This window comes from Podarcis filfolensis, assembly GCF_964270895.1.
Source record: "Podarcis filfolensis genome assembly, chromosome: 13".
In the NCBI taxonomy this organism is placed as follows: domain Eukaryota; kingdom Metazoa; phylum Chordata; class Lepidosauria; order Squamata; family Lacertidae; genus Podarcis; species Podarcis filfolensis.
Genome location: NC_139615.1, coordinates 43,315,873 through 43,599,391, shown reverse-complemented (window position 1 = coordinate 43,599,391; position 283,519 = coordinate 43,315,873). Strand labels below are relative to the sequence as shown.

At 46.6% G+C, this 283,519-nt stretch overlaps 9 protein-coding genes across 16 annotated transcripts in view; 5 read left to right on the top strand and 4 right to left on the bottom strand.

Annotated features, from left to right (window-relative positions):
* Positions 1-128,915, bottom strand: part of LOC310747938 (tigger transposable element-derived protein 1-like) — a 943,100-nt gene extending 814,185 nt beyond the window's left edge. Inside the window, exons 1-3 of one of the 3 annotated variants that reach the window (XM_083583382.1) lie at positions 128,861-128,915; positions 24,399-24,649; positions 21,971-24,046 (exon numbers count right to left, since the gene is read on the bottom strand). In XM_083583382.1, coding sequence (XP_083439508.1) covers positions 22,668-23,816 — 1,149 coding nt within the window. In that variant the 5' untranslated portion in view covers positions 23,817-24,046; positions 24,399-24,649; positions 128,861-128,915 and the 3' untranslated portion in view covers positions 21,971-22,667. Of the gene's footprint in view, positions 1-21,970; positions 24,327-24,398; positions 24,708-128,860 lie in introns of those variants that run through there. The other 2 variants (XR_014541036.1, XR_014541037.1) reach the window with 2 other exon arrangements.
* PLEKHH3 (pleckstrin homology, MyTH4 and FERM domain containing H3) lies at positions 6,212-54,943 on the top strand. Of its 3 annotated transcripts, none has more exons than XM_083583073.1 (12): positions 6,212-7,553; positions 31,636-31,694; positions 37,408-37,496; positions 39,243-39,437; positions 41,717-41,874; positions 45,031-45,139; positions 46,534-46,831; positions 49,239-49,446; positions 50,579-50,715; positions 51,659-51,779; positions 52,064-52,299; positions 54,374-54,943. In XM_083583073.1, exons 1-11 carry the CDS (start codon positions 7,473-7,475, stop codon positions 52,277-52,279), a joined length of 1,671 nt encoding a protein of 556 aa, XP_083439199.1. In that variant the 5' UTR covers positions 6,212-7,472; the 3' UTR covers positions 52,280-52,299; positions 54,374-54,943. The 3 variants fall into 3 exon arrangements, with proteins under 3 accessions (XP_083439199.1, XP_083439198.1, XP_083439200.1); XM_083583072.1 differs by lacking the exon at positions 6,212-7,553 and adding an exon at positions 8,000-8,366; XM_083583074.1 differs by lacking the exon at positions 6,212-7,553 and adding an exon at positions 15,847-16,040.
* TUBG1 (tubulin gamma 1) lies at positions 57,215-81,724 on the bottom strand. The gene is made up of 11 exons (XM_083583260.1): positions 81,636-81,724; positions 79,709-79,821; positions 76,860-77,027; positions 75,969-76,037; positions 70,695-70,774; positions 68,680-68,806; positions 67,588-67,674; positions 64,660-64,809; positions 61,409-61,561; positions 59,733-59,894; positions 57,215-57,829 (listed from the first exon to the last, which is right to left on the bottom strand). The coding sequence occupies exons 1-11, from the start codon at positions 81,682-81,684 to the stop codon at positions 57,632-57,634; spliced, it is 1,356 nt and encodes a 451-aa protein (XP_083439386.1). The 5' UTR covers positions 81,685-81,724; the 3' UTR covers positions 57,215-57,631.
* RETREG3 (reticulophagy regulator family member 3) lies at positions 81,907-96,849 on the top strand (the record flags this gene model as incomplete). Of its 2 annotated transcripts, none has more annotated exons than XM_083583230.1 (9): positions 81,907-82,319; positions 87,197-87,303; positions 88,926-88,956; positions 90,083-90,209; positions 91,128-91,212; positions 91,786-91,923; positions 92,375-92,457; positions 93,296-93,428; positions 94,115-96,849. In XM_083583230.1, the coding sequence occupies 9 exons, from the start codon at positions 82,081-82,083 to the stop codon at positions 94,561-94,563; spliced, it is 1,392 nt and encodes a 463-aa protein (XP_083439356.1). In that variant the 3' UTR covers positions 94,564-96,849. The 2 variants fall into 2 exon arrangements, with proteins under 2 accessions (XP_083439356.1, XP_083439357.1); XM_083583231.1 differs by having other exon boundaries at positions 82,081-82,319; positions 88,929-88,956.
* PSMC3IP (PSMC3 interacting protein) lies at positions 98,838-107,294 on the top strand. The gene is made up of 8 exons (XM_083583748.1): positions 98,838-98,964; positions 101,366-101,481; positions 102,397-102,486; positions 102,715-102,826; positions 103,017-103,162; positions 103,780-103,833; positions 106,615-106,674; positions 106,855-107,294. Exons 1-8 carry the CDS (start codon positions 98,928-98,930, stop codon positions 106,909-106,911), a joined length of 672 nt encoding a protein of 223 aa, XP_083439874.1. The 5' UTR covers positions 98,838-98,927; the 3' UTR covers positions 106,912-107,294.
* On the bottom strand, positions 108,127-115,665 carry MLX (MAX dimerization protein MLX). Its single transcript, XM_083583547.1, has 8 exons — positions 115,568-115,665; positions 113,974-114,010; positions 112,820-112,909; positions 112,111-112,217; positions 111,800-111,899; positions 111,341-111,440; positions 110,902-111,103; positions 108,127-109,194 (listed from the first exon to the last, which is right to left on the bottom strand). Exons 1-8 carry the CDS (start codon positions 115,613-115,615, stop codon positions 109,138-109,140), a joined length of 741 nt encoding a protein of 246 aa, XP_083439673.1. The 5' UTR covers positions 115,616-115,665; the 3' UTR covers positions 108,127-109,137.
* Positions 117,729-148,645, top strand: DHX8 (DEAH-box helicase 8). Of its 2 annotated transcripts, none has more exons than XM_083582478.1 (23): positions 117,729-117,999; positions 121,962-122,047; positions 122,183-122,255; positions 123,225-123,307; positions 124,110-124,219; positions 125,500-125,802; positions 126,138-126,282; positions 127,993-128,193; positions 129,080-129,167; positions 130,107-130,204; positions 130,398-130,545; positions 131,251-131,432; positions 132,677-132,871; positions 133,895-134,080; positions 135,448-135,658; positions 137,946-138,127; positions 138,288-138,428; positions 138,949-139,104; positions 140,086-140,223; positions 141,678-141,806; positions 143,388-143,584; positions 145,085-145,264; positions 147,800-148,645. In XM_083582478.1, exons 1-23 carry the CDS (start codon positions 117,894-117,896, stop codon positions 148,017-148,019), a joined length of 3,558 nt encoding a protein of 1,185 aa, XP_083438604.1. In that variant the 5' UTR covers positions 117,729-117,893; the 3' UTR covers positions 148,020-148,645. The 2 variants fall into 2 exon arrangements, with proteins under 2 accessions (XP_083438604.1, XP_083438603.1); XM_083582477.1 differs by having other exon boundaries at positions 117,821-117,999; positions 125,497-125,802.
* Positions 148,646-161,300: 12,655 nt separating this feature from the next.
* Positions 161,301-247,431, top strand: MRC2 (mannose receptor C-type 2). The gene is made up of 30 exons (XM_083582419.1): positions 161,301-162,068; positions 176,765-177,172; positions 181,459-181,632; positions 182,304-182,468; positions 184,568-184,681; positions 188,298-188,441; positions 189,667-189,852; positions 190,997-191,151; positions 194,752-194,859; positions 211,995-212,110; positions 213,390-213,538; positions 214,310-214,527; positions 216,378-216,520; positions 218,036-218,138; positions 220,786-220,924; positions 222,133-222,168; positions 225,718-225,878; positions 228,439-228,506; positions 228,621-228,721; positions 230,001-230,140; positions 231,165-231,270; positions 232,275-232,438; positions 234,032-234,140; positions 235,493-235,731; positions 237,079-237,247; positions 237,361-237,510; positions 239,034-239,153; positions 240,178-240,357; positions 241,681-241,707; positions 244,394-247,431. Exons 1-30 carry the CDS (start codon positions 161,966-161,968, stop codon positions 244,612-244,614), a joined length of 4,416 nt encoding a protein of 1,471 aa, XP_083438545.1. The 5' UTR covers positions 161,301-161,965; the 3' UTR covers positions 244,615-247,431.
* Positions 247,432-248,893: 1,462 nt separating this feature from the next.
* Positions 248,894-278,648, bottom strand: MARCHF10 (membrane associated ring-CH-type finger 10). Of its 2 annotated transcripts, XM_083582757.1 has the most exons (12): positions 278,595-278,648; positions 276,312-276,396; positions 269,726-269,831; positions 269,200-269,355; positions 266,336-266,513; positions 263,636-263,785; positions 260,818-262,210; positions 258,506-258,672; positions 254,847-254,956; positions 254,206-254,319; positions 252,403-252,436; positions 248,894-249,623 (listed from the first exon to the last, which is right to left on the bottom strand). In XM_083582757.1, exons 3-12 carry the CDS (start codon positions 269,810-269,812, stop codon positions 249,595-249,597), a joined length of 2,418 nt encoding a protein of 805 aa, XP_083438883.1. In that variant the 5' UTR covers positions 269,813-269,831; positions 276,312-276,396; positions 278,595-278,648; the 3' UTR covers positions 248,894-249,594. The 2 variants fall into 2 exon arrangements, with proteins under 2 accessions (XP_083438883.1, XP_083438884.1); XM_083582758.1 differs by lacking the exon at positions 278,595-278,648 and having other exon boundaries at positions 276,298-276,524.
* Positions 278,649-283,519: the final 4,871 nt, after the last annotated feature.

The following is a 283,519-nucleotide window of genomic DNA, read 5'->3' as shown; positions in this document are numbered from 1 at the left end:
CGCGGGGATTCGAACCGCCAACCTTCTGATCGGCAAGCCCTAGGCTCTGTGGTTTAACCCACAGCGCCACCCGCATTCATTGCTATACATGTATTGCAGGTTGGAGGGCTTCACTGAGAATAGTCTACAACAGCCCTGCCCATATAGTGTACTGTTAATTTTGCAGGTGAGGCTGAGGTTAGTTTGGTTCCCCACTCAAAAAATTCCCCACACCTCTCAGGTTGCGGCAAAGGTCAGTCTACTTACGGTAAATTGCCTCTTTGCACTTCCAGGCGGAACCAGTCACTCAGTCACATGCTGAACTCCTGTTCCAGTGACTTGCATGCAGACTGGTTGCATTTTTAAACGTTCAAAACCTTAAAACACACATAACATACAGACATGAAGTAAGACCCAAGTTAGAACAAAGACTCCTTCCTTTGATACTAACTCTCCCCCTTGCCCAACCAATTCAGCCACAGGATCAGGTTCACACATGCAAACCAGGGCAAACTGCAACATTTTGTTGCGGACTCTTGTTCACTGCTCCCTGACACTTTTGAAAAATACCATATTTTTCATTAATGGCACTTCTGGCTGGAAACCAGCTGTTTTTACTTAGTAAAACTGAAACACACACACTTTTAGACAGTGATTTTTTTCTTAAAAAATGTTTAGGGGTACTCTCGTTTTGATTCAAGAAAACCACGATTTTATAGTTCAAATCGGGGGAAATAAATACAGTAAATGGACAAAAGTACAAAGATTCACAAAATGTTTAGGGGTATACGTACCCCTGTGTTCCCCCAGAAAAAAGCACTGCTTTTAGATATATACACAAACAAAGCTTTCAAATTTCTTATTTTTTTACTACTTGATTTTGAACGATTCTAAGCCTTCAGACTTGTTGATAAAAATGTGAGCAGTAATAAGCATGAGCTTGTCGGGCTCAGCGCCTAGTTTTCCCTCAGTCTTCCTGATTCCCAACATCTCCCACTGTTGAGGTTTAGCAGGGGTTAAACCTGCTTGCCCCCGCCTTGGCGTAAATGCTGGGTCAAGCAGCATCTCAGAACAACTGGGTGGGTTCGGGCTGAACTCTGGACAGAGGAAATGAAGGCCTGCCAAATTCACTCCCACACTTGTCTGGCTGGGCTGGAGACTCTCCTCCCAGTGGAATTTTAACCGTCGCATGCTCTCTTTTTCCGCCTTTGCATGTAAACCCTGTTACTTTTGCAGCCGTGAAAAGTCGCATAGCGCCACACACGCAGACTGCACGATCGAGAAACGCCCTTTCAAATAGCACCTGCAAGCATTCAAACGCGCTTGAAGTTTGGTGCGCACATCGTGTCTTGCAGGTGATGCGCCCTTCCGAACAGGTGCATCTGTGGTTAGCTTACTGCCATCCGAGCGTACTGACTTATTTCAAAGGTGTGCACCCCACTTAAGAAAAAAGATACTAGAGGGGGCTTCCAATATCCCTGATCAAACAAAAATAAAAACCAACTCGTCACACATTTTACAGTACTTCTGAAGCGGGGTGGGGAGTGGGGTATTCTGACATCTCTGTCAATCTAATTCTTTTTTCTCCTTCATAATATTCTTTATTGATTTTCATTAACATACTCCACATACACATATTGTATTACATTTTACATTTATATTTGCTCCTAAGAGCCGACTCCCTTCCTTCCTTCTTCTGTCTTTTTATATCACATCTAAATTTTTTGCATTGCCTTCATCCATTTTGTATATTATTGTTCTTTCGTATTTGTCCATAGAGTGTCTATAGCCAAATAAATCCTCCCTCTGTCTATCTAATTCAGGAGTTGGCAACCTAAGGCCCATGGGCCGCAAGAGGCCCACGAAGGTCATTTAACTGGCTCACGAGCTACCCCCAAACTGAGCTGCCCGCTCGCTGAGTCCCTGGACACTGCGCTAAACTGGCGCGGCGCAGGGACTCGCTTCCACGGTGCCGGAAATCGCATCTGCGCAGACGCCGAAATCATGTCTGCACAGACGCAGGTGCCACGGAGGGATCTCCACTGGAGTGAACCGGCCCCGGCGAGGTAAACCTTGCCAACCCCTGATCAAATTGCTTCCTGTTGAGGTTTAGGGCTCTTCCATATGGCCTGTTCACTGGGCGTTCATCCTGATCTGCTTGCACAAAAGTTAACACAGGTACTTAGATCATATCTGGCTTTATTGAGCATTCCTTCTGACTAGTTTATGGGGTGGTTGGCAATGAGCTTTTGCCCCGCGCTCGTCCTGATTTGCTTGCTGCACAAGTTTCCTACACGTGGTTCGCATGTCCGGAGGCGCTCTTAAGTCTCTCTGCATCTAGTCCCCTCTGCTGAGATGGATCTGCTGGTTAAGGCGGTGTGTGTCCATCCCAGGAGGCTCATGGAATCCCCAGGAGTCCAGACAGCCTTGGGGAATTTCCAGTTGCCGCAGCTGGCACAAGTCACTCTGCAGAATATGAAGATGAGTCAGGTCTTTGACACCCTTCCTCCTCAGCACCCTTTTCCGCTTAGCTTATCCCAACTAGCTCCTTGGTGATTTAGGGAGCAAAGGGCAACCAAGCAGGAAGGAAGATAGCTGCAGCACAAGAAGTCTGACTGAAGACTCTAGCGGGAGCCTAAGCAGTTATTTTCCAGTGCCACTGCATCCTTGCAGTGCCACCCCCAGCAGAGCTGTTCGGTTCCTTCAGGGCTTTTTGCAATCTGGTCTGCCTGGGGACGTTGCAGAACCTTAGAGGGCTCTCTGTGACATGTTCTCAAAGCTCACAGAGGATTAGAAAACAACAACCCATGTCTGCCCTGACTCAGACGCAACCGTTGAATCCGTATTTGGAGGTCTCCATAGTTTCACCCGCTCTAGTTTCCGTTCGGTGGATTTCAGTTGCCAAGGCCTGAGGATGTAACCAAGATGACTGGACAAATGGGGACACACCTAATGTATGCTCAACCCTTGCCTTCTTGGCTTATTTATACTGAGCGGAGAGGGACTGACCAACCTGAGGTGGTTAAGTTCGATGGCCACAGTGTTCCAGCCCAGAGGAAACATTACTGTACTCGGATATTTAGGACTTCCCATCTCCCAAGCCCTGGGACGCATTGGGTGCTGTGGTCTAAACCACAGAGCCTAGAGCTTGCCATTCAGAAGGTCGGTGGTTCGAATCCCCGTGATGGGGTGAGCTCCCTTTGTGGTGTAGTGGTTAGGAGTGGTAGACTCGTAATCTGGTGAACCGGGTTCGCGTCTCCCCTCCTCCACATGCAGCTGCTGGGTGACCTTGGGCTAGTCACACTTCTCTGAAGTCTCCCAGCCCCACTCACCTCACAGAGTGTTTGTTGTGGGGGAGGAAGAGAAAGGAGAATGTTAGCCGCTTTGAGACTCCTTCAGGTAGTGATAAAGTGGGATATCAAATCCAAACTCTTCTTCTTCTTCTTTGTTTGGTCCCAGCTCCTGCCAACCTAGCAGTTCCAAAGCACGTCAAAGTGCAAGTAGATAAATAGGTACCACTCTGGCGGGAAAGTAAACAGTGTTTCCATGCGCTGCTCTGGTTTGCCAGAAGCGGCTTAGTCATGCTGGCCACATGACCTGGAACTGTACGCCAGCTCCCTCGGCTAATAAAGCGAGATGAGCACGACTGGACCTAATGGTCAGGGGTACCTTTTCCTTTACCTAGTCTTCCAAGGGGGCTTACGATCTGACTTCGCAAAGCAGGCCCAGCCCCTGATGTCCCCTCTGGGAAAAGAGAAGTCTATCTGCTGGTGCTACACCATGCTAGTTCTTGTCACTTGCAGCCGTTTGGGGAAGTGGCAAGCCTGGGAACTTGAGTCTAGTCTTCCACAGGAAATGAATCAAAAGAGAAGTCCCCCCTTAGGAAGGCCGCTTCCCCACAACGGTGGGATGTTCCTCAGGCGGGGATTTCGTGGAAAGAGGAAGCTGCGCGTGAAAGCCATCGCTCAGGCCCAGCACCTGTTTTCAGCACCAGCCACAAGGACGTTTTCCTGTGAGAGGTGAAGGAGGAGGACACCTCATCCAGACACCCCATTTCTCGTTCGGAAGCCAACAGGATGGGTGGCTGGGTCTTTGTGCTGTGCTCGGGAAAGGACACCCTCACACCTTGGGCATTGGTTTTCCAAACCCCACCAGCACTTGCCCACCACTCTGCCAGGTGCCTGCAAGGATACATTGCATGTGTAATGATACACTGGGCAAAGGATTTGGGGTATAACATTCAGACTGCAGATTGGGAAAGGCAATGGAAAACAGATCTGAAATTTACAGCATGTTGTATACTGAAAGAAAATTAGATGAAAATGTTGTTCCAGTGGTATTTGACACTTAGTAAGTTAGAAAAAATGTATAGAACAAGTACAAATACCTGTAAAGAAAAGGGAGGTACCTTTTATCATATGTGGTGGCTGTGTAAGGTAATAAAGACTTTCTGGAAAATGATATATAATGAACTAAAAAAAAATGTGTAAAATAAGCATTTCAAAGGAATGGCCAGACTACCCGGAAAGGCAATCAGATAAGGCATTATCAGATAACGTGGCAGACAGGAAAAACAGCATTCAAATTTATGTTGCAGACCACCTTTTCTGTGATGTAGGTATTATGTTTGTGGGGGGGGTGGTCTTGGGTTACACCCCTTCTGTGATGTATGTATGAGGTATGGAGGGGTGGTCTTGAGCTCCAGGGCAGGGAATTTAAAATGTCAGCGCGGGTGGCGCTGTGGTTTAAACCACAGAGCCTAGGACTTGCTGATCAGTAGGTCGGCGGTTCGAATCTCCGTGACGGGGTGAGCTCCTGTTGCTCGGTCCCTGCTCCTGCCAACCTAGCAGTTCGAAAGCACATCAAAGTGCAAGTAGATAAATAGGTACCGCTCTGGCGGGAAGGTAAACGGTGTTTGCGTACACTGCTCTGGTTCACCAGAAGCGGCTTAGTCATGCTGGCCACATGACCCAGAAGCTGTACGCAGGCTCCCTCGGCCAGTAAAGCAAGATGAGCGCCGCAAGCCCAGAGTCGGCCACGACTGGACCTAATGGTCAGGGGTCCCTTTACCTTTTTATACCGCAGAATTGCTGTGTACAGTTCAACCCGCAATATGGGGATAAAAAGAAGAGTTTTCTCCCCTCCCCCTGCCCCAAAACAGGCAGCATCCTGTGTCCACTGAGTCCTCACCCCAAAGATACTGCAGACTTGGCGTTCCCTGCCAACACCTCCCTCTCATGCTCTTTTGACATCCTTCCCTGAAGATTGGATCTGTAAAGATTTTGAGAGATGCCAAAAGCTCTGATCCCTGCAAAGCAGAGGATCCAAACCAGGGATGGTGGTGGAATCTCGGGACATAACCTTTCAGAATCAGCTGCCTTGGATAAACTGACCAGGCAAGAGATGCCATTATAGGAATCTACTTGGCAGCAGCCTGGGCAGCAGCAATGCCATCAGGGGAGCACTGCGGGAGGCCAAAGTCCAATCCGAATTAGCAACAAGGCCCACAAATGCAGCAGGGTTATCTTACTACATTTTGAAGCCCTTACTTGCTGTCTAAATAGTGTGTGTGTTTGGGGGGGAGTGTTCTTAGGACCGTACAACTAAAACAACCAATTGCACCTTAGCTGCTGGGGGCAACTTAACACAGTTTAGCTACCTATTAATATCATTTCACCCTCCCCTCACGCATAGTTGCAAAAATTCTGAAATATGATTCAGGAGATCCATGACAGGGTTTCTTTATATATTTCTTTTATTGTTTCCCTATTAAAAGCAGCTATGGAGGCTTCACATTTTGACTGCAGCAGCGGCACTGGGGCAGGGTAGGTTTCACTCCCCCCCCCTTTAAAAAAAAGCCCACCTGAGCCCCCTAAATTGGGTAGGGGCATGGAAGGGCGCCAGATGCCCGTCTCATGCCAGTCTTTTATCTGAAAAATGGCACGGGGGGAGATATAAAAACAAGGGTCCCTGCAGCTGTTTGAAAGCAAAACCACAATTTGAAATCTTCCTAGATGTTTTAGATCAGTCTGCAACAAGCTGCTTAGAAAAATGTACAATCAGTGTCAAAATTCCATGCTGTTCTGCTTTCTTTTCCACATGAGTAACATGTAGTATAAACAGAGCAAGAGGTACACTCAGAAACACATTTTAACATCAAATGTGAAAATGGTTGTTTTGAATATGGCAGAATAACAAAGACTTTGCACAGTGCTGTGTTGAAATTTGTCCTCATTACTTGAGTTTTCATCCTCTGCAAAAAAACTAAAAATTGCTACTTTATTTTTTGCATCATTCTCAGGGTTCTTTAGAAATTCAGTGGCTGCAAGGTTTTGAACTTTCCTTACTGCTGAGAGGTGGAGAAGGGTGGTGTATGTTTTTCTTTCTGGTAAACATTTCTCAAGCACATGTACAGCCTCCTTGGTTCCTCACACTTCCTTACCCCTCTCACAAGAAAGATTGCCTCATAAAGGTTTCCCCTGAGCTCCAGCTGAAACTTGGGCACCTGGGGAGGCTGCAAAGTGAAGACTGCTGGTGAGATGATTTGTCAGCTGAAGGAGCTGTCATACACGAATATCCTTGGCCACCTCAGAGGTAAGGTAAGTGCAACAAAAACAACGAAATTCACTAAAAAAAACCTCAGATGCAACTTGTTTTCTCATTAGTTGATGGGAAAAGCTGAGGGGTGAAGGAAGAGGCAGTTGCAGACCTGCTGCCACCGCCTTTGAAATGCAAACCCTAATAAGAGCCCTGTGGGATCAGGCCAAGGAAACCATCTAATCCACATCCTGTTTCCCACAGTGGCTAACTAAACACCTCCAGGGAAACTCAAGAGCAGGACGTGAAGTCAACAGCCACCCTTCCCTACTGCTGACTAGCCTAGTATTTAATCACATAGCACCTCCCAAAACGGAGGCTAATTAATAGTTGGGTGACTGATAGCTGTTGATAGACTTGTCTTCCCCAGTCGAATGTTTCGCAGCTTCTCTGGAGCTACCGCAAAGAACCTGACGTGCCTAAGAGTTCTTAATTTCTGTCATGCGGAAGGATTTTTAAAAATGAAAATTGCCAGGCCTTTGGCTGGCCTACATATAACACATTCCCTGCCCTGGGAATAGAGAAAAAGTGAGTCTGCCCATTCTCAGAACAACTCTCCTTTTTTATTATGTTCCACATTTTTCAGGGCTGGTCCAGACCCTCCAAGTGTCCCTATTTTCCAGGGACAGTTCCAGATTCATAGATGCCATCCCAGTTTCTGATTTGATCCTGGAATGTCCAGCTTTTCCTTAGGACGTCCCTATTCTCATGGGAGAAATGTAGGAGGGTATGGAGTTAGGCGACCCCCGAGCTAAGGAGAAAAGTAATTATACAACCTTTAGGTGGTACTGTATCTCATGGCAGCCCTACATAAGGAAGTTTTTCTGTTTAACGTTTCATTATGTTTCTATATATGTTGGAAGCTGCCCAGTTGACGTCCCTCTCTCCATCGGGGAATGTTGGAGGCTATTCGGCGTGCGAAGCCTGCCTTCCGAGTTCGCCAGGAAATCACACATTTCCCTCCATTACAACTCCAGGTGTGTACTTAAAGAGGGCGGCCGGGGAGCCGGTTAACGCCACTGCAGCCGAGGAACGAAAACCTCTGCATATGCTCAGGAGAACTGCGCCTCTTGCTTCTCGAGCAGAAACCTCCCTGCCGCCATACCAGAGGCTCCAGTTCCCTCGGATCGAGACCCCTCCCCAACTCGCCCCTGCGCTTTCCCTTCTCCGGCCGAAGTCGGGAAAAGGCGCAGCCCCGTCCTGGCGGCGCTTTCTGAGCCGCCCCGATCGCTCCACCCGGCCCCGATCCTTGAGTTTTGGCACCGGACCGGAGCCCGCCCGCCTTGCCTCCGGCTGCGGGGCAGCGGGAAGCCGAGCGCGCCCCAGGCCTGTCTCCCTCTCCCAGCCGGCCCGCGTGACGCATCCGGCTGCCGGCCCCCCGGAAAGGGCGGCTCCTCCCGGGGCAACCGGCGGGGCTGGGCCGGGACGCGCTGCTCCTCCTCCTCTTCCCCAGCTCGGGCGCGGGGGCGGGGAGAGCCGGGGCGGGGCGAGAGCGGGCTGAGCGAGCGCGCCAGACGGCCGGGGAGCTGCGCGCCGGGAGGGTCCCTCTTTGGCGTCTCCAAACGCGCCCTGGGCGCACCGTCCTTTCCTTGGCTCGCCTTGCGCGCGCGGATCGAGGCTCCCGCGGCGAGCTCAGGCGCCGGATGCCGTTCCCCGGCGGCTTGTGGTGGTTGCTGTGCTGCAGGCAAGGCTTCACCTTGCTCCGACGCGACTATGGCGAGGCAGGCAAAGGGGGGGCGGACGACGACGAAGCCGAGGAGTCCTTCGAATTGCGCAGCAAAGGCGACGAGGTGAGTTGGGCAGCTCCCGGAGTTACTTGCTGCGCCCTGTTCCCGCCCGGGGGGCTGCAGCTTCTGCAGAGCATGCCGGCAGATCTCACTTTTATTTTTTTAATACCTTGCGCTTTTGCGACCCTAGAGGAGCCCGCGTGCCTTAACCCGGGGGGGGGGGGAACCAGTAGGACAAAGTGTTCTGAACGCGCCTGGGACGTAAATTCGCGCAGGTTAACTGCGGCTTCGCCTTTGGAAGCTCTGTCCTGTGCGTCGGGGGCGGGGGGAGAGAATTGCTGGCTTTACTCAGTGTAAAGGAATTCGCTTGAAACGTGTTCGGAGGCTTTACTGAGCCTTGACTCATGCAGCCCTGGACCTGCGTTCTTGATTTGCAAAGGAGCACATGAAGGTGGAACAAGGAGGGCTGGCGCGGTAGATATCCGTGCATAAACTTCTTCAGGCGCTTTTGCACCTAGGATATATGCTCTTTGGGGCCGCCGATCTAACCTGCAGGATAGCACCCCCGGCCCCATCAGCTTGTCTCCATCCTGTAAGCAGTTTGGGAGCCATCCCTAGGGCAGCACTGCCCGTCTCCTCATCCTCCTAATTTCGGGGGGTGGATGAGCTTCCTCCAGACAGGTAGCATGAACTAAGTGGCAGGAATGATTTGCTGGCAACGTGAGTTGGGGAGCGGATGTCTCCTCATATTCATAATCCTTATGTAATTCTCCGGCCATGAATTATGCAGAATGAGCTGTTGTCTTGGCTGCTTGGCCACCTCTTCCTCCCAGCCCATTTCCTTTTCACCGTGGGCAAAAGGAAGTCATGGAGAGCTGAAACCTGGCCAGCTTCAAGAGTGACAGAGAGCAGGGCTGCCTTTTGGCTGGCTGGGACACAGGGCCCTTCACAGCGCGACCGGAGTTCAGAAAGAAGCCATTCATCTTCCCCACCCTGCATTTCCCTCTGCTTTCTCCCTGGGGAGCAAAAGGGGCACTGCCAATTCCTCCCTCTATTGCCCTATTGCCCACCCAACTGCCTCTTCCAGAATAGGACCCAGACCAGCTCCAAAGGATGAATTTCTTGACATCAGCTGAAGCCGTAGATTTGTGCCAGTTGGTTTTTTTACAGGAATAATGATGCTTGCTCTAGGGTAGAACGAGCCTGTTCGCTCTAATAAAAGATTTCCTTTCTCTGACCTAGTACTTTGGATACTAGGCATACCTTTGCACTTGTGGGCTTCCTCTGCAAGAGACCTGGAGAGCAGCAACACGAGAGCAGGGACTTTTCTGTGGTGGCTTCCCACTTGTGGAATGCTCTCCCCAAGGAGGCTTGCCTGGCGCCTTTGTTACCTATCATTAGGCACTGGGCAAAAACATTCCTCTTCTCCCAGGCCTTTGGCTAATTAAGCAATCTATGGCCTTTTAAACAGTGTGTGGGGGTTATTGTTCGTTACGATGGTATGTGTTTATGTAGTTTTACATTGTAAACCGCCCTTTGATCCTTGGACAAAGTGTGGTACAGTGGTACCTCAGGTTACAGTCTCCGCTAACCCAGAAATAGTACCTCAGGTTAAGAACTTTGCTTCAGGATGAGAACAGAAATCGTGCTCCAGTGGCAGGGCGGCAGCAGCAGGCCCCATTAGCTAAAGTTGTACCTCAGGTTAAGAACAGTTTCAGGTTAAGAACGGACCTCCGAAACGAATTAAGTTCTTAACCAGAGGTACCACTGTACAGGCAAAACATTGTAGAGAAACGGATTGCAGTCTGGCTGGCCAAGGGACTTGAAAAGGTTTAGCTTAACCCGAAGCTGGATCTGCTGGGAAAATTGGGAGTCTCTTTCTCTCTCACACACACACCTTTCTGCTCTGAAACTTCTCCAGTCAGAAAGGCAGGTCCTGTCAAGAGGAACGGGATGTGACATGTTGGAGGCGATGCATCACCGCAGCCTGGAAGGAACAGGTTTGGGGTTCTCCAGATCTCTGCAGAGGTGTTATTAGACGTCCACAGAAGAGGAAGCGCAAGCCCTGGGATGGGAGGAGGGGGAAGGGATCTCCAAGCTGGACTGCCCAGCGAGTTGTAGCCTTCGTTTGCCAACACATTGCTGCCTCTGGCTGCATTTGTAGGCCCTGTTGCCCTTCCAAGAGGAAACAAAATTTGGGGCTGTAGATGATTTGGCTGAAGGCATGAAAAGGCTGCATCACAAATCCTGGAGACCAAATTAAAGGTAAAGGGACCCCTGACCATTAGGTCCAGTCGTGACCGACTCTGGGGTTGCAGCGCTCATCTCGCTTTCTTGGCCGAGGGAGCCGGCGTACAGCTTCCGGGTCATGTGGCCAGCATGACTAAGCCGCTTCTGGCGAACCAGAGCAGCGCACGGAAACGCCGTTTACTTTCCCGCCTATTTATCTCCTTGCACTTTGATGTGCTTTCGAACTGCTAGGTGGGCAGGAGCTGGGACCTCACCCCGTCGCGGGGATTTGAACTGCCAACCTTCCGATCGGCAAGCCCTAGGCTCTGTGGTTTAACCCACAGAGCCACCAAGAGACCAAGTTATTGGAGACCAAGTTATTGGGGGCTAAATATACACATGCTGCTTTGAGCCGCCCAGAGTGGGCGGGGTATAAATAAATTATTATTATTATTATTATTATTATTATTATTATTAATTTATTTATTCCTTCCTTCCCCTTCCTTTGCTCTGCCATGGCTGGGGGAACACCTGTTTCCAATTTCCAATTAAACTTTTTACTGCACTAGCCATAGGCCATGGCATCATTCAGAAGGAGAACAACAAACAACAACAATAACCATAACAATCATCGGGCACCACACATACAATAAAACCACAGTCTACTAAAATTATTTGATGCATTAAATATAATAGAGTAGCAGAAGATTCTCAGGTAAGATGTGCCAAATTAAATATCCGAATCCCCTTTGCAGTTGACCGCTATTTTGTCTAGTTCCTTCCTACTGATCTTCTTAGCTGCCGGCCCATAGAGTGCTACTTTATAAGTAACAAAGTCGTCGGTGTCGCTCAGCAGCCATTTCACCCTTTCCACCCTATTCAGATCTATTCCATTCGTAAACGGGTTTTATAAATCCGTCTCTTGGGTCTATATATAATGGGCACTGCAATAAATACAGTGGTACCTCTGGTTATGTACATAATTCGTTCTGGAGGTCCATTCTTAACCTGAAACTGTTCTTAACCTGAAGCACCACTTTAGCTAATGGGGCCTCCCGCTGCTGCAGTGCCGCCGTCGCACGATTTCTGTTCTCATCCTGAAGCAAAGTTCTTAACCTGAGGTAATATTTCTGGGTTAGCGGAGTCTGTAACCTGAAACGTATGTAACCTGAAGCGTATGTAACCTGAGGTACCACTGTAATGGCACAGCTCCTCGACGCAGGGTTGTCCACACAGACAGAGTCTCTCTTTGTAATGTACTTTGAGCACCTCCTATTTAATCCTGGTTAGTAGTAAATTGGAAGTGGGTGGCGCTGTGGGTTAAACCACTGAGCCTAGGGCTTGCCGATCAGAAGGTCAGTGGTTCGAATCCCCGCGATGGGGTGAGCGCCCGTTGCTCGGTCCCTGCTCCTGCCCACCTAGCAGTTCGAAAGCATGTCAAAGTGCAAGTAGATAAATAGGTACCACTCTGGCGGGAAGGTAAACGGTGTTTCCGTGCGCTGCTCTGGTTCGCCAGAAGCGGCTTAGTCATGCTGGCCACATGACCCGGAAGCTGTACACTGGCTCCCTCGGCCAAGAAAGCGAGATGAGCGCCACAACCCCAGAGTCGGCCACGACTGGACCTAATGGTCAGGGGTCCCTTTACCTTAATGTCCAGCTAAAGTAGGACTGGAGAAACTGTGGCCCTCTATATGCTGTTGGACTACAGTTCCCATCTTCCATCACCAGTGGCCATGTTGCCTGGAGCTGATGGGAGATGGAGTCCATCAATAGCTTCCCCGCCCCCCGGCTGAATTAGTTGGTTCTGGGAAGCCCACAGCAGGGTTTGAACCCAACAGCCCTCTCCATGGCTGTTGGATTAATTACCATAGCTAATACCTATCGATAGGCCCATTTATAGAGGATAGGTCCAGTCCCATTTTAGAGCCATGTAAGCCCATGGCCATTGCCTCTTGTGGCCGTAAGTTCAATACAGTGGTACCTCAGGTTACATACGCTTCAGGTTACAGACTCCACTAACCCAGAAATAGTGCTTCAGGTTAAGAACTTTCCTTCAGGATGAGAACAGAAATTGTGCTCAGGCGGCGAAGCGGCAGCAGGAGGCCTCATTAGCTAAAGTGGTGCTTCAGGTTAAGAACAGTTTCAGGTTAAGAACGGACCTCTGGAACGAATTAAGTACTTAACCTGAGGTACAACTGTACACTGAAATTCAGCCAGGGGGATTTGAGGAAGTCACTTAACAATGTTACTAAGATTAGATTAAGTACAGTTAATATTTGTTTGTTTGTTTGTTTGTTTGTCTGTTTAAAATTTTTGGAAAATCAATAGGGAAAAGGGTGAACTGCTAAAGAAAGATGTGGCCCGCTTCCGAATCTTACATAGGCTTTCAAAAGTTATTTAGTGCCTAAGAACGTAAGAGCATGTCCTCCAACATTAAAATAGGGACGTCTTAAGGGAAAGCGGGACAGACCTCCGGAACAAATTAAGTACTTAACCTGAGGTACCACTGTACATTGTGTCAGGGTGGGGAACCTGTGGTCTTTCAGCTGTTCCTGGACTCCACCTCCCATCAGCCCTAGCCAATGTGGCCAATGTTTAGTGATGATGGGAATTGTGGCCTAGCAATGCATTGTGTGACTTTCTTTTGTCTGTCCCCAGTCTGCTGGCCAACCAATTTAACAGGGTGACCCTCAGGTTTAGCATTGAAAGGGTTGGGGACATTCCTCCTCCCCAATACCATGCCTGATTTTGCGCACCTCTGTCTTAACCATCCTTGTCTGTATAGCTCAGTTGATTAGAGCGTGGTGCTGATAATGGCAAGGTTGCAGGTTTGATCCTCGTATAGGTTAGCTGCATATTCTTGCATTGCATGGACTTGGACTAAATAATAATAATAATAATAATAATAATAATAATAATAATAAATTTTAAAAAATTATTATTTGTACCCCGTCCATTCTGGGTGGCTTCCAACAGAGATTAAAAATACATTAAAATACATTTAGTAAAGGTAAAGGGACCCCTGACCATTAGGTCCAGTCCTGGCCGACTCTGGGGTTGCGACACTCATCTCGCTTTATTGGCAGAGGGAGCAGGCGTACAGCTTCCGGGTCATGTGGCCAGCATGACTAAGCCGCTTCTGGCAAACCAGAGCAGCGCACGGAAACGCCGTTTACCTTCCCACCGGAGTGGTACCTATTTATCTACTTGCACTTTGACGTGCTTTCGAACTGCTAGGTTGGGAGGAGCAGGGACCGAGCAACGGGAGCTCACCCCGCCGCGGGGATTCGAAACGCTGACCTTCTGATCGGCAAGTCCTAGGCTCTGTGGTTTAACCCACAGCACCACCCGCGTCCCAAAATACGTTTAATACAAAGATTTAAATACATTAAACCATGGCAAAGCTGACCTGGTTCCATTTGTTTATCCTCAGGGTCCCTTCCAACTCTACAATTCTGTGATTATCTGATTCATTTATTCCCCCCCAAAAAAAGTAATTTCCAAGTGCTCTTTTTTTTTTTTTTTTTTTTTGGACAGGGGAAATGCTCCAGCTACTTCATCATGTCTTTTAACTATAGCCTTTGTGCGATGCTGCCAGAACCTGTTTTCCCCCGTGGGGTGCTACGCCAAAGCAGCGCTGGGGTGGGTGTGAGCTCACTTACCACTGCAAAAGCAGCTTGCCTAGCTGGAGAGACCAGATCCTGAACCTGGTCATCTGATAGGTGTTAACTGGGCGTGCCGTAGTGTCACACACGTTTGGCACTCCTTACCTTGACCCCTCAGGAAATTTAAGGATTTGGAACAGTCACCCCCAAACTCGGCCCTCCAGATATTTTGGGACTACAATTCCCATCATCCCTGACCACCGGTCCTGTTAGCTACGGATGATGGGAGTTGTCGTCCCAAAACATCTGGAGGGCCGGGTTTGGGGGTGCCTGATTTGGAGGATGCTATCCAGCTTGGGACGCGGGTGGCGCTGTGGGTTAAACCACAGAGCCTAGGACTTGCCGATCAGAAGGTCGGTGGTTCAAATCCCCATAGAGTGAGCTCCCGTTGCTCAGTCCCTGCTCCTGCCAACCTGGCAGTTCGAAAGCACGTCAAAGTGCAAGTAGATAAATGGATACCGCCCCGGCGGGAAGGTAAACGGCGTTTCCGTGCGCTGCTCTCGTTCGCCAGAAGCGGCTTAGTCATGCTGGTCACATGACCCGGAAGCTGTACGCCGGCTCCCTTGGTCAATAAAGCGAGATGAGCGCCGCAACCCCAGAGTCGGCCACGACTGGACCTAATATTCAGGGGTCCCTTTACCTTTACCTATTCAGCTTAGGTTGGCTGGGGTTAGGATGGTCTCCGGGAACATCGCCAATGGTCAGGGAAGAAGGGAGTTGAAGTTTGCCAATATCTGGAAGGCCACAGCTTCCTCACCCCACCCCACCCAGCATTTTAAATTAGCCAGCTGCCGTGCACGTTTTGTGACTGGCATGGGTTCAATTGCAACCACTTGGAGATCTTCGAATGCCAGGTTGGCACCTGTCATCTCCACCTGGCTGGCCCCTCCGGCTTTCTTAAGCAGCTAAGCAGTTAATCATTACAATGATCCTGTGAGGTAGGCTGTGACTGGCCCAAGGTCACCCATTCAGCTTCAGGACCGAGTGCATATGTGAACTGTGATCTCCCAGGTCCTAGTCCGACACTCTAACCAATGGGTGGGCAAACTAAGGCCCGGGGGCCGCATCCGGCCCAGTCGCCTTCTAAATCCGGCCCGCGGACGGTCCAGGAATCAGCATGTTTTTACATGAGTAGAATGTGTCCTTTTATTTAAAATGCATCTCTGGGTTATTTGTGGGGCATAGGAATTCGTTCGTTATTTTTCCTTCAAAATATAGTCCAGCCCCCCACAAAGTCTGAGGGACAGTGGACCGGCCCTTTGCTGAAAACGTTTGCTGACCCCTGCTCTAACCACTACATCACCTTGGCTTCCTAGAGTACTTCTGCTGTGTTATGAGCTAAATTAAGTAGGCAAATAAATATGGGGGGAAGCAAAATGTCACTTGGAGAAGGATCTGAAATATTTTCCTTGCAGTGTGAATTTGTTTTATTCTGGATTTCTTTATCTGATGTTTTAATGGGTTGTAAAGCGCTTTGAGATTTCTTCTTCATCTTCGAGATATAAAGCTGTCTAGAAAGGAACTGAAGAAAAGGAAAAAGAAATCTCATTGGGGGGCGGAATGGCGCCTAGACATTCTGTTGTGGCGACCGTAACCTAGGTTTTAAGCTGCCATTTGGCAGTGACCTTCTATGTCTTGAGTTTCCTAACATGGCTCACCCCTGGTTTATGGAACAGCAAGGCTCAGAAAAGGACAGCAATTGAAGAATTTCTAGCCCCACATTCCCCCTTTTAGTGGCTTTTCTCCAAGTCCAGTGCCTTTGCCCTGCCAAGGCTTTCTGAAAGAGGAATGCAGAATTTATTTTTCAGTCATGCAAGTTCCTTTATTTCGGGCCCTCAGAACGGTAAGGAAAAGTGTTCTGTTCCCTTCTCCATCAGGTTGTGGTGAGAAGTGATCAGACACAACCGTGTTTTCTTTTTTTTTTTATAATATATTTATTGAAGTTTTCAAATAAAGCATATATTAGATAAGCACCACTTATCATTGTCCATTTAACATCTCTCAATTGTTACATGGGACTCCCCCACACCTCCCGCATACACTTACATCATTATTAAATTAATTTCAAACAAATTATCATTTAACTCATCTTAATTAATAATCTTAATTTGGTTTGACATATAATTCAGCCTTAAATCTAATTTAATGGTAGACAATTGTCTGCACTGGCATCCAATTCAGCACTCAGCCAAATTACAATATTTTTGTAAATAAATCTTAAATTTCCTCCAGTCTTCTTCCATCCTTTCTTCTCCCTGGTCTCGGATTCTGCCGGTCATCTCGGCTAATTGCATATAGTCCATCAGTTGCATCTGCCATTCTTCCACAGTGGGTAGCTCCTGAGTTTTCCAATTCTTGGCAATTAATATTCTTGCTGCTGTTGTTGCGTACAAAAAGAATGTTCTGTCCTTTTTTAACACACTCTGGCCGACAATACCCAGGAGAAAGGCCTCTGATTTCTTAGTAAAGGTGTATTTAAACACCTTTTTTAATTCATTATATATCTTCTCCCAAAAGGCCTTCACTCTAGGGCAGGTCCACCAGAGGTGAAAAAATGTTCCTTCATTTTCCTTACATTTCCAACATTTGCTATCAGACGAATGGTATATTTTAGCCAGTTTAACAGGGGTCATGTACCATCTATACATCATTTTCATCACATTTTCCTTCAACGCATTACATGCAGTGAAGTTCAGCCCAGAGGTCCACAACCTTTCCCAATCTTCAAACATAATATTATACCCAATATCCTGCGCCCATTTTATCATTGTTGATTTTACCATTTCGTCATGTGTGTTCCATTTCAGCAGCAAGTTATACATTCTTGAAAGTACCTTAGTCTTAGGTTCTAACAGTTCAGTTTCTAACTTTGACTTTTCCACTTGGAATCCTAGCTTTTTGTCATTTTTAAACACTTCTTTAATCTGAGCATAGTGTAACCAGTCTCGCACTTTGTCTCTCATCTTTTCTAAACTCTGCAATTTCCAGTTGTCACCATCCTTTTCTATTATCTCCCAATATTTTGGCCAGTTGGCCTCCATATTGGCTCTTTTCCGAGCCTTAGCCTCCAGGGGTGACAGCCACCTCGGAGTTTTATTCTCCAGTAAGTCTTTATATTTTGTCCAGACATTAAAAACTGATTTTCTGACAATATGGTTCTTGAAGGCCTTATTTATCTTAGCTTTATCATACCATAAATATGCATGCCATCCAAACGCATTATTAAAACCTTCCAAATCCAAGACATCCGTATCTTCAAGAAGTAACCAATCTTTTAACCAGCAGAAAGCTGCAGCTTCATAATACAACTTTAAATCTGGCAGGGCAAAGCCCCCTCTTTCTTTCGCATCTGTTAATATTTTAAATTTGATTCTGGGCTTTTTGCCCTGCCAGACAAATTTAGAAATATCTTTCTGCCACTTCCGGAAGCACTCTGTCTTGTCTACAATCTGCAGTGTCTGAAACAAAAATAACATTTTTGGCAATACATTCATCTTGATGGCAGCTATTCGGCCTAACAAAGAAAGTTTTAGTCTTGACCAACTATCCAAGTCTCTCTTAATCTCTGACCAACATTTTTCATAATTATCTTTAAATAAACTCAGATTTTTTGCTGTTATGTTTACCCCTAGGTATTTAACTTTTTTAACCACATTTAGTTCTGTCTCTTTCTGAAGCTGTTCCAACTCAATATCTGTCACGTTTTTCCCCAAAACTTTAGTTTTTTGCTTATTTAACTTAAATCCTGCCACTCGACCAAAGTTTTGAATCAGTTGTAGTACTCTTTTCAAACTAGACTCCGGCTCCTGTAATGTCAGAACTAGGTCATCTGCAAAAGCTTTAAGTTTATATTGTTTCGCTCCGACCTGAATCCCTTCCACCAACCGGTCCCCCCTAATCATATTCAGGAGCACTTCCAGAACCGAAATAAACAGTAATGGGGAAATCGGGCAGCCTTGTCGTGTACCTTTTTCAATTTTAAACTCTTCTGTAACCACATTGTTAACTATCAGTTTAGCCTTTTGTTCTGAATATATTGCCTCAATCCCGTTCTCAAACCCCCGTCCCACTCCCATTTCTTTTAAATTCCCCTTCATAAATTTCCAAGATATGTTGTCAAAGGCTTTCTCCGCGTCTATAAAAATTAAAACTGCTTTAGTGTTTATGTTTGTTTGTAAAAGTTCCAATATGTCTATGATGTTCCTTGTGTTAGTAAACATATGTCTGCCCGGGAGAAAGCCTGCCTGGTCTTTATGGATTATCTCACTTAAAACTTTCTTAAATCTTCGTGCCAAAACATCTGCAAATATTTTGTAATCCACATTTAAAAGGGAGATGGGACGGTAATTCTTGAGTTGTGTCTTTTCAGTTTCTGACTTTGGAATCAATGTGATAAATGCTTCTTTCCACGATTCAGGCGCCTTCTTCCCCTCCATTATTTCATTACTGACCTCCAACAAAGGTTGTATCAAATAATCCTTCAATGTCTTATAGTAGTTAGAGGTCAGTCCATCTGGCCCTGGTGATTTGCCCTGTTTCAGACTCAGGATGGCCTGTTCAATCTCTTGTCGTGTTATTTTGCCATTTAAAATTGTTCTATTTTCTTCTGACAGCTTTGCTAATCCATTTCTCTCCAAAAATTGTGTAATCTCTATTTCATCTTGTGGCCCTTGAGTATATAACTTTTTAAAATACCTCTGGAAGCACTTTCTAATCTCTCCCGGGTTCTGAATGTTCCTTCCTTCAACCTCTAAGTTTGTTACTGTATTTAATCTTTGTCTCCTTTTCAACTGCCAAGCTAGCAGTTTCCCACATTTATTTGCCGATTCAAAAGTTTTTTGTTTCATTATTTTAATCTTCCATTCTATTTCCTGATTTATCAGCTTGGAATATTGCGCCTGATAAAGTTTAATTTCTCTCAGAATCGGTTGGGACTTCGGGTTAGATCTTAACTTCTTCTCCAACTCTTTGATACTTTCCAGAATTTTATCTTTCTTTTCATTTTGCAGTCTTTTCTTTAAGGAATTCTGTTGAATCAAGAACCCTCTCATCACAGCTTTACTTGCATCCCAGATAGTTCTTTTTTCCACCGTAGTGTTCAAATTAATCTCAAAATAGTCCTTTAAGGTTTTTTGGGCCTTCTTTACAATTCTTTGGTCTCTAAACAGGCCATCATTCATCTTCCATCTAAAGGAGCCGATTGGGATCAATGTCATATCCATTCTCAAGGCGTTATGGTCGGAGCATGTTTTGGGGCAGATTTCCACCTTCCTCACCTTAGGTGCCAGACTTCTAGTTATCCATATTTGGTCGATTCGTGTCCAAGTCAGTTGAGCTTCAGAAAAGAATGTTCCTTCTCTTCCCAGGGGGTTTCTAACTCTCCAGATGTCAACCCAGTCCATATTGTCAGTCATTTCAAAAAAGGTCTTAGGTAGTCTTCCCTCTTTAGTAATGTTCTGGTTCTGTGACTTATCCATATTTGTTGATACGACCCCGTTCATGTCCCCCATCATAATGACGTTGTTGTAATCCAGATAATCCAGCATGGTCTCGTGCAACTTCTTATAAAAATCCGATTTTCCTTCATTTGGAGCATAAATTCCTAATATCAAAATTTTTTCTCCTTGATACTGTACTTCTATTGCGAGGATTCTTCCACTTTCATCTTTAAAGAGAAATTTTGGTGAAAGGCTCTCTTTTGCATAGATCACTACACCTCTCTTTTTAACTGTATCCGATGATATAAATTCTTGACCAAGCCTTTTATTTATTAACACCTTTTTATGGAGCCTAATCACATGTGTTTCTTGTAAGCATATAATGTCCAATTGTTCCTTTTTTAAAATATGAAAAATTTTAGACCTTTTTTCGGGACTGTTACAGCCATTTATGTTCCAGCTCAAAAGCTGCAGAGACATCCTGGATAGATCTGGTTATTCTTTCTGGGGTGGTACCTTGTTCTCCGGTCCTTGAGGATCCGAGGGGGCGGGCTCCCCTGGAAGTTCTGGCGCTGGCAATCCAAGTCCTTTGTGGAGGTCTTCTCCGTGTGCTCCCAAAAACTTGTCTCTATCTTCCACTGTTTTGATTTTGATCTTTCTCCCTCTGTAGGTAAAGGATAATCCTTGTGGAAACTCCCACCTGAAGATAATTGCGTTGCTTCTCAACAGTCTTGCCAATTCCGTGTAGTTAGATCTAAGGTCCAGCAACTGCTTAGGAATGTCCTTGTAGATTTCAATTCTCTTGCCCAAAATGTCTAGTGACTTTTCGTAGTGCAGGCCCAAAATCTTGTCCCTTTCCTCCTTTGATCTCAGTGTTATCAAACAATCTCTGGGCTTCTCTGTCCTTCTGACTCTGCCAAGCCTGAAAGCAGATACAATTTTAAAGTCTTTTTCCTCTAACTTCCAAAACTTGGCAAATTCCTTAGTTAGAAATTCAATAAAATTATCTTCTTCCACCTCTGGTATTGACCGTATCCTCAAGTTGGTCTCCCTGTTTCGCAGTTCTGTCATCAAAAAGTAAATCTGATGTTCTCCAACTTGTTTGCTGAGTGGTCTTACTTCTTTCTCAAGTTCTTCCAATCTTTGACTAGTATCTTCAGCCAGTTTACGATTTTCACCTACAGCCTCCTTTAATTCTCCAATAGACTGGGCATTCTGTGCAACTTGTCCAGTCAGCTTATTCAAGCTTTCTGTGTTCTGTTCAATTTTAGCTGTATGCAAATCAGCCTTCTTGTCCAGAGCCTCCAGTTTCTCCAAAATTTTCTCCAAGACAGAGCTACTTGTCCCTGAAGCCATATCTCCCAGGTGCAGCTCCTCTGTCTCACCCTCCCCTGCCTGTATTAGGGAGGCCGCCTCTATGTCTGGAGGCAAAGTGGAAGGCAAGGCCGGCACAGAAGATCTACGCTGTGAGGCTGCAGATAAAGTTAGGGTTGTTTGTTTAGTCCTTCCTCTTCTCCTTGCGCCACTCATTCCAAAGTTATCTGTAATCCAAGGTCAATCCAAGTTGTTCCCATGAGAAAGCAGAGTCCCAGATACAATAGTCAAACAGAGGCCGGGAAAGGGAAAGTAAAACAAAGTCACTGCTGTAAGTCCAAAATCCTCTAGAGGGAGCTTAATACGTCTTCAGGGAAAAGATCAAATCCAAGTTAAACTTATAAATTTAAATCCATCAGACACAACCGTGTTTTCACCCGCAGACCCCACTTTGCCCAAGTGAGAAAATCCATGATTTGTCATTTATTGTCGTCCAAAGAGTTCCATAAGCCGAAACAGTTTTATTTTTAAGGGAGTAGAGTTCTCTCTTTCGAAGGAGGAGTGAAAGCTGCTGTAGTCAATGGGTAAACTCTTACAAAGAGTTTACTGTTTCAGAACACTTTACAGTGGTACCTCTGGATACAACCGGGATCCATTCCGGAGCCCCGTTCGCATCCAGAAGCGAACACAATCCACGTCTGCGCGGGTCACGATTCGCCGCTTCTGCGCATGTGCGTGACGTCATTTTGACCGTCTGCGCATGCGCGAGTGGCGGAACCCGGAAGTAACGCATTCCATTACTTCCGGGTCACCGCAGAGCGCAACCCGAAAGCGCTCAACCTGAAGCAACTTCAACTGTATTTCTAAAGTACAGTGGTGCCTCGCAAGACGAAATTAATTCGTTCCGTGAGTCTTTTCGTCTAGCGAATTTTTCGTCTTGCGAAGCACGAAATCCCATAGGAATGCATTGAAATTCAATTAAGGCGTTCCTATGGTCAAAAAAAGTCCAAACAAAGCCAAATTTGGGTACAACAAGTGTTTATTAACTGCTCTTTAAAGTCACACATACTGTAAAGAGCATTTCAAAAATTGAAGGAACAATAAATTAAGTTTCTAAACATGACAGAAAAACATTTAAAAATCAACAAAGTGTACAGTACATTTTCTAAGACTCTGGGGGACCACTCGAAGAAGGTTCCTCTTCCACTCTTTGCTTCTTGCTGAAGAACCTGTCCATGGTCTGCTGCTTCATCCGCCTTTTCAGCACCTCCCTGAAAGGCGACATGACCGTCGTATCAAAAGTGTTCGCAAGGTCATGTACCACGTGCTTGTTAGGGTGGTGCCGCTGTGCAAAAGCCCGCACATCCTTCCACTTCATGCAAATGTCCCTCAGTTCTTTGGAGGACAGCCGTTCCTCAGTTGCTTCCTCCTCTTCCAGCGAGGCCTGCTCCTGCGCAGCCTCTGCCTGCAGTTCGAGCAGCTCCTGGGTGGTCAGCTCGTGGTCGTGCTCCTCCACCAGCTCGCTGACGTCCTCCTCTGTGACCTCCAGGCCCATGGTCCTCCCCAAGGCAACAATGTCCTGCACCACTGTTGACTCTGGTGCATCAGAGTCACTTGGTGCCACACAGTCCGGCCACAGGCTGCGCCAAGCGCAATTCAAATTTCTCTGGCTAATCCCGTTCCAGGCCGTGGTGATCATCTTCAAGCAGGTGACGATGTCAAAGTGGTCCTTCCAGAATTCCCACAGGGTGATTGGTGGTGCAATCAGTCACCTCGAAGCATCGCCTGAAAAGCTCCTTGGTGTAGAGTTTTTTGAAATTGGCGATGACCTGCTGATCCATCGGCTGGAGCAGTGGCGTGGTGTTAGGCGGCAGGAACATGATGCTGATGAAGCTGAACTCCTCCAACAAGTCCTCCTCAAGGCCTTTAGGATGAGCAGGAGCATTGTCCATCAGAAGCAAAGCCTTCAGCGGCAGGTCGTTGTCCAGCAGGTACTGTTTGACTGCAGGGCCCAAAGCAAGATTGACCCAGTCCACAAACAGCACACGTGTGACCCAAGCCTTACTGTTGGATCGCCACATGACACTCAGCTGCTCCTTGTCGACCTTGTGTTTCTTGAAGGCCCGTGGGTTCTCCGAGTGGTACACCAGCAGGGGCTTGATCTTCAGGTCGCCGCTTGCGTTGGCACAGAAGAGCAGGGTTAGACGGTCCTTCATGGGCTTGTGGCCAGGCAACTTGGCCTCCTCCTGTGTGATGAAAGTCCTTTTGGGCATCCTCTTCCAAAACAGCCCGGTCTCGTCGCAGTTGAAGACCTGCTGTGGAACGTAGCCCTCCGTCTTCACAACCTCCAGGAACTCCGCTGCAAAGTCTTCAGCCGCAGGAACATCAGAACTGGCAGCCTCTCCATGCCTGACCACGCTGTGGATTCCAGATCTTGCCTTGAACCGGTCAAACCAACCTCTGCTTGCCTTGAAGACTTCTGGCTCGCCTGAGGTTCCTGGCTGTTCCCGGACGAGGTCTGCGTGCAAGGCCTTGGCCTTCTCACAAATGACGGCCTCAGTCACTGTGTCCCCTGCACGCTGCTTCTCTTCTAACCAGATGAGCAGCAACTTCTCGACCTCCTCCAGAACAGCTGGGCGGTTCTTCACGATCCTGGTGACCCCCTTGGCTGCATCAGTCGCAAGGATCTTCTCCCTCATCTTCAGGATGGTGCCGATGGTCGATGGGTTCCTGCCGTACTCCCTGGCGAGGTCTGTCACACGCATTCCACCATCGTGCTTCCGGATGATCTCCTTCTTCATTTCCAGCGTCACCTTCTCCTTCTTCCTCTCGCCGGCCTCTGCAGCAGCAGTCTTCTTGGGTCCCATGGCAGCACAGCTCCTACCTTCGTAAACTCAGAAAAAAGAAAAAAAATCAGTGCTTCACATCCAAAAAATTCAAAAGCACCCAGCCACCCACCACACAGAAATTCAAACCCAGAACCAAGTCCTTGAATTCCAAACACCCAACCCAAAATCCAAACCCCCCCAAAAAAGTTTTAAAAGTTTAACTTACGAAATGGCTGCAAATCACCAAAGTCTTCAAAATCCTCAAATGGCTGCAAAAGAAGTTTTGGAAAAGCTTTAAAAATCACCAAAGTCTTCAAAAACCTCAACTGTTCCCCCAGCCACCCACCCACCACACAGAAATTGCAAACCCCTCCCCAACTGTTGCAAACCCCTCCCCAACTGTTCCCCCAGCCACCCACCGCACAGAAATTCAAATCCAGAATTATTTTTTTTAAAAAAAACAACATGGCCCAATGGTCACAGAAAATCATAAAAATGCAGAAAAAACCACACAAGCTCCCAGATTCTTGCAAACCTCTCCCCAACCCCAAGTCCTTGAATTCCAAACACCCCAACCCAAAATCCAAAAACCCCCAAAAAAGTTTTAAAAGTTTAACTTACCAAATGGCTGCAAAAGTATTTTTGGAAAAGCTTCAAAAATCAGCAAAGTCCTCAAAAACCTCAAAAAAGGCTACCACACCGCGTGCTATGTGTTGCTCCTCGAAGTCAAGTCGCAACTGCACCTCTTCAAGCAATGCACCCTGGGTATTAACGGTTTTACAAAAAAGGAAACAAACTTGCAAGATGTTTTCGTCTTGCGAAGCAAGCCCACGGGGAAATTCGTCTTGCGAAGCAACTCAAAAAACGGAAAACTCTTTCGTCTAGCGAGTTTTTCGTCTTACGAGGCATTCGGCTTGCGGGGCACCACTGTATTACAGTGGTACCTCGGGTTACAGACGCTTCAGGTTACAGACTCTGCAAAACCGGAAATAGTACCTCGGGTTAAGAACTTTGCTTCAGGATGAGAACAGAAATCGCACGGCAGCAGCGGGAGGCCCCATTAGCTAAAGTGGTACCTCAGGTTAAGAACGGACCTCCAGAACGAATTTAAGTTCTTAACCCGAGGTCCCACTGTACACCTGAACTAAAACCCTACCAAAGAAAGCAAAGAGAAGTACCTGGCTTCTTTTTGCTCCCTCCCCCACCAGTCCCTCACAGTTCAGACTGCTAATCTGAAATATTTCAAGTAAAGGTGCTTTCTCGGTGAGTACAAGGGCTTGCAGACTCAAAGAGGGCCCTTCCCTTACCATGCAAATTTGAGATAATTGCTACAAACAACCATTAAACTTTTAAAAGCCTTCCTGAGCCTAGTCATTATAGTATGGCGTCATTCCCTTCTCCTGGAGAAGGAGGAAGGGACGCCTGTCAGAACAGGGGAGGGATGTTTAATTTTCATTTTTCATTTTTCATTTCACATTTAATTTGTATACCGCCTTTCTATTTCACTATACCCAAGGCTGTTTACAAGCTGAAGAAGCAAAGAATGTACACCATGTAACAATCCAATCCCAAAATGTGATAATAAAACATAACTTTGAAATAAGCAACTTTTATCAAATAAAGTCAGATTCAACAATCCCATAGAATAGTATAGAATATTAAATATCAGCATATAAAAATGAAACAGAAATCCACTCTTAACCATTACAATAAATAATTTCTAAACTATAATCAGTAAAAACAACGGCAAGTCACACTGCATAAAATAATACAATACAAATTGAGAAGCAGAGATTGGAGGGTGGGGCAAGGCACGCGGAAAGGTCTTGCCTGATGGACGGCTGGAAGTCTCTCCCCTTGAGGAGTCCTTCCTAGGGTTCTCCTTGCCGGAAGCAAATTAGGGCCTTCTCCCACAAAGACTCTGAACCTGCAGTTTCCAGCTCTGGTAGCTTAATCCTGCTAGGAAGTCATCTGAGAAGGGTTCCAGGAGAGTAGTCTTAACTCCTGGTGGGCTCATCATGCAACGGATGAGTGTTGGACAAAGATCTGGGAGACCAGGGTCCATGTTTCCACTCAGCCATGAAGCTCACCACCACTGACCCCAACCCAGCTCACAGGCTTGTTGTGAGGATAATACGGAAAGGAGAAGAGCCACGGACATCATCTTCAATGTTCAAAATTGTGTTGTAGTTGTTTAGTCGTGTCCGACTCTTCGTGACCCCATGGACCGGAGCACGCCAGGCACTCCTGTCTTCCACTTGCTCCCGCAGTTTGGTCAAACTCATGTTTGTAGCTTCGAGAACGCTGTCCAACCGTCTGGTCCTCTGTCGTCCCCTTCTCCTTGTGCCCTCCATCTTTCCCAACATCAGGGTCTTTTCCAGGGAGTCTTCTCTTCTCATGAGGTAGCCAAAGTATTGGAGCCTCAGCTTCAGGATCTGTCCTTCCAGTCAGCACTCAGAGCTGATTTCCTTCAGAATGGATAGGTATGATCTTCTTGCAGTCCATGGGACTCTCAAGAGTCTCCTCCAGCACCATAATTCAAAAGCATCAATTCTTCGGCGATCAGCCTTCTTTATGGCCCAGCTCTCATTTCCATACTTCCATACATGATGTATGGAAGTTCGAAATTAGCCGGGCACATTTTGTACCTGGCTGTCGACCGCTTGGGGCCAAGTCAAGATGCCTGGGCTCCAGGATGGCACCTGACATGTCCATCATCTGGGGATCATTGGATCTGGACTGTTTTCACTCACTAGTACCACGTCCTATAGAATTTTCTCCGTTATATTTTATCTGCACAATCAGAATGCATTTCTGGAACCAAATTGTTGTTGTTTTCTGTGCAGCATTGAGTAGGAGCAGTCACCATTAAGAAAAAGAGGTGCAAATAGGTGTAGATTGTCCCTGGATAAGTTCTCAAAGTTCTTAAGCTACCCCAAGGTTGTCTTCTGAACTAGCCAGAAGTTTAACAGAATCACAGTCAGTCCATCATTTCGAAAATAAGATTTTAGTGCTTGCTTCGGCAGCACATATACTAAAACTGGAGCATGGAAAATAAGACTTTAGAGCCTTCTTGCCCCAAAATGGCAACCAGACATTCTGTTTTGGTGACTGTAACCTTGGTTTAAGGAGCCATTTGGCCCCTAGCTTATATATCTGAGTTTCTAACGCTGGTTTGAGCTCTTTGGAGGAAAGTTGGGACAAGAAAGCTACCGTATTTTTCGCTCTATAAGATGCACCAGACCACAAGACGCACCTAGTTTTGGGAGAAGGAAAACAAGAAGAAAAATATTCTGAATCTCAGAAGCCAGAACAGCAAGAGGGATCACTGCGCAGTGAAAGCAGCAATCCCTCTTGCTGTTCTGGCTTCTGGGATAGCTGCGCAGCCTGCATTCGCTCCATAAGACGCACACACATTTCCCCTTACTATTTAGGAGGGGGAAAGTGAGTCTTATAGAGCAAAAAATACGGTAATTAATATACTTGGGTACTTGGGTTAAGAACTTAATTCATTCCGGAGGTCCGTTCTTAACCTGACACTGTTCTTAACCTGAGGTACCACTTTAGCTAATGGGGCCTCCCGCTGCCGCCGCCCCACCGGCACACAATTTCTGTTCTCATCCTGATGTAAACTACTTAACCTGAGGTACTGTAACCTGAAGCGTCTGTAACCCGAGGTACCACTAATAATATAATATACAGTGGTACCTCGGGTTACATATGCTTCAGGTTACATATGCTTCAGATTACAGACTCTGCTAACCCAGAAATAGTGCTTCAGGTTAAGAATTTTGCTTCAGGATGAGAACAGAAATTGTGCTCCAGCGGCGCGGCAGCAGCAGGAGGCCCCATTAGCTAAGGTGGTGCTTCAGGTTCAGAACAGCTTCAGGTTAAGTACGGACCTCCGGAACCCAAGGTACCACTGTAATGTAATGTAATGTAATGTAATGTAATGTAATGTAATGTAATGTAATGTAAAGCATTGTTCCAGAAGCATTCTGTGTGTGTGCCATTACTGGTGATCAGCTATGATGAAACTGTCGGCTCTGAGTTACCCTCAACTCCGCAAAGGAGTTCAGTCTCTGGAACGGGACTGTGGCATTTATTCACCAGCCTTTGCATATGTACCCACTGGAAAGATGCAAATACAAGGGCAGGGCCTCTTGCACTTTGAATTATTGTGCAGAAGGAGGCATTTCAAGAGTTGTCGCTTGCATGACAACCTTGCATGAGACGAAGATGGCCCCATCGGTGCTGCAAACCTTGCCGTTTGGTACTTTGGGGAAATCATGGCTTACGGAAGCTGGCATTCCCCACCCCCACCTCCCGTAACATGAGGAAAGGTAAAGGTAAAGGGACCCCTGACTATTAGGTCCAGTCGTGACCAACTCTGGGGTTGCGGTGCTCATCTCGCTTTATTGGTCGAGGGAGCCGGTATACAGCTTCCGGGTCATGTGGCCAGCATGACTAAGCCGCTTCTGGCGAACCAGAGCAGCGCACGGAAACGCCATACCTTCCCGCCAGAGCGGTACCTATTTATCTACTTGCATTTTGACGTGCTTTTGAACTGCTAGGTTGGCAGGAGCTGGGACCGAGCAACGGGAGCTCACCCCATCGCAGGGATTTGAACCTCCAACCTTCTGATCGGCAAGTCCTAGGCCCTGTGGTTTAACCCACAGCGCCACCCGCATCCTTTTAACATGAGGATAGTTGAGAGCTAGGGGAATCACAGCGGTCTTACAGTGTTGGGGGATGTAATGGGATGGCTGCCAGACAGCGCTTGCTTCTACTGGTCCTCTGTTGCGAGCCCCCTTCTTCCTCTCTCTGTGTGCCCAGTGCTTGCCCTCTGGGCAGATAAATATAGTGCTGTTAAATATGTGCTGAGCAACAGTGCCAGAGTGCAGGCATACTGTGATTTTTTAAAGATACAGTGCAGCGTGACATATTACAATGGCACTCACGAAATCAAGACAGCTTTTGCTTATGTCTTGGCCTCCACATACTCGCTGTTTTAATATGCTTGTAAATGCTATAATCTGAATTATGACAGCCACCCTCTTGGTGCTTTCAAGCTGAAGAGAGCAAGATGGTGCATGTTGCCGAACCAAAAGGAAACCCAGCAAAGTTTTGCATTTCCAAGCATCATCAGAACATCCCACTTCTTCCTCTCTGCTGATAATTTTCTGAACGATGAATTCATTTTAAACACAGCCTACGTGCTGGAAAGGCTGATTTTATGCATGCTGAGTGAGTCATAAATCAGGATTCACTTCTTCTTTTCCATTGCTAGTTCCACCTTGTGATGATAAAGGCATTTGTCTTGTATCCTTCTCCATAGCCTTGGTCAACATTTTGATCTCCCAGTTCTCCTATATGACCCACCATTATTAGCTTCTGCCACTTCCTCTAATTCAGATGAAATCACCAGCAATGGCAGCGCATGATGCTGTGATGTATGCTTGTAGTCATTGCATAGCATGGATGTAAAGCAAGGCACATCTAGCACCAATACAGTGGTACCTCAGGTTACATACGCTTCAGGTTACATTCGTTTCAGGTTTCAGACTCCACTAACCCAGAAATAGTGTTTCAGGTTAAGAACTTTGCTTCAGGATGAGAACAGAAATCATGCTCCGGCGGAGCGGCGGCAGCAGGAGGCCCCATTAGATAAAGTGGTGCTTCAGGTTAAGAACAATTCAGGTTAAGTACGGACCTCCGGAACGAATTAAGTACTTAACCTGAGGTACCACTGTAGCAGCCCTTTGTAGGCATTATTTGGGCTCCACAACTTTCGGGGTGTCCTGGTTTTTACTTTCTGAAATATGGCAAACCCTAGGCTTTTGGCGCACACCTGAATTTGTACATTCACAGAGCCTAGGGCTTGCCAATCAGAAGGTCGGCGGTTCAAATCCCCGTGACGGGGTGAGCTCCCGTTGCTCGGTCCCTGCTCCTGCCAACCTAGCAGTTCAAAAGCACATCAGAGTGCAAGTAGATAAATAGGTACCGCTCCGGTGGGAAGGTAAACGGCGTTTCCGTACGCTGCTCTGGTTCGCCAGAAGCGGCTTAGAGATGCTGGCCACATGACCCAGAAGCTGTACGCCGGCTCCCTTGGCCAATAAAGCGAGATGAGCGCCGCAACCCCAGAGTCGGTCACGACTGGACCTAATGGTCAGGGGTCCCTTTCCCTTTACCTTTTTTTTGGCTTTTGGCGCATACCTGAATTTGTACATTCCTCAACTCGCTACTTTCAATCAGTGGTTTTGATCCTAAAATTCGGCAGCATTTATGATACGCGTGGTGATAATTAACTGAGCTAGGAGGGAAAGGGCTTTACTTTCTTTCTTTCTTTTTTTTGGTAAGCATTTGAAGGTGTACGAGGGTCTCCCCGCCAGTTCCAGCTCTGCTTCTTCTGCAGAATAATCCTTCCACACTCTCTTGGCGCCTGCTGCCAGCCCGCCTGCCCCTGCAAGGATTATGGCAGCCCTTGCAAACTTGATCTGATTTAAAACAGGTGTTCTAATGCCAGAGGACAGTTGGTGCCCTGTCTATAACAGGCTACCTGTTGCAGCAGCTCCCTGGCTTTATATTTCGTCTCTCCCATTTTTTCCACCTGGCCTTTGCTCTGGCAGGCAGAGGGGGCCAGGAGGAGCGCATTGGCCTATGTCGAAACCGGACCTGGCTGTGTGTCCTGCACTGCCCCCGTCCCCTTTAACTGTGCCAAAAATCTCCTTGCAGATTTTGGCGCCTGCCAACACCACCGAGCCCCTTTGAATAAGGTGCACGAAGCCAGGTTTCCCTCTTGCCCTCTGCTGGGGACTTTTCTGCTCTCCCGGCCTGCCCATCCCCCTTTGCAGAGGAAGGAAGCCTTGGCCACAATAGGACTTTGTTTGCCTGTATCTTACTCAGCAATGTGCTTGTGCAATTCTGCACAGCCCCGGAGCCCAGTGCCAAGGTCGGCTGAGGATACAGGAACCCGTTCAGCTGCTGCAGCTTGCGGTGTGTGCAGTGGGGGGGTGAGGGTGGCTAGCCAGACAGACTGTGGCCTGGGAGGGGCAGCAGCCCAGACGAGGCAGCCTGGGAAAATTGCAGATTAATAATTCGCTCCCATGTGTGGTTGGGGAAATGGGAAGGGCAAGGTTACTGTGCATTTTCCCCCAATCTCTCTTCGGACCGGCCTCTTACTTTTGTGTGAGAACACACACACACACACAATATAATAATGTGTGGCAGAGAGTGTTGTTCCGACTCTTGAACCTCCCCCGCCCCCCGTCTTAAAAGCCTTCCAACATGTCTTCTAACGCAGATGGCGCTGTGGGTTAAACCACAGAGCCTAGGACTTGCCAATCAGAAGGCCGGCGGTTCGAATCTCCACGACAGGGTGAGCTCCCATTGCTCGGTCCCTGCTCCTGCCAACCTAGTGTGGCAAGGCCACCTGGAAGAGTTTTACCTTTACATTTTCTGTATAACCATGTATCCTAATAACGCTTAAATTGTTAAGGCTGGAAGGGCCTAAAATCTTAGGAATCCAAAGTCTTTCTCTGCCCTGTTTGAAAGTACTTCAAAGTGCAAGTAGATAAATAGGTACCGCTCCGGCGGGAAGGTAAACAGCGTTTCTGTGCGCTGCTCTGGTTCGCCGGAAGCGGCTTAGTCATGCTGGCCACATGACCCGAAGCTGTATGCCGGCTCCCTCGGCCAATAAAGCAAGATGAGCGTCGCAACCCCAGAGTCGGCCACGACTGGACCTAAGCGTCAGGGGTCCCTTTACCTTTAACACGTCTCCTTATCCAAATCACCTGCAAAGCGTAGTTTTGTTTTCTTGTGTCCTGATCAGTTTCTCCCTCCCCCCCTTGCTTTTCAGGGAGCTCCCTTGCAGGTGAACGTCACTCAGCCCAGTCGGACCAGCAGCGGTTCCGAAAGGTGAGCAGCGAGGGGTCGCGGGGCAGCTCGGTCGGTAGAGCACAAGGCTCTGAATCTCAGGTTTGCGGGTTCGATTTCCACGTTGGTCAAAAGATTACTGCATTGCATGGGGTTGGGCCTGTGATAAACAAAAATCTGCCCTTGTTCCCCATAAGGGAATAAGGGCAGATTTTTATGACTCTCGTGGTCCCTACAAACTCTACAATTCTGATTCAGTTTGGGGCGTGGCACTCAAATAGGCAAATGTGTTATTGTGGGTGAGGTAGCTGTTCATGTCAGAATTCTGGCCCCTGTCAGCAGAAACCTGTAGGATCCTGCAACTAATGTGATTGGCTTAGGCCCTGACACTTATTCTTTTTAATAATAATAATAATAATAATAATAATAATAATAATAATAATAATAATAATAAAAAAGACCTATTTGGTCAACTAGATCTTTTCCCCCACTCCCGTGCCTGCAATCTAAGTAAGAACCCTTGCCTATCAAAGGCCAGTAACTGCCTGGCCCTTCTGTTTGTTGCCAACTTATTCCCTTCTTCTTCGATGCTGTCATCAGGCTCCACCTTTGGCCAAAAGCAAAATACTGGATAGGTATTAGTGAATACAGTTTTTTAAAAAATCCCTACGGCTGAATCCTGCCTCCGTGACAAGCCACCTTGCTTCGAAGTCCTACCTTCTGATTTGGGATGCGCAGTGGTTTGCAGCAGTAGCTACGTGCTAAGGGAGGATCACGCACTGCATGTGATTTTCTTGTTGCATGTTAAAAAAATACCAGTCCTGGGACTTCCATCTCAAATTAGCATATGACTGGGGGTTCCTACTGACTTAGATTGCAGGCCTAGGAGTGGGGGAAAGATCATTCTAGTTGCCCAAACAGGTATTTAATTTTTAAAAAAGAATAAGTGGCAGGGCCTAAGCTTACCTAGGAAACCAGCCCTCTCCCCTGAAAGTATTCCCTCTGATTTCAGATATCTGGGGGGCGGCTGTGTGGGGACAACACTTTGTACATGTTCAGATGCAGTCTGCTAGCATTTTACATGAGAACTGGCTAGCTCGGGGGGGGGGGCGCCATTGGACTACCTGATCCTCTGCAATCCGCTGCAGTTCTGTGATTCTCTGTTTTAGAGCAGAGAGGAGCCATAGTTCAGTGGCAGAAGCACCTTCTTTGCAAATAAAATATCCCAGGTTTAGTTGGACTAGGGAGAGAAATCCCATCTGAAACTCTGGAGAACCACTGCAAGTCATTGTAGATTATTATTATTATTATTATTATTATTATTATTATTATTATTCATTTATTTCATTTTTATGGTGCTTTATATTTTTAAGAAAAATCTCAAAGCGGTTTACTTCATATTAAACATCAATAAAACAATCCAGAATCAAACATTTCTGAAGAAAGTACACAGTCAAAGCAACACAATTAACAGGAAACCAAAATACCATCTCAAAGATTTCAAAATAAAACATCACAAAGGAGGTCAACTACAGAATACATATTTAACACAAAGTTAACGAAAACAAAACAAAAATCTTAAACATTTCAAAAGAAAACATTGCGGAGTGAAGTCAAATATAAAATGCACATTTAAAACAGCATAATTAACAAGAGAATAAAATATTATCATAAGCGTGACACGGCTGCTTGGCAGGCACAAAAAGATGGGGCAAAAGGACCCAATAATTAGAATTTGTTGTCAGGCATCATGATAGATGATGCTGAGCTACACAGACCAGTTTCCCGACACAGAAAACCTAAGAGTTCAGCCCCAATTTGGGGGGCATTTCTCCTGGACCTCAGACTAATGCGTCCCAAGAGCGCCTTGTTTTGTTCCTTTTTGGAAGGTTTCTCAATTCTTTCTCAACTAGAGAGCAACTGGGAGAGAGAGAGGAGAAGCGATTGTGGGAAGAATTCTGTCTGGTGACCCACACTCCTCCCGCCCCGCTTGCAAGCTAATGGTTCCCAGCTGGGGTCAGGCCTAGCGAGGGCGCCTGGAGGAAAGGGACTCCAGCATCTTCCTCTGTTGCAAGACAGGGCCTGGGAAAAGGCCGAGGGGAACAGAGGCCCGTGTGCGAAGCTGAGAGCTCTGGGGTTCGTCCTCCGCAGAGCGAGCGTCTGAACATAGCTGTGGCTGAGCGCCTGGGGAAAGCAGAAAGGAAAAAGGGCGAGTGATGCCTTTTGGGAGGGGAGTTGAAAACATCTAGGTGTCAGTGGACTCATATATATATATATATATATATATATATATATATATATATATATATGTATGTATGTATATATGTATTCCAGAATGCGGCAGCTAGACTGTTGACTGGGAGTGGCCGTCGAGATCACATAACACCGGTCTTGAAAGACCTACATTGGCTCCCTGTACATTTCTGAACACAATTCAAAGTGTTGGTGCTGACCTTTAAAGCCCTAAATGGCCTCGGTCCAGTATATCTGAAGAAGCATCTCCACCCCCATCTTTCTGCCCGGACACTGAGGTCCAGCTCTGAGGGCCTTCTGGAGGTTCCCTCACTGCGAGAAGCGAAGCTACAGGGAACCAGGCAGAGGGCCTTCTCGGTAGTGGCGCCCGCCCTGTAGAACGCCCTCCCACCGGATGTCAAAGAGAACAACAACTACCAGACTTTTAGAAGACATCTGAAGGCAGCCCTCTTTAGGGAAGCTTTTAATGTTTGATGTATTACAGTATTTTAATATTTTTTGGGAGCCGCCCAGAGTGGCTGGGGAAGCCCAGGCAGATGGCCGGGGTATAAACAATAAATTATTATTATTATTATTATTATTATTATTATTATTATTATTAATTTGTAGAGTTGGGACCACACGGGTCATTTAATCCACCCCCTTGCAGTGCAAGAATCTTTTTGCCCGACGTGGGGCTCAAACCCACTACCCTGAAATTCCGAGTCTCGAGCTAGGCGTTTGGACAAAGGACAGCAGGAGGTGCCTGAGATGGGTGCCGCTCAATCTGCACTCCAGCCCCAGGACCTATTCTCATTACCAGGGCGAACAAAGTGGTCAGCGATGGAGAGTGAGCAAGTGCAGGCATTGATTTTTCTTATCATGGTATCACATACTTCCAGGACAAAGGCTGTGGGCTTGGCTGGCAGTGCCTCTTGTCTTGGTAGGGAAGCTTTTCTTTCTACCTGAGCTCACCTGGCAGGCTATCAGGGTGCCAGTATGTTTCCGAGCACAATTAAAAGTGTTGGTGCTGACCTTTAAAGCCCTAAACGGCCTCAGCCCAGTATATCTGAAGGATCATCTCCACCTCCATTGTTCTGCCCAGACACTGAGGTCCAGCTCCGAGGGCCTTCTGGCGGTTCCCTCATTGCGAGAAGTAAGATTACAGGGAACCAGGCAGAGGGCCTTCTTGGTGGTGGCCCTCCCAACAGATGTCAAGGCAACAAACAACTATTTTACTTTTAAAAGACAACTGAAGGCAGCCCTGTTTAGGGAAGTTTTTAATGTCTGATGCTGTATTGTTTTTAATATTCGGTTGGAAGCCGCCCAGAGTGGCTGGGGAAACCCAGCCAGATGGGCGGGGTATAAATAATAAATTATTATCTTGGGTGGGGCCGAAGCCAGCAGTAGATGTGGCCAGGACCAAAACGTAGATGCGGCCTCTCTTTTTCCCTCTTATTCCCCACTCTACAGTCTTCTATGGGAGGGACGGGTCACTCTTGCCAGAAGCCTTAAACTGGCCTTCGAAGTTAGCCCAACTCCTGCTATTTGCCTGCCCTTGTCTTGGAGTAACTGGGAGCCTTGGTTTCCCTGTTTTCCATCTCCAATGTGGGGGTGTGGGGACCCCCAATCTACCTCCCTCTGGTCGTGGAGGGCCCTCCCCTTAAGCCCCAAATGGATTATAAGTGCTCGTTCCGTAGTAACTAATGATAGTACCCCTGAGCACCTGAAATGTAGTTTAGAGTCACCCACCAAGAAGGAGAATATTGTATATCCCAGACTCATGGAAGTGTACAAATGGGAAATGGCACTTGCAAGTGGACCCTATGCATGGGATGGAGTCAAAATTCAGAGATGGCAGTGGGCGGATAAGGCTGGAAATCGCTTAACTATTTCGCACATTTTGGAGCAGTCCTAACGACACTGGGGGTGGGGGCAATGCAAATATGCAAGTCAGAAGCCAAAACAAATAAATAAAATAAATGTGGGGCTGGACTCCCTTCATAGAGAGGGTTGCAGAATTTAGGGGTGGGGTGGGGGGCAAGCCCTTCCCTTCCTCTTTTGTCGTTGCCCCCCCTTTCCCCAAATGCACACACTGTTCCCTCGGACAATCCAGCCGGCATCCTCTCCTCTCCTGAGCTCCTTCGTTTCCCAAATTCTTGGCAGCCTTTCTATATAAACAGCTTATTTTTAGCCGGAGGTTAACAGTGCAAGAGCTGGCGGCCCACTTTCCCACAGCCGTGGAGGGAAGTGGGTGTGGGGCCGCGTCCGAGGAAGAGGAGGAAAAGCAGTGGGGACAAGTACTGGAATGTGCGTTGGCCGCAGTTTGGGGTTCTGTGGGGAGGGAGGCGAGGAAACATGGGAGCACGCAGTTTCCAAACCCTGAGCACCACCTTTAGCTGAACATTAGCAATTTGGGGCCTGTGTCTTAATTTTTGACCCGTATAGGTTGCGAACTCACTTTAGTTCCAGCTGAAATGCAGTTTTTCTGACTCCCGACCCACCAGTTGGAGACCAGGCCTTCGGGGATGGGTCACACTCAGGGTGGATATGATTTAAATCAAATTGATTTAAATCACAGTTTTAATCACTAGGCAGTAAGACTTGATTTAAATTATATATTTTTAATAGAAAGACTCATTCTTGCTGGTATAATCTTAATATTTACAACCAGATGGAGGTTTCATTTTTGGAAGAATTAATTTTCAGAGTAGTTTCTACAGTTACATCAAAAATTGCTGATTTGGTTATACTATTAGAAATACATAGACAGATAATTATGAAATTATTGTGAGGTTTAATAAGTTAACTGTTTGGACAACTTTTCTGCTGTACTTTATTGGAAGGAGGAAAGCAATCCTCAATAACAATTTAAACAATTTATTTAACTAAAACAATAACATTACAGCGTATGTATCCATGTTTGTTAACTGATGTGGTTAAACAATTAAAAAAAAAAACAGACTGAGTTTTATCACACATGAAAAACTTAAAACAAATCCTTATTTCCTGATGAATAGCCTTTGGACTATAATGTAGCTTAAATAGAAAACTAGAAAGATTTTTTTCTCCGAAAGCATTTTATTTAAAAAAATCCAATTGAAATAAAAAAAAATTCCAATTTAAAAATCCGATTTATTTTTTTTAAAGTTGATTTTTATCCACCCTGGTCACACTGGGGCTTCAGGTTGATGCTTCCATCTCTTTACCTCAGAGGTGCATAAAGCTCTGAGGTAAAGCAAATGTGGCCCTTCAAGGCTCTCTGTTTGGCCCTCTGCACCTCCCCCTTGCAGCCACACCCTGTCTCTCCCGACTGCAGCCCTCACCAGCCCCAGAATATTGCCTGACTAGAATATTTCGTTGCACTCAGAGGGGCATAAAAACTAGCCTACGTGGAAAGGTTTGAGCGTGTGCATTTGTTACTCCACCCGCTTTTGCCTGTGGCCCCCAGAATCTTGCTGAGAGGGGAATGCGGCCCTTGAGCTTAGCGAGGCCCTGCTTGACCCGCTCTGTCGTCCTGCAGGTCTCTGCCAGTTTCCGAAGAAACGCACAGCCTTATCACGGAGAAGAAGAGCGGGAGACTGCAAGGAGAACCCGATGCTATCGTGAAAGGTGGGGTCTTAACGCAGCGCGACTCCCTGAGCAGAATCGGGGCTCCTTGGTTTCGTTTGGGTTTTCATTATTCCTGCCGCCCGACACTGCCTAGCCTTTTTCAGCAGCGTAGTTCCCAGTCATTTGGAGGAGTGGCAACGTGCGTGTTGAAGGGATGAAAAGCGTGGTACTTGCATTGCAAGTTGCGCTAAATTAAAGAGCAGCCACAAAGCATTTAGGGGATGTGGGTGGCGCTGTGGGTTAAACCACAGAGCCTAGGACTTGCCGATCAGAAGGTCGGCGGTTCGAATCCCCGCGACGGGGTGAGCTCCCGTTGCTCGGTCCCTGCTCCTGCCAGCCTAGCAGTTCGAAAGCACGTCAAAGTGCAAGTAGATAAATAGGTACCGCTCCGGCGGGAAGGTAAACGGCGTTTCCGTGCACTGCTCTGGTTTGCCAGAAGCGGCTTAGTCATGCTGGCCACATGACCCGGAAGCTGTACGCCGGCTCCCTCGGCCAGTAAAGCGAGGTGAGCACCGCAACCCCAGAGTCGACCACGACTGGACCTAATGGTCAGGGGTCCCTTTACCTTTACTCTACCAACAGAGCTATACCTTACAAAGCGTTTATCTTCAATGGTTGTGCAAGATACTGATTGAGCTGGCCAGCTCTTTTTGCCTTCTCCATTCTGGCGCTCTTCAGATCCCATCATTCCTGACCGTTGGGCCATGCTGGCTTGGGCTGGTAGAAGTTGCCCTCGACACCAACTTGGGGAATGCTGCTTTGACCTTGGAGCCAGACCACAGCCTCTCTGCACACTCTGAAACGGTTGTTTGCGATGCATAATCATGTACTTTTCACCGTTTCCTTAACGTTCACATTTCCAGTCTCTTGTTGTTGGCGTCCACCTGTCTTGAGAGACAATGGAGTGCACCTCCAGGGGTGAAGTCAAAACTGCTGCGTTGGCCACCCCGGGGTGCAAACCTGGGCAGTGTGTATGGAGGTCCTGGGCTGCCCGGACAACAAGACACACACACCCCTTTTGGCCTCTCTGATGTGGTCCAAAGGAAAGCAGAGCATTACGCTGGGCGCCAGCTTGTCTGCCAGAGTTGTCCGAAGGAGGTGTACAAGGCGCCATTCAACCATCTTAGGGACTCCACTCCAAATCTGTGTAGGGTTTACTCCGGAGCCTTCTCTTCTTCTGGAGATATCCCTCAAGGCAGCAGAGGTTTTGGATCAGAGTATTCCTTCTCCTATGGGACGTGGGTGGCGCTGTGGGTTAAACCACAGAGCCTAGGACTTGCCAATCAGAAGGTCAGCGGTTCGAATCCCCGCGACGGGGTGAGCTCCCGTTGCTCGGTCCCTGCTCCTGCCAACCTAGCAGTTCGAAAGCATGTCAAAGTGCAAGTAGATAAATAGGTACCGCTCCGGTGGGAAGGTAAACGGCGTTTCCGTGCGCTGCTCTGGTTCTCCAGAAGCGGCTTAGTCATGCTGGCCACATGACCCGGAAGCTGTACGCCGGCTCCCTTGGCCAATAAAGCGAGATGAGCACTGCAGCCCCAGAGTCGGTCACAACTGGACCGAATGGTCTGGGGTCCCTTTACCTTTTTACTATTCCTTCTCCTACATAGATGGGCTACCTTCCCAGGTTGACCAGCCCTATCTGGCCCATCTGTAGAAGCAGAAAGAGAGCCAAAGTGTCCTTGGGGTGGGGTAGGGGTCAACCTGAGCACAGGCTCCACCTCACCATCTTTCTGTTGTCTCTTCCAGGCTGGCTACAACGGGAGGTCCGGGGAGGTATAAAGACCCCTTGGCTGCGTCCTCGCAAGTACTGGTTTGTGCTGACGGAGGATTCCCTCGACTACTATAGTGGGTGTGAGGTGACGGCCCGGTGCCTTGGTTCGCTCGTCCTCACCAGTCTCTGTTCTGTGCTGTGGCCTGACAAGCAAACCTACAAGGAGACAGGTAAACAATGTGCCTGGCTGTGGAGTGGGAGCTCGGGAGCCAGAGCGCCCTTGCTTGGGTATTGAGCCTTTTAGCACAGCGTTGGAGAACCTCAGATCCAAATGTGGCCCTCTGAAACCTTTTCCTCTGGCCCTTGGGATTCTTCTCAGACCACGGCCTCTTCAACTTGGGGGGTGGGGTAGGAACCAACAACGTTTCTGTCCGGATTTTCATTTTTTGAAATATGACAACCCGACTGGAATGTGACCTTGATCTGTAGCGATGCCTCCAACTTATTTGGGTGGATGGGTGCGTGTTACGTGTAGAAACCGGGTTTTTGTGTGCATTTTGTGCGGCTGGAGTGCAGCCTTCTGTACAAAGGGAAGAATCGTGCCTATTGCTCTGCCTGTGTTCGTGTCTGCCCTGCCCATTGCTGGCACCCCTGGCCCGTGAGGAAATGTGGCCTTTGGGCCGAAGCAGGTTCCCAACTCCTGTTTCAGCTTTCTTTGATTGATTGATTGATTGATTGATTGATTGATTATATGCCGCCCATCAGACCGGGTTGCCGCAGCCACTCTGGGCAGCTTCCGGCAAATGAAAACATCAAACACAGTAAAACATCAAACATTAAAAACTTCCCTAAGCAGGGCTGCCTTCGCATGCTTCCTAAAAGTCAGATAGTTGTTTATTTCCTTGACATTTGAGGGCAGCACGTTCCACAGGGTGGGCACAACGACCGAGAAGGCCCTTCTGCTTTTCGCTACCTTGGTCTCAAAGCTGCTTTTCTGCAATAGAAATACATTGCATGCAAAATGTAAAAGCATAAATTAAACCACAAAACCTTGGGAATTTTTAAAAGATGGAAAGACTTAAAGGGAAAGCATCAGGAAATTATAAACTTCTGAGAAGTGTTCGTGAGACAAAGGGCTCCTAAGTTTGAAAGGATAGATATAGATATAAAAGCATAGCCTCTCTATGACCTGTGTGCGGCTGTCGTGGGGAATCAAAAGCCTTTTCTCTTCCTACTTCCCTCATTTCTGTGTTCCTTTCAGGGCTATATCTGCTACTAATGCTAATAGATATAGATCTATAGCTATATATCTATATGGTGTGTAAATTAAGGCCTGTACACTTTCTGCTTCATCCTAGGGTGTGTGTATATTTTTAGGTTGCCATATGTCCGGAATTTTTCAGACGTTGCTGGGATTCAGCCGTGTCCGGGTGGAAATTGCTTAAATGTCCGGGAAAGTCCGGGCTTATGGCAACCCGTGAAAATCGCAATTTCCAGTGTCTGGGCATGAGCAGAAGCGATTTCCAGAGCCGTGGAAGAGAGTCCCCATGCTGCGCCGCGCCGGTTTAGCACAGCACGTGGGGACTCACCAACTGGGCAGCTCAGTTCGTGGGCGGCTCATGAGCCAGTTAAGCGACCCTCATGGGCCGCTTCCGGCCCATGGGCCTTAGGTTGCCGACCTCTGGTGTAGATTCTGGCCAATTTCCTTAAAAATAGCTCAGAAGCATCTTTTTCTGTTTTTTTTAGATCTTACAAAAAAGATTAAATAGGAGCTGAGAAACTTTAGTGTCCAGATTTTCACTTTTTGAAATATGGCAACCCTAGTATATTTATAGGGACGTGGGTGGCGCTGTGGTCTAAACCACAGAGCCTAGGGCTTGCTGATCGGAAGGTCGGCGGTTCGAATCCCCATGCCGGGGTGAGCTCCCATTTCTCAGTCCTGCTCCTGCCAACCTAGCAGTTCGAAAGCTCGTCAAGTGCAAGTAGATAAATAGGTACCGCTCCGGTGGGAAGGTAAACGGCGTTTCCGTGCACTGCTCTGGTTCGCCAGAAGCGGCTTAGTCATGCTGGCCACATGACCCAGAAGCTGTCTGTGGACAAACGCCGGCTCCCTCGGCATATAGAGCGAGATGAGCACACAACCCCAGAGTCGTCCGCGACTGGACCTAACGGTCAGGGGTCCCTTTACCTTTACTAGTACCATATTTTTTGCTCTATAAGATTCACTTTTTCCCTCCTAAGAAGTAAGGGGAAATGTGTGTGCGTCTTATGCAGCAAATGCAGGCTGCCCAGCTATCCCAGAAGCCAGAACAGCAAGAGGGAATGCTGCTTTCACTTCTGAGATTCAGAACATTTTTTTTCTTGTTTTCCTCCTCCAAAAACTAGCTGCGTCTTGTGGTCTGGTGCGTCTTACAGAGTGAAAAATACGGTATATTATACCTGTGTATACGCGTGTGTGTGTTTCTATTAATCACATGCTGGTACTCCCTTCTGTCTCCCTCCTCCGCAGGATACTGGGCAGTGACTGTTTTTGGCAGAAAGCACTGCTACCGTCTCTACACAGAGCACTTAAACGAAGCTGTGCATTGGGTTTGCGCCCTACAGAAGGTCATCATCAGCAAGCCCCCCGTGCAGACCCCAACGCAGCTCCTCATGTGTGACATTGAGGTGAGTGGGGCATGGGCCAGGAAGGGAATGGGTGTGATGCCAGGGCCAGGACACACCTGCCGAGGCTGCGAATGGGCCAAGCCACACTCCCGTCAGGCAGCAAAGGAGCTGGGAAGCCCTTGGAGCTGAGAGGGCGGTTGCAGAAATACATAATGAGCGCACCCGGCGGTTTTCTCCCTTAAATGAAGGGAGCGGCAACTGCACACACAGCATTTCCTACTCCTTTAAGGTCATGCTGCTGGTTTGGTCATTTTTGCACGCTTTAATTCTTATTCATAACTGCTTTAAGAGCGTCTGCAATGTTATGGGTTTGACGTGTTGTTTAAACATCTTTTTTGTAATTATTATTTTTCCTGCCGGCTCACCTCTGTTGTAAAATAATTTTTATTTGATTTTAGAAAATATATGAAAGTCAATTAAAAATCCATATACAGTGGTACCTCGGGTTACATACGCTTCAGGTTACATACGCTTCAGGTTACAGACTCTGCTAACCCAGAAATAGTGCTTCAGGTTAAGAACTTTGCTTCAGGATGAGAACAGAAATCGTGTTCCGGCGGCACGGCGGCCCCATTAGCTAAAGTGGTGCTTCAGGTTAAGAACAGTTTCAGGTTAAGTACGGACCTCCGGAACTAATTAAGTACTTAACCTGAGGTACCACTGTAAAGAGATTGCTCTAAATCTCACGACTCTCCCTCCAACAATCCCCTCCATGGGTCCTAATGCCAATATTTACAACTGCATATCAATCCATTATCCACGTTTTTTATCCATCTAAATCAGGCATCTCCAACCTTCGGCCCTCCAGATGTTTTGGACTACAATTCCCATCATCCCTGACCACTGGTCCTGTTAGTCAGGGATCATGGGAGTTGTAGGCCAAAACATCTGGAGGGCCGCAGGTTGGGGATGCCTGATCTAAATTGTCCATAGTTTCTGTTGCCTTTCAAGTGTGATTAAAATCCTGCTAATGTTTTCATCTGCGTTCCATAGTCTCCTAAATAATTTATAAATTTCCCCCATTCTTTTTTAAAGTTTTTGTCCTCTTGGTTCCTGAGCTTTCCATTTAATTTTGCTATTTCAGCTTAGTCCCATCAACTGTTTGCCCTGGTCAGGATTGTATCTTCTTTCCATCTGTGGGCTAATAACATAAACATAGTATTATTATTATTATTATTATTATTATTATTATTATTATTATTACTACTACTACTATTACTATTGAAATATTATTATAACAACAATAATAATATAATCATAATTTATACCCCACCCATCTGGCTGGGTTTCTCCAGCCACTCTGGGCTGCTTCCAACCGAATATTAAAAACAATACAGCGTCAGACATTAAAAACTTCCCTGAACAGGCCCTAAATTTAATGATCTAAGCCTTGGGGCAGGGGGCTGGTTTCATAGGCGAGGCCTATGCTAATTAAACAAACAACCAATTAATATTGTTGCGGGTAGGGGTGGAGAGCTAGGCCCGTTCCTTGTTGCTGACGTGCCCAAAAGTGTTAAGTTGCACCATCTGCCCTGAGGATTTGCAATGTGAAATGCAAACGGGTTTCGTGCCCGGAGCCCACGCGCACCTGGTGAGCCACCTTTGGCGAGGGCAGCCCCTTCATGGTGACAGCAGGTAATGGCGTGCAGGTTTCCTAAAGCAGCTCTTCTGGGAAGGTGCTCTTGTCGACACCGCAGCAGTTCCCAGACTTGAATCCGTAGCTCTAGAAATTCTGCAGGCAGCGAAATGGCTCAACTGACAAATAGGTTAAGGGGAAATACAAAACAACCATTTACTCAAAAAAGGGATGTGTTCAAGAAATACCTACAAAAATATAATAACAATATAACATCTATGGCAGCGATACGTTATAAGAAAGTATTAGAAAATATATTAAGAGTAAGCTAATAAGTATAAGTACATTCAATATTGTAAATGTAAAGTACATCAGGAAATGATGGGAAGTCTGTCTTAACATTGGGACGCAGGTGGCGCTGTGGGTTAAACCACAGAGCCTAGGACTTGCCGATCAGAAGGTCGGCGGTTCGAATCCCCGCGACGGGGTGAGCTCCCATTGCTCGGTCCCTGCTCCTGCCAACCTAGGAGTTCGAAATCACATCAAAGTGCAAGTAGATAAATAGGTACCACTCCAGCGGGAAGGTAAACAGCATTTCCGTGCGCTGCTCTGGTTTGCCAGAAGCGGCTTAGTCATGCTGGCCACATGACCCGGAAGCTGTACGCCGCCTCCGTCGGCCAATAAAGCGAGATGAGCGCCGCAACCCCAGAGTCGGTCACGACTGGACCTAATGGTCAGGGGTCCCTTTAACTTTACCTGTCTTAACATAGTTTTGTTTATTTGATTCTACTTTGGTTTATTTTTGTTTAGTTAGAAAATATAAGAAAAGAGCATGTATAAGTATAAATATTTAATGGTAAAATCATTTAAGGTTATTATTATTATTATTATTATCATCATCACTTATACCTTTGTATGTGAATATAAGATCATGTATGATATCCATGGATTTCAGTAAAGAAGATAATAATAATAATAAAAAGAAATTCTTCAGGCAGGGTGGACCTGTAAGTCAGCAAAAGCCTTCTGGGAAATTATTTATAGTGAGCTAAAAAATTGTTTAAAATAACTTTTGTTAAAAAACCAGAGGCTTTTCCATTAGGTATAATATTAGAAGAGATAGCGAAAGAGGAAAAAGGTCCTATTTATGTACGCGACAACAGCGGCAAGAATGTTGTATGCCCAGGGATGGAAGGAAGAAAGAAAGAACCCCATCAAAGGAAGAATGGATATTGAAACTGATGGATTATGCCGAAATGGCGAAATATACACCAAGAGGACAAAAAAATTAGAAATTAATGGATTAACTTTATAAGAATATATGAAGGAGCATTACAAACATTTAAAAACGTTAGCAGGATTGGATTAGCACTTGTAATATAATTTGATAAAGGGTATTGAAAAAGGAGACTTAATAGATTGGATAAAAGTATTTAGTCACAGAAAAGAGAAGAGATAATTACTGGAAACCGGGGAGAGGAGTGGGGGGAAGTCCGGGGGTCAGAAGAACCCCTATAAAAATATTGAATTTGTTATGGATTAGTGCAATTTGTTTTTTTTCTTTCTCCTCCCCATCCCAGGAGAACCGTAACAGCCCCGAAATCCTGGATCAGATTTATCAAAATAACCCCATCCTGTGCTACACGGCTGGCCCAATCTACGCGCCTCTGCTACCCTTCCCGTATGCAGGTGGGTGACCCGCTTCCTTGCACATGGGTCAGCATCGTCCTAAAATTGTTGGCTTCAGTCCTTGGGCAGCATGTGCCGTTGGCTGTACAGTACCAAACAGTTCAGCAACTTGGTGGTACGTACCTCAAGGACCGCCTCTTCCCATATGAACCTACCCGATCCCTGAGTTCATCTTCTGAGGCCCTCCTTCGTGTGTCTCCTCCTCGAGAGTTCCAGAGCGTGGCAACACGAGAACGGGGCCTTCTCTGCAGTGGCTCCCCGTCTGTGGAATGCTCTCCCCAGGAAGTTTGTCTGGCACCTTCATTATACACCTTTAGGTGCCAGGCAAAAATGTTCCTTTTTAACCAGGCCTTTGGTTGATCTTGGGACGCGGGTGGCGCTGTGGTTAAACCACAGAGCCTAGGACTTGCCGATCAGAAGGTCGGCAGTTCGAATCCCCGCAACGGGGTGAGCTCCCGTTGCTCAGTCCGTGCTCCTGCTAACCTAGCAGTTCAAAAGCACGTCAAAGTGCAAGTAGAAAAATAGGTACCGCTCCAGTGGGAAGGTAAACGGTGTTTACGTACGCTGCTCTGGTTTGCCAGAAGTGGCTTAGTCATGCTGGCCACATGACCTGGAAGCTGTACGCCGGTCAGTAAAGCGAGATGAGCGCTGCAACCCCAGAGTCGGCCATGACTGGACCTAACGGTCAGGGGTCCCTTTACCTTTACTTTTTTTGGCTGATCTTATTGACATCCAATACCCTTTTAGAATGTGGCTCTTTTGGGGGGGGTTTTATTGGGCTATTGTTTTTAATTTGATTTTATATACAGTGGTACCTTGGTTCTCAAACTTAATCCATTCCGGAAGTCTGTTCCAAAACCAAAGTGCACTTTCCCATAGAAAGTAAGGCAAAATGGATTAATCCGTTCTAGACTTTTAAAAACAACGCCTGAAACAGCAATTTAACATTAATTTTATTCTCTAACGAGACCCTTGATCCATGAAATGAAAGCAGTAAACAATGTACTGCAGTCACACAATCAATCAGTAGCTAAACTGGGTTCCACACAGTCACAAAAAAACAAAACAAAAAGAGCTGCAAAAACAGAAACGCAAAATAAATAGCAAAAACAGACAGACCTCAGCGTAACACTCAAAACGGAAGTGTGGCCCTCGAATCGGAAGTGTAACACTCAAAACGGAGCACGTTCGGCTTCCGAAAAAGGTTCACAAACCGGAACACTTACTTCTGGGTTTGCAGTGTTTGAGTACCAAGGCGTTTGAGAACCAAGGTACCACTGTATTATGATTTTCTTTGTGAACTGCCCTGAGACCTCTGGGTATAGGGCAGTGTCTAAATCCAATAAACGATAATGGATCCTGAGCGCACAGCTTATTTCTCCGTGTCTCTGCAGCTCCCGGTGGCCAGGGCTACGCGGGGATCCGTGACGAAGCTGTCAAGCTGTTCCACTCGCTGCAGCAGCTGGAGGGGCTGCGGGAGCCAGCCCTTCTCATGCAGGGGGTGCTGCAGACGTGCCATGACCTCCCCGCCCTGGTGGACGAAATCTACTGCCAGCTGGTGAAGCAGACCACAGAGCCCCCAGCGCCGGGTGCAGCCGCGGACCTGCGCTACTGGCAGCTGCTTGCTTGCATGAGCTGTACGTTCAGGCCGTCGCTTCCTGTCCTCTGCTACTTGCAGCTACATCTTCAGCGGTGAGCCCTGGGGGAAAGGGAAATCGGGGTGCGTGTATGTATGGGGTGCATGTCTTGCCTGTCAGCAGGCAGAGAGGCCAGAGATGATGGAATTGTGGAGTTGGAAAGGACCCCAAGGTTCACCTAACTCAACCCCCTGCGAGGCAGGAAACTTTTTCCCCCAATTTTTTTTATTGATTTTCCAAAAAATTTAAACAAACAAACAAACAAACATACATTTTAATTGTACTTAATCCAGTCTTAGTAACATTGTTAAGTGACTTCCTCCAATCCCCCTGGCTGAATTTCAGTGTATATCATTGTAACAGTTTTCCAAAACCAATTTTCTCATTGTTGTTGTTTAGTCGTGTCCGACTCTTCGTGACCCCCTGGACCAGAGCACGCCAGGCACTCCTGTCTTCCACTGCCTCCTGCAGTTTGGTCAAACTCATGCTGGTAGCTTCGAGAACATTGTCCAGCCACCTCGTCCTCTGTCGTCCCCTTCTCCTTGTGCCCTCCATCTTTCCCAACATCAGGGTCTTTTCCAGGGAGTCTTCTCTTCTCATGAGGTGGCCAAAGTATTGGAGCCTCAGCTTCAGGATCTGTCCTTCCCGTGAGCACTCAGGGCTGATTTCCTTCAGAATGGAGAGATTTGATCTTCTTGCAGTCCATGGGACTCTCAAGAGTCTCCTCCAGCACCATAATTCAGAAGCATCAATTCTTCGGCGATCAGCCTTCTTTATGGTCCAGCTCTCACTTAACATCTTTCTTTCTTTTCATTTTAACTTTAAACATGTTATTCTCTAGCATTACATATTTAAATCCTAAGCCTATCTGGTATTTTTTTCCAATTAAGTTATCTTAACGTATTTAATTAAATAGTCTTTGAATTTCATCCATTCCTCCTGGTACTCCTCCTCCTTCTGGTCGCGGACTCTTCCAGTCAGGTCGGCTAGCTCCGAAAAGTCCATCATCTTCATCCGCAACGCAGGAAACTTTTGCCAAACGTGGGGCGCGAACCCACAGCCCTGAGATGAAGAGTCTCATGCTCTGTTAGCTGAGCTATCACTTGGCAGAAGCTTCTCTGCTACTCTTAAGCGAAGGCAGTTCTGTTCTCCCTCTGCAATGACTCTTGTTGATAGGACGGTCAGGAAAGAGGCCCCTGTTCTCTCTATCTCCTTGCTTTGAGGTGGAATGCAAAAAAATGGAAAGAAAAGATTGTTCTAGCTAAGGATCAGTGGTTGGATAAATTAATAGAGTTTGCAGAGTTAGCAAGTCTGACGGCCAAAAGAAGGAATACCAATGGGGCGGGGTGAGTGAATGGCAATGCCTTGAAGAGTATTTAAAGAAAGATTGCATTAAGGTAAAGTGGCAGGTAGAATGAGCCTATGATCAGCAGCGGAGAATACAGTGGTACCTCGGGTTTACATACGCTTCAGGTTACATACGCTTCAGGTTACAGACTCCGCTACAGAGAGCCAGTGTGGTGTAGTGGTTAAGAGCGGTAGTCTCGTAATCTGGGGAACCGGGTTCGCGTCTCCGCTCCTCCACATGCAGCTGCTGGGTGACCTTGGGCTAGTCACACTTCTTTGAAGTCTCTCAGCCCCACTCACCTCACAGAGTGTTTGTTGTGGGGGAGGAAGGGAAAGGAGAATGTTAGCCGCTTTGGGACTCCTTAAAGGTAGTGAAAGGCGGGATATCAAATCCAAACTCTTCTTCTAATCCAGAAATACTACCTTGGGTTAAGAACTTAGCTTTAGGATGAGAACAGAAATCGTGCTCCGGCAGCGTGGCAGCAGCAGGAGGCCCCATTAGCTAAAGTGGTGCTTCAGGTTAAGAACAGTTTCAGGTTAAGAACGAACCTCTGGAACGAATTAAGTACTTAACCCGAGGTACCATTGTAATACAATACAAATTGAGAAGCAGAGATTGGATGGTGGGGCAAGGCAGGCGGAATGGTCTTGCCTGATGGACGGCTGGAAGTCTCTCCCCTTGAGGAGTCCTTCCTAGGGGTTGAGAACGGACCTCAGGAACGAATTAAGTACTTAACCCAAGGTACCACTATATAAGTGATGGAGAATGCTAAAATAAAGGTGTAGCAAAATAACGTGAATCGGATGTCGGGATAGGTTGGGAAGTCCATGTAAGAGGATGACAAAATGACGAATGTGTGTAAAATATAATCTGGAAAAAATTTAAAAATAAAGCTCCGTGCTTGGAGGTGGGATTAAAACTGCCAAGAGGAAGTAGACATTCTTCATGCCCTCCTGTCTCTGCCACTGCCAGAGCGGGAAGATCGTGTATTTAATGCACGACAGCAATTTGCAGGTCCTTTCCTCGGAATCTTGTTTGTGGATAGGGGTGTGGAGTGCTGAGCAACGTTCTCAGGCGTGGGTTCCCTAATGCCGGTGTTTCCTGGTCCCAGCAGGACAGAGAACCAGTTCCCAGGCTCAGAGGCAACTTGGTACGGACGCTTCATCGCAGAGGCCCTGCACAAGACCAAGGGGCGAGAATGCGTGCCTTCGCTGGAGGAGATTGCGGGGCTGATGGGGCGCCAGGAGACCGAGTGCGGTGTGCATTGCCCTAGCATCGCCACCTGCCATGTGGCCGTCACCTCCCAGACCACAGTCCAGGAGGTGAGCAGGGGCTGAATGGCGAGGGTGGGTGGTGGGCAGGGGCGAAGCCAGCTGGGGCAAAATTCCTTCCTGTGGGGCTTGCAGGTTACCAACAAGAAGGTGTGGTTGAACTTGCGGATGACATTGGTGGCGTTTACTTGGGAGAGGGCGTTTGCGGGTGGCGCTGTGGGTTAAACCACTGAGCCTAGGGCTTGCCAATCAGGAGGTTGGCGGTTCGAATCCCCGCGATGGGGTGAGCTCCGGTTGCTCGGTCCCTGCTCCTGCCAACCTAGCAGTTCGAAAGCACGTCAAAGTGCAAGTAGATAAATAGGTACCACTCCAGCGGGAAGGTAAATGGTGTTTCCTTGTGCTGCTCTGGTTTGCCAGAAGCGGCTTAGTCATGCTGGCCAATAATAATAATAATAATAATAATAATAATAATAATAATAATAATAATAATAATATTTATTATTTATACCCCGCCCATCTGACTGGGCTTCCCCAGCCACTCTGGGCGGCTTCCAGAAAAATATTAAAATAATGCAATACATCAAACATTAAAAGCTTCCCTAAACAGGGCTGCCTTCAGATGTCTTCTAAAAGTCTGGTAGTTGTTGTTCTCTTTGACATCTGATGGGAGGGCGTTCCACAGGGAGGGCGCCACTACCAAGAAGGCCCTCTGCCTGGTTCCCTGTAATATTACCCAGAAGCTGTACGCCGGCCCCCTCGGCCTATAGAGCAAGATGAGCGCCGCAACCCCAGAGTCGTCAACGACTGGACCTAATGGTCAGGGGTCCCTTTACCCTTTACCTTACTTGGGAGAGAGGAGGGAGGAAGGGAAAGAAGACTTGCCTCTTTCTTTGCCAAAAGGCCGAAGCAGCCAGGAATTTGTCTTGCATCGCGGCGCTGGCTGCTTCCATTCCGCAGTGCGGTTGGCGAGATGAGGCAAGCTTCTTTTCCCTCCTCCTCCCACCACAGTGCACCAGTTGGGTCTCTGTGCCCCTACCCTTCCGCCCCTACCCTTCCCCCCTCTCCGCCCCTCCGCATGCTTGACACTGTCTGTCTGTCTGTGTGTGTCCCCTTTGCAGCACTGAGTGCCCTCCTGCTGGACATGCCCAGGCCTCCTGTCACCCCCTTTGTCTCCTCGTCCCAGGTGGCCCTGGAGCTGATGTTGCGCCTGGGCCTGGCGCACAGCCCCAACTCATTTGCCCTCTACGAGGAGAGCTGGCAGCACGTGCGCCCCCTGCCGGAGGATGCCCTGGTGGCAGATGTTCTCACGAGGTTCGAAAGGTAAATGACCTCCCCTCAACCCAGTACAGTTTAACTTGTGTCACAGCTGGACACATAGGAGCCAGGAGGAGTTAAAGAGAGTTGGCAGCTTGTTGAAAATCCCATCTCAAAGCAACATCCTAGCCTTTGCGGCTCCAGAGAGGATCTTGCAAATATACGGGGGAAGTGACTTGGGAAATGCTGGGCTGCCAGAGTAGGGATGTGCACGTGATTGCAGGCGTGGGGTCTGTTTCAGCTAGCGGGAGCAGAACTCTGCAAAAATAAAAATTTAAAAAACCTCTAGTTATGCAGGGCACACTTCTGAGATGAGTACAGGATGTATCTGACTTTGTGGGGAAGAGGGATACCGTAAAACCTCGGTTGTCGAATGTACAGTGGTACCTCGGGTTAAGAACTTAATTCGTTCTGGAGGTCCGTTCTTAACCTGAAACTGTTCTTAACCTGAGGTACCACATTAGGTAATGAGGCCTCCCGCTGCCGCCACCCGATTTCTGTTCTCATCCTGAAGCAAAGTTCTTAACCCAAGGTACTATTTCTGGGTTAGCGGAGTCTGTAACCTGAAGCGTCTGTAACCCAAGGTACCACTGTAACCCGTTCCGGAAGCCCATTCGGCTTCCCAAACATTCAATGACCGAGGCACGGCTTCCAATTGGTTGCAAGAGGTTCCCACACTCAAGCGGTAGCTGCATTGGACGTTTGGCTTCCGAAAAACATTCGAAAACCGGAGCTTTTACTTCCAGGTTTTTGGCGTTCAGGAGCCGAAACGCTCCAAAACGGAGGTGTTCGGGAACCGAGGTTTGACTGTTATCAAGCTAGCAGGGAAGTTTCAGTCTTTTTCATCTGCCCCAGTATCCGTGCCATATGCAGTCAGAACATTGGATCAGGTTAGGGCGTTTTTGCTTGTCCCAGAACTGACGGGATGTCTTTTCTTGCCTTGTTCTAGCTCAGCTGGGGAAGAGCCACCCATGAAGCCCCCTGGCAAACTCTGGTTCAGGCATTATGGGTGTCTGAACCTGGACTGCGTCCCCTGCAACAGCCAGGAGTTTGCCGTGCTATTTGAACAGGTAAGAGGTCACGCTGACCAAGGGAACAAGCTTGCAGGTGTAGGGAGGGCTGTTGTTCCAAGCGACACACCCTCCCCCTACAAGGCCCACTAGCTGTTCATCTACGGCCGTATTGCCCATTTGAGACCTTTCCGGCCTTGGGCTGCGTCACACTTGCAGAACCTGAATGGAGGCTTCTCCACCAACACCTACCTCCCTTGCTTAGACCAGCTTTTCCTTATTGACCTGCTGTCTACCCGCCTTAGTTGCCTGCTCTCTAATTCCAAGATCTTCCTTACCACCAGGGCATCTCTCGCTGGAGCATTGTCTGCTGGGCTGTGGGTTCTCCCGCCCGCGGTCAAGCTGCGAGCGGAGTGGAAGCAGCTCCCGTGCAGCCATTTCCTGGAGACAGCCTCTCTGACGGGAGTTGCCGTGTGCGAACGGAAACAGATACAGGGGACGAGGCAGCCAGAGATCAGCCTGGCGGGCACGTGGTCGGCCTTTGGGTCTGTCCTCTGTGATGCAGAGGTTTATTTATCAGGTAGGTCGTCCCCCCTGCACTTCCGTATTTCCGGGCATGACTTGAGAAGGTACATGATGGAGAGAACTATGAGAGACCAGTGGCACACACTCGAGTAGTGGGCAGGCACTGCTATTAGGCAAAGCAGGATCCCACCATTATTGCGGAGGGAGGATTTTCCAAGACGTGTAGCACACTCCAGTATCAAAACAGATTTGGGTGTATTTGCAGGTGGCACTGTGGGTTAAACCACAGAGCCTAGGACTTGCCGATCAGAAGGTCGGTGGTTCGAATCTGCGCAACGGGGTGAGCTCCCCTGCTCCTGCCCACCTAGCAGTTCGAAAGCACGTCAGGCCAAAGGACAATCGAAGCCACTGTCTGTACTCAACAACGGGTGGTGCTGTGGTCTAAACCACAGAGCCTCTTGGGTTTGCCGTTCGGAAGGTCGGCGGTTCGAATCCCCACAACGGGGTGAGCTCCTGTTGCTCGGTCCCTGCTCCTGCCAACCTAGCAGTTTGAAAGCACGTCAAAGTGCAAGTAGATAAATAGGTACCGCTCCAGTGGGAAGGTAAACAGCGTTTCCGTGCGCTGCTCTGGTTTGCCAGAAGCGGCTTAGTCATGCTGGCCACATGACCCGGAAGCTGTACGCCGGCTCCCTCGGCCAATAAAGCGAGATGAGTGCCGCAACCCCAGAGTCGGTCATGACTGGACCTAATGGTCAGAGGTCCCTTTACCTTTACCTTTCTCTTTCTCTAACGCTGCTTTCATGCAGTAGCTTGCTATCTATTATCTTTTGGAAAGGGTGTATTTTCAACACTTAGGGATTTGCATTGTGCCAGGACAACTCTTAAAACCTGTGCTATTTTCCTAGAAAAAGAGGTGCCAGAACTCACCACAAACTCCTCCCTTGTTCTCTTATAATGGCAATGGCTCCCACCTAAGAGGTGCCGGAACTGAGTTCCAGTGAGTTCAGACTGGAAAAAAGTCCTGCATCTTAACAGATATTGTGGGACCTAGTCATGACCATAGCTCTTCAACTTTCCCCTTTTCTTGCGAGGAATCCTATTTAGAGTAAGGGAATTTCCCTTTAAAAAAGGGAAACTTTGACAGCTATGGTCATGACAGGGCAGTGACACAAGGTGGTGAACACGTTTTGCTGAAACAACACAGTGTGGGCAGCAACTGTTGGCTTTAGAAAAGGGACTCCCTACACTGTGGCTTGTCCTCAGTCCCAAGGTGGCTGCAGTTGGGGATTAAGCACATTATGGAAAGCTGATTCATCTCAATAAATGTACTTTGAAATGTGCATTTTTCACCCACCCCTCTTCCTGAATTTTCAATTCCCCAATTTTTGTACAATCTGAAAATTTTGGAAGTCAAACTAGTGAGAGATGGCACCTCTGATTATATTGTCTCTCCCCTTACTAATGGTTTCAGGTTTTTCGAAAAGAAAAGTGTAGCCTATATAAACACAAATCAAGCCCTTCTGCGTAACCTAGCCATAGGGAGGGTCAGCGTTGAAATCCCAGCTAGCGAGCAGACTATCCTCTCTAGGCCACTTGTATTTACTGTTTCACCAAATAGATATCCATCTCACTGGTTGTCTTTAGCACCCCAAAATAGTTTCTCCCTCCCTTCATCAAAAGCTTTTCTTTTCTTGAAAGCGGAGCGCCTTGCTTGCGGAATATATAGTGGTACCTCGGGTTAAGTACTTAATTCATTCCGGAGGTCCGTTCTTAACCTGAAGCACTACTTTAGCTAATGGGGCCTCCTGCTGCTGCTGCGCCGCCGGAGCACGATTTCTGTTCTCATCCTGAAGCAAAGTTCTTAACCAGAGGTACTATTTCTGGGTTAGTGGAGTCTGTAACCTGAAGCGTATGTAACCTGAAGCGTATGTAACCCGAGGTACCACTGTACAACTCTCTGGCCAGTCTGGCTGAAGGATATAGACTACCCCTTTCTTCCCCCTCCCCTGTTGTCCTTCAAGGGAAAGGAGGTAGGCTCTGGGGGTGGAGACTTAATCTGCAAGCAGAGGGGCAGGAAACGGCCTAGGAGGTGTGGGCCGAGCTCTGACCTTCCCCTATTTTCTTCTCAGGCAAAGGAGGCAGTGCAGCAGGCCCAGCGTATTCCGCACGGAGCTGCAGGAGGAGACTCTCGCGGTGACCGCCACCAACAAAGGACTGCACTTAACAAAACGGCCAGCGATGGGACCCTGCCTGCGCCGACTTTTCGCCCTGGCAGCAGCCTTGAAGGCCAGGGAGATCTCGTGCCTTCCCCCGCCAGACACTTGGAAGTGACGATACCAGTGGTACTTTATGCTCCTAAGGAGCTGGAAACGTATGTCCTCTCCTGTGTAGAGGGATTCCCTTCCCCAACGCGTGTAAAGTTTTATTTATATCGATAGATCTCCTTTCCTCCATTCGGTCTCTCGGAACAAGTAGTTGGCACGCTTCTCTCTTCTGCCCGTAAAGCTGCAGGCGGCTTGACACTGTGCCTATCGTCTGGTCTGTGCAGACAGTGCCGTGTTTTCACTCGCACATGAAGAGATGGTGAAAAACAGCAGAGGACTTGGGAGTGCTGGGTAGCATCTCCTCCTATGGCTCTCTCTTGTAAAGCTGTTTTTTTTAAAAAAAACAACAACAACAAATAAATGTAGTAAACACAAGCCAGTGGCTGCTTAGCTTTGAGCTGGATGAAGCGTGTCTTGTGAGAGGGATTACCAGTTTCCCCCCGGAGTTTCTTGTCTCTTTTCCCACCACAAAGGCCTCTGGCCAAGCTGTTCTGAGCCCAGCTGATAGCATTGTGATTTATCGGTGAGAATTGTTTTTTTAAAAAAGGCAGGGTGTAAATCTATAAATACTGCACGGTAACAGGGTGCCTCTAAAACAGCTGGTGCTCATGTTGCATCGCATGGCCTCTTGCCTTTTTGTGCCGAATCTCTAATACCATAGCTCGTTTTTCCGATCTCTCTCACGGCATGGCGAATGGCTTGCAGTCTGCACCATCCCTAAGAGCAATCATGTGAACAGAGCCTTGCTCAGCCGCAGATTGGTGCACATGGAGTTTCCACTCCTTCTACACAAGGCCCAAAGAAAAGGATTTCACAAGAGTTTTGAGTAAATGAAGTCCAGGGGCCTGCTGGACCAGGGTGAGAGAGCCCACATCACGCTACAAGCATTTTGGCAAATAGTTTTGTTTTCTTTGAAGTCCACAAATTGTGTCAAGACCCGATAGGCAGCAGGGAACTACGGAAAGCTGCTTTGAAGCACACACAGAATGACTTTCACTTATCCATTGAGCAAGTGTATTGAGCCTGAACCCACAAGAATCTGAAGTAGCCTTCAGCCCATGCTGAAATCAGAACTCAAAGAAGGTTACTCTCGTCTCCCCAGCTGCAACTTCCAGGATGATCTTAACACACACCAGTTTAGGCCTGGAAAATATTTTTCAAGCCTAACCAATATGGGGGGAAGAGGCAGTAAACGTGAGGTAGGTTCGCACGGGCCACAAAAGGTTGGCAACCCCTAACTCCCATCTCCAGGGATGTGGGTGCTGTGGGTTAAACCACAGAGCCTAGGACTTGCTGATCAGAAGGTTGGCGGTTCGAATCCCCGTGATGGGGTGAGCTCCCGTTGCTCGGTCCCTGCTCCTGCCAACCTAGCAGTTCAAAAGCACGTCAAAGTGCAAGTAGATAAATAGGTACTGCTCCGACGGGAAGGTAAACGGCGTTTCCGTGCGCTGCTCTGGTTCGCCAGAAGCGGCTTAGTCATGCTGGCCACATGACCCGGAAGCTGTACGCCGGCTCCCTCAGCCAGTAAAGCGAGATGAGCACCACAACCCCAGTCGGCCACAACTGGACCTAATGGTCAGGGGTCCCTTTACCTTTACCTCCCATCTCCACTGCTCGTGCCCTACGTACCAAGAAAACAGAGTCCCACCAAAAGCTTCTGAATCCATCCAGCAGCACTTAATAGTTTAATTCCACCTCTTGCCACCAAAAGTCCACTGTAATCAATTTGTGGATTTCTTTGCACCAATCTTCCCCCTTTTTAAAGAGAGCTGCCCATTCTACATAAACAAAATCAAGTCTTTGTTGTTTAATCAAACACTCCCATTTGTGGGATCGGCGAAACACCACCCATTTCTGGGATACTTTCGGGGGGCGGGTGGGTCACCTACGAGCCACTTGCTATGAAAACGGCAGAGGCTGGAGTGTAGCAAGATGGCGGGAAAGAATAAAGAGCTTGATGTATCGCTCCCTCGCAAGTCAGGAAGTGACAGCAGCTGAAAAGGTTAATCTGGCAGTTCATTGTTTTTAAAGAGGGCAAAGTACGGGGCACTCCTCGGTTCTGATCACCCAGCACCAATTCTTGCCCATCATGACAAACCCATTTGTGGGCTCTTGTTTCTCCTGCGGTGGTTAGACTGTGCAGAGCAGAGGGAGACAACCTGTAGCCTCACTTGGCAGCAGGGCCAACCTCACCCCAGTTCCCATGCAGCCCCTGCCAAGCCACCCCTTACACCAGTACATCCCTCAACAGGTTGAGCCACGCTAATGCAGTTTCCTCAAGGTGCAAGAGCTTTTAGAAGAATTCACGGTAGGAAATAGGAGGAGAATCCTATTGTGTTGTTTGGAGCAAAAGAAAACAAATACCATTGCTACCCAAAAGAAAAGGGGATAAAGGGTTCTTTTGTTCAGCAGCTTTAAGAGCAAAGAATATGTCTTTTTCATCCCTGCTACTGGTCTCCATGGTCCTGTCCCTTTATCAGCATGAACCTCCCTGTTAAAAAAAGGTAGCCGGATGCTATGATAGAGGTTCTGCCTGTTAGTCTGGTATCTCCTCACCCGTGTCCTGTCTTACGTGTAGCTACGGCACAGTTTCTTTCACCTGCTGTGGGACGGTAACACAAAATACACAGAAACACAGATGCCTAGTTAACTTCAAAACGTTGCATCTCTTTGGTGCTTATTTCCGCCTGCAATCGAATAAGTTTCAATAAAACACATGTGCGACAGGAAAACCGCTTAGCAGAGGAAAAAGCTTCTTAGGGACACGGAAAGGAACAAACAAGAAAAGGAGCTATCCTAATGCTGCTAACCAGACTCGCTCCTTGGGAAAATGCCAAAGAGACAGCCTGGTTCTTTTAAGGCAACGGGGGTGCAGTCAGGCCCAGGAATGGGAACATTAGGCTGCAGCTTGACAAGTGATGGATATTCTAACAGGAGAGCCAAAAACAACACAAAGAATCCCTTCCCCTGTTTAGGGACCTGCAAGTACCCTCACAGCCCCAGCCCTGGGTCACAGGAGGTGAAGGACGGCATCTTTGTCACTTCCGGAGGGATGCCCATGCCTCACTGCTCTTGTGTGCCCCAGGAGATGTAGTCGGGCCGGGTGGCGGCGTGGTATTCGTCTATCAGCTCCTGGACAACCTTCCGGGAGTCGTCGAGCTCGTCAAAGTTCTCCTTGAAGATGTCCTCCTTGCGGAACTGCTCCAGGAAGGCTTCGCGTTTGCGCAGCTTGTCATACTGCTGGCAGGTGCGTTCAAAGAGCTGGGTAAAAGAAGAAGAGTTTGGATTTGATATCCCGCTTTATCACCCAAGGAGGGACGCGGGTGGCGCTGTGGGTTAAACCCCAGAGCCTAGGGCATGCCGATCAGAAGGTCGGTGGTTCGAATCCCCGCGACGGGGTGAGCTCCCATTGCTCGGTCCATGCTCCTGCCAACCTAGCAGTTCGAAAGCACATCAAAGTGCAAGTAGATAAATAGGTACCTCTCTGGCGGGAAGGTAAACGGCGTTTCCGTGCGCTGCTCTGGTTCACCAGAAGTGGCTTAGTCATGCTGGCCACATGACCCGGAAGCTGTACGCCGGCTCCCTCGGCCAGTAAAGCGAGATGAACGCCGCAACCCCAGAGTCGGCCACGACTGGACCTAATGGTCAGGGGTCCCTTTACCTTTAAGGAGTCTCAAAGCGGCTAACAATCTCCTTTCCCTTTCTCCCCCACAACAAACGCTCTGTGAGCTGAGTGAGGCTGAGAGACTTCAGAGAAGTGTGACTGGCCCAAGGTCACCCAGCAGCTGCATGTGGAGGAGCGGGGAAGCAAACCCGGTTCGCCAGATTACGAGTCCACTGCTCCTAACCACTACACCACACAGCTCAGAAAGCCAAGGGTGGGCAGGGCACTGTAGATTTTGCATCAAGGTGGAGCCAAGCTGAAATAAATCGGCAACTTAAAAAAACCAACAACTACGGTATGTTTTGTGCAGTAGGGTTACTAATAGCTCCAATGGCTCCCGCTGTTCAGAATGCAACTAGGCCTCTCAGCACTTGAAAGAGCTCCACTGCCCAATGTATTACAGATTAAGTTGCAGCGGGGAAGGATTTTTTTCACTGCTGCCATCTCTGGCTGCATCTAAAGCCTCCAGACCAGCTGTCAACAGGGGCTGGGGATCTCTTGGGATGGTCTACCCATGGAGGCTTTTAAATCCTAATGGTTTCATCATCATCATCATACACCACCCAATTGGCTGAGTTGTCCCAGCCACTCTTGGCGTCTTCCAACTCACATACAAAAACATAATAAAACATCAAGCATTAAAAACTTCCCTAAACAGGGCTGCCTTCAGATGTCTTCTAAAAGTCAGATAGTTGTTTATTTCCTTGACATCTGATGGGAGGGCGTTCCACAGGGAGGGTGCCACCACTGAGAAGGCCCTCTGCCTGGTTCCCTGTAACCTCACTTCTTGCAGTGAGGGAACCGCAGAAGGCCCTCGAAGCTGGACCTTGGTGTCCGGGTTGAACGATGGGGCTGGAGATGCTCCTTCAGGTCTAGTGGGCCGAGGCCGTTTAGGGCTTTAAAGGTCAGCACCAACACACTGAATCGTGCTCGGAAACGTACTGGGAGCCAATGCAGATCTCTCAGGACCGGTGTTATGTGGTCCTGACGGCCACTCCCAGTCACCAGTCTAGCTGCCGCATTCTGGATTAGTTGTAGTTTCCAGGTCACCTTCAAAGGTAGCCCCACGTAGAGCGCATTGCAGTAGTCCGAGAGGGAGATAACCAGAGCATGCACCATAGTTCTCCCGCCCGCCCACTGCTCCATACAGAAATAGTCACGGCAACACCCTCTCCAAACAACCCAGAACCACCCACCCTTTACTAGAAGCCTCTCCAGGAACATCTTTCAGGACTTTCTTTTATCTCCTTTCAGAGAGCTATCATCTTTCGGCCCTTGCTTTTCTTAGATATATCTCAACAAACTTGAAACTTGAGCACGAAAAGCCTTAAGGGAAACTGAATCCAGTCTACAAGCGGTTCCTGGACTGTGATCAGCGTTAGCTACTAGTCAGGAGAGTAGATGGAAGTAACAGGCATGCTGCCAGGGCAATATTTCTTAGGTCTGAAAACGCCAATCCCCTTAGGAAACGGCCGCATCTGTGCTTGCACCCAGACTCACCGATGAAATGTTGGTATGGTTGGCCATCATCAGGCCGCTGACCCGGTGCGCTGATGGCAAGTATGGAGACTTCCTAGAAAGTGCTACTTGGATGCTGGCTGGGCCCCAGGGAATGAAATTGGCCAGCTTCCTTTCTCGGATCCGCTGCAGGCTCTTGTGGACCTGTAAGGAAGGCAGATTATTTTCAAGGGGGCAAACCGAGGGACCTGTACAGAATTCTAGAGTTGGAAGGGACCACAAGGGTCATCTAGTCTGACCCCCTGCAATGCAGCAATTTTTCACCCAGTGCGGAACTCGAACCCACAACCTTGAGATGAAGGGTGCCGCGCTCTACCAACCGAGCTATCCTGACTGCTTCCTCTTTGGATCATAGAAAGGTAGGAGTTGGAAGGGACCCTGACGATTGTCTAATCCAGGGTTTCCCAAACTTAGGTCTCCAGCTGTTTTTGGACTACAATTCCCATCATCCCTACCCCCGCTAACAAGGGATGATGGGAGTTGTCGTCCAGAAACAGCTGGAGACCCACGTTCGGGAAACCCCTGATCTAGTCCAACCCCCTGTATAATGGAAATAAGCAGCTGCCCCATACTGGGATCGAACCTGCAACCTTGGCATTCTCAGCACCATGCTTGAACCAACTGAGCTATCCAGGCTAGGAAGACTGTGGATGCTTTATATTTTGAGTAGTGGAGGACCTCTGCAGCATTCCACAGGCACCGCAGAGGTGTCTGGAGGATGGATGACGTCTAACAGATTGAGGTTGAATCCTGACAAGACAGAAGTACCGTTTTTGGGGGGACGGGGCGGGCAGGTGTGGGGGCTTCTTTGGTCCTGAATGGGGTAACTGTGCCCCTGAAGGACCAGGTGTGCAGCCTGGGAGTCATTTTAGACTCACAGCTGCCCATGGAGGAGCAGAACAATTCTGTGTCCAGGGTACCTGTCTACCAGCTCCATCTGGCCCGCAGATTGGTGCATGCTCTAGTTATCTCCCGCTTGGACTACTGCAATGCGCTCTACGTGGGGCTACCTTTGAAGGTGATCCAGAAACTGCAGCTAATCCAGAATGAGGCAGCTAGACTGGTGACTGGGAACAGCCACCGAGGCCACATAACACCGGTCCTGAAAGAGCTACATTGGCTCCCAGTACGTTTCCAAGCACAATTCAAAGTGTTGGTGCTGACCTTTAAAGCCCTAAACAGCCTCGGCCCAGTATACCTGAAAGAGTGTCTCCATCCCCATCGTTCAGCCCGGACACTGAGGTCCAGCTCCGAGGGCCTTCTGGCAGTTCCCTCCCTGCGAGAAGTGAGGTTACAGGGAACCAGGCAGAGGGCCTGATCGGTGGTGGCACCCGCCCTGTGGAACGCCCTCCCACCAGATGTCTAGGAAATAAACAACTATCTGACTTTTAGAAGACATCTGAAGGCAGCCCTGTTTAGTGAAGTTTATAATGTTTTATCGTGTTTTTAATATTTTGTTAGGAGCCGCCCAGAGTGGCTGGGGAAACCCAGCCAGATGGGCAGGGTTATTTATTTATGTATTTATTGATGAATGAAATGTGGGTATGCGGTTCTCAGCTTGCTTTCCTTGACACTGCCCACCATGAGCAGTGACCCCCCTGGTGCAGGTTCTTCCATACAGTCCCTCTCCTATGGCTGATCTCTCTCTAGCCACTGACCTGGGTGGGATCCACTTCCCCCTGAATGATGTTAAGGATGGCGATGTAGCAATGGTTCGTCTGCCGGTCACGCCCCATGGACACCATGACGTTCTTGGGCTGCAGCAGCCGCCGCATCACATCAAGGACGGTGGTTTTGCGGACGCTGGCCACCTGCGGGGGGGGGGGGGGGGAGAGGTCAGTATAGGCCAGTATTGGTAACGAGGTCAGTATTGGTAGAAGAAATGAAATGTTCATGCCGCACGCAGAGAGAGTGGATCAGCACAGCTGCGAAGAATTCTCCATTTCAGGAAGTGTCTCCCCCAAGAGGCTATCCTGAGACACTACAGAAGAATCACCCCTAGGTTCCAAGACCATTCGGAAGGAAAATGTTTCAGCCTCCCAGCTTTAGTTAACACGCCTCATACAACATCTCTTTTAATAATAATAATAATAATAATAATAATAATAATAATAATAATAATAATAAATTTTATTTATATCCTGCCCTCCCCAGCCGAAGCCGGGCTCAGAGCGGCTAACAACAATAAAATAATACAACATTCTAAAATCATTTCATTAAAATTAATTCAACTCAAATTGATGGCAACCATTAGACTAAAGTTCTGTGAAGATTGCCAAAGGAGAGAGTCAGGCTGTGCCCTGACCAAAGGCCTGGTGGAACAGCTCTGTCTTGCAGGCCCTGTGGAAAAATGTCAAGTCCCGCAGGGCCCTAGTCTCTTGTGACGGAGCGTTCCACCAGATTGGAGCCACAGCCGAAAAAGCCCTGGCTCTAGTTGAGGCCAGCCTAATCTCTCTGTGGCCTGGGACCTTCAGGATGTTTTTGTTTGAAGACTGTAAGTTCCTCTGTGGGACATACCAGGAGAGGCGGTCCCGTAGGTACGAGGGTCCTAGGCCGTATAGGGCTTTAAAGCTTAAAACCAGCACCTTAAACCTGATCCTCTACTCCACCGGGAGCCAGTGCAGCTGGTATAGCACCGGGTGAATGTGATCTCGCGGCGAGGACCCCGTAAAGAGTCTCGCCGCGGCATTCTGCACCCGCTGGAGTTTCTGGGTCAGTCTCAAGGGCAGCCCCACGTAGAGCGAGTTTTTCTGATATTTGGGGGAGCAGATTCACCTTCTTGGGCCACCCTGGCTTCCCTTAAGTGACAGAGATAGAAACAGAAATACCAGCTGCCAGGTCAAACCCTGTATCCACAGATCAAGGTCAAGAAAATAGGGAGACAGAGAGCTCTCACACACTAAAGTCACCACACCCACACCATGCATTTGATACCCTCTTCTGAACTGCCAGCCTCTGCGATCTGCCCTTCTGCATCTTCTCCTGCTGCTTGCGAGGGAAGGGGTGAAAAGGGGAGAAAACATCTGTATTTAGCAGGGTGGGAACGCTGCCAAAGGGGTGAGCCTCAGCTATTACCCTTCCTTTTTTGTTTCTGCACACCTGCAGGCAGCGATTTTCTCTGGGGAGGACACAGGGGGACACATACCCCTAAACATTTTGTGATCTAACGGGAGAAGAAACTAAAATTTTCCCCAAAAATATTAGTTTTTTCTCTAGCAGTTCTGTTGCTACCCCCCGATGGCGGCCTCATTCCCTGACACAGTGTTTCCTGAGTCTCAGACGGAAGCGAGCGTTTAATGTGTGAAGTAGGAGTTAGAATCTAGAACAGCGATGGGTCAGTTTCGGGAAGATATTTGTGCACAAAACCTCATGCCAATGTGGAGGTTACTGGGAGCTGACAGCTGTGTAATAGGAGGCAATGCATGTTCTTTGTGCTTTTGTCCATTTACTGTATTTATAGTATTTTTCGCTCCATAAGACGCACCTAGTTTTTAGAGGGGGAATGCAAGAAAAAAAAATTCTTTAAAGGAAGCGCTGAGCAGAGCCTGTATGCATCCCAGGCTCTGCTCAGCTCTCCCTTTCATGAGCCACGAGGTGATGGGCTGCCCTTCTCCCTCCTTGTTCTGGCTTTTGGATAGCCCCGCGAAGCCTCCACAGGGCACGGGGATGAAGGCTCCCTCTAGCTGTTCTGACTTCTGGGATGTCAGGGAATCAGGAGCAGGAGCACTGGGGAGAGAGGATTGGGAGAGCGAAGGGGAAGAATCCGAGGGCAGCGTAGGGGAGTATGACAGTGGCCCGAGAGATTCCATGAGCTTCTCCAGCGAATCAGAAGATTCCCAGAAGGGGGCGCCGATGGTCAGGGCAAGGGGGGTCCCAGGGGGGACGCACCAGAAACAAGGAGCCAGAGGGCAACCCCAAAGCAGCAGTGGAGGATCGGGACCAGTTTCCCCACCAGAGCGTAGTGGGGGGGAAGAGTCACATGTGTCAGGGGCAGTGTCTCCTCCAGAGAGGGAGTCAGGGCTGACCACGCCTCCAACGGAGGGGAGGTCAGTTGCAGCTAGCCCCCCCGAAGGGGGAAGCAGTGACAGCAGCAGTGAAACGGTCAGGAGGAAAGCTGCTGGCTGCGCACGCGCGCCAAGTTCAAATGTGCAGGCGCGCGGAACAGCAGGAGACCCGGATGGGGAACCAGCTCCTAAAGCCCGCCAGAGGGAGGGAGAAGGCTCAGGGGAATCAGCGGGAAAAGAGGCTAGAAAGGGCGGAACCCCAGCAGGCAGGTGGACCCAGAGGAGGAAGGAGCAGCGGAGAAGGTGGAGCAAGGCTAGAATCTTAAATTGGTGTCAAGGGGGAGGAGACTCAGACGGAGCATCAGCGGTCTGACACTTGAGACGTGGGGCTGCGCGCTGCGGCTCTGGAAGTGAAACTGAACTTCAATAAAGACTTTTATACTTAACAACGAAGCAGCGTTGGTCCTTTGTGAGCTGGGACCTAGGGTAGCTCTGACAGCCGCGCAGCCTGCATTCGCTCCATAAGATACACACATATTTTCCCTTACTTTTTAGGAGGGGAAAAGTACGTCTTATAGAGCGAAAAATACGGTATTTTCCCCGATTTGAACTAGAAAATGGTGATTTTCTTGAGTCAAAATGAGAGTACCCCTAAGAATTGTTTTAGAAAAAAAGCACTGCCTGCAGGCCCCCAACACCATTATAATCATTGCAACCATAGACTGGACACATTCTGACTGCACAGTTCCTAGGATGTGCGATGGCTGGCCATTAAAACAGGAGGGCAGAAGACTGAAGACGGACTCTTCTCAGACCCCTTGAGAGTGCAGGCCAAAAGCCAGTAATGGAGCAAGCATGAGAACTCCCAGAGCTTGGCTTAGAATCAGAGGCAGGAAAGCACTTACAGCCTGGTCTGTGGTGAGAGGAGTGTAGCCCGTGATCAGGAAGTGCAATCTGGGAGTGGGAATCAAGGAGGCGATCAGCCCGATCAAGTCGTTGTTCATGTAGCCCGGGTAGCGCAACGTGGTGGTGCTGGCAGACATGATGGTGGAGACCTAGCCAAGGAAGCAAAACCAAAAGTCAGGGCCAGACTTTTTGCCAACACCAAAAGAAGAACACATTCCCGCCTTGGATCCCAAACGCCTTGTTATTCGGATGTTTTGGCTCCCGAACGCCGCAAACCTGGAAGTGAGTGTTCCAGTTTGCGGACATTCTTTGGAACCCAAACGTCCAACAGGGCATCCGTGGCTTCTTTTAAATAATTTTTTTTTAGAAACTTAAACAAAACATATTATCCAAAAATATCACGTCCTTAATTTTCCCCATTTTCCTCCCTCCCCCCACCCTCCCATAAAGGATTCCAACCCCCGACTCCCCTCAGTTCCAATCTTTGGTTTCTCTGTGGATACTGTTCTCTGCATGTTACAAATTTGTATAAATCCTTAAATTATCTAACTGATTGTTGTCAATAAAGAGTTTGTGTTTATTCAAAACCTGCCAAAGAGTCCAATTCACTTTGTTGCGTCACCAAGTACTTTGCAAAGGGTTCCCACTCATCTTTGAAATCACACTTGTCCTTGTCCCATAGCTTATGTGACAATTTTGCCAGTTCTGCATAATCCATCAATTTCTCTTGCCATGATATCCGCGGCTTCTGATTGGCTGCAGGAGCTTCCTGCAGCCAATCAGAAGCCGCACCTTGGTTTCCGAATGTTTTGGAAATTGAACAGAGTTCCGGAATGCATTCCGTTCAACTTCCAAGGTACCACTGTACTGTTTTCAAGGGGCTCCAGGAAAAGGAACACGTGTCTATTTTCCAGGACCACTTCTCTCAACCTCCTCTCAGAATCCTAAATATAACAGAATCATAGAGTTAGAAGGGACCACAAGGGTCATCTGGTCCAACCCCTTGCAAAGCAGCAATCTTTTGCCCAGTGTGGGGAGCAAACTCACAACCCTGAGATGAGGAGTCTCCTGCTCTGCTGACTGGACTATCCCAGGTCCAATATGGGCCACAAAGCCGAGTCAGAGGGAGATGTGCCAGCGCGAAGAGTTTATTCCAAATACCGTATTTTTCACTCCATAAGACGCACTTTTTTCCTCCTAAAAGGTAAGGGGAAATGTGGGTGCGTCTTATGGAGCGAATGGCACTGCGCAGAGAGGTAGAGCTGTGCAGCGCCCCTTCAGAGAAGCGGGAGGAGGAACGGAGCCCCTTCTGTTCCTCCTCCCACTTCGCTGAAGGGGCGCTGCGCAGCTCTCCCTCTCTGCGCAGCGCCTGTCCTGGAAGCTGGAGGAGGAACAGAAGGGTGTCCTTCTGTTCCTTCTCCAGCTTCACTGAAGGGGCACTGCGCAGTTCTCTCTCTGCACAGCGCCTCTCCTTCACCGGAGAGGCGCTGAGCAGAGAGAGAACTGCGCAGCGCCCCTTCAGCGACGCGCCTGTCCTGGAAGCTGGAGGAGGAACAGAAGGGTGTCCTTCTGTTCCTTCTCCAGCTTCGCTGAAGGGGCGCTGCGCAGTTCTCTCTCTCTGCACAGCGCCTCTCCTTCACAGGAGAGGCGCTGCGCAGAGAGGTAGAGCTGTGCAGCGCCCCTACAGAGAAGCGGGAGGAGGAACGGAGCCCCTTCTGTTCCTCCTCCCACTTCGCTGAAGGGGCGCTGCGCAGCTCTCCCTCTCTGCGCAGCGCCTGTCCTGGAAGCTGGAGGAAGAACAGAAGGGTCTCCTTCTGTTCCTTCTCCAGCTTCACTGAAGGGGCACTGCGCAGTTCTCTCTCTGCACAGCGCCTCTCCTTCACCGGAGAGGCGCTGAGCAGAGAGAGAACTGCGCAGTACCCCTTCAGCGACGTGCCTGTCCTGGAAGCTGGAGGAGGAACAGAAGGGTCTTCTTCTGTTCCTTCTCCAGCTTCGCTGAAGGGGCGCTGCACAGTTCTCTCTCTCTGCACAGCACCTCTCCTTCACAGGAGAGGCGCTGAGCAGAGAGGGAGAACTGCGCAGCGCCCCTTCAGCGACGCACCTGTCCTGGCTTCTGCCTTACCCGTGCGCAGCCTCTGGCAGGGGGAGCCTTCATCCCGCTGCCCTGAAGAGGCTTGGCGCAGTTATCCCAGAAGCCAGAACAGCCACATGGTATCCCAGAAACCAGATCCCTCTTGCTGTTCTGGCTTCTGGGATTCAGAATAATTTTTTCTTGTTTTCCTCCTCCCAAAACTAGGTGCGCCTTATGGTCTGGTGCGTCTTATGGAGCGAAAAATACGGCACTTCCAAGTTTAGAAAATAAATGGAACCAAAACGTCGCTAGCCTTTCCTGGGATGCAAATGTTGGGCTTGGAAGTATGAGAACCAGGTTAAGTCTTCTACAGGGCTCTCATCTCTGGAATAAGGCAATTAATCTTGCAAGATGTAATAGCACTCTTAAATTAACTACACACAACCTAACACAAGCCACTAAAAACACCCAAATACTCAAACTTGCCGAGAACATGAGAAAAAACCAATAGCTAGCAAACCAGAAATGCCCAACACTGAAATCTGAAAAGAGGAGTTTGCTTATTTCTTGCGAGTGCATAGGGTGGGGCGAAAATGTCATTTAGGTCAAGTTCATTAGAAGCCCACACTTTTATTTGCCTGAAAACATTACATGCCACTTTTCATAAGCACATTTTTCTTTAAAGTGGCATACAGTTGCCATTTTTAAAAGGGCCTATAGAACCAAAGTTATGGTAAACATCAGATTTAAATTCCCTGCCCTGTATTTTGACATCACTTTAACCCCCAGCCTTGCTTCTTCAGGGGCTTGGGGGTGGAGACAGCATCTTCTTCTCCCACCATCCCTGCTCACTCACCAGCTGGTTAATTTGGGAAAAGGTGGGATTCTGGATATGCAGTCTGTCAGTCGCAATGCGGTTCAGGGCTGTGTTGTCTAGAACCACCTATCAAAGGGGAGACAGGGGTTAAGAAGCAAAGGATGAGTACATGTGGGGAGGGAGGGCATCCCCCTGCCCGCTTAATAATAATAATAATAATAATTTATTTTTTATACCCCGCCCATCTGGTTGGGCTTCCCCAGCCACTCTGGGCGGCTTCCAACCAAATATTAAAATACAGTAATACATCAAACATTAAAAGCTTCCCTAAACAGGGCTGCCTTCAGGTGTCTTCTAAAAGTCTGATAGTTGTTTATCTCTTTGACATCTGGTGGGAGGGCGTTCCACAGGGCAGGTGGCACCACCGAGAAGGCCCGCTGCTTGGTTCCCTGTAGCTTGGCTTCTCGCAGTGCGGGAACCACCAGAAGGCCCTCAGCGCTGGACCTCAGTGTCCAGGGAGAACGATGGGAGTGGAGACGCTCCTTCAGATATAATGGACACACAATGTTCCAATTCCACCCCACATCCCCATTTGTTTCTTGACTGCTCTCAGCTGAATTCTCAGCCACATTACAGGGCTAACTGACGTGGAGGTACTAGGGAATGACGTATCAAACAGCAATGGAACCTAGAAGCTCCCTGACTCTGACTGTGTTGCCATACGACCAGCGAAACCTTAAAAAAATAAAAATACCAACCAACTCTACGGAAATTGTTCCCGTGGTCCATCTCTCCATACACAGTGGTACCTTGGTTGTCGAACAGCTTGGCTCCCTAACAAATCAGCTCCTGAACGCCGCAAAACCCGGAAGTGAGTGTTCCGGTTTGCGAACGCTTTTCGGAAGCTGAATGTCTGACGCAGCTTCCGATTGACTGGTTTTCGAAACGTTTCGGGAGTCGAATGGATTCCTGGAACGGATTAAATTCGACAACCAAGGTACCACTGTATTTAAGAATAGGGTGTTAGGCTTCTCAGCTCTACTACTGAGACCTGGGGGGAGGCAAGGGAAGGAAGGAAGGGAGTTTTGCCTTCCCCACCCCCCATGGCACCCCCAATTTTGTACCCCTTACCACACAGTCGGCATTCTGTGTCAGCCGCTTGAGGGTCAGGAGAGAGTTATATGGCTGTACAACCACATCGCTCATCTCATCCTGGTTAGGAAAGACCGAGTATGTCTGCACCAGCTTCTTGGGGTACCTGCGAGGAGAGAGACAGCCGCTTCAGTAAAGACAAACATCCTGTATCTCTTTGTGCTTTTGCGGGACTCGTTTCTGTGGCCACAGCGCCAGGGTGTGCATGACGACCCGGCAACCATTTTAGGAGATTAGATGTGCTACTGGGCTGAGGCCTAATCAGATGCTGGGGTGATGAGCGTCGCGGGGTATCTTACTGACTCCTGCCAGAGTCCGTTAACAATTTATACTTTATTCTTGGCTTCTTCCCCTGCCAGATAAATTTAGATATATATTTCTGCCATTCCTTGAAGTGTCCTGCGCCATTGATTATGGGTATCGATTGGAACAAAGAGAACATTCTTGGCAATACATTCATTTTTTATGACTATCCTCCCCCACAGAGATAAATTCATCCTTCCCCATACCTCCAAATTTTTCTTTATTTCTTTCCAGGTATTTGTATAGTTATCCTTAAAGATATTTAGATTCTTAGCTGTCAGCCACACTCCTAAGTATTTGACATTCTCCTCTGTTATCAATTCTGTAATTTGTTGTAGGTCTTTTTTATATTGTTCTGCCACATTTTGCACCGACATTTTCATTTTAATTTTTTTTAACTTGAAACCCGCTACCTGGCCAAACTCACAAATCTTATCCAAGACCCGTGGTATACCAACCATCAGGTCTTCCACAGTAATCACAAGGTCATCTGCATGCTTTACTTCCCACTGAGAGGTAGAGGAAGATATAATGGAGTGGGACAAACATGTCGTTTTTTCAAGTACAGTGGTACCTTGGGTTAAGAACTTAATTCGTTCTTGAGGTCTGTTCTTAACCTAAAACTGTTCTTAACCTGAGGTACCACTTTAGCTAATGGGGCCTCCTGCCGCTGCCGCTGCGCGATTTCTGTTCTCATCCTGAGGTAAAGTTCTTAACCCAAGGTACTATTTCTGGGTTAGTGGAGTCTGTAAGCTGAAGTGTATGTAACCTGAAGCGTATGTAACCCAAGGTACCACTGTAATACTATGGGGCACAAGTACATGAGTTCTTATTAGACTTCTTATTAGACTGTATTTATTTCCCACGATTTGAACTAGAAAATGATGATTTTCTTGAGTCAAAATGAGATTACAGTGGTACCTCGGGTTAAGTACTTAATTTGTTCCAAAGGTCTGTACGTAACCTGAAACTGTTCTTAACCTGAAGCACCACTTTAGCTAATGGGGTCTCCCGCTGCTGCCGGAGCACAATTTCTGTTCTCATCCTGAAGCAAAGTTCTTAACCCGAGGTACTATTTCTGGGTTAGCGGAGTCTGTAACCTGAAGCGTATGTAACCTGAAGTGTATGTAACCCGAGGTACCACTGTACTACAATTGTATGGGGAAATCACAGACCACCTATTTTGGCAAAAACCGAGAAGGTGCCGCTTTCAAACATAATGAAAAATAACCACAACCAAGGAGTGTTTACTTGGGGCACTATTTCCGAGGCCATAGGGCAAGAGTAAAGTAAAGGCTGCGATGTATCTGCACCGTCACAAACGGCTCCGTTCCCTTCCTCTCAATTTCTGAAAACCTTGCAAGGATAATGGCTCGCAAATCGCTACGTGTCGACGCCAAAGAGATGCGGTTTGCTTTAGCAAAAGCTCAAGAACATTCCTTGCCTGTGGTGACAGGCTGATCTCAGCCTCTTCGCCCCGTTTCAAGTCACAACTTCACCAGCTCCAAGGCTTGCCCAAGCTGGTGTCTGGGTGGGGGAGGCCTGACTCTATGAGTCAGCCGGGCCTCTTACTCATCCGCTGGGCTGCTGGCTCTCCAAAGTAGCCTGCCTGGCTGCATCGCCTACCGCTCCCCGAGTGGTGTGTGCATATGGGTCCATGCATGTGTGGGTTTTTTTGTGCCATTGCTCACCTGTCATTTAATCTCTCCAGGAGGTAAGAGCCCAGACCAGAGCCTGTCCCACCGGCGATGGAATGGCACAGGACAAAACCCTGGAGGAAAGAACGACATGCGACAGAAAATATGTCAGTGCACATTACAACCATCAGGCCAAAGGACAAACGAAGCCACTGTCTGTACTCAACAAGGGACGCAGGTGGCGCTGTGGTCTAAACCACCGAGCCTCTTGGGCTTGCTGATCGGAAGGTCGGCGGTTCGAGTGCCCGCGACGGGGTGAGCTCCCGTTGCTCGGTCCCAGCTCCTGCCAACCTAGCAGTTCAAAAGCACGTCAAAGTGCAAGTAGATAAATAGGTACTGCTCTGGCGGGAAGGTAAATGGTGTTTCCGTGCGCTCTGGTTTCCGTCACAGTGTCCCGTTGCACCAGAAGCAGTTTAGTCCTGCTGGCCACATGATCCGGAAAGCTGTCTGTGGACAAACACCGGCTCCCTCGGCCTGAAAGTGAGATGAGCGCCGCAACCCCAAAGTCGCCTTTGACTGGACTTAACCGTTCCAGGGTCCTTTACCTTTACTCAACAGGTGAAGGATGGTTGAACTAGCCCATTTTTTTAAACTGTGTTCATTGAGTTTCCATGGAAAATTGAGACAATTGCTTTCTGCATTATCGTCTTGTAACCTTTTCAGTCCTGATTAGTGCCATTTTTAAAAATAAAATAAAAAGCAAATCTGAAACGGTGGACCGTACGGAAGGATTCCTTTGTTTTTTAGCTGCAACCTTATTCCTTGCCCTCACTGCTTTTATTTTATTGTTAAACCTTCTCCTGAGTTTGTTTGTATGGGATTTCCTGCTTTTATTCGTTATTAATTCCAACTGATCTGTCCACTGCGTCGATGTTGACCTTAGGATTATTTTTAGCGGAGATCAATTGTTTCAATATTGTATGGATAAACGGCTACTTTGGGGTTTGTTAGTTTTTTTGTTAACCTTTTGCATACTTTGTATTTCTACAAGCCGGCTTGAGTTTTCTCGAGACAGGCGACAGATAAATTTAAGAACAACACAACATCTGCAGCTCAAACGCCCCAGGAGATTTGCCGCACCCCTGTCCCCTAACCCAAATTGTAACCATGTTCCTCAGTGTTGACTGAAAAAACAGAGTGGATTACATAAATCTGTTGGGGAGTCAAGAGAAGAAAAGGACCTCGAAACCTGTTTTCAATTCAGAATGCAGACTTATAACTTACAGGTTAGTAGAAAAACAAAGAATTTATTTATGTACGTGTCAAGGCTGCCCAAGGTCCCAGCTCACAAAGGACCAACGCTGCTTTGTTGTTAAATACAAAAGGCTTTATTGAAGTTCAGTTTCACTTCCAGAGCCGCAGCGCGCAGCCCCACGTCTCAACTGTCAGACCGCTGATGACCCTTCTGAATCTCCTCCCCCTGTACACCAATTTAAGACCCTCGCCTTGCTCCACCTTTTCCGCTGCTCCTTCCTCCTCTGGGTCCGCCTGCCCGCCGGGGTCTCGCCCTTCCTAGCTTCTTCTGACGCTGATTCCCCTGAGCCTTCTCCCTCCCTCCGGCGGGCTTTAGGAGCTGGTTCCCCATCCGGGTCTCCTGCTGTCCCGCGCGCCTGTACATTTTTCCTCCTAACCGTTTCACTGCTGCTGTCACTGCTTCCCCCTTCGGGTGGGCTAGCTGCAACTGACCTCCCCTCCATTCCCCCACTCTCCGATGGAGGCGTGGTCAGCCCTGACTCACTCTCTCTCCCCGCTGGAGGAGACGCTGGCCCTGACACATGTGACTCTTCCCCCCCACTACGCTCTGGTGGGGAAACTGGTCCCGATCCCCCACTGCTGCTTTGGGGTTCCCCTCTGGCTCCTTGTTTCTGGTGCGTCCCCCCTGGGACCCCCCTTGCCCTGACCATTGGAGCCCCCTTCTGGGAATCTTCTGATTCGCTGGAGAAGCTCATGGAATCTCTCGGGCCACTGTCATAGTCCCCTACGCTTCCCTCGGATTCTTCCCCTTCGCTCTCCAATTCCTCTCTCCCCAGTGCTCCTGCTCCTGATTCCCTGACAGTACGCTACAACAGCGGCAAGAGTCTTGTTAGCACAAGGATGGAAGAATGAGGAAATCCCGACGAAAGAACAGTGGCAAGAAAAAATGATGAGTTATGCAGAATTGGCTAAATTGACATACAAGCTGCGAGAGAAGGACAACGGTGACTTTAAGGAAGAATGGGAACTTTTTACAAATTATCTAAAAAGACACCAAAATGAACTGGACTCCTTGGCAGGTTTTGACTTCCGGAATGGATTAAGTTTGAGAACCAAGGTACCACTGAATATGGAGAGAAAGAGAGAGGGAGGGAGAGATGGAAAGAGAGAGACAGTATCAACTTCCCCATATTAGAGAGAGAGAGAGAATTAACTTTTCCTTAATTCCAGAAATTTACTGAGCCTAATTGAGCTGCTTTAAAACAAGAACTTTTCTTCCTTTAATCTACAAGGCAATGCATGTGTGCCTAGTGGAATCTCATACAAGCAGAAAACACTAGCTTGTTTTTGGACAGCCCTGTGTCCAGACACCTGATCACTCAAGCTTGGCATGAGAGGGAATAGCAACAGTTTCTATCTTCCTAAGGGATTCAAAGCAGTATACCTGGAGGATTTCCAAAAAGACAAGTCCCAGGCAGAAGCTAACCAGACCACGGATTGAACACTGATAGCTAAAGGAAGTAACAAGGTGTCGCATTGAATAGAACTGCCATCCTTGACTGTGAAGCAGAAAAGCGTCTCTGTCGTTTTACTAGTGTCAGTGGCACGCAAGTAGCCAGAGACAGACAAATCCCCAAGGTCTAAGTCTGTACCTAGAAGCAGCAGCAGAGCAAAAGTCTGAACTCCCTCCTCTGGAGGGAGGAGCCCAGAGAGGGCGGCTGCTGCTGAGGTCTGCCAGGCTGGCTGCCAAGATAGGTCATGCCTCGTTGCAGCTGCCAGCGGAACAGCAAGAGTAACCTAGTGGATTAAAACGAAAGGGATCTGGGGGAGTTAAAAAGAATTTCTGTAAAAGTGTTTCTTCCTACGAGCAAGAGTGACACACAGCTGTTTCCGAGAGCTGGTGCAGCCTTGTATACATCACCAACCGTAGTTTTACCAGTCTGCTGTTTTTACCTTTTACCAAGCAGGCTCTGTCCCTCCTCAGCCAGCTCTATGTGGGGCTACCTTTGAAGGTGACCTGGAAAATACAACTATCCAGAATGCGGCAGCTAGACTGGTGACTGGGAGTGACTGCCGAGACCACATAACACTGGTCCTGAAAGAGCTACATTGGCTCCCGGTACGTTTCCGAGCACAATTCAAAGTGTTGGTGCTGACCTTTAGAGCTCTAAATGGCTTCAGCCCAGTGAACCTGAAGGAGCGTCTCCACTCGCATCATTCAGCCTGGACACTGAGGTCCAACTCCAAGGGCCTTCTGGCGGTTCCCTCACTGTGAGAAGTGAGGTCATAGGGAACCAGGCAGAGGGCCTTCTCGGTGGTGGTGCCTTCCCCGTGGAACACCCTCCCATCAGATGTTAAGGAAATAAACAACTATCTGACTTTTAGAAGACATCTGAAGGCAGCCCTGTTTAGTGAAGTTTTAAATGTTTGATCTTTTATCGTGTTTTTTATATTCTATTGTGAACTGCCCAGAGTGGCTGGGGAAACCCAGCCAGATGGGCAGGGTACAAATAAATTATATTATTATTATTATTACTATTATTATTTCAGCGCTGGCTATGGTAGTCAAAGGGGTGGACTGAGGTCTAGCCAGATGCTAGGAGCTCATCTGCAGGTTTTTCTTAATACAGTGGATGCTCGGGTTGCAAATGTGATCCGTGCAGGACGCACATTCGCAACTCGCAGCGTTCGCAACCTGCAGCAGTGCGTCTGCGCACATGCGGGTTGCGATTCGGCACTTCTGCACATGTGGAAAGCGCGATTTAGCGCTTCTGCGCATGCGTGGCCGCCGAAACCCGGAAGTAACCCGTTCTGGTACTTCCGGGTTTTGGCAGTCCATAACCCGAAAAACACAACCTGAAGCGGCTGTAACCCAAGGTATGACTGTAGTTCAGTTGTCAGTGAGAGGGTTTTTAATGCTTTACTTTTCACCGTTTCCCACATTTGAACAGCTTCCTCTATTCCCAAGCTGCTACTTGTCCAATGGGGTAAGGCACACATAAACCTGAATGGCATCTTTATGTCCTCCCCCAAAGTGCAAATTTTTAGCTGGGGGTGAGCTGCAATTCAGATAAGGAAAAATCGGCCGAGGGGGGGGTTAAAACATATTTTCCTTGAGCCACTCCTTTAATTGGCCACCTACCTCTATAGTTGCTTTGAGCTAAACAAAGGGGGGGGGGAGAGAATGTGAGAGAGTCAGTCACAAATCTCTGCCACAAACCTGACTAGGTGATCTTCTTTGAGCAGTTATCTCCACCACTCAGCCTAACGTGGGTCGCATGGTTGTTGCGAGAATAAAAAAAAGGGATGGTGAAGAAAGCCACAACCACATATCCCACCTTGTGCTCTTTGGAAGAAAGGCAGGATTTAAACAAAAAACAACAATGCAATTATTTAGTGATGTGGATTAAAAGACAGCCAAATTGAGCCCGCCTGTACATGAGTTGTTGTTGTTGTTGTTTAGTCGTTTAGTCGTGTCCGACTCTTCGTGACCCCATGGACCAGAGCACGCCAGGCGTGAGTAGAAGTTTGTTTTTGAAGAGCAAAACACAGGGGGTGGAAGTGCAGAACTATTGAGCTATTTTGGAACAAGCATGCAGGAAAAGGCCTCAAAGAGGGACAAAAGCAGTATACAGTGGTACCTCTGGTTGCGAACGGGATCCGTTCTGGAGGCCCGTTCGCAACCTGAAAATAACGCAACCCGCACCTGCGCGTCTGCACATGCGCGGGTCACGATTCACTGTTTTTGCACAAGAGCGTGACGTCATTGTGTGTGTCTGCGCATGTGGCGAACCCCAGAAGTAACCCGTTCCGGTACTTCCGGGTCGCCGCAGGATGCAACCTGAAAACACTCAACCTGAAGCAAACGTAACATGAGGTATGACTGTATCCCTGCTAAAGATTTGGAACAAACGGACTGGAATCCTTCTGGAAAGAAATAGCTGCTTCCAACAGAAAAGCCTAGGAAAACAGACCAGGAAGGCCTCCCTGGACCAGCAAAATGTCAGACCTAGCTGTGTTTTGGACAGTCCTGAAGCCAGTACCTCCCTCCTTGCTTCTTAAGGTTTCTCTTACCTCTAAGCTGTCACTGCCGTCAGCTTCTCTGTCGATAATGTCAAATATATCTTCATGGATCTTTTCTCCCTGAAGAAAGAATCGCAAAACAAAGCCAAATATTTATCCTCCATTTGACTTTTTAAGCCGATAGAAAATTAGAAAACTATGAAACTAAACCCTACTGCTGATTATACCTTCCATTCAAGCAGTTAAATCCTATGAGACATGTTGCTATTTTGAAGGGGGTAACTTTGCCCCCCTTCAAAAGGAACCAAGGCTGTTTCTATACCTGAGCCAGCAATAACCAGGTATGGAAACAGCAAAAATTGCCTACAATAGAAGAATGGCAGTACAAGGTTATGGAGTTCGCAGAAATAGCCAAATTAACAGCAAAAAATCGACATCAGGGGGATGAAACATATCAAAAAGAATGGGGGGAAATTATGTTATATATAGAGAAGATGGTGTGAAATAGGGAAACCAGCAGAATTAAAATAATATCTCATAACGGGAAAATACAAGAAATTTACTGGATAATAATATCAAAATGAATTAAAAATGTATATTAGGATTCTTATTAAACAATATTTGTAAATGAATATAGACAGACAGCAAGAATTTGTATATAATTTGTATATATAGAAATATTTATTTGTTTACAGACATTTAATGGAAAAAAATGAAGAAAAACAATCTTCTGGAAAATGGACAAAGACAATGCGAAAAGTCAAAGAGGACACAAAAAAGCCAGAAGAAGGAAGGAGGGAAGTCAGCTCGGGAGAGCAAGAACAAATGTGAAATATAATGTATGTGTATGTACAGTATGTAATTAAAAATTCAATAAAGATCATCGGGGGGGGGGGGGAAGGAACCACGGCTGCTCAGCCCCCAGTTCTGTGACCCTCTTACCTGTGAAAAGCCACTGGCCCAGTTATTCCCGGCCCCGCCACCATGCTCAGACAGGTATATGTTTTCTGGGTTGTACAGGTTGGCATACGGAGAGTTCAGGATAGAATGGATCACTCGTGGCTCCAGGTCAAGGAGGACAGCTCGAGGGATATAGTGTTCATCGTCTGCCTGTTAACAGGAAACGCAAGCGCCTTGAACCAAAAGGACAACAGCACCAAAAAAACACTCTGCCCCTTCCAGGAATTTTCTGCCGGCAAGCCTGTAATCTTAAAATGAGTGCCACACATAGATAGTGACAATTGCCACAAGAGGGCACAGTGGATGCGCCTTACCAGTTTCTGTTACAGTGGTGCCCCGCAAGACGAACGCCTCGCAAAACGAAAAACCCGCTAGACGAAAGGGTTTTCCGTTTTGGAGGCGCTTCGCAAAACGAATTTCCCTATGGGCTTCCTTCGCAAGACGAAAGCCCATAGGGAAATCTCCAGGACAGCGGGGAAGCGCAGCGCGTCTTCCCCACTGTCCTCGGACCTCCTCCGAAGGCTGGCGGTGGGGCGGAGAGACCTCCTCCCGCCGCCAGCCTTCGCTGCTCCGAAGGCTGGCGGCGGGAGGAGGTCTCTCCGCCCCACCGCCAGCCTTCGGAAGGCTCCTCCGAAGGCTGGCGGTGGGGCGGAGAGACCTTCTCCCCGCGCCAGCCTTCGGATGGCTGTCCTGAAGACTTGCGGTGGGAGGAGGGTTTTCCTTCCCACCGCCAACATTCAGAATGCTGTTCTGAATGTTGGCGGTGGGGAGGAAAAACCCTCCTCCCACCGCAAGCCCCGGGAACAGAGGATAAGCGCTGCGCGCCTTCCCCTCTGTTCCCGGACCTGTCCTGAAGGCTTGCGGTGGGGAGAAAAGCCCTTCTCCGCACCGCCAGCCTGGCAAGCGGTCTCCATAGGAACGCATTAATTGATTTTCAATGCATTCCTATGGGAAACCGTGCTTCGCAAGACGAAAAACTCGCAAGAAGAAAAAACTTGCGGAACGAATTAATTTCGTCTTGCGAGGCACCACTGTATTTTGTCTTTTTTATAAAAATGGTTTCATATTTCAATAAAATAAACATATTCAAACAAACGCAATGTACAGGCATAATAACCACTTACAGTGGTACCTCAGGTTACATATGCTTTGGGTTACACACGTTTCAGGTTACAGACTCCGCTAACCCAGAAACAGCACCTCAGGTTAAGAACTTTGCCTCAGGATGAGAACAGAAATCGTGCTCCAGCGGCGCAGCGGCAGCAGGAGGCCCCATTAGCTAAAGTGGTGCTTCAGGTTAAGAACAGTTTCAGGTTAAGAACTAACCTCTGGAACGAATCAAGTAATTAACCAGAGGTACCACTGTAGTTTGCTTTGTTTGCCCTGATACCATACAGCCTCGGCCCAATATACCCGAAGGAGCATCTCTACCCCCATCGCTCAGCCCAGCCCCTAAGGTTCAGCTCAGAGGGCCTTCTGGTGGTTCCCTCACTGCAAGAAGTGAGGCTACAGGGAACGAGGCAGAGGGCCTTCTCGGTAGTGGTGCCTGCCCTATGGAGCGGCCTCCCGTCAGATGCCAAGGAAATAAACAACTGACTTTGAGAAGACATCTGAAGGCAGCCCTGTATAGGGAAGTTCTTAATGTTTGATGTCTTACTGTGTTCTAATGGAAGCCGCCAAGAGTGGCTGGGGCAACCCAATAAGAGGAGAGGTATATGTATAAATTATTATTATTATTATTATTACTACTACTACTAATACTACTACTACAGTGGTGCCCCTTATTATTACTACTACTACTACTACTAATACTAATACTACTACTACAGTGGTGCCCCGCAAGACGAATGCCTCGCAAGACGGAAAACTCGCTAGACGAAAGGGTTTTCCGTTTTTTGAGCTGCTTCGCAAGACGAATTTCCCTATGGGCTTGCTTTGCAAGACGAAAACATCTTGCAAGTTTGTTTCCTTTTTCTTAACACCGTTAATACAGTTGCGACTTGACTTCGAGGAGCAACTCATAGAACGCAGTGTACATAGTAGCCTTTTTTGAGGTTTTTAAAGACTTTGGTGATTTTTGAAGCTTTTCCAAAACTTCTTTTGCAGCCATTTGGTAAATTAAGATTTTAAAACTTTTTTGGGGGGTTTTGGATTTTGGGTTGGGGTGTTTGGAATTCAAGGACTTGGTGTTGGGGAGGGGTTTGCAAGCATCTGGAAGCGTGTGTTTTTTCCTGCATTTTTATGATTTTTTGTGACCATTGGGACACTCTGCTGTTTTTTAAAAAAAATTCTGGATTTGAGTTTCTGTGTGCTGGGTGGCTGGGGGAACAGTTGGGGAGGGGTTTGCAAGAATCTGGAAGCTTGGGGGTTTTTTTCTGCATTTTTATGATTTTCTGTGACCATTGGGCCACTCTGCTGTTTTTTAAAAAAAATTCTGGGTTTGAATTTTGAAATGCTCTTTACAGTATGTGTGACTTTAAAGAGCACTTAATAAACTCTTGTTGTACCAAATTTGGCTTTGTTTGGACTTTTTTTGACCATAGGAACGCATTAATTGATTTTCAATGCATTCCTATGGGATTTCGTGCTTCGCAAGACGAAAAATTCGCTAGACGAAAAAATTCGCAGAACGAATTAATTTCGTCTTGCGAGGCACCACTGTACAGTACTAGCTATTCTGCATGCTGGCTATGACACTTGTCCTTTCACGTTACTCTTGGTTGCTATGTCCAGTTCCCACTCGTAGTAGCGCATTTTGTTCACTGCAGAATCAGAGAGAGGCAACCTCCCCTCCGAATCCACAAAGCAGAGGGAACAGAAGCCTATTGTACCTGGTAGAAGAAGACATCTTTTCGGTCCGTGCCCTCAGTGGCAAACTCCTCCACAATGCCCTCGGGGCTGATGCCATGCTCTGCGCAGAGCTGCTTCCAGAATTCAAAGCCAACTGCAACAGGAACGAAAGCATAAAGTTGGTAATAATAATAATAATAATAATGATGATAATAATAATAATAATAATAATAATAATATTAATTTATTTATACCCTGCCTTGCCATCAAGTAAAGGAAGGTAAAGACATCACCCTACTACTAAGGGGGAAATAATGCGTGCACAGTGGCAGCTGCATTCCCTGTCCCACAGAATTTTGACGATACAATACTAGCCCATGAAAATAAGCCCATGAAGTTACCAACTTGCTTTAAAAAAACCCAAAAACTAGCCTGCATGGGGGGGGGGCTGCAGAGGAGGAAGAGTGAGTTGCATACCTTTATAAATTTAAGAAAGAAAGAAATATGCATCATCTTTGGTGCAAAAATGGTCCTCAGGCAGGAGGCAAAGAGCCTGAGGTATTCCACCTGCTGAACATCACAGTGCAAGTCCGCCCCCCCTCCAATTCCATAGGGACTAACAGCCTTGGCAACACAAGAGAGTCAGAGACTCAGCCCCTGCGCTGTTTTTCACCGGCCCTTCTTTACGCCACTCCCAGCCCCACTACATTCTCCCTTCTAATGAAATGGCAGGTGCCATGCTGTTTATTTCCTTGTAATAATTGGTGTGGCTTTAATAGATTTATACATATAGGTTTAATTCGAGCAATACTTTATTTTAATGATTTGTGTTTCCTCTTCCCCGTCCCCCCACCCCTACGGCTGCTCTGTGTTCAGGCTGTTCTTGATTTTATCTGTAAGCCGCCTCGAGTCCCTGTTCAGGGGGAAAGACGTGGTTTTAAAGAAATATATGGTAGAGCAGGAGACCCTTAATCACAGGGGTCGTGCGTTTGAGCCCCATGTCAGGCAAAAGTGTACCTGAAGGGGCGTCTCCACCCCCATCGTTCAGCCCGGACACTGAGGGCCAGCTCTGAGGGCCTTCTGGTGGTTCCCTCACTGCAAAAAGTGAAGCTACAGGGAACCAGGCAGACGGCCTTATCAGTAGTGGCACCCACCCTGTGAAACGCCCTCCCAGCAGATGTCAAAGAGAAGAACAACTACCAGACCTTTAGAAGACATCTGAAGGCAGCCCTGTTTAGGGAAGTTTTTAATGTCTGATGTTTTATTCTATTTTTAATATTTTGTTGGAAGCCGCCCAGAGTGGCTGGGGAAACCCAGCCAGATGTGTGGGGTAAAAGTAAAGGTAAAGGGACCCCTGACCATTAGGTCTAGTCGTGGCCGACTCTGGAGTTGCGGTGCTCATCTCGCTTTATTGGCTGAGGGAGCCGGTGTATAGCTTCTGGGTCATGTGGCCAGCATGACTAAGCCGCTTCTGGCGAACCAGAGCAGCGCACAGAAAAGCCATTTACCTTCCTGCCGGAGCGGTACCTATTTATCTACTTGCACTTTGACATGCTTTCAAACTGCTAGGTGGGCAGGAGCAGGGACCGAACAACAGGAGCTCACCCCGTCGCAGGGATTCAAACCGCCGACCTTCTGATCGGCAAGTCCTAGGCTCTGTGGTTTAACCCACAGCGCTACCCGCGTCCCGATGGGTGGGGTATAAAGAAATAAATAATAATAACAATTACTATTATTATTATTATTATCATTATTATTCCTGCATTGCAGAGGGGCTGGACTAGATGGCCCGTGCCGTACCTTCCAAATCTTCAACTCAAGTGCCTAGTCCTCAACACTTTTCCGGCCCCGCCCCAATAGAACGCGGCCAACGCCAGGCCCCGCCCCTTTAGAACCTTCGCTGTCCCCACGCCTCCCTCCCCCGCCCTGCGCGCTTTTCCATAGACCACCCCCGCATCCCGGCCTTACTTTGGTTGCCGCATTGCCCCAGCTGCAGAGTGATGATCTCCCGCGGCATGGCGGCTCCGGCCCCTGCTCCTCCCGGGCCTGAGACGCGTCCCCTTCTTAATAAAAATAAAGAATAAAATAAATGCCGTTTGCAGCCCCGCTACGCTTCTTCCCGCCTTCACCTCCTCCTCACACCCTAGGAATCCGGTATATAAATATATATATATATATATTTTCTTCCCTCGGCAACGCGCATGCGCCGGAACGGCAGGAAGCGCGCTTTCCGTACGGCAAGATGGCGCCGCCCCATGTTGTCGCCGGGTATGGGGGCGGCCATGCGAGTGTGAGGGAGGCGGCGGCGGCTCTGGTAGTGCCGCTTGCCTCTGCGGTGTCCGTTGGTGACGGAGAACGATGATCCTCCTCCGCCATCCGCGGGTCTCCCGGTGACGCTGGGCGGAGAGGAAGGATGGAGGCCGAGGCGGCGGGAGGAGGAGGCGGCGGCCGGAGCGGCGAAGGTTCCCTCAGCGGCGGCGCCCAGGCCCCGGCGGCGTCGGAGCGGGAGCGGCGGGTGCGCGCGCTGAGCGCCTACCTGAAGGGCCGCCTGGGGCCTTACGAGCCGGCGCTGAGCGCCCTGCAGGCCACGCTCGTCTGGGAGAGGCCGGCGAGGAGCGCGCTGGGCTGGGCCGGAGCTCACGCCGCCTTCGGGTGCGAGGGGCTCGGGGGGTCAGAAAAAGGGGCCTCTCGGAGGGATGGAGGAGGCGAGGGGACGCGGGCGGGAAACGGGCTTGACGTGGGGTGAAGCTTTTCCGTCTCCCGCGGCGCTTCTGAGCACTACCTGAAGTAACATATCATGAGGGAATATCCTTTTCAGGGGTTTGCTTTTGTTTTGGCGGGGAGGTGTCGGGTACCTTGTTTCGTAAAGTCATAGAATTGCAGGCTTGGGAAGGATCCTGAGGGTCATCTAGTCCCACTCCTCTACAATGCATGAACCCCCCCCCCAAAAAAGGGGGCTGGAACCCACGACCCTGGCATTAATCCAGCCAAATGGCAAGGTATAAAAAAGTCATTACTGTATCATCATCATCATCATCATTATTATTATCATCAAGAGGCTCCTGCTTTTTAGACTGAGCTGTCCCAGGTTGTTGGTGTTGTTTGTTTATTAGCGCTACCTGAAGTAGCAAATCATGAGGGAATATCCTTTCAGGGGTTTGCTTTTGTTTTGGCGGGGGGGCGCGTGTCGGGTACCTTGTTAAAATCATAGAATTGCAGGCTTGGGAAGGATCCTGAGGGTCATCTAGTCCCACCCCCCTACAATGCATGAATCTTTCCCCCTCAAAAAAGGGGGCTGGAACCCATGACCCTGGCGTTAACCCAGCCAGATGGCAAGGTATAAATAAATTATCATCATCATCATCATCATCATCAAGAGGCTTCTGCTTTTCAGACTGAGCTATCCCAGGTTGTTGTTGTTGTTGTTTGTTTATTAGCACTACCTGAAGTAATAAGTTATCATTGAGTGGCATGGAAGCAGGCTGCATACCTCTTTTGAAATACTCTATTAGCTTCGTTTCACAGAACTGCAGAGTTGGAAGGGATCCCCGGGGTCATCTAGTCCAGCCCCCTGCAATGCAGGAATATTTTGCCCGAGGTGGGGCTCAAACCCACGACCCTGAGATTAGGGACGCGGGTGGCGCTGTGGGTTAAACCACAGAGCCTAGGACTTGCTGATCAGAAGGTCGGCGGTTCGAATCCCCGCGACGGGGTGAGCTCCCGTTGCTCAGTCCCTGCTCCTGCCAACCTAGCAGTTCGAAAGCACATCAAAGTGCTAGTAGATAAATAGGTACCCCTCCGGCGGGAAGGTAAACGGCGTTTCCGTGCACAGCTCTGGTTCGCCAGAAGCAGTTTAGTCATGCTGGCCACATGACCCGGAAGCTGTACGCCGGCTCCCTTGGCCAATAAAGCGAGATGAGCGCCGCAACCCCAGAGTCAGCCAAGACTGGACCTAATGGTCAGGGGTCCCTTTACCTTTACTCTACCAACAGAGCTATACTTGCTTGTTATTTATTATAATTACAATTATATGCTTATTTATACTGTACCCCCCACCTTTCCCCCCCCCCCCGACTACAAGGGACTACCAGGTGGGCTATCCTGCGTTACAACAGTTGGCTTAAACTCTCCCAATGAAATGAGTCTCTGAAGAGGAATATCCATTACATTTTTATGAAGCATGGTGGTGTTCTGGTTAAAAGGCAGCCTTATGTGGCAACCTTGGTGAGCTCTGGTCTTAAGTGCATTGTCAGGGAGCCTGGCCTAGTGGCTAGGAAGAAAGGGACTGGCTGGAGGCTGATCCATTTGGGGAATGGGGCACTGCGTCACCAACCTCAGGCTGGCCTCAGTGAGCTGCCACTACCACCCCATCACCCTTCTTACTTACCGCCAATCCAGGGGTTGGCAGCTTCCTGAAGAATTTGTAGAAATCATAGAATTGTAGGGTTGAAAGGGACCAGTCCAGACCCCTGCAATGTAGGAATCTTTTTCCCAATGGGGGTCTCGAACTCAAGATCCTGAGATCAAGAGTCTCATGCTCTAGCAACTGACCTGTTGTTGAGACCCCTATGCTATTGCCTCTGCTAATCCCTCCTGTTTGGATTTGGATTTGATATCCCGCCTTTCACCCCCCTTCAGGAGTCTCAAAGCAGCTAACAATCTCCTTTCCCTTCCTCCCCCACAACAAAAACTCTGTGAGGTGAACCCCCATGCCTGTTGCATGTCTGTTGTCAGTTTTGAATAAAAAAAGCAAAAAGTAATGAACTGAGGAAGAGCTCCTCTCTCCACCCTCCCTTGTGAAGACAATTCTGCTTGCTTGCTAGCTAGCTTGCATCTAGTGTTTTGACATCAAGACAGTACATGGGATAAAAGTATTTATGGAAATAGAGCCTTCTTTGTGTCCAGAAGTGAGATTTGAACTGATCTTATTTTTGCTTTAGTTTTTTCCTAGCCAGAAAGTTCATGTGTACTCTTAGAGACTTAGACCCAAGGGAAAAGGTTGCCGGCAGAAGTCATTGCCTAGATCTGTTTTATAATGTGGGTTTGTTAGGCAGGTTAGAGCATGCTGAATTGACAGAGTTCAGTTGCTCTCTGTTATGAATCATGAGGGCTAGTGATGGGTGTGCTGGCCAATCCTGCACTTGCCATGGGAACACCTGGAGACTTGATGGAGCTGTTTGGATACTGGATGGAAAAGTTAGGATCTTAGACTTTCCTAGTGCTTCACTCAGCATCGATGGGCAAAGCTATGATCCCCTCCCTGAGGTTCAGGTATCCTTTATAGAATCCCCTTCAGTTTCTTAGACTGATTCTCAACCCAGCAGAGCAAAGCTTTGTCCTTGACCAGCCAAAATCTGCCTCTTATGTGGTCACTGCCTGTGCTTCTAGAAAGTGGTTCTGGAGAGCCAGATTACAGACTTCTGATCCCCCGTTCTAGAGAGTAATGGCGTCTCATTGTGATAGACTGCTTCTCAGAGCACCAAGCTGCTATGGCTGCAGCAGTGCTTTTAAGGAAACAATAGGAAATGTGTAGTCCCCTGAACTGCCTTCGTGTGAGCATCAGCATGTACCTGCTGACCTACTTCTGGAAATAAAATGTTCAGTTGCAATTAATAAAAACAGAGGATGAATGCAGGCAGTTACACACTGCACAAGTGACTGGGGAACCCTGGTCTACCCTGCTCTCAAAGGGAAATCCCCTGATGCTTGATAATCTATTATTGATAACCTGTTGTTATTGGGTGAAGCCCAATATGACCTTCACCGCAGCAAGATTGCTTTAAATGCACACACATTTCCTTTGGTTGTACTGTATTTATCAGCCAAGTACCGTATTTTTTGCTCTATAAGACTCACTTTCCCCCTCCTAAATAGTAAGGGGAAATGTGTGTGCCTCTTATGGAGCGAATGCAGGCTGCGCAGCTATCCCAGAAGCCAGAACAGCGAGAGGGATTGCTGCTTTCACTGCGCAGCGATCCCTCTTGCTGTTCTGGCTTCTGAGATTCAGAATATTTTTTTTCCTGTTTTCCTCCTCCAAAAACTAGGTGCGTCTTGTAGAGCGAAAAATACGGTAATTTGTATTCTGGAAAACAGATCTGAAGTGTGTTAATTCCATGGGTAGGACACCAAAGTAAGATTATCATTGTTCTTGATAGGAGCCTGAGGTCTTCTGTGTATCTTCTTGCTCAGTACTGGTGTGTAATTGGGTCTCATTGAAGAGCCCCTTATTACATGCCTCAGACTGATCATTTATATCATTAGTGCTACAGATGGCTTATGACTTTCTCCCAAGGGCTGCTTCTCATTAAATGATTGAAAATAGCCATCTGTCTCTGATTCTGGTGGACGCAGCTCCTTCCCAACAATACTGATTATATTTGACTAATCGTTGCAGAGAAGGCACACAGCTCTTATTCAGAGAGGGAACAAGCAAGTCTTCAAATCTTCTGAAAAAAACAGAACCTCTGAGCTCACATGTCATTTTGTGTGTCACTGCTGAGTGGTTCTGCCTCTCACTGACTTAACAGGCTTCTTGGCATTCACTGAGTATCTCTCTTGCTACATTTAACAGACTGCAGCCATTCAACAAGGCTCAGCCTTAGCTTACCAGAGATATTAAGACTGTAAAATCCATAGTAATTTATGTTGAAACATAATGACAAGGATCTTGTGTTGGCTGCTGAGTGTTTCAGTTTGAAAAAAGTGTAATCAATCTTTCTTTGTATGCATGGATACAAAGTTATTTACATGTTTACATTTATGGTAAAAATAATTTTGACTATAGAAAGCTGTGTAACTCTTATTCACAGTTTACTAGCACTGCAGATTTTGCTTCTGGTTATAATTGAGTGGAAAGTGACCACTGACTTGAATACTTTCTAAATGCCCGATATGTTGATACTCATTTGTTTATAATGACTCTTAAGAGATAAATAAGAATAACATGAGAATATATACTCACACACACACCCATCTTTCTGTAGTCCATAGGCAGTTTTAAGCTTTCTCCCGCTTTTCTGCAAACTCCTGACACTTGATGCTGAACAATTTTTCTTCCCTTGATCTTCGTCTCTTTAAACATTTTCCTGCCAGAAGGTACAAACCATTGTAAACTGGTTCCTGTCCATAGCAACCCATATGCTTAAGATTTCAATACTGTATAACGATAATAAATAAGCTGCAGCTGCCATAAATGTCAGTTTCCTTCTTGATTGGCAGAGTGAATAGCTAAAATGATCAGTTTTCAGATCAATGATCAGAAATAGGATGGTATCTGGTGGATGTCATAGAGGTCACACACACAAAATCAACTCTCTCACATTATTTAACCCTAATGGAAATATACTGCAAAGAGCTGTTGTGATACCTTCCATTCCTTACCTGTTGTTTTCTAACCTCTTCCTGCCAATCATAAGGCAATAATTATTTATCTTGGGATTCTCCTGCTCCATGGCCTAACGTCAGCTCTTGCTTTTAAGGTAACATTTCTAAAGGAAAATTGTGTACTGACTAGCTGTATTTTCCCTCAGGTTTTTTGCTCTGACGTCTCTTCACCTGATATTCTTGGTTGCTTTCACCCTGATACTAATAGTGTGTTTAGATCAGTGGAAGAATAAAATATGGCCTGAAATAAGAGGTATGTTTTTCCCTACTTGACCCTTGAATCCAGCTGTGGTCTCTTCCCCCACCCCCATTTCTGAACTCAAGAAATTGCAGATCTCATTAATCAAAACAGTCATTGACAAAGATCTTGTAAACTGGGCGCCTTCCTAGTTGAAATGAATGTTTAGGAGTTGATAGTGTTGAAAAGGCACCCTGGCTGCTCAGATGGTGGGAGGGAGAGGAGCAATTCCACCATAATGAAACTGGTGGTTTGGAAAATTGGGATTTGTATTTCAGGTTGCTGCATTTTCACTACTTGTTCATGTGTAGGAGCTTTGCTTTCCAAATTCACTTAACCCAGATCTCAGATGTTCCAAAGATCTGCTTTTGTTCTTTAGCTCCAGAAAAAGCCTTTGTTTATCAATGTTAAAACATATTCCAAAGGGGGTATTTTTTCTTATTGGTTATAGAGACATACAGTCCAGGCTTTAGTTCATCATTAAATTGACCATTGAACTAACATCTTGGTGTATATCTTAAATTATATTTTAGTCTGAAAGCAGTCAAGTCAATTAAACAAAACCATAGTATAATTTCTTAGGGAGGTAACCTATGGTAAAAAAATGTATTTGTTGACTATAGTAGTAGTTTATGATATAGAAAGCTGTATTCATGAAGGATGGAAGAATAAATTTAAGCAGTAGTTTTAAAGGCTTCATTAAAGACTGAAACCTGATGGTTTTTCTCTCTAACATGCTGAAGCTGAGGTAATATTTGATTAAAAAAAAACTTGTTCCCAATTGAAAGCCTGCTTGCATTTTGAGAACTATCATCTTAGATAAGAACTAAAAGAGTATTAGTTCAGGTTGCACATAATGCTAAGCAAAATCATGGTTTAGTGCAAGGCCACGGGTCCTTGGGAGAGGAGATGGTGGTTTCTTGTTCTTCCAGTCCTGCTGCTATGAGCTAAGCCATAGTTTGGCTTTGTATGTCATCCAAACCCAAGCTTTGTGGTCTGTCTCCACCAGATAAACCATGAGCTGTAAAACAAGGGTAAATAAATAAACTTGAGTTACATTTTGTGTCAGACCACGAGCTTGATTTCAAATTACATGAATGACTGAAGAGCAAAGTGACCGTAATATCTTCTCTGGCAACCCACACATTTGCACTAAGCTATGGTGAGGTTTAGCATTGCATGCTAACCAGATCATTGACTGCTAGCTCCGCCCCCCCGCCCCCAAATCAGGCTGCTATAATAATAAGAGCATTACAAGAAGCTATCTTGAGGGGCAGTGTTTTAATTTTTAAAATTCATTTTAAATATATTTGCAGATTTATAAACTGCCTCACAAACAACAACAAAATAGCAGTGTACAATAAAATACAAAATGTTTGCATTTGTAAACTAAAGGCAACAAAACAATTTCTACAATTGTACAATTGCATTTGTACAAGATTACAAACATAATAAATAAAAAAGTTGAGTTTATAAAAGTGGGGGCACAGGATAAAATACTAAGCTCAGGATGTTTTCAGTTGCAGGCTGTCAGTGGGAAACAATTATGCATTATTCTGTGTATTTTAATTATGCAGCAAAGAGTTTTCCCAGGCATTTCCCTCACAACTAATCCTGATCTGTCTTTAATGTTTTAGTAGCAAGACCTGATGAATTAGACAATGAAAGGTATGAAAAATTCAATATCCGTTTCTTTGTAGCATGTCTCATGTTACATGTGGGTGTGTGGCTTAGCTGTAATGCTTTTTGTTAATTTAAACCTTATTGGCAAATGAATGCCCTTCCGTGGCTGGATGGAAGGAAAGATCCCTTGCTCCGAGCTACTTCCAAGATGGCGACGTTGCTCCTGAATATTGTTGCTTACCTACCTCTTCTCATAGTTTGTAACTAAGGCTGCGATCCTATGCTTGCTTGGGAGAAAGTCTACTGCTAGGTCCCAGAGTAAGGTTGCAATTCTGTGTCCTATTGCAGTGAATAGGACTTCATTCTGAGTTGACATGTAGAACATTATGCTGTAAACCATTACAGTGGTGCCTTGGTTTGCATACGTCCTGGTTTGCATACATTTTGGATTACAAACACGTCAAACCCGGAAGTGCGTGTCCCAGTTTGCAACCTTTTTCTGGATTACGACCCTTTTTTTTGGATTACAAACAAAAAATTTTTGGAGGCCTCATTGGCAAAAGCGCGCCTTGGGTTACAACCTGTTTTGGTTTACAAACGGACCTCCGGAACATATTATAATTGTAAACCAAGGTACTACTATATTAGGATTAGGTTGCGAGCTACATAAATCTGAGACCTTGAACTCTACATGCACTGGGTTCTTAGAATCTCCAGTTTTCCTGGGGAAATGGGTTGAAAAGCTGGGGAAATCCAACCTGTTCACTGCTCCTTAATCTCTTCGAGTGCACAGCCAAGGACATGGAGATTTAAGTACTTATTAACACCCTTTAAACTGCCTAATTGTGAATACATGTGAGTGGCTTGTCTGCCCTTTAGAAGGTTGCCTCCAGTGTCAAATTCTTCTGCACAAATCCCATTGAAATGAATTGAGAAAATTTCATTCACTTCTGTGGGTTATGTGTTTGGGAGTGCTGCTGCTTTAGAAAGGGCTCAGATTAAGCAAGTGTGGGTTTCAAGTTCAAATGCAGGGTCCGTTTCTTGCGTGTGAAACGTGACCCCTGAGCAGCTTTGATGAGGTGGAATGAGAAGAGGGCTATTTTAAAACTCTAGTAGGTTTTCTTGATATTCTATCAGCAAGGTAAGATGTCCTTTTTTGTTGTCCCTCCAGCTGGGGCTACGTCCACCCCCGACTGCTGAGTGTGCCTGAACTATGTCACTATTTGGCAGAAGGATGGGTCACAGGAGACAGCTTCATGAGGAACCTGTTGGGCTTCAAAAGGCAAAATCCGGGCAAGGTGAAAAGCAGTCCTCATTGATACTAGCCATCGGGGAATACGTTGGAGGGGAAGGGGGAGCAAAGAACAAAGAATAGCAGCAATTTGAATTACTCTTTTCTTTATGTAGAGGTATAATCCATCTGGGACACGGGTGGTGCTGTGGGTTAAACCACAGAACCTAGGACTTGCTGATCAGAAGGTTGGCGGTTCAAATCCCCGCGATGGGGTGAGCTCCCGTTGCTCGGTTCCTGCCCACCTAGCAGTTCGAAAGCATGTCAAAGTACAAGTAGATAAATAGGTACCACTCTGGCGGGAAGGTAAATGGCGTTTCTGTGTGCTGCTCTGGTTCTCCAGAAGCAGCTTAGTCATGCTGGCCACATGACCTGGAAGCTGTACGCTGGCTCCCTCAGCCAATATAGCGAGATGAGCGCCGCAACTCCAGAGTCGGTCACGACTGGGCCTAATGGTCAGAGTCCTTTTTATAATCCATCTGCAACTGTGTACGCAAAGTGCTCTGTACAGGTGTGCTTTCCTTACTGGGAAAGAAGGAAACTGGAGGGTAGAGAGGCAGGTACAAAGAGGAAGAGGAATGGGATGCCAAAATGGAAAATACTGCCGCCATCCTATTAGATGGAGCTTTCATCAGACTGGTCTTGCTTCCACCTACATTCCAAAGTAGAAATGTTGCCCTGATTCTGTCAAAATCACTCCAGGGCTTGGTCCAAAGGCAGCTGTGGCTCATGAGGTTCCTCCCTCCCTCTCTCCTAATGCTTATGCAAGGCTTTTCAAGCAGAATTCCTCTGTTTTGGTCTCTGTTCCCAAGCAGTAAGCTTTCTGGCAGCAGGCAAAGCGTTTCTGTATGATCTTGAGCCGTAGGAGCCACTTTGCTCACTTTTCTCAATTCGGTAGAGACTAACTTTGGGTTTTGTTTTCCAGTTCTGCCTTCTGGCTTGCGGTGTCCTCACATTTTTGGCTGTGTTGGGCCAGTACATTCCAGGTGTCTGTCTTGCCTATCTAACAAGTGAGTATCTGTGTGCTGGGCGGGGATTGGGCAACAGAGTGCCCTTCGCTTGAAAGTACAGAGCATTTGCAAACAAGGTTATTCTGAGCTGTTCCAACTCGGTTGCATTGCAAACTTGTGTGTACATAATGTTTAAACAGTCCATTAAGTGGTTTACAAAAAAAGAAGAAAGTACAAAGCAAACAATAAAACCACAAACATATCTATACGTTTAGATAAGATCTTTATGTATGATATAATACATGATATCTCTGTTCTATTATATTGTATCCCAAAATGCCGTCTGAGAGTGTTTATTGAACACCAACCCTCTAATCATCCTCTTCCTGCAGTGGTTTCCTTTTTTTAAAAATAATAATTTTTATTAAGTCTTCCATTTTAACAATCCAATCAAATCACATTAAATATTCCAAATACATATCATAAAGTCCAAATATTTTGCCAAATTATAAATTTTTGTTGGGGCTTCCCATGCTTCAAGTTCAGTGGGGTCCAATCATCTTACGTTTCTACTGCCTTGAGTTTCCCAAAGTTCCTTCTTTGAGTCCTCCTGTTGTTATCCTTCTCCTGCAGTGGTTTCCATCCTTCTGTGGCCACTTGCTGTTTACCACCGGCTGGGTCACCGCCTGTACACCAAATTGGAGCCAGCTCTGCAGCGGCTGGACTTCAGTGTTCATGGCTACATGATGTCCAAACATAAGGAGAGGCAATGTAAGTCTTGCAAAGGGCTGGTACTAACTCACCCACTTCTTGTCTGCCACGTCTTTTTGTTGGTGGTGTGAAGAACCTGACAAAATTGGATGAAAACACTGAATGGATCAGTAGTTACCTAAGAATGTTCCTCGCATCCCTAACCACAGTTTGTCAGGATTTGAGGGGGGGGAGGAAGGGAATGAGCATTTCCCACAATTGATGAGCAATTGAATGTCCAAACTGTTTCTAACATGGGACCGGAATTGTTGCAGTCCTAATTAGGGCACAGTGGTCAGTTAGCATTTTAGCTCTTGGGGTGCCCCTCCTTGCCCTCTGCAGCCTCTGGTTTGCAGTCCCAAAGTCTTCTCTCTGGATCACACCTGTTTCTTCTGCTTGGCTTCTTTATGGGCATGCAGAGTTGTTCGCTTCCCATTTATAACTGCTATTCTGTCCCCTGATTTCTCTGCAGTGCGACAAAAGATGCTGAGCCATCATGCTGCTAGTGCTGATGGGAGCGACAGTGAAGAAGAACTTGCTGCTTTCTGTCCCACGGTAAATAGGGCATGGATCTTGTTAAAGAATAAAGGTAAAGGTACCCCTGACCATTAGGTCCAGTCGCGGACGACTCTGGGCTCGCTCTGTAGGCCGAGGGTGCCGGCGTTTGTCCGCAGACAGCTCCCGAGTCATGTGGCCAGTATGACTAAGCCGCTTCTGGCGAAACCAGAGCAGCGCACAGAAACGCCGTGTACCTTAACGCTGGAGCGGTACCTATTTATCTACTTGCACTTTGACGTGCTTTCGAACTGCTAGGTGGGCAGGAGCTGGGACCGAACAACGGGAGCTCACCCCGTCGCGGGGATTTGAACCACCAACCTTCTGATTGGCAAGGCCTAGGCTCTGTGGTTTAGACCACAGTGCCACCCGCTGCTAAGATAGGGTGCTGCGAAGATTGGGGTGCGGGAGGGTAAGCAACAAGGCAGCCTGTGAGTTTTTACTCATGGTCAAACTTGCCTGATTTCTGAGATAAAGCATCTCCTGTTGGCTCTATTCTTCTTAACTTGAATATAAAATTGTTTTGTTATAGTGCCGTTGGATTTCCCTCATTACAACTACATCTCATACTTTCAGAAGCAGATATAGACATTTTTAATTTTGTAAAACAGTTTTTGGGCAACACCTGGGTGGCTGTAAAATGAAGTAAAGACCTTCAGAATGGAAAAGAAGAACTGGAGGGGTGTGCCTGGCTTTCAAGTTCCTCATTTCCATTGCTGAGAGGAATGTCTCTGGGTCCATGTGGTGTTGAATGGCATTATGGAGGTATGTGTGCTCTCCAGTAACCCAAAATTACCTTGCTTAGATTTTATTTTTTTATCATTTGCTTCTTTTCAAGTTGGATGATGCAATAGTTGCCAAAGAGCTGGCTATCTCAGATTCGGAGCACTCTGATGCAGAAGTATCCTATACTGAGAATGGGACATTTAATCTTTCACGAGGTCAAACCCCCCTGACAGAGGGATCTGAAGGTGAGGACAGCTATTATCAAAGTTATTAAAGAACATAGTTGCTACCAAATAACATATTAATCATACTGTTGCAGCTGTTGGTTGTTGGGATAAAAAAGCAAGATATCAGAATGTCGATAAAGTGAGACCAGCCAGCCTTCCAACATGGAAAGTTTGCCTTGGTCCTGCTTTAAAAAGCTTGTAGCTTACATTGAATGAAGCAGACAAAGATTGGTGCAGGCAGAAGTTGAGTCCACTGGTCCACTGAGTGACAGAACCTGGAATTTTATTCTTTGAAATGGGAGCTTTCAGTCCTCAGCACCTTCAGTTGAGGGCTTTCTGGCGTTAAGAGTTAGAAAGGCTTCTGCCTGTCAGATTGTTTTAAGACCCATTTGCCAATTAAGAATGCCAGAACCCAGACAGAGTTAGTTCTTGGTCCCTCAAATTCAATTCTGAGGTCTGCTGCAGTACAGAAGCTTTGTAAATTTTCTCTCTCCTGCAGAAGAGGCAGCTCAGTCAAGTATTTGGGAATAGGTTTCATAACTCTAATTTTTTACTCGCCCCCCCCCCAACATTATAGATCCCTGTGGGAAGACAATATAATTTAAAGAAATTGTTGCCTGTTTTCCAGTAGGAAGTTAGGCTACTTAGTGGTAGGCAGAGAAACCGAGTAATGACTTTTCACCAAACTAATCCTCTCTCAATAGACTTTGATGGCCACAGCGACCCTGAGGAATCCTTTGCCCGAGATCTTCCAGATTTCCCTTCCATCAACCCTGAGGTGACAGGCATAGACGATGAAGATGATACCAGCATAGGCATACCGAGCCTTGCCTGCCGTGTCCAAGGCCAGGAAGAGCTGCGACTTTCTCATGACCGGGAGGAAGTGACCTCGGATATCCTAGGTAACCTGCCATTAATGCACAACCTCACAGATGACTTGGCTGGCTTTGTAACCAGGGGAATGATCCAGCTGGCCTTGTCAGGAGCCTCCCAGTCTGGCTCCGTGCCTGGCAACAGACGGCAGCAAAGTGCCAGGGCTTTCCTCCGGACCTCCAGCTCGGAGCTCGATACAGATGCTGAAGGAGATGACTTCGAACTGCTGGATCAGTCAGAGCTGAATCAGATGGATCCATCCAGTTCCCGCAGCCAATAAACAGTTGTCTTCCCTTCCCTGCTGTGGCTCTTCTGTCTCATGGAGCACAGATGGAGAGCCTTGTGCAGGAGTAAGATAATACCCCATTCTTTGATGTAAAGCCTGATTGGGCAAATTTGGAAGACAGTGTGAATTTTAGAACAAAACCCTTCTGGTGCAGAATCGGAAGATATTTGTTGCTGAACCTGCCATGCCCTTCACCTTTCTAGCTTGCTGTGTGTTGCACTCTTTGTTCAAAGCCAAAATGTCCTGCTGTTGTGGTTCACGTTCCAAAACGGGCCTTGGAAGACAGATCTCAGCTCGTGTTTAATGCAACAGAAGTCAGGCAACAGGAATTGGCTTTTATTCAAAAGCCAGATAAAGATCTAAAATCTCTTGAGTGATGGAAGTGACTTGTACCCAGCTGCTGATTGTAAGAAGGAAATCTTCAGATCTAACTGAGTGTACCTCTGTTATGTTTGTGTATGGGACCCTGACATCTGCAAGGTACTGGAAGCAGCCTCTATCTATCCCCAGTAAGCATTTGCACGTAATGACCCCAAATCCTTATGTTTTGAACTTCTGGAGCTCTATTCTGGCTCTTCTCGCACATGATAATGGCAATAATATTTTGGTGGGTTGGACACTCACGCAAACAGTCACACACACACACACACACACTTTACTATTAACTATTTCAGAGAAGTTCCCAGCACTTAAAATGCCCTCCACCCCGCACCATAAAGGTTTGGGCAGAAGCAACAAAAGATTTGGCTCCTAGTTACCCTCTGTCAGTCACCAAACCCAGCACCTATGCGGGAACCATGAATATGCTTCCTCACTAAACAGTCTGTAGTGGCAAAGGGTCTGTCAGTCTGGCGTGTCCATGCACTGGTCATTTGAGACCTGTTTCAGAATTCATGGATGTTTTATGCTCTCGGATGGCCCCCTCTTTTTGAAGAAAACAATATAGGTACTACAGAATTTTTTTAGCCTAGGATCACAGATGAAAACGAGTAGCAAAGCCAGATTCCTAGGGCCTGCTCACCCACAATATGTGCAGTTTTGCAAGTAGAGCATAAAAGTGGGGATCACGGCTTCAGAATATTTCATTAGAAAAAGCCTCTGTTAATACAGAATGAGATTATATCATCATTTCTGTGAATCTCTGCAATCAGTATGGCGGCAGCATTGTTTTGAAGACCAATTTTAGATTGGCTCGATGACTGATTTAGGGTACCAAATTCCCATATCTTGGTTGCACTGTGTGCATTGCTGTGAAGATGGTGCTGTGTTCCTCAAGAATAAACCATTTACAAATGGCATCTGGATGTTGCTAATGTTATGGTGTGGATTTTCACAGGACCCCTGATACCTGTTTCTCCTTGTTTCAGTAAAACCGGCACAAGTTGTTAACTATGCTGGTATGATTTTTAACCAGTGTCTCAGACCTGCAAAGAACCTTCACAGAACATACTGTGTGGGGCTATGTGCTGCAGCTAGTAAGTTGGTGATCCATATCTTCCCTTATAGAACACCACATCCAGACTTTTTGGGTTTGTATACAAAAAGATTGGAAGAGTGTACCTTAGAAATAATTATTCTTAGTGCAAAGCCATTCTGATAACCCTCTGTGGACTGAAGAGAGACTTGAATAAATGCTGTGCTTTTACTTTTAGTTTTATTTAAAAGGTTTCCAGCCTACTTTCACAACTTGTGAATCTGCTGAACCGAACCATCTTGAATACCTGCATATCCAATTAGCCTTCTAGGTTCCCATAGTTCCAGCTCAACTTGCACCCTCTTTCAGGCTCTGTAGTTAGGCGTTTACATATTTTTCCCCGACTTCGCATCTGAAGACCTCTGTGATACGCTGCCTATTGTTTTCTTGGCCAAGCAGTAATGTGATGTAGATGCTATATGCCTAAATAGCACATTCTTGCAGAAAAGACTCAAGAGGGTGGTGCTTTGTATATTTGAAACAGCTTGGTTTGGGTAGCATTTGTGTGGCAATATCATGGTGTTTAACTGCCTTTTTTAGTGTTTACAAATCAGCCAATATTGTGGAAGTTTATAGAGTAATTTGTCATCTTGCAGAAGTTTTTAAAATAAGATGCTGATAACTTTTGAGGTGGGAAACTGACATTATTTCATTAGGTTTTGTGTTATGTGGATTAGAACAAGATTTTAGTGCAATAAAACAACAATACCTTACCCACTGTATCAGTAGTGGGATGATACTTTTTTTTGTTTTTATTGAGTGTTTCTTTCTGCCCTAACTGGTGCAAAATAAAGAATTTGAGACAAGCCTGGTTTCTTGGTTTCTTCAGTGCTACACTTACAATACAGAGATACTTCAATGGGGCATGGGCGCACATGCAAGCCCTATCTCTAATGTCCCTAATGGACTCATTTTTAGATGTGCAAAGCTCCCTGTGATTGAGAACCTGGCTTCAAAATGCTTAGAAACCCTTAGCAGACCTTGAAGCTACAAGTGCAAAGGCCAGAGAGGAGCCCAGGGACATTGCATGTGTCCCTGCCCCTATCTAGGCCTACATTGAGTGCTAATGGCAGGCTTTCCTGGTTCAGATCAAGCAATAAGTATTATTGGGCCACTGACCTTGCCAGGACTAAATACGGTTGGATTGGCTTCACTCAAGCCTCAGTTTGGAGTGATGCCAGGTAGGTATGATGAAAATTTGCACAGGTGCATAATATCCAGCACAAAAAAGAACAGCAAGACCACCCCCCTCCTACATGATCATAGTACTTTTGTGTCCTGCATAGGTTTTGTTTGGGTCTGCCAACCCACACAAAGCGGGTATATTTATTTATTTTAAAAACCTTTCTAAAGAAACTTCCTTTTTTTTTTAAATCTCCAAGCGGTACTTACACTATGAACAATATTAAAAACAATATTCATTATAACAAAAGTGCAGACGATGAATCAATAGAACGGTATGACAACATCAAAGTAAATAAAACAGATTCAGGGGGTTCATATGCATTAATCAGGGCCCAAAATTACAGGTCAGGGAAAGGTTTAACAAAGTGCCGTCTGCGATGAGTAAGGTGGCAGGCTTTGGAATAAGTCTTGGCCGCACTTTCATTCTGACTACCGCAAAGTGTACTGGTTAATAAAGGTTTTTTTAAATAAAAAACAACCCTTTAAATTCCTTTCTCCTCGCCTTGCCATCGATCAAATGGTTACGTTTGTGCAAGTTAGAATAATATTCCCAATGCTGCCAGAATTTATTAAAGTCTACAGGAATCAGTGCAGCCCAGCCTTGTAAATCATTCTAAACTCCTTTTGAAATGGTAGCATCAACTCCCTGAAGAGCCTGAACTTCCTTGTCTCCGTGGCTGCCCTTTTGTGAGCAGGCGGGTTTACCGATTCCTTGCCGAAGCCACCAGCTGCATCTACCCCGCAAAAACTGCATTTCTCCTTGTTTACTCCCCGCGAGCCCGGAAGCCAGACAGTGCTTTGTTGCTGTTTAGTCGTTTAGTCATGTCCGACTGTTCATGACCCCATGGACCAGAGCACGCCAGGCACTCCTGTCTTCCACTGCCTCCCGCAGTTTGGTCAAACTCATGCTGGTAGCTTCAAGAACACCATCCAACCATCTTGTCCTCTGTCGTCCCCTTCTCCTTGTGCCCTCCATCTTTCCCAACATCAGGGTCTTTTCCAGGGAGTCTTCTCTTCTCATGAGGTGGCCAAAGTCTTGGAGCCTCAGCTTCAGGATCTGTCCTTCCAGTGAGCACTCAGGGCTGATTTCCTTCAGAATGGAGAGGTTTGATCTTCTTGCAGTCCATGGGACCAGTGGCGTAGCGTGGGGGGTGCAGGGGGGGCGGGCCGCACCGGGCGCAACATCTGGGGTTAGGGCAAATCCATGGGTTAGGGGGCGCAAATCCACGGGTTAGGGGGCGCAAATCCATGGGTTAGGGGCGCAAATTACTTGCCTTGCCCCGGGTGCTGACAACCCACGCTACGCCACTGCATGGGACTCTCAAGAATCTCCTCCAGCACCAGAATTCAAAAGCATCAATTCTTTGGCGATCAGCCTTCTTTATGGTCCAGCTTTCACTTCCATACATCACTACTGGGAAAACCATAGTTTTTACTATACGGACCTTTGTTGGCAAGGATATGTCTCTACTTTTTAAGATGCTGTCTAAAGACAGTGCTTATCCCTCTACAATTATAGCTCTGTGGTTTCCAGGGCGCCCTTCCTCTCCTGACCCGAACGCGCTCCCGGAAGCCTGACAGGGCCTATCCACCCACAGGTATAGCTCTATGGTTTCCACTGGGCCCGCCTTCCCGCCCTCATAGCGGCAAGCTTCCGCTTCCGGGTTTTTCCGGTAGGGGGGTCTCCGCCGTGGCCAGGATGAGCGGAGCAGGGAAAACCCGGGAGGGAGCTGCAGGTAAGGCAGTGCGGGGTGGGGAGAACGTGGGGAATCGAGGGGAAGGCGGAGGGGGTGGGGAGAGAATGAGCGCGAGCGTGCGCGCGCGTCGCCGACTCTAGGCCGCGGCTCGGGCCTTCCCTCCGGTCCTTGGCGTTGCTAGGCAACGGCCGGGCCTCTCGCCGCAGGCCTCCCTCGCCCGCCGAGTCCGGATCCGGGCCTCTTCTGGCGGTGTGTCCGGAGACCTGTTACCTGCTTCTTGCCTTCCTTCAGGCGCCAATTCTCCCGTTTTCTGGAAGGCCGCAGAGGCTGCGTGGCGATTACTATCATTATTAATTATTATTATTATTATTATTATTATTATTAAAACAAAAAAAAAATTTTCCTTCCAGTAGCACCTTAAAGACCAACTAAGTTAGTTGGTCTTTAAGGTGCTACTGGAAGGAAAAAAATTTTTTTGTTTTGACTATGGCAGACCAACACGGCTACCTATCTGTAACTATTATTATTATTATTATTATTTTATTATTATTATTCGTTGCATTTGTATACCGTTCTTCGTCTGAGGGCCGCAGGGCGCCTTACCAACTAATAATAATGATAAGTAAATAAATAGAACAACAACAAGAACATCAACAAAGGAAATCGAAATACGTAACAAAGGAACAAAAGCAAACCCATAACACCATCCTTTAATCAGCCAAAGGCCTGGTTATGAGGAACAGTTTGTGAGACCTCCGGGTATAAAGGTAAAGGGACCCCTGACCATTAGGTCCAGTCGTGACCGACTCTGAGGTTGCGGCGCTCATCTCTCTTTATTGGCCAAGGGAGCCGGCATACAGCTTCCGGGTCATGTGGCCAGCATGACTAAGCCGCTTCTGGCGAACCAGAGCAGCGCACAGAAACGCCGTTTACCTTCCTGCCGGAGTGGTACCTATTTATCTACTTGCACTTTGATGTGCTTTCGAACTGCTAGGTTGGCAGGAGCAGGGACCGAGCGACGGGAGCTCACCCCGTCGTGGAGATTCGAACCGCCGAGCTTCTGATCAGCAAGTCCTAAGCTCTGTGGTCCTGGTTATGAGGAGCAGGTTGTGAGACCTCCGGGTATAGGGTGGTATATAAATTCAATAAATAAATAAACAGGGACATTTTCACCCAGCTCCTAAAGAGAGGGTCCCACAAAGGAGGAGCTGCTGCTGCAAAGGCCCCGTTCTCGTGTTGCCAACCTCCTTATCTCTCAAGGACAGGGGTGCACAGAGATGGTGATCATCGCAGGATGTGATGCTGGAGCAGGCCCTTGGGATGAGCTCAACCAAGAATGGAAGCCCTCCGTCCTCTCTGTGTGTGTTTATTATTAGTTGGGGGCAACCCAAAGCAGCTTGCCAACAAAGAAACAGAAAAACATCGACACATTAAAACTGGGGGGGATGCATCAATACATGTTTGTTAACTGCCATCTTTTCTTCCTATATGAACACGGCCATATACTGAGGATCCCTCCTATTCTTTCCCACTACAGTTCTTCCCAAGTTGCTGTCATCAATAGAAGGGCCTGCTTTCTGCACTCTTGATGGAATTGCCTTAAATTTTGCTTTCTCTCCCCATCCCCATGCTCCTCTTTCTTTAATAATAATAATAATAATTTATTATTTATACCCCGCCCATCTGGCTGTTTCCCCAGCCACTCTGGGCGGCTCCCAATCAAATGTTTAAAACAGTACAGCGTTAAATATTAAAAACTTCCCTGAACAGGGCTGCCTTAATATGTCTTCTGAATGTCAGGTAGTTGTTTATCTCTTTGACATCTGATGGGAGGGTGTTCCATAGGGCAGGCACCACTACTGAGAAGGCCCTCTGTCTGGTTCCCTGTAGCCTCACTTCTCGCAATGAGGGAACTGCCAGAAGGCCCTCGGCGCTGGATCTCAGTGTCCGGGCAGAATGATGGGGGTGGAGACGCTCCTTCAGGTATACTGGACCAAGGCCTTTTAGGGCTTTAAAGATCAGCACCAACACTTTGCATTGTGCTCAGAAACGTAGTGGGAGACCTGTGTTATGTGGTCCTGGTGGCTGATCCCAGTCACCAGTCTAGCTGCCGCATTCTGGATTAGTTGTAGTTCCTGAGTCACCTTCAAAGGTAACCCCACGTAGAGCACCATTCTGGTGAGACAGTCCGTGGGCAGATAGATACAGGACCGAGGCCGTTTAGGGCTTTAAAGGTCAGCACCAACACACTGAATCGTGCTCGGAAACGTACCGGGAGCCAATGCAGATCTCTCAGAACCGGTGTTATGTGGTCCCGGCGGCCACTCCCAGTCACCAGTCTAGCTGCCGCATTCTGGATTAATTGCAGTTTCCGGGTCACCTTCAAAGGTAGCCCCACGAAGAGCGCGTTGATTCACACTGCTGCTTTCTGTTTGCAAAGGAGCTGGAGAAGGAGCAGCTGCCATCCTGTTACGTTACCTCCAGGAGCAGAACCGGCCTCACAGTGCTCAGGATGCCTTTGGCAACTTACAACGAGAGCATGGCCTGGGCAAGACGGTGAGAGAAGATCCTAGAGGTGAAGGTGTGGGGGCTGTCTCATCCACCATTAGCGCAAAATAGACATGTGCAACACCTTTCAAAAGCTAAGCACACTCTGTATACCTTTCAAAGGCCCCCGATTATACAGTGGTACCTCAGGTTACATACGCTTCAGGTTACATACGCTTCAGGTTACAGACTCTGCTAACCCAGAAATAGTGCTTCAGGTTAAGAACTTTGCTTCAGGATGAGAACAGAAATCGTGCTCTGGCGGCGTGGCGGCAGCAGGAGGCCCCATTAGCTAAAGTAGTCTTCAAGTTAAGAACAGTTTCAGGTTAAGTACGGACCTCCGGAACGAATTAAGTACTTAACCCGAGGTACCACTGTATAGGGTATTCCTAGTTTGATATTGTCTTGATTTTAAGCAAATCTGACAAATATTTTGTACTTCACAATGCTTGACATTCAGTGGTAACTGACTGACTGAGATATATACTTGTTTCTCTATACAAGTTATAAATTCAGCTAAGCTTTGCTTACAGCAGCAGTTTCTCATCATATTATACAGTGTAGTGGCATTGCAGCATGGGAGGCTGGCTGTAAAAAATCTCACACTGTGTTTCCTAGGATATTGGGCTCTACAGCTCTTCCCACTTCCACAGCTTACTGATTTTCCCCTGGTTACTAGTAGATAGCGATGTGAGTTGTCAAGTACTGTATCATGCTGGACTTTAGAATTCATGTTTAGTAAGTCTCCTTTGATGTGCAAGTATCTTGTGGCAAGGGGAGTCCTCAAAGTTTTAATTTTCAGTGTTTGTTGCTTGACAAAGATACTTAGATGCACATACAGAAGATCAGTCTGTCCACTTCACAGATATCTTGTGAATATTTTTTTTTCCTTTTCTCAGTCTATTCCTTCTCTTGTTTCTTTAGGCTGTAGTGAAGGCACTAGAACAGTTGGCTCAACAAGGGAAGATCAAAGAGAAAGTGTACGGAAAGCAAAAAATTTATTTTCCAGATCAGGTAAGGGAAATGCCTTTCAAGTTCCATGGGAAGTAAATATTTGCTCACACCAGTAACTGAAGCAAACTATTAAAAATATTTTCAATGACAACTGTGTAGGAAAGTCAAATTCCATGAGTGAAATGTAATTGCTGGACAGGGAAGTAGAGTTTGTGACATGGTAGCAATTTTACCCTCTGTCCCATTGGTCTTATTATGTTAATAACCCTCACGTCTTTGGTCATGCAGGATCGCTTTGGTAGTGTGAATGACTCAGAGCTCAAAGGCCTGGACAATGAGATTTCGGAACTGTCTTGCAAAGTACAGACCCTCCAACAGAACTGTCGTCATATGGAGTCAGGTGTGTTCAGGCAGGTTCAGTCCGTCTGCTGTGCTATCCTTTGCTGAGTGAGTGCATGTGCGATTGAGCACTTGAACAGTATGGAGCCTTTGTGAAATGTTTGTATCTGAGCCATAGTACACAGAATGCCTAGAGTCCTTCCCACTGACCGATGCCATCTCAGATGTTGTAACTAGCAATTCCATTCCAGAACTGAAAGAACTGAAGGGCTCTATGACAACCCCAGAGATGGTTAAGGAGATTGAAGAGTTAAAAAAAGATTGTGCCAATTATACAGAGAAACTGGAGCGAATTAAATCTGCTGCCAATCATGTGACTCCTGAGGAGAAAGAAAAGGTAATGGAGCTGCCAAGGGAGAGGCCAATAGTGGAGACTGGCATGGTCCAGACAGGTACAGTTCTTTCTGGGTGCCCTGCCAATCTCTGCCAGCCATACGCAGGGCCCCTAGCGCTGCTGAATTTTCAGCTAGCCTCAAACACCAAAGGATGGGAGAACTCCAAAATGCATACTGTCATTCATTCATTCATTCATTCATTCATTCATTCATTCATTTCTCTCTCTTCCTGGGATCTGGGCAGTCCCAGCACTCATCCTGTACCTAGAGCATTCAAATGGGGATAAATGTTGATTTGTCTGGAGTTGTCTGGCATTTAATCAAATCAAGGCAACCAGTGAGCACATGTTCTCAGGAGCCTTTTAGGCTGTGGGGCTTGTTTAGAATTTCACCAAAGCAATTTTTGTACTCTGGATGTCCTTACTCACAAGGTGAACAGTCCCCTCTGTAAAAGCACAGCTGCCTGCCATTTCTGGGATTCTTTCCCACACAGAAAGCTTGTGCACACACTGTCCAACACAATTGTTGTGGTTTTGGTTCTCGCATCATAGCCGGCTGCGTTACTGGCCATTCTGTTGGGGACTGAGTGTAAGAATTGTTTTCCTTTTGCTTGTTGCAGGTGTACAATGAAAAGAAGTTGTATTGCAGGGAATGGCGTCGCCGGAAGAGAATGGTAAGGCAACTTGTCTTTCATATAGGACGGAAAGAATAAGTGGTGCGCACAGCCCCAAGGGCAGTTTTTTAATGCTATTGTTTAGATTAGAGGTAGTACCCAGCCCCTAACACCCCATACATGTCGTCCTGGGGTCGTTTTCCCACCTTTGGTCCCCATCCTTTACTCAGCTCTTACCTGTGGCTCTTAGAAGATGTCAGCGTGCGGCAGTGGCCACATGCCAGGAATGGCTTCAACTGGCTGGCTAAAACAGGCAAGAATGGCCAATTGGTCTCAAACCCTCTGTGAGTTTGGGACTTCCCCTGCATGAAATGACAGGTTCCGGTGGATTCATCGGACAAAACCAATGCAGTGGATGCTCAGGTTGCAAATGTGATCCGTGCAGGAGGCACGTTCGCAACCTGCAGCGTTCGCAACCCACAGCGCCGCGTCTGCGCACGTGCGGGTTGCGATTTGGCGCTTTTGCGCAAGCACAAAGCGCGATTTAGTGCTTTTGCGCATACGCTGAAACCCGGAAGTAACCCATTCCGGTACTTCCGGGTTTGGCGCACAACTTGAAGCATCTGTAACCTGAAAACACGCAACTTGAAGCATCTGTAACCCGAGGTATGACTGTAGTGGGTTCAACGGTCAAGAAGGTGGTTTCTGCACATGCTGCAGAGGGAAGTGAGGGGCAGATGGGGCTCATCCACCTGTGAAGGTAGCCCACCTAGGAGAAGGAAAGCTCTGATCCTAAACCTCTGCTGCCTTGCAAGGTATCTCCAGGAGAAGAAAATGCTAAATAGCAAACCCCACACAAATCCAGAGTGGAGTCCTTAAGACGGTTGGACGCCACCTTGTACGCCTCCTTCCTGCAACTCCTGCAGCCAAGCTAGTGCCGAACGTGATGCTCTATTTTCTTTCGGACCACATCAGCAAGGTCGAGAGGGGGATCTTGTCATCTGGGCTGCCCATGAGCTCAGGTTACTTTGGTGCCACTGATGCAGAAGTTTCACTTCATCCCCATCGGTGCACTCCATTGTCCCTCTCTTGAGAGACAGATGCCAACAATTGTTTAGTTCTGCAACTTCATCCATCCAGAGGTGCATAGAAAATGCAATATACATGTGATAGGTGCTACGCAAGTCTGGAAAAACAAAAAAGCAAGGCCCTGCAATGTTCAAATGCAGAGCCACTTTGTTGCCCAGTTTAATCTGGTTGCAAGTTAGGAGGGAGAAGTTTCCAGATGCCCTTTCCAGAGATCGGAACCCCAGAAGTAATGAGAGATGTCTCTTAATTGAAAGATTTCATCAGTTTCTCCTTTGCAAGTTTGCCTGTTTGATTCTGTTTGTTGGTCCTGATGAGTTCAGTGGGATTGCAGGCTGAACATTCTCGAAAATTCTAGCTCATTATGTTTAATGTTCCTGGGATTGTGCTTTCTGTTGAATGCTTGCTAATCTGTGGTGGGAGCTATGAGGGGCTGTGGTTTGCATGTCATTTTGCACCATGTCTTCCTTGCCGAGGATCTTGCCCACACACATGAATAGTTATTTGCATATGAAATCTCTTTTCTTCAGTTTGTTTCCTTATACAGTGGTACCTCGGGTTAAGAACTTAATTCGTTCTGGAGGTCCGTTCTTAACCTGAAACTGTTCTTAACCTGAAGCACCACTTTAGCTAATGGGGCCTCCCGCTGCCGCCGTGCGATTTCTGTTCTCATCCTGAAGCAAAGTTCTTAACCCGAGGTACCATTTCTGGGTTAGCGGAGTCTGTAACCTGAAGCGTATGTAACCCGAGGTACCACTGTAACTCCTTTGAAGTTTGTAGCTGAGCACTGTATCAGACAATCCAATTGGCTCTCTTTTGTATTTTGAGCTAAATCTTAATTCTAGCTTTAGTCACTGTAGTCTGCTGAACATAACAACAGGTTCTGGTTTTTAAAAAGAGAATGTCCAGGAATTTCAAGTTTCAAGATGGATATGAGGTTTAGACCTTTTGTATTTCTCATTGGCTCATCGTTATAATACTAAGCTAAACCATGGTTTAGCATGATCCCGCAAGTGTGCAGATGCATGTTTAGAAAATCACAGCTGATTTGATCCTTCCCTGCTCCTTCCAGGAGCAAAACCATTGATTGGATCAGCATTACTTCTGAATCTGGTCTCCAGAATGGTAAGTCAGGATCATACCTAGAGATGAGAAGGCCTAGAAAACCCCCAGAAAAATTGGGGAAACAGTTCGATATAGTTTGAATATTTCACACACTTTTTTTTCATTTTTTCTAGAAAACGGGGGGTGGGATTGCCCCCCCCCATTTTTTCCGGGTTTTTTCCAGGCCTTCCCATCATAGCTGTCAACTTTCAGATTTGAAAATAAGGGATCAGCAGCCTCAAAAATAAGGGATCAGCAGCCTCACCTGCCCTGGGGACAGTCTACAGGATATCTAACAATCTGGGATAGCAGCGGGGAACGGTGCTGGAATAAGGGAATTTCCCGCAAAAGAAAGGGATGGTTGACAGCTTTGCTTCCCATCTCTAATCATACCAGACTGTTGTATTCTGCACTATTAAGTACTCGGAGGAGGGTGTTCTTCAAGAGGTTGAGAAATACGGAATAGCTTGTTGCCATTGTTCCTCCCAGCTACAACTTGTAAACTCAGCCGTGGCTCCTGCAATATTTAGGCTCATCCTTTTTTTTTTGGTAATTTTTGTCTGTACCATCAAGAGGGCTTGTTTCTGTCTACCAGCACTGTCTTGGTTGAAGGGCCAAGTAGCCAAGTGTGTGCTTTGACTCTCTCAACAGGCAACAGAGCTACTTGACGCGATCCTGGAAGGCTACCCCAAAAGCAAGAAGCAATTCTTTGTGAGTACAAACCCAACCCATCTGCCACTGAGTGACATGGCCACATAACAGTGGGTTGAGCAGGCTTTTCTCGGCGAGCCCCCATAATGCATTAGTCCAACTGCTGCACAGAGGTGGGATATAGGATGCTTCTCTTTTCCTGCCCCGCATCTTAAGGAGTCTGTGTTGTCCTTTGTGCAGGAGGAAGTTGGCATTGAGACAGATGAAGATTTCAATGTTACTTTACCCACCGTCTGAACCCAAGGGCTTCCCTGTTTTATGAAACTGTCACCTACTTAGCACTCAAGTTTCAGTCCTACATATTCCACATTGCTGTATATTTTTGAAACTACGTTTGCGTTGGATGGAGATAAGCAGACCCTGCCTACTGCACTATTATTTTTTAGTTCCGGCACCTCTCCCCTGGCATGTCAGGCTAATTGCCATTTTGTTCTTAAAGCTGTCTCACTACACAGGACTGCTGATAAGCACTTGAGAAAATTGTCTGGGGGTGGGGTGCGGGACACAAAATAAAATACTTGAATTAACTCTGAAGGCTGTATCATTTTTCTCTGTTTGTAACCAGCCTGCATTCTGTATAGATGGTGTGTTGTGCATATTAAACCCACCCAGCTCCTTTGCGTTCTGCGTTTAATGCTTCTTCTGTCTGCTTTGGGGAACTTGTCTTTCGTCTAGACTATTTATGCATTGGGAAGAGTGGCTGAATATCTATTTAAAAAATTGGCTTAGCCATAGACATATGTGGTTGAGATACCTCAGGAAGGTTCCTTTGAGATTTTAACCGTAGAAATATTTTTTGCAGAGCAGCATTTGTTTGTTTGCTTCAAACAGGGGTCGGCAAGGCTCACCAGCCATGGGCCAGATCACGCCCACGGAGATTGTCTGTGGGTCGGACCAGGGCAACGCTACGCCAGAAATCGCATCTGCGCATGTCCGTGGCGCTGGAAATCACTTCTGTGCATGCCCAGACGCCAAAAACCACGCCTGCGCAGAAGCAATTTTCAGCATCTGGGCATGCACAGAAGTGATTTCCGGTATCTGTTTGTGCGCATATGTGATTTCCAGCACCGCTTGCGAGTCCCTGCGCTGTGCCGGTTTAGCGCAGCACGCAGAGGATTCACTGAGTGGGCAGCTCGGTTCGGGGCCGGCTTGTGGGCCGGTAAAATGATCTTCATGGGCCAGATCCGGCCCATGGGCTGCACATTGCTGACCCCTGACTTAAAAGGCTGGTGTGTTTTTAGCCTAAGATATAGCCTGACTTCCACAAGTAACACTTGGGGGTCTAAATGGTCGCTCCATCTCTCACCAAGAAGAGAAAAATGCTGGAATAACTTTAGTGCTGGAACTCTCAAGGTATTCAGGGCTGGGTGTGTCAGTGTGTTGGAGAAGCCGGTTTCTAAAATTTAGCTTTGGCTATGCGCGGCTGAAAACAAACAGGCAAGCACACTCCAGTCATTCAAACACTTAGCAAAATTTATTAGAATTGCTTGTCATGATATAAAAAAATAGTTTTCATTTTCACAAGTGAGGTCTGTCTAAGCGAGTCCTTATCCACCAGCCAGCAGCAGATCTAGAAAGTGGTGCTTATAAAAGGACAGGGGACCCCTCCTTCTTTGTAGCTACAGAACAGAAAGCAGAAGCTGCAGAGGAGGGTTGGCTTAGGCTCACTTTTGCTGCATTTTTAGAAACTGGGGGCCCCCGAGGGGCTGAAAAGGCTTCCCCTGCCATGTAAGCCTTGCCAGCCTCTCTCAATCTGTGGTACTGAAGGCAAACGGTATTGTGATCCGGTCAAACAATTACAGAAGCTGGAATTGGAGAGCAAGGCTTCAGTGTTAGCATGGCTTATTGCCCTTCTGCACGGCAAGCAGAATACATCATGTATGCAAAACACACCCATTTATTGCATAACTTGTTCCGGTCACAGCCCTTAGTAGCCCAAACTAAATGCTGGGCTAAGGCATCTGGGTGTGTAAATTGGGTGTCTGAATAAAACACAATAGAGAGGGGGCTCTGTTTTAAAGTGTCCACACCAAGTTAATGCCACTTAGACCAAAGCCTTATGTGTACTGAGAATTTAAGAGCGTCTGCTCTTGATTTGAGGTGAAGCGAAGGCTGGAAGAGAGCTTGAGTCCCGGTACTTGCGTACCCTTAGGAAAGGAACTTTGCTCACAATCAAACCCTAGGACTGTGCGTTGTAGATGGGTTTTTATCAGACAAGCTAGGTCAACATGAAGAACACATCAGGGCCAAGGCTTGAAAGAGCGAGACCGCAGCGACTGATCCTCATGAACGGACAGCTAATTTCTTTCCTGCTCACATAAGGAGGCCGAGAGAAGGGTTTCAGAGGTCAATACAATCAATAGCCCTCCAAAAAAAGCTTGAAGAGGAAGTACGGGCAGGAATAGCCTCTTGGCTACAGAGCGCCAGGCTACAACACACCCCTCCTGGGGTGCCCAGGTGTGGTCAGTAGAGCTGGCTCTTCAGTTGTTGCAGGACGCCAATCACAATGTCCCGTAGGGTCTAGGAGGGGAAAGTCCATAGGAATTCGTAAGAAGCTGGTTCAGGTTAAAGGGTATTCTTTAGTAGGGCTGGGAAGACAGGGAAAACTAGCCTGGATGGGATTAAACCAGAACCTTTAGTTTTCAGGCTCCTGACCCATGGGAATCATCAACCTCTTAACAGGGGGACACCACAGTCTTGCACCTTACCTTAAGGACCACCTGAGACTAATAATAATAATAATTTATTGTTTATAACCCACCCATCTGGCTGGGTTTCCCCTCATGTCCCTGTTGAATCGCTGAGACCTACTGGAGGAATGCCATTAACTGTCTCTCAAGTGAATGAGGACTGTCGGTATCTATGAAAAATTCAGCATGGCTGATCCAGCAATGTGGAATGCCCTCGCGATGGAGATCAGCCAAGAAACATCACATCTTATTTTTAGACCACTTCCTTGGGTGCGTGGATTTTATGTGATTGGCGAGTTCCTTCTGATTTTATGTTTGCTATATGTAATTTAGACATTTTCTATACGAGTTAGCAGTATATAAATCTTTTTATAAGCAAATACTACACAACAGTTGGAGGAGCAGCCAGTTGTCAAGTTCCTTAGGATCATCCTGCGTAAAGTGCTGGTAATCAAAGCCTGATGTGGCACTACCCCGAGGATCTGAGGTGGGGCGGGGGAACGCGTGAAAAAGTTGAGCAGTTTATCAGCATTGAGCAAATATAGACGAGACTTCTATTAATGGGAGGGGAGATCTTCTATGAATACATATCTGCCTTCACATCTCGATTCCCTTCCAAAAAACTGTGCAAGTTAAAACACTCAGATCTTACTGTTCAAACTAAATTGTGAATTTACCTAGGTAAACGTTAATGTGGGTGCCGAACTGAGATGTTCCGGTCACAGAATTCTTCAGCAAGCAGCGCAGCAGGCAGTAAAGCCAAGGCCAAAATCAGCAGGGGTGGGACATGTTAGGAGCCAAGAGGAAGTTGTGTCCATTGAGACACAACTGTATCACTTCCACAGCGCTTTGTCATCTCACTGCTGGGGACCAGGCTGTCCTGAGTCTCAAGAGCTGCATTTATTCAGTTTTCAGATACACATCTGAAACCACTTGGGCACTAAATGAACCGATTATCAGACACCGGGGGAGGAGAGGCAGGTGGACTAGGAGCTGCCATAGCTGGGGACACTGAGGTCCATGAGATCAGAGACCCGTTGTCTTCTGAGTCAGAATGGGGCAGAGCACGCTATAGGCTGGCCAGCAGCCCTCATCCAGTGATGGACAAGCAGCTCCCACGTAGGCTGAAAGCATTATTCATACTTTGCCAGAAGGCCATTTTTTTCTGATTTTGCCCCTGCATTCTAGTGGAAGGGGTTAACCCTTTGCTCCCTGCTCTAGTGCCCTGCTGACTTGGGAGTATTTGCATAAGTAAGGTACTGTGGAAGATAAGGAAACCATTTCTCTCCTATCAGGAGTTCAATCTACCCAGTTCCAGCTGTACAAAGAGATGAACACCATAGGCTACTGAGTGGTACTTAGCAACAGCAGGAGGAGTTAAGGAAATCCATCTCATGACCCCTTGATCGATTCAATTTCCACCTGCTTGCCTCTGAGCAGGAGGCAGCACGGACTCCAAAGAGGTTAGCATGAGCAAAACAAGCACGTATTTGTTGCACGAAACGGCTAGCCACATGCTCTCAAACTGCGGAATTACCTGTGGCTTGCAGTGCTCTTCTATCCAGCTGAAGACACATGCCGAGAGCTCCTGAAAGCTTGTCACGGAGATGGAGGCGTTGAAGGACTGGAACAAGGAATCCATGATACCCTGGAAAACGTTGAACTTCACCTGGTCGGAGACCTGGTTCTTCCCTTCGTTAGGATTGTCCTGGTGAGCTTTGACAATCTGTTCGTAGTTTCTGAAATGCATAAATGTGGGCTTAGGAGAAGCAGGCTGGGCTGGAAAGACATGAAGGGCTTATCTGAACTATGGGATGTTTTATAGCAGTTGCTGCAGCTCAAAGCTCAAAGAAACAGGATAGAACTGACTGCTCACAATTAAGGAGTTCACTTCCGTCCCTTATAAATATTGTGGGAACAGCTGCTACTGAAGCATGCTGTCTTAATGGCATGGGTACATTAACAGAGGGTCTTACATTTTCATGATTTTCAAGGCCATTACATCTTTCCGGAGCGTGGAGACCTCTTCCTCCTGCTTCTTCTTTTCCTTCTGCAAGAACTGGATATAATCAATGGCTGAGGAGCAAAGACACCAGCGGGTTAGAACGCAACCACAAGGGGGATTCTCAAAACATAACCAGAACCTGTGGGCTATTCTGCCCTGTTAACTCAGGAAAGTTGCAGTCTCTCTCTCCCCCTAGGAGGAAGACAAGCAAGCTAGGCTCCCTTTAGGCACTAGTGCTAGTTAGACACATCTATTCAGAGTTTCATAATCTGAAAAGGAGAGCGAGCGAGCAAGCAGAGGATGAAACTGGTTTCCAGACTAGTGGGAGCTTGGCAAGAAATAAGACAGAGGATAATAAGAAATTAAGATGCACAATGCAAATGGAAGGAAGACTGAAAGCCAAAGACACCCAAGCAGTTCCTCAACTCACTTTTCTGCAACACAATTGCCTTGCTTAACTTCCCTGAGCCTATGGAGAAATCCTGCTGCTGGCAGGTAGGTACAATCGACTGCAAATCGTCGTAGCCTTTCTGTAGGAGAGAAGGAGAGCGGTATTAAAACTTACAAAGCAAGGCTGCCCGCCCCCCCCAATGATTAGCTAAGTCAGCACAACTCCAGCCGCCATTTCTTGCCTCCCTTTCTCGGCTGCTCCAGGGGAGGAGCAGTGCAAACTTGCTATACCAGGGGGACAGAAAGGGGCGTTGAGCCTGGATGGACGTGTAGGTCGCCCCACTTTCTGACCTTGATGGCATCCCTCCGCTTCTGCTCAGCCTGCGTGTGGGCACGGCGGCGGCGGTCTTTGTAGATTTCTTTGTAGGCTTCTTGTTGGTAGTCAGAATCTTCATCATCTGCAGCAGGAAAACAGGCCTTGTCAACTAAGGGGCAAGGCAGCAGGAAGGGGCCTAAGGGAAGCGGGGGAGGGCACCCAGCAGCTTCCTCACCGCAAGATTTCATCAGGCTCAAGTTGCGATGAGAAAACTGCACGGTATATGGGAAGAATCACCATTTGTAGGCTGTGAAAGCGTAAGCCAGCCTCGGATCCCTTTTCTGGGAATTAAAAGGGAATACACCCCTGCATTTTCCTTTTCTCTGCATTTTCCTTTTCTCTGCATTTTCCTTTTCTCTGCATTTTCACACTTCCATGGGCCACTGAGAAGGAGGGATGGGACGTTAACACCTTGCAAAAAAGGCAGGGACTAGCCGAGAATTTGGCTATGTCAAACTAGGAGTGCAGTTTCCAAAAGTCATTACCAACCAGCTGGTGTCCCATTTGGTAGTCCTTTAATACCTCTCTTCTTCCCTTCCATGGCACTCCCTTCAATTGGAATACTTAAGACACTGCCTCCCAGCTGCCCAGGAATAATGCAGGGGTACAGGTGAGAGGCACAGTTGGCTTCACAGTTGGGAGACGAGTGACTGTTCCATTGACAGAGAAGCCAGTGGGCTGTACCTGTGTTGGGTACTGAAGAGGCACTGGTGGAGCCGATGCTGTTTGCTCTTGATACAATGCTCCCTTTCCTCCTGCTTTCCACAAAGAGTGCTGAAAGAGAAACACCACCAAAGTAGACCTGACAAGAGTGCATCCTCCACATAATTTTACTCCTTAATACCCTCTATCCACCCTACTGCGTTTGCAGTTAGGGGGAGAAAAGGATTCGGTCCTCCCTCTTTGATAGCACACTTTTATGTGAAGCAGGGATTCACTGGTTGCAATTGGGCAACCGGGAGCTAAGCTACATTAGCTGAATGCAGCGGTGTGATCCGTCATATACCGTATTTTTCACTCTATAACACGCACCAGACCATAACACGCACGTAGTTTTTAGAGGAGGAAAACAAGAAAAAAAATATTCTAAATGAAATAGTGGATATATGATTTTTGTGGTTCGTGCTGTGGCCACAGACATGTGATCTGACAGTGAGTTTGGAGTAGCCCAATGCAAAAATCCTGAGGATCCATGTGGATCCATGCTTTGTAACCACGGAGGAGGGAAGGAAGGGGAACCATGGATCCTCTGCTCATGACTGCAGCAGATCCCCCCCCCGCCACCCGCAGGCATTCGCTCCATAACACGCACAGACATTTCCCCTTACTTTCTAGGAGAAAAAAAGTGAGTGTTATGGTGCAAAAAATACGGTATATCTCTGGTAAGTGTATGTACGGCACGAAAGGCCCACAAACGAGGTCACCATAACTGCCTGCCTCCCTCGCAATTGTCCCTTCATGCTTCCAGCTCAAAGATGAGGCATCGTCCCTCTCCCACGCTAAGAATATGGGGCACACAAATTCACACAACCCTTCCGTTCCCAGCTGAACGCTTCCGAAGGGGCAACACCGGACACCTTGTCCTTCCCAAATCCTGTGCGTGTCTGAGGAGGGGAGGGGAAGAGTCAGTGGCAACCACAAACTATGGCTAGCCAAAATTTGTGGATCCAAAGCCCAGCTGAAATGTGTAGGCCCAAAACACGAATCCACCAAGGGAGGGAATAGCTCCTGTTAAAACACAAGGGCCCAGGGAGAAGCAGGGGAAGCAGCTAAGGATATTTAGCAAGACGATAAGCAATCCAAGAAGTCGTGAGAAAGAGGGGCTACCAAACACTTACCAGGATCCAGCCCGTTGTCGCTAAACGTCGAGTCAACCTGGTTTGTTGTGCCACAAGAAGAGAGGGGGGTGGAAATAAGACAACTTTTTATTTAGACATATCCCAGTGTCTTACTTGAACTGTGGCTGGGTCTTAAGCATTCTTAAGCATCTGTAAAACTGATACCTCTGTGCTGAGTGCACAAAGAGGAATGTTCAACAAATACGCTGTTATATCAAGTAAAACTAAAACAAAATCATTCCATCGACCCCCATTAAAACATTTTTTTCAAAACCTAATTACTCTCTGTGTTGAAAGATCAAAGTGACGATGCAGGAAGTCAACCTCCTGAAAGGCTGCTTTTGCCCTCCTATATTTTATAGCACTGAAGGAAGGAAGCTGAAAGTTATATATTGCAGCCTCTGGATACGAGACAAGCAATATTCCTCCCTACCTTCTGGGAGAGAGGGGTAGCTTTGGGAACTATCCCAGAATCAACAGCAGCAGGGCCTAAGAAAGGATTTTGGAGAGCTGTTGCCGGCAAACAACACTAGATGGGATGGCTCAGTGGTCTAAGGCAGCATTCCTGAAACAGGAGCCTCACAATTTCAGGCCTTTTGGAGCAGAGGTCTCAGTGCTGAGCTTTCCCCACTCCTCTTTCATTCTGGCCCATTTGCAACGCAGCAGAAAACGAGCAATGGGCACTATAATCTCATCTACAACTCCCATCATTCCTGACAGCTGGTCCTGCTAGTTAGGGATGATGGGAGTTGTAGTCCAACATCTAGGGACCCACAGCTGGGAAAGGCTCCATCACCGTGAGCTCAGAGGGAGGGTCAGTTCAGGCTGTCAAAGGGGCAGGAGGAGTTTTGAAAGCCAATCCTATAGCTGTCAACCTTTCCCTTTTCTTGCGAGGAATCCTATTTGGAATAATAATAATAATAATACATTTTATTTATATCCCTGCCCTCCCCAGCCAAGACCAGGCTCAGGGCGGCTAACAACCAATAATAAAAACAAGTTGATTAAAATACAATTTAAAAACAAGATTAAAATACAACATTAAAACATTAGGAAGCAGCCTCTTCGCAGGAGGAGAAAGGAAAAATAAAGAGGGAGAGGGAATCAAACTTGGAATAAGGGAATTTCCCTTAAAAAAGGGGGGAAAACGTTGACAGCTATGCAATCCCGGGAGAACCAACTGCTGATTTTTATTTTTTTTTAAGTCTCCTTGGCATCTTTTAATGCAATTAGGAGGGGTTCTTTATCAGCTCCATTAAGCCACGTTTAAACTAAGCCCAGATTTCAGCTGATTTCGTAACCAGAGAAATCCGCCCCAGAGGCGATCAAGCAAGCGCCTTTCTTCCCACTTCTCCCCATTCACTGACCTAGCGGGGGGTGGTTTAGTTATATACACTGAAAAGGCCCCAGGCCTGCTTCCCAGTGGGGAAGGGGCATTCTTCACATGCTCAGAGGCACTCTCTTCAGCGCCTCGCGGGTTCCGAGCTGAGCAGGCGACCGGGACCCACCCGCCCCGTCCCGCAGACCTGCCCCATGGCTTGAGCCTCGGTCCCCACCCGCTCGCCTTGCCCTTCCTTCCCCCGCTCTCACTCACTCTGGCCGTCCAGGAGCTCTCCGGAGAAACGCTCGACGGCTCCGCCATCTTTCCAGACCCTCCCCTCCCCCCGCCCCCCCCCGGGTCCGGCACAGCGTCACGCGTCATGCCGTGACGTCGCCCAATCAGGGCTGCGGGAGGGCAGTTCTTGGAAGGGAGTGCGCTCGGATGACCAGGGGAAAGATTGCTCTCTCTCTCTCTCTCAGACGCCCTGCAGGGTGGGCCAGCCAGCCAGCCGCACTTCGTCCACCTGCACCGCAGACTTCATCAGCATCATCATCAATAAATTTATTGCACTAGCCAAAGGCCACGACAGATCCCTGCAATCATTTTTTTAAAAGTGCTTTTTATTGAGTTTTTCACAAACAAAAATAAAACAATCTTTTACAGTCATCATTTTATGTCATCTTATTTACACTGCGTGTATTCACGCCCAGACTTCCTTCCTTCCCTGCTTCGGTTTTCTTAATATATATCTTCTCTTGCAGATTCTTATTTACCTTCTATACACATCACAGGATGCTATAGTTTTTAAACTTCTACAGTTAGATCTTATGTATGCAACAAATTTACCCCACTCTTCTTCAAACTTTGTCCCTTTTTGGTCTCGAATTTTATAAGTCATTTTAGCTAATTCTGTATACTCAAAAAAATTGGCCTGCCATTCCATTACTGTTGGGGTCTCCTGTAATTTCCACTTTTGAGCCACGAGGATCCTAGCTGCTACTGTAGCATATTGGAATAATTTATGATCCTCCTTTTTTGCTTCCTCCCCTATTATTCCATCCCTGCAATCATTTTAAAATGTAATGCACACACACATACTCAGGCGCCCTGCAGGGTAGGCCGGCCGGCCGGCCAGCTGTATTCCGTCCAGCTGCACCGCAGACTTCATCATCATCATCATCAATAAATTTATTGCACTAGCCAAAGGCCACGACAGATCCCTGCAATCATTTAAAAATGTAATTCGAGCAGCTGCTGATAAAAAACAAGTGATCATGCACTGCGAGATCATCGATAGCAGGGATACCACTAGCTGAGTTGCAGTTGCAATAACGTTGTTGTTGTTGTTTAGTCGTTTAGTCGTGTCCGACTCTTCGTGACCCCATGGACCAGAGCACGCCTTGTGCCCTCCATCTTTCCCAACATCCCCCAGCACCATAATTCAAAAGCATCAACTCTTCGGCGATCAGCCTTCTTTATGGTCCAGCTCTCACTTCCGTACATCACTACTGGGAAAACCATAGCTTTAACTATAAGGACCTTTGTTGGAAAGGTGATGTCTCTGCTTTTTAAGATGCTGTGCAATAACGTTGCCCAGTGCTATTGCTCTCACATCGGGGACCAGATTGAGGGGAAGTGTCCAATAGCCTTGGCAGGGTACCCTAATGCTGGTTTGAAGCTGAGGTTGGTTTGACATTCGAGTCAACACACACGCACACGCACCTTTTTTAAAGGGAAATTCCCTTATTCCGAATAGGATTCTCGCAAGAGAAAGGGAAAGTTGACAGCCATGACACAAAGCCTCAGGCTGTATGGGCTCAAAATCGCCCCTCTTAGACACCCCTCCCTTTGCAGAAGACCCTCTTTGCAAACCGCCTGCTTGAAGCCTCCATAGACAGGCAGGTGGCAATTGCAGACGTTGCAAAAGCACAGAACAAATTCTATGTCTGATGCTGTATTGTTTTTAATATTCAGTTGGAAGCTGCCCAGAGTAGCTGGGGAAACCCAGCCAGATGGGCGGGGTATAAATATATTATTATTATTATTATTATTATTATTATTATTATTATTAATCACAAGGCAGTAGGAGCAGACACATCTCTCTTTGCCTGTCCTTTTTTTTTTGAAGGGGGACAACCAGCTGAATGGTCACAGTTAAATCATAAAAAAAATTACAATTCTCCCCTGATTCCTATGGACAGCCCGGGGGAGTGAACATAAATAAAAATTATAGTGAGAGCAGAACACGCATCTCTAAACTTCAGTCTAGACTCTAGAGAGCAGCCTTTAATCAGTCTTGCTGTGATTGGACTACGACTCCCATCATCCCTAGCTAGCGGGGGCAGCGCCGGTGGATGATGGGGTTTGCAGTTCAACGGCTCGAGAAAGGCTTGTCTAGGCTTGTCCTTGTCTATGGTTTCCCCCTCAGGTCTATGGGCATCGCCGTAGGAAACAGGAAGTGACGGCAATTGTTTTCTTTCTTCCCGCTCCCCGCCCCGCCCACATTCTCTATGATCCTTGCGCTGTAGAGGCGCCCCCGGAAGTGCCGGTCGCCGGACGCCTGAAGGCTGCGCGGTGGGCGCAGGGCGGCGGAGGCGCCATGGCGGAGCCCCTGGATGAGCTCGCTAAGCTCGAGTACCTGTCCCTGGTCTCCAAAGTCTGCACGGAGCTCGACAACCACTTGGGCATCAACGACAAGGATCTGGGTAGGCTCCGAGGGTGTAAAGGGGTCCATTTTGTCATATTGGCTGTTACTGTTTTTATCTGTAAGCCGCCTCGAGCCCATGTCAGGGGGGAAAGGCGGGCTACAGAAAAATAAATATGTTGTTGTTTAGTCGTTTAGTCGTGTCCGACTCTTCGTGACCCCAGGGACCAGAGCACGCCAGGCACTCCTGTCTTCCACTGCCTCCCCCAGTTTGGTCAAACTCATGCTGGTAGCTTCAAGAACACTGTCCAACCATCTCGTCCTCTGTCGTCCCCTTCTCCTTGTGCCCTCCATCTTTCCCAACATCAGGGTCTTTTCCCGGGAGTCTTCTCTTCTCATGAGGTGGCCAAAGTCTTGGAGCCTCAGTTTCAGGATCTGTCCTTCCAGTGGGCTGATTTCCGTCAGAATGGATTGGTTTGATCTTCTTGCAGTCCATGGGACTCTCAAGAGTCTCCTCCAGCACCATAATTCAGAAGCATCCATTCTTCGGCGATCAGCCTTCTTTATGGTCCAGCTCTCACTTCCATACATCACTACTGGGAAAACCACAGCTTTAACTATACGGACCTTTGTTTGCAAGGTGATGTCTTTGCTTTTTAAGATGTTGTCTAGCTTTGTCATTGCTTTTCTCCCAAGAAGTAGGCGCCTTTTAATTTCGTGACTGCAGTCACCATCTGCAGTGATCATGGAGCCCAAGAAAGTAAAATCTTTCACTGCCTCCATTTCTTCCCCTTCTATTTGCCAGGAGGTGATGGGCCCAGTGGCCATGGTCTTAGTTTTTTTGATGTTGAGCTTCAGACCATATTTTGCGCTCTCCTCTTTCACCCTCATTAAAAGGTTCTTTAATTCCTCCTCACTTTCTGCCATCAAGGTTGTGTCATCTGCAATAACAGTAATAAATAATCTGTGACTTCTTAAACGTGTGAGGGGGCTGTTATTATGGTTATGATTTATGCTTCCAAATGTGTTATTAACAGTGAATTTTTGGCATTTCTTATGGTTCTAGGGGCCTCATACACAGTATACAAATATATATTGTGACATACACATTTTTAAAATTAGAATGTACACGGCAGTCACCTGGTGACAATGGAGAGGTTATCATTTATTATTATTATTTTAACAATTTCTTAATGATTTCTTCCTCAGTACTTCAGCTGTGCTTTCGTTCTTTTATTTTTCTCTTTCTGGGTGCCATGTTCTTTGGAAGCTTGTTTAGACCAAGTGAATGGCCTTTTAGGCTTCCTCCACATGAATAGTTCACTTTTTGAATAATAAGAATTATAGGTCACAGGATTTTAGAGATGTTTAGGCGGGGCATGGCAAAAAAAAAAAGGTTGTGACTCACTGGTTTACGCTGTGCAAATTATGTTCTTAACGTTGTACGCAGCCCTGGGATCTTTGGATAAAGGGTGATATATAAATCAAATAAATTGTGAGTTTACAGGGGACCATGCCTTCTCGGTAGTGGCACCCACCCTGTGGAACCGTTCCCTTGCATCAGATGTCAAGGAAGTAAATAATTATCTGACTTTCAGAAGACATCTGAACAGGCAGCCCTGTTTAGGGAAGTTTTTAACGTTTGGTGTTTTATTGTGTTTTTAATATTCTGTTGGAAGCCACTCAGAGTGGCTGGGGAAACCCAGCCAGATGGGTGGGGTATAAATAATAATAATAGTAGTAGTAGTAGTAGTAGTAGTAGTAATACAGTGGTACCTCAGGTTAAGTACTTAATTCGTTCTGGAAGTCCGTACTTAACCTGAAACTGTTCTTAACCTGAAGCACCACTTTAGCTAATGGGGCCTCCTGCTGCACTGCCGGAGCACGATTTCTGTTCTCATCCTGAAGCAAAGTTCTTAACCTGAAGCACTCTTTCTGGGTTAATGGAGTCTGTAACCTGAAGCGTATGTAATCCGAGATACAACTGTATTTGTTTTGTCTGTCGGTAAAGGAAGGAGGTGAGGGGATTCTGGGACGAAAGCCCCACATTTGCTGGGCTGCCTTATGCTCTCTGGAGGCTGCGTTTATGAAGCTGGGGTATTAATAAATTAATAAATAAGAATGCCAGAAGAGCCTTGCTAAATCAGGCGAATGTCCCACCTAGCCCAGTATCCTGTTCAGATAGTCGCCAACCAGATGCCTGTGAGATGCTCACAAGCAAGACATGAGTGCGACAGCGCTCCCTTCCCACCTGCAAATTGCAGCAACTGGTATTTAGAGACTACTTCTTTGACGATCATTCGTAGCTGAAGAAGATTGTCTTCCATGAACCTGGTCTTAACCGTGAGTCCGTAAGGGACTGTGGAGGCCAGTTCTGGATGCACACATCCTTCCACAGCAGGGACATAGGTTTCCAGGCGGGAGTTGATCACGGTGAGGGTTTGCCAAGTGTGTCTTCCTCTTAGCACGTTTCTCCCTTGAGTCCTGAGTTCAAGCGTCTTCAAAGCCCACGACACCTTTGGTAAAGGCTCTTCTCCCATTGGAGCTCTCGCAGGCCTTTGATTTCCAGCTGTCGGTGTTTATACTATACTTTTTTAAGATTTAGAGAAATACTGCCTCTGACAGTGGAGGTAGAATATAGCCATCATGGCTGGTAGCTGTTGATATGAAGCGCGCTCATACAGAGGCAGAGGGTTACCTTCTCCCCTCAGTCAAACTACCAATGGTGTGAATTTACGTAAAATTTTCCTGCAATAGAAAACTTCCCACTGCCCTAGATAGGTGGTTCATTGTAGCATGTTTGTATATGATGAAAGAATACAATTCAAAAATAAAAATGTTCACCTGTGGTCATATGACTGACAATAATGCCTTCAGTTATCATGTGACAAATGTATGCATTTTAACTTATTATTTGTTGGATTTTTATTCTGTCTTTCCTTCAACAAGCAGTGAAACAATTTTAAAAAATCACTGGTACCATTTAATATCTTTTAAACAGTTCTTTTAGATTCATTATGATCAATTCTGTTTCCCCCATCCCACCCCCAATACACCCCTACCTGTTGCCAGGCTTCTGTTAGAGATGTTCCTAAATCTGAGAGTGCCCTTCCCAGGGGGGATATGCTTCTTGACTGGCTTGCTAATGTAATCTGGGCTGTTTTTATCTGTAGGCATCTCTTCTTCATTAAACCTGCTATCTGCTTATAGCATCTTGTGAATTGCATAGAGAGTGCACTAGTTCTTCCAAGCAATATGTAGTTGGGAAATGTACCGTATTTTTCGCTCCGTAGGGCACACGGGACCATAGGGTGCACCTAGCGTTTAGAGGGGGAGATCAAGAAAAAAAAATCTTATTCCCCCCCCCCCAGCCCCAAAGAGCAGCGTACAGGCTGGCGCAGCCTGTCCGCTTCTCCCAGAGCTGCTAGGGATCCCACTCGCTGTCTTGGCTTCTTCTTTAGCCGCGCGCAATCTCTCCAGCCGGAGGGGCTGCACGCAGCTATCCCTGAAGCCTTCCGAGCGCAGTGCAAGTTCCCGCTGTGCTCCTCAGACTTTGGGTTCCTTTTGCTGTAGCCGGGAGAGCAAGACTCTCCGGGCTTCAGCGAAAGGAACCTGAAGCCTCCGGAGCGCAGCGGGAATTTGCGCTGAGCTCCACAGGCTTCAGGCGGCTATCCCTGAAGCCTGGAGAACGAGAGGGGTTGGTGCGCACCGACCCCTCTCGCTCTCCAGACTTCAGTGAAAGCAACGTGAAGCCTCCGGAGCGCGGAAGGGGCGCTCCCTCTGTGCTTCGGAGGCTTCGCGTTGCTATCGCTGAAGCCAAGGAGCCTGCATTCGCTCCATAGGACGCACACACATTTCCCCTTCATTTTTGGAGGGGAAAAAGTGCGTCCTATAGAGCAAAAAAATACGGTAGCTGGGAAATGTATATGCAGGTATTTTAGGATTTGGGGCCGTGCCCGCTCCGAAACAGTGTGAGCCATTTTCGCCTAATCCTTTTTCCTTTCACCCTCCAATTGTTTACAGCTGAATTTGTGATAAACCTCGCAGAGAGAAATACAACCTTTGATGCATTCAAGGCAGCCTTGGTGAAGAATGGTGCCGAATTTACAGTGAGTGCAAAAATATTTTGAAGGCAGCAGGTGCAGAGGGTGGTGTTGGTGGTTGAGCTGGTGGGGGGGAGAGAATTGCAGGAGCAATAAATTCTGTTTCTGCTTCTTTTTTCAAACCCAAATCCTGTATTTCAGGATTCCCTCATTAGCAACCTGCTGCGTCTTATACAGACGATGCGACCGCCTGCAAAACCTTCCACCAGCAAAGGTAAGTGAAGCCTCACGGGCACACAGGCAGAATGGGGATGGAAGGGACCTAGCAGCTGCAAGTTGTGGTTAGAAATCAACCATTAATAGTTGCACAGTTCTGGAATAGGTGTACAAATAAACAAAATAGGGGTTAAGAACAGATACCACTATGGGTTGGTAAAAGCCAGATTCTGGGTCAGCACACTTGCAGTCTCTCTTACAGTTTCATAGCGTGAGCCTTTAGTAAGTGGTCTTGGGATTTCTGCCAAAATTCCACACCATGAGTTACAGGGTTTCAGTGCACACCTTGGCATCCTCAGTGCTTGGCCGGTTAGAAGGGATCCCATCACCTGCCTGTCACCAGGAGAAAGAGCTCCCCAGAATACAAATCTGCCATGGCCCTTCGCCTTTCCAGAGTGCAAATAATGCAGCAGAGCTAATAACATTTACCGTATTTTTCGCCCTATTGGACGCACTTTTTCCCCTCCAAAAATGAAGGGGAAATGTGTGTGCGTCCTATGGGGTGAATGCAGGCTTTTGCTGAAGCCTGGAGAGCGAGAGGCGTTCGGGCAGATGTCCGCAAGCCTCGCGTGCCCGGCGGGAGGTCCCGCCAGGCGCGCAAGGCTTGGGGCGGCAGCCTGCAGCCCGAAGCACGGGGCGAGCTGCGGAGCCCACCCCGTGCTTCGGGCAGATGTCCTGGGCTCGCAAGGCTTGCAGGCAGCAGCCTGTTCTGGGGGCTGGGGTCGGGGGAAGCTCGGGCTTTCCCCCCCAGCCCCGCGCCTGGGGGGATTTTTTTTTCTTTATTCCCCCCCCCCCAAAAAAAGCTAGGTGCATCCTATGGGGCGGTGCGTCCTATGGGGCGAAAAATATGGTAGATGAAAATCTAATAGAGAAAGTAATAAAGAAAGGAGGTACATATACAGGTTACAAGTGAAATGAAATGAAATTTCATGTCTTGTGTGTTTTCTTTTGTTTATTATTGCTGTAGAAGCTGTAAAACCGAAAACCGAAAAAGAAAAGTACAAGGAGTTGTTTCCAGCCCTCTGTAGACCAGACAATCCCATTGTCAGGGTAGGTGGGTTTTTGTTCATTTCTGAGCTGCAGACGGGAAGAGCAGAGTGCAGAGGAATCTCGGGCGAGAGAGCACATTAGGAACAGGGTGAGTGGGTGGGACTTGCACACAAGAGTGTGGGTTGCAGGCATAAAGGCTGGAGGGAGATGGTTTGTGAGATTAGGAAGGAGAGCTAGGCACCCCAAGTGCGGGAATGGAGTGGGGGTTGTGAATAATAGCAAAATAACAGCATTCCCAAGAAATTATTATTATTATTATTATTATTTATACCCCACCCAACTGGCTGGGTTTCCCCAGCCACTCTGGGCGGCTTCCAACAAAATATTAAAATACAATAGTCCGTCAAACATTAAAAGCTTCCCTAAACAGGGCTGCCTTCCGATGTCTTCTAAAAGTCTGCTAGTTGTTTTTCTCTTTGACATCTGGTGGGAGGGCGTTCCACAGGGCGGGTGCCACTACCGAGAAGGCCCTCTGCCTGTTTCCCTGTAACTTGGCTTCTCGCAGTGAGGGAACCGCCAGAAGGCCCTCGGCGCTGGACCTCAGTGTCCGGGCGGAACGATGGGGGTGGAGACGTTCCTTTCTGTTTTCTCTTGCTTCCCTGATCAGCAGCAGAATCCTAACCATGCCTACTTAAAAGCGAGTGCTACTGAATTCAACAGTGGGGTCCAAGTGTGGTGAGATTTGACTTTGGAGCCAAGAAGAACTCGGCTCTAGTTCAGCTGTCACCACATGGATCTGAAAGAGATGTTGAATTAGTGTACCAGCGGTCTATTCAGGGGGATTCTCTCCTTTCCTTCACAGACAATGTTGGATGAAGATGATGTGAAGGTAGCTGCCGATGCCCTCAAGGAACTGGAAGCTTTGATGCCAACTTCAGGGAGGCAAGAGAAGCACCGAAGCAGTGAGGACCAGTAGGTTCCTGGGGCTTCATCTCCTCAAGAAGGAAACTTTTTCAGTGTGTTGTCGTTGTTTTGGAAAAATCATAGGTGATCTAGCTCAGAGGTGGGCAGAAGGCAGGTTGGGATCTACTGGTAGGTTTAAGAATGGCACACAGTAGATTGGCAAGAGTTTCTGATTCCCAGTTGTCTAACAGTAAGGTAGAGGTAAAGGGACCCCTGACCATTAGGTCCAGTCCTGACCGACTCTGGGGTTGTGGCGCTCATCTCGATTTATTGGCTGAGGGAGCCGGCGTACAGTTTCCGGGTCATGTGGCCAGCATGACTAAGCCGCTTATGGCGAATCAGAGCAGCGCACGGAAACACCGTTTACCTTCCCGCCGGAGCGGTACCTATTTATCTACTTGCACTTTGACGTGCTTTCCAACTGCTAGGTTAGGAGGAGCAGGGACCGAGCAACGGGAGCTCACCCCGTCGCGGGGATTCGAACCGCCAACCTTATGATCGGCAAGTCCTAGGCTCTGTGGTTTAACCCACAGCGCCACCCACGTCCCCTGTCTAACAGTAGCCTTGTCTAAAAGGTTCCTCTCCTCTAAATGAGCCAGGTAAAAACGAATGTCACAGCGTGACAAAAGGTGTGTGCGGATGACGAGGTGAAAGGACTTGCAAGGTTCTGTTATTGATCGCTAATTTATTGATGGCACGTGTGCCTCTTATTTTCTTAATTCTTAGTGCCCCACCCAAAATAGCTACTGTTTTGCACCTGCCTCTTATTGGTGGACCTCAAGATTTTACTTAAAAGATAAAGTGGACCCCAATAGCCTGAGGTCTGCCCACCCCAGATCTAATTCAACTCTCTTATCTCAGGTAGGATATTCCATCACGAATCCACAAATATCACCATCGTAGTGGACAGTATTGGAGTACAGACCGCAGCCTGGAGAAGCTGCCGAATTTTGCCATTTTGTTTCTGTAAAAAAGGAAGAAAAGGCACCTGCCAGTATTTTAAGTAATTAGGTTGCCCAACCAGACACTGCTGCTGTCACTAATTCTGCCATGCCCTGTAGACTTCCACTTGACTGACCAAGGAGGAGGCTGCAGAGGTCTTTTAAAAACAACTCTCCTTGGTCTCCCAAGGAATCCCGTTGCGGGGATTCGAACCGCCGACCTTCCGATCGGCAAGCCCTAGGCTCAGTGGTTTAGACCACAGCACCACCCGCGTCCAAGGTACCACTGTATTAAAGTAGCGTCTGAATCGAGTGCACCTGAGTACTCATACTTTCTGTTGTTTGCAGCAAGAGAAGGCGGAGGAGCCGCAGCCGCAGCAGGGGCCGGGACCAAAAGCGGAAGCGGAAGTCGCCCTCTCGTTCCCGGACGCGGGAGCGGAATAAGGGAAAGTCCAGGTATCGTTCCAGGAGCAGAAGCCCCAGCTGGGACCGGAAGGAGCGGGAGAAGCCTGCAGAGAAGAGCAGCGAGCGATGGCGGGATAAGCACGTGGACCGGCCCCCACCAGAAGAGCCTTCCATCGGGGACATCTACAACGGCAAAGTCACCAGCATCATGCAGTTTGGCTGCTTTGTCCAGCTCGAAGGACTCAGGTATTTGATACAAGGTGGGCTTCACCTTTTGCATCCCTGGCTGCCACTGATCTGTGCAGTTCCAGAAAGTGAGAAACTGACACTTTTTTTAACTGTACCAAAGCCATGTCTATGGCATTTTAGGCACGTACAAAGTAAGTCCAGGGGTTTTTGTTTTGGGTAAGCTTGCTTGGGGTTATGTACACCTCCCAGTCCAACAATTAAGTGTGTTATTACCATATCCATCTTGATACCTTTACGGTGGGTGGAACTTACAGTGTATAACTTCGAAAAGCTCCTGCGTGAGACATAGCAGATACCCACTGGCTTTTTCCGTGTCCGATTCCCCTTTTTAGGAAGCGCTGGGAAGGACTTGTCCACATCTCAGAGCTGCGCCGCGAGGGGCGTGTTGCTAACGTGGCCGACGTGGTGAGCAAAGGGCAGAGGGTCAAAGTCAAAGTTCTGTCCTTCACCGGCTCTAAAACCAGCCTCAGCATGAAGGTAAGAGAGGGTCCATTCCATAAAAGCCCACCTTGTGTCTGCTTCTGTTTCTTTTCCCTTCCCTTTCTGCCCTTCCCTTCTGTCTTGCTCCATGTTTCCCTGGGACATTAGCACATCCTCTTTCCTCTGTCTGCTTCATCTTGCCTTGCTGCTCCTCCAGTACTCATTTCTCAGTCCCTGGCCATTCTCGTTCCACTCCTCCTTACTTTGGCCATATAATAAAACAATTCCATCTCTGATTTGGGCCAAGGGGTGGGTCTCTTTTAGGACAATGTATTGTGGTGTAAAAACACTTGCTACCAAGGAGGTGAGCGGTTGCTATCAGGGAATAGTGCCAAGGCAATGTTTCTACCCTGGACTTCAACTATTCAGCCTTGCTCTGCAGTTATTTTGGCCTTGGGATATCTCATCGGCCCTTTCCTCTGATTCACATGAGCAGTTTTAAGGAAGAGGGTAAAAGAGGGGAATCCTGCATGGACCACACTGATCTCAAGAGCCACCTGCTACTGACCTTGGAGGTAGCAACAGATACAAATGGGCCATTGTTTACCAGCCAGTGCTTGTCGCTTACTGGGAAACCCCAAGACAGAAACTGTTGTTGTCGATATCACCCATGCCGCTACGTGTCTCACCTGGGCGACATGCTAGGGTTGCACACTAATTGCAAAATGGAACTATTGGAGATGTGGAGTAGAAATGGGTATCATGTTTCATATGTGGTGGCTGCGTAAAAAAATTAAGATCTTCTGAGATGACATATACGGTGAACTTAAGAAAATGTTCAGGGTCTTATTTTTTAAAAAAACAGAGGCCTTTCTGCTCAGAATTACAGAACCAGACATTCCTATACAGTGTTACCTAGGTTAAGTACTTAATTCGTTCCAGAGGTCCGTTCTTATCCTGAAACTGTTCTTAACCTGAAGCACCACTTTAGCTAATGGGGCCTCCTGCTGCTGCCGTGCTGCCGGAGCACAATTACTGTTCTCATCCTGAAGCAAAGTTCTTAACCCAAGGTACTTTTTCTGGGTTAGCGGAGTCTATAACCTGAAGCGTATGTAACCTGAAGCGTATGTAACCTGAGGTACCACTGTAAAGGTAAAATACGGTTTTTTATATGCCATTTTATACGTTAGTCTTAATAGTGACTAACTGGAAAAGTGATAAAATTCCTTCCAGATCAGAATGGTTACGAAAACTAGCTGAATATGCAGAGCTGGCCCAACTATCTGAAAAAATGAAAGACAAGTCAAAACAAATATTTATTGCAAAATGGGAAGTTTTCAAAACGTATCTTAAAAATAACTGTTGCATTATGAATTCAGTCGCTGCCTCTGAATAACTTCTGCAGCTGTACTAAATAAGAAATAAAGACACAGAAGAGTAATATTTTGTTATAAAATGAACATATAGATTTATGCAATAAGTTCGTAAATTTTGAAAGAGGTATGGAGAAGACGGGAAGTTGGGTGTACTTTGAGAAGGTTTACTGACAAAACATTAAAAAATACTTTTTTGTTTATTTTGTATTTGAGGTGGCGGGTGATGTAAATGTATGGTTGTTGTGTTTTTTGTTGTTGTTTTCTCTGTGTACAATAAAGCATAAATTAAAAAACAAATTAATTGCAGAATGGAACTAAGCTAATTTTCTTTTTTAATTTTTGCATCGCTACGTTGAGGGGAGTGCCAACCTGTGATTTATGTGTGCTTTAGGATGTAGATCAAGACACAGGGGAGGATTTGAACCCAAACAGACGTCGGAACCTCGTCGGGGAGTCTGAGGAGGCAGCCATGAGAAACCCAGACCGGCCAACCCACCTGTCCTTGGTCAGCGCTCCAGAGGTAGAGGACGATACGTTGGAACGGAAGCGCCTCACCCGCATTTCTGACCCTGAGAAATGGGAAATCAAGCAGGTAACGATTTCTGGCTTGGGACTACAGTGGTGCCTCGCAAGACGAAATTAATTCGTTCCGCAAGTTTTTTCTTCTTGCGAGTTTTTCGTCTTGCGAAGCACGGTTTCCCATAGGAATGCATTGAAAATCAATTAATGCGTTCCTATGGAGACCGCTTGCCAGGCTGGCGGTGCGGTGAAGGGCTTTTCTCCCCACCGCAAGCCTTCAGGACAGGTACGGGAACAGAGGGGAAGGCGCACAGCGCTTATCCTCTGTTCCCGGGGCTTGCGGTGGGAGGAGGGTTTTTCCTCCCCACCGCCAACATTCAGAACAGCATTCTGAATGTTGGCGGTGGGAAGGAAAACCCTCCTCCCACCGCAAGTCTTCAGGACAGCCATCCGAAGGCTGGCGCGGGGAGAAGGTCTCTCCGCCCCACCGCCAGCCTTCAGAGCAGCCTTCCGAAGGCTGGCGGTGGGGCGGAGAGACCTCCTCCCGCCGCCAGCCTTCGGAGCAGCCTTCCCAAGGCTGGCGGTGGGGCGGAGAGACCTCCTCCCGCCGCCAGCCTTCGGAGCAGCCTTCTGAAGGCTGCGCTTCCCCGCTGTCCTGGAGATTTCCCTATGGGCTTTCGTCTTGCGAAGGAAGCCCATAGGGAAATTCGTCTTGCGAAGCGCATCGAAAAACGGAAAACCCTTTCGTCTAGCGGGGTTTTCGTCTTGCGAGGCGTTCGTCTTGCGGGGCACCACTGTAAATCACCAATGGCAACCAGGCAGGAGACAAGTCCTGAGCCCTTTGCCTGAGCATGAAGAGGGTGTTGGCTGTCGTTTAAAGAAACTTGTGTTTGAAACAAGACAGACCTCTAAACTTTTTGGCTGAAGGTTTTGTCCTTGTGGTTCTCCACCCCCTTCAGATGATTGCTGCCAACGTGCTTTCCAAGGAGGAGTTCCCTGACTTCGACGAGGAAACGGGGATCCTGCCAAAGGTTGACGATGAGGAAGGTAATGAAAATTGCGCTCTGTGATGGTCTAGACTTGATTCACCTCTGTGCTTGTTCCTCATCTAGCAGTTCATTTTGCTCACGTCCCACTCGGAACTGGAGAATGGTGGATTTGAGGTACAGTGGTGCCTTGGTTCTCAAACTTAATCCATTCCGGGAGTCCGTTCAGCTCCCGAAACTGTTCGAAAACCAAGGCGCGGCTTCCGATTGGCCGTAGGAGCTTCCTGCACTCAGTTGGAAGTCGTGGAAGCAGCGTCAGATGTTCAGCTTCCGAAAAACGATTGCAAACCTGAACACTTCCGAGTTTGCGGCTTTTGGGAGCCGATTTGTTCGGGGGCCAAGCTGTTCGAGTACCAAGGTACCACTGTACTTCCACTATCAAGACTAATTAACTGCTCCCCTGTCTTCCACACTGCCTAGAAACATGGCTAACATCTGCACCCATCCAGATGTTGCTGGACTACAGCTCCCATCATTCTGACTTTTGGCCCTGCTGACTGGGACTGATGGGAGTTAGTCTGCCAACATCTGGAGGGCCACAGCTTACCTACGCCTGGCTGAGAACATCTACAAAGTAGAACTCAAGGGAGAGTCTCTTTCCATTGTATTTCTGTGTCCTCCAGAGGCTAGGACCGTGCTTTATTGGAGGGCAAAAGTTTTCCAGAGCAGGGACCAGTCTGCTCTCTTTGCAGGGGCCAGATTAGCCTAGAGGCTGCTAGATAATCATAAGATTGTAGAGCTGGAAGGGGTCACGAGGGTCATCTAGTCCAACCCCTCCTGCCCTGCTGGAATCCTTTGCCCAATGTGGGGCTGTACCCACTGAGCTATCCCAGGTGCCATCCCCTAGCTTAGCTGGTGAAGAACAAGGTTGGGGCTTGTTGATGAGAGCAGGGAACCTTGTTAAAATGTGCCTGGGACTGAGCTTGGTTCCCTCTTCCAGACGAGGACCTGGAAATCGAACTGGTGGAGGAGGAGCCGCCGTTCCTGCGAGGGCACACCAAGCAGAGCATGGACATGAGCCCCATCAAGATTGTGAAGGTGACGAGATCCAGACCCCGGGCCCTTCCATAATTGCCAGCAGTGGGGAGGGATGGCGAGGGTGTACTGATATTTGATTTGGGGGCGTAATTTGTTGGGACGGCTACCGAGATGAGAGAAGCTCAGCAAGGATTTCTTGGACAAACTTAGCTCTGCAGCAAGTAATGGAATACGTTTTCCTGTATTACTCCAGAACCCCGACGGCTCCCTGTCTCAAGCTGCCATGATGCAGAGTGCGCTTGCGAAAGAGAGGCGAGAGCTGAAGCAAGCCCAGAGGGAGGCAGAGATGGACTCCATCCCCATGGGACTCAATAAGCACTGGGTGGATCCCCTCCCAGACGGTAACCGAATCTTCCTCCTGATGTATTTTTGGTTGTAAAATGTATTTCTGTTTAGACGTCACTGTGGGAACCCGCTGTAACATGTAACGTGCACTGTAAATTGGGATGCAGCAGGCAATTTAGGAGACGCAGAGATCCAGAAATTCTGGCTGGCCTTGAAAGCCAACTTCTTTCCCCCTCTAAGCAGCTGTGGAATGAATGGTTTTTGCTGTCCTGTTACTTGAGCCCATGTACTCACTGTCGGGATCTCCGCTCGGCCAAGCTGATAAAGCTCACTTTCCTCTGGCCGAGTCCACCGACAATAATTAACGACCTGAGCCTTTGATGAGGCCTCAGGCACATTCCCGTTCAGCAGAGTTTCCAAAGCAGCAGAAGTGATGAGATTTATTGCTACATCGCTATGCTTGATTTCTTACTACTCAGACAGCAAAGAAATATACACCCTCTCTCTGTGAAAGCAGAGAGCAACTGAAACAAAGGAACAGGAAACCAGTAGACATCACATCCGTCTCCTGTCTTCCGTGAGACTTCCAACAGCCTGGAAGGTCTCTGGAATGTAAACAGAGTCTTGTGACTCCAAAAGCACTGCACAGTGGCAACACACAGAAACTAACACTCACACCCCTTTCTAGTCAGTCCTCTCTTACCCCTTCCATGCTGCCATACGGACCAAATTGTGATGTCCATTTTCCTCTCTCTTTCCAGTGGATGGGAGACAAATCGCTGCCAACATGCGAGGAATCGGGATGATGCCCAACGACATCCCAGAGTGGAAGAAACATGCATTCGGAGGCAATAAAGCCTCTTATGGAAAAAAAACTCAGCTGTCGATCATTGAGCAGAGGGAAAGTCTCCCGATATACCGGCTGAAGGATCAGCTCATCCAGGTAAGACTGAGAAGAAGAAGAAAAAAGCCAGCTGTCCAGAATTGAACCAAGGGCCATCAAATCCAGCATCTCAATATGCTGATATCAGGTGGTTTGGCCTCCACAGGAGATGACCATGGAGTTCCAAAATCCTAAGGAGCTTCTATATTCCTGCCAATTCTTCTCCCATTAAATTCTGCAAGCAGAAAAACACAGAAAACCTGTGATTGTTGGGAGTTGATGCAGCTTCATCTATGAATGCCCTTACCTAGCAAATGTTTCCTGTTTAATTCATTAAAGCTGCATGCCCTGCCTTTCTATCAGAAATTCAGGGTGGCTTACAATCCAGAGAATAAAACAGTAAAAACAAATTGGTTAATATGCAGTCGAACAGACCGGGAAGCCAATACAGTCATACCTTGGATCCCAAACACCTTGCAAGTCAAACATTTTGGCTCCTGAACGCCGCAAACCCGGAAGTCAGTGTTCCAGTTTGCAAACATTCTTTGGAACCCAAACATCCGATGGGGCTTCCGCGGCTTCCGATTGGCTGCAGGAGCTTCCTGCGGCCAATCAGAAGCCACGCTTTGGTTTCCGAACGTTTTGGAAGTCGAACGGATTCTGTTCGACTTCCAAGGTATGACTGTAGAAGCATAACATCAGCTTTATAAAGAGAGGGCTGTGAATGTGGTATATGTACTTTGCATGTAAGTTTGCTCTTCTGGATGTCCAAAACCTGAGCAGGGTGTGGCAGGGTGTATGAAACCAGAAGTTGCCCTATAAGGAACTTGAGAACACCAGATAGAATTAGTTGTATAGAGGAAGGATGCAAAGCAAATGGTTCCTGCTCAGTGAGCTAAAAGTCACCACCTGGTCACTGGAAGCTCCCCCCGGTGTTAGTTTGTTTGAGCATCTTTTTTCATTTGAGCTCTTTCTTGAATAACACTTTTAAGAACCATACACTTCCAACAGAAAGCTCTGACATTTGGATCCATCGGGTTCTGTGGTATTGGCAATAATTTCGAGGAAACGTTTTTCCACCTGCCGTGCTATTGCATCCATGCAGATTGTAGGCCCCTTTCTGTAGCGTCTGAACCTGCGGATTGATTTTAAAAGAAAACCCAATTTGTGCAGACAAAGAGCAGCACGCTTCCCTATTGGACGTAACGTTCACGGAGGAGAACGGACAGAGTAGCAGGTGGAAGAGATTTGAGTACCTTTGAACACTGAAGATACCTGACCATCCAATGGCTTCTCTGTCCTAGGCTGTTCACGATAACCAGATTCTGATAGTCATCGGGGAGACGGGCTCCGGGAAAACGACGCAGATCACGCAGTACCTTGCTGAGGCTGGCTACACGTCCCGCGGGAAGATTGGCTGCACCCAGCCTCGGCGAGTGGCTGCCATGTCCGTGGCCAAGCGGGTATCGGAGGAGTTCGGCTGCTGCCTGGGGCAGGAGGTAAGATGCGCTGGCACTTTGTGGATTGACCCTGCAATGTGCCAGAAGTGGCAGATCGTACAATTCCATGGTGGCAGCTGCGCCGATTACTTTCCTCAAGCTGGCAGGAGTGGAAAGGCCGTGTGAGGTTGTACTCAGGGCCAACACAATGGAATGGGCAAGAGACCAGTTGGGAAGTGCAGATCTATTTCACAGGCCAGAGGTTCCCATCCATGCGGGAATGCGTCCATCCATCCATCCATGAATCCATCCATTCCCATCTACGCGGGGCTGCCCTTGAAGCTGTCCCAGAAACTCCAGCGGGTGCAGAATGCAGCAGCGAGGCTCCTCACAGGGTCTCTGCTATGGGAGCATATTCACCCAGTGCTTTTCCAGCAGCACTGGCTCCCAGTAGAGTACAGGGTCAGGTTCAAGGTGCTGGTTTTGACCTTTAAAGCCCCTCATGGCCTAGGACCCTCGTACCTACGAGACCGCCTCTCCCGGTATGCCCCATGGAGGACCTCAAGGTCCATAAATAGCAACACCCTAGTGGTCCCGGGCCCTAAGGAAGTTAGATTGGCTTCAACCAGAGCCAGGGCCTTTTCAATACTGGCTCCAGCCTGGTGGAACGCTCTGCCTCATGAGACCAGGGCCCTGTAGGATCTGATTTCTTTCCGCAGGGCCTGTAGACAGAGTTGTTCCGCCTGGCCTTTGGCTTGGAGCCAATTTGATTCCCTCCCCCTCTTTCTTTTTTCTTTTTTCCTTTCTCCTCCTGTTATGAGGCTGCATTTTTATATTTTAATGTTTCAATATTTTAATGTTGTATTCATTCAACTTGTTTTTATTATTGCTTGTTAGCCGCCCTGAGCCCGGCCTTGACTGGGGAGGGCAGGGTATAAATAAAAAATATTATTATTATCCTTGCTCTAGACCTTTAAATTTGCAGTTGTTTCTTGCAGACGGGCAGGCAAGACGTAATTGCCAGAGCAGAAATGGTTGCCCTTTCACCCCCTTCTGATCGTTTTGCCCCACTCTCCCTGGCAGGTTGGCTACACCATCCGGTTTGAGGACTGCACCAGTCCCGAGACGGTGATCAAGTACATGACGGACGGGATGTTGCTGCGAGAGTGCCTGATCGACCCGGATCTGACGCAGTATGCCATCATCATGTTGGATGAAGCCCACGAGCGCACCATACACACCGATGTGCTGTTTGGTCTCCTGAAAAAGGTGTCAGCTCTTTCAAATCCCTCTCCCCACCACCCCCAACAACCTCCTAAAAATAATGACTTAGAAAAGAACAATTGACAAAAAGCTTTATTTTATTTTTATAATCTTTTTAATTTGATTGTCAAAAATAAAAACGTACAATGAAACACAATACGAAATCCAAATATCGAGATTACTCTGAATCTCTTGACTTTTCCCCATCCCTTCCATGGGTCCTTTTAGTTCTGTTTTCAATTATATATCAATACTTCTCCAATTTTTCATCTTCCTCAGTTATCTATACATTCTGTTACATTTCAATTGTATTTAAAATCCCGCTAATGTTTTGACCTGTTTAAAGTGAATTTGTATATACATTATAAACATTTCCCATTCTTTTTAAAATTTCTTGTCTTCTTGATTCCCGAGCTTTCCAGTTGGTTTTGCCATTTCGGCATAGTCCGTCAACCTGATTTGCCATTCTTCTCTGGTTGTAGGGTTGTCCCTTCCTTCCACCTCTGGGCTACCAAAATCCGAGCGGCCGTTGTAGCATACATGGACAATTTCCTCTGGTCCTTTGGAGTCTCGGTACCTATAATTCCTAATAAAAAGGCATCTGATTTTTTAACAAAAGTTATTTCAAACATTTTTTTCATTTATTTATGGTCTAGGACCCTTGTACCTACGGGACCGCCTCTCCCGGTATGCCCCACGGAGAGCCTCAAGGTCCATAAATAGCAACACCCTAGTGGTCCCGGGCCCTAAGGAAGTTAGATTAGCTTCAACCAGAGCCAGGGCCTTTTCAACACTGGCTCCGACCTGGTGGAACACTCTGCCTCATGAGACCAGGGCCCTGCAGGATCTGATTTCTTTCCACAGGGCCTGTAAGACTGAGTTGTTCTGCCTGGCCTTTGGCTTGGAGCCAATTTGATTCCCTCCCTCCCTCTCTTTCTTTTTTCTTTTCCGTTCTCCTCCTGCGATGAGGCTGCATTTTAATATTTAATGTTTCAATATTTTAATGTATTTAATTTTGTTTTTAAGTTGTAATCATTCAGCTTGTTTTTATTATTGCTTGTTAGCCGCCCTGAGCCCAGCCTTGGCTGTGGAGGGTGGGGTATAAATAAAAATTATTATTATTATTATTATTATTATTATTATTTATATATCATTTCCCAACGACGGAAGGCTTTATTAACAAGGATATGGATTCTCCACTGTGTAACCCTGTGCTCAGAAAAATAAGAAAGCCTGTCTGTCCTGGGCGCTAGCTCTTGATTGGTCCTCGGATTAGTCTGGCTGCCAGCCAGGGCTGTTGCCCCCTCATGGCTTGTGTTGCTATGTACCTTTTTTCCTGCACTGAACATGCTTGGCCAACTTCTCTCCTGCAGACGGTTCAGAAGAGGCAAGACATGAAGTTGATAGTGACGTCGGCCACCTTGGACGCAGTTAAGTTTTCCCAGTACTTCTATGAGGCTCCCATCTTTACCATCCCAGGAAGGACGTACCCGGTGGAGATTCTCTATACTAAGGAGCCGGAGACAGATTACCTGGATGCCAGCCTGATCACAGTCATGCAGATCCACTTGACGGAGCCACCGGGTAAGGCATGGAATGTTGGTGCTCACATCGAAGGTTGCTTCATGTTGGAGGATGGAAGGCTTTCAGTCCCATGCAGTAATCATACAGCTTCCAAGGTGGCCCTGTGGTCTAAACCACCGAGCCTCTTGGGCTTGCCGATCAGAAGGTCGGTGGTTTGAATCCCCGCAACAGGGTGAGCTCCCGTTGCTCTGTCCCAGCTCCTGCCAACCTAGCAGTTCGAAAGCACGCCAGTGCAAGGAGATAAATAGGTACCACTGTGGCGGAAAGGTAAATGGCGTACACTCTGGCTTCCAGTGTGATGTAGTGGTTAAGAGCGGTAGACTCGTAATCTGGTGAACCGGGTTCGCGTCTCCGCTCCTCCACATGCAGCTGCTGGGTGACCTTGGGCTAGTCACACTTCTTTGAAATCTCTCAGCCCCACTCACCTCACAGGGTGTTTGTTGTGGGGGAGGAAGGGTAAGGAGAATGTTAGCTATTTGAGACTCCTTCGGGTAGTGATGAAGCAGGATATCAAATCCAAACTCTTCTTCTTTTTCTCTTCTTCCGTCACGGTGTCCCGTTGCACCAGAAGTGGTTTAGTGCTCCTGGCCACATGACCCAGAAAGCTGTCAGTGGACAAACGCCGGCTCCCTCAGCCTGAAATCGAGATGAGCGCCACAAACCCCATAGTCACCTTTGACTGGATTTAACCATCCTGGATTTAACCATCCTTTGCCTTTCGTTTTACCTAGGGAGGCTGGCTTGGGCTAGATGATGTTTAAGTCCTCTTTTTTCTGTTCATCAGTTTTGTTTTTGGAGTTCTAAAAAAAAAAAAAAGTTGACAGACACTTTAAAGGTCTATCTCATCCGCATAGACCTGCTATGAGAGTGGGGTAGTCTGCTGTAGATACTCTTCACTGGCCAACAAGAAGAAACCTTTGATGGTGGGTGGCGCTGTGGGTTAAACCACAGAGCCTAGGACTTGCCGATCAGAAGGTCGGCGGTTCGAATCCCCGCAACGGGGTGAGCTCCCATTGCTCGGTCCCTGCTCCTGCCAACCTAGCAGTTCAAAAGCACGTCAAAGTGCAAGTAGATAAATAGGTACCGCTGCGGTGGGAAGGTAAACGGCGTTTCCATGCACTGCTCTGGTTCGCCAGAAGCGGCTTAGTCATGCTGGCCACATGACCCGGAAGCTGTACACCGGCTCCCTCGGCCAATAAAGCGAGATGAGCGCCGCAACCCCAGAGTCAGCCACAACTGGACCTAATGATCAGGAGTCCTTTACCTATCCTAGAATAATAGAATTGTAGAGTTGGAAGGGGCCACAAGGGTAGTGCAGGAATCTTTTGCCCAATGTGGGGCTCGAACCCACGACCTTGAGATTAAGAGTCTCATGCTCTACCAGCTGAGCTATCCCAGATCTGTAGCACACTACCCTCCTATGTGCACCCATCTTGCAAACGAGAAGCTACATTTCCCCAAACAATACTACTCTATAGTCATTTACGGACTCCCTGTTAAGCCCGTGTTCATGGAAGACAATCTCACTCAGCTACAAGTGATCAGAGAAGACGACGACTACTCTGTTTATGCTGAACCCTCCTAAACCCTCCTCCTTCAGGCACAGCAAATCATGCAAAGCTGTCAGTTTGGCACCCACCTAACCACAAATTTTCAAGCTTGCTTTGACAGCCGTAAGGGCCCGAAGTTTGCTTTCCCGTCGATTTAAACGAAGCTGAGTTTGTGAAAACTGGCCAATTTCATACTTTTTATCTTCATTGGCTCCCAGTACTTTTCCGAGCACAATTCAAAGTGTTGGTGCTGACCTTTGAAGCCCTAAACAACCTCGGTCCTGTATACCTGAAGGAGCGTCTCTACCCCCATTGTTCAGCCCGGACACTGAGGTCCAGCGCCGAGGGCCTTCTGGCAGTTCCCTCACTGCAAGAAGTGAGGTTACAGGGAACCAGGCGGAGGGCCTTCTCAGTAGTGGTGCCTGCCCTGTGGAACGCCCTCCCAGCAGATGTCAAGGCAACAAACAACTATTTTACTTTTAAAATACAACTGAAGGCGGCCCTATTTAGGGAAGTTTTTAATGTCTGACACTGTATTGTTTTTAATATTCGGTTGGAAGCCGCCCAGAGTGGCTGGGGAAACCCAGCCAGATGGGAGGGGTATAAATAATAAACATTATTATTATTATTATTATTATTATTATTATTATTATTATCTGTTCCTGAAGTTGTAAATGTTGTGCCCTGGCCTGCCTGCGGGTGGAGCTAATCGGAGGAACCGTTTTTCTGTTCTGCAGGAGACATCCTGGTGTTTTTGACTGGCCAGGAGGAGATCGACACGGCCTGCGAGATCCTCTATGAGCGAATGAAATCCCTGGGTCCTGACGTCCCTGAGCTGATCATCTTGCCCGTCTACTCGGCCCTGCCTAGCGAGATGCAGACACGCATCTTTGACCCAGCTCCCCCAGGGAGTCGAAAGGTAGCTGCTTCCACCACTTTCTGGCAGGGATGCCCCCCCCCCCCGCAATACGATTCCTGTGAAAGTTCCCTTCTGGGCCGGTCTGTGGAGGCTTTTGCTGCCTCCTGTTTAGCATGCTGTCTGACCCAGGCTGCGTGTCTGTCCCTTTCGTCCTATCTAGGTGGTCATTGCCACGAACATCGCTGAAACTTCGCTCACAATTGACGGCATCTATTACGTGGTGGACCCTGGGTTTGTGAAGCAGAAAGTATACAACTCAAAGACAGGAATTGACCAGCTGGTTGTGACACCGATTTCTCAGGTACGTGGCTGGGTGGCTGTTCTACACAAGATCAGCGACTGGCGTCCGTGGAAAATAGAAGAATTTCTGTTGGCAGATGTGATGGATTTCTCTTGCTCAGCCCTATGAAATACGGAGAAGAAAATGATTTGTCTGCTTGTGCTATTAGGTGAATGTTGTTGTTGTTGTTTAGTTGTTTAGTCGTGTCCCAACTCTTCGTGACCCCATGGACCAGAGCATGCCAGGCACTCCTGTCTTCCACTGCCTCTCGCAGTTTGGTCAAACATGGGCAGCATTAAGATAAATTCAATAGTGGATATAATAATGGAAAACTGAATGGTTTAGTTTATATAAAATACGCAGGGATTTACGTTATGCAGAATAAACCATGGAAAGAGAAGAAGGGAAGGCATTGATATTTTAAGGTTGCTTAAATGAATATCCTAAAATGTAGAACAGAAAACCTAATAAAAATTATAGAAAAGGGGGCGAGGGGAGAAAGTAATTCGCTGACCTGGTTTCTTATCTATGATTCCTGCAGGCCCAAGCCAAGCAGCGAGCTGGGAGGGCTGGGAGAACCGGGCCAGGCAAGTGCTACCGGCTGTACACAGAGCGGGCCTACCGCGACGAGATGCTCACCACCAACGTGCCTGAGATCCAGAGGACCAACTTGGCCAGCACTGTGCTGTCCCTTAAGGTAGGCGCTGGTGACGCAGCAGCTGGTATCTTATGGAGGAGCCATCTCAAGAAAAGCCTTGCAGAGCATTTTGTAGCGCCTTGTAAAATGAACCTTCCTTCCGTTTGTAGCATTTGAGCTGCGTTCTTTTCGTTTGGTCAGGGCAGTGGAAGATGTTTGTACAAGGCATGGTCTAAACCACTGAGCCTCTTGGGCTTGCCGATCAGAAGGTCGGCGGTTCGAATCCCTGCGACTGAGTGAGCTCCCGTTGCTCTGTCCCAGCTCCTGCCAACCTAGCAGTTTGAAAGCATGCCAGTGCAAGTAGATAAATAGGTACCACTGCAGTGGGAAGGTAAACGGCGTTTCCATGCGCTCTGGCTTCTGTCCCGGTGTCCTGCTGTGCCAGAAGCGGTTTAGTCATGCTGGCCACATGACCTGGAAAACTGCCTGCGGACAAACGCCAGCTCCCTCGGCCTGAAAGCAAGATGAGTGCCACAACCCCATAGTCGCCTTTGACTGGACTTAACTGTCCAGGGGTCTTTTGTTGTTGTTTAGTCGTTTAGTCGTGTCCGACTCTTCGTGACCCCATGGACCAGAGCACTCCAGGCACTTCTGTCTTCCACTGCCTCCCGCAGTTTGCCCAAGAAAGTAAAATCTCTCACTGCCTCCATTTCTTCCCCTTCTGTTTGCCAGGAGGTGATTGGCCCAGTGGCCATGATCTTGGTTTTTTTGATGTTGAGCTTCAGACCATATTTTGCGCTCTCCTCTTTCACCCTCATTAAAAGGTTATTTAATTCCTCCTCACTTTCTGCCATCAAAGTTGTGTCATCTGCATATCTGAGGTTGTTGATATTTCTTCCGGCAATCTTAATTCCGGCTAGGGATTCATCCAGCCCAGCCTTTCGCATGATGAATTAGTCATTTACCTTTACCTTTTTTATCTAGATGTTTGTACAGCACACCTCATGTTCTCTCCTCCCTCTCTCTCACGCACACACACAGGCTATGGGAATCAACGACCTGCTCTCCTTTGATTTCATGGATGCTCCGCCAATGGAAACTCTGATCACCGCAATGGAGCAGCTGTACACTCTGGGTGCCCTGGATGACGAGGGGCTGCTCACCCGACTGGGACGCCGGGTAGGCCCTGCGTTGTTCAGGTCTCATGGCTGGGGGGTGATGGGATATCCAAGCTCAAGGAATCTTTGGTAAACACTACGTGTAGAACCTAGTGTTTGCAGCTAGAATAAGCAACTTGAGTCTGCTTACATTTGCTGCTCCTCCTTATTTGTTATTGCATTAAAATTCTGGGATTTTGATTGTGATTATTTATATGCCGCCCATCTGACTGGGTTGCTTCCAGCAAATTAAAACATCAAACATTAAAAAAAACTTCCAGATACAGGGCTGCCTTCAAATGTCTTCTTAAAGTTGTATAGTTATTTATCTCCTTGGCATCTGATTGGAGGGCCTTCCACAGTGTGGGTGCCACTACCGAGAAGGCCCTCTGCCTGGTTCCCTGTAACCTCGCTTCTCACAGTGAGGGAACCACCAGAAGGCCCTCGGAGCTGGACCTCAGTGTCTGGGCTGAACAATGGGGGTGGAGACACTCCTTCAGGTATACTAGGCCAAGGCTGTTTAGGGCTATAAAGGCCAGCACCAACACTTTGAATTGTGCTCAGAAACATACTGTGAGCCAGTTTAGATCTGGGAATAGTGGAAATAGACCAGAATAGATGCAGCAGTATGGGGGAGAAGGAGCCGCAGAGGGTGTTAGAAACCCTGTTCTCCGTACCCCAGTGATCTGGAAAGGTCTGCTCAGCCTTTCTCCCTCAGATTGTACCAGAAACAGAAGATAGATGATACGTACCGTATTTTTTGCTCTATAAGACTCACTTTTTCCCTCCTAAAAAGTAAGGGGAAATGTGTGTGTGTCTTATGGAGTGAATGCAGGCTGCGCAGCTATCCCAGAAGCCAGAACAGCAAGAGGGATCGCTGCTTTCGCTGCGCAGCGATCCCTCTTGCTGTTCTGGCTTCTGAGATTCAGAATATTTTTTTTCTTCTTTTCCTTCTCCAAAAACTAGGTGCGTCTTATAGAGCGAAAAATACGGTATCTCTAATTTCTCACCCATAAGAACTAGAAACTTGTTTAACAAAAGGAGAGAACAAGCTGGCTGAGCTTGCCAGAGTCCTGAAATCCATTGAGGGTGTGCTAAACCCTTGTGCCCTGCCCTGACTTTGGGCGGGTGGGGGAAATCTCCCTGTGCAGCACTGGAGCAAGGGATGGTTAGAGGTCCCTAGCACTGGATTTGCCTGGTATGCTCTGGGAACCGTCTCAGAAGGAAGAGCTTCAGTTATGATAGCTATACCAGATAACCAGCTTCATAAGGTAGAAATGGAAATCAAAAGAGGGAGTATTGAAATGTGTGTGCAAGTACTTGGGGCATTCTGTTCCTGCCCTCCACTCCTCCCGCAAAAAAAACCACCAAAGTTCAGTGGTTTGCTACAATCAGGTTGACTGCCACTGCTTGGGGAGGCTGCGCAGATTCGAAGAAATAACCAGCTGTGAATGCCGTTCCCTTCCTTCCCGACAGATGGCCGAGTTCCCCCTGGAGCCCATGTTGTGCAAGATGCTCATCATGTCGGTGCATCTGGGATGCAGCGAGGAAATGCTCACCATTGTCTCCATGCTGTCGGTGCAGAACGTCTTCTACCGACCCAAGGTAAATGGGCATGTTTGGGGGGATTGGACTCTCAAGGCAGCCTGGCACTGGTCGCAGCTGGGCCAGCGCCAGGGAAGAGGAAAAGAACATGGAGTGCTGGTCTGGTGGGTAGTGAATCGGACCTAGATGTGGGAGACTGCAGTTCCCTGTCACGGATTCACTTTGCGCAGCTAGAGTTACTGGGCATCAACTCCTTGTTTTGGAAAATTGATTAATTTTTTGACTTTATGTGCCGCTTTTGAGCTGTGCTCAAAAAGGCTTGCAACGAAGCTTCGCAACATTAAACAAGGAGAACATTGGAAATACCAAATGTACAAAACAACAGAGCATGTCAGTAAATTCAAAATGACAAAAATCGACAAGAAGAAGAAGTAGATCGGGCACACAAGGAAGTGCGCAGGTTTGATGTGTCAGTTAGCTGTGATTGATTCCCTGTTAACTAATGTTGAATTATCATTGACTCCCTTGTGTTAACGATTGTAATAAGCGAATGTTTTAAATACTTGACCATTATTTGATATTGTCCGTCCCATACTTAGCAGATATTTCAGCAGGTCAGATGCCTTACTCTAGAGCAGATGTAGGGGACCTTTGGCCCTCCAGGTGTTTCTAAACTACATCTCCCATCATCCCTGGCCGTTGGCGATACTTGTTGGGGTTGATGGGAGTTGTATTTCTGCAACATTTGGAGGGCCAGAGGTTCCCCACACCCGCTCTAGAAGGTGTACAGAGCCTAAAATTATGTCAAAAGGGGGAAGGAGCATAGGCAGTGGCCCCTTGCAGCTGAGCTGATGTCCAATAAAATGTGCAACTTTTGTTCAGTTTGTGTCATGAGCCAGCCAGCCTTGAATTGCTTCATCAACTAGAGATGAAAATCAAAATGTGGTGTTGAAATGCATATATATAGAAACAGTTTGTGTGTTCAGTTTGCACAAGTAATTGAAGGTGCCAGTGTAATAGAAGGCAAACCAATTCTCTTCCCACACCCCACAGTCTGTCTGCATCTGTCCAGAAACATTAGCACAAATCCCTTGGTAATGCCAGCCCCTTAAAATAGTGCAGTAACAAATAATGACTACAGAAAATTGGGTGATGGGTTCCAATGATTTGTTCAAAGGCTATATAGTCGTACCTTGGTACTCGGACATTTTGGCTCCTGAACGCCACAAACCTGGAATTGAGTGTTCTGGTTTGCGAACGTTCTTTGGAACCCGAATGTCTGACGGGGCTTCTGATTGGTTGCAGGAGCTTCCTGCAACCAATTGGAAGCCACGCTTTGGTTTCTGAACGTTTTGAAAGTCAAACGGACTTCCAGAACGGATTCCGTTCGACTTCCAAGACATGACTGTAAATGTTGTTAAAAATATTTGCGATTGTGCCTTTTTTTAGCTGACCTGCGTAGATACTACCATTTTGTGCATGTACTTGTTGCAATTTTGTAAATTTTAGGTAAAATATATTGGCTCCTCCAGAAACCGATTCCTTATAAGCCGGAGTTCTGTCCCTGTTCTTTTGCTGTTCCTGATGGCAGGGGGGCTGCTGGAGAAAGCTCACTTCCTGTTTTGCTTATGTGTGTTGTAGGACAAGCAAGCTCTCGCTGACCAGAAGAAAGCCAAGTTTCACCAGACGGAAGGGGACCACCTCACGCTTCTGGCCGTGTACAACTCCTGGAAGAACAACAAGTTCTCCAATCCCTGGTGCTATGAGAACTTCATCCAAGCCCGCTCGCTGCGCCGTGCCCAGGATATTCGCAAACAGATGTTGGGCATCATGGATAGGTAAGGGTCTGGCCACAGACAGGAGAAATGTGCTAGAACAGGATGTTCTCAAACTGTCATGGACCAGTGATCCATGAACTTTGTTCAGGTGGTCTGCAGCTCGCTGGTGGATTCGTGGTTGAAGATGGGAGCCGGGACATCCATTACGATCAGTGCCGATATGGATTTTTTAATTGTATTTTAATTTTCTTCTTCTATTGCTTCCTTGGGGTGGGGGAGACAATGGAGGAAGCATCCATTCTGTGTGTCAGTTCTCCCAAAGGCATCTCAGCTTTCAGAGTCTTAATTAGAGCTGGCCGGTTTTCAGTTCATCGTCCGAAGCCTGTATGATGTTCAGATCACGATACCGGTTTCAGACCTTTTGAACTGGCAATACATCACAGCTCCAGTGTGGTGTAGTGGTTAAGAGCGGTAGACTCATAATCTGGTGAACCGGGTTCGCTTCCCTGCTCCTCCACATGCAGCTGCTGGGTGACCTTGGGCCAGTCACACTTCTTTGAAGTCTCTCAGCCCCACTCACCTCACAGAGTGTTTGTTGTGGGGGAGGAAAGAAAGGAGAATGTTTGCCGCTTTGAGATTCCTTAGGGTAGTGATAAAGCGGGATATGAAATCCAAACTCTTCTTCTCTTCTTCTCCCCGGCCACTGCCAGCACACCTGCCTGCCTATCTGCGCTGTGCTGGCAGCGCTATGATATATTCTCAGCTCAAATCGCCTGCTCTCTCGTCTGCCTGCCTCGCTGCGAGTTTGCCTCTAAGCGAGCAAGCAGGGGGGGGGGGGCGACCAGTCTCTTTCCTCCCCATTGGTCGCTCAGGAGGACAGAGACTGGCTGCCCCGCTTACTCGCAAGGAGGCAAACACACAGCCAGACATTGCCCAGCCCTAGTCTTAATTAGTTAAGAATGTGCTCATGGTAGGCAAGGTAAAGGGACCCCTGACCATTAGGTCCAGTCGTGGCCGACTCTGGGGTTGTGGTGCTCATCTCGCTTTACTGGCCGAGGGAGCCAGCATACAGCTTCCGGGTCATGTGACCAGCATGACTAAACTCTTCTGGCGAACCAGAGCAGCGCATGGAAACGCCATTTACCCTCCCGCTGGAGTGGTACCTATTTATCTACTTCCACTTTGACGTACTTTTGAACTGCTGGGTTGGCAGGAGCAGGGACTGAGTGACGGGAGCTCACTCCGTCGCGGGGATTCAAACTGCCGACCTTCTGATCGGCAAGTCCTAGGCCCTGTGGTTTAACCCACAGCACCACCCGCGTCGCTTCCGCTAAGCACTAGAGCAGCAGAAATAGTACACCCGATGAAGATAATCTAATTTCAAAAAGTTGAACATAAGTTTTTGAGCTGGGCAAAACTCTAGAGCAGAGCGCTTTCCTGGGGATCGTGGCAAAGTTTTAGCTGTGGAGTTTGTGTGTGGACTTGGGTGTAGGGTAGCTTGGATTTGCATCAACTGAAGCTTCTGTTCTAAACTCTTCCACTACTCCTCTGGTTGGACAGGCACAAGCTGGATGTAGTGTCATGTGGGAAAGCCACCGTACGCGTCCAGAAAGCCATTTGCAGTGGTTTCTTCCGGAATGCCGCCAAGAAGGATCCCCAGGAGGGCTACCGGACCTTGATTGACCAGCAGGTCGTCTACATCCACCCCTCAAGTGCCCTCTTCAACCGCCAGCCTGAATGGTAAGGAGGCTGGGGCTGCCGGACGTCATTGTTTCTACCAAGAAAAGGGATGTTTGTATGGCACAGTTGAAAGTTAAGGGGGAGATCATGGGCTTCAACCCCATTTACTGTTGAACAGAACCACACGGGGAGGCTTGCAAAGGACTTGATTTGACTGCACTCCTGGGAAGTGGCATGTAGTAATAGTAGTAGTAGTAGTAGTAGTAGTAATAATTTATTATTTATACCCCGCCCATCTGGCTGAGTTTCCCCAGCCACTCTGGGCAGCTCCCAATCGAGTGTTAAAAACAATACAGCATTAAATGTTAAAAACTTCCCTAAACAAGGCAGCCTTCAGATATCTTTTAAAGATAGGATAGCTGCTTATTTCCTTCACTTCACCACTACCAAGAAGGCCCTCTGTCTGGTTCCCTGTAACCTCGCTTCTCACAATGAGGCAGCCGCCAGAAGGCCCTCGGCGCTGGATCTCAGTGTCTGGGCTGAACGATGGGGGTGGAGACGCTCCTTCAGGTATACAGGACCGAGGCCATTTAGGGCTTTAAAGGTCAGCACCAACACTTTGAATTGTGCTCGGAAATGTTCTGGGAGCCAATGCAGATCTCTCAGGACTGGTGTTATGTGGTCCCAGCGGCTTCTCCCAGTCACCAAAGCAAGCTCCCCATTCCCTGCAAAGCATTGCCCACCCCCTAAATTATGGGAAGGAAGATGCTAAGTAGGATTGACCCCCCCTGCACATCAGCTGGTACAAAGGGAAATCAGTCCAGCTTGATTCAGAAGTGCAAGGGAACTTCATCCCTTGCACACCCCATGCACTTTGCTAGGCTTTGAAGTCCTGAAGTCGGGACCTTCAAGCTCCTTGCAAAAGTGCTTTGAAGTCCCAACTCTGAGGCTTCAAAGCGTGACGCCAATTGCGATGTCACTTAATTGACAGGTGGGTGGTGACGCCCAATGGTCAAATTTGGTCCGCAAGGCAAATCCTGATAAGGGTCTGTCTTGTGGAGCCAAAATGCTTTCCCAGCCCTGGTCTAGGTGGTTCTTACAGGAGGAAGGAGTGTGTGGTTGGCAAGCAGAGTGAATGCAAATAAAAGTGTGACATGCATTTTTAACGGGTATCTTAGCCCTGCGGGAATTTGCTCCTGTCACCTGGAGACCTTTTGAAATACACATGCTTTTGTCCTGTCATATTTCAATGCCAATTTTGTTTGGGGGAGGGATTCCAAACCAGCTGTCACCTTGCTGAAGACTGCAAGCTCTGATTTATGTCCTCGTTCTTGTTGATCCTATGGCAGTGTTTCTCAAACCTGGTTCCCCGGGTGTTATTGGACTACGACTTCCATCATCCCTAGCTAGCGGGGTCAGTGGTCAGAGATGATGGGAGTTGTAGTCCGGCAACAGCTGGGGGACCCAAGTTCAAGAAACAATGCCGTATAGATACCCTTGGTGTAGGGCAGGCATGGCCAAACTTGGCCCTCCAGGTGTTTTGGGACTACAACTCCCATCATCCCTAGCTAGCGGGGTCAGTGGTCAGAGATGATGGGAGTTGTAGTCCGGCAACAGCTGGGGGACCCAAGTTCAAGAAACAATGCCGTATAGATACCCTTGGTGTAGGGCAGGCATGGCCAAACTTGGCCCTCCAGGTGTTTTGGGACTACAACTCCCATCATCCCTAGCTAGCGGGGTCAGTGGTCAGAGATGATGGGAGTTGTAGTCCGGCAACAGCTGGGGGACCCAAGTTCAAGAAACAATGCCGTATAGATAACCTTGGTGTAGGGCAGGCATGGCCAAACTTGGCCCTCCAGGTGTTTTGGGACTACAACTCCCATCATCCCTAGCTAACAGGACCAGTGGTCGGGGATGATGGGAATTGTAGTCCCAAAGCAGCTGGAAGGCTGAGTTTGGGGGTGCCTGCCCTAAGCTCCTGAAGGTAATGGGGTCCTTTATATGCCCAGCTGTCCTTTGTCAACAAGAAATTGTCGCTGGTTTTTTTGTGCTGAATATATGCTATACGGTCATTTATGGACCTAATAGGTATCTAAAGCCATAATGGGATCAAAGTAAATAAATTATGTATAACATGAAATCAATCAGTAGGCATAAGACTCATACCCTTAGTCTATGCTGCCTGATCATCAGTCTACAAGCACTCTTTAATAATGGATACAACAGCCTGACCTACATTCAACTGTGCTGCACTTCAGTCTGCAGCTGCATGCTACATATTGCCGTACAACCAGTCCATGCAGAATGTAGGCATCCTATATATAGAAATGAGCAAACCAGTGATATTTTAGGGAGAAGGCTAGCAGGCGGGGCCCATTACTTACATCATAGGAGCCTACACAACACAAAACACTGTTGCTGTATGTAGGTTTTATTTTATTTGTTTTTTGTCTTATATTTTGGAGGCCCAGGTTTGGCCATGCCTGGTGTTGGGGATCTACCTTCATATTGCACATAGAGGAAAGGGTTTTTAGAGTGAGCCGCATTTTGGGGAGAGAGGGATGGCCTAACTCACCTGTCCCCCTTTCCCTGCAGGGTGGTGTATCATGAGTTGGTGCTCACCACTAAAGAGTATATGCGGGAGGTCACCACCATCGACCCCCGCTGGCTGGTGGAGTTCGCCCCTGCCTTCTTCAAGGTCTCTGACCCCACAAAACTCAGCAAGCAGAAGAAGCAGCAGCGTCTGGAGCCCCTTTACAACCGCTACGAAGAGCCCAACGCCTGGAGAATATCGCGAGCCTTCAGGCGCCGGTGAGCCCTCCTCGTCTGCCAAGAACGGTGACTGGACACGGCACCATCACACGGTCCAGCCTTGGGCATATCTGGACAACTTGCTATGTACGTTTCAAGGCTAAAGGGTGTAGCGGTGAAATGCCAGCTCTTAAAGGCACCGCCTCCACCATGGCTGGTCTCAGAGACACCTTTCTTCACGGGATATTTTCTTTCGTTGCCGTTCCTGCGCTGTGCAAAGGTCAAAAGTTGGCGTGCGGTTTCGAGTCCCCTCTGTTACCGAAAGGCCTCCTTTCTCCGCTGCCCCAAACGGGAACCGAAAGGGGAACACAAAGCTCTCGTGTGACCTTTTCCCTTTGGAACTACCCTATTTTTCTTCAAAGCAACCCTCTGGAAGCACATTTGAAAAGACTGCTCCTGGAGGAAGCAAGACAAATACCCAAACCCTTTACATTGGTGGCTTTTCTTGAATGTGGTCTTCAGCTGTGCTGCCATGTTGCTTGCCCACTTCCTGCCAGAGCCCAAACAGTGTACAAAACGCTGTTCTCTTTTTTCCCCAAGGATTCACTGACACCTGAAGCAACACTCCTGTGTTTCGTCAGTAATATTGCCAAGCAGTTTTTAAATTTGAAGAAAATAAAAAAAGAAAAAGATGGAGGCCATGTTGTCTAGATCAGAGTTTTTGTCTGTCTTTTTCTGTACGATCTTACTTGCGTTTGGTGAAAAATGTCCTCTGTCCTCAAGGTTGGATGTGCCTTTGCAGTACCTGTAGTCCTTCAGGTGCTATTGAAGTTTGACCTCCCTCCACCTCTCAGGCCAGTGGTTGGGGATTATGGGAGTTGTAGTCCCAGCAATATCTGCAAAGCCACCTGTTTTAGGAGATGCAGTAGAGATTCAGATGTACTTGAGGAAGCGGAGAAGAGAGCACAATGCCTCTTTGATGGCTCTATGATTCTTCACAGCACCCCTTCGTTGCAATTGCTGGCAACTTTCTGCTTGGCTGCTGAAAGGGCTAAGAGAGGTTGTGTGATCTTCCTTTATGTCCCAGATGGTACAAGGAGGAGTTTTTAAATGAGAAGTTGTCTTCAGATTTTTTTTCTCTGTCTGGAAGCTGGTTTGTGTACACACACATGTACAGTGGTACCTTGGGTTAAGTACTTAATTCGTTCCAGAGGTCTGTTCTTAACCTGAAACTGTTCTTAACCTGAATCACCACTTTAGCTTATGGGGCCTCCTGCTGCTGCTGCGCCGCCGGAGGACGATTTCTGTTCTCATCCTGAAGCAAAGTTCTTAACCCGAGGTACTATTTCTGGGTTAGCGGAGTCTGTAACCTGAAGTGTATGTAACCTGAAGCATATGTAACCCAAGGTACCACTGTATTGTGGTTGTCATCCTTCCGTCTTGAGAGATGATGGAGTGTGAAATCAAATCACTTGGATATTCAGCACCAAAGTGAACCTCTTCTGGACGCAAGCCTGGGCAGTGTGTTTGGAGGTCCTGGGCTGCCCAGACTTCAAGACCCACTTCTCGGCCTTGCGGTGGTGGTGTGAACAGAGACGGGGGTTGGAAGGTTGCCAAGGTAACTGGGTGCGAGGTGACAGGAAAAGAGAGTCTTTTAGCAGGGTGTTCTGAAGAGGAGGAGGAGAAGGAAGGAAGGAATCCATCTTGGGCAGACTGGCTGAAGGCTGGCTGCACTGCTGTGGGGTACAAACCCCTCTCGACCATGCTGTACGATCTGGACTCCCTCCATGCAGACTGAAGGTGTAAATAGGTGAATAAACCATATTTCTTAAAGCTACGACCATCTCCGCTGTGTCTCAATTCTCTAAAGCAGGGGTCAGCAAGCTTTTTCAGCTGGGGGACGGTCCACTGTCCCTCAGACATTCTGGGAAGCCGGACTATATTTTGGGGGGGGGGGAATGAATTAATTCCTATGCCCCACAAATAACCCAGAGATGCATTTTAAATAAAAGGACACATTCTACTCCTGTAAAAACACACCGATTCCCGGACCATCCGCGGGCCAAATTTAGAAGGCGATTGGGCCGGATCCGGCCCCCAGGCCTTAGTTTGCCTACCCATGCTCTAAAGGAACACAGACACTGGAACCCCTGGGAATCTTGCAGAGGCTGGGGGTGGTACACAACTTTTTTATCCATACACACACGCTGTAATATTCTGCCTGCTCACTTCTAGGGGATAAACACTACTACTAATATTGTTAACAGAGACACATACATCTCGCACACTCTTCTATTCCTCTCCCTGCCACCACCTCAATCCAGAGATGTCCAACGCTCACTGAGAGGGGACCAGCTTCCTCCACAGATCCATCCTAACGTAGTTCGCGCAAGCATTGTTTATGCTACAGTAGGGTTTGCAGTTGGGAGGGATGTGGGTGGCGCTGTGGGTTAAACCACAGAGCCTAGGACTTGCCGATCAGAAGGTCGGCGGTTCGAATTCCCGCGACGGGGTGAGCTCCCGTTGCTCGGTCCCTGCTCCTGCCCACCTAGCAGTTCGAAAGCACGTCAAAGTGCAAGTAGATAAATAGGTACCACTCCAGCGGGAAGGTAAACGGCGTTTCCGTGCGCTGCTCTGGTTCGCCAGAAGCGGCTTAGTCATGCTGGCCACATGACCAGGAAGCTGTACACCGGCTCCCTCAGCCAATAAAGCGAGATGAGCGCCACAACCCCAGAATCGGCCACGACTGGACCTAATGGTCAGGGGTCCCTTTACCTTTAGGGTTTGCAGTTGTTTTGATACAAGCAGTTGTAAAGAGAATAAGGAGAAAAAAGGAGCGCAATGTCGCCCTATATGCCTCCTCCTCAGTTTTGCAATCAAACTGCTGGAAAAAAATCCTTTTGTAAGCGAGAGAAATGCCTCTGTGTTCCATCGGCTTCCCCCCGCTGCGATGCGGAGAGCGATCGAGGGAAAGCACTTTGCCTAACCATTCTTCATAATTCCAAAGAGCTCAATATATGACAACCAGCAGCAGCTTGACATTCCTTGCTCCAGTTCCAAGCAGTGAACACATCTGGTTTAAATTAATTTAAAAGAATAAACTTGTATGACTTTTTGAGAGCAGGACGAGAAGGAATCTCCTGTTTATAAGTAGAACTTTCTTTAAAAACGACACCGAGGAGAGAAAAGTGACCTTGAAGGCCTTCGGTGGGCGAGAAATTGACATTCCCCGAGTTACTAAAGTGATCTTCGTACCGCAATGAAGTAGAACAGAGGATTCTGTGCAAATGAACCACTGGGAACCGACAAGAGGCTAGGATAGGATTTGTGCTTGGAATACAAAGGCCTGTTCATGCTCTCTCAAGTGTGAGCCTTGCTGCCTCGCGCTTTTTACACTTGTAACGCTATTTCTAAATTAAGTTAATAAACCGGGGGGGGGGGGGTGTTTAAGCATTCTCTTAAATTTCTCCCAGATTTCCATGATTATCATAGAATCATAGAATTGTAGACCCCAAGCATCATCTAGTCCAGGCATGTCCAAAGTCCGTTTGGGGGGCCTAATCTGGCCCTCCGCTTGGTTTAATCCGGCCCCTGCGGCAGCTTATTTTGTGGGATAAAATCCCCCAAAAACCTCACAACAACTTCAATCAAGAACTTCAATCCTAAAGAAAGCTTAAGAATTTCAATCCTAAAAAAAGCTCAGCAACTTTGGTTGGCCCTCATGGTCCTTCACTTCATTGAAAAAAGTTTGGACACCACTGATTTCTAGTCCAATGCTGGAATCACAGCTAAAGCATCTGTGCTGAATTGCAGAAATATTGTCTATGTTGAAGATTCCCAAAGGATCTCAAGGTGAGACAACTCAGCAATCATCTTTTATTTTGTAATGTTTATTTACGTAAACAACAAGGATATGAATACAGAGAAGAAATCAACCGAAGTGGGCCTCCAGAGCAGAGAAAATGCGACATCTAAAACTATATTAGTGGTGCAGCAATAAAGCTGCTGGCACATTTGCAAAGCTAAGCAGGGTCTGGTACGGTTACAAATCGGATGGGAGGGGCCACATGTTGAGATTCCTGCAGTGCAAGAAGGTTGGGCTAGATGACTCTCTTGGTCCCTTCCAACTTTACAATTCTATGGTTCTATTTGCCGACAAAGGTCCGTATTGTTAAAGCTATGGTTTTCCCAGTAGTGATGTATGGAAGTGAGAGCTGGACCATAAAGAAGGCTGATCGCCGAAGAACTGATGCTTTTGAATCATGGTGCTGGAGAAGACTCTTGAGAGTCCCATGGACTGCAAGAAGATCAAACCTATCCATTCTTAAGGAAATCAGCCCTGAGTGCTCACTGGAAGGACAGATCCTGAAGCTGAGGCTCCAAGACTTTGGCCACCTCATGAGAAGAGAAGACTCCCTGGAAAAGACCCTGATGTTGGGAAAGATGGAGGGCACAAGGAGAAGGGGACGACAGAGGACGAGATGGTTGGACAGTGTTCTCGAAGCTACCAGCATGAGTTTGACCAAACTGCGGGAGGCAGTGGAAGACAGGAGTGGCTGGCGTGCTCTGGTCCATGGGGTCATGAAGAGTCGGACACAACTAAACGACTAAAGAACAACAACATATCTATTATAGCACAAGTCCCAAGTGGGAAACAATACGAACAGACGTACAGTTGAGGAGCACCGAGGGGGCCCAAACAAGAATGCAACTCAGTAGTTCTTCCAAAATGAAGTCATACTTGGCAGGACTAAGCAGTTTATCATGTGTTTGTTCATGTAGGTCATATGAAGGTCAGCTCACTGCAGCAAAATCATCTGAGGATGCTTTGCCCCTGGTAGCCCTAAGATCATGTGTGGGATTTTCCTGGGTGATGAGAAGCAAGGCTTTCTTGTACCACGCATCTCGAGCAAAGGTCAAAGCATCTTTCCAGCTTTGAGAAATATTTAGACAGGTCACGACCAAGAGGAATAATAGTAGAGCTTTCTGCAGAAACTCAGAATTTCCCCCATAGAACATGAATAATTAACAAAACTTTGGATCCATAAAATGAAAGTACAGTAATAATCAATGTAAAGTAAAGGTAAAGGGACCCCTGACCATTAGGTCCAGTCGTGACTGACTCTGGGGTTGCAGTGCTCATCTCGCTCTATAGGCCGAGGGAGCCGGCGTACAGCTTCTGGGTCATGTGGCCAGCATGACTGCTTCTGGCGAACCAGAGCAGCACACGGAAACGCCGTTTACCTTCCCGCCGGAGCGGTACCTATTTATCTACTTGCATTTTGATGTGCTTTACTGTACTATAAAATGAGTAAGACAGTATGGAAGATGTTAAAAATTAAAGTTCTTTTTCTCTTACCTGCACTGATGATAGTCATTGTTTGGATGGCGGACTTTTATCCATTTCCGCAGTCACACAATCAATCAATCAATCAATCAATCAGTAGGTGAACTGGGTTCCACACAGTCACAAAAACAAATTAACCAAAAAAGCCTCAAAAACAAAAGCGCAAAATAAATAGCAAAAACAAGAGCGCCAAACTTAATCCGTTCCCGAAGTCCATTTGACTTCCGAAATGTTCGAAAACCAAGGTGCAGCTTCTAACTGGTGCAGGTGCCCTGGAAACAATAGCTGACAGCCACATCAGACGTTTGGCTTCTGAAAAGCGTTCGGAAATCGGAACATTTACTTCCGGGTTTTGGGCGTTTGAGAACCAAGGCATTTGAGAACCAAGTTACCACTGTATATAGAAATAATAATAATGAGAGGAAGACTCTCACAAAGGGTCCAAGGAGGACAACATGCTCTGTCAACACAGAATGTGGCCATTTTCTGCAACTTTGGAATATTACTTTCCTGGCCGAGCAGGCAAACGTTGGGATTTTTACTGCACCTCCCCCAGTAACCTTTATTATGTCTATTTTGTTTAGATTAATTATGTGGAAGCCACTCATTGTGCTAACCAATGTGTGCCCATCTGCCTATGTTAAGTTTTTAGTTTTGTAAAGTTTCCTAATGCCCTTGAAGCTGTCCCAGAAACTCCAGCGGGTGCAGAATGCTGCAGCGAGGCTCCTCACGGGGTCTCTGCCATGGGAGCATATTCACCCAGTGCTTTTCAAACTGCACTGGCTCCCGGTGGAGTACAGGGTCAGATTTAAGGTACTGCTTTTGACCTTTAAAGCCCTTCACGGCCTAGGACCCTCGTACCTACGGGACCACCTCTCCCGGTATGCTCCACGGAGGGCCTCAAGGTCCATATATAGCAACACCCTAGTGGTCCCGGGCCCTAAGGAAGTTAGATTGGCTTCAACCAGAGCCAGGGCCTTTTCAACACTGGCTCCAGCCTGGTGGAACGCTCTGCCTCATGAGACCAGGGCCCTGCAGGATCTGATTTCTTTCCGCAGGGCCTGTAAGACAGAGTTGTTCCGCCTGGCCTTTGGCTTGGAGCCAATTTGATTCCCTCCCTCTCTTTCTTTTTTCCTTTCCTTCTCCTCCTGCGATGAGGCTACATTTTAATATTTTAATGTTTCAATATTTTAATGTTGTATTTTAATTTTGTTTTTAAGTTGTAATCATTCAACTTGTTTTTATTATTGCTTGTAAGCCGCTCTGAGCCCGGCCTTGGCTGGGGAGGGCGGGGTATAAATAAAAATTATTATTATTATTATTATTATTATTATTATTATTATTATTATTAATGTCTCCAGTATGTTGACCATGAAAAACCTATAAACACCTACAAGAGACAAAGACTATTTTAACTCAGTGGGGTTTTACTTCAGAGTAGGCATGCAGAGGCCTGCTCTGTAATTCATAAATCTGTAGTGTCCTGATGAGGTCGAAGACTAATTTAAAGGTTCTTATTCTTGCTGCTGCTTGACCAACTTTGATATCTGAACTTGTGTAATGGTCTTTTGGAAAGCTAACACAGGATCCAATTGTTGTGACAACTTGTCATCATTAAGATCTAGTTCAAGATGGCCCACAATTAAAATATGATTTCAGAATAACTTGTGGGATTATTCATGTGTGTGTAAATAAATGATAAAACTGCCTACAGTTTGCAAGGACCCTTGACAGCAGACATTAAATTTAGCCCACTCAGATCACATTTTTCTTTCCTGTGAAATGGTCTGTAAAAGCTTCCATCTCCTTACTAAACTGAGCTGTGTGTTCTTCAGGGAGTGGTGCTAATGTTAGGAATTAATCAGTTTGATTCCCCCGCTGAACAAAATGAAGTCATCACTTGGTAAACTTCAGATTTTGTAAGTAAACTGTGTACAGTTCTCTGAATCAATTCCAAGTACCTAATCCACATTACAGTGGACTGGAAATCAATCTGTCCTGAATCACTGCATTGTGTTGTGACGTGGAATCGTAGCCTGTAATAGTCGCCCCAAGATTGTCCCATTTACAGCCGCTTTCTTCTTTACTTCGCTGAAGGCTTGAGCAGCTATTGGGCTTTCCTCTTAACTTGCAAAAGCTAGTTCTGTTGTGTACAGTGGTACCTCGGGTTACAGACGCGTCAGGTTACAGACGCTTCAGGTTATAGACTCCGCTAACCCAGAAATAGTACCTCGGGTTAAGAACTTTGCTTCAGGATGAAAACAGAAATTGTGTGGCGGCGGCGGCAGCGGGAGGTCCCATTAGCTGAAGTGGTACCTCAGGTTAAGGACAGCTTCAGGTTAAGAACGGACCTCCAGAACGAATTAAGTTCTTAAACTGAGGTACCACTGTAGTTAGTGACAGGATTCAGCCTCTTCTGACTCTGTTCATTACTGAACAGGCCTGACTTTTCCAAAAAAGAGAGCTTTTTTTTAATAAAAAAACAAAAAGAAAAGGGCCTTCTCAGTGACTGCTCCCAGATTCTGGAACTCGCTCCCTGGAGAATCTAGACTGGCTCCTTCCTTGTACTTCTGCCGGCAGGCTTTTGGGAAGTGTCTGTTTTTAATGAAAGGGCTGGTGCCGTGCTTTTTTTATTGTAATTACCGGTATTTGTATGTTTCAAACAGGTTTTATATATGTCTATACTCTTAATCAAGGTAGGGTTACCAGATATCCCCTTTTCCCGGGGACAGTCTCCAGATTTACAAATCAGTCCCCATACAAAATCCATTGAAGTTGAAAAGTGTCCCCGGATTCATTGAAAAAAAAACTGGTAACCTTATATTCAGGTTTGTTGTTAGTGATTCTTGTTTGTATCTGTAAGCCCCCTTGAGTTCCATCAGGGAAAAAGGCAGGGTATAAATAAATAAATATATAACAACAACAACTCACACGCAACTTTCGTGTAGGTGCTGTGGCAAAATATACAAATGAACCTCTGAGAACTCTGGCAGGCGGCCATAGACATGGGCAAGAACTGGGTGAGGGGCGCTGGGGGAAAAATAGCCCGTAAAAAAGAGGAAGGGAAACGAGACATTGCTAACACGACATAAAAGTGTGACCCACAACAAGCTTTGCTGTGGTGCTGGTGTGTGCGGGTTACATGAGCCTATTATAGGAGGAAGGAGAAAAGATGGAGATGCTTTGGGTTGCTGGTCCTTACTGCTGCTCCTTTAAGTGTTTGCAGTACCTGTTCAATGCCAGGGAAATGTGGGGATCGATGACCCACACCAGGGCCGAATTTAGGTTTGATGAGGCCCTAAGCCAGGCACCCCCAAACTCAGCCCTCCAGATGTTTTGGGACTACAACTCCCACCATCCCTAGCTAACAGGACCAGTGGTCAAGAATGATGGAAATTGTAGTCCCAAAACATCTGGAGGGCTGAGTTTGGGGATGCCTGCCCCAAGCTCCTGAAGGTAATAGGGTCCTTTATATGTCCAGCTGTTCTTTGTCAACAAGAAATTGTCACTGTTTTTTGTGTATGCTGAATATATGCTATATGGTCATTTATGGACCTAATAGGTATCTAAAGCCATAATGGGATCAAAGTAAATAAATTATGTATTATATGAAATCAATCAGTAGACATAAGACTCATACCCGTAATCTATGCTGCCTGATCATCAGTCTACAAGCACTCTTTAATATTTGATAACAGGTACAACAGCTTGACCTGCATTCAACTGTGCTGCACTGCAGTCTGCAGCTGCATGCTACATATTGCCATGCAATCAGTCCATGCAGAATGTAGGCACCCTATATATAGAAATGAGCAAACCAGTGATATTTTAGGGAGCCAAAGGGGCCCATTACTTACATCATAGGAGTCTACACAACACAAAACACTGTTGCTTTATGTAGGTTTTATTTTATTTGTTTTTATCTTATATTTTGGAAATGTACATCCAGTTGTTTTCTCCTTTAATTTTTTGGGGGGTCCCCAAGAGAGTGGGGCCCTAAGCTCAGTGGCGTAGCGTGGGGGGTGCAGGGGGGCCCGGCCGCACCGGGCGCAACATCTGGAGGTTAGGGTTAGGGGGCGCAAATCCACGGGTTAGGGGGCGCAAATTACTTGCCTTGCCCCGGGTGCTGACAACCCACGCTATGCCACTGCCTAAGCTATAGTTTGTTTAGCTTATACGTAAATCCAGCACTGACCCACGCCCTCCTAGTGCTGATGTGATTGTCTGGCCTGTCTATAGCATCCAGGTTCAGACACTGGTGGGTGGGTGGGTATCATACCTTCCTAAGGACCCCACCAAACACCCCCCCTTTCTATTGCACATTTGTGATGATTTGTGCTCATGACGCTTTCACGGTCGGCCTGTGTGGTCCTGCTTTCTGTACTGCAAAGGTTTCAGGGGCAGTCATACTCTTTCGTTCCCAACAAGCGCACAACCTCTAACTTCTTGGTGAAATCTTGTAACTTTTCATACGACAAATGTTCTTTGGGCAGGGGGTGGTTGTTCCACTTTTGTTGTATTGTCGCCCTTCCGGACAAGCAATGACGTGGTAGCGTCGGGGAACAAAGTGGAATAAATCCAACACTATTCTTAAGGGATGCGGGTGGCGCTGTGGGTTAAACCACAGAGCCTAGGACTTGCTGATCAGAAGGTCGGCGGTTCGAATCCCCGCAACGGGGTGAGCTTCTGTTGTTCGGTCCCTGCTCCTGCCAACCTAGCAGTTCGAAAGCACGTCAAAGGGCAAGTAGATAAATAGGTACCGCTCTGGCAGGAAGGTAAACGGCGTTTCCATGCGCTGCTCTGGTTCGCCAGAAGTGGCTTAGTCATGCTGGCCACATGACCCGGAAGCTGTACGCCGGCTCCCTTGGCCAATAAAGTGAGATGAGCGCCGCAACCCCAGAGTCGGCCATGACTGGACCTAATGGTCAGGGGTCCCTTTACCTTTATTCCTAAGAAAATGTTGCAGAATACACCCAGAATAAAACACCAGTCTGGAGAGGTCCGAAGTCAGGAGTATGGCTACCACAACCACCTTCCTCTTCATTTCTTTCCCTCTTCACCCCCTCTCTATGGCTCCCTTCCGTCTTCCTCGACCTCCAATGTAGAAGAATGGATCAGATTAAAAATTAAGGCGTGCATACTCAATAGTATTTTACACTCTTTGAGGGGGATCCTCTTTCAACTTTTCCTGACTTCTCCATACCTGAGAATTCCCTCATGTGTGCTATCCACCCATTCCTTGGGGAAGGGAACTTCACTTACAAACATATTAGCACAGGGCGGCCTAAATTCAGTATTAAAAAATAATGGAGCTTAAGATAGGGCTCAATGGGCTTCATGCACAGGACATGCTGTTGAACTTTTGAGAACCGCTGCCCTGGTTAATCCATAGTATTGCTTTTCTGACATTCCTGCATTATTTTGGTGATATTGCTACGCTGAACACACAGTAATTCGTACAGTGGTACCTCGGGTTACAAACACTTCGGGTTACAGACTCCGCTAACCCAGAAATAGTACCTTGGGTTAAGAACTTTGCTTTAGGATGAGAACAGAAATCGTGCAGCAGCAGCAGGAGGCCCCATTAACTAAAGTGGTACCTCAGGTTAAGAACAGTTTCAGGTTAAGAACGGACCTCCGGAAGTTCTTAACCTGAGGTACCACTGTATTTGGATGACCTCCAGGATAGCAGCCTACGGCTTTCACGTGTGGTTTTGCCGTAGCAATTTTATGTTTTTGGTTTCTTTAAAATCTACCTGCTTTCTTCATAAAATGAACTCCCTCAAAGCGGTTCGTAGAAACTCAGGTTGTGAAGATACCAGTCAGGAACAAAGAAGATGCCACATTCTGCATCGGCCCTCAATGTGACTGGCTAGCATCTAGGCCTCGATTTCCATGTCAAGAAGCCCTCCACTGTAGTTTAAATCTTGTGCAGAGCTGGCCCATTACATTTTGCCGCCTGAGGCGAAGAACAGCGCCCCTTCCCATTCCGTGCACAGAAGCTGGCAGCTCAATCTCACTTCAATACAGGAGTCATGACAGAGCCTTCCACTGCACCTGAGGGCGGCAAGTTTAGTTTAGGAGGTGCAGGTTCATATGATGGTATGCAGAGCTCTGTCCCTCACCATCTTGCCACTGCTCTCTGCAACCTAGCACCTGGTGCCCAAGAAGATTGCCTCATTCTGTCTAATGGTAGGGCCGGTCCTGGAAGAGAATGCACATGTAGCCTAATGTGGTGAGGTCGTGACCTCCCCTGCTACATAGTCAAGAGTAGCAGAGGCCCTTAAAAATAAGCTATGATTTCTCTTTATGTGTGTGTGTGTTGTTTTTTTCTGGGTGATAGACCTCAATCAGAAAGGGGAATGACAAACAGTGGTACCTCGGGTTACAGACGCTTCAGGTTACAGACTCTGGTAACCCAGAACTAGTACCTCGGGTTAAGAACTTTACCTCAGGATGAGAACAGAAATTGCGCAGCAGCAGCAGCGGGAGGCCCCATTAGCTAAAGTGGTACCTCAGGTTAAGAACAGTTTCAGGTTAAGAACGGACCTCCAGAACGAATTAAGTTCTTAACCCGAGGAACCACTGTATTTCTTAGTCTATGTCTAGTCATGTGTGTCTAGAGACATACGGTATTTTTTAAAAACTCCAGCCCTTTTGTTCAGTCTTCACTGAACATTATTATGACCATGGGTGAGTTCAGGTGTTCTGTGGTGCCCTGTAATAGCTGTTAAACTCACACATATTATAACTCAGTTTTGAAGTTTATCATGTTGGGCTGGGGTATCGTTTAGGGGATTTTGTTGGTTTTGTTGTTGTTGCCGTTATTGGTATTAATTTTCTGCATATTTATTTATTTAGATCTATGGCGATTTATGAGGAAATGTTCAATTTTCCTGTGTATTTTTTGAGGTGTTTTATATATTGATTATGGCTACTTTTGTTATTATGCCAGTCTTTTCAACTTGTAATCCTCCTCGAGCAGGGTTTAAACTATGGAATGGCGGCATACAAATAAATTGACGGTGGTGTTGCAGGGTTATTTTTTTGGTTTTTTTAGCCGCTTTAAGTTCTCTTTTCTGAAAGGTAACGAATAAATATATAATAAAAGCAGTCAAGCTTAACCTCAGCTCCAGAAAGGCATATCCATAATTGCAAAGTAATACTACTGTATTTTACATCAGTCTAAAAGTGTATAGGCATTTCAATTGCATAGTGTTGTCTCTAGCCCAGAATATAATTTTTGTTGTTGTTGTTTAGTCGTTTAGTCGTGTCTGACTCTTCATGACCCCATGGACCACACAGGCTTCCTCAACGTTGGCCCTCCAGATGTTTTGAGACTACAATTCCCATCACCCCTGACCACTGGTCCTGCTAGCTAGGGATCATGGGAGTTGTAGGCCAAAAACATCTGGAGGGCTGAGGTCGAGGAAGCCTGGACCTGAGCATATTTGGTCAAACATGTTAGCTTCGAAAACACTGTCCAACCATCTCGTCCTCTGTCTTCCCCTTCTCCTTGTGCCCTCAAGGAATGGAAAATTAGCTTGCTTTAATAGGCTAAGAGACAAATTGGAGGACAGTGCCTTCAACGTGTCAGATTTCCACATATCGGGGCTGCGACTTGGGGAGGAGAGTTGGTCTTGATAATATTTTGGATGCATTGCAGTCTGGTGATTTTATAATAGGTCCGCCTATTTTATGCTTTTTCCGTGTGTGTGGGGGGGGGGGTAGAAGTTTCCAATGTGGCAAATTTGGAAGCAGATTATCGCACTGGGGGGGGCCGACCCCAAAAGATGGAGCGTTGCAGCTCTTGAGTTGCATATGAAATATAACAAATTGGTGGTGACCAATCATCCCAAAATGCAGGGTTGCAAAATACTGGAGCGGGAGGGGGAAGCCTTATTATTTGCAAGACATCTAGTCCATTAACTTTGGGTCTGAGTGGAGGTAGACCTGATATCGCCATGCAATCCCAGGCAGCCTATGCCATCTCCGCTTTTGCAAAAGCTGCTCTCCTTGCGTTCCCCGTGCATAACAAGACAAAACATGCACCCGCGCGCAGCATCGCGCCCATTTAAAAATGCCCGAGTGCCGCTGGGAGGAAAAAGGAGGTGTCTTTTAAAAGTGCGGCTGCGGTGGGGAGAAATGCTCTTGATTTTTAAGGTGGGCAGAGGGAGAGAGCTTGCTTCCCGCCCCCTTGCAAGAAGGATTTGGGGAAGAACAGGAACCAGAGCCTCTCTCTCTCTCCTTTCCTCCTCTCCGTCCCCCTCCGCCTCACTTGCAACGTGTTGCAGTTCCTCTTAGCGCACATCCAGCTTGCCAAACCGCGGAAAAAGTTTGAGAAGTCTTGGAGAAAGCTTCTCTCCCCCCGCCCCCCCATTTCCCTTCCGCCCACAACTGGCTGGGCAGCCTGTGGGGCTCGTGACGCAGCGTCTGAATTCTTAGAAGGCAGGGGAGGGGCGCTTTTTTCTTTTTTTCTTTTTTGGGAAGGGGGGCGCATTCCTTGTCTCTCTCCCATCTCCCTGTCTCTTTACCCTCCCATCACCTTCCCAACAGGAGGAGGGGAAGGAAAGGACCCTGAGTCAGCACGGAGAGAGAGAGAGACAGAGTGCGCAAAGACGCAAAAGAAGGAGAAGAGGGAGATCAGTCCCAGCCCCCCAGCTATGAAACTTCCCAGCCCCCCCTCTTCGCCACGGCCTCGCTTGCTGAGATGCGCCCTGGGCATCCTTCTGACCATTGAGCTCGGACTCTGCGCTCTTCTCCCAGGTAGGGCTGAGTTGGCCAAATGTGTTTGTTTTTCCTCCCTTCCAAACTTGCAGCGTCTTTTAAGAAGGGCGGGAGGTTGGGTGGTGGTGGTGAAAGGAGGTACTTGTAGATCTGCCTCTTAAAAAAAAAAGAAGAAGGGGGGGTCGGCTCCTCACAAAGTTAGCATGCACTTTTCTCCCCACCCCGATTTCCCTCCCCCCCCCCGTTTTGGGCAGTTGTTGGGGCATTTCGGGGGTGTACGCGAGCTTGCGTTTTGCAAAGAGGGGAGGAGAAACCTGAATGGAACCAGATGTGGTTTGGAATTGCGAAGGGAGGAGGAGATGGAAGTGGCTGTTTTTGAAAGAAACTGGGGGGGGGGGCGCACACTTGCTTCTCTTCAACCTCCCCATCAGCAAAAAAAAAAGAGAGAGGATTTTCTCTAGTTGCAAGATCTGATCCCTGCTGCATTTGAAATAAATGCTCTTGTCTCTGCGCTCCTGAGGTTTGGGAATTTTATTCTTTCACCCACCAGTTCTGCCTTGCAACCCTGCAGGCTTTTTGCATGTGTCCAGCCATAATAAAAACCCCAACACACCACCAGATTTTTCCAGAGGAATCAGTGTTTCCAAAAGCATTTTCCAAGCTGGTCTCCCAATTGTCCGTCCGAGGAGGATAGCGATTTGGCCAGCAACAACAGTGATAGAGACGAGAAACTAATGAGAGGCATTTGTTGGTCCCCAGAGCTTTGTCAAAGGCTCAGTGTATTTGCCTCGCAAGCACACTGGCCTTGCAAGTTGGCCAAATTTGCAAAACTTGCTCCAGTGTCTGGACCCGGTCAGTTGTGCCAGACAGTGACATTTAAAGAAATAAATAAAACCCCTGCTTTTTTGCTCCAGTTTCCATGCAGTCTGCAACCAAAGGATTAACAAAAACAAACAAACGTTGCAGCGTGATAAATTTCTAAAAGAGCCCCATTGTGGATTACAAAGCGAAAAAAAATGCAATTTAAAGTAAATCAGGAAGCCGCTCGGAAATGGGGGGAGCAGGAAGCTGTTGGGAAAAGGGTCAGGAAAGAAGCAGTGTGTGGTCGGTGGGTTGTCTCAGTTTTGGGTGGGAAGTTAGAGCAAAAGATGCAGTGATGGAGTGAGAGCAGCTTTTGTTGTTGTTTAGTCCTTTAGTCGTGTCCGACTCTTCGTGACCCCATGGACCAGAGCACGCCAGACACTCCTGTCTTCCACTGCCTCCCGCAGTTTGGTCAAACTCATGCTGGTAGCTTCGAGAACACTGTCCAACCATCTCGTACTCTGTCGTCCCCTTCTCCTTGTGCCCTCCATCTTTCCCAACATCAGGGTCTTTTCCAGGGAGTCTTCTCTTCTCATGAGGTGGCCAAAGTACTGGAACCTCAGCTTCAGGATCTGTCCTTCCAGTGAGCACTCAGGGCTGATTTCCTTAAGTATGGATAGGTTTGATCTTCTTGCAGTCCATGGGACTCTCCAGAGTCTCCTCCAGCACCATAATTCAAAAGCATCCATTCTTCGGCGATCAGCCTTCTTTATGGTCCAGCTCTCACTTCCATACATCACTACTGCTCCTCCAGTTGGATCATGTTTGGTCAAAACTCTCCACTATGATCTGTTCATCTTGGGTGCCCTGCTCGGCTTACTTCATAGCTTCTCTGGGTTATTCAAGCCCCTTCGCCACGGCAAGGCAGTGATCCATGAAGGGGTGAGCAGCTTATATATGGCTAATTGCATAGGCTGATTGGGGTAGGAGATTGCCCAAAACCATGTGCTCTTTTCTGTCTCCTCCCACCCAGCGGCTTGCGCACCTCTGCTGCCAGCCAGGTACCTGCTCAACACTCGCAGAAACTTGTATTCCTGCCTCACCCCCTGGAAAATGGGGAGCAGGAGGAATGGGCCACCCCACTCACACAGTACGCTGCTCCAACCAAATGCAGACCTCTGCTGCCTGTAGCTCCTTTTACAAGTAAAAACCAGCCGGGGTAGATGGGAATTCTAGTCGAAAACATCTGGAGGGGCAGCAGCTTGGAGGAGGCTGGTAAAACAAAGAATGCAAAGAGATGCAAGAATGTGCAGTGGTACCTCAGGTTACATACGCTTCAGGTTACAGACTCTGCTAACCCAGAAATAGTACCTCGGGTTAAGAACTTTGCTTCAGGATGAGAACAGAAATCGTGCTCCGGCGGTGCGGCGGCAGCAGGAGGCCCCATTAGCTAAAGTGGTGCTTCAGGTTAAGAACAGTTTCAGGTTAAGAACGGACCTCCGGAACAAATTAAGTACTTTTTTTAAAAATTTTTTTATTAATTATCATACATACCGCAGAACTTCACATCTTATACAATCTTTTTGGACTTCCATCAGCACCTCTGATGATCCACCATTCTTATCATTTCTTCTGCATTTCTTAAATTCATATTGCCTTTAATTATCATAACTAACAATCCCCCTCTTTATCCATTTTTGCAATAATTCAAATACTTCACCTCACAAAACTTCTTGCAAACCTAGAAACGTAATCTGGTCATCACAATTAACAGTACTTTTCAGATAGTCCGTAAATTTACACCAGTCTTCTGTGAATCTCTGGTCCCGCAGGTTTCGAACGGACCTCCGGAACGAATTAAGTACTTTACCTGAGGTACCACTGTAGTTTGTTCCCTAAGACGTTGGACTTGGATGTGGGAGACCTGTAGTCATAACTCACGCCACAAAACAGTGGCCATGAACAGTGTTCCTCTCTGTAAAATGGGAATAATAATAATGTCCTAGCTCTCTGGCATTGTGAGGACTTCCGTATTAAATGCTTAGAATGCTGTTGCTGCTTAGCAAGTGAAATAAGCAAAAATGAAATTAAGAGTCAAGAGGTGCAAAGAATGTGAAAGGATGTGTTTTGAAAACATTTGGTGCAGTTTCACTGAGGCTGCATGCATACCTACATTTAAAGCGCACTTAAAACACATGACTTCCCCCAAAGTAGCCTGGGAACTGCAGTTCTTTAAGGGTGCTGGGAATTACAGTTCTGTGACAGGTAGATGACAGTTCCCATAATTATTTTGGGGAAGTAATATGCTTTTAATGTATGGTGGGAACACAGCACTGTGTAAAAGGAAGACAGGTTCTAATGCCTCTCACTCTTGAGCTTTAAGATATATTAATGGACTCCTTTTTGAGCACTGGCATATTTCTAGTGTGTGTTTTTAAAAGCCGCATAACTATGTTGTACTGTGGGTGGCCTGTTGCTTTCGAAGTGCCGCTCTTAAAATGAGAAGTGAACTGTTGGCGTAACTCAGTCGTCCATCAGACAACTGGCACCTAACTTTTTCTCTAATTTAATTTGCTCAAAGATAGTTTCTCTCCGATTATTGAAAGCGTCACTTCTGCCTACATGTTGGATGGAGTGGAAGGGTTTAGAAGCAAAGCTGTGAGATCTCTTAAAAAAACCAACATGACAATTTTGAGTCCTTTTTATTATTCTTTGAAGCAAGAGAAGTAATGTGTGGGATGGGAGTCAAGAGCCTCTGCTAACCTCTAGGTTAGATTACTGCAATGTGTTATACCTGGGGCTGCCTCTGAATACTGTTCTGAAACTTCAGCGGGTGCAGAATTCAGCATCCAGGTTGCTCACCGGGGCAAGGCAGTTTGCGCATATAATGCCAACCCGACTGCACTGGCTGCCAGTTAGTTTCCAGGCCCAATTCAAGGTGCTGGTTTTGACCTGTGAAGCCCTAAATGGCTTAGGACTGCAATACCTCATGGACTTCCTCCGTTCATATGAACAGACTGGACCCAGTGATCGTCATCTGAGGCCTTTCTTCATACACCCTCTCCAAAAGAGGTCTGGGGGGGCAATACGAGAGCAGGGGCTTTTCAGTGGTAGCTCCCCATTTGTGGAGTGCTCTCCCCTGGGAAGATTGCCTGGCGCTTTTGTTACATAACTTTAGGCGCCAGGCAAAAACATTACTCTTCTCCCAGGCCTCTCACTAATTAAACAAACTATGGATTTTTAAACTGTGTATGGCGGGTCATTCTTTTCGTTTGCTATTATAGTATTTTTTGTGGGGGTTTTTTGTTGTAAACCGCCCTGTAATCTTCGGATGAAGGGCAGTAGAGTAATTTAATTAATTGATTAACAATAATAATAATAATAATACAGTGGTACCTCAGTTCTCGAACGTCTCCGTTGACGAACGTTTCGGAATCCGAACGTCGAAAACCCGGAAGTAAATGCTACCATTTTCGAACACGACCCAGAAGTCAAACTTTTCTGCTGCATGTTTTCCAATTTTCTCAATTGAATTTGCAGGCAGCCCTTTGCGCCTCGGTTTTCAAACGTTTCGGAACTCGAACGGTCTTCCGGAACTGATTGGGTTCGAGAACCAAGGTACCACTGTACTTGAGAAGAAAGGAATGAGCAGATCAAAGCCTTCTTTCTATAGCTCTCGCCACCAAAACCTTTGCCTAAAAGGAAAAAGTATCCTGGAAGTTGCTTGTGTTTTGTTCCAACCAGGGCCGGATTTAGGTTTGATGAGGCCCTAAGCTACTGAAGGTAATGGGGCCCTTTATATGTCCAGCTGTCCTTTGTCAACAACAAATTGTCACTGTTATTTGTGTTGAATATATGCTATATGGTGATTTATGGACCTAATAGGTATCTAAAGCTATTTGCACATAACAAATAGGAGCCCACAGAACACAAAACACTGTTGCTGTAAGTAGGTTTTATTTTATTTGTTTTTTATCTTATATTTTGGAAATGTACATCCAGTTTTTCTCCCTTTTAAATTTTTGGGGGTCCCCCCAAGAGAGTGGGGCCCTAAGCTATAGCTTGTTTAGCTTATACGTAAATCCAGCACTGGTTCCAACCCAAACCTATGAATGCCTGTCAGTGTTGCTGCTGTCGCTTGGGGCCATTCCTGGTTCACCGTTAACATGTCTATAGGATGCTGTAGCTTAGGGGTCGGCAACGTGCGGCCCATGGGCTGGATGCGGCTCACAAAGACCGTTTTACCGGCCCACAAGCCGCCACCGAACTGCCTGCTTCGTGAGGCCCCTGCGGGCTGTGCTAAACCAGCATTTTGATCAGTGTATTACCATGTTATGCTAAGGTGGTGGGAAAGAACTGTATGCCAGGATACCACCCGGAATTTCATCACCTGAAATTGCAATGCAAAATTCCCGCAGTTTCCTGGGATTCAGCTGGATTTCCTGGAAGTGGCTTTTGCGTTTTGTGAAAGAACACAAAAATTGTCAGAAGGAAACTGAAATAAAGTGCTTTGTTAATGCAGTCTTCTCTCCTAAATGTGAAGCAAAAACACAAAAAGCAAACAACACCCATCACCGCTGTTTAAAATAGGGAAACCAGAACGATATTCCAGTCCAATAGTTGTGAACATTATTTTTCCAGAATTTGGAAGTTATCGCAGGACTGCAGGCAACACAACAGAAGACTTTCTGGTTAGTCACTTCTCTGGTTCTGTATGCGGCATGTGAGCTCAGAAGAAGGCAGGCCAGTAGGGAACAGACCCGAATACAGTGGTACCTCGGGTTACATACGCTTCAGGTTACAGACTCCGCTAACCCAGAAATCGTGCTTCAGGTTAAGAACTTTGCTTCAGGATGAGAACAGAAATCAGGCTCCGGTGGCACGGCGGCAGTGGGAGGCCCCATTAGCTAAAGTGGTGCTTCAGGTTAAGAACAGTTTCAGGTTGAGAACGGACCTCCGGAACGAATTAATTACTTAACCTGAGGTACCACTGTATCAGTGATGTGGAAAGGCTTTTTGTGAAACATCTTGTAGTTAGCCGAACCAGCTATCAGTATCAACATGCAGGGGAACCTGGTCTGTCTGCCACATTTGGGTGCTGTAGGTCATAACCAACTCATACATTTAAATCAGGGGTCAGCAAACTATTTCAGCAGGGGGCCAGTCCACTGTCCCTCAGACCTTGTGAGGGGCTGGACTATATTTTTTGGGGGGGAATGAACGAATTCCTATGCCCCACAAATAACCCAGAGGTTCATTTTAAATAAAAGCACACATTCTACTCATGTAAAAACACGCTGATTCCCGGACTGTCCGCGGGCCAGATTGAGAAGGCGATTGGGTCAGATCCGGCCCCCTGGCCTTAGTTTGCCTACCCATGATTTAAAGCACTGTTATGCCACGTCAAGTGTCATGGCTTCACCCAAAGAATTCTGGGAAAGGGAAGTTTGTTAAGGGTGCTGAAAGTTGTTGAGAGAAATGACATTCCCCATGATTCATTGGGGGGAAGGCATGGGGTGTAAATGTATGGGGTGGACTTCAGCTTTTCCTCCATAGGAGTTCGAGGATTCTCGACCCTTTATTGCTCTGCACTGCACCGTCGCAGCTTCTCTCTGTGTATGGCCCTGTTGAATTTGCTCCAGTTTGTCCTCCATTTTTTCCCTGGCTTTCCCTTAGTACAACCGCAGACCTGTTAAAAACTAGATTCGTGCACACTGACGGGCTTCCAGTTTGATTCAGAATTTAACTTTAGTAGTTTGGTGGGGGGGGGGACGCAGGTGGCGCTGTGGGTTAAACCACAGAGCCTAGGACTTGCTGATCAGAATGTCGGCGGTTCGAATCCCTGCGACGGGGTGAGCTCCCGTTGCTCGGTCCCTGCTCCTTCCAACCTGGCAGTTCGAAAGCACGTCACAGTGCAAGTAGATAAATAGGTACCACTCAGGTAAACGGCGTTTCTGTGCGCTGCTCTGGTTCGCCAGAAGCGGCTTAGTCATGCTGGCCACATGACCCGGAAGCTGTACGCCGGTTCCCTCAGCCAGTAAAGCGAGATGAGCGCCACAACCCCAGAGTCAGCCACAACTGGATCTAATGATCAGGGGTCCCTTTACCTTTACCTTTTAGTTTGGTAGAAGCAAAAGTGTCTCACACTTGCATCTGTGTTTATGCGACCTGAGTCTTCTGCCTTCAACTGCAGCATGGATTTGCCTTGGTAGGGTGGATGGAAGGTCCCCATGGAGGCAGTTTAACTCGACTGACCTTCTGGAGCAATCTGAGGTATGCTTTGTATAGGAAACCTTTTCTCTCTGGAAATCCAGATTGGCCACCAACAGTGGCCAGGTGTGTGGGCAGCGTTTTAAAGCACCATTTAACACCTCTGAGTGTTGTTTTTAAAAACGGTGTTGTTATTATCATTTGTGTAAAAGCTCTGAAACAGCTTGCAACAGAAGCTCTGGAGCAATGATTTAACCCCCCCCCCCCTTTTAGGCTGTTTTTGCAATATAAACACACAAACACATAACCCACAGAGGTGCTTTATATAGTATGCAGCTTTTATTGATCTAAAGGCAGCATTGCCCTTTTGGGATTTCAGGGAAAAGTGGTCTAATTAACTATTAAAAATACTACTTTTTCTCTTTAAAACTTTGTATATTAATACGTGCCGGAAAGTGCGGTGTACCAGAGATCCATCTTTTACAGATCCCATGCCATTTTTAAGCTGTTGTCCTATTTCACCTATATACAAATGGTATTGTTGAGTTTGTGTCATCACTAACTTATCACGTCTCCAAGTTGGCCACAAAAAAAGATTTCTGTTTTATTGGATGCAGATGATCCTACAAGTCTAGTCCAGAAAAAAAATGGGTGTGAGGGTATTTTCTGAATATTGCTAAAAAGAAGGTGTTTTCTAAATGATACACACACCTTCCCCAAATGGTATTTAGATGAGCAGCTTATTGAACAAGTAACAGTTTTTAACTATTTGGGAATAGATTTTCAACCTTCTGAGAAGATCAACAAGAATATTGGCATAGAAAAAGCTATTCAAATTCTGCTGCTTTTTTTTTTTTTAAAAAACCAAACAAAAGGCCATAACTTTATTTCTGCAGTACTTGGCTAAACCTTGAGCTCAGTTACTTTATGGGATTCCGATGCTAATTTAAACCCTCTGGATGTTGTGCAGTGTAAATTCCTTCGACACGTTTCCTCTGTACCAGGTTGGGTCTCAAATGTCACTTTGCGACGTTTGAGCTTCCATTCTCACACAGGCCTGGATGAGGCCATTGGCTCTGTCTGAATGGCTTGGTTCGTTTCGTTCCACTCGATTCACTTGGAAGCAAGCTGGATGAAAGCCATCGATTTAAGGTTATGCCGCTTTTGGCTTTTCAACCACATCAGTTATTAAGTTTAGGTCCGAGCAGAGCATTAGAACGTATTGAGGCGACGCCTGTTTGATACTGGACCACAAAATAATGTTCCTGCAATGAGAAAATTGAGTCCCTGGTATGACTGCTTTGCAGATAGCCCTCTTGATAACAGTAGCATCTCATCTACGTGGGACTGCCCTTGAGACTGACCCAGAAACTCCAGCGGGTGCAGAATGCCGCGGCGAGACTCCTTACGGGGTCCTCACTGTGGGATCACATTCACCCGGTGCTATACCAGCTGCACTGGCTCCCGGTGGAATACAGGATCAGGTTTAAGGTGCTGGTTTTAACCTTTAAAGCCCTATACGGCCTAGGACCCTCGTACTTACGGGACCGCCTCTCCTGGTATGTCCCACAGAGGAATTTACGGCCTTCAAACAAAAACATCTTGAAGGTCCCAGGCCACAGAGAGGTTAGGCTGGCCTCAACTAGAGCCAGGGCCTTTTCGGCTGTGGCTCCAATCTGATGGAACGCTCTGTCACAAGAGACTAGGGCCTTGCGGGACTTGACATCTTTCCGCAGGGCCTGCAAGACAGAGCTGTTCCACCAGGCCTTTGGTCAGGGCACAGCCTGACTCCCTCCTTTGGCAATCTTCACAGAACTCTAGCCCAATGGTTGCCATCAATTTGATTTGAATTAATTTTATAATGAAATGATTTTAGAATGTTGTATTATTTTATTGTTGTTAGCCGCCCTGAGCCCGGCTTCGGCTGGGGAGGGCGGGATATTAATAATAATAATAATAATAATAATAATAATAATAATTATTATTATTATTATTATTATTATTATTATTATTATTATTATCTGCAGGATCTAACATATCCAAAAGTCAGAAGAGCCTTCTTGAGTGCACAACTGGACGTGCTTCCTTCAGCAGCAGTACTTGAGGGTTGTTTTAAAACAGGCATAGGCAAACTCGGCCCTCCAGATGTTTTCGGACTACAACTCCCATCATCCCTGACCACTGGTCCTGTTAGCTAGGGATGATGGGAGTTGCAGTCCCAAAACATCTGGAGGGCCGAGTTTGCCTGCGTCTGTTTTAAGAGAATCCTTTCACAATGTTGGATATAGAGTTTCCCACTTCCTCCAGGTCTCGCCACCCAAAAATTAAAAAATGCTATATTTTCTAACCTCGAAAGCAACTTCCTGGCTTGGGGTTAGGTCCACAGGCTCTCTTCCTCCTAGGAAAGGAGCATCGCCTGAGAGGAGTCCTTTGCCACAGATGGAAGGCGTCATTTTGCATTGATTCCCTTCACAGAACTACAATTCCCAGAGTTCCCTGGTGCGTGGATGCAGCCATAATGTGGAAAGTTGGTCGGGGTCAGTGCCCATTTACCAAATACAGTGGACGCTTGGGTTGCGAATGTGATCCGTGCGGGATGCATGTTCGCAACCCGCGCCTGTTCCGGTACTTCTGGGTTTTGGCGGTCCGCAGCCTGAAAAAAACGCAACCTGAAGCGGTTGTAACCCAAGGTATGACTGTAGGCAGATTAGGCACCGGCCTGTGGGCCCCATGCCTTTTAGGGGGTGTTATGTACTGAAGTTCTCACCCTGGGCCAGCAGGGGGATACTGTAGATAGTTATGCAAATGAAGGACCGAAAGTGACGTTCAGTGATTGGATAGTTTGTATGCAAATGAAGGACCGAAAGTGACGTTCAGTGATTGGATAGTTTTAGAAAGTTGCTACAGTTACGTTGTTCTGGAGCTCTATATAAGCAGGCTGACTGAGCTCTTCAGTTCAGTTCTGTTCCAGCTCACAAATAAAGAGCTGCTTTGGAAGAATCGCTGTGTCGTCTGATATCTTCACCCACAACTTAACAGGGGGTGCTGGGACAACGGATCAAAATCATAATTGATTTTAAAATACCGATATTGAAAGAAAGTGTCAATCAAGCTTTCTGCTCTCCCAAAATTTGTGAGGGGATCCCCCGAGATTTTGACTGCCTAGGGGCCTTCGCAGGGTTTAATCCGGCACCGGTTGGGATTCTGCTAGCCGTTTACGACAGAAGAGTAACGATCGGGTTGTGCCAGGAGTCAGCAGTCTGGAAGCATCCTTAGCAATGCTGAAATTCACCTTTCAGGGTGTGTTTTTTTAAAAAAGAAAAGGCTAAGAACATGTTTAGACAGCATATTATGGCTCAGCGTCATACAGCCACATCCGAAGGGCAGGAAATGTAATGGAGGAAAAGATATTCCTATCTCCATTTTTTTCGGCACTTCAACTCCCTGCGTGAGACTTGCTAGATCACAAAGGCAGGGCTAGGAGGTCCCGTATTAAGAGAGTATTTTGTGCCTTTGCTCTTCCCTCCTCAGGTAACTCGCCTTTGTGTTTCCCCCTCCTGTAAAAGGTTCTGAAACCTCCAGCAGCTGTAATTTTCTAAGTTCTCCTGCAAGTGGTAATTTTCTACTTTTAGCCCTTTGTCTGTTTTTAGAGTCAGCCGATCTCTCCCTTTCGGTCATAGGCACAGATTCTTTTTCTGGTCTGGACAGTTGAGTATGACCTTATGGTTTCTAAACTCATCTATCCAGGAGCATGGCAAAGCCATAACAGAACCTGTTATGTCTTGTCTTTTGTTTTTGGGGCTGCGGACACCACTGCCTCCTTTTGTACCTGCACGGAAAGGGACCTTGAGAGTGAATGATTAAATATCTATATATCTATATGGCATACCCTCCAAGGTTTCCCCAATGAAAATAGGGATGCCCTGTTCAACAACAACAGCAGCAATAAACAACAATAACAGTACGCCTTCCATCTGACTGGGTTGCCCCAGTCCCCCTTGGTAGCTTCCAGCCTATATAAAAACATAATAAAACATTGAACATTAAAAAAAGCTTCCCTATAAGGTTCTCTAGTTACTTATCTCTTTTTTTTTTTAAGAAATATTTATTAAGATTTTACAAAAAACAGATATACAATAACACATAATAAAAAAGCAAGAAAAAAATAAAAGTAAACAGACACCAAAAAAAGTACAAAAAATTAAAAACAATTCTTTTTCATAATTTAAAACTCATTTGCTTGTTTCTTTGACTTCCTCACACCTCCCCTTCTTGTATTCCCGTTTAAATACCGGTAATCAAATCAGCAAATCCTTGCCCTCTTTCATTTATCTTATCTCTATAACTTAACATTTTATAACTTAGTATTTTCATCCATTATCAATTCATTTTTGCATATTCTTATTAACTTTGTTACTAATACCACTTATTTCCAATCCAACACCATTTTAGTTATTTTTTTTACCTTTTTATGCCCTTCTTCCATATTCTTAAAGCATTACAGCTGGAAACCACTTAATTTCTATCCAACATCATTCTAACATTCATTAATTTTGCAATATTTCTGTAGATAGTCTTTAAATTTCTTCCAATCTTCTTCCACCGCCTCTTCTCCCTGGTCCCGGATTCTGCCAGTCATTTCTGCCAATCCCATATAGTCCATCATCTTCATCTGCCATTCTTCCAAAGTGGGTAAATCTTGTGTCTTCCAATACTTTGCAATAAGTATTCTTGCTGCTGTTGTAGCGTACTCTAGTTACTTATCTCCTTGGCTCAGTGGGTCACATAACTCCATACCTTCCAGGGTGGATAAAAATCAGTGATTTAAAACACACACACACAAAAGATTTTTAAAATTTAAATCGGATTTTTTAAAATTTAAATCGGATTTTTTTATTTAAATCGGATTTTTAAAATGAAATGCTTTTGGAGGAAAAATCTTTCTAAAGATAGTTTTCTATTTAAGTTACATTATAGTCCAAAGGCTATTCATCAGGAAATAAAGATTTGTTTTAGGCTTCTCATGTGTGCTAAAACTCAGTCTAAGTTTTTTTTATATTAAAAAAATCGTTTAACCAATTCAGTTAACAAACATGGATACATATGCTATAATGCTATTGTTTTAGTTAAATAAATTGTTTAAATTGTTATTAAGGAAATGATTATTATTCTCCTTCCAATAAAGTACAGCAGAAAAGTTGTCCAAATATAAACAATAATTTCATAATTACCTGTCTTTGTCTTTCTAATAGTATAACCAAATCAGTGAATTTTTGATATAACTGTAAAAACAACTCTGAAAATTTATCATTCCAAAAATGAAACCTCCTTCTGGTTGTAAATATTAAGATTATACCCGCAAGAATGAGTCTTTCTGTAAAAAAGTGATTTAAATCAAGTCTTACTGACAAGTGATTTAAATCAAGTCTTAAAAAGGTAAAGGTAAAGGACCCTTGACAGTTAAGTCCAGTTGCAGACGACTCTGGGGTTGTGGCGCTCATCTCGCTTTACAGATTGAGGGAGCTGGCGTTTGTCCGCAGAAAGTTTTTCCAGGTCATGTGGCCAGCATGACTAAGCCACTTCTGGTGAATCAGAGCAGCGCACGGAAATGCCGTTTACCTTCCCACCGGAGCGGTACCTATTTATCTACTTGCACTTTTTGGTGTGCTTTTGAATTGCTAGGTTGGCAGGAGCTGGGACAGAGCAATGGGTGCTCACCCCATCGTGGGGATTCGAACCACCGACCTTCCTTCTGATCAGCAAGCCTTTGAGGCTCAGTGGTTTAGACCACAGCGACTAGTAATTTAAATCGTGATTTAAATAGATTTGATTTAAATCAATTCCACCCTGATACCCTCCAACATTTCTCTGAGGAAAATAGGGATGTCCTAAGGAAAAGCGGGACATTCCGGGATCAAATCATAAACTGCTTCTGTAAATTTGGGGCTGTCCATGGGAAATAGGGACGCATGGAGGGTTTTATATGGTTGTATTTTGTGGTATGGCTTCCGTCAGCAGGACATGGAAGCAATCGATTTCTGGCGATTCCCCTGCGAAGGGTTCCCCAACCCTTTGGAGCAGAATTATGGAAGGGAGGGAGCTATGGGAGGAAAACCAGCTCCCCTCACATTCTGCTGACGGAAGTGTTATGGTCATCTGAACAGCACATTGTATGCAATCTAGAAGCAACATCTCATCAGCTGAAAACCTTGCCCTTAAGTCAGAAACATGGCAAAAGCCCGATTCCAGCTATGGCCTGGGTCTTGAGAGGAACTTTGCTAAAGAGATTGGCTTGGTGCGAGAAGGTAATTGCAGGTTTTAATAACCGTTTGGGGTTTTAAGCAAAGCAGCAAGTAAAATGCGGTTCTGCAAGAATGCATGTTTTCATATTCAGAGGTGGTTGTATACAGTACTATTCTGGTTGGCTGCCCCTGCCATCTGGGAAACTATCTCGTACTTGATTCCTGCAGAGCTGTTTGCTACCAATTTGGGGCTATTGAAAGCAGATCCCACCAGATCTGGGCACTATTCCACATTACGCCTGCTCTAACTCAGGTTTTCATTTCATTTCATGCATTTGTTTATTAAATGTGTATACCAACCTTACTCCAAAAATCACAGGGGAACATAAAATTACAAAATAACGCAAAATACAGTACAGTGGTACCTCTGGATGCGAACGTGATCCATTCCGGAGCCCCGTTCGCATCCTGAGTAGAATGTAACACTTGACTGGTGCCTAAAGGTACGTTATGAAGGCCCCAGGTGAGCCTCTCTGGGGAGAGCATGCTGGAAACGGGGAGCCACTGCAGAAAAGGCCCCTTCTCATGTTGTCACCCTCTGGACCTCTCATGGAGGGGCACACAAAGAAGGGCCTCGGATGATTATCATTGCAGGGTCTGGGTCGGTTCTTATAGGGAGATGCGGCCCATGAGATATTGCAGTCCTGAGCCTTTTAAAGCTTGTAGGTCAAAACCAGCACTTTGATTTGGGCTCATAAACTTAATTGTGGGCCAGTGCAGTCAGGCCAGGATCAGTTGAATAGGTTCAAACTGTCTTGCCTTGGTGAGCAACCTGGCTTCTGAATTAATGGGTTGACCCGTGTTGTTGTGAGGGTGGTCTGGGCTGTGACAGGGAGTTGCTAACTACATGGAGGGGTTTTTTATACAGTGGTACCTCAGGCTAAGAACTTAATTCGTTCTCGAGGTCTGTTCTTAACCTGAAACTGTTCTTAACCTGAAGCACCACTTTAGCTAATGGGGCCTCCTGCTGCTGCCGCGCCGCCGGAGCACGATTTCTGTTCTCATCTTGAAACAAAGTTCTTAACCTGAGGTAATATTTCTGGGTTAGCGGAGTCTGTAACCTGAAGTGTATGTAACCTGAAGTGTATGTAACCTGAAGCGTATGTAACCTGAGGTACCACTGTATATAAAAAGTATACAGTGGATGCTCTGGTTGCAAACATGATCCGTATAGGATGCACATTCGCAACCTGCAGTGTTTGGAACCCGCAGTGGCACATCTGCGCATGTGCAGGTTGCAATTCAGTGCTTCTGCGCATGCGCAAAGCGTGATTTAGCGCTTCTGCACATTCGCGACCGCCAAAACCCGGAAATAACCTGTTCCGGTACTTCTGGGTTTCGTCGGGTCCGTAATTCAAAAAAAACGCAACTTGAAACGTCTGTAACCTGAGGTATGACTGTATTTTGTTTTAATTTTCACAGACTCTGGGATATTCCTCATCTATAGCAGTGGTCTGCAAGGCTGCTTGGAGACTAAGGACACTTTAGTGAAAATTTCCAAGAGTTGCAACACCAGCCTCCCAGCTCAGAAGTGGAAATGGGTTTCCCGGAACCGGCTTTTCAACGTTGGGACCATGCAGTGCTTGGGGGTCTCCTGGAAGTCTTCAAACTCCAGCGCAACTGCCCAGGCGCTAGGCACCTATGAGTGCGACCGGGAATCTGTCAACATGCGGTGGAACTGCCGGAGCCTGGGTGACCAGCTTTCCCAATATTTGAGCTCCAGGTTGGGGAACTGGTCACTAACGCCATCGGAGAGGGGCGATCAGGCACGAGGAGGCCAGTGGAAGATCTATGGCCACGATGAAGATTTGTGCTCCAGGCCGTATTCGGGTAAAGCCTCTAGTAGAGCTTTGAAACTTTTCTTTCTCATTCTTTGCTGTTGCTGGTAGCACAGTGGTACCTTGGTAGTCGAACGGATTGACTCCAAAACAAATCGGCTCCTGAATGCTGCAAACCCAGAAGTGAGTGTTCTGGTTTGCGAATGTTTTTCGGAAGCCAAACGTCCAACACGGCTTCCAATTGAGTGCAGGAAGCTCCTGCAGCCAATCGGAGGCCGCGCCTTGGTTTTCGAACGTTTCCTGAAGTCAAACGGACTCCTGGAACGGATTTAATTCGAGAACCAAGGTACCACTGTATGTGTTTCACGGGTTTGCTGTGCGAATTCAGAAGGCCGGTCTCTCAACTGCACCAGTGCTGGGTCTAGCAAAGCAGAAGTGGTTCCTTCTACGTTCCGCACTGAGTTGTAGGAGTTTTCAGACCTTAGGATTGCTCTGCAAATCATAGTTGAGTGGAGCGTCAGAAACTGTAAAATTTCCAACTGTTTGTAAAAGCCAAGGCAAACGGGAAAATGGTGCTGTGTTTCTGAAAGATGGGTCCTTGATTCTTTGCCTCTCATCTGCGATGCTCACTGCGTTCCCACCATATTTTAACTGTCTCTCTTGAGTTTCATTTTGCCAAAGCCTGGGCCGTCGCCAAAGCCACCGACCACCATTCAGTCTAAATAACGCTTAAGTTTAAACATCAGCCTCAGTTTGCATTGGAAACAGCTGCATAGTGAAATTGTGGTTTAAATTGCTTTAGTTTGAATCCAGGTTAAGTTGGTTGCCTTCTGGCTGTTTCCACACTGGGCCCCTGCTGTGAAATAGCTGTGCTTTTACTGACTTTCAACGAGGAATCTGCATCCCCTTAAGAAAGCATCCCCCGCTTTATCTTTCCGTAAACCCCTTTGGGGCTTTTTTTTTTGCCCCCCACAATCAAGCGGTGTACACATTTTATGAAATAAAATAAACGTGTTTGCAGTTCAGATTTTTATTTTTATTCATAGCTCAAAAATTCTGAGTTTTATAGCTCAATAGAACAGTTGTACATTTTCTCCAGGTTTAGATGATCCATCTCATTACAATTTTGGCTGTTTTGGGACTACAACTCCCATCATCCCCAGCTAACAGGACCAGTGGTCAGGGATGATGGGAATTGTAGTCCCCAAAACAGCTGGCGGGCCAAGTTTGGCCATGCCTGGGTTAGATCATATGGCCTTTGGAGATTGCTCAGCTGTTTTGTCGATTGCATTCTAACCATTTCCTTCTCTAGGATCTAGCTCTCCTCCTAGGAATCAGCTGTGTCACAGTAACCCTTCCATTTACCTAAATAATACTACCTTTAAATCTGGTTTCCCCCACTGCCAAAAAAAGAGACTGCAGTTGAAGGCAACTGTGATTGGTAGTGACGCAGGGGGAGAGAGTTTGTAATCCTTTATCCTCACACAGTAGGGACACGGGTGGCGCTGTGGGTTAAGCCACGGAGCCTAGGATTTGCCGATCAGAAGGTCGGCGGTTTGAATCCCCGCGACGGGGTGAGCTCCCGTTGCTCGGTCCCTGCTCCTGTCAACCTAGCAGTTCAAAAGCACGCCAGTGCAAGTAGATAAATAGGTACCACTCCGGCGGGAAGGTAAACGGCGTTTCCGTGCGCTGCTCTGGTTCGCCAGAAGCGGCTTAGTCATGCTGGCCACATGACCCGGAAGCTGTACACCGGCTCCCTCGGCCAATAAAGCGAGATGAGCGCAGCAACCCCAGAGTCGGTCACAACTGGACCTAATGGTCAGGGGTCCCTTTACCTTTTTTATCCTCACACAGTGGTCACAGAGCAGATTCTCTCTCTTTTAACTTACAAGGCTAGGGAAACAGAGATTGCCCATTTGGCTACAGGGTATTAGAGTGGCTATTCCACTTCCAGCTTAAAGCAGAACAGCGATTCCGTGCTTCTAAATTGTCCCCGTCTGGGAGCACCCTTCGATTTCCAGCGAGGAAAGTTAGCCATGACTAACGAAGGTTCCACTAAAATGAGCGCAGGATTAAAGTTCAACTAATTTAGCCTGGATGGAACCCTCTTTCACCAAACCTATGTGTGTTCTAAATTGCAGCATAAAACTGCTCTGTGATGTGGAACTGAATGGTGCTGCGAAAGGTTGCATTTTTGTCCCTCAAGGCTGCAAAGATAGGCGGATGTACATAGGCAGGTACATGATAGAATCTAAGGAGCCAGATGGAGGACCAAATTTCCAGAGGACCAGGAGGAGTCCGGTGTTCCAGTGCTCTTTAACCTTTCTTCAAAATAAGTGCACGACAAAAATGCCATTTTTGTTTAATTTGAGTAATTTATTTACTTCACGGAACTGAGCTGTACTTTGGCAGAAAATTTGGGCTACGTTGATGCGGACTTTTTTGGGAGGAAAAAAAATACCTGAATACATATACATGTATTGCAAGGTGACCAAATGAACAAAAAACTCAGAACTTGGACCAGAGAGCAGTTTACGAATATGAATGGAGTCGTAGCCCAAAATTCATAAGTCAAGTCAGTGTGTCTTTCTGAAAGGACAAATGAGCTCATGGAGGGCAGATCCTCACCACCTCTGTGTTGTTGATATATTAGGAGAGGAAGGGGGGAATCGCATTTCAAAGAAGTTCTTGTTTTGCTTTGCCTCTTCCCAGTCCGCTTTTGATGTGCTAACTTTTCAGACAATGCCAATCCCCAAAACCTTGCGAACCGATTCTGGATTGAATAGTGGGGAAGACCTTTTTAAAGTGTCTCCTATTTTTGCCGCAGTAAATAGACTAAACCTTTTGCTTTGGGAATTGAGGCCAACGCATGTACGTTTCCAAACCCTGTGAGAGATCAGTTTCCCTGCTGAATATTTAGGGGCTTAGATGCAAATGGTCTTATTTGATGTCTTTGCCTTCTGCTAGTTTGATGACCTTGAAGCTTTTTCAGCCAGCTGTTCTTCAGTCCGCATCCTGCCCTTAACAAACAAGCCCTGTGTTCTGAACAACTCGCTTGATGCAGGATTTTTATGTTTGTTTTGGTAGCGCAGCAGTGCGCGCATACTCTCGGTGCATGTGGAAAAAATTTCATCATGTGCTCAGTGGAGCAGCCCGCCAGCCCAAATATGTGCTGGATTAATTTGAAGTCAGGCAGGGTATGCTGTGAGGGCACAGCTAGCCGGAGGAGTTGTGGAATGGTGTGTTGAATCTTAACTTAGGGCTACAAGAACGTACAGGTGAAACTCGGAAAATTAGAATATTGTGGAAAAGTTCATTTATTTCGGTAATTCAACTTAAAAGGTGAAACTAATATATGAGATAGACTCATGACATGCAAAGCGAGATACGTCAAGCCTTTATTTGTTATAATTGTGATGATCATGGCGTACAGCTGATGAAAACCCCAAATTGACAATCTCAGAAAATTAGAATTTTAAACGAAATCAGCAAAACAAGGATTGCGAATAGACCAGTATTGGACCTCTGAGAAGTAGAAGCATGCACATGTACTCAGTACTTGGTTTGGGCCCCTTTTGCATCAATTACTGCCTCAATGCGGCGTGGCATGGATGCGATCAGCCTGTGGCACTGCTGAGATGTTATAGAAGACCAGGATGCTTCAATAGCAGCCTTCAGCTCTTCTGCATTGCTCGGTCTCATGTCTCTCATCTTTCTCTTGGCAATGCCCCATAGATTCTCTATGGGGTTCAGGTCAGGCGAGTTTGCTTGCCAATCAAGCACAGTAATCCCATGGGCATTGAACCAGGTTTTGGTACTTTGGGCAGTGTGGGCAGGTGCCAAAGTCCTGCTGGAAAATGAAGTCAGCGTCCCCATAAAGCTCGCCTGCGGAAGGAAGCATGAAGTGCTCCAAAATCTCCTGGTAGACGGCTGCGTTGACCCTGGACTTAATGAAGCACAGTGGACCAACACCAGCTGATGACATGGCCCCCCAAATCAACCCAGACTATGGAAACTTCACACTGGACTTCAAGCATCTGGCATTGTGTGCCTCCCCATTCTTCCTCCAGACTCTGGGTCCTTGGTTTCCAAATGAGATGCAAAAGCTGCTCTTATCAGAAAAGAGATTTGCCAAGAGACAGATGAGAGACATGAGACCCAGCAATGCAGAAGAGCTTCTCCATGATATTCTAATTTTCTGAGTTTCACCTGTAGGTTGCCAAGGCCTTTGGGGGTTAAATGATAAGCAGTCTCTCTCTCTCTCCATATCAAAGAAGGACTCTCCATATGAGCTCTTTCTCCCTCTGTGTTTCATCTCTCTCTCTTATGTTCCTCCAGAAATTTACACCATTCAAGGCAACTCTCACGGGAAGCCCTGTACCATTCCCTTCAAGTACGACAACCAGTGGTTCTATGACTGCACCAGCATGGGGCGTGGAGATGGTCACCTCTGGTGTGCCACCACACAGGATTACGGCAAAGATGAAAGATGGGGGTTCTGCCCTATTAAGAGTAAGCTGCTTCTGGGGGGTGGGAAATCACGGGCAGTGATGGGCATGTAGCAGCCGAACCACAGGAGTGAAGGATGGTTGTGCCAACTGTTCAACCGAAAAACAGTCCTCCTTTCTTAAGGCACCATGGGAGATTTCCTTCTGCCTTCTAAGCCTCCAGGGGTTTGGTTTCCAAAACTACCCTTCTGTAAGTGTCCCATTTACACACACACACACACACACACACACACCCTGAGCGGTTGCACTGTTTTCTGTGATTCAGTCTTCCCCCTCAAGAGTTGGAGTATTGATGAATATTCCATGCTGGTGTCTAGGGACAAGGGACTAAAACAAGTAGCGTTCGCCGTAAATAGATAAGATAGGCATGCAAGTGCTGCAGAAGCTGTAGTACTGTATAGAACAGGCGTCCTCAACCTTGGCCCTCCAGATGTTTTTGGCCTACAACTCCCATGATCCCTAGCTAGCAGGACCAGGAGGGCACCCCGTGTGTGTGTGTGTGTGTGTGTCTCTCCTTTCCACCTCCCATTCCGTTGTAGTCAGCAAATGGGACAACTCCCCTTTGATACTACCTGCAGATGGCTGCCCATAGTGTGTCTGTTGACCGGTATGGATAATGGTCACGTTGACTTGCAGTAGTAAATGCCCTTCTTTCTTTTTTGCCTGTCCTCTTAGGCGATGACTGCGATACATTTTGGGACAGGGACCAGCTCACCAACAGCTGCTACCAGTTCAACTTCCAGTCCACCCTGTCTTGGCAGGAGGCTGGGAAGAGCTGTGAGCAGCAAGGGGCCAGCCTGCTGAGCATCACTGAGGTCCACGAACAGACCTACATCAATGGTGAGCGATGGGCACAGGGAACTGAAGGAGTCCCTGCTGCCAAAAGTGTACAGGATGCCCTGACTGCCTTTCTCCTTGTGTACATGCACACCAGCAAAAGGCCGTTCCAGTCATGTTTGTTCTCCTGGTCTACTTCAGTGAGTGGGAACGCGGTTTGGGAAGGGGCTATACTGAGGAGTGACTCTGGAAAAGTGGGCCAATCACTATATAAGATATAATAATAATAATAATAAAATTTATTTATATCCCGCCCTCCCCAGCCGAAGCCGGGTTCAGAGCGGCTAATATCAAATGTATAACACATTAACATGAAATCAGACAATCAATTAAAATAATAATAATAATAATAATAATAATAATAATAATAATAATAATAATAATATCTTTATTGTCATTGCCCCCTCTCAGGGACAACGAAATTACTTGACTGCTCCATAAAAACACTAATTAAAACAATACAGTATAGTACAGCAAGGAAGATTAGATGACTTTCAAAGTCCAGGCTTCCCATTCAGGGCCGAGATCGCTCTGGAGAAGAAGCTGTTCTTAAGACGGCTCGTTCTTGTCTTCATCGTCCTGTATCTCCGTCCTGACGGCAGGAGCTCGAAGAGACAGTGACCAGGATGCGATGGATCTTTTACTATGTCCAGTGCCTTCCTATGGCACCTTGTGGCATAAATCTGCTCTAAGGTGGAGAGTGGGCAGCCAACAATGCTCTCTGCTGCCTTAACAACTCTGCACAACCCCATCCTGTCCTGGGTAGTACAGCTTCCGTACCACACACATAAGCCATAAGTGAGCACGCTCTCAATGGCACAGTGATAGAAGGCAAGCAGCAGTTTCTGCGGAAGATGGTTTTTCCTTAGAATTCTCAAAAAGTACAGTCTCTGCTGCGCCTTCTTCACAATACAAATATATGTGCAAATGTGTTTCTGAACAGCGACAGGAGATTTGGAGTTGCAATTCTGTGATCACTTGAGATTCTGCAGCGGATTTCATTTCATTTTTAATTTGTATACCGCCTTTCTGTCCTACAGTACCCAAGGCGGTTTACAAGCTGAAGAAACAAAAAAATGTACATCTTATAACAATCCAATGCAATACAAAAATATGATAATAAAACATAACTTTAAAATAGGCAGCCTACATCAAAAAAGTAACATTCAGCAAACATTAGAATAGTATAAAATAATATCAACATATAAAAGTTAAACAGAAATCCACTCAACAGTTACAATAATATCTAAACTATAATCAATAAAACGGCAAGCCTCAGTACATAAAACAATACAATACACATTGAGAAGCAGAGGGTGGGGCAAGGCAGGTGGAAGGAGGCCTTGCTTGATGGAGTCTCTCCCCTCACTGTCTCTTTAAAATAACAACAGCAACAACAACAATTTTTATTTATACCCCACCCTCCCCGGCCAGAGCCAGGCTCAGGGCGGCTAACACCAATAAAATCACAGTAAAAACATAATAGGGGAAAAAGAAAAAAACCAATTTAAAATACAGGTTAAAATGCAATTTAAAATGCAGCCTCATTTTAAAAGTAGCCGATAAATCAAGACCATAAGGGGAGGGAAACATAAGGGTCAGACTGAGTCCAAACCAAAGGCCAGGCGGAACAGCTCTTCAGTACAGTCAAACCTTGGATACCGAACGCCTCCATTTTAGAACTGACTCCCAAACACTGAAAACCTGGAAGTAAATGCTCTAGTTTTCGAACCTGTTTTAGAAGCCGCACCTCGGTTGTCGAACGTTTTGGAAGCTGAACGGGCTTCCGGAACGGATTATGTTCGACAATCGAGGTTTGACTGTATTGCTGCAGAAATTCAGAATCTCTTAAGTATCGGAAGAAAAGGAAAGCTGGCAGGCTCTTGTTGCAAATGAGAGAAATAGGATCTGGGGAAAATCAGGCTGTGCTATGTGGTCAGCAGGGCAAGCGTCCAAGATTTGGGGAGGTCTCCGTGGCTGGAGGGAGTGGGGGCTAGGTTCTGCCAGGGACCAGGAGGTGCTTGTGTTGCTGGATGTGTCTTATGCTGAGAAGGTGGAGGATCTGACACCGAGACGTTCTGCCCTTTTCCTGTCTACACCAGGACTGCTAACGGGATATGGTTCCACACTGTGGATTGGGCTTAATGATCTGGACCTCAACGGGGGCTGGCAGTGGTCAGACAACTCACCTTTGAAGTTCCTTAACTGGGAGAGTGGTAAGTAAGAAAAATACCAAGAGGATGGGTGAATTATCCCAGTGAATTGACAAATGAGCCACATGGCTGGCATAGGCTGTTGGTATTTTCTGGAGACTAATTTTACGTGGGTGGCGCTGTGGTCTAAACCACTGAGCCTCTCGGGCTTGCCGATCAGAAGGTCGGCGGTTCGAATCCCCACGATGGGGTGAGCTCCCATTGCTCGGTCCCTGCTGCTGCCAACCTAGCAGTTCGAAAGCACGCCAGTGCAAGTAGATAAATAGGTACCACACCGGTGGGAAGGTAAACGGCGTTTCCGTGCGCTGCTCTGGTTTCGCTGGCCACATGACCCGGAAAAACGTCTGCAGACAAACGCCGCCTCCCTCGGCCTGTAAAGCAAGATGAGCGCCGCAACCCCAGAGCCGTCTGCGACTGGACTTGACTGTCAGGGGTCCTTTACCTTTACCTTTTTTAATTTTACAGACTCCTCTTTACAGTATTGAAAGCATAGATCCCTTCCTGAATAAAACCAAATGGATAAATAAACATGCAGGGAATTCTAACGTTTCCATCATATATAGATTCCCACTAAGCTGAAGCCAGATAAAGTGTAAAAAGCTTCATCCTGGCTTTGCAGTTTATGTAGCAAGATAGAAGCATGTCCCGCCATCAGCCTGTCTCATCCCGCTACAGGGGGATTTTTTTGCAAACCCTCTAACATCCCAGAGAGGAAAATGGGGACACGTGTCTTTTTGGGGATGAACTCTCGTGGGAGCCAAAGCAGGGCGTCCCGGGATTCAGTCAGAAGCCAGGGTGGCTTCTGCAATTTCGGCATGGACAGTCAATGGATATGATATTGTGCTGTGGGTTCAGGGGCCACATTAATGCTCATCTGTGCATATATTTCATTTATTAGTTAAATTTGGGGTGGGTGGGGAATCAAAACTAGTCTGGGGACAGAAGAGAATCTGGTGACATGACATCACAGCCACCAGCCAATCGGTGCTATCCACAGCCATCTTCTTGCGATACAGGTTTGCGGCTTGACCCTGGAAAGGAAAAGGTAGGTTTGGACTGAACATGTTTCAAGTCTCCTTCGCTGTGCTGTAAATGTCGCATTTTGTTTTCCTCCTTGCTCATTCTCGCTGTCGCTGGAGAGTGGAGACCCGAGGGTCAGTTTTCGGTATTTCAGCCGTGAGTGCACACAAAGGGCAATTGGTCTTAAAATGTGCTATCACGTTTTATTTTATTTATGAGTAGGAGTAGTGCTACTATAAATATAAACTGCGTTTCCATGTGCTGCTCTGATTCACCAGAAGCGGCTTAGTCATGCTGGCCACATGACCCGGAAGCTGTACGCCGGCTCCCTCGGCCAGTAAAGCGAGATGAGCGCCGCAACCCCAGAGTCAGTCACAACTGGACTTAACAATTAGGGGTCCCTTTACCTTACCTTAGTGCTACCTTAGTGCTACTTTTTGGGATACAAAGTGTTGTGACACTTCTGATATTGGTTTGGCCAAAGGTACCCCACAAATGTCATCCCTCAGCAGTCACTTGAACTTGGGTCACAGTTGGCAAATCGAGCTCATCTGTGCAGTATAAATTCTCTCCTGCCTTCAGTGATGTAGCTGGATAATTTAAAACCCCAGACTTTGTGACCTTTCCCCCCTCTTCTTCTTTTTTGCAGTGGGGGGCTTTTGATGCCCATGTGTATTATGGGCAGTTGTGAAGCAGACAATTCACATTTCTCTTCTCCATCCCCTCCCAGCTCCACTCCATACTTTTCAACTGCTTCTAAAGGTAAAGGTAAAGGGACCCCTAACCATTAGGTCCAGTCGTGGCCGACTCTGGGGTTGTGGCGCTCATCTCGCTTTATTGGCCAAGGGAGCCGGCGTACAGCTTCCGGGTCATGTAGCCAGCATGACTAAGCCGCTTCTGGCGAACCAGAGCAGCACACGGAAACGCCGTTTACCTTCTACTTGCACTTTGAGGTGCTTTCGAACTGCTAGGTTGGCAGGAGCAGGGACCGAGCAACGGGAGCTCATCCCGTCACGGGGATTCGAACTGCCGACCTTCTAATCGGCAAGCCCTAGGCTCTGTGGTTTAACCCACAGTGCCACCCGCGTCCCTCAACTGCTTCTATGTTTCTGATAAATCAGAGCAAGAAACACTTTGTGAATTCTGATTTTTCAATTTTTTTAAAGGAGCATGTGGAGTTTCTCATTTTAAACTAGCCGTCTGGACTACGGGAATAAAATGAGCTTTGCTTATGCTGAATGCATTTACTTGGGAATAAGCATCATATTTGCTTGTTGTGGAAAAGGATGTAATGGTTCTTAAGTAAATAATGAAACGAGCATTCTGTAAATATGTGCATTGGTTCTTGGCCATTTCTTGACCCACAAACACACACTCTCCCTCTCTCTATATATATTCAAGCAAGAAGATCAAGGGACGAACCTGGATACCTCAGTTTTTTAGAGCATGGGTAGGCAAACTAAGGCCCGGGGGCCAGATCCGGCCCATTTGCCTTCTAAATTGGGCCCGTGGACGGTCCGGGAATCAGCGTGTTTTTACATGAGTAGAATGTGTGCTTTTATTTAAAATGCATCTCTGGGTTATTTGTGGGGCATAGGAATTCGTTCACCCCCCCCCCCAAAAAAAAACAGTCCGGCCCTCCACAAGGCCTGAGGGACAGTGGACCGGCCCCCTGCTAAAAAAGTTTGCTGACCCCTGCTTTAGAACGTGGTTGAAGGTTTAAGTACTTAATTAAGTACTTAAAATTAAGTACTTAACCTGAGGTACCACTGTACTTAATTTGTTCTGGAGGGCCGTTCTTAACCTGAAACTGTTCTTAACCTGAAGCACCACTTTAGCTAATGGGGCCTCCTGCTGCTGCCATGCCGCCGGCCGGAGCACGATTTCTGTTCTCATCCTGAAGCAAAGTTCTTAGAGAGCCAGTGTGGTGTAGTGGTTAAGAGCGATAGACTCGTAATCTGGGGAACCGGGTTCGGGTCTCCACTCCTCCACATGCAGCTGCTGGGTGACCTTGGGCTAGTCACACTTCTCTGAAGTCTCTCAGCCCCACTCACCTCACAGAGTGTTTGTTGTGGGGGAGGAAGGGAAAGGAGAATGTTAGCCGCTTTGAGACTCCTTCGGGTAGTGATAAAGCAGGATATCAAATCCAAACTCCTCCCCTTCTTCTTCTTCTTCTTCTTCTTCTTCTTCTTCTTCTTCTTCACCTGAGGTACTATTTCTGGGTTAGCGGAGTCTGTAACCTGAAGCGTCTGTAACCCGAGATACCACTGTAAATGCATAGGCTGCCTCCACACCATATATTTAAAGCACAGGATTCCACCCAGAATCCTGAAAACTGTAGTTTGTTATGGGAATTATAGTTCAGTGAGGGCATGAGCTACAGTTCCCATGATTCTTTTTTTTGGAGGGGGGGAGCCATGTGTTTTAAATGTGTGTGCGCAGCCTTTGTATTTGAGATTCAGAACTGATCTCAGATGACATCCTCTGGTGTGGTTTTGCCTCCTGCCGCACAGCAAAGCCACTCTCAGGCTGTGCTTTTCTAGGTAAATAACAGCCGTAGTTGCAAAGGTTGGTGATCTCCCCCTGCCGCCCCTTGCAGATCAGCCTGACAACCCCAGCGAAGAAAACTGTGGGGTGATACGGACAGAGTCGTCAGGGGAATGGCAGAACCGTGACTGCAGCATGGCCCTGCCTTACATTTGCAAGAAGAAACCCAATGCCACTTCTAATATATACTTCTTACGTGAGTAATATGGAGAAAGCGATTGGTTTGACGTGTGTGTGTGTGTGTAATGATCTGAAAGCCACCTATCTCGCGCCTGCCTTTCTGCAACCCCAACAGCTATTGGCCGAGCTGCTCTGATGTCACGGAATGTCCGTGGAACATGTGCTGACTGTTTGGAGTGGAAGTGAGTGTCGGGAACGGAATGCTGCAAAGAGCGCAGCTTCTGTGAGACGAGTGAAAGGGCAGTTTAACTGCGGTTATTTTTTCTCCTGGCTGAAGCTGAACAGGAAGAGTAGGCCTAGGGGAAAGCATGACTATAAAGCAGAGAGTGGGCAGAAGAAGCTTTCAGGCAGTGCTGTTGAGAGAAAGACAAAAGCCTGAGGGGAAAATGAAGGAGGGAGACCTGGTGGAAAACATCTTGCTGGATTTAGGGGCAGAAATACATGGAGTTGGTTGGAAGGAAGTAGGCAAGCAATGTCGGTTTGTAGAGAAACTGCCAGGCAGTCCTAGAGGGTCTAAGTGAGGACGGAGGGGAATTTTACACTTTCATCTGCATTGGCTGCAGGGTCTGTAGTTTGAAAGATTTTATTAGCTCTCTGTCAGATGGAGCCTTTTGGATTCATATATTTATTTACTTTATACGATTTCTGACCTGGCCCACCCTGTAAGGCCCCATACAATCAAAACTAAATAAAAGAAGGGAAAGGGTTTACAGTCGTACCTTGGAAGTCAAACGAAATGCGTTCCAGAAGTCCGTTCGACTTCCAAAACGTTCGGAAACCAAAGCACGACTTCTGATTGGCTGCAGGAAGCTCCTGCAGCCAATCGGAAGCCCCGTCGGATGTTCAGCTTCCAAAGATAGTTCGCAAACCGGAACAGTCACTTCCGGGTTTGTGGCGTTCGGAAGCCAAAATGTTTGAGAACTAAGCTGTTCGAAAACCAAGTTACGACTGTGCATGCAAAGATAAAAAACCAATAAAACAGTTCCAATCAAAACTGGAAGTGAGTCCTTCAAAAAAACCCCAACCCATTAATTGACAGAGGCCAGAGTTAAAGAGGTGAGTCTTTTCAGCACACGACAGAACCTAGACAATGAAGATGCTTGCTAGTTTGTTTGTGGAGGGCATGTGAAATTTCTGCTTTCCTGGTTGCGGATCTTGGGTGTGCGCTCCTAATTAAAATATCGCTCCCACACCTTTCCCCGGATACTGCTTACTCAAAGCTTTGCTTTTCCTAATTGCAGTGGAGTCTGATGTGAAGGTTGACTGTGATCCGAGCTGGCAGCCTTTCCAGACCAACTGCTACCGCTTGATCAGTGAAAAGAAGAGTTGGCCAGATGCCAAAAAGACCTGCTTGCGGAGCGAAGGGGATCTGGTCAGTATCCACACCCTCAACGAACTGGAGTTTGTTACCAAGCAAATCAAGCAAGGTAAGCAATGCTGTGTCACATGTGCTCTCTCTGTGTGTGTGTTTGCTTGTGTGTATGTGGATTATCCCATAAAGAAGGCCGATCACCGAAGAATTGATGCTTTTGAATTATGGTGCTGGAGGAGACTCGTGAGAGTCCCATGGACTGCAAGAAGATCAAACCTCTCCATTCTGAAGGAAATCAGCCCTTAGTGCTCACTGGAAGGACAGATCCTGAAGCTGAGGCTCCAATACTTTGGCCACCTCATGAGAAGAGAAGACTCCCTGGGAAAGACCCTGATGTTGGGAAAGATGGAGGGCACAAGGAGAAGGGGACGACAGAGGACGAGATGGTTGGACAGTGTTCTCGAAGCTACCAGCATGAGTTTGACCAAACAGTGGGAGGCAGTGGAAGACAGGAGTGCCTGGCGTGCTCTGGTCCATGGGGTCACGAAGAGTCGGACACGACTAAACAACAACAATAACAACATGTGGATTATCTCTGATTTAACTTTTTTTTTACGAGAGGAAAAGTTTAGTTGAATATCGAGCAATGACTGCTGTAGAACCAGAGTTGCTCCTTTTATATCTGCACACACTTCCAAAATGAATCAAGCCTAGGATCAGCTGATTCTCTCCAGGAGAAGCTGGCTGTGCAGAATGCTGATTGGCTGGCTCTTGTGACAATCACAAAGCTGCCTCCGTCCCATCTCGCCATCCAGATTTTTTGGGACAATCTTGAAGCTATTCACCTTGAGCACAGGGTGTTAAAAAGGGAGTCTTTTAGAAAATCTGGATTTTTATTTTTTTTTAAGCACTGAATAAATGTTTAATGGATAAACATGCCGCGGGGTCTGGAAAAATCATTTTGAAATGTCACAGTTTGGAGGAGCAAAATCTGCAGTGGATCGAGGAGAGTGAAGGTTACGGGGAGGAGCTACAGCAGGGAAATGCTCCCCTACTTCTGTAGGGAGCTATGTCTGCCTCTTCCCCAAGTTTGCAGTCCTCATGAGGATCAAGTGTTTTGCTAAATGCTCACAAACTGGAGGGAACTGGTTGGGCAAAGCACGCGTGGGTGCATTGTGTGGGGCAGTCACTGGCAGATGAAGAGGATTTTTTCTTCTTCATTTAGTAGAAATCCTCCCTTTCCCTGCTTGCTTTGGCAGATGTCGAAGAGCTATGGATTGGCCTGAATGATCTCAAGCGGCAGATGAGCTTTGAGTGGTCAGACGGCACGCCAGTGCAGTTCACATTCTGGCACCCCTTTGAGCCCAACAATTTTCGAGACAGCCTGGAGGACTGCGTGACGATCTGGGGACCGGTATGTGTAAGAGCTGGAAGTGTAGCCTTATTAGACGTTACCGATTGGTGGGCTCTGCGTTGCTCCTGGATGGGAGGAAGGAAGTCAAATGACACCGAGGGTTTGTTCAGAGAAAGAGTTCTTTATTTCTGCTCTCTGGAGCAACAGAAAGGCGCTTGCGTGGTCAGTCCACAGCAAGTCCAAAGAAATGAGAAATTTCATGCAGTATATATATCCTCCAGGCACCTTCTCCCCCCTTCCCCAGGAATCCAGCCACGTCAGCTTGTACACACAGGTTGACATCACAGATGTTCCTGCTCTGGTACTCTTAACCATAAAAGGGTTTTCCTTCCTGTACTCCTGACCATAAAAGGGTATTCCTGTTCCTATACTCTATCTTGGAGCAAGAGGTCACCAACTCTAAGAACACACTCTGGTGCTGTTCCCGGACTAGGTCTGTGCGTCAGAGTGTGGTCAGGATGTAAGATAAGACCCAGACGCATCATCCCTACTCCACTGGAACAGCCAAGGTCATCCATTGCCGTGACTGATAAAGGAGAGAGCTGTTTATACAGCTGTGTTCTTGTTATGCATTTGCTCAACAGCTCAAGTTAATGCATTTTAGAAATGCTCCCTTGGAGAAAGAAGAAAAGCGGGGTTTTGGTTCCCGTTTCAAACTGACTGCACAGAAACCCATTCCTTCAGAAGGATACCCATCACGAGAAGGGGACATAGCTCTGAGCATACAGGATAGAACCCTCTTCGTATCTGTCATGCAGCACTTAGGAATGCAAGCTTTCATTAATTACAGATTGCAATTGATTGGCGAAACTTATATTTGTAAATATGGCTCCTGGGCAAACCTGAGCTGACAGTTAGCAAAGTTGTTGGAATTCAGAGCCTTAAAGAACAGGCAGTTTTGCGGGCCGTCCTGCAACTGGGTCAGCTCCCTCATCCTTTCAGTACATTGGATGGGAAAAGAAACTTAGTGATAATAATAATAATAATAATTTATTATTTGTACCCCGCCCATCTGGCTCGGTTTCCCCAGCCACTCTGGGCGGCTTCCATAGAAAACCAAAAATACACTAAAATATCACAGATTAAAAACTTCCCTGAACAGGGCTGCCTTAAGATGTCTTCTGAATGTCAGGTAGTTATTTATCGCTTTGACATCCAATGGGAGGGTGTTCCACAGGGCAGGCGCCACTACCGAGAAGGCCCTCTGCCTGGTTCCCTGTAGCTTTGCTTCCCGCAATGAGGGAACCGCCAGAAGGCCCTCGGTGCTGGACCTCAGCATCCGGGCAGAACGATGGGGGTGGAGACGCTCCTTCAGGTATACTGGGCCGAGGCCGTTTAGGGCTTTAAAGGTCAACACCAGCACTTTGAATTGTGCTCGGAAACGTACTGGGAGCCAATGTAGGTCTCCCCTTTCCCACTTGGCCACAAAGCAAGTGTGTAATGCAAATTGTTTTTCTTCTAACAGTAAGAGCCTGTGGACAACTAAATTGGGTAGTAGTGTCCAGGTGAAATCCCAGTCAAGTGAGAATCTCGGGCCCAGAGGCTTAATTTGGCCCCAGGCTCCTCTCTGGCCCTCAAGGCTATCCTCAGGCCACCACCCCCTCTTCCCAGGCCACAGCCCTTAGTGGTCCTGGAATTAACTCTGAGCATGCTCCTTGCTGGAGGATGGAGAGGGATGGGTGAATGTGAAGAAACTAGTCTACAGTACTCTGCAAAGGTAAAATTCACATATGTTGTGCTGCCTGCGTTCCTTTCTGGGTAACCACCTAGCCATTGCACATGGTCCAGAAGGGAATATAGCTCTCGGGTCGAATAATAAAAATAATCAATAATAATTTATTACTTACCCATCTGGCTGGGTTTCTCCATTTGTATCCTACGGTAATGATAAGTAAAGGTAAGGTACCCAGGTGGTCTAAACCACAGAGCCTAGGACTTGCCGATCAGAAGGTCGGCGGTTCGAATCCCAGCGACGGGGTGAGCTCCCGTTGCTCTGTCCCAGCTCCTGCCAACCTAGCAGTTCGAAAGCACGCCAGTGCAAGTAGATAAATAGGTACCGCTGCAGCGGGAAGGTAAACGGCATTTCTGTGCACTCTGGTTTCCGTCACGGTGTCCTGTTGCGCCAGTAGCGGTTTAGTAATGCTGGCCACATGACCTGGAAAGCTGTCTGTGGACAAACGCTGGCTCCCTCGACCTGAAAGCGAGATGAGCGCTGCAAGCCCATAGTTGCCTTTGACGGGACTTAACCGTCCAGGGGTCCTTTACCTTTTTTTTTTTTTTTTACAGCAATGATAATCTTGAACATATGTTTATTTACTTACAGAGTTCCCCCCTTTCCACTACTGTACCTGAGAATAACTTTTGCTGCAATTCTGATTAAGTAAAATAAGGGTAGGGAATAGATCTCAGGACTGATCAGTGGAAAGTGAGGATGTGTAGGAGAAAATTAGACTGAAATGGAGGAGCAGGCAAGATGGAGTATCGCTGCAGAAGGGCACAGAGACAAATAGCCTGGGTTTTTTTGGGGGGGGGGGAGTCTTCTAACCTATGCAGAATTCCTCCGATAAGGCAAGGCTGGGGAAGTTTTGGCCCTCCAGATGTTGTTGGATTCCAAATCCCATCAGCCCCATCCAGCATGATCAGTGGTCAAGCATGATGGTAACTGTAGTTTAGCAGTATCCAGAAGGCCACAGGTTCTCCTCCCTGCGATAAAGGACTGTATTGGTCCTGAGGTTTTTGTGTGTGTGTGTTTGTTTTTTTAAATGCAGTGGTACCTCAGGATGCAAACAGGATCTGTTCTGTGGCCCTATTTGCATCCTGAATGGAATGTAAGATGCAACGGCGCGTGTGCGCGGGTCGCGTTTTGCCGCTTCCGCACATGCGCCTGACGTCATTTTGAGCGCCTGCGCGAGCAGCGAAACCCGGAAGTAACGTGCTCCGTTACTTCTGGGTTGTCGCGGAGCGCAACCCGAAAGCGCTCAATCTAAAGCACATTCAACCCGAGGTAGGACTGTAGAATTAAATTTCATCAGTGCATCCTTCAATGGACTTATTTATTTCCAGTGCTCATTTTAGGAGCTCTCTTTTGCTGGACCAAGGTGAGATTAGGGCAGAACAAACTGCAAGTAATTCTAGTGCTCCGAAAAGAACATAGGAGTGGTGCCCCCACAGTTGCATAATGATTTAAATAATTTGAGTCCAGCAAGATCCGAAGGGCCCTTGGTTGGAGAAAGGATGGACTGGGCATACGCTGTAGGGCGGAAAGCTTACCGTATTTTTTGCTCTATAAGACGCACCAGACCACAAGATGCATCTAGTTTTTGGAGGAGGAAAACAAGAAAAAAATATTCTGAATCTCAGAAGCCAGAACAACAAGAGGGATTGCTGCGCAGTGAAAGCAACAATCCCTCTTGCTGTTCTGGCTTCTGTGATAGCTGCGCAGCCTGCATTCGCTCCATAAGACGCACATTTCCCCTTACTTTTTAGGAGGGAAAAAGTGAGTCTTATAGAGCAAAAAATACGGTACATTTTTTGAAGCTGCTGCCTACCGTGGGGAATTCTTTTCCTTGAGCTGGGACTTTTCTGCCTCTCTCTGTCCAGGAGGGGAGGTGGAACGACAGCCCTTGCAACCTGACGTTGCCTTCCGTGTGCAAGAAGCGTGGCCGCGTGAGCCAGGGGAGAGAAGAAGAGGACCACGGCTGCAGAAAGGTAAAGAGAGCAATAGCGGCATTGCATGCAGAGGGAACAGGGGAGAAGGCCGCAGGAAGGGGAGAAGAGGAGGCTGGGAATTGTGGTCCAAAGGCAGCCTCTTGCACTTCTGGAGAGGCAAAGGATGGGGTCCAAGGCCTGTCCTGCCCAAGGCAGGTGAGGTTTCTGACTCACGAGCAACTGACGAGGAGAATAATAATAATAATAATAATAATAATAATAATAATAATAATAATAATAATAATAATAATAATAAAATTATTTATATCCCGCCGTCCCCAGCCGAAGCCGGGCTCAGGGCAGCTATCAACAATAAAATAATACAACATTTTAAAATCATTTCATTAAAATTAATTCAACTCAAATTGATGGCAACCATTAGGCTAAAGTTCTGTGAAGATTGCCAAAGGAGGGAGTCAGGCTGTGCCCTGACCAAAGGCCTGGTGGAACAGCTCTGTCTTGCAGGCCCTGCGGAAAGATGTCAAGTCCCGCAGGGCCCTAGTCTCTTGTGACAGAGCGTTCCACCAGATGGGGGCCACAGCTGAAAAAGCCCTGGCTCTGGTTGAGGCCAGCCTAACCTCCCTGTGGCCTGGGACCTTCAGGATGTTTTTGTTTGAAGACCGTAAGTTCCTCTGTGGGACATAACCAGGAGAGGTGGTCCTGTAGGTACGAGGGTCCTAGACCGTGTTTTCAAATGCTGCTTTGGAAACACTCATTTGGAGCAGAGCAGTGAACAACTAAGAAACCAGAAGTTCATAAACATTGCTTTCTAAAATAAAAGCAAGATGCGTGTCCTGTACTCTGTTTAAACTAAGCTATTGCCCTTTGAGAGAGACATTGTACCAGCTGCATGTTGTCTATCCAGATGTGTGCTGTCCAGATAGACTTCCTTTTTCCGGCACAGCTCAGCTGTCCAAGTTACATCTTCTTTCCAGCTGGCCAGGGCCGGAATGTGCTCGCCTTTCTCCCTCTGCAACAACAGCGCAAGCTGGGAAGGGGGACATGAAACGTTTCTGTATTAACTGCTTTTAGCTAAGGGAATTCTGGCATTGTCAAGGGCCCTGTGGCACCAGCTGGGACGGGGCAGGAATGTTTGTCTGTGTCAGAGCGGGGTCCCAAGGTGTGAGTGGTGGGGGGGGGTATGGAGCTCAAGCTGCGACTTAGTCCTGCTATGGGTCACAGAAGGGGAGGCAGAGCTGGCAAGGCTAGTTCAAGGAGGGGGTCCGGTTGCCATCCGTGTCGTGAAAACTGACACAGCTCTACACTCCGGTGTGCACACTTTTAAGCCTAGCCTTCCCGTTTGTGACGAGTGCCTTGCAATTGACGGCTGCACCCTGCTCTTTAAAAGTAGAGGTATTTTGTTATGCCAAGCCATGTATCATGCTTCAAACTGCGCATCCTATACTTTGAGCTGAAGAAGAAGAAGAGTTTGGATATCCCGCTTTATCACTACCCTAAGGAGTCTCAAAGGGACGCAGGTGGCGCTGTGGGTTAAATCGCAGAGCCTAGGGCTTGCCGATCAGAAGGTCAGCAGTTCGAATCCCTGCGACGGGGTGAGCTCCTGTTGCTCGATCCCTGCTCCTGCCAACCTAGCAGTTCGAAAGCACGTCAAAGTGCAAGTAGATAAATAGGTATCACTCCGGCGGGAAGGTAAACGGCATTTCCGTGCGCTGCTCTGGTTCGCCAGAAGCAGCTTAGTCATGCTGACCACGTGACTCGGAAGCTGTACGCCAGCTCCCTTGGCCAATAAAGCGAGATGAGCGCCGCAACCCCAGAGTCGGCCACGACTGGACCTAATGGTCAGGGGTCCCTTTACCTTTACCTTAAGGAGTCTCAAAGCGGCTGACAATCTCCTTTCCCTTCCTCCCCCACATCAAACACTCTGTGTGGTGAGTGAGGCGGAGAGACTTCAGAGAAATGTGACTAGCCCAAGGTCACCCAGCAGCTGCATGTGGAGGAGCGGGGAAGCGTACCTGGTTCACCAGATTACGAGTCCACTGCTCTTAACCACTACACCACAAGACCGTGTGCAGATTTTATCGATAAAGCTTTCGGACTTTCCCCCAGCTGAGAGTCCCCAAGGCTTTCGTCTGAAGGCGGGAGCCGGAAGGAGAGACACGAGAAATCTGTAAGATTCCTTAGAATACTGTTTTTGAATTGAATTGATGTTTGGGTGTGGAGGAGGATAACAGAGAGGAGAAGTGGCTGAAGTTTACGAGCATCGGTTTGTTTGTTTATATGCTTGTTTAAATGCTCCCTTTTAAGTAAACCCACTGTTTAGCTCTGAGGGGTGAGAGTAAAAGATTGGCCTGCTAAAAGTTGAACCCAACTTCTTATAAACATTAAATGGCAACCTTTGCCTTTGGACAGCTGGTCCCTTGACTTAGATATGGGCAGGAAGTAAAGCCGCATCATTCCTCAAAAGTTGTGGTGGGAGCTCTGAATTGCTCTCTAGGATCAGAATGCATTGGGATTGTCTGCACCTTTGAAAACCACCATGTCACTAGTTGCAGTAGACACTGGGCTGGTTTCTGGGTCTTCTAGCAGATGCTTCTAAAGTTCCCCTTGTAGATGCTTCCTTCGTTTTTGGTCCTCTGGCTTTTGCTTGGTTCTTTTCCATTGTGTTTGCTACCTTCCCGTTTAAGGAAAGCTTTGTGTGCCTTTTTAAGAGTCCGTATGGTGCCCCCCAGATGTGGTTGTGCCAGCTGGAGCTGATGGAAGTTGTAGTCCAGCAACATTGGGTGCTTTAGTTGCGATTCCTGCATTAATGTATTTTTAATCTTTGTTAGAAGCCGCCCAGAGTGGCTGGGGAGACCCAGCCAGATGGGCGGGGTACAAATAATAAATTGTTATTATTGTTATTATTGTTGTAAGGGGTTGGACTAGATGACTCCTAAGGGGTCCCTTGTAACTCTGAAGAATCTAAAAAAGCCAATGCAATTCTGGGCTGCATCAATAGGAGTATAGCATCTAGATCAAGGGAAGTAATAGTGCCACTGTCTTCTGCTCTGGTCAGACCTCACCTGGAGTACTGTGTCCAGTTCTGGGCACCACAGTTCAAGAAGGACACTGACAAACTGGAACGTGTCCAGAGGAAGGCAACCAAAATGGTCAAAGGCCTGGAAACGATGCCTTATGAGGAACGGCTAAGGGAGCTGGGCATGTTTAGCCTGGAGAAGAGGAGGTTAAGGGGTGATATGATAGCCATGTTCAAATATATAAAAGGATGTCACATAGAGGAGGGAGAAAGGTTGTTTTCTGCTGCTCCAGAGAAGCGGACACGGAGCAATGGATCCAAACTACAAGAAAGAGGATTCCACCTAAACATTAGGAAGAACTTCCTGACAGTAAGAGCTGTTCGACAGTGGAATTTGCTGCCAAGGAGTGTGGTGGAGTCTCCTTCTTTGGAGGTCTTTAAGCAGAGGCTTGACAACCATATGTCAGGAGTGCTCTGATGGTGTTTCTTGCTTGGCAGGGGGTTGGACTCGATGGCCCTTGTGGTCTCTTCCAACTCTATGATTCTATGATTCTAGAATCTAACATCTGGAGGGCACCAGGTTGGCAGAGGCCGATAAATACCAGCCAAAGGTGGTTCTTTGAAAGGAGAGTCATCTGGACTGCTTTGAGTAGCCCAGCTGCCATGTGGGCCATGCCGGGTGTGTGTGTGTGTGTGTGTCTCAGCATTGCTTGGACTCCATGCAGAAGAAAACCCCATGTCTTGCTTCCTGGTTTGCAGTACCTCTCTCCCCTCCTGACCCAAATCCTTCTCCCTTCTCCAAAACACATTTTCCCCCCAGCTCTCAAGCCTCAGGACAAGGAACTATTCTTGAATAATAATACTTCTTCTAAGTCACGAACATAGCTGAGTCTGTACACAAGTGCTTTTCGGCCCTTTGCCTAGATCTGCAAAGCTACAGAAGCAGCAAGAAGTCGTGTGCCCACATGAGAGCCCAGATGTGAGGCACGGATTGCTGGGGTTCTGGGTGCTGTGTTCCCATGCCCTGCAGACTTGTATACGCCTTGTGTTTTATGAATATATTTAGCCTCTTGAACCCCAAAGGAAAAAGATCTGGCTGTAGAAGAAAACATTCACCAAATACAAAGAGGGACAGCTGCTTAGACAGAGATGCTTCGCGACTTTGTTTTTCTGCCGCTCACCTAGGCAGTCTGCTGCAGCAGAATCCTCTTCTTCTCAAGCAGTTTTATTACAAAGCATGAAATGTTCTCCTTGACGATAGTTTCCTTGAAATGTGTCTGGAACCATAGCTGTCAGTGCAGCCGTCTTTTCTGTTCCCCTTCATTGTTTCTGCTGCATGCTGAAGGTGTGCAGCTCTTTCCTCTGCCTTCTGACACTTTACTTCAATATAGATATAGATGTATTTAGGAGGCACCCTGTTCCTTTGATTTGCATTTGCTTCAAACCAATTTGCATGTTGCATTTTAAACCAGTTCTTCTTCAGCTACCTGATGTGGTGGATTGGCAAGCCCTGCTCCATTGCGCCAAGGGACCGCATTTGGTCCCTGAGCCATCCCACCCAACCTGGGCTGCGGTCACCCAGCGGCTCATGGACTGGCACCCGTCCGCAGGCCAACACTTTTGAGTAGCGCTTTTTAAAATTGCTGGGACCTTGTGAAGACCAGGCAAGAAACTTGAGTAAAACAAGTACTCAAGTAGGTTAACCTTATTCCCATTTTACAGATTTGGGAAAACGAGCCTGAAAGTGATTGATTCCCCTAAGGCCAGTTTGGGACCAAACAGAGATATGACGAGTAAAAAAAGAAAAAGCGCAAGCCGCTGGATAATAATTTATTACTTATACCCTGCCCATCTGGCTGGGTTTCCCCAGCCACTCTGGGTGGCTTCCAAGAAGAAATTAAAAACACATTAAAACACCAGTCATTAAAAACTTCCCTAAACAGGGCTGCCTTCAGATGTCTTCTGAACATCAGATAGTTGTTTATCTCTTTGACATCTGATGGGAGGGCGTTCCACAGGGCAGGCGCCACTACCGAGAAGGCCCTCTGCCTGGTTCCCTGTAACCTCGCATCTCACAGTGAGGGAACCGCCAGAAGGCCCTCAGAGCTGGACCTCAATGTCCAGGCTGAATGATGGGGGTGGAGATGCTCCTTCAGGTATACTGGACCGAGGCCGTTTAGGGCTTTAAAGGTCAGCACCAACCCTTTGAATTGTGCTCGGAAACGTACTGGGAGCCAATGTAGATCTTTCAAGACCGGTGTTATGTGGTCTCGGTGGCCGCATCCAGTCACCCGTCTAGCTGCCGCATTCTGGATTAGTAGTAGTTTCTGGGTCACCCTCAAAGGTAATCCCACGTAGAGCATGTTGCAGTAGTCCAAGCGGGAGATAACTTCTGGACTTCTCCTTTCCTCGTCTCCCTTCTTTCCCTCCCCATTGTCAACATTCCAGATGTTTCCTCCAGCTGTCAGAGGCTCCCGATCTGGTTGCTGGCCCACAGAGCTCAGCAAAAGCTCCAGCACTCCCTATCTTTTGTCCTAAAGCAACCAAGATGGTGTTTTTGGCAAGAGGTGAGCCCATCTGTCTAGCGGATGCATTCCTCACAGGCAGCATTGCGAACTTGGATGAAGGCTGGCGTCCAGCAGGTCCCTTCCTCCTCCTCCTCTCCTTTCCCAGATATCCCTGTTCTTTTCCAGCATGGCTTTTTAAAGAACAACAACATGCTGACATTTCCTTGGTTCTGTATTCTCCCAACTGGTTTCCTTCATAACTAGGAGGATCCAGCCATAGGCCATTTATGCTAACAGCAGAGCTCAGAAGACCAGCTCCTAACCCCCCATTAAGTACTGTATTTTTTTGCTCTATAAGACTCACTTTTTCCCTCCTAAAAAGTAAGGGGAAATGTGTGTGCATCTTATGGAGCGAATGCAGGCTGCGCAGATATCCCAGAAGCCAGAACAGCAAGAGGCATCGCTGCTTTCGCTGCGCAGCGATCCCTCTTGTTGTTCTGGCTTCTGAGATTCAGAATATTTCTTTTCTTGTTTTCCTCCTCCAAAAACTAGGTGCGTCTTATGGCCTGGTGCGTCTTATAGAGCGAAAATACGGTAGTTTCCTTTCTAAATCTGCATCCAGTTGTTGAATATATGAGCAGGAGTTCTCCGCTGGAGTAAGATGCTTTCGAAGCTGTGGAATCTCTTCCTTCAAAGAGCTTCAAGAAACGATTGGAAGCTGCAGTAGAAAAGACATTGTAAGGAGGGGAATTCTCTTGTTGCATGCATTTCACCCTCCATCTTTCCTCCCTCTTGTCATTATGGGTTGAGAAATGGTCCATAAAGGTGAAGCAGAAGAGTGTGCAAGGGAGAGAATCTTTCTCTGAACAAGAAGAGGGAGATGGTTCTCATTCTTGGGGTGCAGAATCAGCCCAGGTAAGCTGTTAGGATATCTGTCTTGAGATTGGGGGTAGCTGATGTTATGCCCTCTAGATGTTGTTGGACTACAACTCCCATTATCCCTGGCCATTGGCCGTGCTGGCTGGGAATGATGGGAGCTGGAGTCTCTCCTGGGGATCTCATAGCCCGTTATTTTTCAGCTATGGTACTCGTATCACCCGATGGGCTGTGAAGCATCGCTGGCTGAAAAATCCTTGGGGTTAGATGATCCGCGGTGTCAGGGAACTGCCGTCAGCTCAGAGGCAAGAGGTGGAAGGGCAGTTGTGTTACAGGGAGCCTCCGAAGATCTTGCAAAGCAGTTCTTCCTCTGGCGAGGAGGGAAGCCCCGCCTCCAGTGGGGAAGGGGCGCAGGGATCAGAAGATGCTAGGGAGAGCCTCAACACCGAGCCTGAGCAAAGTGGAGGGGAGGCAAGTCCCACTTTGTGCTAAAAGCTGGGGTAGAATTGATCAAATCTGGATCTCAAGAGAACTCACCTTAAGAACCTCAAAATGTGAAATCCAACCGAGAACTCTCTCTGATCATAATTCGATAATGTTGGAAATAAAAAGTGTATCACAGGGGGGGTTCAGATGGAGAATGAATGAATATTTATTGGAGAGTGAGGAAATTATTGAAAAGGCTAAAGCCACTTTAAAAGACTATTTCGATTTGAACCTTAATACAGAATCAAGTATAGAGATAGTCTGGGATGCTAGCAAGGCAGTCTTAAGAGGTTTCTTTATCCAGCAAAATAGTTACAAGAGGAAAATAAGGGAACAAAAGAAAGAAGAAATTCTCAATCAACTAAGAGAATGTGAGAAAAAACTAACAATAAATCCAAAAGATGAACAAAACATACAAATAATAAAAATATTACAAACACAATACTCAATGCTGACAAATCAAGAAATCGAATGGGAAATTAAGTTAATGAAGCAAAAATATTTCGAATCAGCTAATAAAACAGGTAAACTACTAGCTTGGCAATTGCGAAGAAGGCAAAAACAAAATGTGATAAATAAGATAAAAATAGGGGAGCAATTGATAGAAGATCCAAAGGGAATAAAGGAAAATTTCCTCAAATTTTATGAGAAATTGTACAAAAAGGAAGATGAAGATTCAAACCAAATAGAAAAATATCTAGAAGACTGCAGCGGAAAAACTATTACAGAGGAAGAAAGACTACAATTAAACAAACCTATAAAAATAGAAGAGATCCAGAATGCGATAAGAAAAATGAAATTAGGGAAGGCCCCGGGACCGGATGGACTGTCTGCAAAATACTATAAAGTATTAGAAGATCAACTAACGCCAGTGCTATGTGATACTATGAATAAAATATTAGGGGGAGGAAAGATACCAGAGTCATGGAAAGAGGCCCATATCACGATGATCCCCAAACCGGACACGGATAAATTAAACATCAAAAATTATAGGCCTATATCATTACTAAATAATGACTACAAAATTTTTGCAGAGGTAATGGCAAACAGACTTAAAAAGTGTTTAGTAAAGCTAATTCACAAAGATCAAGCAGGATTCCTCCCAAACAGGTTTCTTAAAGATAATGTAAGGCATACTATAAACATTATTGAATATTTGGAGTGTAAGAACGAGATACCTGCGGCGCTGATTTTTATTGATGCGGAGAAGGCATTCGATAATGTCTCATGGTCGTTCCTATTAAAAAGTATGGAAAAAGCAGGGATAGAGGGCGAATTCATGAAAGGAATAAAGGCAGTATATTCGAGTCAGTTTGCCAAATTGATTATAAATAACAACTTAACAAATCCATTTAGAATAGAAAAAGGAACAAGACAGGGTTGCCCTCTTTCCCCACTTTTGTTTATTATAGTATTAGAGGTTATCGCGAGTAAAATAAGAGCAATACCAGAGATTCGAGGGATTAAAGTAGGAACGAAAGAATATAAATTAAAAGCTTACGCAGACGATTTGATGCTATCTGTAGAAGAGGCGCAAAAAAGTGTTAGCAAGGCGCTGGAAATATTAGAAGAATACGGTAAACTATCCGGTTTCAAACTGAATAAACTAAAGACAAAAATGATGACTAAGAATCTGGGAAAGGACGAAAGAGAAAAATTAGAGAAACAAAATGGAATCAAGGTGGCTAAGAAAATAAAATATCTGGGAATCTGGCTAACCACAAAAAATATAAATTTAATTCAAGATAACTACTTGACAACATGGAAGGAAATTAAAAAAGATCTAGATATATGGAATAGAGTTAAGCTTTCGTGGATGGGAAGGATGGCGGCAATAAAAATGAACGTACTTCCAAAAATGTTGTTCTTGTTCCAAAGTATACCAGTGATCAAAGGCTCCAAAATGTTCAAGGATTGGCAGAAAACCCTTTCGAAGTTTATATGGCAAGGGAAAAGACCGAGAATTAGATTTAAATTGCTTACAGATCGAAAAGAAAGGGGGGGATTCTCGGTCCCAAATTTGAAATTATATTTCGAGGCCGCCTGCCTTTGTTGGATCAAAGAGTGGATAACTTTGGAAAATACTGACTTATTAGACCTAGAAGGATTCAACAATAGGTTCGGCTGGCATGCCTACTTATGGTTAAATAAAGAAAAGGTACATAAGGGGTTTTCAAGCCACATCATTAGAGGACCACTATATGAAGTTTGGGAGAAAAATAAAAAACTCCTAGAATGGAAAACACCTTGGTGGTTATCGCCAATGGACATTTTAATAATTAAGAAAACAAATATGGAAGGAAAAAGATTAACGTACGAAGACCTACTAATAAGATCAGAAAGCGGCTGGAAATTAAGAACATATGAGGATTTGAAAGAAAAACTAACAGGCTGGCTACAATATCATCAAATAAACGCAATGTGGATGGAAGATAAAAAAGTAGGGATAAGTGAAAAAAAATCCAAATTTCAGATAGAAATAATTGAAGGTAAAACCAAATTATTATCTAGAATGTATGATATACTATTGGAATGGGACACCAAAGACGAAGAAATAAAGGAGGTTATGACAAAATGGTCAATGGACTTGGGATACAATATAGATTATGAAAAATGGTCGAGATTGTGGAATAATGGAATAAAATTTACGGCAAGTGTTACCCTTAGAGAAAATCTGGAGAAGATGATATATAGGTGGTATATCACACCAGCAAAATTAGGAAAAATGTATAAAACAGGAAATAAGGCCTGCTGGAAGTGCAAAATCAAAGAAGGCAATTTCTACCATATGTGGTGGACTTGCGAGGAAATGAAGAAATTCTGGGACTTGATTTATAATGAGTTAAAAAAAATATTTAAATATACTTTTCCTAAGAGACCGGAGGCCTTTTTACTAGGTATAATTGGGGATGAAATTAAAAGGGAAGATAGGATTTTATTCCAATATTCGACAACAGCGGCCAGAATACTAATTGCACAGAATTGGAAAAGTACAAATATACCAACGGTTAGGGAATGGCAAACAAGATTATTCGAATATGTTGAATTAGCAAAAATGACGCAAAAAATTAGAAACCAAAAAAATACAAAGTTTATTAGTGATTGGAATAAATTTATGGCATACATTGAAGGAAACCATAGAAATCTAAAAACTATAGCAGGTCTGTTATAAAACTTATGATGTGCAAATCGTTAATAAATACTAGCTGCAGAAAATAGAAAATTTCATCAAGAAGTCCGAAATCGGGAGGGAAGGAGGTCAATAGGGGAGTAGAAGAAAGATATAAATATCTAATTATATAAAATCTTAATGAATAAGAGATAGAATTGTAACAGAGATTGTTGCTTTTTGGTGTTAGATGCGGATATTTTTTTCTTGTCTTCTTGTTCTCCTTGTTTCTTTTTAAAATTGTTGTCTTGTCTTTTGTGTTTTTTGTTTTTTGTTTTTCTCTTTTTTTATGCTGTAACTGAAACTCAATAAAAAGAACTTAAAAAAAAAAGTCCCACTTTGTGCAGTAGGTTTGCGCGCAGAGAAGGGTGGGGGACACACGACTGTTATGCTGGGGAAGGTGTAAGGACCACCCACTCCCAGATTCTGCTAGCGACTGAGCAGACATGGACTTGCGACGCTCTGCACTGTAAATGGTTTGTACAGATAATAAAGCCTGGAAAAGACAGGTTGGAGTCTTGCCTGTTTGCTCTCGAGCAACCACACCAGCACCTGACACACTGGGTCCCTTGTGACTGGTGTGATAGGAATTTTATGGTCTTAGATATATGGTAATGTTCATAACCGCACATACATAGATCAGCACAGGAAGGCCAACCTGGAACCATTTTGATTCCTAAACTGAGCAAATGTTTTCTCTGCAAGGTCAAACTGGAAAAGCCTGGAAAAGCTCCCCATTGTCTTTTCCTTCACAAATCTTGTCTTAAGGGTATGTCTGTGTTTGAATAAGGGTGTGAGCCTGTGACCTGGCTCAGGAACTAAGTATTTATCATTAGTATTTATCATTACAAAAGACTGGCCAGGCTCCTCAGGCAATCCAGTCAAGTAACCTGCCAGACAGGAAATAAACAAGGACAAGAGAAAAACAATATTGAAATTTCTATTTTAAGACCACCTTTTCTGTGATGTATCTGAGGGGTGGTCTTAGGTTACACCCCTTCTGTGATGTATGTATGATGTTTCTGGGGGGTGGTCTTGATCTACAGGGTGGGAATTTCAAAAGTCTTTATAAGGCCTTGCGCGCCATTTTTCTGGGTTCCTCCTCCTCTCCTGCGTGTGAGGGGAGCACCCTGTTGCAACAGATCAATAAAGATCAAGCTTACTAGCTGCTTTGCTTCTCAGTATTCTCTGGTTGGCCTCTGTTATTTTCTCCTACCAATAGGGAACCTATGTAAGGACTCTATATGGGCTCTTGGATACCCCATAAGGGAAAAGGGCATATTTTTGTTTACAACACTGGATAGGTCTCTGCATGGTCCAGATGTCTCCCTAGCTAAGGCGTCCTCACTGCTCTCCTGTTTCTTTCCTTCTTGCCCTGGGTCTTCCTCCTTGCTCATTTGATCCCTTCTCCTTTTAGCCCTCCTCCTCCACTCTTGTGGCCTGCTTGCCGCCTCCTTCCGAAGGCTTCTCCCACGCTGCATGTTGATAGTGGTGAGCCCTGTGGTTGCCTTCAAAAGGAGCTTTTTCGGATCTCTGAACGATTCCCCCCGCCATCTGCCTGACCAATTTGAGCTGCCTATTGTGCTCCCAGCTTAGGAGAGTCTCCAACATCAACAAACCAGAGCTATGAAAGCGCTCTGCGGTGGGGTTTGAACTTCTTCCCTTTTTCCTTTTTTCTCTTGCCGAAGGAAGAGAGTTCGCTTCCCCTTCTTAGACTCTTCTGGGCATTGGTAGCTTGGGTTAGGGTGTGGGGATTTCAAGCGGCTTTGATGTGTTTTCCTTCTTCCTTTCTAAACTCTGCAACTACTTCTCCTTGTGCTGTGACCTTGAAAACTAAGCCAGAGCCAGTCTAGGGGGAGAGGGCAGACACCAATAATGGAGACCCCACCACCCATGACCCACAGGCCAAGTCCACACAAGTAGTCCATAGCTGTCAAGCGTCCCTTATTTGGCGGGACAGTCCCTTATCCCAGCGCCATGTCCCGCTGCTGTCCCTTATTGATGATGTCCCTTAAATAAGCTACTGAAGGTAATGGGGACCTTTCTATGTCCAGCTGTGCTTTGTCAACAACAAATTGTTGCTGTTTTTTTGTGTTGAATATATGCTATATGGTAATTTATGGACCTAATAGGTATCTAAAGCCATTTGCACGCAACAAAATATGTATTTTATCAAAGTAATTGTTGATCCCTTATTTTGGCTGCTGATCCCTTATTTTCGAGGCTGCTGGTCCCTTATTTTCAAATCTGTAAGTTGACAGCTATGCAAGTAGTCACTTCCTTTCTTTCCCGTAAAAAGGATGCTTTAGAAATCCAAAGGGTTGCATCCAGTGCTGATTCTGCTCCAAGAAGTCCCATTGAAGTTAAGGGACATGCCTAACTTGCACCCATTAAATTCAGTGGGTCTACTTTGGGTGGGATGGAAAGGGACTGTGAAGCCACAGGGCCCATTTCTCAGAAAGCACATCCTACATGCCGGTCAGGGATGGGAGAGGAATTTGCTGCCTTGGTTGCCCTTCTTCCACATTTGTTTGTTTGTTTATAATAATAATAATTTATTACTTATACCCCGCCCATCTGGCTGGCTTTCCCCTGCCACTCTGGGCGGCTTTCAACCAAATATTAAAAACACAATACAGCATTAAACATTAAAAAACTTCCGTAAACAGGGCTGCCTTCAGATTTCTTCTAAAAGTAAAATGGTTGCTTATTGCCTTGACATCTGTTGGGAGGGTGTTCCACAGGGCGGGTGCCACTACCAAGAAGGCCCTCCACCTGGTTCCCTGTAATCTCACTTCTCGCCGTGAGGGAACCGCCAGAAGGCCCTCAGGGCTGGACCTCAGTGTTTGTTTGTTTGTTTGCCACCCTTCATCAAAAGATCTCAGGGTGGTTCACAAAGATAAAAAACAAGTAAATAATTAAACCAAAACAACAAAAACGATAACCCCCACCTTCCCACAGAAACATTTAAAAGGCTGTAGACTATTAATCAGCCAAAGGCCTGGTTGAAAAATATAAAGTGAAGACACCAGGCAAACCTCCCTGGGAAAAGCATTGCACAAATGGGGAGCCACTACAGAAAAGGCCCGCTCTAGTTATTTTTTTTATTTGCTAAATTTATATATACACTTCAGTGTTGAGGATTTTATTCTCTCTTGTGATGCCCTGGTGCTTAGTTTAATAATGAACAGTTTCTTATTTCCACTATGTTGGGGTTCTTTGTTTTCATTGTTTGTTGTGCTTTTATTGCTGTAATTTTTATCCTGCATTGTAAGATGCTCCAGTTTCTGTTTTGAAAAGAGTGGGGTGGATGTGAGTATTATTATTTTTTTACAGTAAGTGGTCAACGTGCTTAGGACTGCAGCCAAAGGTGCTTTTGATACACGGTGTGTCTATTTGATATTTTCTCTTGGGATGGTAAAATAAACAGTGATTTTAACAAATGCCTGCCCTCCTTAGTTGAGAGCTTAGGTTTGCATACTTGGTAGTTGTGGTCTCTTAATTAAACTGCGTTGAATTTCATCTCCACCACCACAAGCATGCAGCCACCATTAGCAATGTGCTGAGCTAAGCTTGAATGGATAATACTTCTTTCTCCTTTAAAAAGCAGCCATTGGGATGGGCTGCCAAAAGCTGGCCCACACTCAGCTCGCAGCAGCAGATGGCAAGTGGCTTGCCTTGCTAAGCCTTGATGGTGGGCTTAACAAAGTACTGTTTCGAACACGGGTTCAAATGATCATGTGGGTGACTCTAACCAAGGAGGGAACAGAAATACAGTCTGAAATATACTCGGAGTCAAGAGTGGATTTCATGCTCTTTATTCAGCTCATAGTGGTGAGGAGGAATGAAAGTTCCCCCCAAATATCTGCTTTATATACGTTATTTACACAATTGGTTGCACGTGATTGGCTAATTCTGGGATTCTCCTGTAGGCCAATCAGGTTGTGGATGCACTTCCATCTGGAGCTGGATTGGGTGGCTCCTGCGGACCAATCATACTGCTGCATTGTTCTAGGACCAATCAGACTGCTGCATTCTGAATCCTATTCTTCTAGGACCAATCAGACTGCTGCATTTTAGATACTATTCAACTCAGTACATAACACAGTCGTACCTTGGAAGTTGAATGGAGTCCATTCCAGAAGTCCGTTTGACTTCCAAAACGTTCGGAAAGCAAAGCACAGCATCTGATTGGATGCAGCAAGCTCCTGCAGCCAATCGGAAGCCCCCTTGGATGTTCGGGTTCCAAAAAACGTTCGCAAACCAGAACAGTCACTTCTGGGTTTGCGGCATTTGGGAGCCAAAACGTTCAAGAACTAAGCTGTTCAAAAACCAAGGTACGACTATACATAGAAAGTGTGTGACTCCTTTCATTCAGGAACAATGTTGGTTTGTTCAATGAAGCCATGTCATAAGTACGGAGGGATGGAATGCCCAAATCTTTCTCATTTTTACATATGATCTTTCATATGTTGGTTCTCTCCAAATTCTACATTGATCTGTGAGTTTACTTTTTTTATATAGAAAAATCCATATGAAAATCATATTTACATAAACTTTTTTTTAGCATTTATGCATTTCTAAATGTATTTTATGGGACGCGGGTGGCGCTGTGGTCTAAACCACAGAGCTTAGGACTTGCCGATCAGAAGGTCGGCGGTTCAAATCCCCGTGATGGGGTGAGCTCTCATTGCTTGGTTCCTGCTCCTGCCCACCTAGCAGTTCAAAAGCACATTAAAGTGCAAGTAGATAAATAGGTACCGCTCCAGCGGGAAGGTAAACAGCGTTTCCGTGCGCTGCTCTGGTTTGCCAGAAGTGGCTTAGTCATGCTGGCCACATGACCCAGAAGCTGTACGCTGGCTCCCTCAGCCAGTAAAACGAGATGAGCACCGCAACCCCAGAGTCATCCACGACTGGACCTAATGGTCAGGGGTTCCTTTACCTTTATCTTAAACGTATTTTAGGCCGCCCTATGAATTTTTCATCATATTTTTGGAATGGTTTTTGAGCTGAGAGCTACATAGCAAAATTTGGAGTTGTATGAAATATGAAGAGTAATTAAATTTTGATCTACACATCAGTCTGGGAAGTAGGATCAGGCCAGGATATGTTGGAATGTTGGAAGACTCTTACACTGCAGTCTTGACTCGACTGGAGCCTTCCCTTGGTGAAGATCAGGTTATCTTCAGAGGCGAACTATCAAGCAATTTGACTTACGCGTCCTCATAGAATAATAGATCATGTGAATGAACAAAGATTGGAAATACAGTTAATCCGCCTGAGGACAGAATTCTCTCTAGTTTCATCTAAATTTGGGGAAAATATTGAATGACATTTGCTGCTGACTTTTTATTCACACCATCACCAGTATATACTAAAAATGTTCACAACAGCAAGAGAGTTTGTGATTTTATTTTCCAGAATGGGAGGATGGTAAGTTTTTTCTCTTTTTCGGCACTCAGCAGAGCACTGGGAAGGAGTGACAAAAAACTGAAACGCCCCGTGGGGCCCACAGTGACAGCTGTTGTGGGTGTTTTGAAGAGTACCGGCCACTGCCATTTTAATCCCGCCCTCCCTGATATTGCCTAATGTTGATTTCCCGGCCTGATAGTATTGTACAGCCTAAAGTCTCTTGTTGGATCAAGCTATAACCACCTAGCAAAGCAAAGTAACACTTTGGTTAGATCAAAAGTAATAGAAATTGCCTTACTCTTTGCAATTTTTTATTTTTTTATTTTTTTAATGCTTTTCAGATTTATACATTTCGCTAATTTTACAATCATTTAAACATTTCAGAACATGACTTCCTTCCCCCTCTCTCTGCGCTTCCTTAAATTTATTTTTACTATCTTCTGCATAACCAGATTAACTTAATTTGCTCATTTATCCATCTACTTTAAATATAAGCTCTTATAAAACTGCAGGTTATTGCAATAATCCTGCCAATGTTCTTATCTGCTTACAATTTATCTGTAAATATTCAATAAACGATTTCCACTCTTTCATAAAAAAGTTTGTTGTCTTGATTCTCCCTGTAAGTTTTGCCATTTCTGCATATTCCATGAGTTGTTGTATCCATTCTTCCTTTGCTGAGACTTCTGCTTTTTTCCATTTTGGGGCGAGTAACATCCTTGCCGCTGTAGTCGCATACATGAATAAGTTTCTATATAGTTTAGGTACAGTGGTGCCCCGCAAGACGAATGCCTCGCTAAACGAAAAACCCGCAAGACGAAAGGGTTTTCCGATTTTTTAGCGGCTTCGCAAGACGAATTTCCCTATGGGCTTGCTTCGCAAGACGAAAGCCCATAGGGAAATCTCCGGGGACAGTGGGGAAGCGCAGCGCGCCTTCTCCTCTGTTCCCGGACCTGTCCTGAAGGCTTGCGGTGGGAGGTCCGGGAACAGAGGAGAAGGCGCGCAACGCTTCTCCTCTGTTCCCGGGGCTTGCGGTGGGAGGAGGGTTTTTCCTCCCTACCGCCAACATTCAGAACAGCATTCTGAATGTTGGCGGTGGGGAGGAAAGCCCTCCTCCCACCGCAAGCCTTCAGGACAGGTCCGGGAACAGAGGAGAAGGCGTGCAGCGCTTCTCCTCTGTTCCCGGACCTGTCTTGAAGACTTGCGGTGGGAGGAAGGTTTTCCTCCCCACCGCCAACATTCAGAAGGCTGTTCTGAAGGCTGGCGGTGGGGAGAAAAGTCCTTCTCCCCCCGCCAGCCTTCAGAAGAGGTCCGGGGACAGACTGTCCCGGGACCTGGTCCGAAGGCGGTCTCCATAGGAACGCATTAATTGATTTTCAATGCATTCCTATGGGAAACCGTGCTTCACAAGACGAAAAACTCACAAGAAGAAAAAACTTGCGGAATGAATTAATTTCGTCTTGTGAGGCACCACTGTATTTCTGTCCCTATAATTCCCAAAAGAAAAGCTTCTGTGTTGTTGTTTTTTTACAAAGGTTATTTTAAACATCCTTTTCAATTAATTATATATCATTTCCCAGTAAGCTTTAACCTTACTACAAGACCACCACATATGACAGAAAGAACCTTCTTTCTCTTTACATTTCCAACACTTATTTGATTTAGATTTATACATTTCGTTGACGTTTTTCTGTCATTTTTTCCCCAGGGTTGGAAATGGCAAACTCCATCTTGCTATTGGCTAGGAGACGACCATGTGACGTACAGTGATGCTCGGAAGGTGTGCACAGATTATTCGTCTACTCTGGTCACCATCACCAACAGGTGTGTGTTCTGTTGTAAGCCATCCGGAGTTCAACAAACGTCTTTTTTATTATTTAAAGAAATTGGATTGTCATGGAATGGGTTTTCAGATATTGTGCTGCAAACACTTAGAGGGAAAGGCTAGGCCAGGCACTTGACCTCTTGGTTATTTTTGGAAGGAGCTACCACATTTTTCGCTCTATAACACGCACCAGACCATAAGAAGCACCTAGTTTTTGGAGGAGGAAAACAAGAAAAAAAATTCTGAATCTCAGAAGCCAGAACAACAAGAGGGATCACTGCGCAGTGAAAGCAGCAATCCCTCTTGCTGTTCTGGCTTCTGGGATAGCTGCACAGCCTGCATTCGCTCCATAAGACGCACACACATTTCCCCTTACTTTTTAGGAGGGAAAAAGTGAGTCCTATAGAGCAAAAAATACGGTATGCTGCCTGGCTGCCACATAGCAAAAAGCAACAGGATGCTAGACTGGTGACTGGTGGCAGCCGCCGAGACCACATAACACCGGTCCTGAAAGACCTACATCGGCTCCCAGTACGTTTCCGAGCACAATTCAAAGTGTTGCTGCTGACCTTTAAAGCCCTAAACGGCCTCGGCCCAGTATACCGCAAGGAGCGTCTCCACCCACATTGTTTAGCTCAGACACTGAGGTCCAGCTCCAAGGGTCTTATGCAAAAAGTGAGGTTAGAGGGAACCAGGCAGAGGGCCTTCTCAGTAGTGGTGCCCTCCCATCAGATGTCAAGGAAATAAACAACTATCTGACTTTTAGACAGTCTGAAGGCAACCCTGTATCAGGAAGTTTTTAATGTTTGATGTTTTATTCTGTTTTTAGTGTTCTCTTAGGAGCTGCCCAGAGTGGCTGGGGAAACCCAGCCAGATGGGTGGGGTATAAATAATAAATTATTACTATTACAGTGGTACCTCGGGTTACAAACACTTAAGGTTATAGATGCTTCAGGTTACAGACTCCGCTAACCCAGAAATAGTATCTTGGGTTAAGAACTTTGCTTCAGGATGAGAACAGAAATCACTCGGAGGCGGCGCAGCGGGAGCCCCCATTAGCTAAAGTGGTACCTCAGGTTAAGAACAGTTTCAGGTTAAGAACAGACCCCCAGAACGAATTACGTACTTAACCCGAGGTACCACTGTATTAATATTATTATTATTATTATTATGATTATTATTATTATTATTTGACCATCAACCTCTGGAGAAAAGATCATGGATTGGTGGATGTGGTGAGGGAAGCAACTGACTTATTCCTTTGTCTTCCTGGCCAAGGTTTGAACAGGCCTATGTGAGCAGCCTCATTTATGGCTGGGAGGATGAATATTTCTGGACAGCTCTACAGGACATAAATGAAACGGGCTCCTTTCGTTGGTTGAGCGGGGATGAAGTCACCTACACCCACTGGAATCGCAACCAGCCCGGTAATAGATCTCTCCCTCTCTCCCTCTCTCCCTCTCTCCCTCTCTCCCTCTCTCTCTCTCTCTCTCTCTGTGTGTGTGTGTGTGTATGTCTGTGTACCTAGGGTTTGTTTCCATCTTTCAAGTGACTTAATATGTGTCTCTCTTCTGCAATCACAGTGGGTTATGCATCCCCCCTTTTTTCTTTTAAAAAAGAATATTTATTTTGCCTCCCCCCACAGTAAGAAATTTGGCTTGACTGTCTGAATTGTCCGCACTTCCTTTTTCATTTTTGAATAAATTTTATTAGGGTTTGTAGAGAAGAATACAAAACTTAATATCAAATATCAAATATCTTTTCAATTTTTTTTGTTAAGACTTTGATCTAACAACAACAAAAACATAAAGGGGGGGGGAGAGAGAGAAAGGAATGAACAAAGAAAAAGAGAGAAATAAAGAAAAAGTAATAGAAAAGTTAAAGAGAGAGAGAGAAACAATAAGAAGAAACCTTGGTTTGTTGCAGTTTGTTTGGAGCTAAACAAACCATAATCCCTGGTTCAGGTATAAAGTTAAATTAGAAATTGTGACAGGTTTCTTCCACCCATTCGTGGGGAGAAGCAAAGGAGGTGTGGTTTGTTCATGCACAGTAAACCATGGTTTATAGCTTACGATGATGAGCGCAGCCATTATCTAGTTTGGTGGTTATTGCCTGATTTTGCCAAGCCAGATGGAAACGGTTTCCTTTGGCTTAAATTTTTTCTCTGGCTTATTTCCCCCTTCCCATGAGGCTTTCAGGTTATAACAAAGGTGGCTGTGTTGCCTTGGCCACGGGGAGTGCCATGGGACTATGGGAAGTGAAGAACTGCACCAGTTTCAAGGCCAAATACATCTGCAGGCAGAATTTGGGGACTCCGGTGAACCCTGAGCTTCCTTCGCCTCATCCCACCCCGAGCCTCACGGGAACATGTCCAGCGGGATGGGTCACCAGCCCCAAGTTGAGGCATTGCTACAAGGTATGTACAAAACGAGGGGAGGCAGCCAGCCAGTTCATGCTCAAAACTTTTAATGCAAAGTGAATCGTATTAGCTCAAATTGGTTTTGGATTTAACATTTGTCACGGCAGTTCGGGCTTGCAATACTCTCACCAACTGGGATCAGTTTGTGAAACGGCTCCCTTTTTTCTTTTCTTCTCTTTTCTTTTCTTTTCTCCAAAAAGATTACTGATTTTCTCTTATAGCACACAGACATAAACACAGAAAAGAACATTACATTTCACACACCATAAAAACTTAACAAAGGGACGCGGGTGGCGCTGTGGGTTAAACCACAGAGCCTAGGATTTGCCGATGAGAAGGTCGGCGGTTCGAATCCTCATGACGGGATGAGCTCCCATTGCTCGGTCCCTGCTCCTGCCAACCTAGCAGTTCGAAAGCATGTCAAAGTGCAAGTAGATAAATAGGTACCGCTCTGGCGGGAAGGTAAACGGCGTTTCCGTGTGCTGCTCTGGTTCACCAGAAGCGGCTTAGTCATGCTGGCCACATGACCCGGAAGCTGTACGCCGGCTCCCTCGGCCAGTAAAGCGAGATGAGCACCGCAACCCCAGAGTCGGTCACGACTGGACCTAATGGTCAGGGGTCCCCTTTACCTTTACCCTTTAAAAACTTAACAACAGTAAAAACACAAAAGATAAAAGAAGATTTCCCCCCCTTCTTATTCCCTGGTATATTTGCATTGTTAGAAGACTTCCTTGACACCTTCCAATCTGAATTTCATCATAACACATATTTAGCAGTTCCCAATTTAATATTTAAAGCATCAATATCCTCTTTCATTACAAACTTCTTATCTTTCCCTCCAATTGTAATCCATAATATTATTATTAATCTTTTTCTATCCCTTAGCCTAATCTGTTACTTCTAGGAATTTCTTAATTAACTTATATTGCAATATCTCACTAAATATTCTTTAAATTTATTCCATTCTTCTTGTGTTTCCTCCTCTTTCTGGTTGCGGATTCTTCCCAGTCAGGTCAGCCATTTCCAAAAAGTCCATCATCTTCATCTGCCATTCTTCTATTGTCAGCATTTCTTGCAATTTCCAATTTTCGGCTAATAAAAGTCTTGCTGCTGTAGTGGCATACAGAAACAGTCTGTAATGGTTCTAGGGGTTGCTCGTGCGTAAACCGGCGCCACACCTGGCTGGGTTGCCTGAGTGAACCTTTTCTGTCCGGACAGCCACTCGCCCGTGGCTGTCTCAATCGCTGGCAGAATCCGTCAGTGGGCGTTTCTTGAACTTCTTCCAGCAAAGAAGCTCTTTGACGCCTAGTCTCCGCCTACTCTCTCTGCGCGGAAGCCTTCTGCGCAAGGAGGGTGTGGGCAGCGGAGGACCCTTACTCTCCCCGCTGGTCCCCGGCAAGGAGTCATGGGACCGCCTCGCCGATTCCCCCATCTGCCCCCCTTCTCCACTGGTGCTATGCTGATTCCCTTCCCCAGAAGATGGGCTGCCTCTCCCCATCCCGGGACGCTCTCTAGAATCCCTCTGGAGCCCGCTCTCTCCCTCCGGCCCTGATGGCAGTTCCCTGACACAGTCTAACATCCTTCTTTGGCATTTCCGGTCCTGTTATTCCAAGTAGAAAGGCTTCTGGTTTCTTAATAAATGTATTTTTCAACATTTTTTAAAATTCATTATAAATCTTTTCCCAGAAGTCTTTCACCTTAGGACACGTCTACCACATGAATCGTATTAGCTCAAATTGGTTTTGGATTTATATTTGTCACAGCAGTTTGGGCTTTTAGTTCTCGGAAGGGGCGGCTCTCACCGACCGGGTTCGGTTTGTGAAACGGCTCCCTTTTTTCTTGGGCAGGTGTTCACCTACGACAAACTTCAGGAGAAGAAAAACTGGATCATGGCCCATTTGTTCTGCAGCGATCGGAAAGCACAACTCTTGAGCGTCGGCACTTACGAGGAGGAACATTTTATAGCCAACACGCTCAACAAGATATTTGGGTGAGGACTGAGTTACAAAAGCAGGAGATGTATGTTTCTGGGCGACACCCTGGCAAATACCGTATTTTTCGCTCCATAGGGCGCACCGGACCATAGGGCGCACCTAGTTTTTAGGGGGGGAAGTAAAGAAAAAAATTATTCCCCCCCCCAGCCGCAGGGCTGGGGCGGGGGAAGCCCGAGCTTCCCCAGCCCCCAGAACAGGTCCAGGAGCAGCGACAGGATTGCGCACAACCTCGCCGCCGCTCCTAGAGCTTGCGGGGCTGGGGACTGGGGAAGCCCGAGCTTCCCCCCGACCCCAGCCCCCAGAACAGGCTGCTATCTGCAAGCCTTCGGAGCCCAAAGGCTTGCGGATAGCTGCCTGAAGCCCGGGGAGCGCAGCGGGACTTGGCGCTGCGCTCCCTGGGCTTCAGGCTGCAGGCAGCTATCCGCAAGCCTTCGGAGCCCGGCGGGAACTCCTGCCGCGCTCAGAAGGCTTGCGGATAGCTGCCTGAAGCCTGGAGAGCGAGAGGGGTCGGTGCGCACCAACCCCTCTCGCTCTCCAGGCTTCAGCGAAAGCCTGCATTCGCTCCTTAGGACGCACACACATTTCCCCTTCATTTTTGGAGGGGGAAAAGTGAGTCCTATAGAGCGAAAAATACGGTATATCCATGTGCTCTCAGGCACTCTTGAATGTTCCTTCATATGTAAGCGCATTTGCGAGTTTTGGTTTACGTGCCTACAGTGTGATTACGTTTTATATAGACAGATAAGACAGCCGTCCTCCTCGTCCCTTGCTTTGAGAGACAATACAGTTGAAACCAACATTTAAAACCCCACCTTTTTTTTAAAAAAAAGGAAGATGGAAGCTGAAACAAAAAGTTAAGAGGTTCTGCTTCCTCTTGAAACTTAAGACGCACATAACATAAGACGCACACACATTTCCCCTTACTTTTTAGGAGGGGAAAAGTGAGTCTTACAGAGCAAAAAATACGGTATCTGCTGAACTGACAAGAAGCGTGGCTGTTTCCTAAAAGGGGGAAGTGGAAATGATGGGTTCAGGTTTTGCCAATAAAAAATAACCCCCACGTGGTTGATCAGCAGTCCTTGATATTTTTTTTCGGGGGGAGGCAAGCTAGCTGAACAGGGCCTAGATGGTGCTCTGTGCATTTTGATTCTGAAACCTCGGCAGTTACTTGGCTTGGCCCGTCACAACCGTGAGATGCTGTCACCGTGGCTACAAAATGGAGGGGGAAGTTGGCGCCTCCCGGGTGTTGCAGGACTACAACTCACATCATCCATGACAACTGGCCATACTGCTTGGGCTGATGGGAGTTGGGAGTCCCAACAATATCAGGAGAGCCACACGCGTGCCCCAACCCTGCTATAAGCAGCTTGAATCAATTGAGCCAAATCACATATAGCAAAATGGGGTGGTGGGTGGGGGAACAAACCTTGGGAGCTTTAGTCGAGCAGTAAGTCTTCACACAGTTACATTCATGGAAGAACTGACCCATCTTCTTTTCGGATGCCTTCCAGGGCATCAGAACCTGAAATCCATGAGCAGCATTGGTTTTGGATCGGCTTGAATCGCCGGGACCCGGGACTTGAGAGGAGCTGGCGATGGAGTGATGGTCTTGGGGTGAGTGATGGTTTGCTTAACCTATTTAAAAAAAAAAGCACACCAAGGACTCATAGAATCATAGAATCATAGAATCACAGAGTTGGAAGAGACCACAAGGGCCATCGAGTCCAACCCCCTGCCAAGCAGGAAACACCATCAGAGCACTCCTGACATATGGTTGTCAAGCCTCTGCTTAAAGACCTCCAAAGAAGGAGACTCCACCACACTTCTTGGCAGCAAATTCCACTGTCGAACAGCTCTTACTGTCAGGAAGTTCTTCCTAATGTTTAGGTGGAATCTTCTTTCTTGTAGTTTGGATCCATTGCTCCGTGTCCGCTTCTCTGGAGCAGCAGAAAACAACCTTTCTCCCTCCTCTATGTGACATCCTTTTATATATTTGAACATGGCTATCATATCACCCCTTAACCTCCTCTTCTCCAGGCTAAACATGCCCAGCTCCCTTAGCCGTTCCTCATAAGGCATCGTTTCCAGGCCTTTGACCATTTTGGTTGCCCTCCTCTGGACACGTTCCAGTTTGTCAGTGTCCTTCTTGAACTGTGGTGCCCAGAACTGGACACAGTACTCCAGGTGAGGTCTGACCAGAGCAGAATACAGTGGCACTATTACTTCCCTTGATCTAGATGCTATACTCCTATTGATGCAGCCCAGAATTGCATTGGCTTTTTTAGCTGCCGCGTCACACTGTTGGCTCATGTCAAGTTTGTGGTCAACCAAGACTCCTAGACTCAATAAAGACTCCAAGACTCAATAAAGATTACAAATTCTAACAGAGATTACAAACGCTAACTCATAAATATATGTATATATGGTATATAATACTGTTTTATAATTTAGGATTGTTTCATAATTTATGATAATTTAGAATCTAAACGTATTTTCATGTAATGTTTGATACTTCCAGCTGATGAATACATCGAAACAGGGCCTGTCCTGGCTTCTAATCCATAATTGACTTTTGCCTTCTGCTCTGTGATTGAAACTGAGTCTCCATCTGCAAGCTGATAAGGATCAACATTATTGTTGAGTAAAAAAGAAAAAATCTTTGTAACGAATTATTGTGTTATACATACAGTGGTACCTCGGCTTAAGTAATTAATTTGTTCCGGAGGTCCGTACTTAACCTGAAACTGTTCTTAACCAGAAGCATCACTTTAGCTAATGGGGCCGCCGCGCTGCCGGAGCACGATTTCTGTTCTCATCCTGAAGCAAAGTTCTTAACCCAAGGTACTATTTCTGGGTTAGCGGAGTCTGTAACCTAAAGCGTATGTAACCTGAGGTACCACTGTATCTTTATGAGTTAGAGTTTGTAATCTCTGTTAGAATTTGTAATCTTTATTTGCGTTTGTAATTCTTGTCAGAATACAGTACATACTTTTGAATGGATTAGTTTTTGTTACTATTGGCTATTGACTTGTGAGTAGGGACCACTCCCACTATTGAAACTTACATTGGCGTGCTTTTTTTCTTGGTATATTTAATAACAAGAACTCCAACCTATTCAAAAGGCACTGGGAACAGAGATGTGTGTGTGTTTGTGTGTGTGTGTGTGTGTGTGTGTGTGTGTGTGTGTGTGTGTTTTAACAAAGTACTCCTGTCGGGAGATCAAGTAAAATGGAATGCCTCTGCTGTTATTTAGAGGGTAAAGACGACCAGGAGTTGTGTATTGATGGAGAAATACGAATCTGACAAAAGGTCCCAAGAGTTATTTTGTCAGAACAGTATCTGAATTGATGCCTATTCTTTGATATCTTAAAATTGTCACCTCTTCTTTATTTCAGAGATTCTTTTCTGTTTGCTCTGTCTTTGTTGATATTTTGTCGATACAGAATTCGTTAGAGATGCAAATAAATAAATAAATAAATAAATGCAAACTTCCAACGTAAAAAAAACCCAAACCAGAGTTATTTTGTCAGGTGGCTTGCTGGAAATCACAGCTCTCTTTTTACTAATGTATTAAGGCTTCTTCTGTTAAGGAGCCACCATAAGAAACCCAGACCTCTCTCGATGCTTGTTTGTTGCCAAGGTAGAGGAAAATGCATTTGAGATAATGCAGAGCACAGTGTGGAGTGGGAATTCCTTCTGGTGGGTGGAAAGAGGAAAGTATTCATGTCACTGCGCTCAACCGAGTTGGATCCTAAGGCATGGGTAGGTAAACTAAGGCCCGGGGGCCGAATCCGGCCCAATTGCCTTCTAAATCTGGCCCGCAGACGGTCCAGGAATCAGTGTGTTTTTACTTGAGTAGAATGTGCACCTTTATTTAAAATGCATCTCTGGGTTATTTGTGGGGCCTGCCTGGTGTTTTTACATGAGTAGAATGTGATTTTATTTAAAATGCATCTCTGGGTTATTTGTGGGGCATAGGAATGCGTTCATTTCCCCCCAAAAAATATAGTCCGGCCCCCCCACAAGGTCTGAGGGACAGTGGACTGGCCCCCTGCCGAAAAAGTTTGCTGACCCCTGACCTAAGGCTTCAGTTGACTAAGCAGGACATTGAGGGATTAACAACAACAACAAAAAATTTATTTATACCCCGCCCATCTGGCTGGGCTTCCCCAGACACTCTGGGGGGCTTCCAAAAAAATATTAAAATACTGTAATACATCAAAAAATAACTTGCCCTCCCCCATCTTTCTTTTGCCTTCAGTTCTCCTACCATAACTTTGACCGCAGCAATCACGACGACGAGGACATCCGGAACTGTGCGGCTCTGGACTTGGCATCCTTGCAGTGGATGCCTCTTCAGTGCGACGCTCAACTGGACTGGATCTGCAAACTGCCCAAAGGTGCCTGGAATGGCGATGGGTTGGCCGGGAGGGGAAGAGTTAGCCACAGTAAAGAACTTTGCAGTCACCTCTTTCATGTCTACGTATCTACAAACGTAAGATTTTGAAGGAGGATTCTTGAGGTAATGTTCAGCCAACTCAATAATGTCCATTAAGCGAAGGAGTTAAGTACCTTGCCTGGGCTTCAGGAGGGTTTTGTTTACAGCTTAATATCTTCATCGGTCACTACAGTGTGCTATGAGTTACCGTATTTTTTGCTCTATAAGACTCACTTTTTCCCTCCGAAAAAGTAAGGGGAAATGTGTGTGCATCTTACGGAGCGAATACAGGCTGCGCAGCTATCCCAGAAGCCAGAACAGTAAGAGGGATCACTGCGCAGCGATCCCTCTTGCTGTTCTGGCTTCTGAGATTCAGAATATTATTTTTTCTTGTTTTCCTCCTCCAAAAGCTAGGTGCGTCTTATGGTCTGGTGCGTCTTATAGAGTGAAAAATACGGTAATTTTAATACCATTTGGCCTGCCAGGTTGAGGATTCTTTTGTGGCTGACCTCTTTGGGGGTTTTTTATTGGGGTTTAGTGCCTGCTTTCATTTTTACTGCTGTTTATTTTTGCTGCCGTTGGTTGCATGACTAATGTTTCAGTCTATGTTACTGTTTTGAAAAAACGCTATAAGCTGCCCTGAGCATGGCAAATTTCTACGCGAGTGTGAGGTGTACAAAGATTGTTGTATTAAGTGCATCTGTTTCTTGTCAGTTCCTCAAATAGGATTATCTTCCCAAGATAACTTGGTGTCCCTACTTAATGGGTATGTTAATATTTTTAGAATAACAAAATTTCTCAGCTTCACTAGTTCATACTAAGATTACTGAACCTCTCAGGGACATTCTGTCTTCCTTCTGGTGTCTGTGTTTGACTTCCACCCTCTCCCCACAATCTAACCCTTTCTATTTTTTAAAAAATTAATGTTTAATTATTTCTTTGATATATGTTTGAATGTGTATAAAGACAAGTAGCCGAATTCCAATAAACAAAGGATGAGGGTTGCTCCTCCTTCATAACCAGCAGGGATTGCAGTACAGAAAGGATAGGGGGAATATCTTACTTTCCTGAAGGAGCCTTTCGTTCTGAATCAGGAACTGAAATGAATTCTGGGCCAGGCCCAGCGCATCTCCCTTGCTCACTTGCTGATCGTGTGCTGTTGTTTAATAGGCACTGATGTGAAAGAGCCGGAGACAACCGTTCAAGGTGAGTGAATATTTCCACCCCCCTCATCCCATGTGGCAAAGCCTCTTTTGTGCAGAGATCGCTCTTGTCTCCACCCCCCGCCCCATACTCCTGGACTTGTGGACGCAAAAAACGAGTGTGTATGTGTGTGTTTTCTGGATGAATGCAAGCTAGAGGAAACACAGTGCCAACTTCCCGCCTCTGTTGTACTGCGCTGTTGGCATTGTGCTTTTAGAGCGGTGTTTCTCAAACTTGGGTCCCCAGGTGGACTACAACTCCCATCATCCCTAGCTAGTAGGACCGGTGGTCAGGGATGATGGGAGTTGTAGTCCAACAACACCTGGGGACCCAAAAGTCTGAGAAAGGTTTGTTGGGAAACTGTGTACGTGCAGCTACTCACACAGAGTCAATTAAGGTTTGGCAGACAGCCAGAAGGGAATCTGAAGGAGTAGGTCTGCCTGGTGATAACAGAGGCATGGAGACCGCTCCCTGATTGGTCAAGCTCTCTCAAGGGAGTGATAATTAATGGCCTACTAACTAGAATGTGTTCAGAGTTCAGAGGTTCAGAACTATGTCAGTGTAGGAATTGTGAGTCGTATCAGAGAGAGCTAGCAAAAGATCCATGTTCTGTTCCTGGAAATAGTCTACTGTATATAATAAACACCTAACTACAAGTTCCTGGTTCTTGCTTCGTCTATCCTGTCTGCAGCCAAGTCGCCAATTGCTTCCGTGGATTCCGCGTTTACTCTGCTAGGTCTGGCTAAGATCCTGCAACTAGTCAAGAAAGTTGCGAAACACCAAATAGGTTTTGCCATTAAGGTTCAGCAAGGTGGTCTTGTCAAGGATTGGTAGAGTGCTGCCAGCAGTCTTATGTGGCACTGCCCCTTGCTCTCTCAGCTGAGATGATGTGGGGTCTGCAGTTGGGAATGTGGGCTATGTCCCTGGGAAAGGGAGTTATGTGTTATACCAAGCTTATGTCAAAAGCAGGCAACAGAAATATCAGCTAACTGAATAGATAGAGTTGGATCCCTCTCAGCTATAGGCCTGCAGAGGTCAAGTATGAGTTTAAGAAGCCTGCACTCATGTACCTAGCTTCATCCAGGTCTAGAAATAGAATAGCTATGCTGGAGGCAGCATGGAAAACAGGGCGACTGAACCATCTTGACTTCTGATTATTTATCTTACTGAAGAAAAGAATGTTTTTGATGTAGGAAAAAGGCAGCAGGGCTGTGTGTGTGTTTGTGTATTTGTGCCTGCATAATGTGACGGAGGTTTACGAAACCATGAGTGATGTGGAGAAACTGAGATCCCATGAGGTCTGGCTAGTGCTAACTTTGGCTTTCTTTCAGTGCCAGGTTAAGACCTGGTTATTCTCTCGGGGTCTTTATGAATTGTTAATTCTGCAGCCTAACATGATGGTATTTGCAGCTCTGCATTTTAAGTCAGACGCAGTGATTTATACTTTTGCTCCTGCTATATTCGTGTAAACGTTTTGAATGAATTGTGTGCCCTGCTAAGAGATCAGTGCGATGCAGAGCAGGCTATAAATATTTTCAGAAACAAATAGTGGAGACATTCATCTCCCAGCCTCAACGCCTGGGGCACCTATTCTTGAAACTGATAGGAATAATAATAATAATAATAATAATAATAATAATAATAATTTTATTTATACCCCGCCCATCTGGCTGGGTTCCCCTAGCCACTCTAGGCAGGTTCCAACAAAATACTAAAATACAATGAAACATCAAACATTAAAAACTTCCCCAAACATGTTTAAGAAAAACAATCAGTGCTTCTTTACACAACACATCATTAACCTATGAAATTCATGACCCCAGGATGTTGAGGTGGCATTTAGCATTACAGTGGTACCTTGGTTCTCAAACTTAATCCACTCCAGAAGTCCGTTCCTAAACCAAAGCGTTCCAAAACCAAGGCGTGCTTTCCCATAGAAAGTAATGCAAAACGGATTAATTCGTTCCAGTCTTTTAAAAATAACCCCTAAAACAGCAATTTAACATGAATTTTACTATCTAACGAGACCACTGATCCATAAAATGAAAGCAATAATCAATGTAGTGCACCATAAAATAAATAAGACAGTATTGTAGATGATAAAAATTAAAATTGATTTTTTTTTTCTTACCTACCTGCACTGTGTGACTTCCGAAATGTTCAAAAACCAAGGCGCAGCTTCTGATTGGTGCAGGCACCCCGGAAACAATAGCTGACAGCTGCATTGGATGTTCGGCTTCTGAGAAACATTCAAAAACTGAAACACTTATTTCTGGGTTTTCGGTGTTTGGGAACCAAGGTGTTTGAGTTCCAAGGTGTTTGAGAACCAAGGTACCACTGTAAAAGCCTTTAAAATTGGATACATTAATGTAAGATCCAACTTCCATGCCAGCTGGGAGTGCAACACCCATATTTCAAGGCAGGAGTCATCTAACGTCCAGATTCTGGGAATAAGCAACAGAGCAGGAGTGGCCGTGAGTTTTTATTGGGGCATGTGTGCTACATGGCTGGCCAGGATGGAATTAATGAATAAAGTAGGGACACAGGTGGCACTGCGGTCTAAGCCACTGAGCCTCTTGGGCTTGCCAATCAGAAGGTCGGCGGTTCGAATCCCTGCAATGGAGTGAGCTCCTGTTGCTCTGTCCCATCTTCTGCCAACCTAGCAATTTGAAAGCACGCCAGTTCAAGTAGATAAATGGGTACCGCTGTGGCAGGAAGGTAAACGGCGTTTCCATGTGCTCTGGTTTCCGTCACGGTGTTCCGTTGCACCAGAAGCGGCTTAGTCCTGCTGGCCACATGACCCGGAAAGCTGTCTGAGGACAAACGCCGGCTCCTTTGACCTGAAAGCGAGATGAGTGCCGCAACCCCATAGTCACCTTTGACTGGACTTAAATGTCCAGGGGTCCTTTAAAAGGTAAAGGGACCCCTGACCATTAGGTCCAGTCATGGCCAACACTGGGGTTGCGGCGCTCAACTCGCTTTATTGGTTGAGGGAGCCGGCGTACATGTGGCCAGCATGACTAAGCCGCTTCTGGCGAACCAGAGCAGCGCACGGAAACGCCGTTCACCTTCCCGCCGGAGCGGTACCTGTTTATCTACTTGCACTTTGACGAGCTTTCAAACTGCTAGGTTGGCAGGAGCAGGGACCGAGCAACGGGAGCTCACCCCGTCGCAGGGATTCGAACCGCTGACCTTCCGATCGGCAAGCCGTAGGCTCAGTGGTTTAGACCACAGCGCCACCCGCGTCCCTCCAGGGGTCCTTTACCTTTTACGTTTTAACCTAATGAACAAACATGGTACTGTGTTAGAATCTACACAGTCTGGTCAACCCGTCTGCGTAAGAAAACATAGAATGTGCCTTCTGAGTCTATGCTGGAAGAGAATTAGGTTGACTAGATAGCTGCGTTGACACTTGGAAGAGTTGCAGCTCTTCGGACAGGGGGCATCTAAGGGAAATACGAGGTTTTGGTGGTATTAGCTGCCTCAAGCAATCTCCACCTGGAAAGCACCAAGTTTCCCAAGGGTCTCTTAACACATCCCGTTTCTCCACAGCGAGCAATGAGTGGGTGAAATACCAAGATGCTGAGTACAAGTTCTTTGACCATCATTCAACTTGGGTACAGGCTCAGAGGATCTGCACTTGGTTCCAAGCTGAGCTGGTGTCAATTCACAATCAAGCTGAGCTGGACTTCCTGGGTCAGAACTTGAAGAAGGTAGGGAGCCACCTGGAATGGCAATGGGTTCGGGCAAAAAGGAAACAATTTTAAAAATCCCATCCGGTTGTGGCAGGGACCTTCAGGCAGGAAGGGAACGTTGATGATTAGTGGAGACTAAATTGGGTCTTCCCAAAGATTGAAGGAAAATTTACTAGGTGAGAAATGCAAGATGGCCTCCAACTTACAATAATCTTAATACATTTTCCCTGACAGAAGTCTAAGGAATGTGCTTTTGGTGTATAAATATGGGTATTAGGGTGTCAGGGAATCCATTCTAGAAGGGAAAATATGTTAAAATTACTATTAAGTGGTTGCCATATTTCATTTTTTTCACTTAGCAAATTCTCCTCAGAAGGGTCTTATAATCCTGGTAACTTTGTTTCTACTGTTAATTTACAGAATCAAAGCCTTTCTGGCCCAATTCCTTAAGATGCTTGTTATTTCCTTCCCAGACGAAAGTGAGAGGTGTATACAGAAAACAATGCAGGGATTTTAAATTTTGGTCTTTCTGCAATTAGGTAGCATCATGCTCTCAACCTTTTATAGAGTGGAAGCTCACAGGGCTATTGCAAGGGTTTTAAAGAAATTTCTTTTAGTTTACGAATATATGTATATTGTTCTACACACAAGAGCAGCATAACATAATCGACTAGACAAGTTAAATGCCTGCTTGAAGAATTTTTTTTTCAAGACTGCAGCAAAGGCATAGTGAGCTGCTGCTTCTGATCTTCTTCTCCCAGTTAGTGTTTCACACAGCAATAACCAATAATAATAATAAAAATAACAATAAACACAGCTTTATTGTTGTATTCCAAGTGCTCTTCATTTCTTTATTTGATATATAAAAATACTTGTCTGTTACAATTTAGTTAAAAGTTTCAAAGCTCTTTATAATTAAATACAGTAAGAATGGAAATAAAAATTAAAATGGATAATCAGCTATTATGGATACTTAATTATGGATACATAAGCTGGGCGGCAAAGAAAACTTCCCAGCAAACATTGGACAGTTAACATAGAAGGTGCATGCTGAATCAGTTTGGTATCAGTTTTGGTATCAGTTTGATAATCAGATGAGCCTCACCAACTCATGGGACAACTACAGATGACCTCAGTGATTGAGCTGGGAAATAATAATAATAATAATAATAATAATAATAATAATAATTTTACCCCGCCCATCTTGAGGGGTTTGCCCAGCCACTCTAAGTGCCTTCCAACAAAATATTAAAAATACAGTAAAACATCAGACATTAAAAACTTCCCTAAACAGGGCTGCCTTCAGATGTCTTCTATAAGTCAGATAGTTTATTTCCTTGAGGGCGTTCCACAGGGCGTGCGCCACTACCGAGAAGGCCCCTCTGCCTGGTTCTCTGTAACCTCACTTCTCTCAGGAAGGGAACCGCCAGAAGGCCCTTGGCGTTGGACCTCAGTGTCGGGGCTGAACGATGGGGGTGGAGATGCTCCTTCAGGTATACAGGGCTGAGGCTGTTTAGAGCTTTAAATAATAATAATTTTAGAAGGTGTTCGGGTGTCCCCTGCAGTACCCTGGACCTACGTTTTTCAGTGCTGTGTAAATCAAGACAAGTCTGGGACACGGGTGGCACTGTGGGTTAAACCACAGAGCCTAGGACTTGCCGATCAGAAGGTCGGCGGTTCGAATCCCCGCGACGGGGTGAGCTCCTGTTGTTCAGTCCCAGCTCCTGCCAACCTAGCGGTTCAAAAGCACATCAAAGTGCAAGTAGATAAATAGGGAAGGTAAACGGTGTTTCTGTATGCTGCTCTGGTTTTCCAGCGGCTTAGTTATGCTGACCCGGAAGCTGTACGCCGGCTCCCTCGGCCAATAAAGCAAGATGAGCGCCGCAACCCCAGAGTCGGCCACGACTGGACCTAATGGTCAGGGGTCCCTTTACCTTTACCTTAAATCAATACAAGGACCTTGAACCTGTCATGTCACGTGTTGGCAGCTATGTGTTCCCATAGCCATTGCATTCTGCACCAGCTGGAGTTTCCAGACCAGGGCCAAGGGCAGCCCCACACAATGTGCATCCTAGTGATCCAGCCTTATGGTCACCCGTGCATGGACAGCAGTGATTAGGCAGCAATTCTGTAGGGTAGGCAGTGGGTGCCAGCACAAAATGACTGCTATGCACAGGCAAAAACAAAAGGTGCGGGGACTCCATGCTGGTATCATCACACAAAAAGAGCCTGGTGGGAGGCAATCTGAAGATCAAGGTGGCTCAGACAGTCTTTTCGTTCTCCCCCTTGACATTATTGCGTATAATTGAGAGCCAGTGTGGTGTGGTGGTTAAGAGCAATAGACTTGTAATCTGGTGAACCGGGTTCGCTTCCCTGCTCCTCCACATGCAGCTGCTGGGTGACCTTGGGCTAGTCACACTTCTCTGAAGTCTCTCAGCCCCACTCACCTCACAGAGTGTTTGTTGTGGGGGAGGAAGGGAAAGGAGATTGTTAGCCGCTTTGAGACTCCTGAAGGGGAGTGAAAGGCGGGATATCAAATCCAAACTCTTTTTCTTCTTCTAATTCTTCCTTTGGCCAGTTTTCAAGGGGACAGGAGCAGCACTGGTGGATTGGGCTGAGCACCTATGAGAATGATGGACGATTTCGGTGAGTCTCTCTATTAAGTGTCTACTGTCCTAGAAGCATTTTTTGGTGTGTCTTACATTCCTGCTTGTGTTCAAAATGCGGAAACCTCCCCAATGTGTTGTTTGCCATCTCCAGGTGGTCTGATTATTCTCTCTTGAACTTCATCTCGTGGGCACCAGGAAAACCCCGGCCCATCACCAAGGACAGGAAGTGTGTGTACATGACTGCTAGCCGAGGTGGGTAATGGGCATGCAGACATTGGCCTGATATTCCTAATCAACTTACAGATCAACATCCTTCCCTATGGCCCTTTATGTCTCTGGTCTGATCAGCTCAGACCAGCCTCCTGATAATTCCTAAAAAATATTCCATCCCTCCAGACACCCATCGAACCCTGAACTTCTGGCTGATGTCCCTGAAAATATACAGTGGTACCTCGGGTTACATACGCTTCAGGTTACATACGCTCCAGGTTACAGACTCCGCTAACCCAGAAATAGTGCTTCAGGTTAAGAACTTTGCTTCAGGATGAGAACAGAAATCATGCTCCGGCGGCACGGCAGTAGCGGTAGTCCCCATTAGCTAAAATGGTGCTTCAGGTTAAGAACAGTTTCAGGTTAAGAACGGACCTCCGGAACGAATTAAGTACTTAACCCGAGGTACCACTGTATAGGGTAGGCAGTGGAAATGTTAAGATCACTGGCGTCCTAACTTATTATTGTGATGTTGTTTTTAAGCAGTTGCCTAGTCTTTAGAGTTATAATACAGTGGTACCTTGGTTCCCGAATGGCTTGGTTCCTGAACAAATCAGCTCCCGAACGCCGCAAACCCGGAAGTGAGTGATCTGGTTTGGGAACATTTTTTGGAAGCTGAACATCTGACGAGGCTTCCGCGGCTTCTGATTGAGTGCAGGAAGCTCCTGCAGCCAATCAGAAGCCGCGCCTTGGTTTTCGAACTGTTTCGGGAGTCGAACGGACTCCCGGAACGGAGTTAGTTCGAGAACCAAGGTACCACTGTACATGAACACTCACCATTTTAAAAAACAACAACAACAATTGGACAGCTGGATAAAAGAATGTTATGCCCCAAAGAGAAACCTGACCCAGGTTTGGGGTTTTTCTGTGTTGGAATTTTTTTATACAAAATGTTGGGACAGGCTGTGATGGCTGCTGTTTCTTACAGTGGTACCTCAGGTTAAGTACTTAATTCGTTCCGGAGGTCCATTCTTAACCTGAAACTGTTCTTAACCTGAAGCACCACTTTAGCTAATGGGGCCTCCCGCTGTGCCGCCGGAGCATGATTTCTGTTCTCATGCTGAAGCAAAGTTCTTAACCCCAGGTACTATTTCTGGGTTAGCGGAGTCTGTAACTTGAAGCGTATGTAACCTGAAGCGTATGTAACCCAGGGTAGCACTGTACTTTGAGATGGCTGCTGTTTCTTACTTTGAGAGTGCCATTGTAACCAAGCAAAATATAGAATCTGCTCTCATATCTTCTCCTTTCTCTCCTTCTGCAGAGGACTGGGGTGACCAGAAGTGTTTCACTGCTCTGCCTTACATCTGCAAGCGTACCAATATTACCACAGCCTCCTCGCCACCCCTGCCGGCGCCTACTCCTGGCAGCTGTGCCCAGGGCTGGCATGCTGTCGGCAATAAGGTACTTGGAAGTGCTTTCTCTGGCCCCGGGCACCATAATTCTTGGGGGGGGGCGGAGTCTGCCAGGAATGTTTGTGTGCCAGGTCCCCCCTTGAACTGGACGGGTGGTGGTGTGGAAATAATTCCTGCAGAGTATACAGAAGGGCAGAAGTTTGGCTGATGGACATTCCTGGTTCAGAAACCACTTACCCATTTAATTTCCCCCTCCTGTTCGTGAACGTATGAGAGTGTGGAGGGTAGTATATTGTGTGTCACATCTAGGACTGATGAGACATGGGTTCAGATCACTGTCCATCAGCCTAGCTTAGTGAGATTTCAGATAGATAGCTATTTCATATTGCAAGTCTGTCTGCGCAGTTGTGTGTAGTTCAATTTCCCCTTCTCTCAAATGCCTTGATATTTTTTACCTTCTTACTTCATGGTATCGTTGCAGAGAGGGGGAACCATCTCGAGCTTTTGGGGAGGAAAGGATGGGATAAAATTGAAAATAAATAAAATAAATGTGAAAGTCCAGTGCCAAGGGCCTTCTGGCGGTTCCCTCGTTGCGAGAAGCCAAGTTACAGGGAACCAGGCAGAGGGCCTTCTCAGTAGTGGCACCCGCCCTGTGGAATGCCCTCCCATCAGATGTCAAAGAGAAAAACAACTACCAGACTTTTAGAAGACATCTGAAGGCAGCCCTGTATCTGGAAGTTTTTTAATGTTTGATGTTTTAATTTGCTGGAAGTAACCCAGTCAGATGGGCGGTATAGAAATAATCAGCTTTTAATGTTTAATAGAATATTTTATTTTATTTTATTGTTGGAAGCCGCCCAGAGTGGCTGGAGAAACCCAGCCAGATGGGTGGGGTATAAATAATAATAATAATAATAATAATAATAATAATAATAATAATAATAATTATTATTATTATTATTATTATTATTATTATTATTATTATCATCATCATTAAGTCACAGGAGGGGAAACACATTGCCTGAAATGTCTGCTGTTTATAAATCTCCTTTTCTGTCAATTTTATAACGCAGTGCTTTAGGATTAACAGCGAAGAGCAGGTAACCTGGCAAGAGGCAAAGCGAAGGTGTGAGATTCAGGGGGCCGTGCTGGCAACCATCTCCAATTACGTCGAGCAAGGTAAGGGCCCTTTGTTCACAAGACAACATGCATGCGTGCACACACACGCACATTGCCTTGCCTTGCCTCGCCTCTGGGAACTGATCCACTTTTGGCCCAGGCAAGTGTCTTCATGAGCCAAAGAAAACCCAAGGAGCATTCAGGCATTTGCCTGAACATGTGGAAGGGTGGTCTGTGGATTTATTGTCCTGAACACTGGACTGGACTGGACCCTTGGTTTGAGGGCCTTCTCGGCAGTGGCGCCCTCCCTGTGGAACGCCCTCCCTTCAGATGTCAAGGAGATAAAGAACTAAAGAACTTTTGGAAGATGTCTGAAGGCAGCCCTGTATCAGGAAGTTTTTAATGTTTGACGTTTTGTTACGTTTTTATATGTGCTGGAAGCTGCCCAGAGTGGCTGGAGCAGCCCAGCCAGATGGGCGGGGTATAAATAAAACCATCGCCGTATTATTGTAGTGATTGCAAGAAAATTAGAACAGTCCATCATAATATATCAGGGGTCAGCAAACTTTTTCAGCAGGGGGCCGGTCCACTGTCCCTCAGACCTTGTGGGGGGCCGGACTATATTTTGGGGAAGAAAGAAAAAAAGGACAAATTCCTATGCCCCACAAATAACCCAGAGATGCATTTTAAATAAAAGCACACATTCCACTCATGTAAAAACACGCTGATTCCCGGACCGCCCGTGGGCTGGATTGAGAAGGCGATTGGGCTGGATCCGGCCCCTGGGCCTTAAGTTTGCCTACCCATGTAATATATGAAGGAATAATAGAGAACAGAGTGCCTCTGAGAAAGGACAGAATGTATTTCCTTCACCCACTGAATAAGGGTTGTCTTCCCCTCGCCCACCTCGGAGGCAGTTAAAGGCCATGCGACATCTTTTTTTAGGGGAGGCACTTGATGGAAAAACTGAACTCTGGCTTTGTAGGCCTCTAGTCCCTATGAAAACAAAGCTTTGCACCTTCATTTCACTTCCTCTAGTAACGGGCCCTTCTTCCCACTTGCAGCCTTTATAACCACTCTTCTTCCAAATGTGACCTCTGACCTGTGGATCGGCCTCCAGGATGCAAAGAAGGAGTTCCAGTGGGTGGAAGCTGAGCCTGTCAGCTTTGTGAACTGGGGTCCTGGGGAGCCCTCTGGATGCGGGGCATCCACAGCTAGTGAGAACCCGGTGAGCCAAACCCTGGGGGACCCCCTCACCCCGTTTTGTAGCTGTCTCTTTGGGGAGCCTCATCTTTTTGTGGGGATGCTATGTGTTTCATAGAGGGGCGCGGGTGGTGCTGTGGGTTAAACCACAGAGCCTAGGACTTGCCGATCAGAAGGTCGGCGGTTCGAATCCCCACGATGGGGTGAGCTCCCGTTACTCGGTCCCTGCTCCTGCCAACCTAGCAGTTTGAAAGCACGTCAAAGTGCAAGTAGATAAATAGGTACCACTCCAGCGGGAAGGTAAACGCCGTTTCCGTGCGCTGCTCTGGTTCGCCAGAAGCGGCTTAGTCATGCTGGCTACATGACCCGGAAGCTGTACGCCAGCTCCCTCGGCCAATAAAGCGAGATGAGCGCCACATGAGGGCTCCCTTTACCTTTACTGTGTGTTTCATAGAATTGTAGAATTGGAAAGGGACCCTGAGCATCATCTAGCAATGCAGGAATATGCAGTTATCCCATCCGGGAATCGAACCTGCAACCTTGGCATTATCATCACCGTGCTCTGACCGAGCTATTCCTCCCTTTGTTTCCTATGCCAATACCTTTTCGATCAGGGTGGTCCAACACGTGGCCCTCAAGGCTGTCTTTGGCGGCCCTCGGCAGCTTCTTAAAGCAGTTTGAGTAGCCGGCTTTTTGTTGTTGCTGTGAGGCGCATGGGGGGAAAAACAGCCAAAGTGATTGTCGTGTCTCAATCTTTGCGATGCCAAATGGGCCAGCCCTCCTCCTCTAACATCGCCCTGGGCCACACCAACAAGGCTGCAGTGGGGCGGGTGTCTTATCGTCTGGGCAGCCCAGGACCTTCATATACACAGCCCAGGCTTGCACCCCAGGGAGGTCACTTAGGTGCCAATGCAGCAGTTTGATTTCACTCCCAGAGGCACACTCTATTGGCTCCCGAGACAGACGGATGCCAACAGCATCCTTTGATGGCATACTAGAGGCCACTGAAACATCTTGTTGCCTGTGAGTTCTGCAGAAATATTTAGTGTCTGTACTCAACTGGGTGCTGGCGCAGAATTTGCTGCAGATTTGCAACAGTTGTGAGGGGCTGTTGCATGTGGAGGTATTTTGCAACTGCATACCCTCAAGACTGGGACGCGGGTGGCGCTGTGGGTTAAATCACAGAGCCTAGGACTTGCTGATCAAAAGGTCGGCGGTTCGAATCCCAGCGATGGGGTGAGCTCCCGTTGCTTGGTCCCTGCTCCTGCCAACCTAGCAGTTCGAAAGCACATCAGCGTGCAAGTAGATAAATAGGTACCGCTCCGGCAGGAAGGTAAACGGCGTTTCCATGCGCTGCTCTGGTTCGCCAGAAGCGGCTTAGTCATGCTGGCCACATGACCTGGAAGCTGTCCGCCGGCTCCCTCGGCCAGTAAAGCGAGATGAGCGCCGCAACCCCAGAGTCGGCCACGACTGGACCTGATGGTCAGGGGTCCCTTTACCTTTACCCTCAAGACTGGATGGAGCCTTGCACACTGCTCCAGCTGATGGCGTGCAGTGAACAGCCTTCCCAGTGTGGGCACAGGTGAGTGACTGATGCTCCTGATTCTGTCTCTCTCAGACCAACTGCGCTGTGGTTTGGCATGGCATCCCGCCCCAGTTCACTGGCCGCTGGGATGACAGGAATTGCCTGGAGGAGAAAAATGCCTTCATCTGCCAGAGGCGGAAAGGTAAGAGTGCAGGAAAGATGCAAGCGGGGACTGGGGGTGGGAAGGGTTAGGCAGGCTGCAGCTGTGCCTGGCAAAGGGAGGATTAATGTGCCTTGGCAATTATCCAAGGTGCCACCTCCCCACAAAGAGCTGTGAGTGAGAAAGCAGCAAGAAATGGCTGGTGGTGGAAAGAGCGGGGAGGGAACACAACTGGCTCCCAGTGGAATACAGGATCAGGTTTAAGGTGCTGGTTTTAACCTTTAAAGCCCTATACGGCCTAGGACCCTCGTACCTACGGGACCGCCTCTCCCGGTATGTCCCACAGAGGACCTTACGGTCTTCAAACAAAAACATCTTGGAGGTCCCAGGCCACAGGGAGGTTAGACTGGCCTCAACCAGAGCCAGGGCTTTTTCAGCTGTGGCTCCGATCTGGTGGAACGCTCCGTCACAAGAGACTAGGGCCCTACGGGACTTGACGTCTTTCCGCAGGGCCTGCAAGACAGAGCTGTTCCACAAGGCCTTTGGCCAAGGCAGAGTCTGACCCCCCTCCTTTGGTAACCCTCATAGAACTCTAGTCCAATGGTTGCCATTAATTTGATTCTGAATTAATTTTAGAATGAATTGATTTTAGAATGCTGTGTTACTTTTATTGTTGTTAGCCGCCCTGAGCCCGGCTTCGGCTGGGGAGGGCAGGATATAAATAAACATTTATTATTATTATTATTATTATTATTATTATTATTATTAAGCGTATTTGAGTGGTGTTCAAAAAGCTCCAGTATGCTTTTGAATTAAACCAATGTTGTTGTTGTTTAGTCGTTTAGTCAACTAAGCTTTTGCTCTCATAAAAAAAAGTTAAATCAGAGATAATCCACATGTTGTTGTTTAGTCGTTTTGTCGTGTCCGTCTCTTCGTGACCCCCTGGACCAGAGCACGCCAGGCACTCCTGTCTTCCATTGCCTCCCGCAGTTTGGTCAAACTCATGCTGGTAGCTTCGAGAACACTGTCCAGCCACCTCGTCCTCTGTCGTCCCCTTCTCCTTGTGCCCTCCATCTTTCCCAACATCAGGGTCTTTTCCAGGGAGTCTTCTCTTCTCATGAGGTGGCCAAAGTATTGGAGCCTCAGCTTCAGGATCTGTCTTTCCAGTGAGCACTCAGGGCTGATTTCCTTAAGAATGGATAGGTTTGATCTTCTTGCAGTCCATGGGACTCTCAAGAGTCTCCTCCAGCACCATAATTCAAAAGCATCAATTCTTCAGCGATCAAACCAATACTGCTACGTTAATGGCTCTGGGGCAGGGTGGGATGGAAGTGCAAACTACGGTTATTCCAGTTCTAAGGATCTCTGGTCCTCTTTCTTTCTCCCACCCCCAGATCCTGCCCTGAGCCCTTCCCCAGCAACCTTCCCCCCAGCTCCCAACTCCACCCTCTCATACTTCAACAGCACTTACCGCATTCTGCAGAAGCCTCTCAGGTGGCAGGAAGCCATGCTCTTGTGCGAGAGCCTCAATACAAGCTTGGCGAGCATGACGGAGCCGTACACTCAGGCTTTCCTCACCCAAGCAGTGAGCAGCCTGCGGACCCCGCTCTGGATTGGCTTGTCCAAAGAGGAGGTAAGGCAGCCAGGGGGACTGGCGAAGACAGAGCGGCGAGAGCAAGGGAAGCAGGGCCGGCCCTGCCGTTTGCCAGGGTGGTGCTTCTGCTTCAGACAGCGCTACTAGATGAAGGCAGGCATCAGTGTCCAAGTGGTATAGCAAGACCATTGTTGGCCCTAGTAGGCTTTTGGGCTCTGCTTCAGGCGGCAAAGTGTCTTGGGCCAGTACTGGTGGACAGGTGGGGATCAGAGTTGGGAGTGACACAGTCGCTAGAGCCAGTAGCCAGAGCTTCAGAGGTCAAATGACCTACGATACACACCTCCTGGATGGGAGCTCAAGTGTCAGGAACTGGACTGAGGAAGAATGGTGGGGACCACACCCTCCCTTCTCCTGAACCTTTCCGAGAACAGAAGGACACTACAGTCATACCTTGGGTTAAATACGCTTCGAGTTGACTGCGTTCGAGTTGCGCTCCGTGGAAACCCGGAAGTAACGGAGCGCATTACTTCCGGGTTTCGCCGCATGCGCAGACGCTCAAAATGACGTCACGTGCATGTGCAGAAGCGGCAAAAAGCGATGCGCGCAGATGTGCCATCGCTAGTTACGTTTACCTCTAGATGCAAACGGGGCTCCGGAACGGATCCCGTTCGTATCTAGAGGTACCACTGTATAGCTTTACAACAGTGGTTTGCAGAAGGTCCCAGTTCAGAGGCTGCAGAGGGGAGAAGATGGGAAATATTGGGAGAGGAACAGCAGGAAGAAGCAGCACCAGGGGAGAGACAGCCGACAGACTCAGTGTCTTTGGAAAGCATTCCTGACCCCCCCTTTCCCAGGACCAGACGAGCATTGAGGGTAGTAGAACAAAAAGCTCAGAAGCAGAAAGCTCAGATTAGCCGACGCAGGGGTGACGTAGAATAGGAGAGACGTAGCGGGTGGGACTTTACTTGGAGCAACGCCATTATCTAGGGGAGACCCCATTCCTTCGTCTCTCTCTGTGACTATTGAATAAACTACTTGGTAAGAACTTTTATTGTGTATCAGCTTCTTGGCTGCCACTGTGAGAGCGATAGGATTCCCCGAAGCCTGACACCAAGAGTGGCAAGGTGGGACCAAGTATAAGCCACGAGTCACTGGAAAAGGGGTGCTATCGGAGCTGGACCCTACTCCTGAAACATCTTAAGATGAACTACCCGTGCGGGACACGGGATGGACGCCAAACAAATCCAGAATATTTCACAAGCCTTACAAGTGCACCACTTGGATTTTATCTCTATCCAGTCCCAGTTGCAAGCTCCCCCCTCAGAAATCTTATTCTGCCTGGTCCGACTTGGCAGATCTTTTATTGGTTTACTGGGTTGCTTTTAGGGGAGGCGAAGCTACACGTGGTTCACAGAAGAGAGCCTTTCCTACACAAACTGGCGAGCTGGAGAACCGCAGCAGCTTGTGGGGTGCGCATACATGGATGTAGATGGGACCTGGAGGACCGCCGGCTGCGACACCAAGCTTCAAGGGGCCATCTGCAAAATGAGCACAGGTGCTGTATTTGGGAGAGAACTCAGCCGGGGCAGGAGGCGATGCTCTAGTCAGCCCTGAGCCTGAATGGAGAAAAGGCCCAGACATTCCTTCTAACCAGCTCTTCCCTTTCAGGGGCCCTTCCCCCCCACAAATGGAGGTACAATGGGAGCTGCCCTAAATCTGTGGAGGATTCTTCCTGGATCCCCTTCCGGAATCACTGCTATGCCTTCCACATGGAAGTCGTGCTGGGCCAGAAAGAAGCTAAGAAGAGATGTGAGAAAGGTAAAAGGCTTCTAAGAAGCTCAGAGTGAACAACCAGGCTCCAGTTCCCATGCCCTAGGACGTGGCTTCCGGCGCAAAGTCATGTTTTCTTTCGCTCTGGCTTTTCTCTTTGTGTTTGGTTTCTTTCCTCCTTCCTTGTGCCTAAAGCACACCCCAGCGTTTGTCTTGGAAGTGGATTGCTGGAGGTTTTATTCAGCAGCAGTAAAAGGTAAAGGGACCCCTGACCATTAGGTCCAGTCGTGACCGACTCTGGGGTTGCGGCGCTCATCTCGCTTTATTGGCCGAGGGAGCCGGCGTACAGCTTCCGGGTCATGTGGCCAGCAGGACTAAGCCGCTTCTGGCGAACCAGAGCAGCGCACGGAAACGTCGTTTACCACCAGAGCGGTACCTATTTATCTACTTGCACTTTGACGTGCTTTCGAACTGCTAGGTGGGCAGGAGCAGGGACCGAGCAACGGGAGCTCACCCCGTCGCGGGGATTCGAACCGCTGACCTTCTGATCGGCAAGTCCTAGGCTCTGTGGTTTAACCCACAGCGCCACCCGCGTCCTTGCCCAACTACCTGCCTATTCCTCCACTTGGGACTGTGGAGCAGTTCTTGTAGGTGGGACAATAATTTTTAGAAAGCAAAGTCATTAATGCACTCATCTCTTTATATTTAGCACACACAAACAATCCCCAGACGACAACCCACGACAACAATGGAACATCAGAGTAATAACCAAATACCAGAGCTGAAGCAATCTGCTTACCCCTACTTTGTGCCTGTTTTAGTATTGAACAGAGTGCACACGCTGTTGGCAATGCGTTTCTGTAGAAATCCCAGTTGCTGCAGACATGCTCTTCTAAAGCCCAGGCACCTTTCTCCCTAGAAAGTCAGAGAACTGCTAACTCTAAGAGTCTGTAGACTGTTGTTTTTTCCCTTTTCTTTCTCCTGCAGAGCCAGTGCTCGAGGGGAGAGCAAACAAAGTGCAGTTGTTTGGCAATAAGGCAATCAGAAGAGCTTTTACTGGGGCGGGGATTATTCTGCCCATTTAAGGGTCCTCTTTGGTTAGAAGGTTTCGCTACAGGAGCTATGTAGGGAAAACTTTTGCGGCCTTCAGGCACGTAACATGCAGGCACCTGTGATTCTGTCAACCAAACTCAGTATCCTGAATATGAGTGTTTTTGGCAAGTTTTTCATGGGAAGTTTGTCCGCAATATATAAGAGATTGAGGAATGAATAAGAATTACCTGCATCAAATCCCGCCTCTCACAGAAACAGCATCCTTTCTCCCAACATGAGGGACAGTAATATTGGCTCACCTTACAGATCAAATGAATATATGAAAAGGGGTGCTTAATTTGCATATCTTTTTTTTTATTCTGGTGACAAAATTTGAGCTTCCTTCATGTGGATGAGGGTGTCGTTCAGAAAATGCACAGTGCGAGAGCCTCTCGGCTGTACGCTTCTTGCCCAGTAAAACTTTCAGGCTTGTGCATCTGTTTCTTCTCCTGTTCCATCATCTCCCGCTTCCCCCACAGTTGGAGGTACAGTGCTGTCCATCCTAGACGAGATCGAGAACCTATTCGTGTGGGAGCATCTTCAGGCTTATGAGAGCCAATCCAAAGGAGCTTGGCTAGGGATGGCCTTTAACCCCAAAGGTAAGGCTGGCAATGTCTTGATGGATTGGTACGTAGTTAACAGCATGTTATCGTCATGGGAAATGAAGAGCAGTGAGGAGGGAGAGTTTGGGGCGATACCTGAAGGGTGGCATTAATACATGAACTGAGACCAGGCATAGGCAAACTCAGCCCTCCAGATGTTTTGAGACTATAATTCCCATCATTCCTGACCACTGGTCCTGTTAGCTAGGGATGATGGGAGTTGTAGTCCCAAAACATCTGGAGGGCCAAGTTTGCCTATGCCTGACTGAGACTGAGGAGCAGTCCAGTTTATCAGTTACCCCACATATGGATCTTGGCCAGTTTGATTCCTATGCATAAAAGGACATTTAAAGTCTATAATCTGCACCCAGGAGAAACAGCAGAAGGAGAGGAGAGGGAAATGGAAGCAGTGATAAATGGGGGAAATATGCAATCATATTTATTTAAAAGCATTTCTAAACATAGATAGGTGGCTTATAAAAAAAGGTAAAGGACCCCTGACAGTTAGAGCCAGTTGCGGACGACTCTGGGGTTGCGGCGCTTATCTTGCTTTACTGGCCGAGGGAGCCAGTGTTTGTCCGCAGATAGCTTCCGGGTCATGTGGGCAGCATGACTAAGCCGCTCCTGGTGAACCAGAGCAGCACACAGAAACATTGTTTACCTTCCTGCCGGAGCGGTACCTGTTTATCTACTTGCATTTTGACATGCTTTCGAACTTCTAGGTTGGCAGGAGCTGGGACAGAGCAACGGGTGCTCACCCCGTCGCGGGGATTTGAACCGCCGACCTTCTGATTGGCAAGCCCGAGAGGCTCGGTGGTTTAGACCACAGTGCTACCCGCGTCCCTTTAGGTGGCTTATACCCAGCCATTTTTGCCCAGCAGACTACACTGTAATCCTTGAAACTCGTTTCCTCTTTCGGAAAATGAATTTTTCATCCTTTTCTGCCGTCCAGCAGTGGTGCTCCCTCCCTCTCCCTTTCCCTCTCCTCCCACCCCACAGCATGTTTCTCCTTCCTCTGCAGGGGGCACACTTGTCTGGCATGACAACATGGCGGTGAACTATTCTAACTGGGGGCAGGATGACACAGGACCCAGCATGCTCAGCCAAAACAGCTGCTACTGGATCCAGAGCAGCAATGGGGTGTGGCACTTGGGCTCCTGCTCCAACGTGACCATGGGAGTCATCTGCAAGACAGCCCGAGGTAAGCGGGTGGTTTTGAAGGCCTAGGAGCTAAAATGTGGGGCGAGGCTTCTAATGGTCATGGGTCAGACTTCAGCATCGGGGAATCAGAGCAGGAGTTTGTTGGGGTTTATTAATGGGTCCCCATCACTACAGTCATACATCTTGTTACATTTGCTTCGGGTAACGTATTTTCAGGTTGCATCCCGCGGCGACCCGGAAGTACCAGAAAGGGCTACTTCCGGGTTTTGCTGCTTGCGCATGCGCAGACGCTCAAAAGGACGTCACTCGCATGCGCAGAAACGACAGTTTGCCAGACGCAGGTTGTGTTGTGCTCATGTTGTGAATGGGGCTCCGGAACGGATCCCGTTTGCAACCAGAGGTACCACTGTACATGTAAGGGCCAGTTGCAGTAAATCACACATGATCAACAGCCAGTGAGGTGGGTTTCGGTGGCTCAGAGAAACTGCAAGGGATTGACCTTACTTCTCTTTTGTTTAATTATAGAATCCTGTATATATCTTCATGCATTGAGACTTTTTCTAGTCCACTGCTGTGGTGGTGGTTTTTGGATAATGCTGATAATTTAAAGAGAAACAGTCTTGACCAAAGACAGTCAGTGTGCTCTTTGGGAACCTGGCCCTCTTGGGAGCTGGGTGGTTTAAACAGAATATGTTAGACATGGATTGTCCTCTGCAGACGGCCTTTGGTTGTCCCCATAACTTGAGATAGAATAAAATCGTTTCTTGGGTCAGCTAAGGCTGCTGTGGGAATCTGCAGAGTTCTATGGGTTCGTGAAACTCTTCATCAGCTAGTGAAAAGCGAGGTGGCTTTCAAGTAGATAAGAGAGGGAGCTGGTTGACCTGTCTAATCTGATCTTTTCCATTCTGCCTAATGAAGAGTTCTGTGAAGGCTGAAAGGCGTGCGTACTCTTAATCATTCCTAAATTGGTTCAGTAAAGGTATTACTCTTAATACGTTTGATTAATGTTACTTTATGGAGAAAAATGAAGGACAAAAAGAGCTTGACAGTAAGGTTGCTCTACCAGTGGACAAGGGGACAAGTGTGGTTGCAATTGAAAGAGAGGATATATTATTACTTTTATCGTTATTTTTAGGGTTGAAAGGGAAACGTAGCTAATGAAAGCCAAAGGAATTCAACAGCAAAGCATGGAGGAAGTTGCTATGGAATGTTTTGAGCAGCTCTGAAGGGCTGTTTTCAAGCAACATATGAAACAGGACTAGGAACAGGCAAATTAATGACACCCTTTCTCTCTCTCTCTCTCTCTCTCTCTCTCTCTCTCTCTCTCTCTCCCGCCACTGGCTGGGTTCTCTTTCCATGGCAGCGGAAGAAAGCAGCCTCTCCAGATCAGGTACGTACCAAACTGGAAACTGGTTGCCGTGTCTCCTTGTAGGTGAGCTTGGCTTTGCCTTCTTTGAACACCAGTCCTGAAACAGATGGACTCCCAGTCTGCTAAACTGGTTGTAAAACCAGAGTCTTGTGCCTTTTGCACTGTAGAAGGTGGTGAGAATTTGAAACAGGAAAGCTGGACCTGCTTCAGTTGCAATGACTGGGCATAAGTGAATTGGACAGGCCTAGGGCCCTCGTACCTACGGGACCGCCTCTCCTGGTATGCCCTGCGGAGGACCTTAAGGTCCATAAATAGCAACACCCTAGAGGTCCCAGGCCCTAAGGAAGTCAGATTAGCCTCAACCAGAGCCAGGGCCTTTTCAATACTGGCTCCGGCCTGGTGGAATGCTCTGTCTCTTGAGAACAGGGCCCTGCGGGATTTGATTTCTTTCCGCAGGGCCTGTAAGACAGAGTTGTTCCACCTGGCCTTTGGCTTGGAATCAACTTGATCCCCTCCCCCTCTTCCCTTTTTCCTTTCTCCTTCTGTGATGGAACTCCTATCTGGGGACTTCCCTGGCTTTTTTCTGGCCCACGTAGGACCAGTCTGGATAGTTGGCCTTGGTGAAGATTTGACATTTTCATCCCCCCAAAATTTTTGATTTGAGTTCCTTCTGAAATGAGGCTGCATCTTAATGTTGTATTTTAATCTTGTTTTTAAGCTGTATTTTAATCAGTTGTTTTTATACCTGGTGTTAGCCGCCCTGAGCCCGGTCTTGGCTGGGGAAGGCGGGGTATAAATAAAATTTATTATTATTATTACCTCAAACAGCCTCTCTCCTCATTTGTGCTTGGAGCACAACCTGCCCTCTGCCAACTCTCTCCCTTACCTGAAGCGGGAGGGGAAGCCTGTAGTGGAAGGGTCCCAATGGACCACCCCATGGCAGCAATCCCCACCAGGAATCCCCACCAGGGAAATTGGGGGCCTGTAATGCAGCACCATGATTCATTGTCTGAAAAGGGCCTGTCGTGGGCCGTATGCTATTAAGGGACATTCTGCCAGGGCCCTCTGCTACCTCCTCTCCAAGGTAAGACTTGGATCTGCCTTTTGTTTAAAAAACAAGGTGAACTGCTGTTATCTACTGAGTTGAATAGGATCCAAAATGCAGCGCTCTGATTGGTCCTAGAACAATAGGATTCAGATGCAGCAGTCTGATTGGTCCTAGAACAATAGGATCCAGAATGCAGCAGTCTGATTGGTCCGCAGGAGCCACCCAATCCAGCTCCAGGTGGAAGTGAATCCGCAACCTGATTGGCCTACAGGAGAATCCCGGAATTAGCCAATCACATGGGGCCCATTGTGTAAATAATATATATAAAGCAGATATTTGGGGGGAACTTCCATTCCTCGCTACTATGAGCTGAATAAAGAGCATGAAATCCACACTCGACTCCGAGTATATTTCAACTGCCAAGGGAGGAGCTAGCCCATCTTAGATTTAAAAGCATGCCCTTTGGGAAGTCCCAACCGCTCTTAAGACTCTGCAAATACTTGAACGGTATGTTCTGAAAACCTCAGTGGTTTTGCATAGGCAATTGGTGATGTTGCTCCATCCTAGGGGTTGGTCAGCTTGGACTCTGCCAAGGATGCAGGCCCAAGGGGGCGCAAAAATATGCATCTCTCTGCCCTGGCTTGGAGTTGTCAAGGGTGCAAGGGACAGGGAGGGGTGCAAAGGCAGCTCCTGGCCAAGGGCGCAAGGGAGCCTAGCTATGCCTCTGGGTGTGCTGAGTATCATAGAATCAGAGTTGAAAGGGACCCTGAGGATCATCTAGCAATGCAGGAATACACAGCTGTCCCATACGGGGATGGAACCTGCAACTTTGGAATTATCAGCACCACGCTCTAACCAACTGAGCTATCCATGCTTTCTCATATTTATAGAACTTGTATCTTGAGCAGAATTCATCATGCCAAGGGACTCTGTTTACATTTAAACTGAACTGTTAGGTAACTGGGGACCTAGTTTATTTTATTCATCCGTTTTTTTCCTCCCAAAGGAGTGCAGGGTGGCAAGCAACAATTTAGATGGAGGGATAAGCAGAGCTTCTAGTAGTGAGTGGGCGGCACTTCAGTGCTCTGCATACTTTCTTACTCCTCTCTCATGGTTAGAGAAGCTGAATACATTCTGCAAACCGAATTTAACACATCTGTTTATAATATTCACCCCGGAATTTGGTTCTTTGGCACACAAAGGGGCTGTTTTTAGCACAGACAGATCTGTGCAAAAGTTGCCGCTCTGGCAGAGAGATTGTTACAGGCAGGTAGCCGTGTTGGTCTGCCGTAGTCTAAATAAAATAAATTTAATTAAATTTAAAAATTCCTTCCAGTAGCACCTTAGAGACCAACTAAGTTAGTTATTGGTATGAGCTTTCGTGTGCATGCAGACTTCTTCAGATACACTGAAACAGAAGTCACCAGACCCTTATATATAGACGGCAGAGAGATGTTAGGTGGAGATTTAGGGAGATTTTCTCCTTTTGAAACCCAAATGGCAAGAGTTTCCCCATTTTGATGTGTCTGCTCAAAATTCCGCATCCCGCTAAGCAAACTGAAACTAATCCTGGCCAGTTCTGTGCACAAAATCTCCCCCTCGCTCTTCCACAAAAACAGGTCTCCTTCCCTTCTGACCCTTCTTCCCTCTCTTCTGCAGCTTTCCTGGAGAACACAAAGGCCATCGCGGTGGTTATCCTCTCCTCCCTAGCACTGTGTGCCCTGATAGCAGTTGCTATCTATCTGTACAAGCGCCGGAGGACCTCAGAGCGAGGGGCGTTTGAGAGTGCCCGCTACAGCCGCACCAACTCCAACCCCAGTGAATCTGCAGAGAAGAACATTCTGGTGTCTGATATGGAGATGAACGAACAGCAAGACTAGTGGGGGAATTGGCGAGCCGGGGTGGGGGGAGGGAGGGACCTGAGTACTTGTCATAACATGCCATCTCAACAGCAAGCCCCTGAGGACAGCATAGGGCAACAGCAGGGTCAATAGTTAGGACTGTGAACCGCTAAGGAGATGTGGAGAAATACTAAAAAAAAAAGTCCCATTTGTATGTGACACTAGAAGAAATTCAACCCTGGCTTTGTACGTCTGCCCTTCTCAAAGAGGAGCCATGGGAGAAAAGGGAAGGTGGTTCATTTGCTGGAGAGAGAGAGAGAGAGTTAGAAAACCTCATTTTGGATGCTCCAGTCTCTGCAGTGTCTTCTCCACATTTCCTTAGAGAATGAGAATGCAAGCGTTACTTCTTCCTGGTTCTAATATTAAAACAGGGAAGGGCTTGCAGGGTTTCCTCGTGTTCTTCTTGGTAAGAACACGCCTCTCTTATTTTGGATTACTTCTTGAAGCCATGTGGATAGTTAAAAGAGTGATGGGCCCTTGAATTCCTAATAACGGTGGTTCGATCTTCTATTCCTCTGATGCTGAGATACCCCGAGATAAATGCTTCCCCAGCCGTGCCACTGCCATAGCAACCATTCTGCTGTTGAATTCTGTTGCCATATAGAGGGCCTTTCTGCGAAAACGACTGAAAGTGGTGCCACAACCATTTTCGCAGCTTCAGGATGGCCTCTTGGTGACAAATGAGTAACGGGTGTGTGCTTGGGGGTGGTGAGGAAGACAGGAACGTTGCTATTTGCCTCTGCCTCTTTTAACGATGACTCCGGCTAGGTAGGCACTGCCCTGCAAAACTCATAAGCCTTCAAAGAATTGAACATCATTATCAGCCCTTCTACAAACAAGTGGTGGTGGCGGGGAGTTCGCTAAATGGTCCTGGGGGTTGTGTCCTTTTCCCACTGATCACGAAACAATGCATCAAGTAGGTCAAGTGGGGGGCTGAGACATCTGCATTTTGACCAGGTACAATGAGCATGAATTGTCCACCCGAGGCAAGGCCTGCTTTCCCCCTCAAGAACAAAATGTTGCGGTCTGAGCACTTAAAGAAAATGCATTGTATCTGCAACAGAAACACTGCCCTGAACTTAAAATGGGAAACAAATGCATATTTATTGCAGAAAACAGGGGTTTTTTTGCAGAAAGGTCCTCGGAACAACAGCATTTCTTGAGTGGAAAACTAATATACTGGCACTTCTTTTTAATTTTAATTTTGTTGCCGCCTTGCTGGATAAGAGGTATAGACAACTTGTTTTCTGATACTTCTCATTTTATACTGTATCAAAGTGCATGTTTGACAATTATACCCTCTTTTGGGGGTATTTTGTGTGTAGATGCGATGGCCAAAGGTTCTACAATTCCCCCCTTTCCCACTTAATTCTCAATCATTCTAAGCAATGCAACAGGACACTAAAGTTTTCTTGCTTCCAGAATAAGTATACAACTTGGGTTTGAATACCATATGCTAGGAGCTAGTGAGAGATCTTGGGTGAAAGAAATGTGGAATTAAGAAAAAAAAAATTGAACGGGATGCTGTGATTGTCGTTTTATCCTTTGCTTCCAACTAAATAACTTTTGAACAGTGGCTGTGCTAAAGATGATAAGGGGAGAATAGTTCTTTTCTGCTACTCAAATAATTATGAGAATTGTTGTATATATATAAAAAAATCTGGTAATTTTCACTTAAGCTGGATATTAAGTGTTCATAAAAATGTTTACCTTTGTCTCTTTAATCTTTAGGTACCTGGAAGCTGCCATACCAGGCCATGGTATGGAGAGTTTCTGAGACAATCTTAGGTTTTCCAGTTCCTTTTCCCTTGATGACTGCTGCTTGTTTCCTGGGCATCTTTTTGATTTAGATAAAGATGTTCATACATATTGGTTTATGGCTAATGCTAAACAACTTCTCTGCTCAGGGGATCGTTTTTCAGGGCTGAATTGGAATGACTTTGCCCTGGACTCCACCATGAGATATGTGAAGTAACAGTGCCTTCGGTAATACGTAGTGTGCCTTCATCTCTCTCATAAGTAGCCACAGGCAAGCCTTGTGTGTCTGGGCAATCAAGCTCCCAGGCAAAAGGCCAATTTCTGGGCTCGGGTGCTGGAAACCTCTCATTTTACAAATGAAGCACTAACCCTTTTGCAGCAATATTGAACAGAGGATTCCAATGCAGACGTGAAAATGGTGCAGGCATGAGAACTCAGTATCCATGTTCACTGAAATGGATATTCTCTGAAACCAAAGCTTCTGCCCCAAGAATGTTGATGTGCTGTATGAGCACTTCTTCAACGTTTTGACAAAGGAATTGTCATGCAAATGCCTTCTGCCAATAAGGCAAGCCTGTTGGTCAATATATATTCAGGAATTAAGTGCAATAGCAGGCCTGAAATGAGGGAAGGCTCTTCTCAGATGTGTATGCTGCTGCTATTCCCTCAGACTCTCCCTCAGTAATTATGACAGTACCATAGCCACCCCTTAACAACAGTCTTGACAATGTTATTTCCCTCTCTGCTTTCAAGGTGAATAAAACACAACCAGACAACTATCACTGCGTTCCGTACAAGGAGGGGAGAGGTATATCCCAAAATAATGAGAAGTTTGCTTCTTTGTTTGTTTGTTTGTTTGTTTGCAATTACTGGAAAAATGCCTCAGATTAAATGCATTTCCTATCACCCTTCTGAATAATGTGAAAAGGTGCTGGAAAAGAAACTGGCAACTTTTAAAGTAATTACTTTTGCTTTTTTAAAAAAAAGCCTTCTAGAATCTTGGAATAAAGCTTCATTTCCCCATCCGTTTCAGCAAAAGCAGGCTCTTCATCTTCTTCCATGGTTTTCAGTAGTCGCAAGAAGCCAAAAATCTCTTTTGCCCCATTTCTTGCTTTCTCAGAATTTACCATTCACTGTGCAGTGCGTCATTTTAATTAAAGCTGCGAAAATTCAACTCTGATTGATCCCAAGATTGGTAATGGCAGAAATTCCTCTTCAGTGGCTATATTTGGATGAATTTCGAGAACGTCAGTCTCAACGTCAATTGAGATGAACAAAATGTGGGCTCAGCCCAATTGTTCAACTCAACTTGTCCCAAACCTTTTAGCTTTCCCATCGCCTACCTCACAAACTGCTCACATGGCCTTTAGGAGAGCAGCCAGGGAAGCTCATTCTCAGCTAAGACAATCTGAATGCTAGTAGGCTCCACCCAATGTATCAGCCACTGAATTGGAGCAACATGTGGAGAAACCTCTGGAATTCAACTCTTAAAAACTCTAATGCACATGTCTAGATAGAAGACGGGAGTGGTAACGTCATCAGTAAGGGAAGGAGCTTAAGCAATGCTCTCTTTTTGAAACAGAGGCAGGTGCTGTGAGAAGTTGTCTTTTGAGCTACAATTCAAGGCACTACACTGGACCAGTTAAGCCCTTCAGTGCTAAAACACAATGGACCAAGCAAACCCATTCTGAAACAGAGCGCACATGCGTTTGTGAAAGGCATGACAGCACTGGACGACACCCAGTGAGGAATGCCATTCTATCGGAGGCTCCACCACTGGGGCAGATGACTACATCCAAAGTGCCTCTCCCTATGCAAATCAATTCGCTCTAAAGCCTAATATCAATAATACACATTTTCAAATGCCTTTTCACATTTGACAACGGCAATTGTAGCACAACAGTAAGTGCAAGTTCTTCAAGTGCTGCAATCGTGAAAACGGGAGAAATTTGCTCTAACCTTCAAGTTTCATGGCCTCTTTCCAGTGTGGGCTCTTAGTATACAGTGGACCCTCTAGTTATGTAACTTTTGGGTTACGAATGCGGCAAACCCAGAAGTGTCTACATCTGGGTTTGGCCACACGTGCAGAAGCGCCAAATTGTGCCGCGTGCGCAGAAGCGGCGCCTCTGCCTACGGACTTTTCAGGTTGCAGACGGACCCCCAGAACAAATTTAATTCATATCAGGAGGGTCCGTTGTAATCTGTAGTCATTCAAGCTGCATTTGCTGCTACTACTATTTTAGCAGCAATCCAGCATTGGCAGTGTTGCAGATGCTGTACAGAACCCAGGAATTGGCAGTCTATGTTGGCTGAGTGATGCAGCAGGGATGGGTGGGAAGGAGAGAGAGGCACAGATTGCCTTAAAGCATCTCTCCTGAAAGTTCTGTCACAAGGGGAATCTGATATTCACCTGTGGGAATTTCCCTCCGAAACAACAACCTGTTCACTTACAACGTACTGATCAAATTTTTTAAAAAGAAAATGGGAGGGGGTGCCTGAGGAGTGAACAAAAGATTTAATATTTTTTATTAGGGCTTGCCATTCAAAAGGAAGGCAATAATGTTATAAGACTGATCATACAACAGTACATCAATACATTTACATTTGTGTGCCATGAAATGTCCTGTGAAAAGGCTGGGCGTACAACAACTCAGTTTTAACGTAAAAAACATTGCTTTTATCTCCAGGGAACCCTGACCCCCAAAGGCGCATGTCTGAAATGGTGCAGAGTGGATTCTAGTAGGGCAGGTGCTGCAAATGTAGATACCTAGTTTGCCATCTCGGACGGTTTGCCAGAGGTCAGTCAAAGCGCACACCCAACACACGCGTGAAACCCTAGCCAACGTTTTAAATTTTGATCTGAGTAGCTGGGGGCCAGGAAGTAGGAGAGATTAAAAAGTTTACACTCTGCACGTTGCTGTTAATAACCCATGTTGTTTTAAAAAGATTGTCAGTCAATATTGCAACTTCAAAAACAAAAAGAAAAGGGGGAAAACCCACAAGAATCAAACCACACAAAACGCCAAAACAACCCCAGACCCTTAAAAAGTCTTGATTTCAATGGGTGACACGGAATATGAATGGCGTACATACTTATTGTGGCCTGGTGTTAAGAAAGAGTGAAAGTTGAAGGATGTGAAGAAGGGCTCTCTGTCAGATTCCCAAAGAGGTCTCCTCCTTAGATCCTTCTTGAGAGCTCTTTTACCCACTGTTGCCGGAATTGGCTGAATCTGCAAAGATGGAGGAAATAAATCACTTCTTAGAACGCTTTTCTGTATAATGTGGCAATTGCCTTAAATGCATTCAATACACTATTACTCAAAAGAGCAACGGAGGCTCAAATGTTCACCATAAATCCAAATTTAATTACTTATCTCCAGAGACTTGTTTTGACACATTTCATAAAATTGAGGAGCCAGAGAGCCGAAAAAGTAAGGCATACAAGGTGCCAAATTTAGTTAACTCCTACTTGCCATATGCTAGGACTATCTGAAAGGAGGTGGATATATGTTATGTTAGGAAATGCGACTCAAATAAATGAAGGGCTGCTTTAAGGAGGCCTATACTGGTGTCAGTCCCCCATGACTGCTGTAAACAATGCAAGATCCGTAGGTGTGCAGGCAATCTGGTCGTGGGGGAGAAAAGGTTGAATGATGACCAGTGAGACCCTTTCAAATTATATTTTCCTATGATTGTACGGGGGGGAAATGTGTCCTTCTAACAGTGCAATTCTAACAACCATGTCTACTCAGAAGTAAGTCATACTGAATTAAGTGGAGCTTACTCCCAGGTAAGTTGGGTTACAATTGCAGTTTTATTTTCAATTCAACTTTTTCACAGCATAAGCTTGCGCAACCATTATATAAAGAGAGATGGAACTCAAGAAGTCAAGAGGATGTGCAGAGATAACTTGGAGCACAGCTTCAAATTCTACTGAGGCTGCAGCGCTCAGCTCCAAAATGTGATATTATAAAGGAGGGAAATCCCCTTGGTACATGCAGAGTGCATTTCACCTCACCGCTCGTTAGCCACATTGGACACCATGAGTTGGGGTGTTACTGGGGCATAACTGACCTTGCTAAATAGCTGTTTGCCACATTTCTGTAACTTAGCTAAATATAAGGGGCGGCTTGATTTGAATGTTATTCTTATCTAGGAACTTCAAAAGGGGTAGGAGCCATGTGGGTATGGTGATGGAAAACCAAATTTCTTTGGACACCTTGAATATGTGTGTGTGTGTGTGTTTGTGTGTACTCCCATACACACACACACACTGCTTTTTTCTGGGAGTACGCAGGTGTACGCATACCCCTAAACATTTTGTGAATCTAAGTTTGGCTTCATTGAGGGGCAGTATTTCAACATGAGTAGGAAAGTGAGAGTACACCTAAACATTTTCTAAGAAAAAAAGCACTGTATATATTATAAGCAGTGGAGCATCATAGCCCTTGTGTGATAGACTTGTCCTTGCTTTCAGACATACCCCTAATATAAAACACAAAAGCAGAGGGAGAAGACCCTGCCACTAACCCAGATGCGAACTCTATCCCCGTGTCTACTCAAGCATTACAAATCCTAATAAAAGCCAATGCCATAGGGTTCACCTGCTTACTCAAGATGATACGCTACAGTCTGTTTGCAAAAGAATAAGCAAAACACCCAGAAACCAATGGGGAGAAGCCTTCCGTTTCCCAAGGCACTTCAAATGGAGATTCCAAGTGTGAAATTGCTATATTAGAATTTACACAAGGAAGTCTTTGCTTGAGCCAAGACAGGCCTCAATCAATTTCATACCCACTGTTGATGTTACTTAACAAAGGAAGGGTTATCGTTATCACCAGTTATTGCTGTTGTGATTAGTCGACATTATAGTATCTGTTTGTTTAAGCCTTATATAGAACTACCAGTGGCCTTGAATCTTGCAGCTTTTTTGCACCACTGCATATCCACCTGAGTGTATATATATTATACACACATAGAAATATACACAACTTCCTGCTCTAGTCCTGGAAAGCACAATAAACCTGGTAGGCTGTAATCTGAACTAGGAGGGGGTTTTTCTAAGCAAACGTGCATAGTATTTACCAACAATGAACAGGTCTAAATGGCACAACAGGGCGACACCTCTATTAGCATTCATTAAAATGTCACAATGTAGCAAGCAAGATGGGGAATTTCAAGTTTCCTGAAATGCACTGTCAAGCTTAAAAAAACGGGAGAGGAAAAAGCTGTGCCTCAAAGCGAAGTTTTATGTTTGCCACAGTGTCAAGCTAATTTCCAGGAGGTAGTAAAAGGGCTTTTAAAGCTCAATCTTCTATAAGAACCCCTGTGAGATTTACTCCTAGGTAAGTAGAGGGTTGCAGACTTGTTAACATTGCTGAATGCAAAACAGCTCAGATTGCACCAGGGGCTACTGGGACAAAACACCTTCCTCCCAATAATGACTATTCATCTATTTGCCTATTTCCAGTGCTTAAACAAAAGACATAGGCTCCCTGTAAGACTAGAGGAAGGGGTCTGTGCAACTGGTTTTCCCCATTCATGTCCATTGTTGTAAGTTGCAGGGAGAAGCTGCTACCAGCATCCTTGTTGGACAAGTGGATGAAGCTGCGCTTGGGCTTCAGTCCCTACTTGTTTATAATACAACCACTATAACTGTCTCCCCCTGCTTGTCAATTAATTTCTACCCTTTCAGATACCTTGAGCTCTCCTTTGTACAAAGCAAACAAAGGCTAGGAAACACTTCCCATTTTCATAAAGCCCCATGGAATATAATTCCCATTTTGACAAACCTCCAGTTCTTCTAAAATCACACAGCTTCCCTTTGTTATTTAGAGAAACCAGAGTATCTTCTGCAGTGCCTGTGGCTTAATGAGACACTTGCACCTCTGATTAGATGCACCGTAAGGGAATCTAGCATCTTGGTAGATCTAAGATTTCTTTATCAGGAATACTGCAAAAAGTTACTGAGAAATAGTAGGAGTTGCTGTAAGCCCTACATAAACCTACTTTGGTTTTCCTCTGTTCTAGGCTGTCTTGAGAGCTAGGGGGAAAGGAAAAAAGGATTAATACATGTTGTTCCTAATAAGAGTGACGAGACACATAGTATTTCAACAACAATGTTGTTGGCATGGCCTGCGGAAAAGGCACTTTAAAGGAGGACAAAGAAACATCTTAAAAATCCAAGGCAAGTGGGTAAACCATCCCATTGCGGAAATGTAAGGTACAGTGAAAATAATGTTAAAAGAGACAATCAATAGGTAAATGTTTTGTTTGTCTATAAAATGAAAAAGAAATTGCTTTCTTTGCCCACAGACCTATGACTGGATACCTTTTGGGAGTGCAGTCCTATATCGGGGGGAGGGGGGGTTCTGTAGGGTCTTCAAGCAGAAGACAGTAGGTTTGAAAAAAACTTGGAAAGACACCTAGAATTTTGGCCATTTAGTATACGATGTCACAAATAAAGCATGCATTTCCGCTAAAATACATACCAATAAGCACCCTTAGGTTCAACTTTTTTAAATATGTGTGTTAATATGTGTATTAAAGCTATTGGCCTGTTTAAGGCATCCTGGATATTTATGACGTGTTAGACATTAACGAGGAATGTAATTTCGTAGCTAAGTCACTTTATTTATTTCTTTGCTCACTTGTTTCTGATGTCATAAATGAGACGCATGAGGCAAAGGGAAGTGCACTTGTGTGGAGCAATGAAGGGGGTGAAAGATATGATAGTGTCTGAGAGCCAGCCCCATGCAACCCGGTAAGTAGCAAAAAGGGGTCATAAATGTGTAACTGATTTAGCAGTTATCTGACAGGACCTAATTACCAAATGGCCAAAGATGCTGACAGATACAGAATTCATGTACAGCTATGGTTGCTACAAGTGCAGACTGAAGACAGCCCTTGGAAACAATCACATTGCAGCACAGAGTTTTTATGGCAGTGCTTGCGGTCCTGTACTGACATCAGATTAGCCAAGAGGCAGAATAGAATGCCCTGCGATAAAAGATGAAGAACTGGTATTAACTGCTTTTAGGCTGCAATCCTAAACACGCACCCTAGTGCCCATTGGGCAGAGTAGGACTTACTTCTAAGAACACGTGTAGGATTGCCCTGTCTAACAACCAGCATAAAGGTAAAGGTAAAGGGACCCCTGACCATTAGATCCAGTCGCGGACGACTCTGGGGTTGCGGCGCTCATCTCGCTTTATTGGCCGAGGGAGCCGGTGTACAGCTTCTGGGTCATGTGGCAAGCATGACTAAGCCACTTCTGGCGAACCAGAGCAGCACACGGAAACGCTGTTTACCTTCCCGTTGGAGCAGTACCTATTTATTTACTTGCACTTTGACGTGCTTTCGAACTGTTAGGTGGGCAGGAGCAGGGACTGAGCAACGGGAGCTCACCCCGTCGCAGGGATTCAAACCGCCAACCTTCTGATCGGCAAGTCCTAGGCTCTGTGGTTTAACCCACAGCGCCACCCACATCCCCACCCACAACCAGCATAGTAGGGCAGTTTAGTCTAACCGCTTGATGCGATTCATCTCACAGCTGCTTCACCCTTTAGCAGTTTAGGTACCCTAGTATTTTCAGCAGAAAATATTAAAGCAGCAAAGAGAAGATGCAATAAACATGCCACAGGGGACAGAGGCCAATTTCTGCTCCTTGAAACAGGACCCTAAGAGTTTGGGTCAATTTTATATCAAACACTGCATACATAACTTATCACAGCAATCACTGATGGGAGGCTAGTGAACCTAGGTTGCTGTGTATAAACAATGAGATGGAATTAGATATCTTTCTCCTCTTACCCGATCTCGGGAGGCTTGGTTGTAGTTTAATCTCATGAGTTCTGCAAACCTTTGCTCATACAGGTGAAGCAACAGCACAAGATAGAGGCCTGAGTTCATCAGTTCATCCTGGGCCTGTATGTAGGGGGAGAAATGCTTTTGAGTTTCTGCCACAACTGGATGAGCATGCTAGCTGCAACTCCACATGACCCCGGTTGCCTTCCATGAGCTTCTGAAGCAAGGAGGCCTTGTCTATTCATGGAGGCTCCCTGAAGATTTCAGAACTTTTTGCATTGCTACCTGCAGGGATGGGGAACATTTTTCTGCCTCACACAGAACTCTGTGGGTTCTGCATGGCATTGCTGGGTGGAGCAACGTTACATCCCAGCCACAAAAACCCAGAAGTTTCCTTCTATGCGTGTGTGTACACACACATACCATTCTCCATCCAAGCTATTGGCATGGCTGCAGTTCAAGGACATATTTCAGCCAGGCAGAAACCCTTGAGAGGACACAGATAAGAGGCAGTGAAGGGTCTGAGGAGGACAATTTGAAGAGTGTGATGGTTTGGGGAGAGTCCTGAATGGCTGCATTTGCCCCCTAGGTCTGAGGCTTTTCAAGCGTGCCTTGTTGTCTGCTTGCGTGCCCATTTCGTTTCTTACCCGAGACTGCTGATGATTCCTGTAATAGTCATTCACGTTAAAATCATCCAGATCTACAGTAAGGCTCTGCTTACAGAGTTCACATGTTTTCACTGCACCAAGTTCAGCACCTGAAGAACAAAAATCCTTTGCTTTATCTTATATGCAGCACATACTTGCCGTAGGTTGAAAAATTCCACATTCCACTGAATACTACTCCAGAAATCTGCTCTGTTCAAGGCTCTGTGTATACCTTGTGATACAATATTTGGCACCAGAGGTCCCAGCAGGATTTTCTGGCCTCAGTACACTGTATGTGGATTGGGTACTCCACCCTACTTGCAAATGAGGACAGAGAGTAGCATATACCGCATTGGCCCAAATATAAGCCGCACTTTTCCCCCCACCCCAAATTCCAACTGTGAAAAGTTAAAGTGTGGCTTATACTTGGAACTGAGCACTGCGTGTCCGCCTCCCGACACTACTGCCCTGAACGGGGGATGGGGGTGATCGGTGCCAGCTTGGGGAGGTGATGCCAGGAGTGCCGGGAGGCGGGCAAGCAGCACGCTTGAAACTGAGTGCCAGTGGCAGCTTGGGGAGTGGGGCACCGAGCGCCGGCCAACCCCCGTTCAGGAGCCTCTATAGCCGCGCGTCACCTCTCCAGCCGGGAGAGCGCGCGTGGGGCTAAAGCAGCCCCCCACGACCCTCTCCCGGCTGGAGAGGTGACGCGCGGCTATGGCAGGAGCCTCTATAGCCATGCGTCACCTCTCCAGCCGGGAGAGCGTGTGCGGGGCTAAAGAAGCCATAGCCCCGCGATCCTCTCCCAGCTGGAGAAGTGACGTGTGACTATGGCAGCAGCCTCTCCACTGCGCCTTTCCGCTGCTCCCTGACCTGCTCTTTGGGGCTGGTGGTGGGCTTCCCCCCGCCAGCCCCAAAGAGCAGGTCGAAAGGAACCTGAAGCCTGGAGAGCGAGAGGGGTCAGTGCGCACCGACCCCTCTTGCTCTCCAGGCTTCCAAGGTAGTCGCCTGAACGCACCTTAAACGGCACCTTGTTTTAGAGCGGGAAAATTCTCCCACTCTCTGCGCAGCGCTTCCTGCCGCTTTGCTGAAGGGGCGCTGGGCAGAGAGTGGAAGAATTTTTTTCCCTTGTTCTCCCCCCTCTAAAACAAGGTGCGTCCTATTGTCCGGTGCGTCCTATGGTGCGAAAAATACGGTACTTCAGCACAATGGAACCATGCTTAGCTCAGTTGGTAGAGCACGAGACTCTTAATCTCAAGGTTGTGGGTTCGATCTCTGTACAGTGGTACCTCGGGTTAAGAACTTAATTCGTTCTGGAGGTCCGTTCTGAACTTGAAACTGTTCTTAACCTGAGGTACCACTTTAGCTAATGGGGCCTCCCGCTGCCGCAGCACCGCCACCACACAATTTCTGTTCTCATCCTGAAGCAAAGTTCTTAACCCGAGGGACTATTTCTGGGTTAGCAGAGTCTGTAACCTGAAGCGTCTGTAACCTGAAGCGTCTGTAACCCGAGGTACCACTGTATTGGGTGAAAGATTCCTGCACTGCAGGGGGTTGGATGAGATGACCTTGGGGTCCCTTCCAACTCTACAATTCTATGATTCTATGTTCTCTGTCACACTTGAGGGCAACAGACAAGGCTGCTGAGCAGACAAGGCACAGCTTGGAGCAGCAGCAGCAGCAGCAGCAGCAGCAGCAGCTTGGCTTTAAGTTAAAGGAGAGAAGACAAGAACCATCACTGAATTGTAAGAATCACTCCCCCCCCCAAGCCCAAAAAGTGCTGCAACTTTTGCCTGTCACACAAAACCTGCTGATATTTCTCTCCCCACACCTTTGTGGGAAACAAGTGATCCTACAGAGCTGCAGTGGGGGAATTCTAACCAGCTACAAATAAAGCCACAAGCCTAAAGTTGTTGGATTTGTTTCCAACAGTCCTCAGCACCTGGGCAGCACTGTCCCTATTTGTTTGCTGGGTGATACATTGGAGAACCAATGAACTCCTGCTTGGCCCTGTCCATTTCTGTGCATGATGCCTCTGTTGAAACCCAAACAAGGTGTGAACATTTGAAATATCTCTTTTCCTAGTCATCTGCTGCTGATGCTCTTCATCAGTAGATGGTCAATGACAAGATCAACTAGCCCAACCATAAACTATTAAGCTGTGGTACCTGGTTGGAACACAAGGTTGCTTGCTTTCATGATATTTCTTCTAAGTGTGCATGTACTGTTTGGGTGTACAATCTGCAAAATTTGGAAGCATTTTCTCAGAGAAAGCACATAAGCATCACAGCCTGTTGTTTTCTTGGTTTCGAGATCCTTATTGATGTGCTGATGCTAAAGAAAGTCATTCCTAGTTAATTTTCTTTGCCTGTTCTATCATGCTTTTCCATTCCAGTAATGACTCATTCTCCCTGCTTTGGCCTGATGTAACCTTGTTATACCATTTAACCCCAGCATAGACCAGACTATCAAGGATGATATCATTGAAGAAGAATAAGTGTAGTTATTTCCACTGTTACATCATATACACAAGTATCTTTGGGGGAGGGGAAGCATTTTCAAAAGCTGTTTTACTTTAAATTGTTCCACTTTCATGGGGCCATTTCTCACGAGTTGTATGCAGAAACAAAGGCAATGAAATTACGGGTTTGGTAGTTACGGAGGGCTGGTTTTTTGTCCAGTCTCCAAAGCCAATACATACTCTGAGTAGGCAGAGAATACGGGAGGATATTCCTTTGGCAGAACTACATGTAAAAGTCCCTCCTTGCTGAGACTCTTTTACTAAAGCATGTTAGTAAACCATCTTGCAACACATAAAACACTCTGATAACTTTTCTGCTGTTGAAAAACACTATATATTTTAACCAAATACAGTGGTACCTCAGGATGTGAACAGGATCCGTTCCAGAGCCTCGTTTGCATCCTGAATGGAATGTAAGACACAACGGCGCATCGGTGCGTGCGCAGGTTGCGTTTTGCCGCTTCCGCACATGTGCGTGACATTATTTTGAGCGTCAGCGCATGCGCGAGCGGCGAAACCCAGAAGTAACGCGCTCCGTTACTTCCGGGATGCTGCGGAGCGCAACCCGAAAGCGCTCAACCTGAAGCACATTCAACCCGAGGTATGACTGTAGTTTTAAGTGAATTGAACCTATAGAAGTCCAGTTATATGCATTTTTCTCTCATATAAAACATTCCAAAATTGTGGCCTTTCTCCAACTGATTTTGGTGGAGTTTAGATATGCTTATTGAGACATCTTTCTGACAGCACAAACTTAGGCATGTCTACTAAGAAGAAAAGTCTTATTGAGTTTAATGGAGCTTACTCCCAAGTAAGTGGGTATAAGATTGCAACCTCAGTATGAAAAAAAGCACATAACATTTTTGCTGAGGTATTCTCAGCACTCTCTTAGTGGGAGTTATAAGAAGGTTTCCCGAGACATGTACGTAGCACCTGATGAGCAGCCTAGTTCAAGACTGAGCAAGTCATATTTCTGCCAGTTTTGATTGCTGCCGGAGTAGAAAGGGAACAGTCAAGCATTTCTAAATCTAGTTTTGCTTTGATGTCAGCAGACAGTACATACAGTGTGCCTGGGCCATGATGGAATTTTAAACTAAATTACATGCTAATGTTCTTTCTTTGCTTAAACTTGCAAACTCACCTGATTTGATCTTGGCCTTTAACCAGGTCTTTAGACATTCCTGATGGACAAATCGAAGAGTCCCACCACACCCACACGGTTCCAGCAGCGGATTGGTTATGGATCCCCCAGCAATCTGACATATCCGACACTGATCTCCCTCCTCTTCAGAGTCTTCTGCTAGGAGACTGGAGATACAGCAGAGGTTCCATAATTCAAAAACAGTGGTCTGGAGGAATGACCTTCAATAGGGCATGATTGTAATGAATTTGAAAAGTGAAATTTATGGAGTGGGGTAGGGGAGAAGAAAGCAAAAGGATTCCTTCTAAATTCCCTCACACATGGTGGGTGAGATGGTCCCACTAGACGAGGCTTCCTCAACCTCGACTCTCCAGATCTTTTGAGACTACAATTCCCATCATCCCTGATCACTGGTCCTGCTAGCTAGGGATCATGGGAGTTGTAGGCCAAAAACTCACTTTTTCCCTCCTAAAAAGTAAGGGGAAATGTGTGTGCGTCTTATGGAGCCAATGCCGGCTGCGCAGCTATCCCTGAAGCCAGAACAGCAAGAGGGATTGCTGCTTTCACTGCGCAGCGATCCCTCTTGCTGTTCTGGCTTCTGAGATTCAGAATATTTTTTTCTTGTTTTCCTCCTCCAAAAACTAGGTGCGTCTTGTGGTCTGGTGCGTCTTATAGAGCGAAAAATACGGTATACTCAGTTCAATGGATATGGCATAACTGAGGCAAGGGAGGGTGTTCCCCTATTGCTAGATGCCGCACCAATTAAGGAATACCACAGCAACACTTCCAAGGCCGTCTCTAACGTGAGTTCCTTCCTATCACTGCCTTGTCCCACCACTGATCTGCCACGCAGGTAGCTCTTTCTGTTTGTGATCTATTGCAATTTAGATTGAAATGTAACTTGCTAGAAAAGCTTAGAACAATACTTTAGGAGTAATATATCTGCCAACAAGCAATTCTATGATTCTATTTAGGCCAGAAGATTACAAACATCCATGTATTTTTTTCTTCTTACCTATGTGAGACCACTGAGAGACATGCATAATCAGATGATTTGGAGTAAGGTGTCACTGATGACACTCTTAATCTGTATCAGGAAAGGCAGTTCAGGTGCTGGACTGTGACTCGCAGTGCCTGCTGTGGCTGAAGAGGCCCGTAACTTGTAACTGCTATCTCCCACATTGTTTGTGCTGCGTTGGTGGCACCGAAGTGACCTCACCAGGGGGGAAGATTGGGCAGTGTGTATGAAGGTTCTGGGCTAACCAAATGACAAGACCGATGTGGTCCAAAAGAAAGCTAGTAATTGGCACCAGCTTAGCTGGGGATTCTCTAGCGGTTTGAAATCAACCCTGGAGGCCTACTCCATTCAGTGCTGAATGATAAAGTCCCACAGAACCTGGGTCCCAAATGTCTAAAAGAGCTCCTGTATCAATCAGCTCAGTTATTATGACCAGCAAGAGAGGCTTTTCTTACAATTCCACCACAAAGTGAGGTATGGGCAACAGTGGCCTATGAGAGCGACTTCTTGGTAGTGCCCCCCCGGCTGTGGGTGTAAGACCTGCATCTTGTCCTGACACTATAGTCCTTTAATCAGCAACTAAAGATGGACCTCTTAATTGGGCATTTGCAGAAGGATAGGGCTGCAGGGGCTGTGCTGTTGGAAGCCTGTCAGCTCCTTCTGCTAAATGCTGTTTTAATCACGATTTTAAACGTTTTATATTTTGATGTTATATTGTTTTATCTATGTAGGTGCCGTGCCCTTGGGCTACGGGTGAATGGCATTTTATAAATGCCGAAAATAAATAAATAGAAACAGACATTATCCCATTCCAAGGTTTCCTGAGTTGAACTCTAGCACTAAGTACAGGTTTTTAACTGCCTCAAAATTGTTTCAGACCAGGCAAAGGACTTCCGTGGCAAATTCCCCTCCTAATGACGTATCTTGAGACTGAAAAAGTACGTTTGTCATAACTGCCCCTCCAATTATATACTGCAGGAAAGAATCGGAACACCATAGTTTAAAACTACTGCTAGAGGACAAGAATCCCAAGACTACATTAAATGTAGCTAAATTCTGTGCGTCTGCAATCAATCACAGGAAGCAAGTGGTATTCCATAGTGACTAAACCCCTAAATGTTATTTACAGGGGGCACGCTAATAATTAATTTTAATTTTTATATTTAAATCCTTGTTATATTCATATTGTCTTTTGTATTTCTGATATATATTTTTATGATCTGTGATGTTGTGTGTGTTGACGCTGGTCTGTGACCGTATTAATAAATTCATTCATTCATTCATTCATGCTTACCTCTCTTGCAACTTCTTTAGCTTCTCAGGGTCTGTCTCAGGCTTACTAATCTCCTTCACGCTTGGTGAACTGCAAGTGGTTGTACTGCTCACAAAACTGCTCTGATTTCGCAAATCAGATACTGTCAAGAAAATTGGTACTTGATCGGGGAGAGGGCCAGCCATGTGAAGATGTGCTGTGAAGTTTGCCCGGAAAAGAGATGGGTGGGAAGAATCTGTGGATGAGGAGGAGCTGTGGGAATTCAGAAAATTGTCTTCATCGTGAGAAGTGGTGCTGGGAGAAAGGCTGCTTAGACCATTGCTTATGCTATCTTCCAGCAGGCTACTATCCTCAAAGGTGCTGATTGTAGGTGATGAAGACTGACAACTTTCAGTAGCTGAAAAGGACTCCCTGATTCTTATAGGAGATAGCTGTCTACGAACAGTGAACCTGGGGCTTCCACTCAGCTCTGTGGTTTGCATAGAAGCTGCAGCCACATCCACATTGCTTGTCGTTTCAGTTCTGCTTATAGGTTGTGCTAAGGATCCTGGGATATTAAATGCGGAACGCATAGGAGGCCTCTGAACTGCTGGCCTAGCTGAACTAATGAGTCCAGTGTAACATCTTTGATTGGTCTCAAAACCTTGTCTCTCTCTGCCACAGCCGTTGTTCCCTGACCAGTCTTCTGTAGAACTTAAATTGCCAATGGTCTCATTGGCTGCTGCGCTTCTGGGTCTGCTTTCAGCATGTGGGCTTTTGGAATTCTCACCTTCATTTTTGTGGGCCTCTTCCGAAAGGTTGTTTTCTTCAAGAGCATGAGGGTTCCTTTGGTCTCTGGTCTTCCTCTGGCCCACTGAAGGTTGTTCAGCTGCTGCCTCCACTGCTCCACCGTGTTGCCGTGGCAATCTGTGGGAAAGCTCAGCCCGCCTAACGTCACCCCCGACTCCCATCTCACAGTTCGGCTGCTCGGCCTGTGCGACGGGCATCCCACTGACTCTGTTGTTCTGATCAGGAGGAGGAGACTTGCTGATATCATAGGAAAGAAACTCTTCTTCTATCTCGTTAACGTCTTCAGTGTCATCATTCTCTTCGGTAGAACCTTCCACATTTGCACACAACAATGCATAAAAATCGTCTTCTCTGGGCCTTATGGGAGTATTTTTAATGGGGGGAAGGTTGGAGTTGCTTGGCTCACTTGATAACAAAGGACCATTAGCAACCTGAACAGTAGAATCCATTACGGTAGTTGGGGGCTGCTGAGCTGCTGTCAGAACATTTCCTTTTTTGAGATCCCTGTCTAGGCTTTTGCTGTCTATGTTTAGTTTAGAGGTCTGGATTAAGGTCCTCTTTTCTGGAGCTTTCTTCTTAGTCTTGAGAACAGGGCCACTTCTTTGTCCTGCGACATCTTGCGAGTCTGCATTGAGAGCAAGAGTTGCTTTCAGAATTTCTTTGCCAAAGCACTTTATTCAATTTTAGTGATGTCCACAAACTGATCACACAAGAACCACTAGTGGCAATTATATTCCCCAGATCCACCTGGGGACTGCATGGCTCCTCCCCTTAAGCCCCCCACCCCAAACAATTTCTTTAAAAATGGCTATACTGCCCCTTAAATTTATAGATGTGGTATCTGGAAATGGAGTTGGGCTTCCTTTTAGCCTTTTGGCAAATTGGGGCTTCCTGCAAAATGGGAGAGAGACCTATCTTTTCTTTGAATCTCCCTAATGAAAGAAGTGGAGTGCTCTTCGGAAAAGACTTTTCCAATGATTTATCCAAACCCTGTAAGGCTCATTGGAAAAAGACAGCTATATGGTTTGTTGTTGTTTTTAGATTCAGCATAGTCCAATGGACTATGCTTGAAAAGACACAACTTCAGTTCCCTTCTTCACCATGAACTCACTGTATTGCCTTAAAACAAACCTTTCTGTTTGCCTCTTGCAAAATCATCTGTGTACAGTGTCTCTCTATGGGGCACTGCATATAAGTGGCCTCTTTGGCTATTTTTATCGGCCCATATGGGACCAGCACAAGTGGCTGGGCCTGGTGAAATTTTAATTCCTTACCCCTACGGTTATGATTCGTGGGTTCCCACTTAATTTTATTTTGATTTTAAATGTGTTTCGAATTGTATTTTAAACTAATTGTTTGATTTTGTGTTTTCAATGTATTTTACATTAGCCGCCCTGAGCCTGGTCTTGGTCGGGGAGGGCAGGGTATAAATTATTATTATTATTATTATTATTATTATTGATACAAAACAGTGATGCCTTATTCATATTAGCTCTCATCCAGAATCAGTATTTTGGGAACTTCACAAAAGGGGGCCAACAAAGGGGGGTGGTAGAAGCCTGTTTCACTTGTCTTAACAGCTTCTAATAGCAGCTGCATGCCCATTAATCATTTTAAGTATCTGCATGTGTGTGTTTGTGTATACAGACACACACACACGCACACACATGGCAGTGAGAACAAGCTAAGCCCCATTTCTTGTTCTCCTCTCTACATACATGGTAGATCCCCACTGCATGCACGGAGCCTTTCCTTGTCCACAGACGAGGCCTTTGTATAACTGGCGCCCCATGCACACTTTTCGACCAGCTGAGCTGTGATCTCTCAAACCACTTCAACAAAAGGCCAACATCAAGGTGCAGCAGCTTTGATGTTTAAACCAGACTCTCCTTTGAATTCAGTCTAAACAACTTCAGCCTCAATCAGGGGAGAACACACTCACATAATAGTTCCACATATGCCGTGAAACAATGATGGAGCTCTGGACCAGGGGTGCCTTCTATAAATAGGATGTATAAACTTAATGCAATGTGGAAAAAGAGTTTCTCACCAGCACTCTTGGTAGTCTTAGCTATTCCGTGTAGCACTGGTGTTTTCCTCCCTCTTCCTTCCACTCTTTTCATATTCTCAGTGTCTGTGTTTTCCAGAAAACTTCTCTGGTTCAATCGCTGTCTTCTTGATAAAATTGGCTTCTGGAAAGCTGATAAACATTGTTTTATGCAAATATTTTTTTTTAAGGAACCTCTGGCTTATGAATTGTGGGTCCATGGAGACTAAGTTGTAAGAGAGCACAATATATGAGACTGCATAACATTTGCACACGGGACACGGCACAGGGAGTACATGTCTTAGCTTGCACTTTCTATGTGAAAAACTTCACTTTCTAGGAGTGAATTTGTAAGAACTTGAAACTGTTCTCTTAAACCAACCGTGCTTTCTAAATCCTGGGTTTTTATTTCCTCCCTGCATGGTAATGCTAAAACAGAGGGGCAAGGTGAGTGGGGGCATGTAGAAGAATAGGGTATGTTTCATAGCTATTCTTTTTTGTTACATATTCCCCAAGGTGAGATACTCTTTCTCTAAGGTAAGGGGGTGAAAGACAGCAGAAGGTAAGGCAGGGGCAGTATGTGAGCACATTTGAGAAAAGCTTGTTTGAGACAGGCTGTCCACCTCAATTGTTCTAGTTACAGGTAGGTAGCCATGTTGGTCTGCCGTAGTCAAAACAAAATAAAAAAATTCCTTCCAGTAGCACCTTAGAGACCAACTAAGTTTGTTATTGGCATGAGCTTTCGTGTGCATGCTCACTTCTTCAGATATCTGTATCTGTATATGAAGAAGTGTGCATGCACACAAAAGCTCATACCAATAACAAACTTAATTGGTCTCTAAGGTGATACTTTTCCCAGTAGTGATGTATGGAAGTGAGAGCTGGACCATAAAGAAGGCTGATCGCCGAAGAATTGATACTTTTGAATTATGGTGCTGGAGGAGACTCTTGAGAGTCCCATGCACTGCAAGAAGAACAAACCTATCCATTCTTAAGGAAATCAGCCCTCAGTGCTCACTGGAAGGACAGATCGTGAAGCTGAGGCTCCAATACTTTGGCCACCTCATGAGAAGAGAAGACTCCCTGGAAAAGACCTGATGTTGGGAAAGATGGAGGGCACAAGGAGAAGGGGACGACAGAGGACGAGATGGTTGGATAGTGTTCTGGAAGCTACCAGCATGAGTTTGACCAAACTGCGGGAGGCAGTGGAAGACAGAAGTGCCTGGCATGCTCTGGTCCATAGGGTCACGAAGAGTCGGACACGACTAAACAACAACAAGGTGCTACTGGAAGGAATTTTTTTATTTTGTCCCCTCAATTGTGTTCACTCTCTGTAACACAGTCAAGTTCCACTGCTTCAAATTACCATCCCATCCCTCATCACAATTACACAATGAAATGAAACACTCATGTCAAACAGCACAGCAGTAAAAATCAATACTATTCCAGCCTTAAAACAAACAAACTGATCAATCTAAAAGACCTGGGTGGATTTAAAGACACTAAAAATAAATAAGGCTTGACACCAGGCAATCCTCCCTTGTGAGGGAGTTCTAAAAATCGGACACTGCAGTTAAAAGGTCCCATCTCTAGCGATCACCTACCTAACTTCTGGTAGTGATGATGGGGGAGCAGAGAAGAATCCCTGAGGATGAGTATAATACTTAGGCAAGTTCATGTGGCAGAAAGCCATCCCACAGGGGTCTCAAACTGTTTGGGGCAGAAGTTGAAACCAAACTTTGATTTGCGCTTGGAACTCCACTGGGAGGTGGCATACATAAACTTACTACTCCTGGTTCCCAGCTAGCAATCCAATCACCGTGTTTTGAAGTATTTGTTGTTTCTGAACATTTGTCAGAAGCAACGCCCTGTATAATGTACTGCAGCAGTCCGTATCAAGCGTCCCCAGGGGATGATTAGCTGTGCCCCAGTTATCTCTGTGCAGGAGAGGTTGCCACTGGCGCAATAGCCTCAGGTGATGAAAGGGGCTTTGCATTTAAGGTTCCGCCAAGGAATCCAAAGACAGATCTAATAGCATCTCCAGACTGCAATCCTCCTCCTTCAGAGGGAGCTTAGCCCTGCCTACAGCAGATTGAACAAAATCTTCCAGGTCAGATGCATCTGTCAGCAAGAGCACCTCTGTAACATCTGTACTGAGCTTGGTTTGGCTGCCTTATTGGATTTGACTCTTTCGACTCCAATCCTTGCCCGCTCACCTAGGCAAAGGTAAAGGTACCCCTGACCATTAGGTCCAGTCATGACCGACTCTGGGGCTGCTGCGCTCATCTCGCTTTATTGGCCGAGGGAGCCAGCGTACAGCTTCCAGGTCATGTGGCCAGCATGACTAAGCCGCTTCTGGCGAACCAGAGCAGTGCACAGAAACGCCATTTACCTTCCCGCCGGAACGGTACCTATTTAACTACTTGCACTTCGCGCTTTCGAACTGCTAGGTTGGCAGGAGCAGGGACCGAGCAACGGGAGCTCAGCCTTTCGCGGGGATTCGAACCGCCGACCTTCTGATCAGCAAGTCCTAGGCTCTGTGGTTTAACCCACAGCGCAACCTGCGTCCCCTGCCTGCTCACCTAGAAGTCTTCAAATATCTTATGTCCTCTCTAGGACCCCTTGAGCTTGTGAACATCACTAGCTTCAGCGCCACACATCGATTTCTTTCAATGAATAGCTGAGAACTTTCTCCATACACACCTGAAAAATCTTTTTTGGGGCCAGGTCCACTTTTTTCTGTTTTTTTGGTGCATGTGCTTGATTTCTGCTTCTGCTTAACAGATGTTTTGTCAATGGCAGGAAATTTAGCTTCTCCTTTGTTCCCAAGAGGCTTAATAGCAGATTTCAGTTCACATCCAGAAGATTCTTCGGAGGAGGTCTGCCAAGGCGAAAATTAGTTCATTTATTAACAGAATCTTCTTTACCAATGCAAAAGCTACATCCCAGTAGAAGAAGCCTCTTATTTAGCCTTCGATGTCTAGGAGCTTATTGTGGCTACTCAGTAGTGAGTAGTACTCTGTACTAGAGATGCCTGGAGAATTTATTTTTTGTGAATTCCAGTAAGATCTGACCAGATCCGCATCATCTGCACTAAATAAATTTTATCTCAAAACACACTTTTAAATGTGTATTTTGCTATCCTTTAGAGCTGAGAACTGTGCCAGATCATTAAGAAAGTGCAAATGCCAACGGATAACATTATTATTATTATTATTATTATTATTATTATTATTATTATTATTATTTTAAAATCTATACTGTCGTTCATCTGAGGTTATCAGTTTAAGGCTTTATAGGTCAAAACCAGCACTCTGAATTGGGCCTGGTAGCTAATTGGCAGCCAATGCAGTCAGTCCAGGATCGGTGTAATATGTTCAAACCATCTTGCCCTGGTGAGCAACCTAGCTGCCAAATTCTGCTCCAGTTGAAGTTTCTGAACCATTATCAGAGGCAGACCTACACACAACGCTTTGCAGTAGTCTAACCTGGAGGTTACCCAGAGTATAGGCAACAGTAATTAGGCTATCCCTGTCCAGATAGAGGCGTAGAAGATCCACCACCCAAGCCTCAAGGCCACCTAAGCCTCAAGCAACAGCAAAGGATCCAGGAGTACTTGCAAGCTACATACCCGCTCCTTCAGAGGGAGTGTAACCCTATCAAGAGGAGGCAACCTCAAATCGATCTAACCTAGGGAACCAGCCACTAACAGTGTCTCAGTCTTAACTGGATTGATTGAAATGGATTGAAATGGATCTAAAATATCAGTTTCCTCCAAGAGCGCCTGGATCTAGTCCACAATCACCTGCTCAAGAACCTTGCCCCAAAAGGGAGATAAGCAACTGGCCGTTAGTTACTTAGATTTTCTGAGTCCAGGGAAGTTTTCCTGAGTTGTTGGACCACATCCTCTGGCAAGGAGGTATCAATCACCGCCCTGGTCCAGTCAACTGTCCCCTCCCTCCTAGTTTTTATCAGCCAGGAGGGGCAAGGGTTCAGAGCGCAAGTAGTCACCCTGATCAATCCAAGCACCTTGTCCATATCTTCCACCTTTACTAACTGAAACTCACCCAACACAACAGGACTAGACAGTGCTCTGGACACCCTTTGAGATTCATCTGCTATAACAGCGGAGTCAAGATCCCAGTGGATGCAAGTGATTTTGTCCTCAAAATGATTTGCAAACAAGTCACAGTGAGCTACCACTGGTTCCACCACCTCCTTCGGGCCAGACTGTAAGGGGCTTCACACTATAGTGGAACCTTGGGTTGCGGACGTAATCCATGACAGAGGCACGTCCACAACCCGCAGCGTTCGTAACCTGCAGCACTGCATCTGCGCACGCACGTGATGCGATTTGGTCTTCTGCGCATGCGTGAAGCATGATTTAGCGCTTCTGTGCATGCACGACGGCGAAATCTGAAAGTAACTCTTTCCGGTACTTCTGGGTTTCCTGCGGTTCACAACTTGAAAACATGTAACCCAAAGCATTTGTAACCCGAGGTACTGTTAGTAAATTCAGCTCCGTTGCTCCGAGCTGATACGGCTCATCTTGGCTTGAGCCCAGCAGAGTATACCCAGAGTCCGCAACGAAAGGATGAGGCAGGTATGGCTACATTGCTAAGCTTTATTTCTAAGCTATGCAGAGAGCATACGAATATACAACTCCGACAAAGAAACGACAGTACAAAGGAAACAGGAAACCAGTAAACGTCACATCCCATCTCCCTTTCCCGTGGGAATCCAACAGTATCTGGACTGTGGAATGAAAACATAGTCTTGTGACTACCAGCAGCTGCTCAGTGAGGGAAACAGAAACCAACAGGTACCACTGTACCCGGAAAAGCTCTACTGGATGGCATAGTGAGGATGCAATGAAGCAGCAAAGTATGCCTTCTTTGCTGCCTTCACTGCCACTAGGTGGGCTGGATGATGAACCCTCACCAGTGTTCAATTGCATTCGATCAGATCTTTCCTCCACTCGCATTCAAGCCGAGATAGGCTTGTTTAAGGTTTCACGGTGTGAATAGATTAACTTTTACTCTGCTGTCAGCAGAGGGGTACTGTATTAAATTAGGCAAATGTGTAAAATTAGCCTATTTCATTTTCAAAACTGTACAATGAATGCGTTGAAAAATAATGAATGCAGATGTTAAGGAAATAATAAAGGCTTTGCAAAGAGCAGATAAAACAGTAGATAGATATGTACATTTGCATGCTGGCATATTGGTTCAGAAGGCAAAGAAAAGCTAATTAAGTATATACTAGAGTATTTCTCCAGAAAGTAAATGCTTGATGAAAGCATATGAATAATCACCCAGTCCCCAGGATAAATATAAATGTTATACAGTGCATCTTATTTGTCACAGATACTTAAATGGGAAAAAATAGATAACAAATTCCTACCAGCCATATTTTTTTTTTCCTATTGAACTCCTTTTCCTGATATGTTCTTTGTTTAACAACCAGATGGGTTGAGGCAATCCTGAACGCTGGAGAGGCTAGGGGGCATTATCAGATTACTCTTCTCTTGCACTTGATTTTTATCTCTGAAATTAACAAATAGCTACCTGTCTATTAGTGGGGACTCTGGAAATCCATGGCCTTTCATAAGTACGCACAGCAGAGATGGACGATATATTTGTCTGTCTCAGTTCTTGTCTGGCGTGTTGCTCTCGTTTCTTCTCAGACTGCTCTTTAGTCTGTTCTTGTTTTCTCAGGCAAGCCTAAGAAACAAGCACAACTTTGTCTGAAAAGAGGTTTATGTGAGGGACTTAAAACAGTGCTGGATTTACGTATAAGCTGAACAAGCTATAGCTTAGGGCCCCACTCTCTTGGGCCCCCCCAAAAAAATTAAAGGGGAAAAAACCTGGATGTACATTTACAAAATATGAGATAAAAAACAAATAAAATAAAACCTACATACAGCAATAGTGTATTGTGTTGTGTAAGCTCCTATGATGTAAGGGCCTCATCAAACCTAAATCTGGCCCTGTACTTAAATGATGGTGCACCTAATGAAGTTAGCCTCATCCCTCGTAGCTTTGTGTTTATGTTCTTCATGAAAATGGCAACACGGTGGATAAACGGCCCTACCTGATACTCTGAATCCATCTTGTGCTGCATCTCTCTCAGGTACTGAGCATCACTGATAAACTTCTGTCTTTCTTTTGCTTCGTACATGGCAGTACTTCAGGAAAACCTACAGATAAAACAGACTGTGACAAAGCAGGTGTTGATCTTAGGGCATTCTCTCCCCTTCATAGTCAACATCTGATTACGATGGGATGCAAAAGCAGCTCCCAAACCAGTAAGCTGATGTTATCCTTTAAACTTTTGGAAGCTAGCCACCAGATTCCTATTTAAACCAGAAAGGAAGCCCAACCTAAAATATAGCAATATTGGTAGGGTGTTTAGTGGTATTTTAAGGCTTAGAGATGGAGCGCAAATCAAAACCCATTTAAAAAAAAAATATGAGCTTGCAGTCTTTCACAGATGCATACACACAAAGCAGGGAAAGCACAAGCACATTATTTCCTTATCTGAAAATAGTAATCTTGCTTTTTAAAGAAGTTACAAGGTGAATAATTACAGGATTCAGGTCAGTTCCAGGAATCAGCTCTGGCCTGTAAATCTACAAGCTACAACTTGAGGCCAAAAGACTCAGCAGACACAACCTACGGCATATATATATATATATATATATATATATATATATATGTATATGGGTGACCTTAAAAAAACACCTGTGATTTCCTGAGCCACTATTTAGCTGGTTCCCAATGGGCAGTAAAATCAATTATCTCTAGATCTAAACCTTCATTAATATGTTGATGTCAGGCAGTGGCGTAGCGTGGGGGGTGCAGGGGGGGCGGACCGCACCGGGCGCAACATCTGGGGTTAGGGCAAATCAATGGGTTAGGGGGCGCAAATCCACGGGTTAGGGGGCGCAAATCCACGGGTTAGGGGGCGTAAATTACTTGCCTTGCCCCGGGTGCTGACAACCCACGCTACGCCACTGATGTCAGGTTAGCAAAGGGCCAAACTTAATTTCCTAAATAAGATTGCAAGTCTAATGGCTGTCTGGGCTAACACTTTAAGGAACGGGGTGAACTATCAAGATTAGGGGAGGGGAACCTTTTTTCTCTTGAGGGCCACATTCCCATGGGGAAAATCTGTCCCTTGCATTCAGACTGGTGGTGGGTGGGGCTGCAGCCAAAAGTGGGCAGGATAGCACTTTGCTCTCTGTTTCTGCTACCCCTCCACCCCCTTTGTCTCTGCCACTCCCCTTTCCCTTTCTTTGATGCCAACATGCAACGAGGCCTGCTGCTTGGGAGGAAAGCAATGACAAACCTAGACAGCATCTTAAAAAGCAGAGACATTAAAAAGCTGGACCATAAAGAAGGCTGATCGCCAAAGAATTGATGCTTTTGAATTTATGGTGCTGGAGGAGACTCTTGAGAGTCCCATGGACTGCAAGAAGATCAACCCTATCCATTCTGAAGGAAATCAGCCCTGAGTGCTCACTGGAAGGACAGATCCTGAAGCTGAGCTCCAATACTTTGGCCACTTCATGAGAAGAGAAGACTCCCTGGAAAAGACCCTGATGTTGGGAAAGTCTGAGGGCACAAGGAGGAGGGGACAACAGAGGACGAGATGGTTGGACAGTGTTCTCGAAGCTACGAACATGAGTTTGACCAAACTGCGGGAGGCAGTGGAAGACAGGAGTGCCTGGCATGCTCTGTTCCATGGGGTCACGAAGAGTCGGACACAACTAAACGACTAAACAACAACAAACTCTAGACTGCCCACCAGTGATCAAGATAAAGTGTTTTTAATGTGGCATTTTAAATTGTTGTAATTTGCCTTGCGACCTTAGGGCGAACAGCGGGTAATAAATTAAATTAATAATGATGATGGTGATGATGATAATTAATGATAATAATTATAAATAAATCAGTTTTGCAAGGTAAAATACATTTAGCAAATACTTATCAAAGATCACCCAGAGTGATATCCCAGACAACAGAAGACAGGTAATCTGATTGACTCCATATTCTCTAGGGCATCATTTTGAAAACAGGTAAGGTCAAAAAGGATGCTGCTGTTTGGCTCCAAGCACAACAAACCTTATTTCTTACAATTAGAGTTTGTTTGTTTTTAATATAAAGAAAAATAAATTATTATCTATACTGTGACAAGGGTAGATGCATAAATTATACTATTTAATGCAGTGCTTCCCCCCCCTATAAAAATGTTTAGGGGTACTCCCATTTTCCTACTCATATTGAAATATTGCCCCTCAATAGGGCCAAACTTAGATTCACAAAATGTTTAGGGGTATGCGTACCCCTGCGTACCCCCCCCCCCCGAGAAAAGCACTGGTTTAATGTATCTATCTATGTCACAGCGTAGAAGTATTAAGAGTAACACAGTTAATATAAAACTACTTCTATTCAATTCTGCCAAATAATTTAGACAACTTGTAATTTATCCTCACAGCAAATGCAATGCGGGCAGAGAGAAAGCAATTCTGATTTTTTATTTATTAAAAAATGTAGACTGCCTCCCATTTAAGGAACCCTGAAGCAGTTCACCCAATAAAATTCCAACACTAAAATGTTAAAGATATATAAAAATCAAATAAAGATTAAAATACACAATCTAGCTAAATAAAATCATCATCAAACCATAAGCAATGTCAAGGACGTGCACAATATGTGTTCTTAGCAGTCTTTAGCATCCTACTCTGGCTGCTTCCCATGTAGCAGTGGGAAGAGGGTATTCCAAAAAGAAGGGCTATATCTGTTGCATCTGTGTCACTGCTTACAGAGAAGGCCTGTTTCTAAGTCAGACTAATATACCATTTATAAGAGAGTGAACACAAAAAGTCATTTCATCCTAGGGACTTGCCATTTACCATGGCTGTGATATCCCTTGAATGGTATCAGCAACTATAACACCACCAACATTGTTCATTACACAACTGTTATGCGGCAATTTTTAGTGATGCCTTTAAGTCTCAATAATGCCGCATGAGAACAACATCCAGACACTGGCACCAAGCTAGAGCAAGAATGCTCTCAACTGAATCATCTGTTTACTTAGGAACTTTTTCACAATCTCACAAGCCTTGAATTCCTGGCTTGGGGTAATCTGTGGTGTTTGCAAGGATTCCTGTGGTTCATTGCTAGTCTTAGACTTGTTCAGCTTCAGATCATTTCTACTGCTTCCTTGTCAGCTTTTCCAAGCTGGACACTCTTCATTCCCTAGATTATCAAATTATCGTTTTGTTGGGTTCCTGGACGCATTGGGGATAAAGGCGGCGAATGAGTTGCCCAGGTTGCCTGGATGGCAATTTATCTTGCCACCAAGCGGGTGGTGCTGTGGGTTAAACCATAGAGCCTAGGACTTGCCGATCAGAAAGTCGGCAGTTCGAATCCCCGTGACGGGGTGAGCTCCTGTTGCTCGGTCCCTGCTCCTGCCAACCTAGCAGTTCGAAAGCACGTCAAAGTGCAAGTAGATAAATAGGTACCGCTCCAGCGGGAAGGTAAACGGCGTTTCTGTGCGCTGCTCTGGGTCACCAGAAGCGGTTTAGTCATGCTGGGCCACATGACCCGGAAGCTGTATGCCGGCTCCCTCTGCCAATAAACCGAGATGAGCGCAGCAACCCCAGAGTCGGTCCTGACTGGACCGAATGGTCAGGGGTCCCTTTACCTACCAAGCATATAGGGATCATGTTGAGCAATTTTTACCAACATTTTCAAATCTAAACTGATGGCATAGTGGTAAATCTGTGGGAAAGCCAGAACGAACATAAATTGTGTTCTTAAAGCAATATTTGGATCGTGGCCACAGAGGGCAGTTGTCCTAGTTCAGCTACTTATTTGACATGCAATCCATATTCACCAGCAACTGAAGGGGGAAGCCTTACCAGAATGTAAAGTTCAGCCAACTTTTCTGCAGTCCCAGGTCCCTGGTAATTGTCCCTAATAGGGCTTTTTATGTGGTAGCCCCAGATTGTGGAACTCCCAAGTTTTGTTCACCAGGCACCTGCATTATTATTTTTTAGGGCGCCTTGCAAAATCTACCCTCTTCTCTCTAGCATGGATTGGCAACCAAGAAGTCTCAGGATCAAAACTGGGTCTGAAACCATTCTGAAATGGATCCACATTATTAGTTTCATTTAAAAGTGTATTCGGTTCATCAGCCACCATCAATTTGAATACTATGCCCACCCCCAGGCATATTTGAAACTGTCGTATGATTAACTAGGTCAGTACAGTGGCGTAGCGTAGGGGGTGCAGGGGGGGCCGGCCGCACTGGGCGCAACATCTGGGGGGGGGCGCGCTCGCCGCCTCCGGAGTCGCCGAAGAGCCTCAGGCGCAGGCTGTAGCAGAGCCCCATGTCTCGCGGAACCGACGAGCTGTGCGCGCATCCGGGCTGAAGGCGTCCGGCAGGCAGCGGCTCTCAGTGCTCGCCCGGTCCCCACGCGTCAGGGCCGCAGAGGGCGCGCCAGGCAGCCCCTCCTCACAGCCCCGCCGCCGCTGCTGCTGCTGCTGAGCCATGTTGCATTTTCCTCGCCTCTCTGCCCTCCTCCTCCTCCGGGCAAGCGGCGTCGTTTGGGCGGCAGCGCCAGCGGCAACTCGCCTCAGATCACCTGACACGGACCCGCCGCCATGGCTACCTTACCGTAAATACCCCAGCCCAGGCAGCAGCAAGAAGAAGCTGGCAGCGGCGTCAGGTTAGGGGTTAGGGGGCGCAAATTACTTGCCTTGCCCTGGGTGCTGACAACCCACACTACGCCGCTGGGTCAGTAGGGTTTTCTAAAATGTGTTTGCCTTTGTCAAAGAAGGGGAAAGACCTTCTCTGACAAAGATGCTCTTTCTACCATGCAAATAAGGCTAGCCAAAGTCCATTGACTTACTATTCGTTAGCCAACAAGGGCAAGAGTCAAGAGGGCGTATTATGGCTCAGACTTCTTCAAGCACATGTCTGCCTAAGAAGATAAAAAGCAGACCTTCCTGTATGTTTCATAATCCCTGCCTTAAGTTTGAACTGACATTTACATAGCTCAGGCTAAGTGACTGGAAGTGCTGAAAATACAGCCATACTGTGACAAGGCCTTTGAGACCAAAGAACAAATATCAAATTGCATCCCCCAGTTTCCATAAATGTCAGCTGATGAATGCTAAGGTAAATCCATGTCTGGTATAATTAACTCTTTATTTTGTTGGTAAAAAGGGTGGCTATTTAGTAAATAACAGAAAAACATACAGGGATATAGAAGTAATGATTTTGGTTACTTTTTGTTGTTAGGTGTACTAATGTAATATAATGTGCTGAAGGTATTTTTTCCTAGTTTTTACTTAACTTTAATTAACATTAACACATATTTGTAAGGTCTTTGCTTATTTAAAATGAAACAAAGGGAAAAATGAAAAATAAAACCCTGTCTGGCATTATTTTGAAATGAAACATTAGCTCATTGGCAAGAAACATTCAGATTGACAAAGAGTTCAGAACTAAAATAACTGCCATGTCTGAGACTCCTGTTTAGGTAAAGTGATCTTAAGATATTCCTTTATTAACGGAAACTCAAACGATTAGGTGTTATAAAATGTACTTTTGTGTACATGACCCAGTAAACAAAAATACACGTGAAAGCAGGTTTCTCCACATAGAACTGGAACAAAAACTTAATAGCACATGTACAATCCTATGACTTTACTCCTTGAGTTACCCATGTAGTATTCCATGGGATTCCATATGGTAACCTATGAACAATTGCAGGGCAATCCTATATATGCTACTCATATGTAAGTTCCGGAGTTCAACGATGCTCCTTCCCTGGAAAGTGGGTATAGTATTGCAGCAGTTAGTCACTGTTTCTCGGTAGTGTACAACCTTCTGCTGATCTCATGCTTCTCTAAGCCAGAGCCACAATGCTGTGATACTAAGATAATTTAGAAATGAAAAATGTTTCACCAAAAATATTTCCTCCACTTCAAGCAACTATGGAAAAGGAAACCATCGATCCATTCTCCTGCACCTTATTTCAGTTCCACGCAATAAGGGTCATAGTTTATTAATGGATGCTGGAACCTTTCCAACTCGTTAATTGTTCCAATTTGCTTTTCTGTGCTCCTTAATCCAGTAGTTTTCAACCAGTGCGCCGTGACACCCTGTGGTGCCTTGAATGAGGGTCGGGGTGCAGAGGGCAACACTGGCCTCTGTCCCTCTTTCCTTCCTTCTATCCTCTGATGCCCTCTCGCATCTCTGCCTCCCAAAGGCTTGCACAGCTGTTTGTTGCAGCAGCCCTAGCTACAAGCTTCCCAGGCGCATGGTGCCTCAGGGGCTGGCCAGGGGTTGCTTCCCAGGCCCCCGTGGGGCAGAGTGAGGAGGCACCTTTATTTGGGGCAGGGGGTGCAGCTCAGAGACCAGGGGCAGCAGCTGCGGCTGCCCAGAGGACTCCCAAGGAGAAGGGAGAAGAGAGGAGGTTGAGGGAACACTCTACAAGGGAGGGTTCGAAAAGGGGTGAGGGGCTGCCGGCTCTGCAGGCAAGGGGTGACATAACTGGGCTCCTGAACCCCACAGGGTTGCCAGAAAAAGAATTTAGTTGGTCAAGGGAGCCTTGGACCCAAAATGGTTGAAAACCTCTGCCTTACTCTAAAGCACTCACGCTCAGGATCACTGCAGCTGCTGTTGCCCTCTCATTGCGGCGCTCTACTGTGCAGAATTGTTTCTCTGGAGGCAGGTTTGCCACACTATGTACAACAAAAGGAAAGGGAGGAGGGAGAAGGAGAGGGAAACAGAGAGGGGAGGAAAGGGCATGGGAAGAAAATTAAAGACGATTATATAAGAGAGAAGGCAGATGGGGCGTTTAAGTCAACCAGGTACTATGGTTCTCTGAAGTCTAAACATTCTGTTTCCCTTGGCTCTTCCAGTGACTTAACAATATTCCGAGAACTATGACATGTCACAGGTGGAAACAACTCCCCTAACAGATATTTCTGTCCAGAGTTACTAAACTGAGCAGGATGCTCAGTAAACACTGCTATAAGTCGGCCCTAGAGATTACAGCAATGAATAATGCCATGAGAAAAAGACATACATTTTGCATCATAAAAATGTGGCTATAACATGCAGAATAAGCACACCAAGAACTAGATAAAATTCAAGTTTATAAAGTTTGGAAATTGAGAATATTTGGATAGCATATCTTGAGCCCAAGGAATTTAATGATCATAGGTGCTATCCATTTGGTAAGTCAATGCCGGCTCAATTAATACAAGTTTGTAGATACAGAATAGTTCACCCCTGGTTGCTGTATTGAAAGGTAATGGCCAGAGTTGTCACTAAATTAGTTGCAAAACTACTTTCAATGAGATAGAAATAACTCAGAAAATGAGATTTTAACAAGAACTTTACTAGTACAGAAAGACATTCTGGCAGCCATGGGTAGCAGAATTTATGGTACAGTGGAGAGGATTTGGGGTCACTAAGTTTGCCAAAGAAGCAGAAGATGCAAGTCTCTCTTTAACCCTGCATACAACTGAGGCTGGGAGGAGAGGCTCTTGGACAGACTGAGGGATGCTTCTAGAGAGACGCTTATTGTGGAACCAGCACTGTTCATGAACACCTAACCCCCTCTCCCCTTTAACCAAGTTTCACCTTTCCCAAGGAAAACATAGTTTGTTAAAAAGCTGTTGCGAGCTACCCTTTTGCAACATCTCCGGGACCCAATCGTGATATGAAACATCCTAAGTGGGGACACCTAGGCATATTAGAAGGCGAACCGCTGATTGTGCTCATATTTTACAGAACAGAGTTGCAGGGAGAGCCTGGGGTAGGGAGGAAGAGGGTGTCCAAGCTTCTTAGAAGATGGGAAGGCGAGTCCGTCCTGTGCCCCCCCCCCAAATTGGGAAGGGGATTGAGTTTCCCTCACATATATAAAAATGGCTGCGTAAAAAACATTTTATATAATATAGGGGAAATGTGTAATTTGGACCAGAGGCTGCTCCCCAGCAGGGTGTATCATATGTGTGTGTGTGTGTGCACGCCTGTGTCTTTCTCTGTGTGTGCCTGTGTCTGTTTGTGTGTGTGTGTGTGTCTGTCTGTGTGCATGTGCGTCTGTGTGTGTGTCTGTGTGTGTGTGTGTGTCTGTGTGTGTGCCTGTCTGTGAGTGTGTGTCTGTGTCCGTCTGTGTCTTTATATGTGTGTGCGTCTGTGTCTGTCTGTGTGTCTGGAGTGTGCCTGTCTGTGAGTGTGTGTTTGTGCGTGTCTGTGTCCGTCTGTGTCTTTATGTGTGTGTGCGTCTGTGTGTGCCTGTCTGTGAGTGTGTGTCTGTGTCCATCTGTGTCTTTATGTGTGTGTGTGTGCCTGTGTGTTTCTGTCTGTGAGTGTGTGTCTGTGCGTGTCTGTGTCCGTCTGTCTTTATGTGTGTGTGTGCGCACGTCTGTGTGTGTGCCGGTCTGTGTCTGTGTCTTTGTGTGTGTGTGTGTGTGCGCGCGCGCCTGTGTCTGTTTCTGTGTGTGTGCGCGCGCGTTTGTATGTGTGTCTCTGTGTGTCTCTCTCTGTGTGTGGTGCACCTGCTTGTGCCCACCTGTGCCTGGGTCTTCTTCCCTCTGCAAAAAGGGGAGCCACCACCAACATGGCCGCGGGGAGAAAAGACCTCCCCCTCAGCCGCCTCCCCAGAGGAGGAAGAGGTCGGGTTAAACCCGGGCGCCCCGCCCCCACTCCCCGCATTGGGAGGGGGAGAGAGCCCTTCCCTCCTTGCAGGGAGGCGGGGGGGGGAGGCAGAGTCAGTGTCTCCAATGGACGGGAATGGGGACGAAGATTTCCCGCGTTCGCCCCGCAAACGGGCTGACGAAGGGGCGCTTGGAATTAATGTGGGGGTGTCGGTCAACCCCCCCCGCCCCACCCTAAGGGAGCCCCTCCTTCCCTCCCTCCCTCCCCCCCTCACCTTTCCTTTCCCCCGCTGCCTCCCTCACGCGCGCTCGCGCTCTCCACCCTCCCAAAGCGCCGGCGGGCAGCGTCTCTCCCGTTTCCCTAGCAACCTCCACGGTTCCTGTTGGGAGGGGGCGGGGAGGAGTGCGCGCGCACTCAGGCGCGCTCCATCCCGGCGTCAATACGTGAAAGCAGCACAGAGAGCTAGGAAAAATAAGAGAGCGGCGAGTCTGTCTGATAGGACTGCCGAGTTCACGTGGCATAAACATGATTCTTATTCTTATTCAGGCCTCCCATGTGAAAACTGCCGTAACTATAATGCTGTTACCATTATGACACGTACCTGGGAAGAAATCCCCGCTGAACTCTGTGGGACGATATTTCTAGACGCGTGTAGGGATACTCTGTAATAAACCAGTGGAATAATATAAGTTTTTGGCTTGGGTGTGATGGGGCAGCGGTGTGTCTGTCTGAAAACAATGTTTATTATTTGTTGGTCTGTGGTAAATTCATATACCGCTCTTCATCTGTGCACCATAGGGAGGTCTAAAGAATAGAAAAACAAAAATACATAAACATACAATAACTCCCAAATCCACCCCACACAGAGAGAGAGCTTAAAAGGCCGTAAAGGTAAAGGGACCCCGGTCTATTAGGTCCAGTCGCAGATGACTCTGGGGTTGCAGCGCTCATCTCGCTTTACAGGCCGAGTGAGCCGGCGTTTGTCCGCAGACAGTTTTCCGGGTCATGTGGCCAGCATGACTAAGCCGCTTCTGGCGAACCAGAGCAGCGCACGGAAACGCCGTTTACCTTCCCGCGAGAGCGGTACCTATTTATCTACTTGCACTTTGACATGCTTTCAAACTGCTAGGGTGGCAGGAGCTGGGACAGAGCAACGGGTGCTCACACCGTCGCGGTGATTTGAACCGCCGACCTTCTGACCGGCAAGTCCTAGGCTCTGTGATTTAACCCACAGCACCACCCACGTCCCTTTGCTAAGTTTTTATGTTGTGTTAAATGTAATGTTCTTTTCTGTGTTTATGTCTGTGTGTTATAAGAGAAAATCAGTAATTTTTTTGGAAAAAAGAAAAGAAAAGGAAAAGAAAAGAAAAAAGGGAGCTGTTTCACAAACTGATCCCAGTCTGTGAGAGTATTACAAGCCTGAACTGCCGTGTTTATCTACTTGCACTTTGACATGCTTTCGAACTGCTAGGTTGGCAGGAGCAGGGGCCGAGCAATGGGAGCTCACCCCGCCGTGGTGATTTGAACCGCCGACCTTCTGACCGGCAAGTTCTAGGCTCTGTGGTTTAACCCACAGCACCACTCACATCATAAAAGGCCATAGATTGTGTAATTAGCCAAAGGCCTTGGGAGAAGAGGGATGTTTTCGCCCAGCACTTACAGATATGTAATCAAGGCACCAGGTGAGCATCCCTGGGGAGAGCACCCCACAAGCAGGGAGCCACTACAGAAAAGGCCCTGCTCTTGTGTTGCCACCCTCTGACTCTCTCCCGGAGGGGGCACGGTGTCTCAGTGTCTTCATTATGTAAACTACTAATCTGTCAACATAATATTATATTATACCTTGTAATTGTCGTTCACATCTGTCGGTCTTGAGAGACAGTGGGAGCGAGTGCGCCATCGGGGGTGAAGTCAAACCATTGGAGAGTTACAACGCCTGCTGCAGCTGCAGAAACCAACACAAAAGAGACATGTTTTATTGCAGCTGTGGCAAATGAAAGCATCTGGTTGCACTGATGCAGATGTAATGTGGCGTTTCTCTCTTGGTGTTCCTCCCAGTTGTCATGTCTCCTGAGTTCACTGCTGTGGGTACACAACCTGATTGTTTCCAGGCAATGTGGTGGTCATCTGCAAAGGATTCCCACACAGCAGGGTTGATGTGGACAGCCTTCATGTCACGTTTATAGAAAACTTTGTAATGCAGTGTCCATATATTATATATACACTGTTGGCATCGTTGCAGGAATGACATAATCCTGGGCATCCTGGTAGATGGGTGCTAGACGAATAGTCGTCACCTGTTGATAGCAGAACATTCAAAATTAGATAGCATTCCTATCCTAGACAATGCTTTTGAATTATGGTGCTGGAGGAGACTCGAGAGAGTCCCATGCACTGCAAGAAGATCAAACCGATCCATTCTGAAGGAAATCAGCCCTGAGTGCTCACTGGAAGGACAGATCCTGAAGCTGAGGCTCCAATACTTTGGCCACCTCATGAGAAGAGAAGACTCCCTGGAAAAGACCCTGATGTTGGGAAAGATGGAGGGCACAAGGAGAAGGGGACGACAGAGGACGAGATGGTTGGACAGTGTTCTTGAAGCTACCAGCATGAGTTTGACCAAACTGCGGAAGGCAGTGGAAGACAGGAGTGCCTGGCATGCTCTGGTCCATGGGGTCACGAAGAGTCGGACACGACTAAACGACTAAACAACAACAACAACATCCTAGACAAAGAAGTGTGATTGCACCAGGAACTTGTAAATATTACTACAGTATTGTCTTACTTGATGGGTGTAAAGCGGAGCTCAGGCAAGGGTAGGGGGCAAGCCCTGGTACTCAGGTTACTGCCACATAGCCCTCCCCTTGTGTGATCTAACTATGATGTAGTTGTGATGTTGTTTTATGGGTGTTACTGGTAATTTTGGAAACAGATAAAAGTTTGAACCCTCCTTTGTTCTGGACTTATCCCTGCTTCTCCCATGTGGTGGGTGGAAGTGCTGTTGCAGCAGTCTTGTTGAATAAAGATCAAGCCTACTGGCTGCTGTTTTGCTCCTATGTTCTTGGCTAGTGTCTTTGTAATCCAAAGTGAGCCCAAGGATTTTCCTACAACAGCATCCCTCTGTCTAAAAATACAGTGGAGTATACCTCCAGGGGTGAAGTCGAACCATTGTGTTAGCAGTACCAAAGTGGCGTCCTTGGGCGCCAGCCTGGGCAGTGCGTATGGAGGTCCTGGGCTGCCCAGGCGACAAGACCGCACTCTCGGCCTCACCAATGTGGTTCAAAGGACAGCAGAGCAATACATTTGGCACCAGCTTGGCTGAAGGAGTTGACAAAAGGTGAAATATACTCGGAGTCGAGAGTGTATTTCATGCTCTTTATTCAGCTCATAGTGGTGAGGAGGAATGAATGTTCCCCCAAAGTATCTGCTTTATATACATTATTTACACTATGGGTTGCCCGTGATTGGCTAATTGAGGGATTCTCCTGTAGGCCAATCAGGTTGTGTATTCACTTCCATCTGGAGCTGGATTGGGTGGCTCCTGCGGACCAATCATACTGCTGCATTGTTCTAGGACCAATCAGACTGCTGCATTCTGAATCCTATTGTTCTAGGACCAATCAGACTGCTGCATTCTGAATCCTATTGTTCTAGGACCAATCAGACTGCTGCATTTTGGATCCTATTCAACTCAGTACATAACAGAAGGAGACGTACAAGGCGCCATCCAAGTGTCTTAGAGACTCCACTCTGGATTTGTGTAGAGTTTGCTCTTTAGCCTTTTTTTTCTGACAAGGATTTTCCTCCAAGGCAGTGGAGGTTTAGGATAAGAGTTTTGGGGGTTAGGGGAGATGTAGCACCTCTGAAGGGGGAAACATCCTGTTCCTTTTGCGGACGTTTGACCACCTTTGGTCTCTACCGTGCACTCAGCTCTCACCTGTCAGCATATAGGGTTGCCATATTTCAAAAAGTAAAAACCAGGAAACCTTGAAAGTTATTGAGTTTTTTTGAAGGAATGCCGAAAACCCTGATTTTTCAATTTACGTCCCTAAGATCCAGGACAAAGCACTGCCTTTCAGAAATTTCCCCCGGAATTCAATTCTGCCTTTGAAATCCTGGTAATGAATGGCAGCCCTAGCATACAACAGTAGCCAAACCCCCAAGAAGGGCTTTGACAAATGACTAATAAGTTGATAAATGACCTTCAAATGTCAAATAAAAATAAATAAAATAAATAAGTATTTAACGGTATTTTGTGTGTGTGTGTATATATATTTGCTGCCAGTTGCATGAAGACCTTCAGGTGACAAGCGACTAATAAGCTTAATAAGTAAATAAAATAAATAAAATCTTGATGGTATTTTGTGTGTGTGTGTGTGTGTGCTGCAAGTCGCACGGAGACTTTGGGAAGGTGAAAACAAAACAAAAAAATTTCTTCCAGTAGCACCTTAAAGACCAACTAAGTTGGTCTTTAAGGTGCTACTGGAAGAAAAAAATTTTTTTTGTTTTGACTATGGCAGACCAACACGGCTACCTATCTGTTTGGGAAGGTGAGCAACCAATAAGTTTAATAAATAAGTAACTAAAACAAAGTATTTGATTCTGCTTCTGTTTTCATCCTGGGCGCTCACGGTGCTCCTTAAAACCCCGTCTTTCTCCATTGCTTTCTATGGGCCTCCAAGCGCGGCGGGGTTGGATAGCCTGCTGAATATTGTCTCTCTTTTTTAACTCTCCGTTTCGTATTACTCTAACCTTTTTCTATCTCTGTGGCAGGATGCGCCGGGGGGCGGGGCTTGCTCCGGAGGGCGGGGCCTCAGGAGCTGCGCGCGGTGCGTCAGGTAGGAGCGATGAGCCAATCAGAGAGCTGGGCGGAGACAGCGCCGCGGGGGCGGGGGGAAGAGGAGCGAGCGAGCTGGGAGTGAAGAGGAGAATCTTGGAGGGGAAGCATCGCATTTTGATTGCTGCTCGAAGGCTTGCAGCGCGCACGTTTGCGCAAGTTAGCAGTCGTCGTCATCTCTACGCAGCCAGGGACCGATGTGCAACTCAAGTGCAGAAATATAGAATGCAGAACGAATTCATATATCTCACCTGGGATTATTAGGTGGGAAGGATGGGATGAGAAACCAAACTTCCGGAGAACCCCTTTTCTGCTACGCATAGCCAACCCCCCGCTGAGTTAACACTTTAAAATAAATTTGC

Excerpts from the sequence above, each read along its gene's own strand:
- PLEKHH3 (XM_083583072.1), top strand. The coding sequence starts at position 8,220 with ATGCCGTTCCCCGGCGGCTTGTGGTGGTTGCTGTGCTGCAGGCAAGGC. Across the intron at positions 50,716-51,658 it reads GTTCTCACGAGGTTCGAAAG|CTCAGCTGGGGAAGAGCCAC; the intron begins GTAAATGACCTC and ends GCCTTGTTCTAG. Across the intron at positions 51,780-52,063 it reads TTGCCGTGCTATTTGAACAG|GGCATCTCTCGCTGGAGCAT; the intron begins GTAAGAGGTCAC and ends CCTTACCACCAG.
- TUBG1 (XM_083583260.1), bottom strand. The coding sequence starts at position 81,684 with ATGCCGCGGGAGATCATCACTCTGCAGCTGGGGCAATGCGGCAACCAA. Across the intron at positions 64,810-67,587 it reads TTTCCCAAATTAACCAGCTG|GTCTCCACCATCATGTCTGC; the intron begins GTGAGTGAGCAG and ends TTCCTTGGCTAG. Across the intron at positions 61,562-64,659 it reads CTCTCACCACAGACCAGGCT|GTGGCCAGCGTCCGCAAAAC; the intron begins GTAAGTGCTTTC and ends CCCCCCCCGCAG.
- PSMC3IP (XM_083583748.1), top strand. The coding sequence starts at position 98,928 with ATGAGCGGAGCAGGGAAAACCCGGGAGGGAGCTGCAG. Across the intron at positions 101,482-102,396 it reads AGCATGGCCTGGGCAAGACG|GCTGTAGTGAAGGCACTAGA; the intron begins GTGAGAGAAGAT and ends TTGTTTCTTTAG. Across the intron at positions 102,487-102,714 it reads AAATTTATTTTCCAGATCAG|GATCGCTTTGGTAGTGTGAA; the intron begins GTAAGGGAAATG and ends TTGGTCATGCAG.
- MLX (XM_083583547.1), bottom strand. The coding sequence starts at position 115,615 with ATGGCGGAGCCGTCGAGCGTTTCTCCGGAGAGCTCCTGGACGGCCAGA. Across the intron at positions 114,011-115,567 it reads AGAGCTCCTGGACGGCCAGA|GTTGACTCGACGTTTAGCGA; the intron begins GTGAGTGAGAGC and ends ACAACAAACCAG. Across the intron at positions 111,441-111,799 it reads GGCAATTGTGTTGCAGAAAA|CCATTGATTATATCCAGTTC; the intron begins GTGAGTTGAGGA and ends TTTGCTCCTCAG.
- DHX8 (XM_083582477.1), top strand. The coding sequence starts at position 117,894 with ATGGCGGAGCCCCTGGATGAGCTCGCTAAGCTCGAGTACCTGTCCCTG. Across the intron at positions 123,308-124,109 it reads CAGACAATCCCATTGTCAGG|ACAATGTTGGATGAAGATGA; the intron begins GTAGGTGGGTTT and ends TTTCCTTCACAG. Across the intron at positions 130,205-130,397 it reads GCCCCATCAAGATTGTGAAG|AACCCCGACGGCTCCCTGTC; the intron begins GTGACGAGATCC and ends GTATTACTCCAG.
- MRC2 (XM_083582419.1), top strand. The coding sequence starts at position 161,966 with ATGAAACTTCCCAGCCCCCCCTCTTCGCCACGGCCTCGCTTGCTGAGA. Across the intron at positions 182,469-184,567 it reads CGAACAGACCTACATCAATG|GACTGCTAACGGGATATGGT; the intron begins GTGAGCGATGGG and ends TGTCTACACCAG. Across the intron at positions 213,539-214,309 it reads CTGGAATCGCAACCAGCCCG|GTTATAACAAAGGTGGCTGT; the intron begins GTAATAGATCTC and ends TGAGGCTTTCAG.
- MARCHF10 (XM_083582757.1), bottom strand. The coding sequence starts at position 269,812 with ATGTACGAAGCAAAAGAAAGACAGAAGTTTATCAGTGATGCTCAGTAC. Across the intron at positions 266,514-269,199 it reads GAGTCCCCACTAATAGACAG|ACCTCCTCCGAAGAATCTTC; the intron begins GTAGCTATTTGT and ends TCGCCTTGGCAG. Across the intron at positions 258,673-260,817 it reads CTAAAGAAGTTGCAAGAGAG|TCTCCTAGCAGAAGACTCTG; the intron begins GTAAGCATGAAT and ends CTGTATCTCCAG.